This window comes from Leucopleurus acutus (assembly GCF_964270905.1).
Source record: "Leucopleurus acutus genome assembly, chromosome: 5".
NCBI lineage: Eukaryota > Metazoa > Chordata > Mammalia > Artiodactyla > Delphinidae > Leucopleurus > Leucopleurus acutus.
This window is the reverse complement of record NC_139147.1, coordinates 60,345,080-60,633,437: the sequence shown is the minus strand read 5'-3', so window position 1 is coordinate 60,633,437 and position 288,358 is coordinate 60,345,080. Positions and strand designations below refer to the sequence as shown.

Below are 288,358 nucleotides of genomic sequence, written 5' to 3'. Positions count from 1 at the left end.
TTATAGATGGTGAATCTGAAGCTTAGAAAGGTGAAATAGCTCAGCTGGGGTCACATAGTTAATACTCTGTCTGCAAAATCCATGCTCTTATCTATGGCACTAAAGAAAAATAGATTTTTATACCACGTCAAAGTCTTGAGCCTGGGTCCTATGTAAGCACATCCATATTGTGATGTAACTTTTCTTAAATAAATCTACCCCCTTTGATTTTCTTTTTTTTAACTTATTTATTTTTTAAATTTATTCGTTTATATATATATTTTTGGCTGCACTGGGTCTTTGTTGCTGCATGCAGGCTTTCTCTAGTTGCAGTGAGCGGGGGCTGCTCTTCGTTGCGGTGCGTGGGCCTCTCACTCACTTCTCTTGTTGCGGAGCACAGGCTCTAGGCGCACAGGCTTCAGTAGTTGTGGCTCATGGGCTCAGTAGTTGTGGCACGTGGGCTCAGTAGTTGTGGCTCGCAGGTTGTAGAGCACAGGCTCAGTAGCTGTGGTGCACAGGCTTCGCTGCTCCACGGCATGTGGGATCTTCCTGGACCAGGGCTCGAACCCGTGTCCCCTGCATTGGCAGGTGGAGTCTTAACCACTGCACCACCAGGGAAGCCCCCTTTTGATTTTCTTATACCAGGATATAAGATGAAAAGAGACATATGAAAACAGAAAACCAAGCCAAAGGTGAAAATAGAGTCTGAAGTGACTAGAGTAGAGAGAAAGGACAAAACTGCTCTTCTTTCTTATATTTTTGTCTTCCTCCTCTAAATGTCTCTGTCCTGTCCCTTTATCACCATCACCCTCTGATTTATTATCATTTTTTAACTTCACTGTCACCGCAAAGGCTTCCTACCTGATTTCCCAGTATCCACTTTTGCCCCTCCCCATTCTATCAGTCCTTCAAGAGAGAAAGAAAAGAGGGGATTGATAACAACACGATCTGATCATGCCCATCCTCCCACCTAAAACCCTTTTCAGCGGCTTCCCTTTACCCGTAGGAGAAAGCAAAGCTCCACAATGGGGCCAATAAGGCCCTGCCCATCCCTCAGGCTGCTTCCTGTTGCTCCCACTTCAGCAGCAGGGCTTGTGAACTTCCTGTTCTCTCTGCCTATCTGCTCTCCATCACTGCTCCACCCAAGGGAGTCTGACTCATCTTCCAGACTGCTTGCCAGTGTATCACCATGCAGAGTACACATGTGCCCACTGCATGACAGGGGCTCAACAGATGTGGTTAAGTGAGTGAATAAAGGGATAAATCTATGATGGTCCACATCCCAGGTCTGTTGGCATCTAGTCCTCGTTTTGAATCCTCCTGAATGATGAGACTGGAGTTCTTTCACCTCCTGCCTCTGCCACGATTGGCTCAGGATCTGGATCAGACTGAGCCTGCAGGTAGGGGCTTATGACCCAATCCCACCAGGAAAGACAAAGGCAAGGCCTATCTCAGAAGACAAGCTGCTCACCGAGGTAATCAAATTCAGTGATCTGTCTCTCGGAAAATCTTGAGGCTCAAATCAACCAACAGATGACCAGGAAGCTGGGAAGATGCTGGTGGTATGCATATGTCCTCCTGCTTAGTTCAGCAATGGCTCAACATCATGACTTCTAGCAGAATTAATCAGAATAACCAGGTGGCCATTCCTGACTTCCTGTTTTTGAAATCTCAACAGCTTTCTCTTCCACTGAGGCTCTCCTCCCTCTCTGAATTCTGTACCCTTGTCACTCCTCTCACATCTCCCATTGCACTATTAATACTCTGTTGGCTGTGCCTGGCCCTTCCCATCACATCCTCATCAACTCCATGGCTGTCCTTCTCCAGCTCCCACAACCTCCCAATTTCCCCCATGTCCCCAACCCTTCAGAGCCAGAAGGATCCAATATTCCATGTTCTTTGGGCTTCATATCTCCCCATAGCACCTGATTAGACCTAGCAGGGATATGCACCTGTAGCAGATATTGTAATTAGCCTGCCCCAAATTTACTCTAACCTCTTTCTAGTGTGCCTGCCTGTGCTGAAGAGTCCAGAAAGCCAAAAACTACATTTCCCAGATTCTCTTGCAGCTAGGTTTCCAGAAAGACTCAAGTTTCACTGAAGAAACTTGAAAGGAGGGAGACAGAGCATCCGTCCATTTGCTGGCATAGATTAAGGCAGAGGCAGCATGTTCCAGAGCCAGCAGCTTCCTAATTTAGCAGCTTCCTGCAGCAGACATGCAACTGTTCTGATTATAACTGAGGTATATATGACTTCCGGGGCTGGAAGTATTTTTGGAAGCTCATCCTAGAGTCAATTCTTCCAGCCCTCAAGTAATTTTGTAGCCATTGAATATCTGGTAATATTAGTATCTGGTAATATTTCCCCTTAAATTAGTGAATTTAATTAGAATGGTTTTTGTTCTCTGAAGCTGAATCCACCAATACAGAGCATGAACTGTAAGTCTCTGGGGCACTAGGTAGGGGACATGTCCAGTCTACCTGGAGGCCTTGTTCCAGGCCCAGGCCATTTCACATCTGTATTAGTCCGTGGGTGGCACCCTTAAGACAACACATCACACAGCAAACCCATGCCCAGCTTTTAGAGACACCAGACAAAAGGATCATTTTCAGGAATGCTCACCCACAGGCAGTCCTTAAATTGCTGCCTCTAATTGCCTTTTTGCTACCCCTGATAACTAACTTTGCACTTCCTCTCTTGTCTGTCTTATGAGTCAGCTTATGGATTCTCCCAAAGAATTCCTCATTATCCCTACTTCTAGGCCATGAAACAATCTTAGCTACTTTTACTAATCATTTCAAATGTAAATAGATACCCCTCTTAAGGGCCCCATAGCACTTTGTACACACTCCGATATAGAGTTTGTCACACTATCTTATAAATTACCTGTCTACTTTTCTGTAGCTCCCACTAGACTCTATCTGCATGAGTGAGGTCAGGGCCTGTTTTGTGCAGTACTGACTCCCAGTGCTTAGCACTATGCTTGGCATATAGTAGATGCTAAACAAATAGTTCTAGAATTTGTTAATGAATATATAAATGTCCTATGTAAATGTGGTTGTTTACTGCTAAATCCCAGGGTCTTTCCCTAGCTCCTCTGACTAAATCTTCAGCCAATCAACAAAGCACTGCTACGGGGAGAAAGAGAATTGCCAAAAGTCCACTGCTCAGACAAATAGACTATTCTGGAATCGATGAGTCATATAAAAGTTGCATCATTTCATTCTTCCTCTGGGGAATGTCAAAATTCTGTAAAGGTAAGTTATTGTGTAATGTCTGCAAAGTCTTTTCCCCAAGTTATGATTTTCTTGGGCTCGGAATTAAATATATCTCAATAGTCTCTATTCAGGTATAATTGTAATGAGATTTCTGAAATACAAAACAAAATCCTTTGACCATATCAAAGTCCTCCCTGGAGGGCTTCCCTGGTGGCACAGTGGTTGAGAGTCCGCCTGCCGATGCAGGGGACACGGGTTCGTGCCCCGGTCCGGGAAGATCCCACATGCCGCGGAGCGGCTGGGCCCATGAGCTATGGCCACTGAGCCTGCGCATCCGGAGCCTGTGCTCTGCAACGGGACAGGCCACAACAGTGAGAGGCCCGCGTACCGCAAAAAAAAAAAAAAGTCCTCCCTGGAAGCTCCTAGCCTTGAAGATTGGCATTCACAGATCTCCAGTTGCGCCCATGTTGCTGCTCATAGCAGGCAACACACAAATGAATAGCAAATGGTGTCAGAAAAACAATCCTGAACACCTGTGTGTGTTTGTTTGCTTTTGGCATTTCATTCAACTGCTAGCTATAAATTAATTATTCCAGTCAAAATTAATTTCGCCCTCTTCTATTGCCCAATAATACTTTCTTTATGCTGCAATTATAGCACGTAGCACATTTTTCCATGTATTGCAGAATAAGATCCCCTGTATACCTACTTAGGAACTGCTACACCATTTATTCAAAGACTGGAAGAGAACCACAAACCATCATTGAGATGAGGGGTCTTAGATGATTAGTTAGCTTCACGCACTAGTTAATGTCTAGTTCTCACATACCAGGCTCAAAACACTTGGATTCAAATTTATACTACCATTATTATAAATGATATTCATTACATTCATATAAGCTGTAACTTTACTACACTGTTACCCAAAGAGTGTGTCTCTGACCACTTGAATCAGAATCAAGTGGGGTTATAATTAATTAACACATGCAGATTCCCAGGCTCCGTGGTAGAGCTGCCTAATCAGAAGTCCCATCTGGGAGAGAGGACACAACATCCTAAGACACAGGCTGGGGCCCCATCTCTCTGGCAGGCCACTGTTGTCCCAGTCCTAGGCCTGAACATCATAGGTATTCAATAGATTGTTGTTGCCGCTGCTGCTTTTAAATTCTTTTGCCCACTGAGTTTTGAGGACTGCTGATTAGCTATATAACACACCACGATAAGATAAATAAGTTAGGTAATAAAATCATACAATAAAGAAGTAAATAAAATATTAATAAAGGAAAAAAGAAAATAAGAGAGATAAGTATGAACAAAGTGCTAGGAAACACCAAAGTGGAGATAATCAATTCTGCGTAGAAGGCTCTAGAAAGACCTCATAGGACAGATTATAGTTGAATTAGGTCATTCAAGATCCACTGGAAGTAGCCAATCAGAGAAACAACACAAAGACACTGTGGGTGGGAGGGCATGAGCTGGCTTGGAGAGGGAAGCAAACACGACTTGGATGTCAGAGACGTGCGAGTCTCAAATTAGCTTGGGGGACGGGGGGCAGAGTGCAGGGAAGGGAAATCGGTGGGAGGTGAAGCTTGCTGTCCTGACCGGGGCCACGCTGTGAGGCACCTAGGCCATATGTGCCTTCCCCTGTATTCTCAAGCTATAAGGGATCTCAAGAGGCAATCTGGCACAGCAGCCGTCTCACCCAGCAAGAGGCAGGGCTGCCCTCAGACCTGGAGCTTCCACACGCTAGATTGTTTTTCAGTGTGTAGTTGTCCTTAGAGAGCATCCGGGGACCATTTTCAGTGATGTGGAGGCCTGTCTGTTACATTAAGCCCTCAAAGTGTGGACTTGTCTGGCTTATGACTTATCCGAAAAGGAATCCCAAATGGGGCCCTGAATTATTTTCAGTGTCTACCGCTTTAGAGCCCAACAGTAAATTCTGAGAAACCAATTTCCACCATGGGCAGAACCCAGCTCCTGGGGTCTCATCATTTGTTCAAGCTTCGGAATGAAGAAAGTTGAGGAACGACTCAGTGACAGGTCCAGCCTGGTCAGATTTGCTAAAGGGATTGCAGATCTTGGGGGGAAGGGTGGACTTCCTTTGTCCCTTCCTCCCAGTGGAGCAGGATGAGAGCAGGTCCTCTTCGAAAACAATCAGACTTCATTTGCAGAAAATCAGGCAGGATTGAAGCCTACAGGAGGAAGGGAAAACTTTGCTGGACCACAAGAAAGGTGGGAAAGAACCCAAATGAAAGGGCTACTCTGGACCTTTTCCCTGTGGCTCTACCGAGAGGGGAAAATCACCCCGATCAAGTTCCCACCGCTACTTCCAACTTCCTTTGGCAAGTTTCTGCCTCCAGTTGGGTCCTGTCCCTCCAATATCAGATGGTTTGCTCAACATCAAACCATCTACTGGTGCCCTTGAGCTTGATCTTTCCTGTAGAGAGGTCCATACTCAACAGTAATGGCTAACACTTCCCCAAAACTGACGGCGCTCCTTACACAAAGGTCTCACTTAACCCTCCCAACAATCTCATAAGGTGCACACTGTTGTTATCTCCATGTTACAAATGAGGAAACCATGTCCCAGAGAGGTGAAGTCATCCACCATGGTCATCAGCCGTGGCAAAGCCGCAGAGCTGGGGTGTGAACCCAGGCGATGTGACTCCGGACTCACAAGCTTAGCCTCTACGTCACGCACACAGAAATGAAGCTCGATCATAAAAGCAACACAGGGTCATTATAGGAAACTTGGGAAAATATAGAAAGGGCACAAAAAGGAAATAAAAATCACCCACAATCCTATCACCGCTACCTTTTGCAGAAGGGGATAAAGTAAAAACTGAAAATTCCTTCTGATTTCTAACTTCAGCTCTGAAAGGTATCCACAGTCCTTCCAGACTTTTCTCTTTAATGTTTACACGAATATGTGTAGGCATATATATCCACACACAGTGGCTTTCTTAAATAATAAGACTGTTTGCATGTTGCACAATAAGATTATTTTGCATATTGCTTTTTTAATTTAATATAACATCTATTCAAACTATTTTTAATAATTGCATAATTATCCACTGTCTGCTGAACCACAATTTATTCAACCAGTGCTATAATAAATATATCTTTGTCCATACAGCTTTATTTGCCCAGGCTAGTAGTTCCATAAGACACATTCCAACAAGTGCCTCATAGAGCATGTGCATTTTTTTTTTTTTTTTTTTTTTTTTTTTTGTGGTACGCGGGGCTCTCACTGTTGTGGCCTCTCCCGTTGAGGAGCACAGGCTCCGGACGCGCAGGCTCAACGGCCATGGCTCACGGGCCCAGCTGCTCCGTGGCATGTGGGATCTTCCCGGACCGGGGCACAAACCTGTGTCCCCTGCATCGGTAGGTGGACTCTCAACCACTGTGCCACCAGGGAAGACCGAGCATGTGCATTTTTCACTAATTGTCAAATAACCCAGTGGATCTTTATGATGACAAGAAAGGTAGTTGATAATAGATCTACATTATATAATGAAAACTGCACATAGCTTAAGCATAATTGTACACAACACTGAATAAGTCATATAGAAGGGGTTTGTACATTTCAAACTCCTCCCCACTAAGAAACTGAAGAATATACTCTTGCTTGTTGTGGGTAACAAAATGTGTGTCTTTCTGGCTTCTCAGGAATTCTCCTCTCTATTGGGCACTGCTTTTGCCCCACATGAGTCCATGCTGGGGTGTATCTTTCTTGTCTACATGCCTTGTTTACTATTTCCTGAAAATGTACATTCTTGATACCTGTATGCATTCAACATGTACTCCAAATGCCAAGTCTTTACCAACAACTCTCCTCAAACAGCCGTTCCCTCCAATACCTCAGCGAGATGCTCACTGCTGATTTTCCTCTCTGTTTGCTTGGCCTGCCCCTCTGCTCCAGAGCTGGCCAGTCTGATAGCTTTGTGCACTCTGGTCAGCACGGGGAGGGCAACGTCACTGTTTTTTCCACAAGGAGTAACTTCCAGATTGAGTTGGACCTGGTCAAACTGTTCAACTTCCCTCGGGCTGCAGCCCACTGTTCCTCTTAGCCGATTCTCCCCTTCACTTGACCTGCACCTCCTTGTGTTAACTAACTATCCCCCCGCCTGTGAGGCAGTATCACCAAATGCAGTGTATGTGAGGTTTTGGAATCAGAAACTTAGGGGTTCGAATCCTGACTCTTAACCCAGTTGGTATGATGTTCAGCAAGGCATTAACCTCTCTGCACCTCAATCCCCAATCATAAAGTAGGTAGTAATGAAAAAAAATTAACTCACAGGACTTTTGAAAGCACCTGGTATATGGTGTCTAGTGCACACACACAGCCTGGTAATAAATTGTAGCTATTCTTAACATCATTCCACAGCTGAACTTCTCAAATGATAGTAACGTCATATGAAATGTTAGAAGGGTTTCAAATTTGGGGATTTTCGCAAGTTTCTTTCATACATGAGCCATGGCAGAGGCTCTGAATCTTAAAGCTTCTTCAGCCTTAGAGACTGTCCTTCCCTCTGCTGGTGGCATGTGACCAAGTGGGACACTTATGCATGGCTAGAGGTAGTGTGACTAACACAGCTCTTTCAGAGAGGGTCACATCCCCAGGGAGGAGACAGTCAGCATTAGCAATCTTTAAATACTCGTTCAGCCGTGAGAGCTCGAGCTGCCAGCCTCCCCCATTTGAGAACCAGGCACAGGGGCCCCCGCCGAGGCCAGGCAGCAGGTGTGCAGGCATATTTGCAGGGAGGACATTCCAGGCATGTTGTCCCTGGAATGTTGTCCATGTGGGGTTCCCAGCCTGAAGAGGTTAAGACATGTGTAGGGTCTTTTTGGTTATTGCAGCACCTGTGCGGTGAGAGGCTCTCCTGACATTTAGTAGGCAGGGTCCACAGGCGCCATATATCCTGCATTGTTTGGGACAGTGCCACCCAGTGAAGAACTGTCCCTCCCGTAATGCCAATAACACTTCTTTTGAGAACCATCCGTAGGGTTCAAAAAGCCTTTACTATTGTTCCCCATCCTGGTAAAGAGGGCTTTGCTCCTTTGGCCCGGAGGCTGGGTTACAATTGGAGGTGTTGCTCTCCATGCCTCCTTCCCTGGGCTCCACACCACTGCTCACTTGGCTGCCAGTGCAGACGGGGCAGAAGGCAAATGCATCCTGTCTGACCTATAAAGCTCTGGCTTCAAACCCCTCTGCGGTATCCTTGCTGGTGAACTGCCACTTGACATCTTGCCTCCTGGCTGATGCCCCAAGAAAAGCCCACACAAGGAAAAGGCCTCCCGAGGGGAATATAACCCACTAGCTTCGTGGCCTAGTAGTGCCACCGACCCTCCCCCAACTCTTCCCACACATCCCCAGGCCTTTGAGAATGCCCAATATGGAAGCCCCCTAAGTCTCGCCAGAAAAACCCGAGAAAATAACGATTAATGAGTCAGAACTTTCTGAGTGCTTGCTATGTGCTAGGCTCCGTGCTAAGCATTCTACACGCTTTATGTCACTCAATGCCAAGTGACATAAAATAAAGATCACCTTCGAAAAAGGCAATGCCATTTGTGCTAATCGCGCCCCTCGGCCTTTGTGGGTGAGTGTCTCCTGGGCTGAAGCTGCACTCCAGGCCACCTGCACTCCCAGAATCCCTCAGGTCTCAGTGGCTTTGGAGGCCAAGCAGATAAATTCACGTGTCCAGGACACACACAGGGAGGGCTTATCTCTCACATGTCTTCTGCCATTAACAGAGATAAATCCCGGGATTGTCATTACGGTAATGGCCTCTGTGACTAAGAGGGGTTAAATGGAAAGTCAGTGAACATCAACTATCTTGAAAAATCTATTCACCATGAAGTCACCTTCTAATGTGTTCTGAGGAAACAGTAACATCCATTTTCACTCCAGACACTACTGTCCATGGTTAATAATATCACTACGCGACTCTACCCTGTTAAGTCCACAGAAATTGTTTCTCATTATTGTCAGAGCGCATCAGTTACCAATAGCGCCTCTGGGCAGCCCTCGTCATGGCTCTGAGTATAAACATGCTTTACTTCCATTTTTCCCTTCAAGCCTCTCAGCCCTCTGCATATTTAGTTGCCCCATTTGCCAGTGGGCCTGCTTTCTTCACCCTCCTCTCTGAAGCTCTCATGGCGAACTCGGTTTCTGGTCCGGTCTCAGCCTGCACCTCACCCTCCTTGAGAAGTTCCTCAGCACCTGCCCAGGGCTGGTTCTATCCCCTCAAAAACACTGGGCTCTGGTGACCCAGATAACTGATAAAAATGCTTTCAATCAAAAAAACAAAAACCCACTCTGGGCCGTGTACTGTATCGTATGCACATTTCATACATTATCTCATTAAATCCTCAGAATGACCCTGTGAGGGAGGTACAGTTACTTTCCCCATGATCCATTTGGGAAAACTGAGGCACAAGGAGGTTAAATAACTCGCCCACAGTCACTGAACAAACAAACGGAGGACCTGCAGCCACCATGATGGAGTCTGTCTTCACTTCCATTCTTCCAGAGGCCCTGGGCTGGGGGTAGGCTGGGTTTCCTCCTCATGTCCTCTCCTGATCACTGACCTCTGCATCCCTCCCACTCATTCCTTGAAGATTTTAGTCAGTTGGACTCTTTCCAAAGCTCGTTCTTCTATCATAATTCTCGCTGCTTCCAACATCCAACTAGACTTCGGGGAGTTGGGCTCCAGAAGACACCACCCGTATAAACCACAGCAGGAAGTGGGGGAGCCCGAGGGGTAGCTGCCTGGCAGGGAAATGCTCCTGCCCAAGTGCTTCCCCCACCATTATTTCAGCTCCTCTCCTCCAGTGACTTTGCTGCTACCATCTTGGCCAGCCAGCCCATGTTCAGGCCACCACCTGGACATCACTAACTGCAATGCAACCGCACTCTCTGTTCCAACATCTCCCTCTGAGACCACTGTCTCCTCTCATTCCAGCTCACCTTTTCTAGGTTCCCAGTTCCAACAATTCTTGGACCACACCAGGACTGACAAACCATTGTTCCTGGCACCTTGTTATTGCCCCCCACCCTTCCCTACCTCCTGCCCTCTTACCCAACTTAGATTCCATCACTGTGTTACATCCCGTGTAGACCTTCAGCTTCCTCAACCTGCTCTCCCTTCATTGTACTCAGCTGGCAAAACCCTAAGCCTAGTGCAAGCCGACGCTCCCCTTACTCCATACCTGCACCTGAGCAGTTAAGCATGACTGAAGAAAACAACTTTGCTGACTGGTCTCACGTTAGGCGCTTTCACAGGCCTCAACTGGGCCTCCCCAGTGCTGCCTGGAAGCCTGCTGTATTTCCCTAATCCACTTACTTTCCCAGGATCATTTCACCTGTTCCTCTCTCTCTTCAAACCTCCAACACCTCTCTTCCTCCTTGACGATTCTTGCTGATAAATTCACTTCCCAATTTACTGAGAAAACCTGAGCAACCAGAAAAAGAATTGGCACAAGTTTCTACCATCACATCTACATCTTTCTGCACTTATGTCCATGTACTTTACCTTCCCACCTGTTGCTATGCATGAACTGTCCATCTTCTACCTAAAGCCAACCCCTCCACTTTGCACTATATCCCATCCCCTCGTGCCTACTCAATGACATTGCTTTCATAACAATTTCCCTTAACTACTGAATCTGTATACAAACACGGTGCTATTTCTCCAATCAAAAACACAAACAAACAAAGGCCCTTTGATCCCGCATCTAAATCAAACTACTGCTCTATTTTCGTTCCCCTTCACAACAGAACCCCTTAAATGGTTGTCTTGGTTCACTCTCTCCCATTCTTCTCCTCTGTGTTTTTTGGGTTTTTTTTTTTATTTGTTTTTGTTTTATTTTGTTTTGCCATGCTGCGGCTTGCAGGATCTTAGCTCCCTGACCAGGGATTGAACCTGGGCTGTGAAAGTGCCATGGTCTAACCACTGGACCACCAGGGAATCCCTTCTTCTGTCTTTTCTTAAATACATCACAAGTAGACTTTTGTTCCCTCCATTCTACTAAAACAGCTCTCGCCAAGGTCACCAATGACCACTCAATGCTAAATGCAGTGGTAAATTCTAAGTTGACCTTCCAGCAGCATTTGACCCAGATGCTCATACCTTCCTTCTTAAAATGCTTCCCTCCTTTCCCTTCCAGAGCACCACTCTGTCACCATCTGGTCATCTCAGTCTCCTTTGATTGTTCCTCCTCGTCTCCCTCAACATTTAGATGTTGGAATCTCCTAGGGTTTCAGCCTTTAGATCTTTTCCCTTCTCTGGCTACAACCAACCCTCAGGTGACAGCTCCACCTGGCTACACCTCCCTGCTGACATCCAGACTCCTGTAGTCAGCCAGCCTCCTCGCTCTTCCTGTGACACGCTGAGCACACCTGCTCCCTGGCTCAGTGCCTGCTGCCCTCTCCTCTAGGATTCTGTCCCCTAGACGGTCTGTCTCTTTCAGGCTAAAGACTACTAAAGACTCATCTCAGAAGTAAGCCCCTCACTGCCCAGTTGATCTAGCATGGAACCACCGTTACCTTCCCCACCCATTCTCCTTACCTTCCACACCAATGTATTTTTCTCCATAGCACTTATCTTTATCTGGAATATTACAGACTCAGTTGTTTATTTGTTTATATGTATCTCCCTTCCCTGGAACCTAAATTCCGTGAGAACTCGGACTGTTCTTTCCTATAGTGTCAGGTTCATAAGTGGGCACTCCTTTTAAATGTACTTTGACTGAATGAATGAAGTCGGGATTTGAATCCACACAGTCTGACTGTGGTGGCTTTGGTCAGAACAGTAGAAGAGAGACATCCTTGTCATGGAGGACTCCAAAAACTATTTGAGAAATTGAAGGATTGGAGGTCCCACCTAGTAAGGACAGAGTCAGAAAAACAAAAGCTGTTTATCATAACCTTATTTTTGCTGCCTGGGTGGTGGGCTGAGAAGGCCAAGTTACACATCTGTGTTGCTACGAGAGATGCAAAACACCCCTGAATCCTGAGAACGTGTGGTTTGACCTGACAACTGCACCCAGAGATCACTATGCGCTTCTTATGAATCTTTGTTTTTAACTCGCCAATTTCTATTTCAACGGCCATGTGCTCACCCTACCTCCTACTCCTGCCCTGAATTATTTTCCCCATCTGAGCACACCTGTGCCCACCCATGGACAAATCTGGGCCCATGCAGACAGTACCATCTTGCCCTGCTTAGTTGGGAAATGTGTCTGTAACGCTATAATCACAACTGCCATCTGAGCAGAGCTAGATAGAATTAGAGCACTCATTGGTCTATTAAAGTAAGGATGGGTTTTTCAGCCCTGCTGCTTTCTCAAAAAATAAAAAAGCCAACCCTTTTCTTTTTTTTTTTTAATTTGCTTTGCATTCACCTAGATATTCGTGCCAGGACTTGCATGAGAAAAACACTTCTTTCTGACCCCTGTAGTGATCAACTGGTGCCTTGAAGCAGGAAATTTGATTACCCCCATCTCAGGCTGAGACTCTGTTTTATCAATCACAAAATGACTCAACCCCTTTTTAAAAGCCAGCTGTGATCATTGACTCTGTGACCTCCCATGGTGGTGAATTCAGTTTAAAACCTAATAATGATAAAACAAGCAAGGTTACCGAAGCTATTAGGCTTCAATTCTCAACCCTTTGGGGGCTGGAGGAAATAAAGCAAGTTGGCCAAACCTGAGGAGTTGATGATACACATTTCCCTCCTCCAGAAGCATCCTGTAACTCATCCTACCCCAGCAGCGACTTCCCAGGACGGCTTTTCTCTCTGCTGTTCCCCGTCAGCAAGAACGTGCTGACACACAGGCTGATGAGCGGCGCCGAAGCTCAGCCCGTGTGTCCTTCCTGCCTCGAACCCCACAGCCTGTCATCCCCTGTGGTCACACGGCTCCAGCTCATTCACTCACCGCTCACACAAATCTAGATGATGATCAAAGGAAAACTGCACCAGCTCACCCCTGCCTAGACCGGCGCAGGGACGGGTCAAGCGTGCTTGTGAAATATTACCAGATTCTAATCTATTTTTCACCCAGCTCGCTGGCTCGTACACTCACCCTCTCTTCTCTCATCTTCCAAAAAAATAAACAAATAAATGAATTCTGGGTTGGCTGAAGATTTCAGCACTGTGACTGCTGTGCAGATGGATCCTGCAGAAGCTGGTGCTGGCTCTCTAGGGAGTAGCATGAAATGCTGGTTTTCAAAACCTGAGCAGCGTGTAAATGGCAGCTAAAAAGGAAATGCAGATTGGTGCTCGGTGTTAATTGTCTCTTCCTCTCTTCTTCACACACTTCAGAGGCTGTGTGCTGGTAGAAGACAGGAGAGCAGGCCTGCCCCCTCGTGGGGTGGGCTTTTCGTCTTTCAAGCTGGACTGAGAGAATAACACCTAGAATCCAAGTCAAAACATGGAACGGGTTTTTTTTCTTTTTTCCTTTTTCTTTTTTTCTTTTTTTTCCAAGTTCTCATCTGATGAAAGTCAAGGAGGTGGCACCGAGCTCTTCATGAAAGTAAGATTCTGCTGAGAAGCTGATGAGATGTGACACAGAAAGGGGAAGCAGGATGTCTTTGTTTTGAAATGACAGGCGATAAGCTATGGGGGTGCCTGGTGAGATTTTAGTCCATGACTAGGTAGCAGCCTGTCAAATGTAGGCCCCTTAAATGCATCACAAGAATTCTCACTTGAGATGATTTCAATTCCAGCTCTGCGTGTGTGAGTGTATGCACGCACGTATAGCAAATATAATTGAATGCCAGAATCACGGCTGTGTCCTATTAAGGGTACAACTGTATTCACGTTGGGGCCAGAGCTCTGATTCTCTCCATCACCTTCCTTGCTTAGGCAGTGACAAGGTCAGCCTTAGGACCACAACCCAAGCTCAGCGCCATTTATCTTCATCCCTGAAGACTCATGTTAGCCTCTCCCAAGACCTTCATCAAGCAGAACCTTGACTGACTGTCTTTTCTTTTTTTGTGTTTTGTCTAGATGAAGTGGGGTTCTTTGAATCTGTGCAGTTCTGAATAAGACAGGGGCAATAGAGGAGCAACTTGAGAAATGAACTATCAGCAAGGAGAAAAGAAGAATCTAGAAGCTTTTTTTAAAAATCATAAAACCCCGGGGCCCCACCTGAGCCATGGTTCCCCTGTGTCTCCACGCATTCAGGAAAAGGCTGTGTCTCCCTGCTGCTGTTGCTGGAGTGCCAACCCCATTCTAGCTTGCCAGTTGGAGGCAAAGAGAAGAAATCACGAATGAAAACAAGTTACTGTCTGGACCCATTTTGAACTGCGTGACCAAGGATGTGCAGATGAACTGGTCCCCACCCCTGCTCTTCACCGGCACGACCAAGAAGAGCATGGAGTGGGCACTTTCCAAAGAAATGAATTCCTCCTGTTGTTGCCTGCAACTCACCTGGGTGGGGGGCTCCACACTCCAGCCTCTCCTAGCACCTTTCCTAACCGGGGCAGAGAGTGATCTCAGCCGAGGATGGGAAAACCATGAGCCGGATCTTGCTGCAAGTACAAGTGGCCTCACTCAAGCTGCATGCGTGAAGGAAGCAGATAAAGAATGTTCCTTCAAAGAATTGGCAAGGACAGTTGTAGGGGTGCAAGGGGGACCATCCTGGCTGACCCCTCGCCCCCAGAAAGAGCTTCCCAGGCTAGAAATGGGGCTCAGGTATAGGACACAGGACTGGACCACTAGGTCTCTCTCCTTAGAATCACCTCCTCAGTCTGAGTCCAGTCGGTTACCTGCCACCTTTCTGGGTAGAGTCCAATTTCCTAAGCCTATTCCCCCCACTCCCCGCAAAAGGGAGTGGCCTCCACGTGCAGGTCACCTAGACAGAATCACCACAGTCATCACTAATAAATGGGAGTAGTGATGGCTGCCATTGTAGACCATGATGTTGGCCAATGGGCTTTAGGGCATGACTCAGCCTTCCCAGCCCTGTGTGCAGGGGAGAGTCTGTCCCCGGTGGGGAAACCCCAGAGTAGATGTCTATGAGCTTATAATCCACTCTCCCCAGAGGGGAAAATGGGATGGGGCTGATGCTTTATTTTGTCTCAACATTTCCTTGATTCCAGTGGTTTGTTATGTGCCAGCCAACAAGAGCCTCAGGCAAGGTCTGGAAGCTGCTTAAATGTCACTTGCCTAGTGAATGCACAAGGGAGCTGTTGTCACAGAGACACTGCCTCCGTTTAGTGACATAAGCTGGCAGCTCTATCCAAGGGGTTTGCATGTAGCCTGGTACCAGGATGACCGTGGCAACCAAAAGAGATGACAGGGTCCCTGCTGCCAGTCCAGCCCCTCCCATAGGTGACCAAAACAGAGGCACCTTAAAGCAGTTTTCCGAAGCTATGGGATGGAAATCAGAACTGAGGTTATTCAGCAGGAAGACCTGATTGAGGGGCGGGTGTTGACTGAGATGGGACATGAAGTGATGGAAATATTTCTGGAGTGATGGAAATATTCTACTTCTTGATCGTATGTGGTTTACATGAGTGTCTGAATTTGTCAAAGGTGATCAAACTGTACACTCCGTTTCACTGTACGTAAATTATACTTTCATTATAAAAAAGCTATTCTACTTCTACAGGAGGCCACAAGAGGGGCAATTTTGATATTCCTTACTTTCAACCTACCTTTCTGGTACCAGTTGAAAAAGGGCAGCCCGGAAGTTCCATTCCTGGCTCCCTGGGCCCCACTCTGTGCAGTAGGTCATGCCTAGGACCTGGAATCCAAAGCCTGCATCTGAAGCCCCGTCTCCCACTCACCACACCTGTGATTTTTGGCTAGTCTCTTCACCTTCTAAGGCTCTGTCTCTTCATCTTTAAAATGGAAGGTAATGATCCCTGCCTATAATATTACCAGAGGAAACAAAAAAGTGTTTCATAAACTGGGAAACACTGTAGGAATACAGATTGTACACTGCCTCAAAAAGATCATCACTATTTAGACACATACCTAAAATGGACAAGCTCCTCAGTGTAGTGTTAAAAACTCCAATTGGGGGCTTCCCTGGTGGCGCAGTGGTTGAGAGTCTGCCTGCCGATGCAGGGGACACGGGTTCATGCCCCGGTCCTGGAGGATCCCGCATGCCGCGGAGCAGCTGGGCCCATGAGCCGTGGCCGCTGGGCCTGCGTGTCTGGAGCCTGTGCTCCGCAACGGGAGAGGCTGCGGCAGTGAGAGGCCCGCGTACCACAAAAAAAAAAAAAAAAAAAAAAAACTTCAATTGGACAATCTGTTATGAAAACCTCCATAAACAAGATATAGCTAAATAATCATAAGCAGTGGTATGAATTTTAGTCCACAGCCCCCAAGTGTGAAATAATGTTCTATCTCCTTATTCCTTTAATCATACAATCTATTCTACTCAAGCTTCTACTGGCTTGAGAGACAGGAAGTTTACTTTCAATCAGTTTAGGGGTACCTTGATTAACTCCAAGCATAGACTTTGCCATCTGACACCCTCAGATTAACCATGTACTGTGGGACTGGAAAACGTAAGTTCTTTACTCTCTCTGCCATCACGCATAAGATGGGCATTGTAAAGTAAGACTTTACTACAGTGCTGGCTTCTCCCTACGGGCTGGGGAAATTAGATGTTAACACTTGCTAGTAATGGTATATATATATGTGTGTGCATATAAACATGACATATGTAAACATACACACATATATAAACATAATATTGGCAACATCTCCAGCATCTAGAGCCCCCCACCTATAAATCACAATACAAACTGATGAAGGAAGGTAGACTTAATGAATGCAACTCATTTCAAGATGTATGTGAGGAGAAAAACTGTCTCCTTAACCATAGACAATCAGATGCTCTCAGACTGAATGAGATGAGCAGACTCAAAAACATGATATGAACAACTCTTAAAGTAACTTGAGTTGAGAGCTAGCTTCAGTTATTGAAATGGCTGCCAGCATGGGAGAAGAAAGAGAACAACTCTAGGGCCATCCCAAGGAGAGAACAAAGACTAATGGGTTGAAGTCGCAGAAAACACAGAGAACCTAAAAGTTAAAAAGATATTTCCAACAAAATTTGCCCAACAATGAGATAGGCCCTTTCTAAGGGTGATAGAAATTCCTCAACACTGGAGAAGTTCAAAGAGGCTGTGATAAGATAATATAGATGTTTGACTAGAGTTTTTCTACATTCAATGCTAATTATTTATCATTCTTATACTAGAGAAGAGATTCGAATTTGCCAGAGTCTCTTCTTAGAGTTATCAGGCAATAGCCAAGAGTAAATTGCCCTGAAAGAGAGAAGTAAAAGCACAGAGGAGCCTCACAATGGGCCAGCAGGGAGAGATATTTAGACTCTACTGGCTGAACCAGTGGTCCCATTAGGAGGTTGTCTGGCCATCCCAGGCAAGGTATCTTGAGAGCCTACCTTGAGCCCAAAGTGAGCTTCTGTCGGTATCCAAAGAGTCCAGTCTGATGATCTGAAAAACAGCCACAGGAGACTCTAGACAGTATAAAGGTCCATCCCCAGTCTGGGATTCAAAATAAAGATAGAGTTGCAACCAGGGGTAGGCATGCTAATAAGAAACCTAAGCAGTGGTTCTTAACTGTTTCAGGATCCCATACCCCTTTGAGAATCTATGAAAGTTATGGACCCGCTCTGCAGAAAAATGTACATTGGCACAAATATACACCATCACGCTTATAATTTCAAAGGCTTCATTAAACCCCCTACAGTTCATTCAAGAACTACATCTTCAAAATACCAGGCACCATCAGTATATGATGATGGATTAGGTTTCTTGTACGAGTCAGTCTTACCAAAGTCTGAATAACTCTGATAAATAAACATTGTGGTTTCAATCCAGCAAGGTCTAAAGTAGGAATAAATCATAACCTATTTATCTTTCTTCCTGGTACCTTTCCACTCACAGAGGCTAGGGAAATAGGTAAAGATACCTCAGTAGATAGCTCTTCTGTGCCCCTAGAGGAGAGGAGAGTGTAGGCTGTACCTGAACCATCCAAAGGTCAATACGCAAAAATATTTTCAGGGTACTATTCACAACCACAGAGAAGTTGGCCATCCCCATTCCCCAATTTAGCTCTTCCTATAAGCTGGCCCAGGCTGTTATGCCCAAACAGGTCCAGAGAAAGTATTCACTTATCTTCTTTAAAAATGTCTTTTCCTGGCATGTAAACCAATTTGAGGTTCTTACCAAAGAGCAGTTAAGATGGGGTGTTCATTGTCTATTGATGCAAAACAAATTACCTCAAAATTTAACAGATTAAAATAGGATTTATTATCTCACATGCATTGTGGGTCAAGAATCTGGGCACAGCTTAGCCAGATGCCTGTATCTCAAGGTCTCTCACAAGGCTACATTCAAGGTGCTGGCTAGGACTGCAGTCTCATCTAAAGGCTTGACTGAGGGAAGACCCACTTCTAAGCTCCTTACATAGTTGTTGGCAGAATTCAATTCCCCACAGTCTTCTAGACTGGAGGTCTCACCTCCTCACTGGCTGTTGAATAGAGGCCTCCCTGGCTCCCTTGCCATTTGTGTCTCTCCACCACATAGCTCCCAACATGGCAACTAGCTTCCTTCAGAGCAAACAAGCAAGCGAATGAAAGAGAGCAAGCAAGATTGAAGTCATAGTTTTTTTGGAATATAATCTCAGAAGTGGCATCTCATCTCTTTTGCTGTATTCTATTCATTAGAAATGAGTCATTAACATCAGCCCACACTCAAGGTGAGGGGGATTATACAAGGGCATGAATATCAGGAAGGGGCATCATGGAGATCCATCTTAGAGACTGCCTACCACACATGGGTTCAAATTCTGGCCCTGTATTGTAGGATCACAAGTAAGTAACCCAGCCTCTCTCAGCCTTGGTTTTCTCCTCTGTGAAGTTAGGGTAATAATGCCTAATTTGCAGGGTTGTGATGAAGATTAAAGATAATGAATGTAACTCCTACAACTCAAAAACAAAACACAACAACTCAATTAAAAATGGGCAAAGCGCTTGAATGAGTATGTCTCCAAAGATATACAATGGGCAATAAGTACATTTAAAAATGCTCAGCATCATTAGTCTTTAGGGAAACGCAAATCAAAACCAAAATTAGATACCATTTCACACCTACCAAGATGACTATTATTTTTTAAAAATGAAATAACAAGGGTTGGTAAAAATGTGAAGAAATTGGAACCTTCCTACATTGCTCGTGGGAATGTAAATTGCATAGCTGCTGTGGAAAAGAGTTTGTTCCTCAAAAAGTTAAACATAGAATTACCATATGACCCAGCAATTCTACTCCTAGGTATATACCCAAAATAATTGAAATGGGAACTGAAAAAATACTCATATGCCAGTGTTCATAACAGTAATATTCACAATAACCAAACGTAGAAACAACCTAAGTGTCCATCAACACATGAATGGATAAACAAATTGTGGTATACAGTATACATACAATGGAATACTATTCAGCCATAGAAAGGAATGAAGTTCTGAAACATGCTACAATATGGATGAACCTTGAAAATATGATTTTAAGTGAAGTGAGACAGACACAAAAGGACAAATATTGTATGATGCCACTTACATGAAATATCTAGAATAGGTAAATTCATAGAGACAGAAAGTCTAGGGGAAGGGACTAGGGGAAGGGAGGAATGAGGAGTTGTTGCTTAATGGATACAGAGTTTCTGAGATGATGAAAGCGTTTTGGAAATACATAGTAGAGATGGTTGAATAACACTGTGCATGTGATTAATGTCATTGAATCGTACGTTTAAAATGATTAAAATGGCAACTTTTATGTTATGCATATTTTACCATAAATTTTAAAATAATGACTGTCGTATAGTATAGTAGGTACTCAACAAATTGTAATATTAAATACTTAACCATCAGCAGAAACTCATGCAGAAAATAGTTTGAATGCCTTGGACTATAGCCCTCTCAGACCTGGGATGTGAAAAATGTTACAGAGAGGGTGAGGGAGGTCAAATTTGCTTCTACCAACAGCTGCTTCCTTGGTTGCCATTTGTGGGGCACTGCATTTTCTAAAAACTTTTAGTGCTAATAATCTGAGAAAGAATTTGCTATAATCCCTATGACAGTTTGGGGGACAGACATAAGCTCAGGGTCTCAGGTAAAACTTACACAAACGTCAAATTTGCCTTTGTTAGATCATCTTCTTTCATTTCAGTTCCCCTCAGGATTTGAAGTGCTCTAAAATCGCTCAGCTGACTCTTTATAATGTTTACTTTCCCATGGCAATCTAGACCAGTGGTTAAGGGCTCAGAGCTTGAATCCAAGCACCCTGGGATTTGAATCGCAGCTCTGCAGTTCCTTGAGAGAGTGATCATGAACTGGTTACCCAGTCTCTCTAATGCTTCAGTTTCTTCCTCTGTAAAATGAGGAGAACAACGCCTAACTCATAAGCTATTGTAAGGTATAAATCCAACAATGCATATAAAGGATTTAGGAAGGAGTCTGGCAAATATCAAAGAGCACAATAAACGGCAGCTAATATTAATTTAGAGCACTATTACTTTCCTACCAAAGCTTATAAACACCTGTCTGTGGAACTTTAAATGAAGGAAGAATTATTTAACTTTAGTTTCCAGGTATCTGATGAATAAAATAGACCACTTATTTCTCCATTCAAACATTTAATGGACACTTGCTATGTGAATGCTATTCTATTGTATGATTGTATAATCATGCTTCATTCAACTGATGGAGTGGGTAGAGAAAGGAGGTGTGAACCGGATAATAGCCAGGACTGGAGTCACTGTAAGAATGAGATGAAGTTCCTTAAGCAATTAAAATCTTCCTGTTAGCTTCTAGTATCCAGGTCACCTTATGTTACAAACGTTTTTGAAAAGTCAATCTGACTGTGCCAACATCTTTAATTAGAGCACACTGCTTCCTGGATATGATTAATTATGAAGACCAAGTCTGTTCTAACCCTCTTGGTAGGAAATAAGACTTACTTTGGTACAGTTCATGATGATGATTCGACAGCTGGATCAGAAGGCAAAGGAACCCCTGTGTGAGTGTTCAAATTGCGTAACACTCCAACAGACAGCTTTTCCTTTAAGAACATAAAGAAATAGCAAGAGAAAGCAACTACAGATCTTTCTCGACTTGTGATGGGGTTACATCCCAATAAACCCATCATAAGTCGAAAGTATCCCAAGTTGAAAATGCCTTTGAATACACCTAACCTACCAAACATCACAGCTGAACCTAGCCTACCTTAAACACATTCAGAACACTTACATTAGCCTACAATTGGGCAAAATCATCTAACACAAAACCTATTTTATAATAAAGTGTTGAATATCTCATGTAATTTATCGAATACTGTACTGAAAGTAAAAAACAGAATGGTTGTATGGGTACAAGTGGTTGCAAGTGTATTGGTCGTTTACTCTCGTGGTCACGTGGCTGACTGGGAATGATGGCTCGCTGCCACTACCCCAGCATCACGAGAGAGTATCTTACCACACATCACTAGCCTGGGAAAATGTCAAAATGCAAAATTCCAAGTGCGGTTCTTACTGAATAGCTGTCACACCATCATAAAGTCAAAAAATCTCAAGTCAAACCATCATAAGTCAAAGACCATTTGTAAAAAGAAACCTTAGGCATCACTGAACTTCAGAAAATCCACAACAATTTTTGAGGTATAAGAAAAAGAAAGAAAAATCATTAAGAGGGTTAAGTGATTGTGTGAGAGTTTTTTAAAAATATTTTTCAATGGACATAAGTTTAAGTTTCTAGAGCTAATACTTCATCAATTGTCTTTTAAGCACCTAAAGATACCACCAAGCGTAAACAGCAAGAACAAAACTATTTTTTAACTTAAAAAAAGAACCAAGTTTGAAACTTTGGAGGAAACTAATAGGGACAGGCTTCTCTGAAAGGAAAAATAGCCTGTAAAAAAGAAAAATTAGTTTCAAGAGAGGAAAACTAAATGCATCACAGGAACATGATTAAATCTAGTAATTAGGACAAGCCCAAAGGAATTACACATGAATACAAAGCATCAGTGGATCCACTTCATTTTCCTGAACTATCTGATATTTTGCTTCATTATTTCAGAAAATGCTGCTTTTTCATTTCCATCAATTGTTCTAATCATACAGTGTCATTTACTTCATATTTATCACATGATTTTCTCATATGCACTTAGTTTTCTCTGAATTTCTAATTGTATTTCTTTGTAGTTGCTGCTCTTACTATTTTTCATTCATAGAGGTTTTTTTTTTCTTCATCTCATCAATATCATACTTTCCACTTTCAGGTTCTTAACAATCAATTCATAATATATATGACTCTCTTTAGAGACATTTTTCATGGATCTTCTGATAGTATGTTATAATTTAGACTGTTTAATTTTAGGCCTGCTAATCAGTTGTTAAACCAGGAGATTTTCTAATTTCATTCAGGGGTTATTTCCAATAGTCATTAACTCTTCATAATGACAGGGGGAAAAAATCAATCAAAAGTGACCCAGAACTAATACAGATATTAAATTTGGCAGATTAGGGCATTAAAACCATTATTACAACTGCATTCTTTACATTCAAAAACTTAAGCAGAGGTATGCAAAGGAAAAACAGCTAAATTGAATTTCTAGTAATGAAAACTACAATATGGGAGATGAAAATTTCATTGAATGGGATTAATGGCAGGTTAGACATCACAGAAGAAAATATTAGTGAACTTGACATAAAAACAGAAACTATCAAAAATGAAACACAGGAAGAATTTTTAAATATATGTATATTTATAGAAATACAAAGAGCCAGGAGAGAGACAGAAACAAAGAGGAGAGAAATAAATGTCAGCCAGATTGGAAAGAAATAAAACTGTCATTATTTTCAAATAACATGATTACCTATGTATAAAATCCAAAAGAATCTATAAAAAAAAAACTGAAGAAAAATCGCTAGAACAGATAAGTGCAAGCTGGAAGGATACAAGATCAATATGTAAAAAACAATTGTATATTTCTTTTTTTTTTTAGATAATATATTCTTTCTTTCTTTCTTTCTTTCTTTCTTTCTTTCTTTCTTTCTTTCTTTCTTTCTTTCTTTCTCTCCTTCTCTCTCTCTCTCTCTCTCTCTCTCTCTCTCTCTCTCTCTCTCTCTCTCTCTCTCTCTTTCTTTTTGGCTGCGTTGAGTCTTTGTTGCTGCGCATGGGCTTTCTCTAGTTGTGGCGCACAGGGGCTAGTCTTCATTGCAGTGCACGGGCTTCTAATTGCGGTGGCTTCTCTGGTTGCGGAGCACGGGCTCTCAGCACGTGGGCTTCCGTAGTTGCAGCATGAAGGCTCAGTAGTTGTGGCTTGTGGGCTGTAGAGCGCAGGCTCAGTAGTTGTGGCTCAAGGGCTTAGCTGCTCCACGGCATGTGGCAGGCGATTCTTAACCACTGCACCACCAGGGAAACCCCAATAATTGTATATTTCTATACACTACCAACAAACAATTAGAAATTGATATTATAAAATAATATTATTTACAATAGAATTAAGAGCAATAGAATTATTGCATAGGAGCATATCTCTCCTTAGAGATACATCTGACAAAAGGAATGAAAGACCTATACACTAAAAACTATAAAATATTGCTGAGAAAAACTAAGAAAGACCTAAATAAATCAAGAAACATATCTTTGTTCATATGTGGAAAGATTTAACATTGATTTATAAGGAAGACCCTAAATTGATCTATGGAATAAATGCAATTCCAATCAAAATCCCTACATACTTTTGGGGTAAAAAGTAACAAGCTGATTTTAAAGTTTGTATGGAAATGCAGAGTACCTAAAATGGCCAAACAACTTTGAGAAAGAAGAACAGAATCAGAGAGGTCTGACATTACCTGATTTCAAGACTTAGCTACAGTAATTAAGATTGTTTTAACCGATAAACAGATCAATGGAATGAAAGAGAAAGTCCAGAAATATACCTATACATATATGGACACTCATTTTTGACAAAGGCACAAAGGCAATTCAATGGAGAAAGAATAGCCTTTTCAACAAGTAAAGGTAGGGGAAAAATGGACATCCTTGTGTAAAAATATGAACTCCAATCCATGCTTTGTACCATAAACAAAAACTAACTTAAAATATATCCAGGCTTCCCTGGTGGTGCAGTGGTTAAGAATCCGCCTGCCACTGCAGAGGACGTGGGTTCGAGCCCTGGTCCGGGAAGATCCCACATGCGGCGGGGCAACTAAGCCCGTGTGCCACAACTACTGAGCCTGCGCTCTAGTACCCATGAACCACAACCACTGAAGCCTGTGCACCTAGAGCCCATGCTCCACAACAAGAGAAGCCACCGCAATGAGACGCCTGCGCACTGCAACGAAAAGTAGCCCCCGCGCACCGCAACTAGAGAAAGCCTGCACACAGCAACGAAGACCCAACACAGCCTAAAATAAAATAAATAAATTTATTTAAATATATGTATATATAAATATATATACAGTAGACCTAAATGTAAAACCTTATACTATGAAAACTGTAGAAAAAAAAAAAGAAAATCTCTGTAAACTTGGGTTAGGTAAAATTTCTTATATAAGACACCAAAACACAATCCATTAAAAAGAAAGTGTTGATAAATTGGACTTCATCAAAATATTAAACTTTTGCCCTTCAAAAGACACTATTAAAAGAATGAAGAGACAGACATAGACTGGAAAGAATAGATTTGCAAAGTTTACATCAGATAAAGAGGTTGTATCCAGAATGTATACTGAACTCTCAAAACTCAGTAATAAGAAAATAACTATCCAATATAAAATGGGGAAAGGATTTGAATAGACACTTCTCCAACACAAAAATATAGAGGTGGTAAATAAGCACATAAAAATATGCTCAACATCATTATTCATTAGGGAGAACACAAGTTAAAACCAAAATGAGATATCTCCTCATACCTATTAGTATGACTAAAATTAAAAAGGTTGGCCATATAAGTGCCAATAAGGGTGTGGGGGAACTGGAACTTTCATACGCTGTTTGTGGGAATGTGAAGATGGTTCAACCACTTGTGTGGTGCTGTTTTACACCTATCACGTGATCCAACCATTACACTCCTAGGAATGTATCCAAGAGAAAAGAAGCACACATCAATACAAAGACCTGTGACTTGTACAGGTATGTTCATAGCTGCCTTATTTCTAATAACTAAACAGTGGAATGCTACTCAGCATTAAAAAGAAACAAATTATTGATACAAACAACAACACGAATGGATATAAAATAACTATGCCAAGTGAAAGGTAAAAAAGAGTACATACTGTATGATTCTATTTAAATAAAAATTCTTCACAATGCAAACTAATTTATATGGGCAGAAAACAGAGCAATTGTTGCCTAGGGAAGGGGGTTGGATACAGGAAGGATAGTTGGGCAGGATTACATATGGGCACAAGGAAACTTTGGGGGATGATGAATATGTTGACTATCTTGATCATAGTCAAGGGTGTCAAATTTATGTTAAAACTTATCAAATTGCATATTTTAAATATGTGCAGTTCATCAGTTATACTCCAATTTAAACAATAAAAACTCTAGATGTGATTATGAAGCCTAGTTAGCATGAGAGACACTGCATCAGTCCTACGTCATGGATACCAACATGGCCATCCCGCTCAGACTGTGCTCTTGTTCTACAGCAACATTGCAGCAGTTACAGGGACAGTCTGGAATGCAAAGGGAATGTTCGCTCCCTGGTCTTATGAACTTTTGCCTATACTGCCTAAGGTTGCACAGTTTTGTGGATGTTTGCTTTACTTTAATCGGACTGCTAAATCTTTTCAAACTTATAATCCAATCCATCATTGCCCCTAAAGTCTTGGTCCCATAAGTATTATCAAGTCAGATCTCCCTATCCTCTACTTTTAGATCAATTGGTATTTTACATGTGACTAACATGTTTTATAATTTTAAACTGTTTTATAGTGTTATAAATAGAAATGCTTTCTATGTAACCCTTTTGAATCCTAATTGAACTATCCGACATTGCAATATACTAGTTATCCCTCCTCAATTCAAATTAACTTAAAACCTGAAAGTAAAACTATCTACATTTTTCAACCACAAGGCTGATAACTTTTAAAAGTCAATTGATGTCTTAAATCATATCAATGTTTTCTTAGGACAGCCTACCAAGGAAATAGAAACAAAAGCAAAAATAAACAAACGGGACCTAATCAAACTTATAAGCTTTTGCACGGCAAAGGAAATCATAAACAAAATGAAAAGACAATCTACAGACTAGGAGAAAATATTTGCAAACGATGCAACCGACAAGGGCTTAATTTCCAAAATATACAAACAGCTCGTACAACTAAGTAACAAAAAACAAACAATCCAATCAAAAAATGGGCAGATGACCTAAATAGACATTTCTCCAAAGAAGACATACAGATGGCCAATAGGCACATGAAAAGATGCTCAACATCACTAATTATTAGGGAAATGCAAATCAAAACCACAATGAGGTACCACCCCACACCTGTCAGAAGGGCCATCATTTAAAAGTCTACAAATAATATATGTTGGAGAGGATGTGGACAAGAGGGAACCCTCCTACACTGTTGGTGGGAATATAAATTGGTGCAGCCACAATGGAGAACAGCATGGAGGTTCCTTAAAAAACTAAAAATAGAGTTGCCATATGATCAGCAATCCCACTCCTGGACATATATCTGGACAAAACATAATTCAAAAAGATACATGCACCCCTATGTTCATAGAAGCACTATTTACAATAGCCAAGACATGGAAGCAACCTAAATGTCCATCAACAGAGGAACAGATAAAGAAGATGTGGATATATATACAATGGAATATTACTCAGCCATCAAAAAAAATGAAATAATGCCATTTGCAGCTACATGTATGGACCTAAAGATTATAATACTAAGTGAAGTAAATCAGAAAGAGAAAGACAAATACCATATTACTTATATGTGGAATCTAAAATATGACACAAATGAACTTATCTACAAAACAGAAACGGACTCACAGACATAGAGAATAGACTTGTGGTTGTCCAGGGGCATGGGACCTGGGGGTGTAGGAGGTCCGCATGGGAGGGATGGATTGGGAGTTTGGGACTAGCAGATGCAAACTACTATATATAGAGTGGATAAACAACAGGGAACTACTGTATAGCACAGGGAACTATATTCAATATTCTGTAATAAACCATAATGGAAAAGAAAAAATAAATCACTTCGTGTCTTATTGCCTCTATTTGCCAGTCTCTGCTATTACATGAGTAATAAAGATTGCTATGGAACTTAGTTACTTTGCTTAGCTAACTTGTGAGTAATTGAGGTATTTTCATAATGTTACACATTTTATTGACTATGTGATTACAGGCATTTAATGTCACCTCATTTCAACGTTTACACTTTTGCTGGCGTTTGTCATCATCCTTGGATATGTCTGGTGACCCAGCACAATGTCACTTGACATCCTTTAACTAGACTAGGGCTACACATTTTTGGCCTCTGTTTTACAGAGAATTCTGAAAGTATCTCCCAGTTATTGCAAATAAGACAAAAGCAATTGCGTGCAATGACATTCTCCCCTTAGAATTCAGGGAATCTTCCACCAGAAAAGTTTCCTATTTAGTAGCAGATTCATAAGTTCCTCCATCGCTCGCCCTTCTTCCCCCACCCTTCTTCCCTTCCTCCCTGTCCCCCACAAGGACTAAGGCACTTGACAAGCCTCTGGCTCAGCCTCAAGTGGTTTCTTTTGAAAGAAAATCACTGATGAGTAGATTAGAGATGATTGGACATACCTGCCTGGGGGAATTTCCTAAGAACTGAGAGCAGACAAGCCTCCCCCAAGTCTTAGGAAAGTTGTTCCTTCTTCATTGTGGATGACTACATGAAGCAGATTTTGCTCTGAACATTAGTGATAAATGACTTGAAAGCAAGAGGAGACTTTGTTTTACTTGAGGGATTCCAAAAGGAAAAAAAAAAAAATCTTTTCCATATGCTCCAAGCCTGTGTCTCTCTTTCCCATGGAAGGAGGCAAGGTAGAAAGTGACTGTCTGAGACAAGACAGAATGCCTGCCTTCAAAAGAACAGGGAAAAGCAGGTAGTAAGTCCAAGTCCATCACATGGAAAACTGACAATGTGGCTGTGTAAGATCAGAAACGCTGGCGTTCCCCACACATCTTTAGAGATGTCAACGGCAGAAAGGATAATGGATTCAGGATTCAGAGGGGACCCGGCAGGGCATGCTTTCTGAAACACAGCTAGGTGTAAAACCATCAGTTGGATGGAAACAAAAAGAGGAAACTGAGTCTAACACACTGACTTGGAGGTAGACCAAAGTCACATTGGCCACATCATTTTGGGATATCATTTAGGGCCTACTATCTCGGTCACTCAGATGAACAGGGACAGAAGCTGGTTGACACCTTGACCATATTTTATGAATCAAAAATCAGAACACACAATCTGACCGACATGAATTTACTTACAGGATAGAATATTTTAAATTAAAACTGACCAGGAGACTCCAGAATGTATGGTGACCAAAGAATAGGGCAACAAGACAATCTAAGTTGTACCTACTCAGTGAACTCAACAAAAAAGCTAAGTGAAACTGGTTCACACACTCAAACTGTGTGTATGTGTTCATCTATACCCAGAAAAACTGAACAAATGAAATTTAAGATGCTTATTTTAAGATTTCCCTTTCTAGACTTTGATGTTGTATCCCTTTATGTCTTTTTTTAATATTATTTTTTTCACATCTTTATTGGAGTATAAATGCTTTACAATGTTGTGTTAGCTTTTGCTGTACAACAAAGTGAATCAGCTATACGTATACATATATCCCCATCTTGCCTCCGTCTTGCATCTCCCTCCCACCCTCCCTATCCCACCACTCCAGGCAGTCACAAAGCACCGAGCTGATCTCACTGTGCGATGCAGCTGCTTCCCACTAGCTATCTATTTTACATTTGGTAGTGTATATATGTCAGTGCTGCTCTCTCACTTCATCCCAGCTTCCCCTTCCCCTGCCGTACCCTCATGCCTGTTCTCTATGTCTGCGTCTTTATTCCTGCCCTGACACTGGGTGCATCAGTACTACTTTTTAAAATTCCATATATATGCGTTAGCATACGGTATTTGTTTTTCTCTTTCTGACTTACTTCACTCTGTATGACAGATTCTAGGTCCATCCACCTTACTACAAATGACTCAATTTAGTGTACGAAGGACTCCAAGATACACATAAACCACAAGAAGGGGAGGGGAAAGTGTTTGAGAAAAATTCCAATCAGGATACAAGGAAAGTGTGTTTCTCCTCAACCCCTCCCCCAGCCCACAGTGCCCACCAAGTCATAAAGGCTCTCATATGCAGCAGAGATGCTCTGTGTCAGCAGAGCTTGAGAAACAGAAGTCCAGTGTAGGCCAAGCTGACTCGGGAAGCCCTGAGAGGTAGGGAGAGGGGGCTTCCAGGCTGGAGAAGCAGCCCTTCTTCAGTGAGGTCCGCCACTGTCTCTGACGGCCCATGTAAGCATTAACTGTCTGCTATCCTCTTTATTTCCCTTCTCATTCCAGGTATTCTAGCGCTGGCTACCGTAAGAAGTCCAGCACAGTACTTCTCAAACTCTATGTTATGTAAGTTCAGGGTTTTTTTAAAATTTCCAACCCATACATTAGATTGGAGCAATGAAAATGAAAGGCATATAAGCCTAAAATTTAAATACTAACAGATAAAATTATTTTGTCCAATTTTTATAAATGTTTCTGAACACTTACTCTCTATCTCTGTATTTATCTTATCTCAGACCAGCAACAAAGTTCACCTACCGACCCCACTTGGTAAACCACGTTTGGAACCCTGTAGAATGTTCTTTTGACAATTGGAACAGGTGGACATAAATGTCATTAGACAACCCTGTGTCTTAGGATCAGAAGCTCAACTAATATCTCTCATAAAATAGTCACCCAGGAGAGGTGAGAGCTGTATGAGCTACTGAAGGAAAGCCTGATCTCTAGTAGAAAACTGAGGTTGAAACAGAGAAAGAAACAGGGAACAGTGAACAGAAGGAGAGAAATAGATACACAGGAGCTTGGAGAAAGAAATATATAGAAATGTATGATCTGCTTCAAAGAGAAAAATAAGTTTAATCAAGACATTGAAAGACTGAACATACAATCAGACAATGGCCAGACCATATATACAAACAGAACTTTGCCCTACAACCTGCAGCAACCCGCCCAGGAAACCAATGAGTTATTTACAATAAACAACCCCAGAAGCCAGTTTGCTATAACTCAGACTTGTAAGAAGCCCGACTGCTATCTCTAGTGACAATCCAGGAAGCGAAACAATAACGTATGTAACAATCAGCCAGAAAGAACTAGGACTTGATTAATAACTGACAACTTCCCTCGTTTTTGTCCCTCCTTCCCTAATTTTGTCCTAACCAGAAAAAGCCAAATATGCACCCCTAACCAATCTCACAGGATGCCCTGCTTCCAGGTAGCCCACTGAGAGCTTCCCATGCCAACAGCCATCAATCAGGGCATAGCAGAAGCCTTCCCGTTTTGCACTATGAAGCTCTGCCTCTGGGTCTCTGCCTAACTTTGAATCTCTACCAAAACACAAATGACAGTGGCTGACTCCCTTGCCGTGGCACGCTCTGAATAGTCTTTGGTTCTCTCATTTAGTTGGTCTTCATTTATTTCCACAGTATGCTTACTTTTGTTCAGAGACCTCATTGCCGTTCGTGTTGGATGACAGAGTTTCCATAAGCATTTCAGAGAAATTTGCACATTCTTAATAACCAAGTCCCATTCTATCACTATCTTGGCAACTCCATTTCCCTCATGCCCATATCCAATCTATCAGTAAGTCCTGTCAAGTCTGTATCCAAAATGTAACCCAAATGGATTCACTACTTCTCCATCTCCAGTACCACCACTGAATCCAAGGAAACACCCACGTGCTCTGGACTGCCACAACGGCCTCTTCACTGGTCACTGCTTCCTCTCTTGCTCCTGCTGTGATCCGTTCTTATACAGGAGCCAGAGAGATGTGCATATCAAATATATCATTTCTCCTCCACGTGTAAGCCTTCCAATGGCTTCCATCCCACTTAGAATAAAATCCAAACTCTTATACCATCTGGCATACTCCCTCTCCAGCCTCACCTTTTTCCACCCCTCCTGTCATCTGCTACACACCGGTGACACTGGCCTTCTCAAATGTGCCAAACATGTTCCCATCTCAGGGCCTCCACGCCAGCTGTTCCCTCTGCCAGGAATACTCTTCCCCCAGACCTCTGCATGGCTGGCTGTTTTTTGTCTTTCAGATCTGAGCTTAGCCATCACATTTTCAGAGAAGCGAAGAAAACACCTACTCTACCATAGTCACCTAATCACCGTCACATCACCTAATTCTACCTCTCTGTGTAATGTTTACCACTTCCTGAGACTTTCTTTTGTTAGTCGGTTTTATTCTCTGTCTCCCTCTACCAGAGCAGGGATCTGTCTGTCATGATTATTGACTGTATCCCCAGGCATAAAACAAGCCTGGTATAAATCGATGCTCAATAAGTATTTGTTTAACAAATAAATGAATGAATAAAAAATTGAACTGCCTGAGACTTTGGACTCTGGTAGGTGAAACCATTCTCCTTCACCATATCCCAGCTCAAACCTAACTCCCATGCACTGTAGCACTCAAATCAGTTTCCAGCTTCTCTGGAAAGTCTTCCCATTCCACTCAGATGCTGTGTTTCCTCACACACGGCTCTGTCTGAAGGGTTCATTTGAATTTGATCACATCCTACCTTGAGGCCTCTCTCTGGCAGCCTGCTGCCTAGTCCTGTTAAACTCTCCCTTTGCTTCTTAACTTAGCACATGTGCATGTTGTACCCACACACATGCAAACACACATCTTTGTACCTTCCATAAGCAATGCAGTGAACATAGCGAACACTCAGTAACTAGTTGTTGAATAAATTTCTCAGATGCATATCAGGTAAAATTAGGATAACATAAGGTTAAGTTGTGTAGGACAGAGCCAACGACAAATGAGGTCAAAGCAGAGACCTCAGAGCACTTCCTCAGTTCTACATGGATTCCGTATTGGTGTAATGGCCTATGTTTCCCATTGCCCATCCATTGGTTTGTTCTGTGCAAAGTTATTTCATCTCTTTTTTCCTCTCTAGGATGCATCCTGTGCTCCAAAGGCAATGTTATGCATGGAGTAGGATAACATTATTGAGGACAGGCTTATATGCCCAGTGGGCAGCCAGCCAGAAATTGCAGCATGAATGACATTTTTTTTGCTTGGCAAAGAAAGCGTTGCTTCACCACCCCGGAGCTCAAACACCACTTCACCTGGTTGGTGAAGGCTTCTTGCTGTTTTATTGAAATTATACTCCTGAAAACTCATATAGTAGTTGCCCCCTTAGAGTCTGGTTTGTTAACAGTAGCTCTTTCTAAAGTATGTAAAAGAGCTAAAATAATGTTTTTAGGAGTGAATTTTCAAAAAAGATCAGCAATTCCACAGGTTACTCCGGCTTTTTTCCCCATCTGCTGTGACAGCAGGTGTGATTTCACAAGCCCACTCCCATCAATCATCCTCTCCAACCTGTCTCTGGTGCCTGACAAGGTGTTTATGTGCATAACATGGAAACCATCACTAGATCTTGCGAATGAGTAAGGCTGCCTTTCGCAGTCTCCAAAGGAAGACTTCCATGGAAACCTAGGTGCTGGGTTCAGGTGGGTGATTCATTTAATCACCACAGTCTTATCTCCATCCAGGAGTTGCAAACTCAAAGCCTTCAGGGGCAGGTGGGTATTATGAAAGTCGGAAGCATCCTAGTGTAAAACAACAGAGGAGAAAACTGCGGCCAAAATACATAGTGCATACTCCATCTAAAAAGTATTTGCGTTTGTTTTACATAAAAGTGTGCTGGCTAAACCCAAGTTTAATGTGGCTGGGTATAATGTGGCCACCAGTTTTCAATCTCTATGCTTCTATTAATTCAGTATCCTAGCCTGAGGCCCAAGCACTGATGCTTTCCAAAGAATCTTAGAATTCATAAAATTATGGACAATGGAAACTGGAAATGATCTTAGAATTTATTTATTTCAACTTCATCTTTCCAAGTAAGGGAACCAAAACCCAAAGGTTGATAAACCAACCAAAGGGTATACAGCAAGCATGTAGCATGTAGTTTTGTCAAGACAAAACTCTAGTCTCCAACTCTGATGATTTTTCAGCTGCTTGCCATCACTTTTCCTATGTGTTAGTAACAAACTTAATGCTTCATGTTTGCTTAATATAAATATCACTATAAAGATTTATCACAGTGATATTAATAACAGTAAAAGGCTCAAATGATAGAGGCTGGATTAAAATGTTATGTCAATGCAATAAAAGGGAATTTAGTCATTTAAGATAACGATAATGTAAAATGTGTACAAATATTATTCACAATTATTTTACATGATAAACAATGACTACAAAATTAAGGTTTCAACTACGTAAAAGTATGTGGGCATGTGGACAAGGACAAGAATGAAATTTGCAAAATGAAAATTAGAGTTGCATGATTATTGTCATTCTTTTAAAAATCATTTTAATGCTGTTGTAATATTCCTTATAGCATTTTAGAATATTCTCTTTAACATGGGGGTTCATTTTAATCTCAAAGGTAGCCAGTTACCACTTCCTACCTTCTTTCTTGTTAGCAAAAACTCGTATTTTGTTCAGTTATCCAGGCTTTTCCCTTGTGACTAAAGAGAATGTCCTGATAAATCTGTCAATAGCAGTGTTTACATTCCCTTTGTTAGTGATTGGCCCAAGCATGGGCATATGATATAAATCTGGCAAGTGAAATGTAAAAGAATTTGGTGTGGAACTACTTGGAATGGGTTTCCTAATCTTAAAAGCAGGTCTCTTTTTCCACTTCTGGATGTTGTTGTGAGAATATGAACACCTGGAGCTGCTGCAGCCATTTTGTGACCATGAGGCAAGCCAGCCTAAGGACAAGACCTATAAGCTGAGATTGGCAGAGCAGAAAGATAGAAATGATCCCTAATGAATTAATGTGAAGTCACCTACCTCTGTACATCTTCTGTGTGATAATCAACTCCTTATCATTTAATTCAGTTGAGAAGTTTTCCTGTTGTTTGCCAAAGCCCCAGCCAGAATAATAAACTTAATTCTCCCCTTGTATTTTGGGAAGCATAGTGGGATACCTTTGTGGAGAGGGGGGCATACCCCATATTTTCTTCTCTTTTTCTCTTCCTAAGGCATAAGCAGCATGACTAAATTGAAATTCTCTGGTGTCTCATTTCAGGGGTGTGATCGAGATGGATATAAGCACAATTCTTGTGCCTGAACTACCAGTTATGGTTCTACTAAGCACCCTAATATGACCAGGAACTGATGACAATCAGTACTTTAATATGACATCTTTAAACCATACGAGAGTTGAAACCAGTGTGAGAGAGAAATCCTCTCTTAAGGGAAAATAAGATAAGAAAGAGGAGGAAATGAGCATTTCTAGGAATAGGAATGCCAGTCCAATAAATCTGAGTTTTTAAAACTTCCCCCAAGAGTTCTAGTGACACCAAATACCCTTGTTTGGATGCTTGTATTTGTCCTTTTTCAAACCAGCTACTTTGTAATAATCTGTCATTTTTCTTTACTCTGGGAGTGACTGTATTTCAATCAGGGCAGTGCAGCAGGATATCTGGACATCAATGACAAGCTTGCAAAGGGGCTGTGGAGGGGACAAAAGCTACCACTGTATGCAAGATCATTGTCATTAACATACAAAGTTCTACAACTCCTGTCTGCTGGGGAGAACTGAACTTCTGAGGATTCAAAAATGTAACCCACAGAGAATGGACTGCAGATATACCTTATACATGCTGAGAATCTTGAAAAGTCAGGTATGAAGATAAAGGAGCTCCTTTGTGCTCTAGGGCAGGGATCAAACTATTATAAAGGCACTTACCCAAGAGAGGCTTACTCAAGCCTCAATTTATGGCAACAATAATAATAGTCTATTTTTAATCTGAGAGAACATTTCCTCTTGGGAAATCCTAAAGCGTTTAAAACTTTTTCTTTTTTTTTACAAAATAAACATATATTTTTCATCTATATTTAGGGATTTGCCAAAAAAAAAAGGCACAACCTATTCTATAATAGAATGTTGTCAACTATGAAAAAGTTAAAGAACCTCTACTATCCCTCCATCTTATTCCCCCTATTGTCCCTCACCCCTTAATGTAAGAGTTGAAACATGCCTCACCCAGTCTAGAGCTTCTAGCTCTCTTTTGGGCTCCCAGATCCCTACTTTCTTAGCCATCTCTACTTCTGTCATAACATTTCTCGTACTTCTCCCTCATCTCTCACCCCACACACATACAGCCTCCTGATTTCCAGGGGAGCAGTAAAAACAAATGGAAAATAAATAATACATTGTTCATGTCGTGTCTGTAACTCTATCTCTTTTACAGGCTTTTTCTTTACACTAGTGCTTCTCAAACTTTAATGAATAACCTGGGCATCTTGTTAAGATGCAGATTCTAGACTCAGCAAGTCTGGGGTGGTACCCAAGATTCTCCATTTCTAACAACTTCCAAAGCGAAACTGTGGCTGCTGTTCCTGGTCCATGGCCCATACTTTGAGTAACACAGTTTTATAAAATCAGCTACATAAACAGCATCTGAGATTCAAACAAAACACACTAAATAATTAAATGGCAATTGCTTCAGAATGGGATTTGACAGAATTTGAGATGTGCTCTTCTGAACACTAAATGTGACAAGTTCTAGAAAGATTGAATCTACCTGTTGCTATACAATATAATTATTTGCTTAAAACAGTATCAAACATTTATTGTGCTAATGAATCTGAAATCTGGGCAGAGCTTTGCAGAGACAGCTTGTCTCTGTTCCACATGGCATCAACTGGGACAGCTCAATTGGAGATTGGAGGAGCCACTTACAAAATGACTTACTCTTAGGTTTGGCAAGTTGATGCTGGCTTTCAGCTGGAAGCTCACCCAGGGCTGTGGGGCAAACTGTCTTGGTTTCTCTCCATGTGGATCCCTGCAGGGGTTGCTTGGGCTTTCTCAAAGCATGGGGACTGAGTTCCAAGAACAAGTGTCCCAAAAGAACAAAATGGAAGTATGTGGCATTTTTATGGCCTGACCTCGAAAATCACATAGCATCACTTCTGCCATACTCTATTAGTCGAGGGAGTTACAAAGGCCTACCAGGTTCAAGGAGAGAGACATAGACTCTACTCCTGATGGTGGAGTGGCAAGGTTCTAGAAGAGCATGAAGGATGGGAGATGTAACTGTGGTCATCTTTGGAAGATACAATCTGCCACACTCAACAACCCAAAGTCCTTTTTGAATAAATGATAAATTAATTGAGATATAGATTTCTCTAATTCCATCCCATCCCCATTCCCTTTTATATGTAATTTGGGGAAGAAGAAAAGAAATAGAATATTGGGGGAGAAAATGAGAAAAAGGTAAAAGAATAAAAGATTATCTGATGGAGAGTAGGAAAAAACAGGAAGAAAATAGGTAGAAAAGTGAAGATGAAAGTATAAAAAGGAAGTAAGATAGATGCAAGCACACAGAAAAGTTGATATAAATATGAAGACAGATATCACTTATTTACTTCCTTCCCTACTCTTACTCTGCTACCTGTAAAATAGTGGAGTGGGTACTAGTCTGATTGGTTGGGAACCTTCCACTGTAACTTGGTACCATTCTCTGGTAAAAAAGAAGACAGGTTCGAGCCCAGTACTAGACAATAAAAAATGAATTGACCTATTTTTCTCTTTCATACGTTTATTACAGCAGCAGAGTGAATTCAAACATAAAACCTAGGACTTTCTCATCTATGGCAAGACCACCGTGTCTTTGGTGAGGAATGGGGGCTGGGATTAGGAAGATGCCGTCATACTACCTGGACCACTTACTGCATTTGCCAAATTATCTTTGCACTCTACAACTTGAGGTCTGATTCTAGTGAAAAACATACCAAAGGGCTATTCTTTGATGGTATTTATGTAATTTAGTATCGTCATGCGAAGTGAGAGAGTAACACTGGCATATATACACTACCAAATGTAAAATAGATAGCTAGTGGGAAGCAGCCGCATAGCACAGGGAGATCAGCTTGATGCTTTGTGACAACCTAGAGGGGCGGGATAAGGAGGGTGGGAGGGAGGGAGATGCAAGAGGGAAGAGATATGGGGATATATGTATATGTATATGTATAGCTGATTCACTTTGTTGTACAGCAGAAACTAACACAACATTGTAAAGCAATTATACTCCAATAAAGTTGTAAAAAAAAAAAAATTGTTGGGCTTCCCTGGTGGCGCAGTGGTTGAGAGTCCGCCTGCTGATGCAGGGGACACAGGTTCGTGCCCTGGTCCAGGAAGATCCCACATGCCGCGGAGCGGCTGGGCCCGTGAGCCATGGCCGCTGAGCCTGCGCGTCCGGAGCCTGTGCTCCGCAACGGGAGAGGCCACAACAGTGAGAGCCCTGAAAATTGGCTCCCTACCCTGCCTCATTTGGTCTCCACACTGTCCTGCTGAGTGTGAGCTCTGTGGCGGCTTAAAGTGATGTGAGAAAGTCATGTTGCCCTCAGTGGTTGGTGCTGAAGGCAAGCTTCCTGTGATGAAACCGAAGAACTGCTACCCTGGAGCAGCATTTCAAAGACTAGAGGGGAATATTTCTACCACAGACTTCACGCCAATATCCTTTCAAACAAAACCACTGAGCATGCCTGTGTATCGGACACCCACCACCTCTTAACTCTTGCTCTAAACCTCCCAGTTCGGGTTCAGAATATGAAGACTTCCCTGAGGAAGCACTGTTGACTGCAACATAAGATGTTCCAGTCATGCTACTGAGACGGGTTCCTGGAAGGAAAATGAGAATGATCTATATTTTTCTTGGTTTCTGCCCAAGCATATCGGTTTTGTAGGCGTCCTGGAGTCCTTCCCAGAAGGCAGGTCTCCAAATCTTCAACGCCAATCACGAATAAGAGTTCTGTTTACTTAAAAGATTGAAACTTGTTCAGTGTTGTATGAATGGAAAGTGCCAGATTAAAAGGAGCAATTGCTGACTGTCATGTACACTGAAGTCCTGAGAGAAAGGACCCCCTTATTCACCGCCCACTTTCCGTTCCCTAAGGCAGTCAGGGAATCTACTAGGGAGACAGTTCAGTCAGGACTGAGTTGAGTGCCTAGATGGGTGACTTGGGGCATGTCGGTTATTTTCCCTCTTTATCTTCCTTTGAAACTTGCCAAAGAAAGACATTACAAAAATGCTGAGGAAAATTCTGCCAGCAACATTTATAGCTGCTCTGTGAGGATACACCATGTACTCTCAACACAGAAAGTTGAGAAATGTGATCTTTCCTGCTACATTCATGCATTATCAGGGCAGCATTATTATCAGATATGATATCATCAAATGTTAAAGAAGGGCTTCCCTGGTGGCGCAGTGGTTGAGCGTCCGCCTGCCGATGCAGGGGACACGGGTTCGTGCCCCGGTCCGGGAAGATCCCACATGCCGCGGAGCGGCTGGGCCCGTGAGCCATGGCCGCTGAGCCCGCGCGTCCGGAGCCTGTGCTCCGCAACGGGAGAGGCCACAACAGTGAGAGGCCCACGTACCGCAAAAAAAAAAAGTTAAAGAAAATAAACATAGGATACTCAAAATGGAACCATGATGCTGAAAATGAGCAAGACCCTGAGCTCCTTAATATGATTCTGCTGAATTCTACTCGTACATTCTCTGCTGTCACATGTCAGACATGCCACACCTTGACAGTGCATATTCTCTTGGTCCCCAGATCCAAGGGAAGAAGAGCCTAGGGGTTTACATTCAAGCTGGAAATTCCAGTTTTAGGGCATATTCGATATATTTATGCCACATAACAGTACATTTATGCCCCATAAATCATGAGCAACCTTGGATATGGCACCTAACCTTCCTAAACTTCTGTATTAGTTTGCTAGGGTTTATGTAACAAAATACTACAGTTTGGATGGCTTAAACAACATAAATTAATTTTCCCACACTTCTCGGGGCTAGAAGTCCAAGATCAACTTGTTGACAGGTTTGGTTTCTCCTGAGGACTCTCTTCTTGGCTTGCAGAGGGCTGCCTTCTTGCTGTGTTCTCATGTGGCCTTTTCTCTGTGTGTGTCTCCCTGGTGTCTCTCCCTCTTCTTATAAGGACACCAGTCAGATTGTATTAGGGCACACCGTAATGGCCTCATTTTTACTTAATCACCTCTTTAAAGACCTTATTTCCAAACATAGTCACATTCTGAGATTATGGATTTGGGGAGGATACAATTCAATCCATAACAGCCTCTGTAAAAATGGGCATCATGAGGATTTATGTAAGATGCAGTTGGGAGCATGAATTAGAAAATGCCTTATAAACTATAAGTCACCATAGCATTATTGTATCATTGATATCATCATTTTTGTCATCATAATTATTATTCTCTATGACATATTGTCAGTCTCCTGGGAAATCTAAATTTTCCATCTTTGGAAGAATTGTAGCATAGCAGTTAAGAGAACATGCTCCAGAATTAATTGATGTCAAATCCAAACCCTGGCTCTACTACTTGTTAGCCGTGTGACCTTCAGAAATTATTTTAACCTCTCTAAGCCTCAATTTCCCTATTTATAAACTAGGAATGGAAAAGCAGTACCTACCTTTTAGGGTTGTTGAAAAGATTAAAAGAGAGAATGCATTAAAATGACTGGCTACTAGTACATGCTCAATAAATGATGGCTGTTATTAATAGCAATATTTAGACCTTGTTGTTGCTGCCTTTCTCAGCCAGCAGAGGTCTCTGTCATAGTTGAACTGGGACTAGCTTCCCCATGACAGTCTGGACTGCAGCTGCCAAACATATCCACTGTTGGCAGAGAAAGTAGTAAAAGTATTACAACCCTTTCTGAAGAAAGGAAAAGAAATCGAAAACAAGAACATAGGGAATAGTTAGGATTCCATGGTTAAATGTTATATGAACAGGTGACAATGAATTAAGATTGTTTAAGTTCTAGTGCTGCTTCAGAAACTGACTTTCACTGGCTGCCCTTCATGGCATCTCCCTTTAGCCCGTTCTAAAGTTGAGTTTTAAAAAATTACTCGCATATACCTCAGAAGAGCAGTTAGAATGAATTGGCAAATGTTATTGTAAAGTTCTCTGAAAACAAGGAGTGCCACTAAATAAACATTTAACATTTCTCACAGTATTAAACTTATTTCAACTTTATCACCAGTTATTCTTCATGCCTCAGTTTTGCTTCTGCTGTAATATATTTCCTTTAACCTTCTTCTCCAAGACAGGCTTACACCTCCAAGTTCAATTATTCTGTCAATTGTGTTTTAAAGTGTACTGATTTCTATTAACCACTTGTGGTATCAATTTGTTGATCTGCTCATTCTTCTGAACCAATCATCTTTACACCCACCAAAAGCTGGAATGACAATTAAACTAAGGAAGGTGAGAATTATTCAAGAGAAATTAAAGCATAGAAGTAAAGACAGTGGGAAAACTGAGATTCAAAAGAGCACTGAGGGGAAAATACACATATACTAAAAAGCACAGCACAAAGCACATAGAGGCACAAAGGGGAAAGAGAAGAGAGAGGTGGAAAACGGATCCTGCTACACCTCTCTTTCAGCACCAAGGACAGAGCTTCTGAAGGGCTGACCCAAGCAACGTTCAGTTTAGGGTCCCTCCCAAATTCTCTAGAGAAAATGATGCATTCGAAAGCAGCTATGAAACCTGCAGTAAGGTCTAATAGGGAAGCTGGAAGAGCAGCACACAAGTGATTTCACCTGAGAGGCAAAAATGGGTGATTTTCTTTCTGTTCATTTCCACAGTTTCTGTGTCTTGGGAAAGGCAAAGTTTGCTTTGCTTGGGCATGTCTGCTGTTAGTAAATGGCTGCAGGAGCTGAGGTGCTAAACCCCACAGTCTCCAGAAATCAGAAGCAATTTTCAGGGTAAGTAGTTTTTCTTTTCGTTTCTAGTTTAATACACAGTGTTTTCCTGAGAGGTTATTTAAGCAGTTTGGGGTTCTGTGGTTCTCTGAGAACATGCATTAAAACTCTGTACCCTCTCTTATTTAAAAACCTGAACCCCCGAGGAAACTGTTTTCATTTTCTTCTCATTTTTTGGGTAGTAGAAACCTGTTCTCTTTCTCTTTTTTTTTCCCCCAAATTAGATCCTCATGGGCTCTAGAAGCTATATCAAGGCAGAATTAAAAGATGGAAAATAAAAAGCTGTTACTATTCCTGAGATTTTTATGGAAGTTGATTGTTTTCCTCTTAAGGGTTTTACTTAATTGGAAGGGTCTGTTATTTTAAATTCCCCAATTCAGTACCCTGGTAATCCAGGGCTAAGGGTTTGGAGAGGCACTGTTTTCAATGGTCTATTTTAAGTCAGGCTGTTTCCAAGTCAGAATCCAATTATTCCCAACAGAGATATGCAGTACTTGAGATGATAATTGTGTATATTTTCTTTACTGATGGCGTATGATTTTGAGGGTATTGTTGTTGTTTAATTGTAGGACTTTCATTACTTACTGTAGCTTATTGGGTCAACGGAAGTTGTTGCAATTAGTCATTTTTCCAGTTCATGCCTTTAGTTTAATCAAATACTATCAAAATGAATGCACAAACATTCATTTCTAAACACATTCTGCATGCCTGTTTGCACTTTACAGGTGAAGCCCTTTGCTTACTGACACTAAAAGGTCAGTAAAATGTCTGTCCATGGGTAGGAGTGAAGAATCGCTGCTTGACATAGCATTGGATCTCTTGTAGCCAAAGAGAAGCAGATACCATATGAGAAAGATTCTTACTCAGACACATGTTTATTTATAGTTGAACATTTTCAAGGGTCTGCTTGGCTAGCAGTGTGCAGGGATGTTGGGCATAGAAAACACTGACAGTATCCAAATGCATGCCTGATATTAAAGAATCTATACAGAAGCCTGCTTATTATGGAATATGAATTTAAACAAATACAAAGTAGATTTTACCGAATACTAAATTCATTTTCTAATGTATTGAAGTTTGTCATCAATTAACATTTGCTTATTGATTGATTGACTAATCCATTGAGTTCCCCATTTTATCTCTGAATAGAATGGTAGGATGGTCAGACATTAGAATTTGTGATGGAAAGTAGGGATGTTCTGCTTTACTGGGAAAGTTTAATGAAGAAAAACTATATTACCTTAGCTACTGGATCTCAGTAACCAGATATGTTTTTTCTCTGTACGTTTACCAACAATGTAGATGTGCCCAAATATATAAATAGGCTAGGTATTTCAATGCGCTCGTGAATTTTCAGTAGGAAAATAAACTAGACAGCAATTTTCAAGAATAAGGTGCCATAGAAATGCTAAAGACTACCTCTAATAATAATGACAATGTAACTCCCACTGTGTCTATGTGCAGTGTGCACCTGCATTGACTTCCCTGAGCTTGGTCTGGTCATGTGCACAAGATACTCTGAAAAGGCGAGATTTTTAAATTAGCCCCCAGGGCTTCCCTGGTGGTGCAGTGGTTGAGAGTCCGCCTGCCGATGCAGGGGACACGGGTTCGTGCCCCGGTCCGGAAAGATCCCACATGCCGCGGAGCGGCTGGGCCCGTGAGCCATGGCCGCTGAGCCTGCATGTCCGGAGCCTGTGCTCCGCAACGGGAGAGGCCACAACAGTGAGAGGCCCGCATACCGAAAAAAAAAAAAAAAAAATTAGCCCCCATTTCAGGCTTGTCTCCTTCACCTGAATAATGGGGAAGTTAAGAACATGGAGCTCTGGAAACAGACAGATCTTGGGTTGAATCAGCTCCATAATTACTGGTGTATGACCTCAGCAAGATACTTAACCTTTCTGTTACTTACTTTCTTCAACTGCAAAAATGGGGATAATAATAGCACCTATTTCTTTCATCAGGTTGTTGTGAGGTTTAAATAAGATAATGCTTATAAAATGTTAGTTATAATTATTAATTTTTTCAGGCAATATAGCAAGTTTGCATTGAAGCCCCAAGCCAGAAAAGCTCTGGAGACTAGAGATCAGGATGTAACTGAGTGAAAGTTTAGAGGTTGCAAAAGACAGAGATCTATGATATAAGTAGTTGGTCTTGTGACCCTGCTATCAAGGCATTTTGTTCTGGGTTCAGGAAAAACCATTTCTATCTGGAAATGACTGCCCACATCACCTTCCACCCCCAGCATAGACACATTAAATAAGTCACAAGTTTTGGATTTAGGGAGACACAAGATGAAAGCTAGGCTCAACGTAGCCCCCTACACATTGTGTAATCTTAAGAAAGTTCCTGAGTCTCAATTTTTTAACCTATAAAAGGAAGATATCAATATCCACCTTCAGGGTTACTATAAATATTAAAACGAGGTAATATCTGTACAGTACTAGTGCCCGGCACACAGTAGCAGCCAGAAGTGGTAGTGAATATTGTCTTTAGAAGGAGGTTGAGAACTCAAGATGTTTCTGTTTTTCTTGTTTGTTTTTCGCTTAACTTGATAGCCTTGAGAAAAGAGAACAAACAATTAAAACCCTGTAAATCTTAATAAATAACTTCTTAACAAACTCAATGGGAGCCTGGTATGGAACCAGGAGCCCAAACGAGACAACCTACAGACAGATGTTCCAGGCAGACTGTGGTTCCACACTGAGGGACTGAATATCATCAAATCAGGATGTATGTCATAGCTGATGGGGGCCTGACCATGCTCTGTCCCCCTGTTTTTTAAAGTAGATTATTCACTCACTCTAAGAGATGCTAGAATAAACTATAAAGACTGTGTAAGAAATTCAAAGGCTCGTTAAAATTTGTAAGTAGTATTATATATAATGATTCTTAAAAGAGTAAGACCACCAATAATCTTCTTTTTTTTTTTTTTTTTTTTTTTTTTTTTTTTTACCAATAATCTTCTAGTCCTTGCCTTCTCCACTTTCTCACCTCCATCCACTCTTAACTAACACTCTTTGCTGAGGTCACCAGTAATCTCGTAATTTCCAAGTCCATTAGACACTCTGCAATTGTAGTTTATTTGACCCATGCACCTATTCCCACTTGCCCTTAAACAATAAAAGCTACAATATTTTAAGTGCAACGTGCCAGACATTATGTTAGAGCCATGAATCTCAATGGGGAGAGCAATTTTGCTCCACAAGGGACATTTGACAATGTCGGAGACTTTTTTCACTGTCACAGCTGGGGCGAGGGGAAGTGCTGCTGGCATCTAGTGAATAGATGTCAGGGATGTTGCTAAAAATCCTACAATGCAGATGACAGCACCCCCTGCCCCAAGAAAGAATTATCCAGCCCCAGTTGTCAACAGCGCCAAGACTTTATGTATATAATTTTAGTTGACTGCACAATAACCCTATAGATGGGTATGATTATCCTGATTTTGCTGATGAGGAAACCAGGCTATCATTATGAATTACTTAGAGAGTGATTGTCAAGTTAATGAATTCTCCAGGCTCTTTACTTCTCCTACCTGAGACCAGTTTACTATCTGATAGCATATCTATCGAAAGGAGAAAGAAAGGAGAAATTTATAACACAGCCCAGTTCTGTGTTATATAAGCAATGCTGGTTAAAAAAAAATTTTTTTTAATCTAAGGAGGGAGGAAGTTGAAACAATGAAGCTGAAAAGTGGGGAGTAATCTAGCATCTCACTCATTTTCTGCTTTCACACCCACAACTCATCAGGAACTGCCTGGGCAACCAAGGCTTACCCCCACCTGCTGCTCTAAAGAATCTAGGAGCAGAGACAGTGCAATGCAAAAAATAAGTAAATCAGAAACTCATGCAATGGTGATTACAACGTCAGGCTCAGAATTGATTTTCAGAGTTGAGGGCTTCCTTTCCTATAGTTTAGTCATTGACACTTAGCTGTACTACTTTTAAGTAGCTGTCAGACCTCGGCAGAGTAAAATGTCCAGCAAGATGGTAACAAATATCCCAAGGTTTAATGCCTCCCTCCTACCTGACAGGGAAGATGAGGCTAAGACATCATAAGCCAACTACAGACCCTAGGAAAGAGTGATTTCTGGCCATTGATTTCCAACGTGGCCCAGTTGCAGAAGGAAAGGCATTCTGGGCCTGAGCCTGCCTCGAAGGTGAAAATATCCTTGAACAATCAGAAAGCTTTGTGTTTTTCCAGAAGCTCTTGGCAGCAACAGTGCTATCTCCAGGGTAGTGGCTGCCCTTCTCTGAATAATGAGAAAATTATAATTATTATCAAAAATTATTATTATGCTTTAAAATATATTTAGTGCAAACAGTGTGCCAAGATAAAGAACGATTTTTTTTTAAACAATTCTCTGAATTCATTCCAAATCACTCGCCCCTTACAATTATTTGTTCATTTTAACACTTTCACATTCCAGGCTGAAACATTCAAAATAGCATACAAAATGACAGCCAGGATTAAGCCAATCTCCTAATCAAAGGAGAGCAGCAGTTAGCAGAATTGAGAGCAAATCCTGGCCACCAAGCCAGCCTCTACCTCTGCCACAGCCTAGAGCAAGAGTTCCCATGGAGGCCCATATACTCCATGTCTAAATATTTTAGTTATCATTAACAAACACCATTGAATGAAATGTTTACTCCTCCTGCCTTGATAAAGGCACCTTCTTAACAATCTGGAAGGCCAGATCTGAATTTAGGGTTCCTGGGCCTTAAGAGTTCCACACAAAATGTGAGAGGGCAGGAGAAGCTGCCCCACCCAACATCCTGTCCCATGGACTCTGTCCTCTTCTCTCCACACCTTGGGCTACATCCAAGCTATTCATCTGAGCTCCTCCAAACAGCTACCCCTGGAGCCCATGGGTTCCACACATACATGCCACAGTCTTCCTTCAGGGTGACACATCCAAAATGAGGCTGGTGCTCCCCTAGAAATAGGCTCCAAGCAGTTTGGGCAGAGAATCCTGAGATCTTGGTACCAAGAGAATGGTCTAGAATGGGAGTGTGGACTCGACGGATCTTCTCCTTGGTGCCATGGGAGAGCATGACCTCATCCTCTAGGAAGGATACGACCAGATGGGGTCCAATGTGGAGCCCTCGGAAGCACAGCGCCCAGGGCAGGAGTCACTCTTACCCAAGTCTCAGGGTCCTACCATAGGCTATAAGCCTTGTGCTTCCCCCAGCATGTGGCTTTGATGCACTGCTACCATTGGCACAAAGTCATTTCCATATTTTTCTTCAGGACACAATGACTTCTGTCCCCCACAGACATGCACAAACCTGGCTTTAAGAGCCCAGAGTCTCTTCTGGCCCCAACAGGTTGGTGTCATGGGGGCAACCAATGGGCTCTGTTGCTTTTCCCACGCTATGTCCAAAGTCCCCACGGTTGGAGGATTGGCTTTTCCCAGTGGGCTAGTGATGTGACAGTTGCTATGGCTTTCAGATGTCAAAGGAGGGCGTTGGAAGGCCTGCATGCCAGTTCTGCCGCTAAGAAGCTGTGACTTAAGATTTGTTAATCATCTCTCTGGGTCTCAGTTTCCCTGTTTGAATAGTGAGGGCAGAGATTGAAAACTGATGATGCATGGGTCATTGGCCCATGGATGTGGGATTTTGGGGTGAAGGGAGATGGGAGACTTCATAAGGCTTAAATATTTTTTTAATTAGTAATGAGTCTTTAAAAATTAGGAGGTTTCAGGAATTCCCTGGTGGTCCAGTGGTTAGGATTCGGCACTTTCACTGCCATGGCCTGGGTTCAATCCCTGGTCGGGGAACTAAGATCCCACAAGCCACATGGTGCAGCCACAAAAAAAAAAAAATTAGGAGGTTTCAAATAAAATTCGGTACATGGATTTTCCCTAAATATAAAAACCACTGTACTTCCTCTAAACCCCATTATTCTTGAGATTTTCTCCCACAGCCCAGTCTCCCAAACCCACCATGTCCTGCTACATAAGACCCAAGAGAGAGGATGGGAGATTGAAGGAAGTGAAGGGAGGCATGGGAAAGGCAAATGCGGGCAAGAGAGACAGGGAGGGAGGAGACAAGGAGAGGGGCTGGGAAGCTAAGAGAAACAGACCAATCAGAGAAAAAGAGCTAAGACTTGCATAGGTGTCGGGCATGGCTGTCAACGTCTTCCACATGTAATAGCTCATTTCATCTTCACAAAATCCCTGTGGGACGAGTTCCATTGTTTCCCCCATTTTACAGAGGAGGAAACTGAAGCTCAGAGAGGTGAAGTTACATGCCCAAGACCCCAGAGTTTGGAAGTGGTAGAGCTGGGATTCTAATGCTGCAACAGCTCCCCATCTCACTCAGAGTCCAAGCACGGTTCTTTCAATGGCCCAGCACGACCTCTCAACCTCACACCCTTCCACTCTGCCCCTGCCTCACCCGGCTCTTTCCACTGGTCTCCCTGCTGTCCCTTCCACCTGCCAGCCGCCCTGCCACCCTGCCTTTGTACCTGCCATTCCTCCTGCTTGGCTATCAGCACAGTGGGCTTCCTCAGGTCCTCCAGTTCGTGACTCAACTGTCACCACCTCCACGAGGGCTTCCTGCTTACCTAAGTACTCACACACACACCATCCTCACCCTGTCCTCACCCCCTTCCCTACTTTTTTGTTCTCCAAAATACATGTCATCATCGAACATACCACATCTTGGATTTATCTTGTTTATTACTGTCTTCTCTGGAATGGAGGCTTCATGAGGGCAGGGATTTTTTTCTATTTTTTTCATTGCTGTATATCCAGGGCTTAGAATAGCGCCCAGCATATAGAAAGTGCTCACCAAAATATGTATCGAATCAAAACATCAAAAAATGTACCCAAAGCAGCCAAGCTCCAAAGAGTCTGACTTGACCGACATTGTTTTCTATCTCCTCTCAGTAAACGTGTCGGGGTCCCTCCTCTCCCTCCGGGCTATGGCGCCTCTCAGCCAGCTGGAGGGCCACATCAACACCACGTGTGCGGCAGAGAACTCCACCGGGGCCAGCCGGGCCCGCCCACATGCCTACTACGCCCTCTCCTACTGTGTGCTCATCCTGGCCATCATCTTTGGAAATGGTCTGGTGTGTGTGGCCGTGCTGAAGGAACGGACCCTGCAGACCACCACCAACTATCTGGTGGTGAGCCTGGCCGTGGCAGACCTGCTGGTGGCCACCTTGGTGATGCCCTGGGTGGTGTACCTGGAGGTGAGTAGGTCGCAAGTGCAAGCTGCCCATGTGACCGTGCTTGTCTTTGTCTTCCGTGAGCTCCTGGCATCTGGGGTCAGAATGCTCCCTGCCATGATCCAGGGACTAGGGAGGGAAGGACAGCTCCCGCCATTCTCCCTTTCATGAGGGACCTGAAGGTCCTGAGAGCACCATTATTCCAGCATCACTTGCCCACGTCAGAACCAGGGAGCTGGGAATGATTCTCTCCCCAGGCCTCCAGCATCCAGGTGACTGGACTTGAGTGATGGGACTTGTCCTAGAAATGCACCAGGCTTACTCTCTGTGCCAGTCATGTTGCAAAGATACGGGGGGTGGGGTGGGAGCAGTCCAGTGGCCATCCTCATCAGTGTTTCAATGTATATAGGGGTGGCGATGTGCAGGAGGCATGTAGGGGCAGAGGAATTAATTTTTAAAAAAACAATTTTCTTTTTTAACTGAATGAGAGGAAAAGAGAGCAGGAACAGTCTGCAGATAGATCAGACTTCTGATGGTTCAGTTGCCCTCGGACTCAGCATTTTCCTCCTGGGTACCAGCTCTCCGCAGACTCCGCTTCCAAAGGAAAAGACCAAATTTATATTTTTGGTGCCTCCCTCACCAGTTAGATAATGCAGCAGACCCTGGAGAATTCTGCCGGAGAGAAACATTTCTTAAATTTGAAAGTATTTTCATTTGAAAGTGCAAAACAGAGTCAGGAGGTGATCAAGACAAAACATCCATTTGCTAACAAGGAAATCAGGGTGCCTACACCTGTTCAAGAAACAGATATTCCTACCAGGAAAACATGCAATTACTAGAGTTTTTTTTAAACCCTTAATATCCTATTAATATTTCTCCTCTGCACTGTGTATCATTCTAAAAAGGTATCCAATGAAGGCTCAAAATGATGCCATGATTAAGAGAAATTAAAATTCATCAAATTAATATCTCAGTTAATATTAATAGTGAAGATGACAGTTAATTAAGTATGACATATCACAGGAGAACAAAAACCTCGAACATAGACTGCTTAGGCGAGTAACCATATTAAAGAATGACTGGGAACTAAAATTAGACTTATGATCTCAATGGGGAGACATTAAGGAAAGAAATCAAGGAGATAGAAAAGGAAAGGAAAAGAATAAAAACAACTAGGCTGATTGGGATAGATTTAAAGCCTAAGGGAATACTCAGAGAAAAAAATATGCATTAATTTTTCCCAGTTAGGATTATCTTGATGTCAAAGGGTCTTGTAATTATCTTGACCTTTCTGTCAACCCAATTAGGCTGAGACATCCTTGAAGTCAGAAGTCTTTGTTCTTTTTTTCCCTGTAGTCCAAACATACTACCTGGCACATAATATGTACTAAATAAATATTTGATGTATGAATGATTAAATGAATCTGGTCTGCAATGTATGCATTAGATGGGCCATTCCTGCTTATACCATCTGCAGCTACATCAACTGTTACAATGAACTATTTGCTTTTATTTTATTTTTTAATAAGGATACTGAAAAGGAGTTAGAAGTATATGATATTTCTGTTCAAGAGTGAGGCAGACCCAGTGTGGATGTATTAGTCAATGATTCAGAACATCACCACACCCTCCTCAAAAGTGTTTCTGTCCATCCTTATACATTACAAGGATTCTTATGTCTGCCAGAGGATGAATGTCAGAAAGAAAGGCAGGAAAACCTTCACTCTGATAAGCATTTTAATTGCCTCTGAAATAAAACCAGGCTTTTGGTGTCTGTGCACTCAGGGCACTCATTTGCTGTCCATTTGTGATTGCTTCCAGGACTCTGAATGGATTATATTGGAAAACCTCTGTAGATACGGGTATAGGAGATGGACACTGTGACCTTCTCACACTAGATACCCCTGGCATCCCCTTCTAGCCACACCTGCCAGTATGGGTGGTACGCCCACTCTACTGCTAAGCATAGAGGAGCAACTGAGCAACAGAGGGCCAGCATGAAATCTTGCGAAAGGCCTTAGTGGACTCTCTGCAGGTTGTATCTATGGATTTTCCCCTGTGAGAAGAGCTCTGCTGGAGCTCTTGTTTTCCCTCATTAAAACCAAGATGCCCTCTGTCCAACAGGTTATTTATAACAGGTAGGTGTTCAGTAATCAAGAGTACGGTCACATAAGTTTAAAATCATACAAAAAAGATGTGGGGGAGCAGAGACATCTCTCCACTGGGAAATGGGCTTTGTGACCTCTTTTTGGTCCTACCCACTTGCTTCAAGGCTCCAGTAATTGCAGCTTAGTATCTCTACGTCACTTTCCCCAACAGTCAACTAAGGGTCTGTCTCAATAAAAGACAGAATATGACGTTAGGTAGCCATCATTAACAGACAACCAGTTAAGATAATAGAAGGCTCTATTCCAAAGGATCAGGTCTCCCTATCCCACCCCAGTCTGTATATTTCCCTTAGTCTTAAATGCCTGCCTGCTTTCTGTGGACCTCAGAAGTAGACTGGGTGCTTTAACGAGAGAAAAGAGCACTTTGAGCTCTTAAAGTGATCGTGAATACATAAATTCCCATGTCTCAGAGAAGAGCAAAAAGTGTTACTCTCACTAACTTGTCCTAATGATGAGTAGCTGGTCTAGTAATTAGAAGATCATACCAAAGAGCTCCCTTGAAAAGAGGAAAGGATGCAGTGTTGACCACAGAGACTGCTGGAGGTTTGAGGGCCCCCAGGAGGACAGAACAAACGTAAGAACACCATGAGGGGGCCAAATTAGCTGTCAAATTCCCAGCTTCCTGTGCTTTGATTTGAATGTATCCATCTTGTTTGAAGGGAATATTGGCTCACATTGGCCAGACCCCTTCCTTCAGAGGAAAACTGGCTCATCATGACAGACACCAGTATATATGAGTTATGAATGTTTTGACTGTAAATATGGGAAAATTTGACTCACTGTGGCTTAAACAAATAGGAGTTCCTTTTCTCACATAAACAGAATTCTGGAGGAAGGAGTTCTGTTGGTATTGGTTCAGCTGCTTCAGGTGTCATCAAGGACCAGACTCCCATTCTTTCTGTTCATCATCCTTGGCAAACTCACTTCCTCATGCTACTCACAAGATGGCTGCCATAGCCCCAAGCATCACGGCCATACTCAAAAATAGGATGGGTGGGGACGGCAGAAAAAGAAAAAGTAAATAAAAGCCCTTTCCTTGGAGTGGCTTGAAGCATCTCCCTAAGGAACTGCATTTGGCTACACCTGGAACATAAGGCCACTTTTAGATGCAAGGGAGGATAGAAAAGGAAAAGTGAAAATGTGGGTTTTATTAAAAAAGATGTGGGGGTGATGTAGGCAATAAAATGTCATATAACTTTGTGCTTCTTCTGGAATTCACTGGGATGAATGTTATTCTGATGCAAGGTTGTACTGTGAGAAAGACTCAGAATTGGGAGTCAGAAGGCGTGGAGTTAAATGAATAAAATGAAAGTGACAACTACACTTTCCCTACCTCACAAGGTTGATTTAGGCTCAACTGTCATCAACTGAAAAAAATGCTTCGATAACTAAAAAGTGTGATCTATAAATATCTCAGTTTAGACAATTTTATTGTTAAGTAAAAGAAACCTTAACTCCGATTGACTTAAACAATGAACAGAATGCATTGGCTCTCATACCAGCAAGTTTAAAAGTCGTGTGGGGGCTTCCCTGGTGACGCAGTGGTTGAGAGTCCGCCTGCCGATGCAGGGGACGCGGGTTCGTGCCCTGGTCCGGGAAGATCCCACGTGCCGCAGAGCGGCTGGGCCCGTGAGCCATGGCCGCTGAGCCTGCGCACCCAGAGCCTGTGCTCTGCAACGGGAGAGGCCGCAACGGTGAGAGGCCCGCATACCACAAAAAAAAAAAAGTCCTGTGGTAGGGTGGGCTGCAGGCACAATTTGAACAGGGCTCCAGTTCCATTTCTCTGCAGTTCTCTCAGCTCTGTCCTCTTCCATATACTGACCTTATCCACAGGCAAAGGGTAAGCTGTAGACCTCACATGTGTGCACCACACCATTCACAGCAAAAGAGAAAATCCAGGTCCCAGAATTTCTAGTAGAAGTGTCAAGATGTACTTGGATTGGACTGGCTTATGGCACACGATTTTCTCTGAACTAATCACTGAATAGAATAGTCAGTTTAGCATAGGTTATGTGTACCTTCCATAGAACACATCAACTGCTCAGGAATCTCAGGGATTCCCAGTGGAATCCAAGGACTATTGGAAAGAGGAAAGAAGACAGTCAGCAAGTCTGCACCACAGTGGCCTTCGCTGGTACCATTCTCATCATGAAGGTACACAGAAGACCGGGCCTGGACAATATATTAAAAGGGACTAGCGGGGGCCCGTCACTGACCTTCTTCAGTTTCCTCAGTCCTCAGGCCTAGCAGAGAAGTTGAGGACAAGAGCCATGCAGGTGACCTCAGAGTAAATTATATTCCAGAGAGCCCTGGTCTGGCCATCTCTGTAATTCAGTTTGCAGCATTTTCATGAAAACTCTTTTCTGTTCTGTACCAAAAAGTTCTATCTCAGATTCGCTCTCAAGTTTTTAATTTCCTGCTCTAGAAGCTGCAATCTGTTTGGAGCTCCCTCTCTAAGCACCAACATTCCATTTTGTTCCACTTGGTTAAGCACCTTTTGTGATGTTTAATACACTTGTATCAGGGCAGAAAGGCAGCGTAAGCAACCAGGGGGACATTTAGAATACTAAAGTCAGAGTACTTGGGTCCCAGTGTGGACTGGAGAAAAGATTTGAGGGTTAGGGAACATAAACAAGCAAAAAAGTACAAAGTGGGTTCAGGCAGGGAAACTTGCCATAGAGAGCCTGATCGAAGGTCAGAGAATGATGGCAGGAAGAAGCAGTGCTGTTTTGGGAGACAGGTGCCTTTGGACTCGTAATGATATTGATTATTAAAAATAAAGACTGTTTTAAGAAGAATTTTACCATTGTTCAAAAAACCCCAGATGATAGCAATTTAAAAGCTCCCTACTGGAAAACAAAAGCAGGGGGTTCTCACAGTCTCTTCACCAAAGTCTGGATTTTTCTGGAAGCCATAGACTGTGAAAGCTGGAAGGACTTGGAGAGTATTTCTGCCGTCATTTCTAAAGTATGATCCAACCTCAAGAAATTTCTGGCCACATCCCAGTGACCGGGATTCTCTGTGGGCATGGGCCTCAGGGTCTGCACTTTAAAAGAGCTCCTCCATGACTCTCATGAACCTAAACTTTGAGCTAAACCTTTATGATGGGGAGCTCCTTGTTCAAAATACAGACTGATGGGTGTACCCCAGATCTACCAAACCGGAATTTCTAGGGGTGGTCCTGAAAGTCTACAGCAACTGTAATAAGCCCTTAGTCCCAGGCCCCTTCCCACCCCAGCTGATTTGTGCAGCCAGCTGGCCATCTGCTACAAACTGACAGGTAGGAACCACTAATCTGTAAAAACCCCATTTCACAGATGAGGAAATTGGGATTCAGAGAAGTGAAAAATCCTTATTTAGTACCGTATTTTGTCCCACAGCAATCCCCTCCTGCAAAAAAAAAAAAAAAAGAAAAGGAGGAAGGAAGGAAGGAAGGAAGGAAGGAGGGAGGGAGGGAGGGAGAAAGAAAAAAAAGGATTTCAAATGTGGCAAACAAAAATGGAATGAAGAGGCTAATTAGAGAAGTAATTCCATCTTTGCTCCTTGGATATCTCCCACAAACAACTAAAAATCCATCCCTTAGAACAGGAGTTCTTAACCTGAGGAGTCCATCAACTTGGATATAAATAAAATTACTTCTTTATTTTCACTAAACCGAAATTAAGCACTTCCTTCAATTATGAATGTCAGCATCAACCCACAGCAGAAGAAATCCTTAGCGTCCCCGGTGGAAATCACAGATATTTATATTTTCAAATAGCATTACAGTTTTTGCAGACCCCTAATACCATTTATACTCATCAGTGCTTCGAAACTACTAGGTCTTGTCATTTAGTGCATTCTTAAAGAATCACATATTTTTTTAAAAAAACTTTGGTAACTATATTTTGATATAATCACTATCCTTTGTGATCCACTGTATTTTATTTCATGCATTTAAAAACATTCTTCTGAGAAGGAACTATGAGGCCAAAGGCATCCAAGGGATAAAGAATGCTTAAGGGGCTCTAGGGACAACCATTTCTTTCTTTCTTTTTTTTTTTTTTTTTGTGGTACATGGGCCTCTCACTGCTGTGGCCTCTCCCTTTGCGGAGCACAGGCTCCAGACGTGCAGGCTCAGCTGGCTCACGGGCCCAGCCGCTCCGCGGCACGTGGGATCCTCCCAGACCGGGGCACGAACCCATGTCCCCTGCATCGGCAGGCAGACTCTCAACCACTGCGCCACCAGGGAAGTCCTCTTTCTTTTTTAATATATATATATATTTTAAATTTTACTAAAGTACAGTTGATTTACAGTGTTGTGTTCATTTCTGCTGTACAGCAAAGTGACTCAGATATATAGATATAGATATAGATATAGATATCTCTATATATATATATATTCTTTAGGGACAAAGTCATGCCCCCACACCCCCTAGAGCCAGCATTTCCCAACCCTCCCAGGCAGCAAAAATCACTGGAGGGACATTATTCTGAGTAGGGCCTAAGAATCATTTTAACAAGAGCCTCAGGTGATTTGGGAAATGCTGCCTTATCAGAAAATTTGGGAAATGCTGCCTTAGGCTGTGTCTGTTGAAAATCAATAGCCAACTTCAGTACCTGAAGACACTCTTGCTTCTCCCACCTTCTGTATTGCCAAAGGGAGTTAGTTATGTTCATTAGCAAGTGAGAGTAACACCATCTGGCCGCTGTTTAATTCCAAAGTGAGTTTTATTCATTAAAATTTAGGAAGAAGGTAGAATCATGTTTCTAAAAAGCCTTAAATCAATCAGATTTTTTTTTTTTTGCTTTGCTTTGCTTCTCCTTTAATTTCAAAAATCACTTTACCTTTCATGTTCTCCCAACACTCTGTAGTACTCATCTCACTGTCAGCACTTATCATACTGTATCATAGTTATTTTCTTAGTGTCCATCTCCTGGGCCCTCAGTTCATCCCTTCCCATTCACACATGACTCCCCCTAACACACAGATACTATATTCTGAGGCCCTGGGAACAAAAACACGTTTAATTCATTTCAGTACACCCACCCCAACAAGGTATCAGCCCTATAATGGGCCCTCAGTGAACACCGGCTATGTGGGTGGGTAGACGGACCAATGACAACTCTTCTCCCTCCTATGATATGAGAATGGAGTTAAACTGTACACTTCCCAGAAGCAGCGTGTCAGGGTGCTGACCTCTGAGAGGCAAAACAGAGTAATGGTTGATATTAAGGGTTTGAAATTCCAGCTACTTTTTTTTTTTTTTTTTTTTGCGGTACGCGGGCCTCCCACTGTTGTGGCCTCTCCCGTTGCGGAGCACAGGCTCCGGACGCGCAGGCTCAGCGGCCATAGCTCACAGGCCCAGCCGCTCCGCGGCATGTGGGATCTTCCCGGACAGGGGCACGAACCCGTGTCCCCTGCATCGGCAGGTGGACGCTCAACCACTGCGCCAGGGAAGCCCCCAGCTACTTTTACTAGCTATGTGTCCTTAGGCAAATTATTCAACCCCTCTCAGACTCCATTTCTTTATCTATAAATTGGAAAGAACATTTACCTCATTTGGTTGCTGTAATAGTTACTTAGCATGTTCTTGGCCCTCTCAGCTCTTTATTGATCTTTCACTACTTGGCGTGGAGGACTTAAGTGTTTCCATTACACATCCCACCAATTAGGGAAAACCAAGTGATGGCACCTTAGCGGGAATTACTTAAATTAGCTAATCAGGTTGTTTTCTTCTTGACACTTAGCTGAGATCAAGGAGTGAATGGGGATTTTGCTGGCAGAGTTGGAGACAGGATGAGAGGAGAGCCAGAATGGGGTAGCACAGTGGGGGCCTGGAAGCCAGAGGGCAGCTTGAGGGCTTTGGTCCTTAGGGGCTCAAGAAACCAGGGCCCAAAGAAATCTGCCAGGTACATACTTTCACTAGGCCCCAAAGTCAGTAGCCCCCACTGTTTTGCGCTGTTTTTCTACAACCCTGGGATACAAGCAATCCGAAGGAGGCGTCTCATTCCCTAGAAGGGGGTTGATGCGGTCTGTCACACAAAAATCCTTGATGGTACAAGGTTTTCTCCTTCTCCCTTGTGGCCACCCACTTCCATCCCTTTCCAACAGCTGCCCCTTCCTCGCCTGACACCCCCACACCGCAGGTGTGTAACAACCTACATTCCAGTGCCCCACCTGCCTCTATAGCCATGCCTCTCTGGGCAAGGTACTGAACCTCCCCAAGCTTTAGTTTATTTCTCTGCAATGAAGATAACAATAGTCCTCTCTCACAGGACCATAATCAGCAATAGAGGCCATGTATGTAAAGTTCAGACATCGGTAATTATTAGTATTAACACAGATTATGTCAGAGACCATTCCTTCTGTCAGAATATACTTGCAGGCTGGGCATTGCTCTAGGAGCCTGGATGCAGCAGCAAACAAGTGAAAGTCCCTGCTCCTATCAGGTTGACTAAGTTGCAGTCATTTAATCTCCTATCAAATAAGTGTATAATTTGTCTTCAAAAAGCTTTAAGAGCATATACAGTTTTAAAAAAAATTCAGGTATCAAGTTATCAGAATCAATGTTTCAAAGTTAGAGAACTTTCTGGAATGGGTCATATGGGTTGGTGACACACATAGATTGAGTTCTCAATAAATGTTAGCTTGTATTAATGATATTAGGATCTCATGATGATCTCTAGTTACTTTATTTAAGAATGGCTTGCTTCTCCAGTTCTCTTCAAGAACAGGGCCGGGCTTCCCTGGTGGCGCAGTGGTTGAGAATCTGCCTGCCAATGCAGGGGACACGGGTTCGAGCCCTGGTCTGGGAAGATCCCACATGCCGCGGAGCAACTAGCCCCGTGAGCCACAATTACTGAGCCTGCGCATCTGGAGCCTATGCTCCGCAACAAGAGAGGTCGCGATAGTGAGAGGCCTGCGCACCGTGATGAAGAGTGGCCCCCACTTGCCGCAGCTAGAGAAAGCCCTCGCACAGAAATGAAGAGCCAACACAGCCATAAATAAATAAATAAATGAATAAAATTTAAAAAATAAAAATAAAAAAATAAAATAAAATAAAAAGATAGGAAAAAAAAAAAAGAACAGGGCCTGAAGATCTTTTTTAAAAACCTCTTAAAACACGTAACAGGGCTTCCCTGGTGGCGCAATGGTTAAGAATCTGCCTGCCGATGCAGGGGACACAGGTTTGAGCCCTGGGCTGGTAAGATCCCACATGCCGCAGAGCAACTAAGCCCGTGCGCCACAACTACTGAGCCTGCGCTCTAGAGCCCGTAAGCCACGACAACTGAAGCCCGCACGCCTAGAGCCTGTGCTCCACTGCAATGAGAAGTCCACACACTCGCAACGAAGAGTAGCCTCTGCTCACCGCAACTAGAGAAAGCCCACGCGCAGCAATGAAGACCCAACACAGTCAAAAATAAATAAATTAAATAAATTTTTTAAAAAAATTTAAAGCACATAACATACCCTCCTCCAATGAACTAAGTATTAGGAGTTTCACAGTACTTGTTTTATGAATGAATGAATGGACAAATGAGCAAACAAATGAACGAACAAACAGGACATCCAGCAAGCCTGCAGTTTTCTATTGTTCTAATGATCCTCTCTCACCTACACTGTCCCCCAACATACGTACACAAACAGGCACTCACAATTTTGAAAAAAAAAAAAAGTGGTTTTCCCCAATTTAAGACGTAAATTGCATAGTAAACATATGTTAAAAGAGATTTAGTATACAAATTTCACCTTTTGCAAGAAGCTTTTACAGCATACAACTGTCCTATGGATTGAGCAAAACCATCTTCTATTATCCTGGTTCCTCTTATTGTGTTATGACTATACATGTCCCTTTAAAAAAGTTTTCATTCTCAGAATTCCTTTAAAATTCATATTAAGCTTTTATTTACATAGAGCCAAATGGTTGGACTAAAAGAGAGAAAGTAAATCCACAACTAAATGAACATAAATGATGACTTCAACCCTAGTTTGAACTTTTCATTGTTGCTTTTAAACAAAATATTTTCGGTCAGAGTTTCTCATAGTAGAGCTTGGAAATGACCAAATATAGGGAAAAGATCAAACGCTGAAAAGGAAATAAATCTAAGGGGAAAGAAATTAGTAGGGAAGGGGAAAGAGAGCGAGCCTTTCAGGAACTTGCATTAGTGCCATAAAACAATGATGTATAGTCAAGTGGCCTGGTGATATAACCAGCATCTTGGATGAGAAAAATTAGACAGAGGGCCAACAGCATCTTCATGCACTATTTTTTGTAGCTTTTTTCCTTGAGAACCTACTTCAGAGGCTACTGTACCTATGTTTCACTCCCTTTTCTCTTGAATAGCCATTGGGCCTGCCCAGCAGAGATAACATGAACACCCAGCTATAGCCTGGGGTACAAAGCTTCACAGGTTTCCCCTTGAGAACCATGGTGCCCAAGAATGGCAGCCCCAAGGGCAGGAGCTGACAAATGCACAAAAGCCTCGGGGCCCCAAGAGTGGCATTTGTGGATGAAAGTGATAACCTCCCTAGCATGTCTCTCTGGCTCAATTAGGTAATGTAAAAAAATTTTTAAAGAAAATAGAAATGTGCTAGAATATCACTTAAATTACCTAAATTCCTGACTTACTTATAAGTGTTACTCGGAGGAGTTATGGAGCTTGGAACACATGTGTAAATGCGTGAGGTCAGAACCATCCCCAGTGATTCCGTGAATAGTAAAGAGGATCTGGGCCCCTTTCCAATGCCCTGGACACACCTTCCCCCTGACCTCTTGGTGAGCGGGACCATGGTGACGAAGGCAGGCACACCAGCACGAATTTATTTTACATAGGCTCTTATAGATGTTGTTAAAGCTTCAAAACCGGAAGCCAGACAGATTTTCATTTTGGAGGTAAGTTTGATGAAAAATGTGTTCTCAGTTTATTTCCTGGTATATGGTGAGCTCTCCACTGGGGGGAGGGCTTCAGAGAGGCAGTTTTGGCACGGTGCACACATCTGGCAGTCACCCAAGTTCTTTTACTCCCAGCTGTGCATGTATGGGCGTATCACTTAACCACGATGACCTTTAGTTGCCTCCTGAGTTTGAACCAGATCAGCAATTCACAGACCTTGGTGTGATGGGAGACAGGGGGATTTATTTATTTAAAAACGAAGATTCATGGGCCCCAGATCCAGAGACTGTGACTCAGGAGGTCTAAGGAAGGGTTCAGAAATCTACATCTTTAATGAGCACCCCGCTGTGGACCACACTTTGAGAAATGCTGTACTAATTGATTTGGAAGATCCCTTCCAGCACTAACATGGATTTGTCCTTTCTTGGGCGACCAGTCTTGGGCAGCCTGACAGTCCCTCGATGCCTACCTACCCTTGGTAATGATGTTGTACCAACAGGGTGGGCATGTCTGCGTCTGTGCAGGGCAGCCTAGGGAAGGTGGTAGAGTCGAGTGGGTTGCTGTCTCTTCGCTGGGGGGAAACACTGACATCCTTGTCTCTGACACCCAGGTGACAGGCGGAGTCTGGAATTTCAGCCGAGTTTGCTGTGATGTTTTCGTCACTCTGGATGTCATGATGTGTACAGCCAGCATCCTGAACCTCTGTGCCATCAGCATCGACAGGTAAGGCTGGGCTTCCCTTCCAGACTTAGGAGAGAGGTGGCCTAGGTCAGGTGGTGGGGGAAACCACCTAGGGAAGCTGCTCTTGCTATATTCAAGGCACAGGCTTTGCATCTGATGGCACTGGGGTCACTGCCATGTACAACTTAACTCTGGGACATTTTCTTTTCTCTCTTTTTCTTTTAAGCGATGGTTTGTAGGTGAGAGGAAACTCCTGTGACAGGAGAGAAATAACTATCCTATAAGCTTTCCTTTCCCCCAGAGGATTCTGGTTTTGCTTTTCCACCACCCTTGGGGCTTTTGTGATTCCTAATTTTTTGTGGGGAGAAAAGGTGAGGGGGACAAAGAGGTGAGATGAGCTGACACAGTTAGGAGAGACTGTTCCTGTTGTTATTGTGTTTTGGTAAAGGGAGGGAGATAGAGCAGGGGCAAAAGACAGAGAGGGGAGAGAAAAGCTTGGGAGCTTGGGAGTACCTGTGAGGAGGGAGAGAGGAGTGGAGAATGGTAATTTTAGAAGATGTGGCTGTGCCCTATTTATTTATTTCCTTCATAGAGTTTAAGAAAAACAAGTAAAGAACAATGTTTTTTAGAATTGCCTTTTGGTTGCTGGAGTGGAGTTCTGGGATTTTGACTAGAGCCTTTGTGTGTTCCACCAGAGTAACATCATTCTCTATCCCTAAGAGTGTACCGCCTCGGCTCTGGGGACCTCTGTTCCTCTCTTCCCCTCTCTTTCAGTTTCCTCTCCTCTTCCCCTTTCCCCTCCCTGAGTCTTAGATCTGCCATGGCTCCAAGGACATCTGCCATGGCTTTCCAAGGACACTGAGCGCCCTGGGGAAAGGAAGTCGCTTTCGAGCTTATGGCCCCTGTTGCCAGTCAAGAGCCTCCAATCTAGGGCTTCCCTGGTGGTGCAGTTGTTGAGAGTCCGCCTGCCGATGCAGGGGACACGGGTTCGTGCCCCGGTCCAGAAAGATCCCACATGCCGCGGAGCGGCTGGGCCCGTGAGCCATGGCCGCTGAGCCTGCGCGTCCGGAGCCTGTGCTCCGCAACGGGAGGGGCCACGGCAGTGAGAGGCCCGTGTACCGCAAAAAAAAAAAAAAAAAAAAAAAAGAGCCTCCAATCTTCCCTTCTCCAAGTCCCCGTCCACCTCTTCTTTTCCTACAGTCTCTCCCAGGAATATTATCCATCCACTCCATAGCTCCAAAAGCAAAGCCTTAACTCGTTTCCTCTTCACAACAACTCTCAGGTACTATTACTATCTTCATTTCCAGCTTCTTAGACTAATTAAGGAATTTGCACAGTCACACAGCTGAGAAGAAGCAGTGCCAGGATTTGAATTCATGTCTATCTGACGCCAAGCTAACAATCTTAGGCTTTGTGCTAAGGCTCCTCAAATCTCCAGCCTCACCCCTAATTTCTCCCCTGATATCCAGACCACATTACTTCCTGGATATACCACTGGCTCCTACAAGGCAAAATGTTAAAAACCAAACCATCAAACCATCACAGCACCAAACCATCTTGACTTGATGATCTCTTACTGACAACATCATTCTTCTGAAAACTTGGATTTTGTTCGACACCTTTCTCTTCATCTCCCACATCTAAGCAATCAACGCTTACAGACTCTATTTCTGAAATGCTTTCTAAATGTGACCCATCTTTCCCTTCTTACCTCACCTGCTTATTTGGGGCTCCTATGACCTCCCACCTAGACTTCTGCCACAGCCTCCTAATTGGCCCTTCAACCACTCTCAGAATTATTCCCCCAGAAGTAAAGCCCGAATGTTTATTGCCCTACTCAAAACCCTTCAGTGTCTCCCTGGCCTGTGGAATAAAAACTGAAGTTACCTTCACAGCCTAAGATTCAAAGTTTTCCACAATATGGTCTCACGTTAGTTTTTCAATCTCATCTCTTTCTGGGTTGCCCTCTAGCCCTCTCGGGCTCCAAGGCCGATCACACTGGCCCCCCTTTGCCGTGAAGCCCTTCCAAATGTCTACAGCTTAATTCAGTCACCCCTGTACTCTCACAGTGCTTCCTCTGTAACCATCTGTGGCATCTCCAGGCTCCCTTTGCAGGAGTCCTAATACACGTCCTCCTCACGTCCCCAAGTGTGACATTCACGTGACCCACTGTTGTGCCCTCTGCATCAACAGCCCTAAACTTCTTTGCATGTGTGTAACCAAAGAATGGGCATGAAAACCCTATCCTCTAGTGATACTGCAAACCCAACCAGACAACTCGGTGGGCTTTGACTTTTATCATTTGCTTGGCTATCACTTGACTTTTATTACTTGACTGGCTAGCCTGAGAAGGAAAATTAAAGAACATGTCCATAATGCTGAAACCAATACCATTAAAGAATGTGTTAAAAATAAAGGGATACAGTTGCATAACTGTAAATATACCCAAAAAATCCACATTGAGTTGTATACTTAGATGAATTGTGTGGTATGCAAATTATATCTTGATAAAGCTGTTAAAAAATGAAGGGATAGTTAGTGATTTTATAATATTTTTAGCTCTCTGAGAACAGAATTCCTCCAATAACATCTAAGTCTTTTGTGTGATTTCCGAACATTTAGTACATGTTCTAGTACATGCTCTCAGAAATACATCATTTACAGAAGTAATAGACTGCATCTGGTTTGCTATAGCATCACCTCCACCACCCCAAACTATTATATCATCCTAGTTCCTCATTACCTGTGAATCCCCCTGCTGTGCCTATTACAGAGCTTTGAACAAGGAATATTAAACCAGGGAATTTCCCTGGCGGTCCAGTGGTTAGGGCTCCGCGCTTTCACTGCCGAGGGCCCAGGTTCAGTCCCTGGCAAGGGAACTAAGATTCCGCAAGCCACCTGGCGCGGCCAAAAAAAAGGGAATATTAACTGAATCCTGAATCCGGTGGTCCCTGCCTGAGGGTAGCCAATGCTTATATTACAAATATGCACCTTCAGAAAGGACATGAGGGAGTAGGATCAGATCAGCCTTGGAGGAGGGAGGGAAGAACTGTATAAAGAGAGCTTCTAGAAGAGGCTCTGGGACAGCCCCCTCCCAGCCTTCCAGGTCCGACCCTACCCTCCACCATCTTGGAAAGTGTGGCCTATACACTCCACCCACACACATTCTCACACATGCCGCTGGCAGGTGAGGCTGTGCGGGCTGTGCCCTGGAGTGTGGGAACCGAATTCAGCCAAGGGCTTCATTGCCAAGCCTTGAGGAAACCAAGAGAGGCTGCCCTTTACCAGCCAGGAGAGGGTATCTTTTTGTAACTTGCACAAAAGCGCCGTTTTGTTGGCAGCGGTCATGCTTAACACACGCTTCTGCTTGCACCACCTAGTAGATACAACCAACAAGAACAAACCTTGAACTGGCTTCTGTCCCATACGGGGAGAACTCCCAGAATGCATACCATTCACCCACCTGCAACCTGAGGAACAGGTCCTGCCTTAGACCGCAAAGGACAAGGACGCACCCCTCTTGGCCTGTAGGTCTATAGGAACCAATCCTCACCAAACTTCAAATGGAGCCTCCTTTCTCTTCTAGGACTGAAAATAGGCCTTGGAAAAGCCGTCTCCATTATCCTTCACAGCAGTTTGCAGTACACAGCATTAAATTCTGTTCATGGGATGCCAAATAGTTGGTCAATTCATTAAAAATGCAGTCATTCATGCAGACCTTTGGTCTTCACACAATGCTAGTCACCCGTCTGACAAACTTGACCAAATGGATTCAGCATTTTTTGGTCATGAAGCCCTGATCTGTAATAACAGGGTGGTAAGAGATAGGAAAGAAAAGGAAATGATAAAAGGGGTTTTGAAAGCAAGTAATGCCATTGTCATTAGATTCGTAGGCATAGCTCTGGATGTTGGGATTAATGCCGCCTTTTCTTTTGTAAAAAGCAGAGTGGGTGAGCACAACCCCCTAACCCGCCCTTGGCTCCCTGCCTCCCAGTAGGCCAGCCCCCTCCCGCCACATCCTGGGTCAGAACTAGCTCGGGGAGAGGGCTGAGAAAGTGTCAAAGGAGCAGGACAAGATCCGAGCAAGCGGTGAGAATTCGAGTCCTCCGCAAGGAGCCGGGAATAATGCAACCAAATTCATTCACCAGGGAGTTCTTTAAGTGGCTCTCAAACGGCACCCATCACACAGGCAAGCCTCCGCGTCTCTGCAGCGAGCACAATAGGTACCAGATGAGTCACAGGCACCTTGGATTTTTAGTTTGCATCTAAATAAGCACTTTATATTTGCAAAGGGCTTTCCAGTCATTTGCAAAAAGCTTTCTCCTTCAACCATTCCGTGAGGGGAGTCCACGGAACTAAAGATTTATTGAGCCCCCTGTCTGACCAAATAAAAGGTGGTGAAAAGCAGCCCTCACAGAGCTCGGGGGCTCATTAAACCCAGGCGGGGAGTTAGACTCAGGTCCTCCCACCCAGCCCAGCCTCCTTCCTCCCCCGCTGCCGCTTCCCCGAGACGCACCTTCCTCTTTTCACACACACACACACACACACACACACACACATACACACACACCCCTCCCACTTGGGGACAGGGCCCCAGGCAGAGGTCGAATTCTGTGAGGATCCTGAAACCTTCAGCAGAGTGACAAGCCCACGGACCCCCGTCACAGAATTGGGAGTCTTAAGGGGCGTTAGAGTTTAACTCATTTGTGCAGAAATGAGTTAAACTAAATGCCCCCACGGGGACCCGTAGCCTCTTAGGTCTGAAACTAGAACCTGAGTCTCCCAACTCCCACACCACCGGTCTGTCTGGCCCCTTCATTGGTGGAGGCGGGGATGGGACACCGAGGGAGGGGCCTCTGGCCACGCCGGCACCCAGTTTTCTAGGTGCTATTTCCTGGGACTAAACAGTCACGTTTCCTTTGTCTTCAATGCCCTGGCTACCTCTGTGCTAATCCTAACTTGAGTGAATCTAAAGGCAACAGCGGTAGAAATAGCTACCATTTCTTTAGCATGTACTACATGCCGGGCACCAAGAGCTTGTCATTATCGCTAACCCTCACGACATCCCAGCAAGGTAGATGTATTACCCGCACTCTACAGGTAAGGATTCTTAAGACTAGACTGTGTGGGTAACCTTGCCCAGACCACACAGCTGGTAGGTGCAGGAGAGGGGGTTCAGCCAGCCTCTTTCTACTCCAGCTCACTGCCTTTCTCAGAGGCTTAGCCTACACTGGGCCCCTAGCTCTGGGTCACACTGCATGGCTGGAAATCCTGGCTCTTTCACTTAATAGCAAGGTGAACTTGAGCAAGTCAGATAACCTCACTGGGCCTCAGTTCCATGACCTGTTTAGGGGAGATCAGAGCAAAAGCGTTGTTATGAAGAGTAAATGAGTTAATGTTTGTAAAGGACTTCGAACAGTTGCCTGGCACCTAGAAAGTGCTGTATACTTGTTTGTTTGAGAAATAAATAAATTTAATGTTCCCTGATAATCAGGAATAAGGGGCAGACACCCCTAAACTCACTGATACGAACAATCACAGATCCCTTGGGCTAGCACAATAATAATGACAATAATAATAATACTATTTTTTGAATGCTTAAGATGGACCGGGCATTGTGCTAAAAAACTTCCCAGAGATCATCGCATTCAATACGCATAACAGCTCTATCAAGCGGACTCATTATCCCCCTTGTGCGATGAGGAAACTGGGTCTCAAAGAAGTCACATCTGTGGTCCAGGTCACAAGGTTCAGCTGCAGGCCAAGCGGCATTCAGACGCTAATCGGTCTGTTTCCAACGTCCATTGACTTACCCACTGAGCACACTGCCAGCGTTCCGGCCACGCCAGAAAAGACCCAAAAAGCTAGGAGCTCAAAGGGAGGCGGCTGGCCAGGTAGCGATTGGGCAGCACGCGCAGCGCGCGCTCACGCTCTGACCGAAGACCCGGAAGAGCCGGGTGAGCGCATCGGGCCCACGCCCAGCCCTGCCCTGGCCTGCGGTCGATCATCTGCGATCGATTCGGGAGGAGATCAGAGGCTGAGCAGTCTGCTTGAGTTGGAATTCAGGGTCCCTGCAGGCCTGCAGGAACCAGGGGAGCCGAGCTTTCCCTCCACGCCTCCCCACTGGGGGCCTGGAGAGCCCCCAGGTGAGCCGTGAACTTCTCACCCCGCCGCGCTGGCTGGGTTCTTGCTGCATTCTGGTGCCCTCCGATGGCCAATGCCGGAACAGCCTCTGTGTTTCAGCCCCGATGGCAAGCTTCCTGGCGTTTTCCACCCTAGAAACAAATTTGGCGCGGGGGGTGGGGGGTCTCATTTATTCTAAAAGTTTAATCATGTTTTAAAACTAAGAAGAAAAACTATATAAATGTAACAGTGGTAAACGTAGTCTCATCTCTCACTTCTTACCCAAGTTAACAAGAGTTTTGACACAGAAATTTTCCCTAATGCAGACTTTCTCCAACTTGTCTAATCTTGTAAGATGCACTTGCTTGTTAAAAATACAAACTTCTGGAGTGGAACAAGTATCCAAGGGTGTGGCCTTGGAATATGTGTTTTAACAGGACCCCCGGAAATTAATACAATCAAGCTAATTGATGGGGAAACTCAGTTCTGGGTAGCCGTGATGCTCTCAAAGTACAAACCACCTTTCAGTGCCACGTTTCCTGAGGAAGCCCTTGTCCCCCGTAAGGCCTCAGAGACTTGGCAGTGCCCTTGGCAGGGAGCAGGGCACCCAGGAGAGACCTGGCCTCGGAGACTGGTACCACCAGCTGTGGGAACTTGATTTCATCATGTAACCTCTCTATGTCCTTGATTCCTCCTTTATGAAATGGAGCCAATGCTCCCTACACTTACTGACTCATTGAATTAATTGGAGTCTCCAAGAAGTTGCTGGATATTAAAGCGGATCTAGGAAAGTGTGCAACATTCAGTGGTGGCCTTCGAGTCAGCTTGTAATGGCTAGTGGGAACTGATTGGCAAAATTTTAGTTTTTTGAGCCGGTTATTAAACCATTGGTGTAACTTGAAGTGGACAGTGGTGGGAGTATTTGTACCACAGAAATTGACAAATGGTATAAATTAGGGCTTTTTTTCACCTGCAGAGCCAGTTGTTAGGCATTTAGCAGCACACTGCCAAATTATGGAATGGTCGGGCTCTTTTACGTCCAAGGTCATTATGTAAATGAAGGCCGACAGGTCTGGACAGGAAGAAGTGTGCCATACCTTTCCTTCCTGACCCTCATCAGCTTTTTGGCCAGGACAGCTGCGGGCCTTCAGGCTCAGCCTCTCCTCCACGGTGCCTCAGGGATCACTGCTGAGGGCCAGACCCTGGTTGACATATCTGACGTGAAGCCCCAGCTCACTGCCCCAGCAGAGTCGGAAGTCCTGAGAGAGTGAGAGGCCTGGAGGAGTGCCAGGTGCTGCTTGCCCTGCTCCTTTATCGCCAAGTCAGGGATTCAAGGGAGGATCTATAGTGTATGTGCATCAGGAGAAGGGAACTGGGTTGTCATGGGCCTTCCTTGAGGCTGGTGGTGGGATCGTAATTTGACCTTATTAAATAAGGACTCTATTTCTCCCTCTTGACAAAGAAGCCCCCTCTGTCACATGTTAGGGTGCCAAGGCCAAGTTCTGCAGAGTCTGCCTCCATCTCAGCCCTCAGAGCTGACTCTCAGGCTGCTCTTTGGGGATACACATGTTAACACGTGAACTCTAAGGCCAGATGCATATGAGGCAGATGAGTCAGGTGGCTGGCACATATAGGAGGAGCATCAGGGAGCACTACCCCACCCCCTCCAGCCCAGGGTCTGTCCTTCCCTTCCTCAGCCCCAAGCCTTGAGGTGCACAAGAGGAGCTAAGGGGGTTCCTGCTCTGCATCTGGCCTCCAGGTTCCCTGGACACTGACAAGACAGTGAAAAATTGAGCATATGTACTATTTACAATTGCCAAGATATGGAAGCAACCTAAATGTCCATCAACAGATGAATGAATAAAGAAGATGTGGTATATATATACAATGGAATAATACTCAGTCATAAAAAAGAATGAAATAATGTCATTTGCAGCAACATGGATGGACCTAGAGATTATCATACTAAGTGAAGTTAGACAGAGAGAGACAAATATCATATATCACTTATATGTGGAATCTAAAAAAAAGGATACAGATGAACTTACTTACAAAACAGAAACAGACTCACAGACATAGAAAAATACTTATGCTTACCAAAGGGGAAAGGTGGACAGGACAGATAAATTAGGAATTTGGGAGTAACATATACACACTACTATATATAAAATAGATAAAGCAAGGACCTACTGTATAGCACAGGAACTATACTCAATATTTTGTAATAACCTATATGGGAAAAGAATCTGAAAAAGAATGTATATATAACTGATTCACTTTGCTGTATACCTGAAACTAACACATTGTAAATCAACTATACTTCAATAATAAATAAATAAATAAAAATTGAGCATATGTAGACCCAGCCATATATATTAGATCCCTTGAGATGGGCTAGGATTAGAATTGTCCTCTTATGAGGAAGGAGGCCTTCAGAGTCCATGAGGCAGTCAACAGCTTCTTACTACTTGCTTTGTACAAGGACCTATATGGAATACCAAGGCTATAAGATGATTTGAGCCATTAAGTAACTTAAATCCTATGGGGTCTATCTCTCTCCAGCCATGAGGCAAGTCCAATAATGCAGGCAGAAGGGCAACGTGATTGATTGGCATAGGAGTGCTATGCATTCAGGGTTAGAGGTCTCTGTAAGATAGAAGGACTGGGAAGGTTACTGGAGAGCTGATCTGGGATTAAAGGAGAGAAAAAAATGAGCTACCCAGGGAAGGAAAAGGGATAATGGATTGACCAAAGACTGTTGAAGATAACCCGTCACTAGGCCAGTATGGCCGCAGTTATATGTTAAGTGTCAGGGTCCAACGGAAGGTCAGGTTGGCTGGGCAAGTTGGGGTCACGTTGAGGAAGGCTAAGTATTGACGCTGTATTTGTTTTCTGTTGCTGTGTAACAAATTATCACAAATGTAGTGACTTTATATCCATTTTTAATCTCATAGGTCAAAAAGTCTGTGCACCATGTAGGTAGGTTCTCTGCTAAGGGTCTCACAAAGCTGAAAATGAGGTGTAGGCTGACTTGTGTTTTCGTCTTCCAAATGTATTCAGGTAGTCAGTAGAATTCAGTTCCTTGCAATTATAAGATTGAGGTTCCCACTTTCTTGGTGGTTGTCAACCAGGGGCTGTTCTCAGCTCACATAGGCCTTTTGCTGTTCCTTGCCAAATGATCTTTTCCCAAACATGGCAGTTTGCCCCTTGCAGGCCAGGAGGATAATTTCTCATGCTTTGAATCTCTCTGAATTAAGGAAGGGCTCAGTCCCTTTCAAGGGCTCACCCAATTAGGTCAGGCTCACCCAAGATAATCTCCTTTTTGATTTACTCAGTCTGTTGATTTGTAATCTAATCACAGGATTTCTACTAGTTCTACAGTGCATAAATCTTGGGGACCATCTTAGAATTATGCCTATTTCAGACAGTTTTCATCTGAGTCGGGGGGAACATGGGGTGGGGTGGACATGATGAAATCTATTTGGGGACTTAGCAATAGGAGACCAGCCAGGAGGCTGTGGCCATCACTGAGAAAAAGTGGTAGAAAAGAAATGCATGGATAATGGGGAAGATACCATAATGGGTAAATTTACAGGACCTGCTGTCCTTCTGCCTAAAATGTTCTTCTCCTACCTTCCCTCATGACTGGCTCCCTCTCACCCCACTCATTTCCCTACCCACTTATGTCATTTGCCCCTTCTTTACATCCTCCACTATCCTTAAACACATCACCCAGCTTACTTCTTTCGTGATACTCATTTTATATTAGCATTTTTTTCATCTATCTACTCCACTCAACTCCCAGCTCAGTAAGGACAGAGACAATGTCCCATTTGCACATCTCTGTATTTCTAGAATAAGACCTGGTATATAGTGAGAACTCAATAAATACTGAATGAATGAAAGGTTAAATGAATGGGTGAGCAAATGATTGGAAGGGCCAAAGAAGAGTCAAAAAGCCTGAATGTTGGGTGTGGATGTCTGGAAGAAAGGCAGGAAGTGGAAGCAGATTAAGAGATGTAGGGAAATAGGAAGATCTATTTCAGATAATTTGAGTTTGGGACAACCATGGAGCAATCGTGCAGGTAAGTCCAATAAGCAGCTGTAAATGTATGTGTGGATATACCACAGAAAAGACAACAATATCCAACAGGAATAAGAAACTGTGCTTCGACCATGTAAAAGCATGTGCTGTAGAGCGAATGTTTGTGCCCCCCCCCCAAATTCATATGTTAAAATCCTAACTACCAATGTGATGGTATAGGAGGTGGGACCTTTGGGTGATGATTAGGGCTCCACCCTCATGCATGGGATTAGTGCCCTTATAAAAGAGACTCCAGAGAGCTCCCCTCAGCCCTCCCACTGTGTGAGAACACAGCAAGAAGACTGCCGTCTACAAGCCAAGAAGTGGGTTTTCACCAGGCACCAAACCTGCCAGCACATGGACGCTGGACTTCCCAGCCTCCTGAACTGTGAAATATAAATATTTATTGTTTAAGTCACCCAGTGTATGGTATTTTTGATATAGCAGCCCAAGCAGATTAAGACAGCATGAAAACTTGATTTTAAAATAAGCCTTCATTGGATATTACTCATCTCTATTTACAAAATCTCTGCTACTTGGAATAGTTGTCACTACGAGGGTTAGAATTAATGTTAGGATCAGGCAGGGCTAAACATCCTCTTTGGGCACAGTTCCATCATTATCTGAAAAACTGTGGGGGAACATAAAGGCACACAAACCAGCATCTAGGGTCTTCAAGGTTAAGGGTGTGTGAATATAAGGCTGGGATATGCTGGGCCGTCAACCAGCATTGGTAAGAAGCTCTCCGGCAACCCAGTGTTGTTATGCTATGCTTTTTATTCTTTCTCCCTTTCTCTGCTCACCTCCCTCAATGAGTACTTCATCTATCTTGTCTCAGCCTTTCTGCTATGTTCGCTCAAATACCCCTTTCTCTCTAAGTTTCTCGAACCAAATTATTTTTCTCCTGCCACATGTTATCAACCTGAGTATTTCTCTAGTAACCTCTTTCAACTTGTCTTTAGAACCTTTCTCATCATGTCTATCCTCTGTCCCCTCCCTTTCACAGGTACACTGCAGTGGTCATGCCAGTTCACTACCAACATGGCACAGGACAGAGCTCCTGTCGGCGCGTGACCCTCATGATCACGGCTGTCTGGGTGCTGGCCTTTGCTGTGTCTTGCCCTCTCCTCTTTGGCTTCAACACCACAGGTAACAATGACGGCCCCACTTCCAATAGCGGCGTGATTCACAGCACATCTGAATGGTTGTGAGTGGTGCTCTGACCCCTGGTCAATGTAATCAAATGAGGATGCTATAGACTGCAAAGCGTTGGCCTTTATTGATTACAAATAAAATAGAAAACAAAACCTCTTCAATTAATGGCACAGGAATAATTTTCTGCCCCAATTAATGAAAAGTCTGCTTACTCCTATTTTGAAAGAAAAGCCGTTGTATTCATTTGAAGAAATGTGCCAGTTAAAAAACTATGCTATATGAATAATTCAGGTGAAGTTTACTAACGAAAAGACGGTAATTCGTAATGGGTTTACAATGCAAAGTAACATATCATGAAAGCCCTGGAGTAGGGTATACAGTTCTAACTTTTTATTCAATAAAAATCATTTCTGGTGTTTGGGAACTAGGATGAATTCCTAAATTACTGGAGGATGTATTTTATATTTTTTAATATACAAAAATTTTGGCCATGGTGCTTGGCACATGGTACATCTTCTATTGGATGGATGGATGGATGGATGGGTGGACGGACAAATGGATGAACAATGTGTATATCTGAGTTGTCTGGGATTTTAGATATGACACCAATCCAAACTGACACCTCACAGTGCCTTCAGTGTCTGTTCCATGACCATCTTTCAGCCTCAAGAATTTCATGTGTTAATGGAAACTATTAGCACATATAGTATAGTTACAGGTATTGAAAATAAACAGAGTGTTCACTAAGAGAGAACTGATTGACTCATGTTCTAGTGTTCATCTGGATTTCTTATATTCTCCATTCGAATTGATTCATTCAATTCCTACTATGTTCCAGGTTCATGAATTGCTGGTATATATGTACAAGTCACGTAGCTGTGTACTTATGTATATACAGATATATTATATGTAACACATTACATATAAATACAGGAAAATCTTAACTTATATATAGTCTTCAAAGAGTCATTTGCTGGTCAATTATTTAGAAGTCAAAATACATTTAGGAAGACAGAGGCTCTGGAGTCAGAAAAATCTAGATTCAAACTCCAGTTCGGCTGCTTAACAGCTGCGTCTGCTTGAACAAGTTACTTAACTTTTCTAAGTTAAGCTTCCTTGTTGATAAATTTGGGATAACAATATAGCACAGCATAAACTTGAACAAAATCAAGTATGTGGACTAGGTCTATGTATTTAGTTAGGAAGTTTTCAATATTTATTTTTATATATGGCCTCCTACAAGTAAGTCCAGCAACTTCATCTCTAAAATTATATGTTAGGTTGAACTCTTTATAATAGATGACATATTACTGCATGTGTCATATGTCTTTACTTATTACTGTTCAGGGTTGTAATCAAACCATGTGTATCTTTATATGTGATTCAGGGTGAATTTTGACTCTATAATTTTCATTGACTCTAGAATCTAAACCTACATATGTTATAACTCCACTCTACCTCCTTCACAGAGTTCTTTTACAAGTAAGTGAGGATTAAATTGGGATAACATACATAGATGTGCCAAACACATATCACCTGCTCAAGGTTAGGCTTGTTTCTCTGCTGCATTAGAGGTTAAGTAGCCAAGTTATCCAACAAAGATGTGCCTGGTTAACTCAGGGTGTTCCTAAAATATGTTGTTATTGTCTTTGCGTTACTCTTTAATGCTTCCCATTATCGGTCACCAATGTCACGTTATAAACACAAACATGCGTGTGCACGCACATGCACCAAGGCGACATTCTCTAACACGACAGTAGAAGCTGACTCTGGCGCTCAAATACCATTTCAATGAGTCTAAATTTGGGGGTTAGTCTGATAACTAAGCCACCTTCTATATCCATGTTTCTATGAGAAAATGCCTTCTAAGTTGGAATTTGTAGTATGGGCCACTTCCTACCACTGCTAGACCAAGGCAATCCTTAACCCGGCCAGCAGCAAAGCCCCACCAACTTTTGCTGGGCCGAGTGATTCCTCTTCCTCATTCTTAGAGGCTGGCAGGGGCGGTCTTTCTCATGTGCACGCGTGGGCACGCGCACACACACACACACACACACACACACACACACACACACACACACACACACACACACACACCTGGTAACACTTAGTCAAAATCTGACGTTAGACAGAGTTCCCAGTTAAAGTCAACATATAAAGTGAAGAAGAATGAGGACCTAATGCAGTGTTGTTGCCACCAGTGAGATCATTATTGTTTCAGAAACAAAACTCAGAAAAATCTTTCCAAAAGGATTTTCAAATATAGAATTGAGAAGGCAAAAAAGGCTCATGACTTACCACGTATAGGCTCACTTCTTTCTCATCTCTCTCTCTCTCTCCTACTTTTAAATTTATTAATTAGGCTACAGTAGGCTCTCCACGTATTCATGTATTGTGCTTGTGTCAGGTCCATTGTAAAAGGCCAGTAGATACTAGCTAGTGTTATTGTTGTTATTATTATTATGTATTAGAAAATATTCCTGTGCCTCAAAGTTTAACTATGCCCCTGCTCCAAGGGATATCTAAACAGTGGTAGTCCTTGCTCTGCTCTCAGGGAATTCGCAAGCAGGACTCAAGGCAGAGAAGCCCCACTGGCCTTCTCTGCCTCAGTCTGACCTTCACAGCAAAGCTTCATTATCTTGATAGATGTGGGTTTCTCCAGCACCTCTTACAGCTCTAAGGGATTTCCCAAGTTCATTCAAAAGCCCAATATAAATGACTTCTCTCAGCCATTTTTTTCTACTCCTCCTGTGAGAAGGAGAAAAGGGCAGGATACTGCCAGCAACACCTGATATTGGCAGTGGCTGGACTTTCATGAGGTGCAACACAAAACAGAACTTTCTGGCAGGGCTCTTCTTTTAAGGAAATGGGCTGCCACGTGGGACTCTGAATTGTCAGAGAACGTAACGTAGAGGAAAGTTGAACTTCAGGTTCTTCTATCTTGGAATTGCTCTCATTGCCCGAAAAAGAGTGACATGCATGTCTGGATGCACACATAAACCAGCATCTTGGGTCACAGAGAGTTCCAGGACTGTGGGGCCTGGATGACCCGTGTTGCCCCAGGTCCCAGCAGAGACCCAGCAGTCAGGAGCCAAATATCACATCATCAACAGCCCCTGATGGCAGCAGAGGATGGAGTGTTAGTACTAGAGGAAACCTGAAAGATCCCTGACCCTTTTATTTTACAGATAAGAAAAATAACTAGTATTTAAATTTCTGTTAAATCAGATAGCTATTGGGTTATTAAAAATTCCAGAATGGATAAGCAATAGCTGGTGACCAGGGTTTAAGAAACTTTCCAGGGCCGAAGAATTAAAGTTGAGAAAGTCCTACCAACTGACTTAATTTTCCTCTGAAACAAAGAAATGGAGGCGGGCTATTTAGATTTTAGCAATAGAACGCCTCACCTGGCTTTCAGAACCCCGCATCTGGGGGTAGGGGGACTTGGTTGAGAAGAACAAAGAGAATACTAGGCTCATCCTCGATCAAATTCATTAAGATCTCCTGTCTTTGGAAACAAATTGAGGACAAATCCTTCAATGAGCTAGAAGTTCATGAATCTCTCAACTCAACTTGCTTTTGACTTTGCCATTCACATGACTGTGGGACTCAAGTTCCCAGGCTAGCCCACGAAAGGTATTTAGTGTATCACCGGGCACAGCGCCTTGAATACAGCGGGTGCTCTGTAAATTTGTGTTGAATGAGTCCTCATCATCATTCTTTCCTCCTTAGCTGTTGAGATTAGTTGGGGTAAACATCCCAGTCTCAGAGGATGGGGGGTAGCCTCCTGGCCTTCCCTATTATGCTCCAGCTAGTGACCGCTGATGTGCTTATGGAAAACGTTCATCTGTACAGTTTGCTCATTTATTCATCATTCATGTATTCGTTCATTCAATAACTGTTATGTTGACAGCACACTACCCTTTCAGTTAAATAATCAAGACAAAGCACCTCATCTCCTGGGGAAGCCTAGCTCCTGGGGGCCTCACTGCCCTCACCACCTCCTCAGGACTCAGCAGAGAGAAGCTTTCAGAATTGCCGTGTGTGGTGTTTCACTCTGCACTGCCCACAGGACACACACCCAGGCCAGGCCTGGCGGAGGCTGGGGCAGGGCCCCACTCACTGCCCAACCGCCTCCAGCATCACTCTGCCTGCTGACAGGCCTCATGGGGTGCATAACATGGAGAAATTCTGGGAGAGGCTGCAAAACTCTAAGGACAGGCAGCAGTTTCTTAGGTAGGGGAGGAAGGAAGGGATGACAATGCAGATTCAGGGACTGTGTACTGAAGATCTTTGATCAGCCATTTCGAAATAGCTATGTGCTCTCTCTTCACTCTGTTTCTCATACATATGCTTTCGATATTTCAACGTTTCAATATTTCAATGCTTTTAATGGAAAAATAAATACTTGCACATGATAAAACATAAGGTATAATGAGGTATATATACAGACTTACCTGTACGTCTCCCTTCTACCCTAGATTGCCAGTCCCCCTGTCCCCTCCCTAGAAGTGAACACCCATATTCTTAAAAGATAATGCTCGGGACTTCCCTGGAGATCCAGTGGGTAAGACTCCGAGCTTCCACTGCAGGGCGCACGGGTTCAATCCCTGGTCAGGGAACTAAGATCCCGCACGCCACGCTTGAAGCAAGTGCATACACACACCCGTGCATGGACACATGTGAGTGTGTGTGTGTGTCCATGTTTACACAGATGGAAGCATACTATACCCACTCTGGCTCCTGGCTTTTTAAATGTAGTAGTTAATATATAAAATATAGAGGTCAGCCTCCCAAAGCCCAGAGGAGGATAGAGAAAGGTAGATGGTATATCTGCAGAGACGCATGGGGACTATCTAGCACACCAAGGATGGTGACAAGACGAATAGGCAGAAAGTGACCCTGCCACCCCTCTGACCCCCTCTCACTACAAAATGTGCTGAGGTACCTCCTCATTAGAGGAGGCATTTCAATCATAGTCAGACGCTGACAGCAGGGGAGCTGACGGCAGGGGAGGGGTGATCACTGCCAGCATGTCTCCTTACAGATTCAGAAGGACCACCAGCCGCCACCCTATCCTTACCCCCAACCCCACTCCCCTAGAAGATCAGAAGATGCCATTTTGGTGACCACTGTTCAGAGTTTTATGAGCCATTTCCTAAAAGACGATGATATAGGCTTTGGTGAGATGACATTAATTTTACCTGAATTTTATCCCGCTTCCAAGAGAATCAGAGAATTGGGAGTAGCTCATAAAGATTCTGGTGGCAGTGCCGTCATTAAAAGGCCTGACTGAGCACTGAATACATGCTTTCTTGTTCATTTTGTTTTAATTCTTAGCTGTTGCTCCCTTCTCTCCCCCACAAATATTGTTCCCTATAAGTCTCTCTCCAAATTTTCATTCCAAGTGATACCTTCCCTTTCAAGTTCAAAGAGCTCGGAGGAAGTATATAATAAATAATAGTAAAGAATAAATGATAATAATAGTTACCATTTCGTCTCACAACCACTACATGAGACAATATTTTTGTCCTTCTTTTACCATGAAACTGAGGCTTGGCCTAGTTAAGTAACATGCCCAAGGTCACACAGTTAGTAAATGGAGACCTGGGTCTCCCACTTCAGGCTGCCTGGCCTCTACCTACCTCCGTAGACCAAGAAGCAGAATGAGGGGCCCATGTGGCCACGGCCCTCTCCCCACCAGTCCACATCTGAGACTGCATCTTCCGAGGCCAGAGTTTGGGCTGGAGAATGCCCATCCCTTTATTAAGATTGGCTGGATGTGCCAACACCTGTTGCTGACAGGACAAAGTGCAAATTTGTCGTGCCCCAATAGTAGAGGGAGGTGGAGAGTCAAAATCGTAGAAAGAACATTGGTTTTGGGGTCAAAATGACTGGAGGAACACATCCAGGCTGTGTGATGTTAGGCCACTTACTGAATAGCTCTGAGCCTTAGTCTGCTCGTCTGAGAATAGAGACCGTAATGGTACCTGCCTACATCATGTCGCACATTTATTAGGTAAGATAATGTGTCTAAAGCCCTTGGAATCACCTGGAAGATATTAGTTTCCTTCCACTTTCTTTTTCAAGATGGGGCAAGTTGTAGGCCTTACTCTGGCTACTGGAGGGATCTCAACATCTGCTAGTGAAGAAGACAAAGTTGCAGGGCCCCCTGAGGAGGAAGGGCAGGAGCGTTTCAGGACATAAAGCAAGGATGTGCCTCGATTCACATTGCCCACGATGACAGTAGGTTTACTGGCCCTTTTCCCATCTCAACCCTGAGCAGTACTGGGATTCGCCGAGAAATAGACTTGCCTGTATTCAGCCACCACCTGCCCGACAACTCAGATTGAAAACCGGGGACCTGGCATTCTCAGCAAAGAAGCCTTCCTCCTTTCTTTCATTGCATGCAACAATCCTCTGATGCCTCCACACAGGCAGGCCCTTTTCTGGGGGCCGCCCGCCCTCCTGGGAGCCTCTGCTCTGTTGCTCTGTGACACCCCCCGACCCCCACCTCCCAGGCCGCGTTCCTCTGTGACGCTTAGCGCAGCATACGGAAGGGATCGTCTGTCTGTCTAGACTGGGAGCTCCTTCAAGGGAGGACACTGTGTCTTATTCATCTTTGCAGCCCTATTGTAGAGCAGTGTCTGGCATGTGATCATCGGTAAATTTTCTTTTTAGTGAACTGTGCGTGACATCGAGATGAATTAGACCTCCTACTCTCAGCGAGAGGACGACGTAGGTGTCTGACACAGCACCCTCACGAGTTAACAATCAGGCCATGTGTGCTAACTGCACAGTAAAGGGCTGTGGGGCACAAAGGAAGTAAGAGTCGCTCCTGACTGAGAAAATCAAGCAAGGAAGCCTCCACAGAGGAGGCAGCACATAGACCAGGACATGATGAGGGGGTAGGTGGGACAGGCCAGTGCTTCTCGAAGCTCCACTGTGGATTCGATGGTGGAGACACCACACATGCTGTGAGGTCATATTTTGTGCTCCCCACCGAGGTCCCATTCTTGGCCAACTACTTTGCTCTCTCCCCTCTCTCACTCACAGGAGACCCCAGCATCTGCTCCATCTCCAACCCTGACTTTGTCCTCTACTCTTCAGTGGTGTCCTTCTACCTGCCCTTTGGAGTGACTGTCCTCGTCTATGCCAGGATCTACGTGGTGTTGAGACAGAGGAGACGGAAACGGATCCTCACTCGACAGAACAGTCAGTGCATCAGCGTCAGGCCCGGCTTCCCCCAACAGGTAAGCGCCCTGGAGGGGCAGAAGGAAGACAACACCCAGCCCCGTGGCCTCCAGCCTTGTGTCCAGCAGTGCATGCTTTTGCCTGTTCTGCCACATCGAGGACCCACATCTGATACCCACCTTTTAATCTGCAGATATTGGCTAGGCTTTAAAGGTAGGAAATCCAATCTCAAAAGTGCACTGATCGTCTTCCCTAGAGCACACTTGACTTAGCAAGATGATAGGATAGCTTCTGGGCTTCTTCTGCTCCCCTTCAAAGTCTTTCATTGTCCCTAAATGGCCAGCTGTTCAGATGTCACACAGGTATGAAGTTTTAGTGTGGTAGCTTTACCATTCGCTGATGCCGGGTTTCCAGGAATGACTTTTTGGCCAGATCATTACATCAGGAATCACTGGGGGGTCCATTGAAACTTCTTGTCCTTTCTAGATCTGCCTCTGTGTTGAGGCACTAACCAGCTGAGGGAATGGGAGATGCTGATGACACATTTTACTAGGTCGTTCAAGGCTCTGAAAAGGAAAGTCACTGAAATCTTCTGATTGCTTGGGCTGTGAATTCTGCCAGTGTCTGGCACATGCTTCAAGGTGTACTTGAAGCATGAATGGATGAATACCAATCACTTGCAATCTTCTAGGGAAGAGACGGCAGGAATATTATACAGCCTCTGCCTTCATGTAGCTTAGAATCTTAGACAAGCCGATAAAACACACCTCCACCCAAAATTAACGAGCAGCCCAACACTGACTGGGACGTTTGCCAAATGTGAGATGAAGACAGCTAAGCATCTAAATATTAAATGCTGGAGAGGTTAGAAAAAGATAAAGGTCAATATGCTCCGGAAAGGCTTCATAGAGTAAGAATTGAGTTTGATGTTGAAGGAAGGTACACATTGGATGTCTAGATCAACCTATAACGACTTGAATGAGAATCAGAACCTCAAACTCAAAGTCCTAAGACTTGCGTAGAGCAAAAATCTTGGCCCCTGTGAAATAGGAGGTCAGGACCCAAGATGGAGGATATGAACACACTGTATTCAAAGCATTGTCACCTATATGGTCCAACTGTATAGAGCTTAACCCACAACTGTTTCTCCTTCAACCCACCCTAGTCTTCCTGGCTACGGTTGCACCCTATGTGACAGTTTTTCAATAAGGGCCAGATTTCCATCAGATGCCATGGGGAAAAATGGTGAGTAAGCCATGCCTTTGACTGTAGGAAAAGAATAAGAGACCCTTTCTCAAGACATTGGCTTGACTTAATTCCGCTTCCACCCCAAAATCAAATTTAGCGCCAAGCTCACACTTGCATCTGTAATAAATAACAGATCTGAGACTGCCTGATTTGAGCTTCAGAATAGGCATTATCAAATAATATTCCAAAAGCATACGACTGTTGAGGTAGATCCCAATGACCAGAGCCAATGACTCTTGGATGTGTTGTGAAGATACCATCCAGAACAACCTGCCTTAGAGGAAACAGGGCATTGCTGAAACAGACATGGGCAGATCCAAGAAACGCCGAAAAGGGACACTAATGGGAAACCTTCAAGTGCCGTATTTGCCATTAAATATGGGGAAAAACGAGACAATTTCATAGTCACCCTGATTCTTATCCTTCCAAGTCAAACCAGCCCCAAGAAAGCCAAGTGCTGCATGGAGCCTGAAGGTGTTAGATAAAAGACCAGTATTCCTCTCCCTGAGCTCCACAGCCAAGTAAATATTAGGAATGAAGCTTCAAAAACCCATAACGATGAATGTCTAAGCTTTGTCTAATCTCCGTACAGTTAATTAACCACTTTTACACGGGCCGGATGTAGCTGTTACAGACTCTTGCTGTAAATGATTCTTTTTAATAGATAAGAGATTTAAAGTCCAAGAAGGCTCCAAGGCCAAAAGAAGGAAAAGCATTGACTACGGAGGAGAGATGGAAGAGTCAAGAAGCTAGCATTGCCTGGAGTGTGGAGAATTAGGTTCTGTCCTGCCATCTGGGAGTGGAGGGCTCTGCCAGGCAGATCCAACGCAATCCAATGTTTCTTCATGTCAGTCATGGAGCTGTTGATAAAAGTTTGCAGAGAGAGCTGAAAAGTACACTCATCAATATAGAATCTTGGAAGAATCACTTTCCTTCTACATGGCTGAATTTCCAAATCTGTGAAATGGAGACAAGCTGTACTAGATCAGTGTTCTCAAATAGGAGATTTCATAATTTTTTTTTTTTTTTTTTTGGCTGTGCTGGGTCTTCGTTGCTGTGTGGGCTTTCTCTAGCTGCAGCGAGCGGGGCCTACTCTTCGCTGTGGTGCATGGGCTTCTCATTGCAGTGGCTTCTCTTGTTGTGGAGCATGGGCCTTCAACGCACAGACTTCAGTCGTTGCAGCACGCAGGCTCAGTAGTTGCAGCACGCGGGTCCTAGAGCGCAGGCTCAGTAGTTGTGGCGCACGGGCTTAGTTGCTCCGCGGCAAATGGGATCTTCCCGGACCAGGGATCAAACCCATGTCCCCTGCATTGGCAGGTGGATTCTTAAGTTCTGTGCCACCAGGGAAGTCCCAAATCTGAGATTTCATAAGCACTCTCAAAAATTTGTCCCTAGTCCTTTAGTTTCAGAAATAATGCATCTTTTAGAAGATCACTAGATGCCAGCTCAATCATAAAATATAATCTTGGTTACAAATGGTCATTCAGATAAAACATGGTATACTTACATTAATTATTAGAAAATTCCATCAAAATGAAAACCAAATTAAAAAAAAAACTATGTTATGATAGAATTCCTACAAACACCTCTGTGGAGCACAGTTTTTAAAACACTAAATAATCTTGAAGCCCACTCACATTCATTCATTTATTCAACAATGTTTCTAAGTTTGTACAGTGTACCAGCCCTGTGTGTCTAGAAAACTGTGATTCCTTGAACTAAGGAGAGACTAGTGAAAGTTCTTGGTTGTTGACACTGACTAACTTACATAAAAAAGGAATTTACTGGAAGGATATCAAGTAGCTCAGACTCAACGAGAAGGCTGAAGAACAGCTTCAGAAGATGCTGTTCATGCCTAAGGAAGAATCTGGTTCAAATACCTAGGACACTGAACATTGACTGTCACCACTGCTAGACGAATTCTGAAGTCTCCCTGCTTCATGAGCTCTAATTCAAGGTTGTAGGTGTGAATCTCCAATTGGCTGGGCTTGGTTCAGTTACCAGAGCTCTAGCTGCCCAGTGGGGAGGTCGGGGAAAGTGAATATCTGGCTTTTATGGCTTTGGTAAGGGTGCCTGGGAGTCCTGCCTTCTACTCAAGATGGACACAGCATCTGATATTTCAAACATGGAAAGAAGTTCAGACGTTGGCACACACATGTCCTCCCAAAATACCAGAAACTTTCACATATCTTCAGTTTCCTACTCTCAGAGTCTGTTCATCCCAAACCTATTCCTTTTCATTTATTTTCTGTTTTACAAATGAGGCTCAGAGACATTTAATTAACTTGCCCAGGATGCATCGACTAAGTAGGAAGCTGAGATGAAAATCCTGGGTTTTTAAAACTTTTTATTATTGAAAATTTCAAAACTAAAAAAGTAGAAAGACAAATATAACTAAGCCTTCAGTAGTCATCAGCCAGCTCCAGCAATTATCAACTCATGGCCCCGTCTTCTTTCAACTACACTCCCACCTACATTCACACACCCCCACTGGATTGTTATGAAGCAAATTTCAAACATAACAACATTTCAGCCAAACATATTTCTCTAAGACTCTCTAAAGGATATGGGCTCTTTTCTAAAACACGTAACCACAATACCACATCACACTAAAAAATTTAATAATAATTCCCTACTATCATTAAATATCCAGTCAATGTTCAAATTTCCCCAGTTGTCTTACAGATTTTTTATAGTTGGTTTATTTGAATCAAAATTCAAATAAGACCCATACCTGGTAAGTGGTGGTGGTGTTGTCACTGCAATTTATTTGTTGAAGAAACTGAGTCATTTGTCTCATCATTTCCCACTTTCCAGATTTTTCTGCTTACATCTCACTGGAGCCATTTAACATTTTCCTCTGTGTATCCAGGTCATTCTACCTTAAAAAGGCCAGGCTACAATTCTATTCTGCCCTCCTCAAGGGATTATTGTGATTCTCAAATGTTCTTTATGTGGTAGGTGCTTTTGAGTTGTAAAGGCGGAAGCAGATTTTGTTTACCTTAACTTCCCATGAGCCCACCACTCTCAGATGCACCCTCTGTAGGTTTCACACAATGATGGCTCCTTCTTCCTTCACTGCATTCTGTTTCCCTTTCAGGAACATTCAGAAGATAAACAATATCCCCAGAAATGTCAGGACCCTCTCTTGTTGCACCTACAGCCCCTCTCCCCTGGTCAGACACACATGGAGCTGAAGCGCTACTACAGCATCTGCCAAGATACTGTCTTGGGAAGACCAGACTTCCAAGAAGGGGAAGGAGAGTTGAAAAGGGAGGGGAGGACTCGGAACTCCCTCAGCCCCACCATGGCACCTAAGCTCAGCTTAGAGGTTCGAAAACTCAGTAATGGCAGGCTGTCGACATCCCTGAAGCTGGGCCCCCTGCAACCTCGGGGAGTGCCGCTGCGGGAGAAGAAGGCAACCCAGATGCTGGTCATGGTGCTTGGTGAGTCAGGTTAAGTTGGGATGGGTTGGATTACGTTGAATTAGGTTGAGTTCAGTGGAGCTGGTGGAGGATACTATGGTAACCATATTTAACAGAAATTGGAAATCCAACGACTGTAATATTTATAAATGTTTATAATGTAAATGAAGAGTTTGTGAATAAATCTTAACTCTGGTGGAAATTCAAAACACATAGACTGAAATTTATGAAACCGAACAAGTCACATAATTGAGCTGTGTTTCGTGTCTATCACTTGGAATTATAATGGATAAATCAAATAATAAGTAGGATAATGATTCATTAAAAGCATCTAGCACATACTGGATATTTCCTACCTGCTTACCTATTTTAAAATATTAAGTGAAAATGTGAGGATGCCAAAAGACTACTGTCATATGGTATTATAACATCTAGATTATTTTAAATCCAGAGAAAAAAAGACTGAAAATTAATTCACTCAGATGTCAAAAGTGATTGATAGTCTTTGTGTGGTGGGTGATTATTTCACTTCTTTCTACTTTTGCATATTTACCCAGTTTTCCATACTGTATAAAATCAGGGCTGGTTTTTATAGTAGAAAAATATAAATTTATTTAAATAAAGAAATTAAAAATTGATAAGTTGCGGTACCATACAGAGTTAGTGATGGTGAACATATCCTGTTCACTGTCACGGACAAGTCCCAAACTACTCATGTCTTAGGGACTTCTCATGTCCAGGGAACCTCTATGTTAATCCCCTCAACAACCTTAACTATATGAATTGCATCTTTAAGGTCTTTTTTCCTGTCAGTACCTAGGAACATGTCTTGCATGGATAGACATAAAATAAATATTTGAATTGAATTGAGAAGTAGAAAAGACTAGCGAAGGACTATCTAAAGATCAAACCAGAAAACTGATTTAGGAGCAAAGGCTTGGGATGAATCAAAGATGTTAGCATCTAGGTTTCTCACCTAAAAAAAAAAAAAAAGTGACTAATCACACCTGCTTCATAGGGTTGGTGTAAAAATTAAAAGGGTATGTGAAACTTCCAGCGTAGTAGCTGCCGTAAAGTAGACAACTGTGACTCATTTCCACGTTACAACAAAGGGAGTAAACAAACCCCTGACCCAGTTTTTCTCTTCCTTTGCAACCTAGGGACCTTCATTGTCTGCTGGCTGCCCTTCTTCTTGACCCACATTCTCAATACCCACTGCCAAGCATGCCACGTGTCCCCAGAGCTCTACAGTGCCACCACGTGGCTGGGCTACGTGAACAGCGCCCTGAACCCTGTGATCTATACCACCTTCAACATCGAGTTCCGAAAAGCCTTCCTCAAGATCCTGTCTTGCTGAAGGAGGAGGGAAGACTCCCTGTGCCCACCTTTAGCTGCCAGGCCACCGGGCCACTGGCCAGGGCCTGCTCAAAACACAGTGCGATGTCTGCTGGCATGTGGCAGGAAGAAGATTCCCGAAGGCAAGATGTCCCTGAGTAGCAGGTGTAACGAACTGCTTCCTCCAGAACAGACAGTTCTACCTCCCCAGCTAAACTCTGACTTCACTCTGGCAATCTTCAAGTCGTTCAGAGACCCCCAAGTGATAAGCAGTAATTCGGCGAGAAGATGATAGAACACGACTCCACACACAAACACAATTTTCATCAGAGGCATGATTCATTATAGCGAAGGAAAAATGAACAGATCTCATCATTCTCAACTTGCCAAGGGTCCTTGAAATCTCAGCCAGTAAACCGTCTTGCAGACAGCCAGTCTCACTTCCTTCAAACTTCTAACTAACTGTCAGGCCAGCCTTGTACTTTCGTGGGCCCACTCTCTTTGGTCATTCCTTTCATTCATTGCATCCTGAAATACAATAGCAAGGCCAATGCTTCCACCTCTCTGTAGAATCTGATTGGCTACATTTGATTTGGGAAATTCCTCACCCTGAGGGAAACATGGTCCCACACTGGGACCTGGGCTTCCTTTTCAAACCTTGCTCCCCCTGTATTTTAGCTCTAGCTAAGAAGCCCCTTTGATGCCATTTCCTTACTCTCAGAGTCTCAGTTCCAGAGTAATTTAAGATGGGGATGTTAAGTGACAAAGGAACGGCAATGCCCACTACAGTATCACTGTTGAATCTTGTGGTTCAGAGCGTGCTTTAGATGTGTTTTCATAACTCCGTGAGGTTTTCCTACCCAGGCATCTCCATCTCCTGCTTAACAGAGATCCAATACTTTCAGACCCTGAAACCCATTAACTATTAAGTGTTTACAAGGTGCCATTCACCTCCCAGGTTCTGGATATATGACATTGAATAAGACAGCTCCTGCGCTCAAGGAGCCCACCGCCTGCTCCTGTATTTGGCAGGTTACTTCTCTAAGGGTGGTAGGGACCCACCTAAACTGCCAGAGGACACAAGAACTGAGACAGACTAGCTGTCCAAAGCCATCATATGGACAGTCTTTGTAAAGTCCTAATGCAGATGCTAAACATCATCCTCTCACAATTGAGATTAAAGGTATAATAGAAACAATGTGTAAATGTCATTCAAAATTGCACTTATAAGAAACTTGAATATCCTCACATTTACCTTTTCACCTACAGAAGCTATTTCTTCTTGATTACAGCATCAAGATACAATCTGTAGATAATTTATGAAATGTTACCATCCTGAGCTTCAATAAATTTACTGTTAAGACCTGTTAGGGCATAGGCGTGACAGATACCTGCTGCAATGCTGTTAAAACCTCAAAATACACAAGAATTTTACATGGAATCTGAGGTGTCCCTTGCCCCTTCTTGTTCCTCTAACCCTTAAGTATATAAAGAGGAAATATATATCCCCTCCCCAGTGAGTCAGTTATGTTACTCCTGAAAGCTTTTAATGCCAATATTTTTAAATGTTATCGTTGGCAACAATGCTGTCTGCCCACTAGTTCTTGCACCTGGAGCCGTCTAGCTCAACAGGTTTATGGTACAAGCAGAACTAGGGACCGAGACAATTAAATATCAGAAGAAGTCAAAGTACGTGATTCCTAAGTTTTTTTCAAGCAAAATAAACAGCAAATGGGTGGGAGAGTGGGGTGAAAGACCACAGAATTTCATGTCAAAATCAGAGTTTTACAGAGAGAAATATAAACAGCATCAGTATTCATATATTTGTGAGGAAAAGTGATAGCAAATATTTTGTTGCGTTTCTTTACATCAGGTCATCAACCCTTATGATGACTTTCGGAACATAAACATCATTTTGTAGGTGAGGAAACTGAGACAGAGGGAGGTTAAGAAATTTGCCTCAGGTCACACAGTCAGTAAGTGGCAGAGCCGGGATTCAAGGACGTGCCTGCCTGATTCCCAAGCTCATGCAATTAACCACTATGGTGCACTGCCTCCCACCAGAGTGGCAAAGGGGTGGGGAGAAAAAGATGGAGGAAGATCTCTGGGAGAGCCTCACCCTGCCCCACCTACCTCCGCCTTAGACTTTCCTGAGAACCCAGCACAAGGCATTACTCTCACTGTCCTGCCATATTCAACCTCTGAACGAGTCACATGGGATATGCATAAGCTATATTTATAGAATCACGGAACAGACCCGAGGGAGTATTTGGTTCTACCCTCTCCTTCATTTACAGAAAAGGAAAGCGAGGCCAGGAATTGCTGTCCCATGGTTGCATAATGACACACAAGTATTCAAATCCTCTGAATCCTAGTTCAGTGCTCTTTCTACGTTACCCTACTCCCTGAGAAGCCCGTAAAAACTATAAACTCCATACAGATACAAGGATAAAATCATATTGTCATCTCCATCGTTAAACTGAGAGGCACCTTTTTCCCTACATAGTATCTGTTAGGAGACAACATCTCCTTCCCAGGATTTTCTTCTGATCCAGGAAGAGCCTCCTAGGGGAATCCCAAACACATCCCCCAAGCACTCACTTCAGCCTCTTCATCCTGGGATTCTGCATTCTATCTCTTCCAACTCTACATTCCCAACATGAATCAGTACGCTTGACCTCAGAGCTCTCTACTTTCAGAGCCAGTATGACTCTGGAGAGATGTTGGCCTGAATAAAGCAGAGCAGAGTTCTTGGGGCAAACCAGGTCTGGAGCCCAAAGACACCTCACAGCAGTCCATTCTACTTGGGTGAAATGCAAACAGCATCGAAATCCAAACAGATTACAATCAACCTTCAACTCTAGATTTTAGTAAATATTTTCTTCTTCTAAGACACCATCCTGAAAAAATTCCATTCATCACCCATTTATTAAATCAGTCCCTTATTCAATAAATAGATTGATTACCATCTATGTGTTCGGCATGACGCTTGGTGCTGGGAATATGATCAAGGAAGACATAGTCCTTGCTTTCAGAAGCCTGTAGACCACTGGGGAGGTAGAATTCCTGTGTACAGTGATGACTTGCTTGTCATCTATAATAAAGGGAATTCATGGTGTCTGGAAATCCCATATTCTGCCTTGAGAAGGCTTCGCAGACGTGTTGCCAGGGTTGAGACATAATGAAAAAGTAGGAAGAGTGTTCTCAGCAGAGAAAACGTCTGAGAAGTTAAAGAAACAAACAAGTAAGGAACATGCAAGGAATTTCAAATAATTCCAACTGGCTGTAGAGAAAAGATCTTACAGATAGCACAGGAAAGGAAAGGGCCGCATCTTTGGAGACATCCTCTGGCTCTGCTCAGGTGGCAGCTGAGCTGGCGGTGACACCTCTCACAGAAAATCTCAAGATTTTGCCTCCACTTTCCTCCAGGTGGGCAACACGCATCACAGAACATTTATCACTGACTAACTTAACTACCTCTCTCTGAGCTGCAGTCAATTTCAGCAAACGCAGAATTCGATTCGAATTCTCTGCTCTTTTGTCTACAAGAGGAGGGATGGCTGGTTGGGTGTCTGTAGAGTCAAAGATGATTAAAATAAGGCAGTTCAGAGAGTTTAGGTCAGAAATCAAGGCAGGTCAGGCAGAGAGATTTGTTTTTCTGAATGCTTGGGTCAGAACTAAACAGAGAGACCGGTTAAGGGATTCGCTAAAAACTGGCTGTTTCCTGGAGATCCTGACTCCCAGGCCTGTGCTCTGATCGTATGGTATCTGCTGACATCAGAAAACTGAAAAAACTCAATTTGAATCAACACACAGAGAGCAGAGAACGGATGACAGGCAATTAATTTGATTCCTCCTTTCTACCTAATTCTCTCCTCATCAGCTTAGAAAGGGAGTGAGTTTCCATGACTACCTCCTGCCACGGAGACTCAGTTGAGGGTGATGCCAGGCAGCTCAGCTTCGTAGCACACACTGGCAGAGGCCGAACCTGAAGTCTGTGCCGAGCACAAGACCTGGGGCCTCTCGCCCCACCTACCCTCACCTCAATTAATCACCCAGCCTCCATCACTGTGCATCAAGTCCCTGCTTTGTGCAGTCTGCTGGGTACTGGGACGAGCGGAGAGACGGCCATAGGCCACTGAGGATGGATGTGCCCCAGAGAGAGGGCTGGGCTGAACCCAAGGTTTCTCTGACCAGCTTATGGGAAAAACAATGGACAGAAATGAATCAAAAAGACTGGAGGACTAGCAGGGACAAGCGACCTTGGGCAAGTATTTCAGCTCTATTAGTTCCAACCTCCTCATTAGTAAAATGGTGACCTGAAGACCTAGCCTTCTACATAGGCCATTGAAAGATTAAATAGCTAATATTTTATTTATTTATTTATTTATTTATTTATTTTGTGGCACGCGGGCCTCTCACTGTTGTGGCCTCTCCCGTTGTGGAGCACAGGCTCTGGACGTGCAGGCTCAGCGGCCATGGCTCACGGGCCCAGCCGCTCCGCGGCATGTGAGATCTTCCCGAACTGGGGCACGAACCCGTGTCCCCTAAATCGGCAGGCGGACTCTCAACCACTGCGCCACCTGGGAAGCCCTGAATAGCTAACATTAAAAGTGCTTTATTAACTACAAAGCTCTAACAAATGTAAGAGATTATTATTATCATTGATATCATTATTATTATTTCCCCCCAAGCAGCTGTTTCTATGCTAACTATCTGGTTCACAGCCCACCTTTCTTTCTCTTTGCTGATTCTCTAATAGTCTCAAGTTATTAGGCATAATCTGTTCAGCCTCCCACTTGAAACTGATTTTTCTCTTGTCTTTTATTCCCCAAATGTGCCCAAGATACTTGGCTGAATTTGTAGTCAGATTGTTAGGCAATTGGCTAGTCCCTTTCCCTGTTCACACAGCCAAGTACACAAGTGTGGCATGATCTAACACCAGACTGACGGCAGATGCTCGCTTGCTAAAGTGACCTCAGGGCCTCTCTTCCTCTCCTGGCCGGGAAAAAGCAGCAGAACACATCTATTCCTTAGGACTTTCCAGCTTTGTTCCTCATGACATCTGAACCAAACATGCTTTTCTCTTTCTCCATCTCTTCCCTCCTGAGACAAGTGCATTGGATCTGGTGCAGTAGTTTCCTGGGGCTACTGTAACAAATTACTAAAAACTGTGTAGCTTAAAACAACAATAAAGAAGTTTATTCTTTCACAGTTCCAGGAGCTGGAGTCCAAAGCCAAGGTGTTGGCAAGGCCATGCTCTCTTCGAAGGCTATAAGGGAAGATCCTTTGTTGCCTCTTCCTAGTTTCTGGTAGCTGCCAGCAATCTTTGGTGTTCCACAGCTTGTGGCAGCCTGACTCCAATCTCTGCTTCCATCTTCATATGGGGTTCTCTCCTGTGTGCCCATGTCCAAATTTCACTCTTCTTATCAGTCACTGAATTAGGTCCCACCCTAATCTGATATAACCCCATCTTAACTCAATTACATCAGCAAAGACTCTATTTCCAAATAAGGTCACCTTTACAGGTTCTGGGGAATTCGAACTTTGACATATCTTTTTGTGGAAACACAAATAAATCCATAAGCTATGGTGAAAGTGATCTGAAAGGCAAGAGGACTTGGAACTTGGATGACTTGGGGAAGTGTACAAAGCTCTGTCATTCAGAATATAAGAGGTCTGATTTCAGCCTTGGCATATAGTCCTTTTAGTGGCCCTGAGTCAAATCGGCAGACTTCCTGGAACTCAACTTTCTTATCAGTAAAAGTGATAAGTCTGAATTCCTAAGCTATGACGAGACAAGTTAAAATAATTCTAGAAGGATATGAATTATCTTCTGAGCCCTAAAAGCCTATAAATATGCTTACTAATAAAAGTCAAAACTGTTCAGAAACAACTCTTAGTTGCTTCTCTGTGTCTTAAGAAAAAAAACTAATTCAACAGCAATTAGGGGCTGAGGAGGAAAGCTGAGGGAATATCATGTAGGTCTCCTACTCCATGTAGCACCACTTCAGACTGACTAAGGTGGAGGAGGGTGTTTTTTCCTTTAAGAAAAACAAACATAATTGAGTCTTGCATTATGGTTTGAGCAGACTCCATAAAACTCCATAGTAAAGACGTGAAAAGCTTACAGTTCGGGCTTCCCTGGTGGCGCAGTGGTTAAGAATCCGCCTGCCAATGCAGGGGACATGGGTTCGATTCCTGGTCCGGGAAGATCCCACATGCATGGAGCAACTAAGCCCATGCACCACAACTACTGAGTCTGCGCTCTAGAGCCCACAAGCCATAACTACTGAGCCCACGTGCCGCAACTACTGAAGCCTGCATGCCTAGAGCCCTTGCTCTGCAACAAGAGAGGCCACTGCAATGAGAAGCCCACGCACCACAACGAAGAGTAGCCCCAGCTCACTCCAACTAGAGAAAGCCCGCATGCAGCAAGGAAGACCAAACACAGCCAATAAATAAATTTATTTTTTTTAAAAAAGCTTGCAATTCATCACAGTGTATAATTATGGGACTTAAGAGTTGGAGGGGACTTTACTCCAATCCCCTGGTTATTGTAGAAATTCTCTCTAACATCTCTGATTCGTTATCACCCAGCTGTATTAAGGAGCTGGCTCACTTCTTTCCAAGACATGTAACAAATTACCCTTTAGAAAATCCCGCCCTCTTTTAAGCCAAAATTTGCCTTCTTATAAAATCCACCTTTTGGTCCCTATTCTCTCCTCTGTTCCATCTTCTCAATGATAGCCTTTGTGCAATTAAGACAATTCTCCAAAGTTTCAATCCCTATATCTCTACTTCAAGGAACATTTTCTTACACTCTCTATCTTGGTTGCTTTCCTCTGGATGTAACCATGTTGTTAGTGTTTCTCTTAAAATATGAGGCCACAGGGGCTTCCCTGGTGGTGCAGTTGTTGAGAGTCCGCCTGCCGATGCGGGGGACACGGGTTCGTGCCCCGGTCTGGGAAGATCCCACATGCCACGGATCAGCTAGGCCCATGAGCCATGGCCGCTGAGCCTGCACGTCCGGAGCCTGTGCTCTGCAACGGGAGAGGCCACAATGGTGAGAGGCCCACATACCGCAAAAAAAAAAAAAAAAAAAAAAATGAGACCACAAATAGAATCCAATCTTCTAAATATTGTTTAACCAGTTCAGAGTACCATGGACTCATTATTCCACATGATTGGTATATTCCATTTTTAATGACCCAACTCAAACTGCATAGACTCTTAGGGCTCATATTGAAACTCTAAGAAGGAAATTTGCATCCTAAATGGATAAATGTAACGGGGTATGCCTTAAGGAGCAACACCTATACTTGAAGGAAGTAGGATTCAGCAGAGGGAGGAATTGAACAGTGTTGCAGTCACACAAAAATCTTAGATGATCCTACAGGGAGTTCTTGAGGGAGCAGGGTGTTTATGGTCCCAACCAGTAATTGGATGCAGGCTACCTCTGGGAAGGAGGCATGACTTAGGCCAGAAGCTCTCTTCAGTTGAAAGGTTTCAGCTGTCAGTACTCCTAGCAACTGGGGGAACAAATTCCTCATTCCTGAAGAGTGATCTGGGTGGCACACCACAGGATCCACTACAGTTCACCCTTTATACCATTCGGCTTCACTTTTCCTCATATAGTAAATTCTAGAAACAGCTTCCTCAGGAATCTAGTTGTCCTCTTCCTATGGAAAGTTAGTGGAATGGACTATAATCTCTGCCACAGCAAATGGTTTCAAAGACAAGGTAATTCTCATCATTTCCCTTTCTACTGTCTATTCTAGATTCCCCTCACTATTGATTATCACTCTACTGGTCCAGGTGGCTTACCTGGTAGAGTGATCTTGAGGGACATGACAACTTTCTCAGGCTGTGGCTGCTACACTTATCCATTACCATCAAAATACACGAAGGAATACAAAGAGATACCTCAGTGGATCATCCAGGTAGCAGATGTATTCTTCCCTGTCCCCATTGTGTAACAACATCCCTAACTTCTCCTAATGATCAGGATTCAATTATCCAGAATGCTCCATCACTTGCCTGTTGGTCTCCTGGCACAAGGAGCTCTAAATGACCAGGTGGAAACTATAACTTAGAGCTTAATGGGATTCTCATCCCCTAGTGGATATGTTCCCCCTTTATTGTGTTCAAGGACTTTACCTCAAAAAGTTAAATATAGCATTGCTATATGATCCAGCAATTCCACTCCTATGTATGTACCCCCCAAATTGGAAACAAATGTTCAAATCCTTGCATAGAATTGTTCATAGTAACATTATTCATAATAGCTAAAATTACATGCAATATATATATCACATATATAGTATACATGATTCCATTATATAGATAATATATATACCACATATATTGTATATAATTCCATTTTACATATATATATGTAAATACATATATATATATATGTAAATACATATATATATATATATGTAAAATGGAATATTATCCAGCCATAAAAAGGAATGAAGTACTGATACATGTTAGAATGCAGGTGAACCTCAAAAACATTATGCTAAATGGAAGAAGCCAGACATAAAGGTCACATATGGTATGATTTCATTTATATGAAATATCCAGAATAGATAAGTCCACAGAGACAGAATAATGATTGGTGGTTTCCAAGGGTAGATAGGGAGGGAATGGGGAGTAACTGCTTAATTGGGTACATGATTATCTTTGGGGGTGATGAAAATGTTTTGGAACTAGATAGAGGTGGTGCTTGCACAGTTATTAGATGTACTAAAGGCCACTGAATTGTTCACTTCAAAATGGTTAATTTTATGTTATGTGAACTTCACCTCAATATATTTTTTTTAATTTTAAAAAGAAATAAAAATGAACAAGGACCTAGAGATCCCATGGTCTTGGATTGGAAGACTCAGTATTGTTAAGATGGCAGTTCTCTCTCCAAATTTATCTATATATTTCATGTAATCCATCTCAAAAGTCCAGCAGACCTTCTTTTTTTTTTCTTTATCAGAAACTTATAAGCAGATTGTAAAATTTATATGGAAATGCAAAAGATTCAGAATAGCCAAAATTATTTTTGAAAAGAAGAACAAAATTGGAGAATGTTTACTTTCCAATTTCAAAACTCACTATAAAGCGACAGTTATCAAGGTAATATGGGGCTTCCCTGGTGGCGCAGTGGTTGAGAGTCTGCCTGCCGATGCAGCGGACGCGGGTTCGTGCCCCAGTCTGGGAAGATCCCACATGCCGCGGAGCGGCTGGGGCCGTGAGCCATGGCCGCTGGGCCTGCGCGTCTGGAGCCTGTGTTCCGCAACAGGAGAGGCCACAACAGTGGCCTACCGCATACCGCAAAAAAAAAAAAAAAAAAAAAGATAATATGGTATTGGCATAAGAATAGATATATAGATAACTGAACAGAATTAAAAGTCTAGAAAGAAATCGTTACATTTATGGTTAATTGATTTTCAAAAAAAGGCAATCTGTTAGCGAAAAGAGAGCCTTTTAAACAAATGGCGTTAGGACAGTTGGATATTCATATGCATAAACATGAAATTAGACCATCCCCCCATATTAATTCAATATGGATCGTAGAGTTAAATGTAAAAGCTAAACAATAAAACTTTTAAAAGAAAACCTAGGTAGAAATATTTGGATCTTAGGATAGACAAAGATTTCTTAGATATAAAACTATAAGCACCTTAAAAAAGAAAAAAGTGATAAATTGATCTTGTGAAAATTTAAAACTTTGCACTTCAAAAGACAATAATTAGAAACAGCAGACTGGCTTGCAAAATATTTGCAAAACACATATCTGATAAAGGACTTGTATCCAGAATATATAAAGAACACTTACAACTCAATAATAAGAAGACAACTCAATCTAAAAATGGCAAAATATTTTAATGGATATTTTACTGAAAAAGATAGAAAATTTGCTTTTAAATACATGAAAAAGACACTCATCATTTTCATTAGACAATGACTAAAACATTTTTAAAAAGACAGACAATAACAAATGTTGGAGAGGAGGTGGAGAAATGAGAATCCTCATACATTGCTGATAGGAATGTAAAATAATGCAGTCACTTTGGAAAACAGTTTGGCAGCCTCTTAAAAAGTTAAATATAGGGCTTCCCTGGTGGCGCAGTGATTGAGAGTCTGCCTGCCATGCAGGGGACACGGGTTCGTGCCCCGGTCCGGGAAGATCCCACATGCCGCGGAGCGGCTGGGCCCGTGAGCTGTGGCCGCTGGGCCTGCACGTCCGGAGCCTGTGCTCCGCAACGGGAGAGGCCACAACAGTGAGAGGCCCGCGTACCGCAAAAAAAAAAAAAAAAAAAAAGTTAAATATAAATTTACCGTATCATCAGGTGATTCTGCTCCTGGGCATCTATTCAAGAGAAAGTAAATAAAACGAATATCCACACAAAGACTTGCACATTATGCTCTTTTCAGGATTATTCATAATAGCCAAAAGTTAAAAACAACCCAAATGTCCATCAACTGGTGAATGGATAGACAGATTGTGGTGTATCTGTACAACAAAATGTTATTCAACAATGGAAAGTAACAAACTGGTTGTACATGCTGTGACGTGGACAAACGTCAGAAACTTTTACTAAATGAAAGAAGCAAGCCACAAGAGACTATGTATAGTATGATTCTGTTTATATGAAATGTCCAAAAAGGCAAATTTATAGAGAAAGAGAGAAGATTCGTGGTTGCCTGGGGCAGGGAGATGTGATGGGCATGAGGATCTTACTGGAATGATACAAATGTTTTAAAACTGATTTATTGTGATGGTTGTACAACTTGGTAAACTTACTAAAAATCACTGAATTATACACTTGAAGTATGTGAATTACACATTATGTAAAATATACCTCAATAAATATGTTTTTTAAAAAAAGACCTGTAAATCTGCAGAGTCCCGAATAGCATGGACAAGAAGTACAAAATTCCTCAAGCGCATCAGAGAGAATAATGTTAAGCAGTGGTGCTTGCACTTCTACTTCTCATTTCCCAGATCCATGTATTTTACTGATTGGATTGGCATCATATATGGGTCTTTGGTTTAGAGTATATACTCTGTCTGAAGTCTGGTGCCCATCATCAGAAGGCATCATCTCCAAGCTGATGCCTCTATCGTGCATCCAAAAAGCTGTTGCACATCCATTAGACGAGCAGCTTCTGGGAGGTGTAATATGTGATAGAAACAGTGGATCACATGGTCATGTGCATACGGCCATCCCTCCATCCATACAAGCAATTACCTGGGTCTGAGGTAATGTTTGTCAGGATTCTATTCCAGTGGCTCAAGTACCACATAAGCACTGTTGGGCTAAGATTGTATGAGTAGGAAAGGTAAATCCATACTGGAAAATGTGTCAGTTCCTATCAAGAGGAATCACAAGATGGAAGGTCCCATGTAATAAACTTTCCATTAAGGAGCTGATGGGTCTCTTCAAGAGGTGGAGCCGTATTGGGAGCTCACTGCTGGTGTTTTTTGGCAGTAGGCCGGATAGTCAACAGTGGCAATAATTAGATCAGACTTAGATAGCTGGAGCCCATGTTTTGGGGCCATGTGTAGCCTCCATCCTTGCTACCATTTCACAGGCCATGGCTGTTGTACTTGTCCGTTACCAGCATATTTGGGCAACTGAGTATTCTTTTCTGTCTCCATTATGTAAGAGCAGAACTGTCTTCTCCTGGTGATAAAGGTCAGTGAGCCTTGCTAGGATGGTGGCTCTATTTCTTACCTACTAGTGCATTAATGTGCCTTTTGTGCCAGCACTGATAGAAGTTGGCTGACATCAACTAGCTAAGACATTCTGTTTCTTAGGTTGTAAAGCATCAACTGGCCAAATCATTCACTACTGCCCATGAGTGATATATATTCTTACCTCAAAGTATTTCTCTTGACAGGCATACTACCTAAGGCTTTGTCCCTTAAAAAGAATTCCCCTCATCCTTGGATTAAGTCTGTAACCCTCTAAAATCCATCCTGGCAAGGGGAATGGAATACCATGATTGGTTTAGCCTTAAAGCATCATTTGCAATGGAATCGATGTCAGGCTTCCTGATCCATAGTTGGTAGAATCCAATCTGTTCCCCTATGTGAAAAGCCTTCAGCCTTCAGGCACCTCTCCCTTTTGCTGTAACCCCCAATGGATTACTGATAGAGGCACTGGGAATCCCTCTGCACTGCACATTATTTCAATTCCTGGCATTTCATTCCTCCAGCTCTAGAAACTTAAATCCACTAAGAGAGGTTCCATGTTTTCTTAATTTCTCACTTATGTGGGACTTCAATTCTCCTTGCACCTTCCTTTCAAAATTGAATGTGGTATATCCTGGTACCCCCTTCCTCTGGTTCCTACATTTGAAAGTTGGTTTTTATTTTCCCCAGGCCCCCTAGGGAACTGAGCTGAGTTCCATGTCTATTTCCATAAGAAGTCCACTCACACTAAGCAATTGACAAGGCTTAATGGAATTTACCCAAGATCTGAGCCCAGTGGGGAAGAGGGGAGGGGCAGATCACCATCTTCCTGGGTTGGTCTTTCTCCTGTATCTTCTCGCCACCTTTCTCCCAAATTTGGCCTCGGGGCTTCCAAGTCTTCTCCTGTCTTTTTCTTTTTCTTCTTCTTCTCCTGTCTTTGATGCCCAGAACTCTGGGAATCTTCATTCCTTTTCCAAGTGGGATAATATCAATATACTCCTTCCACACTAGCTAAGAGAAATACAATTTTTTTCCATCTTTTTGCATGTTGGTGAAGACAGAGCAATATAAACAATAGAAAAAAGTAAGAACTACTTAACTTATGTTAACATTATACCATCTCACTTACTGAAAGAGCAAGTTGCTCCATGTTTGGGCTTCTCCTCACCATAACAAAGCTTTTAGGGTCCTTACAGCAGTCTTTAGCACTTTTTGTAAGGCTAGGTTTATTCCCAACTTTAGCCTCCTTTATTCTGTTTTTGAAGGTTCATGACAGTCTTTTGTGTTCCAGCTCATCTGTAATCCACTCTCCCTGTCTTTTGTGCATGTCCTTTTAAAAGCTTGAGCTCTGCAGAGAGCTCCCTGTACAACCACCTCCTTCTTTAGGTGTCTCCCCTTTTATCCCTGGATTATTTCCTATTATATTATAATCAGGATTTTATTGTTTAAATCTCCCACCTCCCCCAAGTCATATTCCATTCTAAAGTCTCACATCACAGAATCACACCTGTGGTAAATACTCTTTTGAAGTGAAGAGTTAATTTGTAATGCAAATAATTTATCTCATTTTATTATTTATTTATCTCCTTTTCAAGTAGGAATTGTCATATATCAAAGTTTCATAAAGACAAATTAGGAGCAAATTCTTTCACACCTTTTTTCTTCTCCGTTACTTACTCTCCTTCCCCCTACCCCTTCCCTCCTGTCTTTTTCCCCTCTGTTTTCCTGCTTCCTTTCGAGATCTGTGTAAGACCCCTGGGCTTCTCTTCCAGACACTGCTTTTGTTGGACTGAAATACCTTCTGTTCATGTATTGGAGTGAGCCTGTGTTGTACCAGGCAAACTCAACTACCACCTGCCTCCAGAAAACTCATGAGTGGAGGTAAGTGAAGAAAGCACTTCTACAGGGAATTGGTTGTCTCCGCCTGTAAACCCTGACAGCTGGGGATTTCCATCTCCTAACTGTTCTGCTTCTATCAACTTCAATTAAAGTCCACCTTCTTCAGCTGACAAACTCTAAGGGGTAAATCTCTGCCTCAGCCTCCTCAGTGAGGGCAATGAACTCTGTCCTGTCTACAGAGCTGTTGAAGAAAAATCACGTGTAAGAAAATATAAACTGGAAACCATGATCTATCTATACAAGAATATCTACTACTTGCGCTTAACATAGATATGTTGCCTGAAAATATCAGGGATGGGAGTTATGAGTTGGAACTGGGTAGAAATGAACAATCTTTAGGGAGAATTTTGAGCAAGGAACGCTGAGAACTGAGTTTTTTAAAAAATTATTTTATTGAAGTATAGTTGATTTGCAACATTGTGTTAATTTCTGTCATACAGCAAAATGATTCAGTTATACATATATATATACATTCTTTTTCATATTCTTTTCCATTATGGTTTATCATAGGATATTGAATATAGTTCCCTGTATTATACAGTAGGACCTTCTTGTTTATCCATTCTACATATAATAGTTTACATCTGTTAATTTCAAACTCCCAATCCATTCCTCCCCTACCTCCCCCTCTTGGCAAACACAAGTCTGAGAACTGAGTTTTTTAAATCAAGAATTGTCCTGTCCCCGCCTCTCCCCATGGGGGTGGCCTTGGGTTTGTGAAAACCAGGGGTGGCCTGTCTGTATTGTATTTGTGGTATCTGGTTGCAGTGCCCCTCTACATACCTGACTCCAGGGATATCGCAGAAGAGGGGCAGACCAAGATTATAAGGGTCATGCAGGGTATGTAGGGGTGGAGTGTGTGGTCAGGCCACTCAGGATGGCTGTTCTCCTGCTCTCCGTACATCCCCTGCCTGACCAGTGCCTGCTTCACCTGTATTTTACTCTTACGACTGACTTTCCTACATACTTACCTCAGGCCCCAGCTAGTGATTGTTCTTATCAAAGGGGCGGTGAAGGGTGTGACCCTCTATTGGTTTCTCTGGTAACTAATGAGCCCACCTGACATGTCAGTTCCCCTATAACTTGGTAATCTCCCCCTCCGCCCCCAGCGAAGCCTGCTGCCACCTGTGGCCACACACAGTGGGGTGTCACTCCAGGACCTTTCTTCAGATGTGTAAGTTCCCCTATCGATAAAACTACTGATGTCCCCCCCCCCAAAAAAAATGCCCTGTCCTCACACATATGGGGATTAAAGCCTGAGGACGTAGGAGGGTTTCATGAGATAAAAATGTTACTGCCTCTTAGATGATTTGTCTCACTTTTTTTTTTTTTTTTTTTTTTAGAGCGGGGCAGGCGGTGGGAGAGAAGGACTGGGAGTTTGGGATTAGCAGATGCAAACTATTATATACAAGATGGATAAACAACAAGGTCCTACTATACAGCACATGGAATTATATTCAATATCCTGTGATAAATCATTATGGAAAAGAATATGAAAAAGAATATATATATGTATAACTGAATCACTTTGCTGTACAGCAGAAATTAACACAACATATAGTTGTGTTAATATACACAAGTACAGTAAATCAATGATACTTTAATAAAATTTTTAAAAAAGAAGTGAAAGGATACTGTGATATATCCATACAAAGAATTATAGATACATGCCACAACCTAGATGTATCTCAAAATTATTATGCTGAGTGAAAAAAGCCAGAGGGAAAAATAAGAAGTATATATTATAGGATTTAATTTACAAAAAGTTCTGAAAATTGAAAACTAATCTATAGTGACAGAAAGTGGATCATTGGTTGCCTGGAGGTAGGGGGAGCGGTGTAGGAGGGGAGAATGGAAGAAATTATCAAGAGACAGAAGGGATTTGTCTCACTTTTGAAAATACTATAAAGACAAAACTGTCCAGAAGACTGAGATAGAGGGAGGGGAGTGGAGACAAGGGCAAGTCTTGCTCAGGATTTGCAAAGGGAGGTAAAGTGAGGGAGCAAAGATTCTGTGAGATAAGGGAAGTTGTACTGTGTAGAGTAGAAATTGAAAGGAAGTAGGAAAACAGCTTGATCAAGTGAAAATAAATTCAAGTTTAGAAAAGAGAGAAGCTGTGAGATATGTTAGTAAGAAGTAAAGAATTCAGTGAGAAGCTAGAAAGAAGCTAAGAAAGCTAGGAAGAGTAATTCCTTTCAGTGAAGAAGAAAACAAAGCTTGCCTGGTAACGCCATCCCACTCATATTCTCATTCGGCCCAGCACCATCACCTTCAAACTTTATCAGGTTTCACTCTGAAGAAATGTAGGAGAAACCTCAAAGTTCTCGTTCGTTTAATTATGTCAATCCATGAGCAACATCAGGGGGGTGGAAATAGAACATGAGTTTTAGTTCTTGTCAGGAAAAAGAAAACAAAACCATAGGGAACAAATAAAAAGTTGGTTCTCGTTGGGCTGCCCTGGTGGTTACACAAACATGACCTCATACGAACTTCCTAAAGAGGAGACAGGGAGCTCAGAGAGGGGACCTGGAACATCCAGCTGGTAGAAACACTAAATTCTGCAACCCTGGGAGTGGTCCATGAGATTAAAGATGTTGTCTTCTTAGATGATTTATTTCACTTTTGAAAATATCATAAAATGTATCAAATACTCAGAAAACTTCAGAGAATAATACTACACCTAATAGCTATATCAGATGTTAACATTTTGCTACATTCGTTTCAGATCTTTTAAAAGAAAGAGTACATTATAAAAACACTTATCATCTTTATAGCATTTTTCTCCTTCTATGCCCAGAAGGAATCACTATTTGGCATTACATGTTTATCATTTTCATCATGTTTTATGCTTTGCTACATACACATATCTCCATATTGCATTTTATTTTATGCTTTCAAAGTATATATAAGTACTATTCCCTGAAAATTCTTTTTTTTACATTAGTTGATACATGGAAGTTTAGTTCAATCATTCATTTTAACTCTATATAAACATACCATTCTCCTGTTGATACTCCTGTAATCTGTTCTGAAATCTTTATTGTTTTAAAAAGGTATAACGAATATTTTTATAATACACCCTTGAGCATATGTGCTGAATTTTTTCTAGGATATAAACCTATAAGAGAAATTATTGGTAGAAAGATTTGCACATCTTTTACTTTAGTAGATATTATCAAATTTTTCTCCAAAGTGGTTGTGTTAATTTCCTTCCCCATCTTTAGTTTATGAGTTCCCATTTATCCATATTCTTTCAAACCTTTGAGTTGTTAACTATTTAATTTGTTAATCTAATGGGTATTATTTGTTCCTAGACACTTTATAGCTTTATGGCTATCATTGATGGAATATCATTTTTATAATTGCAATTTGCTTATTACCACAATATAGAAATACAAGTGATCATTTTATATTGATATTGTATCCAGAAACCTTCAATGACTCTCTGATTAAGTCTTGTAGTTTGTAGATTCTCTTAGATTTCCTATGCAATCAAAAATGTTGACTGAAAATAAGATCTATTTTGGAACTTCTTTGTAATTTCTGTACCTCTTACTCTTGAAAATAGCACCAGCTTGCTGTTTAGAGTTTCTGTCAAAGAATAGCAAGGGTCTTGTTTATTGAATCCACTGCAAAGGAGATAATGGAATCAGGGCTAGCTGCTATAATACATGTGTGTTTTTTTTTAAAGGGAACTTTATTATTTTTATTTCTTTATTTTTGGCTGTTTTGGGTCTTTGTTGACTTGCAGGCTTTCTCTAGTTGGAGAGAGCGGGGGCTACTCTTCGTTGCGGTGCATGGACTTATTGCGGTGGCTTCTCCTGTTGCGGAGCACGGGCTCTCAGCGCATGGGCTTCAGTAGTTGTGGCACACGAGCTTTGTTGCTCCGCGGCATGTGGGATCTTCCCGGACCAGGGCTCAAACCCGTGTCCCCTGCATTGGCAGGTGGATTCTTAACCACTGCACCACCAGGGAAACCCAGGATTAGGGGCTGGTTATGTCAATCACAGAAGTCAGTCACTTCTGATTCCAGGAGAGGTTGTAACAGTGGCCAGAATACCTCCCCTGGCTTTGAAGCAGACACCCAATTGTGGGCAGTATCTCCCCACGTTCCCTCTGCTACCCTACATCACCCCCAATGCTGAAATTTAAAAAAGATTGTGGGACTTTTGCCTGGTGGCACAGTGGTTAAGAATCTGCCTGCCAAGGCAGGGGACAGGGGTTTGAGCCCTGGTCCGGGAAGATCCCACATGCCGTGGAGCAACTAAGCCCGTGCGCCACAACTACTGAGCCACAACTACTGAGCCTGCATGCCACAACTACCGAAACCCGCGCATCTAGAGCCTGTGCTCTGCAATAAGAGAAGCCACCACAATGAGAAGCCCAAGCACCACAATGAAGAGTAGCCCCCACTCGCTGCAACTAGAGAAAGCCCACACGCAGCAACGAAGACCCAATGCAGCCAAAAATAAATAAATAAAATTTAAAAATAAATAAAAAATAAAAAAGATTGTGGATCTAAAGATTTAGATCATCTATGTGAAAAAGTGAAGAAATTCCAACTGCTGTCAGGGAAGGAGACAAATGTTTCCAATCCAGCTTGAGCCAGCGTTCCTCCAGGAGAAGCTCACATGATGGAGACAGGGCTAACTTGAATATGAAACCTCCAGAGGGAAGTTAAATCCCAGCGGGAGAACGCTGGGACGGCTGGAATCAGTGAACCACCCCTTTGTGGAATACCACCTTCCTTCCAGCACCAAACTTCGGGGATTCTGGGTTTCATTTTATCAGAGGAAACAACATTCCTTTCTTCTATATCCCTTGCATTGCCTGCCTAGTCAGTCAGCAAATTGTGGTGAGTAAGGGATGGATAACGGAAGGGTAATCAGAGGCAACATGGCACCGTGGAAAGAGCACAGGCAAGTCCGGGAGGAATTCCTGGACCACTTGGTTAGTGGCCTGGAATCTTCTTCCCTTGGTAAAACTCTATACATCGTTTTTTAAATTACCAACTATTTTCCTTGTTGTCCCCATAAGTAGATTCACATTCATCCAACTACATGTTCCTATTTTGGTTAAAAAAAAACATGGTGAGTAAAACTTTCATACCATGGTATTATACTTTGTATATCCCACCAGCAATGTGGTTACTGTGCTGTTTTGCACAGTAAAATGTTTATTTTCCCACTAAGCTGTGATTTCAAAAGCAAAACCCCTGACATTTTCACCTTTCAATCTCCACCATCCAGCAAATGTGGGACATATAAGCAGGCAATACATGTTGAATGAATAGACCACCCATCGACAAATATTATCAGGCATCCAAACAGGTTAATAGTATGAAATGGCAACTTCTTTAATTTTTTGTTTTCTGGATGAACACTCCAAATGTGGCTTTCTAGCTAGGATCTTTTTACTGACTTCAAAAATCACACGAGAAAACCAGTAGTAGTTTGCTTTGCAGCTACTCTGACCCATACACCCACACCCTTTAAAAAAAAAATCATAACCAGAATTACTTAGCTTGACCTTCTCATGAGACATGGATTCAAAAGACCTTCTGTTATTTTCTAAAATGTAAAGCACATATACAATGCTGTCATTACGAACACTCAGCTGGGTGTGCTTTCCAGTCTGAACTCCTTTCCCAAACTCTGTTTCCAAATGTTGCTCCAAGAAGGTTTTGAATAATTGCGGGGTCATTAGGAAAGGCCTCTACTCCCATGATTATCTTCTAGACATCAAGAATAGATCACTTCTTTCAAAATTCTGTTTAAAAAAATTCAGTGACACGTCTCTGTAGAAACACATTTATTAAAAGAAGGCAGGCTATATATCCATTGCAGTGCCCTACCCTGGACCCCAGGTGCCAGTGAGTGAGAAGGGGGTGAGGTTGAGATTATAGTGGAGGCTCTAGAGCTAGATATTCCTGGAACCAAGGGACATAATTGTAAGTAGTTATTTGATAGTTCCAGCCTGTTTTCTCAAATATAAATGGGGACAATTATACTTTTTTGAGGGATTGTACATTTGTTGGGAGACTGAAAATGAAAAACACTCAAACTGGATTAGTGTGAGCCAGCCCAGGCAAACTCAGCTCACTAATTTGGCCCTCAGTTCTATTTCTTCATTAACGAATAGTAGAAAACTCTTTAACATTTGTATTTTCTTTTTCTGTAGGTATTATCATCTGGTGATCTTCTACATTCTCTCATTTCTTAGGGCAGTTTCATAGTCTTCTTTCATGGTTGGGATATGATTTAATAGATTATTGAGCAAAGTGAAATTTTCTAACTCTGTAGAATGTATGTAATTTGGAGTTTGCTCCTGGTCTATAAATTCCAAGAAGGTAGGTGCTCTCTGTGGGGTGTTTGTCATTGAACCCCAAGTGTAGAGAGTGCCTGACACTTAGTTGGAACTGGATAAGTTTTTTCTTGACTGACTGAATGAACGAATGCTAAGTATTGGAAGAATCAGGATGGTGAGGATATATATGACTGAACAATGTCCCCAGTGCCAAATTATGGGGAAGTCCCTCAAGATTTGTTTTTATGTATGGATTTAGCTGGACCAAATTCCATAGATCATCAAGGACACATGAGAAAAAGATATGATCACCTGATGAGGCCCTGGATGATAAACACCATTGCTCACTCCTTCCCCTCTCCTGACACAAAATTCATAAAAAGCAGTGGGGTCCTTTACAATTATGGGAAGGGCATAGGCCAGAGAAGGGATTATAAATGGCATAATGTAATACATTGGGAAAAGCTTGGTCTATATGATCTTTCTGAACTAGGCTTGAGACATCTTTGCCAACACAACATGGTGCCCACAGTCATAATGAGGTCAATGCAGGCTTTTAAAAATGTATCTACAAACAGAATGACCTTTGTGTTCAAGAATCACTATTATCCCAACAGCTGGGGAGGCTACAGCCACTGCCAGAGGGGTAAAATCATGCCTGTCAGAGTTCCCCAGAGAAACAGAACCAAAAGGAGATAGAGAGATGATAGATAGATAGATAGATAGATAGAGAGAAGACAGATAGGAGAGATTTATTCTAGGAATTGGCTCACATGATTATGTAGGTCAAGAAGTCCTACAATCTGATCTGCCATCCACAAGCTGGTGGCCCAGAGAAGCTGGTGGTGTCGTTCCAGTCCAAACCCAAGGTCCTGAGGACCAGGGGAGCAAATGGTGTAAGTTCCAGTCTGAGTCCAAAGGGCCAAGAATCAGGAACATCGATATCCAGAGGAACAGGAGAAGGTGGATGTCCCAGCTCAAGCAAGAGAGCTAATTCAGCCTTCCTCTGCCTTTTTGTTCTATTCAGGCCCTCAAGAAACTGGATGATGCCCACCGCACTCGTGAGAGAGGTCTTCTTTATTCAGTCTGTGGATTCGAATGCTAATCTTTCCTGAAACATCCTCACAGACACACTCAGAAACAATGTTTTACCAGCTCTCTGGGCATCACTTACCCAGTCAAGTTGACACATAAAATTAACCATCACAAGCACCCAGTATATGACGTAGGAGCTGCTTAAGAGTACTGAGCCTGCGTGAGGCAGAACAAGAGATAGGGACAGAGAGAAGAGCTGAGAAAGGAAACCTAAACTCCTAAACTCCTGTTCCAGCCTTGCCTCCCATTTCCTGTTGGACCTTGGGTTAGTCATATTCTATCTGGGCCACGGTTCTACCTCTGTGTATAAAATGAGGGGTTTGATAAATTATTATATTTTCTGTGTCACCAAAGAATCCTTTATTGACAAGGAGAAAAGCTAATTTCCTCCCCCCACTTCTACAATTTAAATGTCCTTTTGTTTTTCATTTATATGTAAATGTATGAGACTTTGACCAAAACAAAATTACCATCTCTGGGTGACTCCTCAGTCCTCTCATCATTAAAGTGCAGCTGCAGATTTCTGGACCCCAAAACGGAAAAGAAAACATTTGCTAAGTCAATCTGACTTACCAGTCCTAGAATAACAGGCAGTAATTACGGGGGTGGCCCAGAGGGCAACCAGGAGAGGTGATCACACAAGGAACTTTGTTTGGCCTAGGCTTCCACCTACCTCTGGCCTTTGTTCCTGAAGGAGAGCAGATGCTCTCAATTTAGGGAGTTCAAGGAGTGAAACTGGGAAACACTGGGCTTCAGACATTGTTTGTTTTTGCGGGGGGAAGAGGGGAGGGAAGTCCATGGCAACTGGATAGCACCAGATTGTGACAGGCCTAGACATTCATGCAGCCAGCTTAGTGCTGATCTATATGGCATTGGACGGCCATGGAAGGTTTTTAGTCAGGAGTGTCCCAGGTGAAGGTAACATTTATGACAGCTTAGCCTAGTAGCAGTGAATGGTAAAACTAAAAGAGAAAGAGAGGAGTGGGATCAGACAAGAAGGGGATAAGGGCAGGACAGGTGGTAATCTTCTTTGAATCATGACTTAACTGCATCCTCTGAACCAGTCATCAAGCCTTGTTGCTCTCTCCCTTAAAATATCTTATCCTCATCCCTTTTATGAATTATACCATTCATCCAAGGAGTAAGTTTCCCAGCTGGATTGACTAGAAGACAGAGGCAAGGAAGTTGAAGTGGAGAACTAGTTTGATTGAAGGAACATAGACAATACATCTAGATTCTGACATGTTGGAAATGTGGTAATAGCTGAATGTTCAAGTCGAAAAGTGAAGTTGAACTGACTGTTTTCACATGACTGGAAGCGACTTTTCTACTCAGACAACATGAAATTGGAGTCTAACCAAAATCAGATACAGGGTAAAAAAAGAAAAAATTGAACATGCTCTGTCATTCTCTTCTCTTTTGATGTGTAATTACTATGTGGGGGACTGAATATATTTACATAGTTTGTATTTTCTTCTGCTGGCATCATGGGGAATGATACAAAGAAGTGTCATGAAAATGTTCTATAAGTTTGTTAAGCGAAAATAACAATAAATGAGTAGGGAATGGAAAATGCTGGAAAAAGTGGGTAAATATTTTAGCTTTGGGGAGGTGTGATTTGAAAAACTCTTATATCCATTATGTAATTGAATTCTATGAAAGGATTTATGACCAACATAAATGATCCTGGGATGGTTCTGAGTAGTACTTTAACCATTTGGAAGGAAATCAGATCCTCTGAGGGGAGATCATCTTCCCATTCCATCCATAAAAATTAGAGGAAAACTTCACCAGACCACTGGGCTTGTAACGTTCAGTCCTGAGGGCTAATCTTACCTAATTTCTTCACGAAAGAAGCATCCCGAAGACGCTTGCCCCGTTTCTCAGTTTTGGAGATTCCCTCACCCCCTCACCTTTTGGCTTCTCTTCCCTTACTTTTATCTCCTCTCTCATATGCCTTATTGATAGCAACGATAAAGAGTAGTTATGAAATGGTTATGAAACTTTTATTTGAAGCAGAGATGATTATGTTGTTCGGGAGGGAAGGGAAAATGGACTAAATAGAAGGAAGTGACTCTGGGCTGTTAAGAAAGAAGACCATTAAAAGCCACATCCTGATTTTGTTCCTAAGTCATCAGAAAGAGGCAGGGAACAAGGGGATAATAAGGGAAAATGTATTTCTCAGACAAAGGAGCAGACAGCAGGGGACAGCAGTTTAGAGAAAGAGGCGAACATTGCAGAGGGAGAGTGTGCAGAGTGGGATGCCCTAATCCCTCTGAATCACACTGGCAGGGGCACAGGCGTTTGAAGTCCTTGGCAACTTCAGCCTGGTCTCAAAGTGGATTGTGAGGAATAAGAACAAAAGAAAAGTTCACTCTGAGTTCCTCTTGTCAGAGCAGGAGAAATTGCTTTGAGGCGAGCACTAGAAGATGCTAATGGTAGAAAGCCGAGTCAAAGAAGAGAATAAAAGTGTGTCAGGTCACTGGGAGCTTGCCTAGCGTAAAGTGAGATAAAGCCACACTAACGAGACATTCAGCCTAGGTCCCACCACGTATTGCTGTGCCAGTCACTTCTAAGCAGCGCTCAGCTGGCGAAAATCTGAAGATAATGCCTCAACTATTCTGAAAATATTCGTTCCCTCGACAAACAGTAATTGAGCTGTGTCGCCAGGACTATTGCTGTTAATGCTGGAAGGTGTGATAGGAGACCTTATGTCCTTGTACCAACCGGTTTTGTGAGTCAGAAAGGATCCTTGGAAAGCGGGTACTGGGAAATCACTGCTGACCCTGGAAGGGCACAGCCCGGCAGGAAATAGGGTAGGATGGGGGAGAGCCAAAATGGTAACTGGAAAGAAATATGCTTCTGTTTTAAACTCCTTAAGAGGAAAGACACCGTCACTGCTACTCTTTCTTCTCCAGGCCTGACATTTCTCAATCATAAAATAGGTTGAACAAGGCGATCCACACCTTCCCTTTGGGCAGGTTTGGAATGGCTCTGGGAGTTATCTGGGGATTGTGCCAGGGAGTTGGGACAACATGGGGATCTCTTTAAAAAAAAAAATACAATTACTTTATTGATTTCTTAGAATCAAATACTGCCAACTAGCATTAGTTCCACTCATACATCACTAAAAACAAAAGGATATTTCCTTGGTATTTCCAAGTGACACATTACACAATAAACAAAAAAAGAAATTAAAATGCATCCTGATGAATTATGTAAACTGGTAATTTTTTTAATAAAAGCATAACTAATAATTTGGTTCCTAACATGGGGATCTCTTAATGGGGAAATCTGTAATCAGCTGCAGGAAGTAGAAACTCTAGGTGCTTTTTCTATATATTTTTATGCATCACTGAGAAACTTTTAAATGTTAAAGATGCCAGTCTTCCCTCCAGATTCTAACCCAAAGGCTGCAAACTAGGCACACCTAGGTTTTGTCTGGCTAGCAGAATATTTTTTAAAAATTGATCCAGCATTTAAAAATTGTGAGTTTTCACGTGAAGATCCAGATTTTTTGGCTTCTCTGAAACACTGGAAGATCTGACAGCACTGGACCCACAGCAGCAGTTAGCAAGAGGTGGGTAGCAGCTGTCCTGTTTAGATGGGCTTCTGCTCTCTAGTTTGACCATCCCCACCACTCACATTAGGGTGACCATATAACTTGTCCAAACAGGGCACTTTTGAGAGTAAAAGGGGGTGCTGTTAGTAATGACACCTGGACCACAGACATAAACCAGGACTGTTGTGAACAACGAGGATGTATGTTTACCCTACTTCACACTGCCTACACTGGGCTTGCTTTTCTGGTTTGGCCAACTGTTATTTGGGTTATATGGTTGTAAGTCAGGGATGCCCATGAGGAAGAAGAGAGAGAAAAGGTGTAAAATGAGGAAGAGACTTGACGGTTGAAAAAAATAAAAGAAATGAAAAAGAATATTAGGACGAATGCCAATTACACCAAACCTTCAGGTAAAGGCAGAGCCTTGCTGGTGGCTGGCTCGGCATGTAAGTTTGACCTTCCTGGCTCCCTGCCCCCCACAGCACTGTCAGTTTTAATAAGCTGTAATCCCATCGCTACCAGCGAGACTAATCAAACTGCAGAGAGCAGCCTGTTCCTAATTAGGAAGGCACAGGATAATCATTTAACTCCGTGGTTTCTCAGTGAGCTCCAAGCTGCCTCAACAGGAAAAAACATCCTGGAGAAGATGGTTGCTTACACAATCTAATCTTGACCTTTTGATGGTCTTTGTTTGAAATTTTTATTAAAATGCTTTAATTACACAAGTATTTAGTTTGAAAAATGTTTTAAAAGAATCTTTTCCCTTTATTCCCAGAGAATAATAAAATATCCTTCCCCCAAGGCATATAGGAAACCTCAGACTCCTATTGACTCCCCACTTTAATTGATCGCGGACAGAAACCCTCTCGAAATCATTCAAGGTGTGATTACAGTCCCCAAACTGGGGTCAGGAAGGATTGGGGGACGTGGAATGGCAACTCACGTTGAGCAACTACAGACCTACAGGTGCCAACACGGTACCATGGGCCACACAGGCCAGGGCCAGCTAGTCTCCAGTGCAGGACTGGAAACCAGGACTGAGCTGCAGCAAAGCTCCAGAAGCACCCCGCACTTCGGGGCCAGAAGACCCACCACTTCAGTCCTCACTTCTCGTAGCCCCTTCAACTCAGGAGTAAGCCACCAGGAAGAAGCTACTGCAACGGTTAACTGTTGAGTTGTAGTCAGATGGCGCCAAGTCTAACCTGGGAGCTGACTAGTGGTAGGTCCTCAGGCAAACTACTCAACCTTCCAGAAATTCCTGGTAGGCCCTCAGGCAGGCTACTCAACCTTCCTGAAACTCAGGCTAGGAATAATAGTATCAACACTTCACAGCCATGCTCTAAGAGTCAATGAGATATGTGTGGAAAGCAGTTACTAAGGTGCCTGGCACAGTAAAAGTACTCCATAGATTGTGCCTATTATTATTATTTTATTATGTGCTAGCATAGCCTTAAGGCCCTTGATTATATAATGTAAAAAGACAGGTGCATCCCTGAATCTCTTTCTTGGGATTCTGCATTTAGTGTGAGTGCACTTAAAACAATGACTACAGATGGAATAGTAGAGAACATTTCTGGTACCATGGAAATTTAACGGAGAACATTTCTGGTACCGTGGAAATTTAACGTTTTGTTTAATAGACTCATTACTATTTACAGGAAACCAGACTAGTATATTTTTTTAATTAAAAATGTTTATTGGCTATTGACCTTAATAGATTTACATTAAAGGAAAGGAACATTTTTTTCAAATGTGCTAATAAGAAAAGGACCTAGAAAAATGGACAAAGTTGGACAGAATTTTCGGTTTTGAACACAAATAAAACTCATAAATTTTATATGGATTCTGGGATATTTACTAATACTCCTCCAACAATGGGTTTGGCATTGAACAGGAGTTATAAACATATGAACAACTCCAATCCAATACATTTCAAAACAAGCAGATTCTTTTTTTAAAAAATAAATTTATTTATTTTATTTATTTATTTTTGGCTGCACTGGGTCTTTGTTGCTGCGCTCAGGCTTTCTCTAGTTGCGTTGAGCGGGGGCTGCTCTTCGTTGAGGTGCACAGGCTTCTCACTGCGATGGCTTCTCTTGTTGCGGAGCACAGGCTCTCGGTGCGCGGGCTTCAGTAGTTGCAACACGCAGGCTCAGTAGTTGTGGCACATGTGCTTAGTTGCTCCGTGGCGTGTGGGATCTTCCCGGACCAGGGCTCGAACCCGTGTCCCCTGCCCTGGCAGGCGGATTTTTAACCACTGCGCCACCAGGGAAGCCCAAAACAAGCAGATTCTTGAGAACAGAAACTCTGTCTTTCATAAGTATCCTTGCCATTAATTGGAGGAGAGGTTGTAAGAATATCCATGAATTCTGGAATTCATGAGCTTTGGAATTCATGGACGTTCTTAAACCACAATAAAAGAAAACAGTACAGATGGCCACCCTACATATAAAAATATAGTAACCACATAATAATTAAAAACAAAGTTCAGTAATGCCCACTAAAATGAACAAATAGAAAAATGTAGCACAAGAATGTAAAACAAATATATTTTATCCCCCTACAAACAAAACAAAGGCATCTTTTTGGTTCTGCTGTTTCTATAAAAACTATGTGTGAAACGTGCATGTATGTGTATTCTTATAGAAAACTTGACAAATATAGAAAAGCACAAAGAAAATAAAAATCACCTGTCACACCATCAACATGAATGTCATTCCTTTGACAAGAGCAGAAAAAAATTCAGAGAATCAGAGGTGATCAGTGAAGGTCTTCCCAGCCTCAGGACCTGCTGATGCCAATTTACCAACCACTTTAAAATCCACAGGCTAAACCTTTTTAGGCTCTCAAATATCTCTACTGTTGCCTGACTCCTGGCACCACTGCATTTTTCATCAGGCCAATAGTGATCAATAAACAAGGATACACATAAAGCTATGGTTCCAATCTAAAACTTCTTGTTCCCCAAATATTAGAGCTAAATGGAACCTTAGAAATTAGTTTAGTACTATTCACTTTGCCTGTCCCCATTTATTCAGGAGGAAACAGGCATGGAGAGGTTAAGTGATTTGCCCAAGTGTCATAGTTGAGTAGAACTGAAACCCAATCCTCTAACTGGCAGGCCAGGGCTCTGTCCAAGTGAACACACGGTGACTGAATCTCCCCAGGTGACGTGGCTCCAGTTATTACGTGGTTCGACTCTTAATGAGCCTACAAGGCAGACCACAGTGGATCTGTACGACCAGATGAAAGCAGCTAGGCAAACTTTCAGCTCCTAATAGGCAACTGCGCTGACTCTAGTGAGACAAGTCACAGAAAGACCATATGGTCAAACGAAGAGTGTGCCCTGGGCCAACTGGTCATTGGAGCAATGTGTGAGCTCCACATTCCGTGGAGATGTGAGCCTGGTTAAATCACAAGGTTGATTGCACTGCCAGGACAGCTTGGAAGGCACAAGTGTCGAAAAGAGACCCCTGAGAATATAAGGATTAAAATGAAGAAAACTCTTGAATCAGACAAATTCCTTCTTGGTCAACAGGCATGTGTCCACAGAGGTCATGCTACTCATGACCAATCAACTCCCTTCAAGCTCCAATCCAACTCAGTGAACCCTCAGATTCTCATCATCCCCACTTCAAGGCTGTCCCTTCACATCTAAAGCTTTTATCTTTGACTAAACGAACCTCCGTTGACTAAAAGAGTTAGCGCAGAAATATTCAAGGTCAGGTTTCAATTCTTTCTGATCCATCTAGGTCATTCTAGGTCATTTCAGTCGTAAGAAGAAGTCCCTTTAGCCTCAGGCGGGCCGAGTACAGTACAGATGTTCCTTATCTGAGTAGACTTCATTCTCAAATATAAGTGATTAAAGTGAAGATCGCTTCCTGCTGTCTTCCTCCCACATCACAACCGTGGTGCAGGCTCAACGTGAAGAGTGAGGTTATGCGTACCAGGTCTCAAGATGCTTGCCTGTGGATGAGCTCTTTCAACTGGGCCAGTTGGTCACTTTTTAGTGCTTCCCGGATGGCCTGGAAAAATCCAAAGTAGTGTTCAAAGTTGTGCATCATGAGCAGGACGCCAGCCAACAGCTCGTTGGTCACCAGCAGATGGTGGATGTACGCACGAGTGTGATTCTTACAGCAGTAACAGGGACACCCTCTCACGAGTGGATCAAAGTCCTCCTGGTACCTGAGAAAGGAAGTTACAACGATATTCCGGAAAGTGAGGAAAACAAGACCTCGACAACCTAGACTAACCTACTCTGCTGGCACGTAACCAATAGTTAGTAACACAACTGGCAAATGTAGTGCCAGGCACCTGCTTAAGAAGGCAATGTGGTCAAAAGTTAACAGAGAGTACAATGGGCCGGGAGACTCAGGAGTCTTCCTCAGATGGATACAACCTCCTAGACTGAGGCTCACCAAGGAGCAGCAGAAGAGTCACGTGCTCGCTCCCCCCTGCTGAGCAGGGTTAGTCACACTGTAAAGGCACACAAAAATATCAGGAGACACTGTTCTGATGAATGACACTTTTCTCCCACTCGCCACCAGGGCTAATATTAGAAGAGATGATATGACCTTTTACTTGCATAGCTTTTTGCAGTTTACAAAAAACTTTTATATATACTGTCTCATTTAATCTCTGCAACCACCCATGGAGATAGGCATTTTTCCTGTCACTTTACCAGTGAAGACTGCCAAGGGGTTTAAGAGGGAGGGCTATGGAGCTACAATGCCTGGGGTTGGTTCCTGGCTCACAACTCACTTGGGAAAGTCACTTAACCTCCCCCTGTGTCTTTGTTTTCTCATCTGAAATGTAATAAGGTAGAAACAGTGCCTACCTAATAAGAGTTGTTACAAGAATTAAATAAGTTAATATAGTAAAGGACACTGCTAGGTACATGCTAAGCACTATATACGTGCTACTTTCTATCAGCTACTAAAAAGAAGTTAAATGACTTGACCAAGGTCACACAGTCACAAGCAAGGCTACTCTCTGAACGCCAAATCTCCAAAACTTCTAGTGCTGATGATAAAAATATCGCAGTTTCCAATTATATCTATAATGTAAAGTGAATTTTAGTAGTAACCGTTTATATTACCCTAGATTTTTAAAAATGGAAATGAATCTCCTTGGCTATTTTTCAAGAAGTCAAATGTGATAAACGTCACCATTACAGACCTATAATCAAGAAATCACTATAGAAATAAGAACTAGGAATTTCATATTCTTTCGTAAATTTTCAAGTCTGTCCTGTTACTAGATAGACATAAATAAGTCTGAGTCCCTAAAATGTCCCTTTACGTAAGACCAAAAACACCCCAGCATTAAAGTGAGTATACCAAGTTCACAGAAAAACCGCTCACTGGTTCACTGATTATTTCCACTTTTGGCCAAATACAAAGTTACTAGATATCTTAGTTCAGTCTTTATAGAGGCAAATATTTTATTTAAGATTTATAATCTGTATATAACCAAGATGGCTTAAATTCCTTAAAATTTAAAAATTTTGTTGTAATATTTTATCTTGAAATCCTTATTTTACACTGTTATTATTTAAAGTAATCATAAGGAGTAAAGAACACCAAACAATGGATCTGGTCTAATTTTTCTGACAGCTCTTCTAAAACAACAGTTATCTAGCCTCAGTTTTCTGACAAGACAAAGTACACAAATTCATCTGCAGAAGAAAAGAGTACTGCTGGCACTGAATTTGAGAAGGCCCAAACAATATCCAACTATAAATATTTTTTGAAGTCATGAACTGAAAAGGGAACAGTTATATAAACTTTCAAAACAGACTGAAATTAAAAAGTCAGAAATCAAAATCCATACTTAAAAAAAAATTCCTTACTTTTTTTCCTTCAGATTAATTTCAAATGATGTCATTTCTCGGTTGCAGGTAGTTGTTTTACTCTTCTTTGTTTGATCCACATATTTTCCCTCTTCCTGTGTCCCATTTTGTTGCAATACTAAAGGACAAACCAACAAAAAGTCTTGAATGAAGATCAGATAAAGAGTGGCCATTGGGAGAATTTTATTTTAGTTACTATTTCATGCCCTTTGACCCTGTAATTCCACTCCTCAGAACTTATCGGAAGGAAACAGCACAAGAAAAACAAAGCAATATGTAACAAGATGATCAATGACCTATTATCTATAGTACCAAAACTTGGAGATTCAACTATGTCTAAGTGAATAGTAGTTACAAGTATATATCTTATAATTAAATGGGGACTTGAGTTGTTCCCTTGAACTCTTTGCTTTAAGAAAGAACATTCCTGGAATTGCAAGAGAAACACCAGGAATACTTATCTACTTGCCTCTCTTCAGAGCAGCTGGCTCTTTGCATAGTAACTAGTGTTACTAGGGGGAATTGCTGCCTACATTATGCAACTTATTCCTTTGGAATTTTCACTTTGTAATTGGCAAAAAGCCTCAATTTACTATACACACACACACGCACACAAATGTGATTCATAATACTTGCATAAAAATGTTCAAACTCATTTTTCCCAATCATAAAGAAATTTGGCTTTCTCTGGCCCAAAAGGAACGTGTTTGTTACAGAGAATTCAGTATCAGGGTCCTTGTAGAGTTTTGCGTATTCACAGTACAGAATGACTATCAGTCACCTATGTCCTGGCAGAGATAATTTCACTTGTAAATGAAGTCATGAACATGTATAAAGTGTTTATGGTGTGCCTATCCAAATACATTACGTTCTAGTCTGTCTAAAAGACAGTAAAATTGACCTCCTCTACATATGAATTTGATCAACTTGATTGATTTTGTTTCTAGAACTAATTCCATTTAGATTAACGCTTCAGTTGCTTTATAGGAGTGTAACATATTCTGAATGAAATTTTCATCACTTGTGGGGAATAAAATGAACCCTTAAAGAAGTCTCTGGCCCTACTCAAATTTAAGGTTGGCGGTGATAGAGCAAGAGTCCAACGGAGAGCAGGAGGAGAGAAAGGAAAGCACACTCTGAAGGCCAGACGGAAGGCCAGGCACACAGCATTCTCCTGAAACACTGTGGAGACACTTCAAGGGACCCCCAACCCAAAGTCTGTATCCTGGTTCCTTTTCTACTGCCAGTTAAATGTTAGAATCTGAAACTGCTTTTCTTGACCTCTGAATAACTGAACACTAAAAGAAAATGGCAGTGCTTCAAAGCACCATTAGCAGAGGAAAACAGCTTTCACATCTCAGTATGTATAAAAAACCAAAAAAGCAAAAGTAACACTAGGATCAGAGGGGATGAGACTCCCTGTGTATTAATAGCATGGGGTTTGCAAAAAGCAGACAAGAACTCTTTTGTGAAAAAACAAATTAACTTTTACCAAGCAGTTCAAAGGTTTTCTTTTCTTAGATTTTCATCACTATTCACTCGGAATGTTCTTTTTTCAGGTTGTTAATAGAAGAGGTTTTGTTTTTCTTGGTTCTGCTCACTACAAAATCACTTCCTAATATTGATGAGCTATGTGTATAGTATTAAGTGCCTGGTTTTGTGTGCCAACATGCCGGGCGTACAGATAAGAAACAAAGACATAGTTTTATAAAAGGCTGGCTTTATAGTATGCACATATTTCTGGCTTGTAACTCAAGGCAAAAATTGATAGGAAATAGAGAGAATTTAAGGGTAACAGAGAGATTAACTTCAAAAGACCTACATGTCTCTTCAGGAATCGGCTGGTAATCAAAGCTGAAAGTGAGGGCACATCCCCGCTCTGTTGCTAGATAAGGGAAAAAACTCTCAAATAAGTCCACTCCTCTTTCAATACACTCGAGCACCTCATCTGGCTGGCTAACACCGCAGATGAGCCTGTGAAAATAATATGAACAGTGACATAAGAACAATGCCAGGAATGAAATCAGAGAGTCTTTCCAGAGGGCATTAACAGTAATAATAACAAAAATCATGGTTAGTGTGGCAGGCAGCAGATAAGGAGGTGTATGGAAAGAACATAGAGCTTTGGAGGCAGAGAGACCTGGACCAGAATCCCTACTTGCTGTGTTACTTTGGGAAGGTTTCTTAACCTTTCTGAGTTTTAGTTTTCTCATTTTAAAAACAACAGCAAGAATACATACCTCATAGACTGGTTGGAAGGATTAATGAGATATTCGCAAAAGCACAAAGTGTAGTTTCTGCCCCAAAGAGAAGCTTAACAAAGGTTAGTTTTCCTTCCCTTCTCATCCCTTCTGAAATAACCTCCGTAGTCTCAGACTGAACTTTGTAGTCTTCCTATCCACTACATAAGATTTTTTTAGTGCAAAGCTGTGTGCTTTATTTCCCCTTCAAATACTCTTCCATGTTTTAACTGTATTTTGCTTATAATTCTTTTTCATAATTGCTTCAAGAAAGACATTTTTATCTACTGTATTCTTCATAGGTTCATTTACGAAGCAATTCTTGCTCTCGGAATTTCAACTCTGCCCACAGGCTCTAAGGATCTAGTCAGTTTTCTTTATGCTTCTATATATCTTCTCCATTAATAAAATGTCTGCATGGTAGAATGAGATGGTATTTCCAGAGGCAATGGGTAATGAATTCTGAGAGTGTTACTAACATTCAACCAGGTTTTGCCACTAAAACGAGATGGGAAATGCACTAGACTAGGGCTGGCTGGCTGGCTGCTATTTTTTATGTTTGTTTTTCTACTCATAGGTCCCTTTTACACACTGGCAGAGAAAAGCTTATAGACTCCCTGATTTCTAAAAGAAGTCCAAAAAAAGGCTTATGTAATATTAAACAACTAGAACCCTTAAATACATGCTGGTTTTTCTGACTACAGTTTCCTTCAAGTAATGTCATGTTTTAGAACTCCTCTCCAACTGAAGCTGGCATTTCTACACACTTATAGAAAGAAAAACAATCCCAGCTTTCAAATCCAGTAACAGACATCTGTGAGCACTTAACTCAAAAGGAGTCCAGAAAATGACTAGAAATACTAGTGCTGAATTATCATCTGCACCAGAATGAAATAAGCACAGGAGGGAAGGCAATGAACACAGAGAGCTAGGATAAAACTGGGGCGGGCGGGGCGGGGGGAGGGGGGAATGCTGGCTGGGGTGATGGCAATATCTTGCTCTGGCTGGTGTTTACGTAAGCATATATACGAATAAAAATTCATCAGGGTATACGTAAGATTCATATACTTAACTGCAAGCTATACCTGGATTTTTTAAAAAGTAGTAAAATTACATACACATATCCAGCAGCCCAAGGGGTATAAAGCAGCACCCCATAATCAAACCTCTTAATATATCTGTAGGAAAAAAGCATGAATATTCATATCAACTGGGATAAAAGACTACAGTTTTTAAAAAAGAAAAAATTTGAATAGTCTAATAAGACATTGGCTATACTCAGAAACTTGGGGATTTTTAGCTCTGAATCTTGCAGATCACTCTTCTCTCCAGCACATAATGAATCCTGTGACTGATGGAAAGAACCAACCCCACTAGGGTTGCCAGTGCCCTTGATTTCAAAAAATAATACCACTCACTACCTGCCTCAAATCTAAGAACTTCTTAAAGATCTTATTGACAGAACCCATCTTCATTCCACTCGGCATCCCAGGTCTGTCCTCAACTTTACTTGCTTAAGGCCAGAGTTCCACATGACTTTCTATCTGTCCCCAGGCACCAGGTTATAGTGAATAAAGAACAATATTTACAATTGGCACAAGGATGACGGGAACCAGTATAACACTTGCCCTCACTTATAATGAGGATCAAATTAATTCACATGGCAGTGTCCTCTGGTCTACATTCTGAAATCAAAGCCAAGACAGCCTTGATGGAAACTTCCTCCACAGTCTGCCTCAGCAGACTCAGCCCAGAAAGAACGTAATCAAAACATCAAAAGACACACCCATGTACAGACTGCATACCACACCTTCGGCAGCACCCCTGCTCTGCAGCCCACCAGGCTCGACCTGCACCCTAACTGAACACTAGCCTCGGTTTGTGCTCCGGTAGCTCCGCAGTGACTGATGACAGCAAGTGCAGTCTAGTCTCCAGGGTTGTTGGAGTCCCTTGAAAGCCATCCAGAAGGAAGCCACCTACAGGCCGCTTGGCTGTCTCTCGTGCTGACCTCAGCCTCTCCTCCATCACATCTCCACCTTCAATCACTCCAATGATCATACTTTTCTGGAGGACCTAAGGTAAGAAAGGATTGAACGCTTTTAACTGTTCCCAGTAGTGGAGACCTTTGTTTAAATGAGCCTTACCGCCTTCCTAAGAACCCTTAGGGCTCCAAAGAACACAATTTGAAAGCCACTCAAAAAGGGAAGAAAAGACCGAAGAGAAGCTGAGGCAATCAACATAGTTAATCAGGCTTTAGCGTAGATTAAATTAAGCACACACCAAGCAGGTATAAGAGGAAAAGAACAAAAGCAACAGTTTTAATTTCTATAAATGGCTATCTTGGTCTACCTTAGGTTACTTCTAAATCTCTTAGTTAGTAGTAACTTTAGGAACTGCAAAACTGTTTGGATGGAACAACTGACTGTCCATTTGGAAAAAGATAAAACAAAAATTACTACTGTACACCATCCTCAAAAATAAATTCCAGGGCTTCCCTGGTGGCGCAGTGGTTGAGAGTTCACCTGCCGATGCAGGGGACACGGGTTCGTGCCCCGGTCCGGGAGGATCCCACATGCCGCGGGGCGGCTGGGCCCGTGAGCCATGGCCGCTGAGCCTGCGCGCCCGGAGCCTGTGCTCCGCAACAGGAGAGGCCACACCAGTGAAAGGCCCGCATACCGCAAAAAAATAAATAAATTCCAGACGGCCCTAAGATCTAAACATAAAAAATACAGTTATACAAGTATTAGAAGAATAGGTTGAATATTTTTATAGTCTTGAGATAAGGAAGGCCTTTCAAAGCAAGCTAAAGCTTACAGGAAAGGGCAGACATATTTGAGTACAAAAACAATAAAAATTCCCTAGTGAAATATACTATCAACAAGGACAAAGGGGAACTTATTCTTTGGAGGAACACATAAATGTCTACACCATAGGTAAAGCTCCGACAAATCCTCTAAGGAAATGACAACCCCATAGAAATCTAGGCAAATATGTGACTATGAACTTCGGAAAAACAAATGTGAATGCCCCGTACATATCTGGAGAGCTTACTAAACCTCACAAGTAAGGAAATGAAAACTGGAAATAATTCGATACCATTTTTGCCCATCACACCGACAAAAAAGTTAAAAGACAGAGAGCAACATAGCAGAGGTAAAAGTGTTAGAGAAATGGCACTTACATACCCTGATAACTAGAGAGAATAAAAATTAGTTCAGCCTCTTGGAAGGGCAAGTAGATAACACTTACCAAAACGTCAATGCTTTTATCTTTATATATCCTAAAATTCCACTTCTAAGAATATCTCCTACAAATATATTCATTCATATGCACCAAGGTTTATTTGTGAAAGATGTTTAGAATAATGAAAAACTGGAAACATGCTAAACATCCATCAGTAGAATAAAGGCTTGGGCTTCCCTGGTGGCGCAGTGGTTGAGAGTCCGCCTGCCGATGCAGGGGACACGGGTTCGTGCCCCGGTCGGGGAAGATCCCACATGCTGTGGAGTGGCTGGGCCCGTGAGCCATGGCCGCTGAGCCTGCGCGTCCAGAGCCTGTGCTCCCCAACGGGAGAGGCCACAACAGTGAGAGGCCCGCGTACCACAAAAAAAAAAAAAAAAAAAAAATAGAGTAAAGGCTTAAGTAAAGTATCAATATAATATGTTCATAGTAGGCTTCCTATACAGCTGTTTTAAAAAGAAAGCAGAATATATATTAACATATACATTGACAGGAAAAGAGTTTGAAGATATTGTTAAACAAAAACAAGCAAATTTTTGAATAGATGATCATATTCATGTAATAAAAACCACATATAGGCATGCATATATGTAATAGTTATGTGTATGGAACTGTAAAAAAATAAGGTTTGCAAGGAAAAACACCAATCAACAGTGGCTCTCTGGTAGAAGAGAGGGATGGGGAGGGAGCCTGGGAGGCTATAAAGAGGGAATTTTGCTTTTTGGTTTAAGTAGGAGGAATACAATCAGTCTACTCCTCCAGAAAGAACACTTCATCTGCTGCGCGGAGAATGAATGAGGGGAGGATAGGATGGGGTAGGAGACGACTTTAATCATCCAGGGAAAGACGAAGAAGATCTGGACCAAGGCAGTGGCGGGGTGGGGGGTGGGGGTGAAGAGGAGAAAGAGGATGTGAAAGCTCATCAGGAGGTACAATCAACTCAACCTGACCGATTAGTTGCCTGGGGAGAGGATGAAGACAAAAATCTAGGAGAACTCCTGGCTCCAATTTCAGAAGTCCAGGGAGATGACGAGAGGAGCAAAGACAGGGAATCCTAAGGAAACAGTGGAGGGTGAGGCAAGATGATTATTCTCTTTCATGCATTCTGGGTTTGAGGTATCAGCCACTGAACATACGGACCGAAAGTCAGGGATATGTATATAAAGAGTGACTGCCCAGCCTAGAGAGAACGGTAGGTGCTTGACACAGTGCTGCCACTCCCCACGCCTGCTGCCATGGCAGACAGAGCCAGCCAGCGGGCCGCCCTCACCCCGTTGCACCTGGGAGCAGCTCCAAGCACCTTGAGATGGAACTCATTTGCCATCCCTGGCCTAGGGAATGCATGGAGAAGGAAAGAAAGCCGACAACAGAACCTTGGGGGGCTTCAATATTTAAGGGCATTCGGAGGAAGAGGAGTCAGTGAATCAGAGGGGAAGAAATCACAGGAAGAGGAAAAGATGTATGCCACCATACAAAGGAGACCGTTATACGGCCTGCCCCTTTCCATGACCGGTACAGCCCCATCTGGGAAATTCATTTTCACGGTGTAAGAACTACAACCATATAATTTATTGTCTAAAACGGGACACATTTAAAAGTAAAAGGGGGCACTATCAATAATCATGTCAAGACAATAGCGTGAGCATAAGGGGTACAGAGAGGGACCCCTGCATTTGACCAACGCACAGAAACAACGTGAACTGGTCAGGCTGACTTAACACAGATGAGGGATTTGAGGCTCATCTAATAATCATGCTCCATCACACGCCCTGTCCTCCCTTTCTCCTCATCCAAACATTACTTATCCTACGAGGATAATTACTGGCTCAAAACAATTGCTAGCAAACAACTGTTGGCAGAGCTAACGATGCAGCCCCACAGCCATGGCCCCACGCTGGACCCTTATTGCCCATACTGAGAGTTCTATCAAGAACGACAAGTAAGCTTCCTCTAATTATTTCATGTATATTAACTTGATTAGCCAAATTATATTTTTTATTGGTAAACTCAAAGTAATGATGTTTTTGAAACCCCGTGCGCTTTTGCTGTAGTGGGGCCCACGTGTTGCTCAGGATTACTCTACATAAATGATCAGACACTGAAAGCTTCTCCTCTGATCATATCTCCTGTTCTCCCACCTCCTCTGCTCTCTCCTAATGAACCCTTCCTTTTCCAGCTTTATTAACTCTGCTATCAAGATCCTTTATTCACTGCTACAGCTTCATCTTCCCCAGCTCATGAGATGATGAGGTTACTGTGCCTTAAGGAGACAAGAAGGGTGGGGAAGGGCACATTCCAGACTTATTTAGGGAACTGGAACCAAGGTGGAGTGAAAAACTGAATATTACTTGGATATTAAAAGGGGTCTTGAAAGACTCAAATCTCTGGGATGAGGAGCTGGAGGCTGCCACAAAGGGAGACAGAGTATTGAGGGAGAGCTGAAGGAAGAGCAGGTGAGAGGAGGGGAGACGCTGAGTTTGGTTATCTGAGTTTGAGGTGCATGTGAGGAATACTCTAGTGACAGAACCTAGCAAAGGCCTGTGGTTATGTAATTCTGAAGCTAAGTAGAGTGATCTCCATTACATACACAAGTTTAGAATTTTCAGCAATTTAAACTAAGGGGAGCTGCCCAGGGAGAACAAATAGTGAGGGGTGAAAAGAGAGCCTAAGACAGAATCCTAAAGAGCAATAAAACAATCAGGAAAAAAAATCAGGTGAGAGTAAGAGACCAAGAAATGAGGAGCAGAGAAGCAGAAGGAGAAGAAAGGGTGGTATCTTGGAACGTAAATGAGCGAGAGTTTCTAAGAGAAAGGAGTGGTGAGTGGCACGGCTTTACCTCTGACTCTTCCTGTAGCTTCAGACAATTATCCAGGAATAGAAGCGATCGGTCAACAGACTTTCTAGCTCTCTTTATGGAAGTGGTTTCATCACAAGTTGCCTCTCCATCTGAAAGGCACTGGAACCAGTCTGGCTGAAGGGCCTGCTGAATTGCCATGAACTTGGAGGCAGTCATTTCCACTCGTCCTCCAACACCCCACACAGACACTGACTGCCACAGGACAAGACGATGAGGGATTCGGAAGAGTAACATGAAAAGAAAAAGAAAATAATAAAATGATCAAAGCAATCCTGAACTCAACTCTTCTTTACAGATGGAGAGATGGTGGCAATTCAATATCCTAGACACGGTGGGTAAAGAGGTTTCCTATACTATATTCCAAATTCTCTAAGGACCTGATAGCTCAGAGGGACTCCAGTAAAGTCTTTCAACGGCCACACAAGCCAACTTCTGAGTTAGCACTCAGAATTCTATAATTACTTTTCCAGAAGCCGAGCCTTCCATTTTCCGCCACCCCCTGCTGTTCCTGCATACACCACAGACTTTAATTCTTCTGTCTTTGATCACATTGTTCCTTTTGACTGAAATGGTCTTCCCCTACTTCTCTGCCTGGTAAAATACTATTCAAGACATAAGAGTTCAAATACCATCTACTCTATTGTGTTCCTCAAACGTTACTAGGCATAATCAATTGCTCGCTCTTATAAGCTCTTTCAGCAATTTGTATTTATTTCTTTCACAGAAAAGATAGCCCTGGGGCTTCCCTTGTGGCGTAGTGGTTAAGAATCCACCTGCCAATGCAGGCGATACGGGTTTGATGCTTGGTCCAGGAAGATCCCACATGCCGTGGAACAACTAAGCCCGTGCACCACAACTACTGAGCCTGCGCTCTACAGTCCGCAAGCCACAACTACTGAGCCCATGCGCCACAACTACTGAAGCCTGCATGCCTAGAGCCCGTGCTCTGCAACAAGAGAAGCCACTGCAATGAGAAGCCCATGCACCACAACGAAGAGTAGCCCGCACTCGCTGCAACTAGAGAAAGCCCATGAGCAGCAACGAAGACCCAACACAGCCATAAATAAACAAACAAAGGAAAAAAGAAAGAAAAAGAAAAGATAGCCCTTATCACACCATCGTATATATGTCTGACTAGAGTATCCAAATTCATGGTTGTGCCCCAAGCGCACAGTCTGGGGCCTCATACATTATTAATGTTTAGTAAGTGTTTACTAGATTGAATTAGATACAGAAATATGTGCAAAGGCATAAATCCCATAGTACACAAGAATCTCTATATGTACCTTTGGTTACTCCTTTCCCTACAGCATCTCTCTTCTTAGAAGAGATGGACATAAATGCGAGGCCACATATAATCTTTTTGTTCTGGCACAAGAACACTGTTTAAATGAATCCTTTCTCTCTTATAAATGGAATAGACAACCGAGGTCAAAATATTTTCTTTTGAATTCAAATTACAAAATAAAAAGAAGTGTAAAACAGAAGACAAATTTAAAATAGTTACCTTAGGTAAGATTAATAGATATTGTTGATATCAATAAAGTGGGTGCAAGAAAAGTAACTGTTTGTAAAGTGGCAATATATACTAAAGCTTTTCTAGAATGCTGTCCTCAGGGACAATGCAATGGGGCCATATCTCAGGTTAAAACTTTTAAGGAAGTCCTTTGAATACTGTTTTTCACCAGCTAAAATCTCCAGCTTTTTCAAATTCTGTTCTAAAAAGCAGTATTATACTAAGATTCTACTATATATAGTTATACATGTGATAATACTCATCAGCAACTTTCCCCACTATTCCTGAGGTTGTTAAAACTTCAAATAAAGCATGGTATCAAAAGACTATTGTTTTCTACCATCATAGCAATTTCTTTTTTTGGCATGTACTTGACCTTTCTCTACTCCCAAATTCTGGGCAACAATGAAAAAGCTGAGGATACAGTCCTTACCTTAACCTTATCCTTGGGCTGCCCCACTCTAACTCCTATGAACCACACCATCCCACTATAGTCGTAGAAATAAAGAGAAGGCATAAAGGGGTCTGGAACGGTTCAGCATCCCAAGCAGTGGGATCCTTGCAGCTGAGAGATCCCATAGGCTGACTTCCTGAGAAAAGCCTTCAGCCTTGGAGGACCTTCTGAGAACATACCTTATTTGTTACATAACCAGCTGGGCAAGGGCTGACTGGATCATGCAGGGAGCAGTACAAGAGTGATTCTGGCATGCCTGTATAAACATAAAAAAAGAACCCTTGAGAGCACTTACATCCACAATTACACTGTGTTGTAACAGAGAGCAGCTTCATAATGTGTACCGCTGGATAAAGCAAGTCTAAAACACGATAAATTGCTCATACTTTATCTTAGAATTGTAGGAGGCCTGTCAACATGAATGAAAAGATTACTTTGAAACCTACTAATCTAAAAGAAGAATTAAATGTAAAGGTTCATGTCTGAAGACATAGCGAGTTGCTACAAAGGAAAGGTATAACCTGAAGTATGATACAATGAAAGTGTTTAATGATATGTTGACCCTGCTTGATTTGCTTTGAAGAATTTAATATCAAGTATGGTCATTCTAGGCACTATCCAAGCGGAACTAGCTACTGGCAAGATGAAATTATACAGTCAATAGGTAATCTTATTAATAATAAATCCAGCCCACACCATGGGTCCCTAGGGGCAGAATTATAGAAAAGCTGTAGGACATTGCAAATGGATCTCATTTTCAATAAGTTTCATTTACTCAAGATGCCAGTTTCTTAGGTTCTTTAATCAAAAAGATAGTTGTTTAAAAAAAAAATCCAAAAAAAGTTTACTAAGCCATATGTACTTAAATTTCATATGCTGCATTTTCATAAGAAAAAAAAATAGAATTTTGCTGAAAAAAGACCAAAAATATAAAGCAAACAAAAATCTCTGCAGTTCTCCACCTTATTGTCTACAATTTCAATTATTACAATTATCTCTACAAAGCTTATATTAGCTATTTTCACTTAATTATACGCTTGTATACTTTAAAGCTGGTTATGAAAATGGGTCTCAGATCAAGGAAAACGATATTATATAAATTCCTCTCCTGAAACACAGGCCCTTGTGACAACCAAGTCGTCATGCAGTTTCCCTCAGAAGCAAAGGACTGAACAACCAATGGAAGCAGGATTTTCATTCATTTAAGTGAGTCCTAGATATTGGGAAAAAGCTTCAAGAGAAAATGGTCTACAGAAGAATTGGTTCTCTGGCTGTCCCTGCTAAGCTTTTCCTATAAATAAATGGACACACAGATCAGCATTCAAAATCCTATTTCTGGAACAGAAGATAATATTAACATATCAGAATATAGCTGAATATAGACTCTTCATCCTCTGCCTTATGTTTTAGGCGCAAACATGACAAGCCTGCTTTGGATCTTAGGTGTGTCCCATGCAGTCCTTCACCTCTAGGTCTTTGCTCTTTGCCTGGAGTGTCTGCTCACACCTGTCTACCACCACCACTGCACCCACCTCCTGACCTGGCTAACTCCTACTCTTCCTTGACCCAGCTAAGGCGCCCCGTCATCTTCTTTGTCAAGAATACTTCCTTTATTCTGACCTCCTTCCACATGGACCCAACAGCAGGTTATGTGTTCCTTCCTCTGGGCTCTCATGATACATGTATCTACACCTGATCCTGCAAATGTAGTCACCACACTCTACTAGAATTACCTGTTTATCTTTATCCCAACTAGGCTCTGAGTTTCATGAGGGCAGCAGTTGTTTCCCACTCATCTTTGAATCCCCAGTTCAAAGGCGTTCCTGGTTCTTAGATACTCATTAAATGCTTATTAAATTAATGAATAAATAAATGTATGAATGAAGGATCAAAGAATAAACAGCATCTCCAACCTCCAAATTAATACACCACAAGGCACACACAAATAACTTGATGAATTTTTACCTATAAACTTTCCAACTCCTTCCTTATATTCTGCCAAGACTTCGTGATGTTCTGCCCTGTAAGCAAAACAGAAAACTATGTAACATAATAATGAATCATTCTAGATACTCTATGCAACAACTGAAGCCCTCTTCCCACCCAAACAAGCTACGTGACAGTAAATGTAGTCTCAAAAAACCAAGTACACCATTATTCAAGAGTCCCCACTCATTAGGTTGGGTTCACTAGCCAGAGCAAAGCTCTTCAATTTGCAAGTGGTTGTGAGAAGAGAAATTGGCAAAGAGCAATGGCCTCAGAATATCTAGATTTTCTTCTTTCCCTTGTCCCTTTAAAATCACTGTTATTAACACAATCTTACAGAGTTATTTGATCTTATAGCAGATTCTTCAATTAGGGATGAGGTCAGTATGTACATTACACAAAATGATCTCACTCTTTAGTTGTTTCCCTAGAGTAGAACATGTGCAGAGACAGAGAAAACTTTGAGGCTGGTGCGTGAAGACAGCCCCTAGGTTCCAAGTTTAGCCCTCATAGAGCATTCCAGGCCCTGTCACCCCTGGGAGCAGTGGCAATGAGGGCGGTATGGAAAAGTGAAGCAGCTCTATCACGTAGGTCTGGCCCATGATTCCAGATTAGGGCCAGATGATGTACAATATTTGATATCTCTCTTCTGATTTCATTCTAAAAAACCTACAGATTTTGCACGTAAGCAAAAAAGTCTTTCTCTTTACCACACCTTATTAAGGTAACCAAGCTGCTGCCAGGTTGACATGTGAATGATCAGGTCTCATACTTACAGTGATGACAGTGTAAGCTGAGCCATGGCAGGAACCCCGTGGATTTTATGCAGTGTGTGATGGGTCAGGTGTGGGGCAGAGCCAGTCTTGGTGTACAGAAGGCAGCCTGGAATGTCCATGGTGCAGTCCCCTGTTTTGCCTAGGTTTTTTATTTTTCCTAGGCGACAGCCATTAACCACCTTGGTAAGACTTAGCTTCATCCTAAGGGGTTCCTCTAGGTCCTGATAAGAAAAGTACATTACATTCAGAAGGAGTTCCATGACATCTAAACACTAAACATTTTTCCAACCAAACTACAAAAAAAAAAATGATAGCATGTTTGTTATTACTTCCAGTCTAGGATTTTTTTAGATATCAGGAATAGGGGAATGGGAAGACACAGAGAGCATAAGACACCTTCCCCAAAGTCCCAGCACAATATGATGACATCAACCACATTTAAATTCAGTCATGGAAATTTTGTCTGAGCTGATAGAAACCAAACAAACAGAAGGACAGAAGTAAAGACTAATCATGGAAAGAGCACTGTGAAGCCAAGGATTGCTCTCAGCCATGAAAATGTGTATAGAGAAAGGTCATACTGCTTAGGAAATACTGATTACTGATTTGATCTATTTTTTTTCTTTCTCTAATTTGAGAGAATACTAGGCAACATAGCAATTTTTCCTAATATGTAATTAAATGAAGAAAACAGATTCCAAAACAGCATTCTGCTGTTTATTAAAATATATGGAAGAACATACATCAAAAGATAAACAGAGGTTATGTCAGAGAGGTGGGATTATTCTCCAACTTTGTTCTTATACGGTGTCCAAACAGAGGTGAGAAACTGTGTGGGCATCCATGCAATTCGTAAGCAACGTTTCATTATTCTTATAATTGGGAAGGAAAAATATTTGATTAACAAAAAAGATATACTTTCTAAATTCCACAGATACACAGGGAAAAAAATCAGAAAACATGGTCAGTTACTTTGTTGGACTGTGTTAATTTATTATTCACTGAAGCAAATCCTAGGCTCCACTTCTTTTTTTTTGCGGCACACAGGCCTCTCACTGCTGTGGCCTCTCCCGCTGCGGCGCACAGGCTCCGGACGCGCAGGCCCAGTGGCCATGGCTCACGGGCCCAGCCGCTCCGCGGCATGTGGGATCCTCCCGGACCGGGGCACGAACCCGCGTCCCCTGCATCGGCAGGCGGATTCCCAACCACTGCGCCACCAGGGAAGCCCACTGGCCCCACTTCTTTAAATGCCCTGTAAAACTCAGTGACCAGGCATGGCAGATCATTTGCAAAATGTCACTGGATATTCAGCATTTTGAAATACCAGCGTCTCTGCAGCAAGTATTGATACCATACCCTCTGGACTTTTTGCCATTTAGGCTAGGCCCAGTTTTATTAATAGATAAATTAATACAGCTCTCTGAGAGGTTCCAACCTTAGGTCCTATCCTCTTAAGCATTATACTAAACCACACGCTGAAAGTCAACCATTGTTTAAGATGTTACCAAATAAATAAGCATTATTTATCATTAGTTAAAAAATATTCAGGGATGTATATATTACTTTTTTGGGAGTTATAAATTTTTATATTGAAATAAAATAGTTAACAGTCTTTTGAATTTTAGAAATAAGAATAACTACTTTCTGTATGGTTCAATAAGTGATTTCATGTTAAACATGAATTATAAAAAATAGTATAAGTATTTGGGGAAAGGCTGGTCAATTTTCTGTGACTCTACCTTCATTATTTCAAGTTATCACAAAGATAAAATGTCTCACTGGAACCCACAGAAATGGAGAGTGTTAAGAGAAAAAAGTTATTATGTTTTAACAAAGGGTAATATAAAAGCTATTTTTGTAAAGCCATGTTATTACACATTAAAACTGTTAAAATAAAAGAAAGTTTATACCAAAAAATAAATATAATTACAGCCTAATGAGAATGTAATATAGAAAATACAAGAGAATACAAAAGAAGAGTCATTAGTTTATACAATCATATTCCTTTTTTAAAAAAAGATTTATTTATTTATTATTTATTTATTTTATTTACTTTTGGCTGCATCGGGTCTTAGTTGTGGCACGCGGAATCTTCGTTGAGGCATGCGGGATCTTTCCTTGCGGCTCGCGGGCTTCTCTCTAGTTGTGGCGTGCGGGTTTTCTCTAGTTGTGGCTCGTGGCGTTCAGAGCGCTTGGGTATCCCCCAGGCTCTCTCATTGAGGCGTGCGAGCTCAGTAGTTGTGGTGTGCAGGCTTGAGGGATCTTAGTTCCCTGACTAGGGATCGAACCTGCGTCCCCTGCGTTGTAAGGTGGATTCTTTACCACTGGACCACCAGGGAAGTCCCTCATACTCCTTATTGATTGATCAAATAATACACATAACCTTCTGGTTTCAAGTGATAAAAATCTTTTAAACTAACAGAGCTTGGAAGCCATTTGTAGCAAAGTTAAAGAATGTATCTTGCAATCTAAGTAAGTTCTAGAGAACTGAAGCGGGGGAAGCACGAAAGTAAGAAATTCACTTCAAAGTTAATGAATCAACCCTATTATTCTGACTATTAGAATCAACAAATATGGAACAATAGGTTTTTGAAACATAAATAAGAACTAATGAAAATTTAATGGACCGAGATTACTAATACTACAACAACTTAGCGCTTACTACCTTCACACACATCTGAGAATGGAAGAAACTGCATTGTCCCGCGTGTTTTCAGAAAGGCCTAAAGAGAAGAATTTGCTGGTTCCTCCCCTTACTCCAAAAGTTCTGTCTCATCTGAGCTGCTTAAGTTTTGTTAAGAGTTTAAATGTACACATGAGTTGTATTTTTTAAATTAAATCCATATAAAAGTAGGAAGAGTCTTCATAGGATAAAATTAGCATGTTTGAAAAATGAAGTTTAGGATTCTAGAATGCTACCAATTTTTATTATTATCTCTCCCCATCAAACCCTCCTTTCATTTTTCCAGTTTATTAATAAGTAACATAAAAGACTGACAATCAAAGCTGCTGACAAGCATGAGATAATGTGCTTTTCCATGTCAAGTTAACTCAATTCCAGGTAAAAACAACAAACCGCAGTGCTTTAGTAAACTTCTGTTTAACATCCCAGGTAATGTATGATTGCCATCAGACTTCAGAAATGCTGAAAATAGTTAAGTCTGACCATTACTACCAGAGACGCCAAACTGAGAGCTCCTCATGGACCATCCCCTCTGCCGTTCCACAATAACAAATCTGAGGCTAAGCAAGATTAATCAGACTTAGTCTAGAACCCAGGTCTCTGCCAAGAGGCCTGAGCTTTTGATTACATCTTTGAAGTGAGAGTAATACAATGTCTGTATATGCATATCTCCTCTTCCCACTCTTTCCTCAATTGAAGAAATAGCTTCCTTCATTCTCAACCCAAGGTCTGTCATTACAGGTCCATAGTAGTTCTAGAGGACCTCAGCCACCATGCTCTTAGATGCAGAGATGGGTCCTCCTGTGATACAATGCACAAAAGTTTAACCTCCATAACTTTAAGGATGAAATTGAAAATCCTTAGCTTAGTGTACCGAACCCACTAGGTCAGCTGGAGAGAAATACCCACTTGGTTCTCTCCACAGTATGGGACTCTGATGCTGTGTACTCACATTCTGCTGTTTGGGGTTTCTTAAGAGTCCTACCCTAATCACAGTAAATGGACACAGCATCAAAGGAAAAAGTATAAGCAAGGAAAAGTAGACAAATGTGTCTTAAGAAAAGTATTGTAATAGATAAATTGTTACTGGTGATTCTGTGTATTGTGAGGATGAATGCAAATATGAAGAAATCTGAGGAAAGCATCAGAGAATGTACTTTAGCTGGAAATCAACATTTAAAATATAACATGCAACTTTGTCCAGCTTTGAACCCAGCTTTCCTTTCCTCATTACTGATCAATTTGCGGTTAGTGTTTTTATAATTGCACATTTTTTCTAGGGGCTTGAACACAAAAAGTTTTTATTATGGAGTAATGTAAATATATACACACATACACATATTCATGTACATATATATATATATATTTTTGCGGTACACGGGCCTCTCACTGTTGTGGCCTCTCCCGCTGTGGAACACAGGCTCTGGACACGCAGGTCCAGCAGCCGTGGCTCACGGGCCCAGCCGCTCCGCGGCATGTGGGATCCTCCCGGACCGGGGCACGAACCCATGTCCCCTTCAGCGGCGGCAGGCGGACTCTCAACCACTGCGCCACCAGGGAAGCCCTCATGTACATATTTTTAAAACATGCTTTTGGAGTGATATAGTCTATTAATCCAAGCAAAGTTCTCAAGAAACAAACTAACGGTCTCCAAAATATTAACTGGTTTTTATTTGGCTTCATATCATTACCCTTTTCCCTTTCACTTGTTGTGAGTCTCTTCTAAGATTTCTGGGGTTGTCTTTTCTCAATATATAAACATCTACATTTTCACTTCCTGGTAAAGTCTTAAAAAACCATTAAAAGAGCCATTTGGAAATAATGGTTAATGGAAAAACTCTTAATCACTTTAAGAACAAGTAGATCTATGCTTTTACAAGGGCTAACCAAGATTCCCTGCTCTTGTGGCAGCATTGTACATATCTTAATACCTCCATTGCCACATATTTCTCCCCTCCTTCCATCCCCTTAGGAAAAAAGGGATTTTTTAATGTTTCTTAATGGATTCTCTACAGACTGTCATGGAAAGATGACCACAATACACTGAGGGAAAAGAGCAAGCTTAGGTGAACATATTTTTTGCAAAAGAAAAATTGCGTATATATATTTATAAATATGCACACACAAACACACACTGTACACTGTCTGTATATGCATGCAAAAAAAGTCTGAAGGACTTCTAAACAATATGGTACACTAAGCTGACTAAGAAAGACACACAGAAATGATGGACTCTAAAATCCTAGAAACTAGTAATGGAAGATGAGGAGGAAACTATTCAGAGGTACTATTCTAAAATTCTTAAACTATTTGGGAGGAGGAGAGAGATCATGAATAATGTTAAACTTTAAGTATGCGTGTTAAAAATTTTTAAGTTAGCATTAAAAGATTACTGAAAATGGATAATTCCCATTCCGCTGGGGAGGGGCAGGGAAGGATCAAGAAAAATTGGTTAATACTTAAGGGAAAAAAAGAGGAAAAGAGACCAAAAAGCACACCAAAAATAGAAAATACAAAATAAGACCGCAGGAGTAAGTCCAAATATGCCAGTAATCACAATAAAAGTTAAATTAGTTTCACCTATTTAAAGAAATAATAACAACAGTAGCAACATTTATTGGGTATTTACTATGTATCAGATCCTGTTATTCACATGTTAACTCCACTATTATGTACTGTCATTTCAATCTAAGGCAGATGCTATTATTACGGGCATTTTACAGATGAGGAAACTGAGGCTAAAAAAGTGACCATTTACAAAGTGGCAGAGCCACTTAAATCATAGAAGTCTGCCTTTAGAGGCTGTACTCTAATAGGCTGGTAGTCTATTAGAAGTCCCATCTTGTCCATAAACACATGCAATGTTTACAAATTAACTGTAATGTTAAGATATAATGTTACAGTCATATTTTCCATTTTGCTATACTGTTATTACTGTTCTTGTCTTCATCTCCCTTCTCTGCCTCTATCCATCCTCCAACCTCTACAACCTTTCTATATATGCACACAAACATTTAAATATACTTGTATGAGAAAGGGTGTTTTTTAATTAAAAAAATGCAAATATACTATACTATAAGCACTTCTCTGAAATTTGCTTTTCGCTCCGGAATACACAATGGATATTTTTCCTGAAGAAGAGACACAGAATTTAACTTACCCTTTAAAATAACTACTTCATGATACTGCATAGCTTGGATGTAACACAATTTAATCTACCATCACCCTTGTGATGAACACTCAAGTTACAGAACAGGTCCTGTGATTGCTGCAGTAGTCTTGAGGGCACAGCTTCCCTGATTTTTTTGACAAATCTCAAGTCTATTTCAGTTTACATTTCCTGGCAGAGTTCTCTACATACATTGATTTTTTAATGGGTACCACACTCTAATGCTTTAGGTACTATAGCTCCCATTTTGCAGATGAGTAAATCGAGGGTCCGAGAGTTATTAAACAAGTTGCGTAAGGTCATACGATTACAAAGTAGCTGGGTCTAAATCTCTACCCTGCCTTACGAACCTACATATCCCAGCATGCACTGTCCCCGGGAACACTTAGGCTCAGTCAGTAACGATGGATTTAGCTTCACTCCATGGGCCATCTCCAGGGGCCCCAGACCTCGCGAAGCGCTTAGATCAGGTATTCGAGATCGGTCCAACCCTCCCAAGCATCCTGGGGAGTCTAGAAAAAACTTGCGCACGGAAACTTGACCTTTAAGCAGAGCCTGGTCGAAAGGAGACACTTTTCTCTCTGAGATGCGGTGAGGCTCACACGATTTGGGAGAATCTGGATTTACAGAAGCCAGGATCCACCAGGAGACCCAGAAAAATGAAAGAGACATAGCGCCAGTACAACCGCAACACAACCAGGAAGCGTCTAGACGCGACGCGACTCTCTCGCAGCAGCCTCCCCTTACGCGTAGCAGCTCCCACACCAACAGGAAAAGGGGGCACTTACCTGCAAACCTCCCAACTTTTTTGAGCTTGAGACCCCTTAATCTCCTCGCCGTTCGCTACCACGTGTCCAGCTTTCAGAATTCTCGGCTCCCTGAACCACCGCCTCCGATGCAGAGCCAATCAGGGAGCATTGCGTCATCACCGGGCGCCAGGAAAAGGCAAAGGTAATTGAAAATGAGCTTCGGTGTTTGCGAGGCCGAGGGACTGCTACCGTCGCCATGGGTAACTGAGCACACACGTTCCGCCTGCGCAAAGCCTCCTGGGAGTGGTGGTTCGACGGCGCCCCACACCTGCAGTCTTTGTGGGCAGAGGAACTACAACTCCCAGGGAGACCCGGAAGCAGTCTAGGCAAAGGAGCGGTTGTTTCAGCTTTGGCCGAAGTCCGGCCCTGAGCCTGGAAAATGCTTCTAGCGCCCCAGGAAAGGACCTCCTCAAGGGAGAGGTCGGGGCTGAATGGATGGAAACAGTTTACAAGGAAGCCGAGTCTCACCAAGGTGATCCATTCCTATCGGGAGCTCTTGGAGAGGAGAGGGGAGGGGAGGCGGGGACCGGCCCTAAGGCCAGCCGCAGCCCCACCTGCGCGTCCTCCCTCTTGCCCCAGGGGCATCATTACCTGGTCCGCTCCTGCCATGACCCACTGAGAGCCAGCACTGCGCTAAGTGAAGGGGGCCTAGGAACTTTGGGGCTTGGTTACCTTACGGCTTTGATGGGCAGCGTCGTGGAAGAACTGTTTCCATCTAACGCTTTTCTCAAAAACCGGAGAGTCTTGATAGTGCCCATCCCGGTGAAGAGAATTCGAGAGCTATCCCGGCTCCCCACCACTCCTGGTTTTAGGGAAGTTCCCACACGGTTTCATTTCTTTTTCTTTTCTTTTCTTTCATTCTTCTTTTTTTTTTTTTTTAATGTTTTGCAAATCATAGGAAACTTCTTTGTTGGAGGGGTAAGATCTTCACCTTAAGTCCTCGGCCTCATATTCCTCGCCTTCTAGTTTTACATAAAGTATCTAAAATGAACTCAGAAATGCAAGTGCATATTGACTATATCAATACTTGATTCACTTGAAAATCTAAATTGTAGAAACAATCAAAAAATAGATCCTCTTTATATTTGCCACCTTCTTTGATGCATTAGCATCCAAAGACATGGAAAACTGATAACCCCACTGTAAACTTGAAACGTGTAAATGACATGTGAAAAGTCACAGTCACACGGAGTGTGCTTTATACAGACTACTTTTTTTTTTAATTAATTTATTTTTGGCTGCGTTGGGTCTTTGTTGCTGCGCGCGGGCTTTTCTCTAGTTGTGGCGACAGGGGTCTACTCTTCGTTGCAGTTCGCGGGCTTCTCATTGCAGTGGCTTCTCTTGTTGTAGAGCACGGGCTCTAGGTGCTTGGGCTTCAGTAGTTGTGGCTCGCGGGATCTAGAGTGCAGGCTCAGTAGTTGTGGCGCATGGGCTTAGCTGCTCTGCGGCATGTGGGATCTTCCCGGAGCACGGCTCGAACCCATGTCCCCTGCACTGGCAGGCGGATTCTCAACCACTGCACCACCAGGGAAGCCCCACAGACTACTTTTTTTAACAGTCACAAAAATGAATGCTTTAAATGTAAATGGGAGTACCAAATGGAGGACTTCTCAGCTTACAGCTGTTTTCACCCTTAAGTTACCCCTCCTTAAAAAATATTCGGTAGACATGTGGCGTTTCTGTGGCCCCTAGGCAATTGTGCTTGCAGGTTATTCTAAATATACCAGCTAAATAATGCACTGGACATACTTTACTTGGTGAATATCTTGCGCCAGATGCTGGAGTGTGCAGACTGGAGCATTAAAGAGACTTGGAAACAGTCTGCTCCTGTTGTACCAGTTCCATAATAGAGTGGATCCAAAGTAGGTTATGGGTATAAACTTGATGATGAAAGGTAAAAACTGGGGACAGTTTTGGGGACCCCAAAAGGAAAGTTTTTGCTGCTAGTGCTCATTGTTACTACCTAGAGGATAGAAAGGTAAAAAACAAGAGATCCTTGAGGTTCAATTGTGTTTGAATAGGATCAGCTGTTTCTTTGTTGCAGCGACAAAATTATTCAGCAGTACAGCTGCATTAATTAGTTATCTGTAAGGTGCTTTGTAGGTGAAGTGTTATATAAGTGAAGGATAGTGTTATACCTTTCCCTCCTGTATGTGTCAGCATGCTCGTTTAGATATTCCCTTATTTATTGAAAAACCCACCTGAATTATTAGCAAAGCAAATACCACTATTTGTTAAGTTGCTATTAGAGGGAATTCTGCAAACTTCTGAGAGTTAACAGAGAGTGAAGAAAGCAGGTGTCCTACTGGTCTGATTTCTAATTTCAGATTAATATCTGACTGACCTGGGTACAAATTTATGTGATTTCTGCCTTATTTTTGCTCTGTAAAACAGTGGAAGATTGGTTATCCCTCACTCTACCCCCCATTTCTTATTGGACCAAACAATTGCTCTAGGTAAATACAAGTTACTCATGAAAAGAGGGGTCTGGGGAGAGGCGCACACCTTTCTCCAAGCAGATTTGTTTCCATGACACTTGAATAACCTGGCTAATTAATCAGTGCTTATTTGGGTTTTTATAAGGAATATTATATGTAGCATTCCTCTATCTTGGCTCTTAACCCTGGGGAGCTTTAAAAAAATACTGACACATGGGCCCTACCCCAGACCAATTAAATCAGAATCTGGAGATGGGCCTAAGTAAAAGATAAAGCAGTCAGAAGTTGTTCCAGAGAAGGCTTCGTGTTTTCTTCATCCTACCAGCATTCTGTATTTTTTTTGTTGCTGAACTTTCTAATGCAATGCTTTGGGGAAAGACTAAAGGACGCTCGTCCACAGGCTTCAACCAGAAAGACAAATTAAAATGGCAAAGTTGATAGATACATTGCTGGGTACTAATATTCTGTATATATTTTCTACAGCCTGTGTTTGACCCTGACAATGTGGAACACTGGATTAAGGTAAGGATATTTCATAATTAAGATAGAAAGAGAATTAAGAGTCACACATAGTCAGATGGAATAGGAATACTAATAGGTCTCCATTTTGCGTATATTTTGCTGTTTTCATTCCCGTGTGACTATATATGTTGCCTTAGTTTTGTACTACAGTACATTTTCATGATTTTGTGGCTTCTATAAAAGCATGAATGACAAGATAACAAGTAGACATCCCTTTCAAATGCCATGAGGATCATCTGAAGAGGATTAAAGGAGGGGAGGAGAAGCCTTAGGAGAGGACATTGTGGCTTTCCCCAGATAATTGGAAAGAACGTACTGTAGTTACATTGACCTGTGGGACCAATACAATAGGTAAAAGCTATGCATGCATCACAAGTAAGAATCTTCTAGTAACTAAAGCAATCCAGAAATGGAGTGGGCATTCTTATAAACAGATGGATTTTCTATCACTAGAGGTATTCAAGTGGGTTCTAAGTGGTCACTTAATGCTAGGACTAATGAGGAATATGTTTGAGCGTTGAGTGGGGGTGGCGAATGGTGGTGGATTGTGTTAGATAACCTCTGAGGTCTCTTCCAGGCCTGAGACGTATATTTTTGAGTCCAAGTACCATTTAAGTTGAAAGTACCATTAAACCACTTCTGGTGCGTGCCTCCGAGTGTCATTTTGGCAACTTGCCATACTCATTTGTGCACCACCTGTTTCAAAATCATACAGTATCTTCCTGGGAAAATATCCTTCTGCCTGGTAGTATTTTGAAGAGCTATTACTTATCAAAATTGACAGGCATTATGAGCACCAGGCCAGGTGGAACCTAGGACAGATATAATCACTGTTAATCATTTTTTCATCCAGCCAGTATTTATTAAGTTCCTGCCAAGTACTAGCCCACTATGTTGGGCACCGGAAGTAAAACAGTACACGGGGCAGGTACAGTTTCTGCCCTCCCAGAGTTTATAGTCCAGTGGGGGGCTAAACAACTTACTTTAAATTGTTGGGAGAATTAAGGATGCAGTGGAAGCTCATGGCGTGGGGCGATCATATAAATGGGGCCAGGGAAGCTTCCTGGCTCCTGCAGAAGGCCTGACTTAGAAGACAGTAAAATGGGTCCACTGTCATGGAGGCTAACCTCTAGGAAGCCCACTTCTCAGTCTCCATCAGGCTCAGCTTGCGTGTCAGTGTTGAAAGTCAGAATGCCAAGCCTTTGCAGGGCTTAATTGTACATTTAGTCACCGTCTCCTCCAGAGGGGAAGATGTGGGTAAAATAAAAGGATAAAATTCTACTGTGACTTGTCTGCACCATTTTCCTCTTTCATGCTGCTGTCAGCCAGCTTGACTTGGTTAGATTTTATCATTCCTCTAAAACTTCTGCAGTAGCTTTCTCCATTATACCCTCAAATCTCCCATCTAGAAAAAAATCAAGAAGTTCTCATTTCACCATTCTGATTGCCATACTATTTCTTTTTCCTTTCCAGTATCTTTGGATGTATAGCCTGGACTCCTTGCCTTTGTGTTTTTATTATCCTCTTGTGTCCAAAATTATTTTCCTTCAGTTTCTACTTCTTACCACTCCACAGAAAGTTGTCATAAATGACTTCCCGAGTAAATCCAGTGGTCCATTCTTTGTCCTCAAACTTTTTCAGGTCTGTTTGATACAGTTATCATTTTTTTATTCTAGTTATCACTTTTTTATTCTAGAAATTCTCTCCTCCATTACCTTTTCGTGACACTGTTTCCTCTTGCTTCTCTCTTTTTTTTTTTTTTTTTTTGGCGGTATGCGGGCCTCTCACCGTTGTGGCCTCTCCCATTGCGGAGCACAGGCTCCGGACGCGCAGGCTCAGCGGCCATGGCTCACGGGCCTAGCCGCTCCGCAGCATGTGGGATCTTCCCGGACCGGGGCACGAACCCGTGTCCCCTGCATCGGCAGGTGGACTCTCAACCACTGCGCCACCAGGGAAGCCCCCCTCTTGCTTCTCTTAATACCTCTCTGTTCACTCCTCTGTCTTCTTGTCTGATTTTATTCCCTAATATATTCCAACTCTGGGTGTACCCTAAACTGTTACAACTTCTAGAACTAAGATTTCCAAATCCACTTGAGTGGACCACTCACTCAAAATGGAAGAGGGGGACATATATGGAAAGATAATGTGGGAAACAGATCTCTCCAGAGTGACCTCATAAAGAGTAAATGATACTTTCTTGACTCTAACCCTGATTAGATCATTTTTCTTCTGATTCATATCTTTTCCCATATGTTCTATTTTCTACATCTTTTTCAAGTTACCCTTGCCTTTTCAACTTTATTCCTGTGCTTCTGTCTAATTCAAACTTAGTATACGAAACCTTTGAGAGTTTAAAAGGCAAAGCCCATGGCAGGTTTTGACAGTTGTACTACCAGTCTTTCCATGAAGGGCATGAGGAAAAATCATTTTCAAAATAGGTCAGACAACAACATAAACTATGGGAAAGTGTGGCTTTTTTGAATAACTCTTTAACGTAGTCATTCTTTAACAAACACTGATGGAGCATCTGTTATATACCAAGCACTGTTCTAGGTGCTAGGGGTTTCACGCATGAAAAAGACAAAAATCCCTGCTTATGTTCGAGTTAGGGGAGACGATAAACAATAAAATACGTTATAAGGTCATAAGTGCTACAGAGAAAGTCAGAACTGCTGAGGGAAACTGGGAGAGCCAGGAGGAGGGTGTGTACAATTCTTTAAGAGGTAGTCAGAGCGGGCCTTGCTACGAAGGTGACATTTGAGTAAAGACTTGAGGAGGGAAGGGAAAGAGTAGTACAGCCTTCTGGAGGAGAGCAGTCAGAGGGGAAGAAAGCACAGAGGCTGAGGTGGGAATGCACTTGGCACGTTTAAGGAGGAATAAACAAGGAAGTCAGAGTGGCTGAGGTAGAGTGAGCAGTGGCAGGAGCGGCCAGCGAGCTTAGAGAGCTCACAAAGGGCCTGATGTTGGAGGACCACAGAGTATGTCATGAGGACTTCGACTTTTGTTCTGAGGGAGCTAGGGAACCATTGAAGGGTTTTGAGTGTAGTTAACAGGAGATGGCTTTCATTTTAAAAGGGCTTCTCTGCCTGCTGTGGTGGGAGACTATTCCAGAAAACATGTCAGGAGACGGTGGTGCCTTGGACCAGGGTGATAGCACTGGAGGTAACAAGAAGGGGTCATCTTCTGGATATATTTTGAAATTAGAGTCAACAGATTTCCTGACAGATTATGTGTGGGATAACAGAGAGTGGATTCAAGAAGGCCTCCAAGATTTTTGTCCTGATGAACTGAAAGAATAGAGTTGTCACTACCTGATTTGGAAGGCTAGGAACACAACAGGCATGGAGAAAAACCAGCTTGTGGGGTGAGGGGTGAAGTCGGAGGTTAATTGTAAAATACACTTTTTATACCATGCAGGTAAACCAAAACACCAGGAGATTGACCACCTTTGCTAACCCCTTCCCCGTTCCTGTGAATTTGGCCATACTTTTACTAGATTCTCACTGTTGAGTTAAAATATTCCTGATTACTGCAGTTCAATGACTCTGTTTATCCCACTTTTTTTGAACTTACAGTTTCCCTAATATATGATGGGAAGTTCCTTTCAGAGGTAGTAATTTGAGGAAGTGTAGCTACCTGCCTGTGGTTCATATTCATATGCAAGTCCTAGTGACATGGAAACTAAATAAAATATTTAGTTAGAAATAAAATATTACATATTTTTTAAAATAAAATATCCAGGTGTCAGGATCCCATTACTAATGCTCTAAACAAAAGTTATCTAAAGCTTAAATTACCTTTTGTTCAAATATAAACATTGTGAACACCTGTTAAAACTTGGTAAAATACTGTAATTAATTGCATATTTAATGAATGAAATTATTTAGGGTGGATGTTTAAACCTCAGAGTTCCTTTAAAAATGGAAAAATGAAAGTATCTTGGTAGTTGGTAGAAAACCAGATTCTTAAATACGAGAGAAATTCTTTAACCCTGAAGAAAGCTGTCATCTTAGTGGATTTTTTCTTTTTTTTAAAGAGAGTGGAGAAAGCTTCAGAATTTGCAGTTTCGAAAGCATTTTCTGCTGGAAATTCAGATTTATCCAGAAGGCTTTGGAACCAAATTGTAGATTTGGAAACACCTGAGCAAATAGAGGATCATGATGAAGTCTATGCAGAAGGTAAGAGAATACATTTTTTGCTGCGATGTTAACAATTCTTTGGAGTACAACTTACTAAAGTGTAACTCATAATGTATTTCAAAGTATGAAATGAAAGCTTTTCTTTCTCTTGTTCTTAATTTTTCTTTGTTTCTACTTCCCTGAAGCTAATTTACTCTAACTCCAATATTACAAGTCAGTGTACATTTAAGGCTTATTTTGTCTCTTGAAGTAGAACCACATCCAGAGGCAGTTTTGACATAACACAGTTATCTAGTAAGTGTAAGATATTAATCCTGTGGCACAGAGGGCAGCTTGTTAACTTGATCTACTATCATATAGATAATCTGACCACTAGTTTATAAATCAACTTTGTTCCTTATGAAGAGAGTCTAAAGCTGACCTCACCTCCCTGCCTCTGCAAAACATTTACTCCTCTGGAATTCAGTATTTTAGTTACTGATGCCGTGAGGAACTCCACTGTTTAGGGATGAAAAGATCAGGAGGGACCAGCAAAGAAGACTGGAAAGGAGAGGCCCCTGAGGTAGGAGGAAAGCCAGGGTACCATGTCCTGGAAGCCAATTTCCATTTGGATCATTTATGTCTCCAGTTTTTCAGATTGTTTCTTCATTTATTCAACATATATATTAAATTGTTACTCTGTGCCAGGTACTGTTTTAGGCACTAGAAGAGCAGGTTATGAACAAGAAATGAAGTCTTTGCTTTCATGGAGTATACATTCTAGAGTGGGAATAAATAAAACGAAAACTAAATGGTCAGTTAGTGATAAGTCATCTGAGTTTGGACCTGAATAACAAGAAAGAGCCAGGTGAGCTGTGATGGAGGAAGAGCATCCCAGGCAGTGGGAAAGGTGGCATCAAGAATTAAAGTACAGAGAGACCTTCAAGATGACGGAGGAGTAAGACGTGGAGATCACCTTCCTCCCCACAAATACATCAGAAATGCATCTACATGTGGAACAACTCCTACAGAACACCTACTGAATGCTGGCAGAAGACCTCAGACCTCCCAAAAGGCAAGAAACTCCCCACGTACCTGGGTAGGGCAAAAGAAAAAAGAATAAACAGAGACAAAAGGATAGGGATGGGACCTGCCCCTCGGGAAGGGATCTATGAAGGAGGAAGAGTTCCCACACACTAGCAAGCCCCTTCACTGGCGGACACAGGGGCTGGCGGGGGGAAGCTTCGGAGCCATGGAGGAGAGTGCAGCAACAGTGGTGCGGAGGGCAAAGCAGAGAGATTCCCACACATAGGATCAGTGCCGACCAGCACTCACCAGCCCAAGAGTCTTGTCTGCTCACCCGCCGGGGTGGGTGGGGGCTGGGAGCTGAGGCTTGGGCTTTGGTCACATCCCAGGGAGAGGACTGGGGTTGGCTGCGTGAACACAGTCTGAAGGGGTTAGTGCACCACAGCTAGCCGGGAGGGAGTCTGGGAAAAAGTCTAGAACTGCCTAAGAGGCAAGAGACCATTGTTTTGGGGTACGCGAGGAGAGGAGATTCAGAGCACTGCCTAAACAAGCTCCAGAGACGGGCGCGAGCCATGGCTACCAGCGCAGACCCCAGAGACGGGCATGCAATGCTAAGGCTGCTGCTGCAGCCCCCAAGAAGCCTGTGTGCAAGCACAGATCACTATCCACACCTCCCCTCCTGGGAGCCCATGCAGCCCACCAATGCTAGGGTCCTGAGATCCAGGGACAACTTCCCCAGGAGAACACACAGCACGCCTCAGGCTGTTGCAACATCATGCTAGCCTCTGCCACTGCAGGCTCACCCTGCATTCTGAACCTCTCCCTCCTCCAAGCCTGAGTGAGCCAGAGCCCCCTAATCAACTGCTACTTTAACCCCGTCCTGTCTGAGCGGGGAACATATGCCCTTGGCGGCCTACACGCAGAGGTGTGGCAAAATCCGAAGCTGAACCCCAGGAGCTGTGCGAACAAAGAAGAGAAAGGGAAATTTCTCCCAGCAGCCTCAGGAGCATCAGATTAAATCTCCACAATCAACTTGATGTACCCTGCATCTCTGGAATACCTGAAAAGAACAAATCATCCCAAAATTGAGGCGGTGGACTTTGGGAGCAACTGTAGACTTGGAGTTTACTTTCTGCATCTAATTTGTTTTTCATTTTATGTTTATCGTAGTTTAGTATTTAGAGTTTATTATCATTGTTAGATTTGTTTTATTGATTTGGTTGCTCTCTTCCTTTTTTCTTTTTTTATATATATATATATTTTTTTTTTTTCCTTTTCTCTTTTTGTGAGTGTGTATGTGTATGCCTCTTTCTGTGATTTTGTCTTCATAGCTTTGCTTTTATCATTTGTCCTAGATTTCTGTCTGTTTGTTTGTTTGTTTTTAGTATAATTTTTAGCACTGGTTCTCATTGGTGGCTTTGTTTTTTGGTTTGGTTGCTCTCTTCTTTCTTTCTTTCTTTTTTTCTTTTTTTAAAAATTTTTTTATTTCTAATAATTTGTAAACTATTTTTTATTTTAATAAGTTTATTTTATTATATTTTTTCTTTCTTTGCTTCTTTTTTTCTACTTTTTCTTCTGAGCCATGTGTCTGACATGGTCTTGGTGCTCCAGCCGGATGTCAGGCCTGTGCCTCTGAGGTGGGAGAGCTAAGTTCAGGACATTGGTCCACCAGAGACCTCCCGGCTCCATGTAATAACAAATAGTGAAAGCTCTCCCAGAAATCTCCAACCCAACACTAACACCCAGCTCCACTCAGTGACCAGCAAGCTACAGTGCTGGACACCCTATGCCAAACAAGTAGCAAGACAGGAACACAACCCCACCCATTAGCAGAGAGGCTGCCTAAAATCATAAAAAGGTCACAGACACCCCAAAACACATCACTGGATGAGGTCCTGCCCATCAGAAAGACAAGATCCAGCCTCATCCACCAGAACACAGACACCAGTCCCCTCTACCAGGAAGCCTACACAACCCACTGAACCAACCTTAGCCACTGGGGGCAGACACCAAAAACAACGGGAACTACAAACCTGCAGCCTGCAAAAAGAAGACCCCAGACACAGGAAGTTAAGCAAAATGAGAAGACAGAGAAACACACAGCAGATGAAGGAGCAAGGCAAAAACCCACCAGACCAAACAGATGAAGAGGAAATAGGCAGTCTACCTGAAAAAGAATTCAGAGTAGTGATAGGAAAGATGATCCAAAATCTTGGAAATAGAATGTGGAAAATAAAAGAAACGTTTAACAAGGACCTACAAGAACTAAAGAGAAAACAAACAACAATGAACAACACAATAAATGAAATTAAAAATTCTCTAAAAGAAATCAATAGCAGAGTAACTGAGAAAGAAGAACAGATAAGTGACCTGGAAGATAAAATAGTGGAAATAACTACCACAGAGCAGAATAAAGAAAAAAAATGTAAAGAACTGAAGACAGTCTCAGACACCTCTGGGACAGCATTAAATGCACCAACATTCTAATTATAGGGGTCCCAGAAAAAGAGGAGAAAAAGAAAGGGACTGAGAAAATATTTGAAGAGATTATAGTTAAAAACTTCCCTAATATGGGAACGGAAATAATCAATCAAGTCCAGGAAGAGCAGAGAGTCCTGTACAGGACAAATCCAAGGAGAAACATGCCAAGACACATATTAATCAAACTATGATAAATTAAATACAAAGAAAAAGTATTAAAAGCAGCAAGGGAAAATCAACAAATAACATACAAGGGAATCCCCATAAGGTTAACAGCTGATCTTTCAGCAGAAACTCTGCAAGCCAGAAATAGAAAATATAAACAGAATATAATATATTTATATTATATATAAATATTTATATATTTATGTTTATATAAATATATATAAATGTTTATATAATATAAACAGAAATAGAAAATATAAACAGACCAATCACAAACACTGTAATTGAGACTGTGATTAAAAATCTTCCAAGAAACAAAAGCCCATGACCAGATGGCTTCACAGGTGACTTCTATCAAACATTTAGAGAAGAGCTAACACCTATCCTTCTCAAACTCTTCCAAAATATAGCAGAGGGAGGAACACTCCCAAACTCATTCTATGAGGCCACCATCACCCTGATATCAAAAGTAGGCAAAGATGTCGCAAAGAAAGAAAACTAAAGGCCAATATCACTGATGAACACAGATGCAAAATACTAGCAAACAGAATCAAACAGCACATTTAAAGGATCATACACCATGATCAAGTGGGGTTTATCCCAGGAATGCAAGGATTCTTCAATGTATGCAAGTCAGTCAATGTGATACACCATAGTAACAAACTGAAGCATAAAAACCATATGATCATCTCAATAGATGCAAAAGAGCTTTTGACAAAATTCAACACCCATTTATGATAAAAACACTCCAGAAAGTAGGCATAGAGGGAGCCTACCTCAACATAATAAAGGCCATATATGACAAACCCACAGCCAACATCGTTCTCAATGGTGAAAAACTGAAACCATTTTCACTAAGATCAGGAACCGAACAAGACAAGGTTGTCCACTCTCACCGCTATTATTCAACATAGTTTTGGAAATTTTAGCCACAGCAATCAGAGAAGTAAAAGAAATAGAAGTAATCCAAATCAGAAAAGAAGAAGTAAAGCTGTCACTGTTTGCAGATGACATGCTACTATACATAGAGAATCCTAAAGCTGCTACCAGAAATCTACTAGAGCTAATCAATGAATTTGATAAAGTAGCAGGATACAAAATTAACACACAGAAATCTCTTGCATTCCTATACACTAATGATGAAAAATCTGAAGGAGAAATTAAGGAAACACTCCCATTTACCACTGCTACTAAAAGAATAATATACCTAGGAGTAAACCTAACGAAGGAGGAAAAAGACCTGTATGTAGAAAACTATAAGACACTGATGAAAGAAATTAAAGATGATGCAAACAGTTGGAGACATATACCATGTTCTTGGATTGGAAGAATCAACATTGTGAAAATGACTATACTACCCAAAGCAATCTACAGATTCAATGCAATCCCTATACTACTACCAATGGCATTTTCATAGATCTAGAACAAAAAATTTCACAATTTGTGTGGAGACACAAAAGACTCCAAATAGCCAAAGCAATCTTGAGAAAGAAAAACATAGCTGGAGGAATCAGGCTCTCAGACTTAAGACTATGCTACAGAGCTACAGTAATCAAGACAGTATGGTACTGGCACGAAAACAGAAATATAGGTCAATGGAACAGGATAGAAAGCCCAGAGATAAACCCACACACATATGGTCACCTTTTTTTGATAAAGGAGGCAAGAATATACGATGGAGAAGACAGCCTCTTTAATAAGTGGTGCTGGGAAAACTGGACAGGTACATGTAAAAGAATGAAATTAGAACACTCCTTAACACCATACACAAAAATAAACTCAAAATGGATTAAAGACCTAAATGTAAGACCAGACACTACAAAACTCTTAGAGGAAAACATAGGTAGAACACTCTGACATAAATCACAGCAAGATCCTTTTTGACCCACCTCCTAGAGAAATGCAAATAAAAACAAAAATAAACAAATGGGACCTAATGAAACTTAAAAGCTTTTGCACAGCAAAGGAAACCATAAACAAGGTGAAAATACAAACCTCAGAATGGGTGAAAATATTTGCAAATGAAGCAACTGACAAAGGATTAATCTCCAAAATTTACAAACAGCTCATGCAGTTCAAAATCAAAAAAAACAAACAACCCAATCCAAAAATAGGCAGAAGACCTAAATAGACGTTTCTCCAAAGAAGATATACAGATTGCCAACAAACACATGAAAGGATGCTCAACATCAGTAATCACTAGAGAAATGCAAATCAAAACTACAATGAGGTATCACCTCATACCAGTCAGAATGGCCATCATCAAAAAATCTACAAGCAATATGTGCTGGAGAGGGTGTGGAGAAAAGGGAACCCTCTTGCACTGTTGGTGGGAATGTAAATTGATACAGCTACTATGGAGAACAGTATGGAGGTTCCTTAAAAAACTAAAAATAGAACTACCATATGACCCAGCAATCCCACTACTGGGCATATACCCTGAGAAAACCATAATTCAAAAAGAGTCATGTACTACAATGTTCATTGCAGCTCTCTTTACAATAGCCAGGACATGGAAGCAACCTAAGTGTCCATCGACAGATGAATGGATAAAGAAGATGTGGCACATATATACAATGGAATATTACTCAGCCATAAAAACAAACAAAATTGAGTTATTTGTAGTGAGGTGGGTGGTCCTAGAGTCTGTCATACAGAGTGAAGTAAGTCAGAAAGAGAAAAACAAATACTGTATGCTAACACATATATATGGAATCTAAATTTTAAGAAAAGTCTGAAGAACCTAGGGGCAGGACAGGAATAAGGACGCAGATGTAGAGAATGGACTTGAGAACATGGGGAGTGGGAAGGGTAACCTGGGATGAAGTGAGATAGTGGCATGTACATATATACACTACCATATGTAAAATAGATAGCTATTGGGAAGCAGCAGCATAGCACAGGGAGATCAGCACCGTGCTTTGTGACCACCTAGAGGGGTGGGATAGGGAGGGTGGCAGGGAGACGCAAGAGGGAGGAGATATGGGAATATAAGTATATGTATAGCTGTTTCACTTTGTTATAAAGCAGAAACTAACACACCATTGTAAGCCAATTATACTCCAATAAAGATGTTAAAAAAACAAAAAAGTTAAAGTACAATCTTGGTGTGCTTGAGTAATTGAAGGAAGACCAGTCTGCTTCAGCTACCCCATGGAAGTGAGCTTGCAGGAGTGAGCAGAAGACGTGTCACATAGGGCCTTATAGGCCTGGTGAAAGAATTTAGATTTTATTCTGAGTATGATTAGACATCATTGAAGGGTTTTAAGCAGAGGTGTAGTAGGATAATTTATTTAATATATGAAGAATGAATTATAGGGGAGAAAAAGAGGGAAAAGGGAGACTAGTGGGAGGCTACTGCAGTGGTCGCTGTGAGCTGTAATGGCACTTGGTCTTGGGTGGTTGGTGGTACTGGAGTTGGAGAAAGGAGATTGATTCAGAAATTGGCAAGACTATGTCTTACCCACCCCTTCTCCCACCCCACCAATAGGAATACACACTAAACTTTAGCCACTCAACGTTCCCAAAAAGTCCTGTAGTTAAATATATATTTACTTACCCCATTTTCCAAGCTTCCTAGAACCTGAACCCTTTTTATCTTGAAATACATATTAATATCCTGAGAAACTAGTGATCCACATTAGAAAGTACTCATGTATGAATTGAACATGTGTTTCAAAGGTTTATATCCTTTTTTCCTCCTCTCATCAGCCGTCTATTGATATTCAGTAAGAACTAGTGTTCTGGGGAACATACTTTGAGAAACTCTGCTTTGAGGTAGGCATCAAGCCTCTGATCCAACATGAGGCATTACTACAGTTGAACCCTCCAAGAGACGTTCTCTTTCCTTGTTCTTTCGAAGCACTTCATAGTATACCTCTATTTACTAATAAATTGCATTTAGTAGATCCAAATTATTTTACACATAATTTATTATAAATATGTGAACTGTTGTACACAGGGTTACTCAGTAAATATCTGCTCCCTTTCTCTACCTTCCTCTGAAAGCCAGTAGTGTCTGTTGCTAGCGTACTTTTTTTTTTTTTGGTGGTACGCGGGCCTCTCACCGCTGTGGCCTCTCCTGTTGCGGAGCACAGGCTCCGGACGCGAGACCCAGTAGCCATGGCTCACGGGCCCAGCCGCTCCGCGGCATATGGGATCCTCCCAGACCGGGGCACAAACCTGCGTCCCCTGCATCGGCAGGCAGACTCTCAACCACTGCGCCACCAGGGAAGCCCGCTAGCATACTTTTTATACTTAGTTTCTATCACCTTGATTCATTTTTTTCTATTTTTACATATCATGCATTCCCATCTATGTTAAATGTCTCTTGGCATCATTTAGTATTTGGAAACACTCCATTCCCTTAGAGCTGTGCAATAATGATAATAACAATGATGAAGATAATACTGAAATAGACATTTTTCTTCTTTGAAACGCCCATGCCCTATCCATAAGAGCTGTATGATAATGACGAAAGTAATGCTAAAGTAGACATTTTCTCTCATAACTGTATAATTAAGAAGATTTTCTGAATGTCACTAAGAAAGAAATCCAAATGGCAGTTGGCTTCCAGGATATCACACTCTGATTTTCCTCCTACCTCAGTGGTCTCTCCTTCCTAGTCTACTTACCTGGTTCTGCCTTATCTCTTCAACTCCTAAATACTAGAGTTCCTCAGGGATTAATCCTTGAACCAGTTCTCTATCTACCTTCCTCCTTTGCCGATCTCATTCATTTCTATGGCTTTAAATACCATCTGTATGCTGACAACACCCACATTTATTTCTTCAGCTTGGACCTCTCCCTTGAAATCCAGATGATATAGCCAATACCTATTTGACATCCCTATTTGGATGTCTCATAAGCATCTCAAACCCAACTCATCTGATACTCCTGATCTTCCGTCCAAACCTGCTGCTCCCTTGGTCTTCCCTATCTCGGTAAATGACATCTCCATTCTATAGTTGCTTAAGCCAAAACCCTTACAGATTTTTCTCTCACATCCCATATCCAGCCCATCAGCAAATCATGTCAACTCCACCTCAAAACATTATGTTCTAGAATCTGAGCATTTCTACTACCTCCACTTCAGGTCTAGGCCATCATCACCCCTTTTCTGGATATTTGTCTCTCAACTGTTGTCTCCTGCTTCTGAGCTTGTCCCCATATAGTCTATTTTAACATAGTAGTCAGAGTGATGCTCTTAAAATATGTTACCTCTTAGCTCAAAAACCTCCCATTACATACAGAGTAAAAGCCAAAGTACTTATCTAAACAAAGTGTTTTCAACCTCAACACTGTTGATATTTTGGGCCAGATAATTTCTGTTGTGGGGCCTGTCCTATGAATTGTAGGATGTTTAGCAGCATCCCTGGCCTCTACCCAGTTCCCCAGTTGTAATAACCACAGATGGCTCCAGACATTGCCAGATGTCCACCGGGGAGTAAGATCACCCCCACTGCTCTAGAACCACTGCTCTAAACCTGATCCCTACATTACCTCTTCTACCTCATCTCTAACTACTCTCCCTTTACTCATTCCTCCAGCCATACCACCTCCATGCTGTTTCTCCAATACACTAGACACTCTACTGCCTTAGGGCCTTTGCACTTGTTTTCCCTCTGCACAGATTAATTTTCCCTTACATAGCCATATGGCTCACTCCCTCACTTCCTTCCCTTTTTTGCTCAAATGTCTTCTCAGTGAGGCCTCCTTTGACCACCCAATTAATTTAAAAGTATCAACACCCATCTTTCATTTCTTGTACACCATTTCTCCTTCTCCTGCTCTGTTTTTCTGACTTGCTTGTTCATTGTCTCTCTTCCCCAATTAGAACATAAGCTTCATGGTGGTAGGTTTTATTTTTCCTGTTTTGTTCACTGGTGTATTCCCAACATCTAGAGCAGTACTTGACACATGATAAGTGCTCAGTTAACGTTTATTGAATGAATGAAAACAGCAAATGAAGAAAGTCTCAGAAGTAAAAAGATGTTTTTGTTTTATTGACAGCTCAGGAATTGGTCAATGACTGGTTAGATACCAAACTTAAGCAAGAACTAGCAAGTGATGGGGACGGTGATACTGAAGACACTGTGTCACGTATCCCTCCTGTGCCAGAAGCCAATGGACATTTGAAATATGACAAGTTCGATGGTAAGAACTTATTTAATTGTGCTAAGCTTTATCATCCAATGAATGTGTCCAAGAAGTCTTTTTAATTGTTTTGAATAATAAATGATATGTTATTTGAGTTTTCTGTGTTTTGCTTATTTTTCAATTGGCTTTAATTTTTCTTGATTCAATTTAAATTACTTATCTGTATCCTCAGTAAATTCGTGGGTTTTTTAAATTAAAATATTCTATTATTTGTAATTCTTCTTATGATTATAATGGCAATTAATGCTGTTTAAGAGTGCCTCTTTCCATATATTGTTGGATGACCATTTACTTTGATGGCTTTTAAATGTTTTACTGTATTTAAACATTGATATCTCATTTTGTGTTTACAAAATGCTTCATATGTCTTTATAAGGGAGGTTATTACTTGTACACAGAGTTAGTGTCAGACAAGTTAAATAGCTAACTTGTGAGGATTCCTCAGTTGTACCCAAAGAGTCTAAGATTTTTTTCCCTAAGCGTAAGGATAGGCATAGTGATGGTGGTGGCATCTTGCCATGCATGGCTCAGACACCCCTGATGAACTCATCTTGCAGCATTTCCCTTGGTTAGGACACTACAAAATCCCCAGCTCGCAAATCACAAAGTCATGAGCCCTTAAAGTTAGGGGACTCCTCAAGATCACCTAATCCGATCTACCCTCTTCACCCCCTTAGACAGAGATTCTTCTGTAGTATCCCTAATATGGGGTAATACAATCTCTGCCTGAACACCTCCCAGGATAAGGAGGCTGCACTCTGGGAGGAGCCCATTCAGCTGTTGTGAGGCTCTAATATTCATAAATTCTCTCTTAGTTAGGAGAATTAGGATTTTGTCCTCAGTACCTTTTACCCGTTTGTGCAACAGAAAATAATATCATGTTCTCTCTCTCAAGAACAGTCTTTTCTTTTCTTGTGGGAGTTGTAATCATATCTGATCTTTCATATACATCAGTCTTCCTAGATTAAATAGCACCAGTACTCTCAACAGTTCTTTATATCACATTGTTTCTAGATATACTGATTGCCACCTTCTGGATGTTTTCTAGTTTAATGATATCATTATTAAAGTGAGGCATTTCAGTACGTAATATTTATTCTAAAGCATGTCTGAAATATAATGAAACTGCTACTTTCTTTCATATGGTGCTAATATATCTAGTTATATCTCTTAGATTTGTTATTACCTTCTAGTATCTTATCAGGCCTCACTCATCTTATGCTTGTAGTATTAATTTTTTGGGGGATCAAAACATTGAACAAAAATATTACCTAGCCATTAAAAAAGGATGTTTATCAAAATTATTAACTAACGGACTTCCCTGGTGGCGCAGTGGTTAAGAATCCCCCTGCCAATGCAGGGGACATGGGTTCAAGCCCTGGTCCAGGAAGATCCCACATGCCATGGAGCAACTAAGCTCGTGCGCCGCAACTGCTGAGCCTGCATGCCACAGCTACTGAGGACCGCACTCCTAGAGCCCATGCTCTGCAACAAGAGAAGCCACCACAACAAAGAGTAGCCCCTACTCACCGCAACTAGAGAAAGCCCACATGTAGCAATGAAGACCCAACACAGCCAAAAATAAATACATTTATTTTAAAAAAATTATTAACTAACATATGATTATCTCAATAGGTGCAGGAAAAATACTTGACAAAATTAATTCCTGATTAAAACTCTCAGCAAACTACTAATAAAAGGTAAATTTTTCATCCTGAAGGGGGCATTTACATGAGACATGTAGAAAACAAATACCAAAATGACAAGCGTAAATCCTGCCTTATCAAGAATTACATTACATGTAAATGGATTAAACATTCCAACCAAAAGATGGAGACTGGCAGAATGAACTTAAAAATACGACCTAACTATATGCTGTCCCAGGAGACACAGTCTAGAGTCAAAGACACAAACAGCTTGAAAATAAAAGGATGGAAAAAGATGTACTATGCAAACAGTAACCAAAAGAGAGTGAGAGCAGCTTACTAGTCTCAGAAAAAATAGGCTCTAAGATAAAAAATTGTTACTCAAGACAAAGAAGGGCATTCTATAATAATAAAAGGGTCAATCCATCAAGAAAACATAACAAGTGTAAACATATATGCACCTAACAAAAGAGCCCCCAAATATGTGAAGCATAAACTGACAAAATTGAAGGAAGAAATAGATAATTCAGCAATAACAGTTGAAGACTTCAGTACCCCATTTTCAATAATGTATGGACCTAAATAGAACATCATCAAGAATGATATTCAGTATTGCTAGTCATTAGGAAAAAGCAAATTAAAACTACCATGAATAACCACTATGCACCTATTATAATGGCTTAAATTAAAAGACTGATCATACCAAGTTTTGGTAAGGATATGGAGGAACTGGAACCCTCCTACACTGCTGGTGAGAATGTGAAATTATATAACCACTTTGGAAAACAGCTTGACAGTTTCTTAAAAATTTAAACACGTAGTTATGTGATCCAACCATTCCAGTCCTAGGCATTTTCCCAAGAGAAAAGAAAGCAAATGTTCATACAAAGACTTGTACACAAATGTTCATAACAACTTTTATTTGTAATAGCCAAAATCTGGAAGCAACCCAAATGTTTATCCCCAGATGAATGAATGAATAAATTGTGGTATGCCCATACAGTGGAATACTACTCAGCAATAAAAAGGGATAAACTATTGATAGAGCAACATGAATGAATCTCAGAATAATTATGCTGAGTAAAAGAAGGACGACCAGAAAGAGTACATAGTATATGATTTAATTGATACCAAATTCTGGAAAATTTAAACTAATCTATTGGCAGAAAGCGGGTCTGGGGTTGCCTGGGATAGGGCAAAGAGCATGGGGAGGAGTGAGAGGAAGAGATTGCAAATCTGCGTGAGGACCCTTTTGCAGCTGACAGACACATTCATTATCTTGATTGTAATGATGTTTAATGGTATCTATATATGTCAAAGCTTATTGCAGACTTTAAATATTTACAAGTTTATTATACGTCAATTATACCACGGTAAAGCCTTTTTTAAAAAGAGCAATGGAGTCCTCAAGGATGTTTAGATCCTTGTAACATAAATGTAAAATTAATAGCTTTTAAATTTGGCAGTGAGGGAGTTAGTGACTCGGGTGAGGGCAATTCCTCATGAGTGGAGGTTTTTTCCTCTTAGTTGAAGGTAATTGCTGAGGGCTGTATTCATCCAGTTGGCATTATCAGTTACTATTTATCGAACACTCACAGCTTTGTATTTTTATTGTACCAGGATTATTTACATAAATATGGAAATTGTACTAAAATTAAATTTTAAAAAAATTAAAAATTTTTTCCTTCTTTGTTGTTGTTATGTTTCCCCCAGATTTATGTGGTTATTTGGAGGAGGAAGACGAAAGTACCACCTTTCAAAAATTCATAGACCATCTGCTCCATAAAGACGTGGTAGATTCTGGGATATTGGAAGATCTTGGAATGAATGAAAACCAAGACAAGAAGTGGCAGAAGGATCCTCATCTTACCATGGAGATGAGACATAAGCAGGTGGGAGGGAAAAGCAAAATTAAAATGGATAACAGGAAGCAATTTTTGTGTAACACATTTAATAAGCTTAAATAAAGACTTAGGCTTTATTGTGAAAAAGGGTGCCGTCTGTGGTTTGGTTAGAAAGAATAAAAATAAAATATAAGAACTTCAGAAGAAAAATAATGCTCATAAGCTGAGGATAGGAAACAATTTATTTAAGAAAACCAAAAAGAGGAATAATTGATTTTGACCATGAGAGTGGTGAGCTAAACTTTATTAGTTTGGATGTGATACTTCCTATTATAAATATGTAGATTGGGTTTTGCTTGAATTTGGTTTTTGTATTGTGAGATCAAGATATTAATATCATGAATATTCTGGTGAATGTTATAATGATAATTCTTTTCTAGACAGTGAGAAAATTCACTTATTTTGTGATTATAATTCGAAAGGGAGAACAGAGCTGAATTAAATCTAGTTCAGCTGTTTTGAATTAGAAAGGCGTATGGGAACTTTCTTTTCTCCAAAGGGAATAGTAGGTTATAGGAAAAAGATTCATCTCAACACTTTGTAGAGGAACTTAAGGAAGTCCGAAAGACCAAGTCTTTTCCACATGTCCAGAACCAAGACCAGGGTAGTATTAATGTCTATATGTGTGTATGCTATCTTTTTATAACACTGAATTTCTGATTACTTTAAACCATAATGTATGCCAAAGCAGCACTAAGGATGTGAGAGAAACTGGAGTAGATGCATGATCCTGGTTTGGATTTATGATAAAAGGGAAGAGAAAAGGTTCGGTAAGAGGTAGCAATTATCTAGAAGTCTTATCATAACTGAAGAGTGAGATAAGGGTAAAGTTAAATGAAGCAGGAAGGAAAGGACCACTCCTTAATTCATAGCTAGCCTAAAGAATTGGGTTTGAAAAAAATGATTGTGCTTATTCAGAAATATCTGTGAAGTTTGTGGTTTTGATTTCCAAATATGATCCAGAATCATTGATAAATTCAAATAAAGATAGAATTGAATAAAAGGTCATGATGCTCCTTTAAGGCAGTAAATCACTGTTCTAGCCTTCACAAAGTAGCCTCTCCAAAATATCCTTATTCTTTCTTAGATTATAATTAACATTCAGACAGAGCTTAAATAAATAACAGTAATGTACACCTTAGAAAATCTTATGGATTGAAAATCATTACTAAGTAAGAATCCAGAATTTGGCATCCAACCCATTGGATTTTCAGCTTTTCTGTAGTGCCGATCATTCCCAAATTGTTTGGAGTCATCTCACCTGACTTCATTTAAAATTTTGTATAGGCCATTACCCAGTAAATAAATGAATTTCCCCTATTTTTCTGATAAACAGTGGCGTTCTGGGCCAAAATATTTCCAAGTAGTTGTATTTTGAACTTCAAAATGTGTTCTAAGGTTTTGCACATCCCTTTCTACTTGAAAGGCTGCATTTCACCCTTGTTGTATTCTCTTTAAGGTAAAAGAAAATCGCTTAAGACGTGAGAAACAACTGGAGCGCCAGAGAATTGAAAAGACCCTGAAAAAATCAGCCTTCTTAGAGGCTCAGTATCTGGTGCAAGAAGAGAAAAAAAGGAAGGCTCTAGAGGCCAAGAAAGAGGAGGAGGAGATTCAAAGGGAGATGGTAAAGCTGCGGAGGGAGATAATTGAGAGGAGATGCACTGTGGAAGAAGCGTGGAAAATGTAAGCCAGCCATGATGAGCAGCGTGAAGTGTTTTTGTTTAAGCAGTCATTTTGGAAGTACTTTAAAGGTCCTTAAAATGCACAGACAATGCAATAATAAAACACAAAAGAGAAATCACCCACTAGTCCACCATCTTAACAAGTTAGCTATTTTCATTTTTCCATGTTTCCTCCTGGTCTTGGTCCCTTTATGAACTTAACTGCAACCATAAAGTACATTTAATTTGTTATTCTGCTTGTTGTAATAACCACATCGCCTGGAGTCCTAAGGTCTGTATATTACTCCACTGAGTTCCTATACCATAATTTATGTAATGACCTCCACTCCCTATACTGGTAAGCATTTCAGCTAATTTCAGATTTTTCACTAATAGTGCAGTGAGCATCCTTAAGCATAGAGCTTTTTCATTCTTTTGAATTATGTTCATAGGAGTATAATTACTGAGGTAAATTGTGTAGGTTTTTTATGACTTTTGAAACATTGCCAAATTCCTTTCCAGACGAGTTGTGCATATTTACACATATTTACACAATTGCTGACAGTGAGCCCCACTCAGCATTGGGGGAGATCATCATTTTCAATATTTTTGCACTTTTAATAGGTATTTTATTGGTTAGTGTGCATCTCTTTGTGTACCTGAACATTTGTAAGGTTGAACACGTTTCCTTATGCACGTTTGCTAATTATGCCTCATTCTATTGTGAATTGCCTCAGTGTCTTATCTTCTGATAATCATACAGAGAGTCACCATTGCCTTACTGCCACTGATAAAGAAAAAGAATATCTGACATAAGAGGGAAATCAAAATAGTCCTCACAGGATGTAGTACTATTGTGTATCCTCATGCAGAAAATGAGCTTCATAAATGAAATAACTAATGTATTTATTCTGAGAAACAGCACTGGTGCATAAACTGCAAAAGCCTTAGGACAATGTGCCTGAAATGCCTGAATACTCAACCTGAGGGGCCAGAAAGACCTATTAGCCTGCCACCCCCTTCCACCCCCATCAGCGTACACAGCTTTTCCCCCTGTGTTCTTGACTGCTCTCATCCTACCCAGTTTAAAACAGCTCGGCAGTGGACGTGCATCTCATTCTTCCAAGTGCCAGGCTGAAGCCTCCTCCAGAGGCCTTTCCTTTCAGAAAGCAATCTCCAGTTTTTTAGTGAGTTCTTGCTAAGGTCAGCCTTGCTCTTCAGATTGTTCTCAAGCCCTGAAGAACCTAGGCTGACCTAAAATAAATTGTGAAAACAAGTAATATTTGATGGTAGCAGGAAGTTCTGCTCACAGTGGGCACTCAACAGACATTCACTAACCAGTCATTTCTTTTAAAAGTTAAAAGCTTATCCACATGGGGATATATGTATATGTATAGCTGATTCACTTTGTTATAAAGCAAAAACTAACACACCATTGTAAAGCAATTATACTCCAATAAAGATGTTTAAAAAAATAATAAAAAATAAATAAAAGTGGGCAAAAAAAAAAAAGCTTATCCACGGATACAGTGAGACAGGTAATATGCAGTACTTCTAGGTGGACAGACTGGTTTAAACGTTCCAGAAAGCAATTTGGCAATAAACAATAAGAGCCATAAAAATGTTATCACTTGACCGGGGAATTCCAGTCCTAGGAAAACTACCCTAAGAAAGTGATCAGAATCGCTTCTCGGCCTTTTGGCTAAGACCAAGTTTAGAAAGTGATCAGAAATCCGAAGATTTGTACACAAATATAATGAAAATAATATTATTTATAATAACAGACACTAATAAATATTGGAGAAATTAATAAATACTAGTTGTACAATGAAACAGCACCGACATGTTATCAGGGTTTTCTTCTGGGTAGAAATATGGATGGCTTTTATACATCTCCAGTTTTGCACAATGAGCAAACATTGCTTTCATAACAGATACGTATTTTGATTTTTTTTTAAAGACTACATCCATGGTATGAGAACTGTATTTCTTTAAATGCCCACTATGATCTGTCTGTAACTATCTAATATAACATTGTTATGGCATTAGTAAGTTTGGAAAGAGTCAATAAAATTTTATTGTTGGTAGGGCTTTTTAAATTTATTTGTAAGGTGTCCTAAATCTGCTTCATTGCATAGTTTCAAAGTATCTTCTCTAAGAGATTTATTGATTACAAAGGGAAAAATAGCAACTTTACACTGGAGAAACTACCTTAACCAAATGATGGTTCATATCACCAGTAATAAGATTGTGTGCCCCCTGTATGATATATGATAATTAATGAATGAATGTCTATAGATTATTCTGTCATCCCTCTCTCAATTTGAGTTTCCTCAACTGTAAAGTGAAATTCAGAAAGACTGGTGACTTGCCTGAGTTTTCACAGCTGATTTGTGGCCAGAACCCATGAATCTAGATTCCTGACTAGATGCTATCTTTACTACGTCATTGATAGAATATATACCTTATACACTTACACACACCTGTGTAGTTTAATACACTCCAATAAGAAGGCAATGGCTGTGAGCTGGCTTGGATTGCTGAGTGTAAGAGGGATGACCTGGATGAGAAAGAAAAGGTAGGTGAGTGAGAAAGAAATAAGCAGAAATATGAGCAACAAAGTTACTAAGAGATTCTTGTTAACTTGCCTGAAGTCCTTTTCCTTATTGTTACTAAGTTCTGTTTTTTCTCTTTCCAGCTATTTTAGAATTAATATAAATTCCATTTTCTCCTTATTCAGTAACACCTGATTCTTTTATTATTTTTCTTCCGAGAAACCTTGTAAAAACCTTGTGGGAAAAATGTCATTCCTTTCTTACCTGAGGGTCCTGTTTTGTCTACCCTTGTAAGAAGAGAGAGAACTTATGTCTGTATTAGAGAATACCTGATAGTTGTTATCCCTCAAATTTTGATCAAGGTATCACTCAATTTTAAACTCAATAAAAATACTAGGGGCTTCCCTGGTGGCGCAGTGGTTGAGAGTCCGCCTGCCGATGCAGGGGACACGGGTTCGTGCCCCGGTCCGGGAGGATCCCACATGCCGCAGAGCGGCTGGGCCCGTGAGCCATGGCCGCTGGGCCTGCGCGTTCAGAGCCTGTGCTCCGCAATGGGAGAGGCCACAATAGTGAGAGGCCCGCGTACCGCAAAAAAAAAACAAAAACCTTACTAAAATATATATAAGGCTTTCTCCTTTTCAGAGTACATTATAATTTTATTTCATTTAACTGTATTTTATAAAGGAATAAACTAAATCTCAAAAAAAATCACCCTACTTTGTAGTTTTAGGGCCAGATCTAAAAATCTCTATCTTCTGATGGAAAATTCAGTGTTCATTCCACTATGGTATGTTCTAATTACTCACTGTTAAGTCTATTATTCATACTTGTGTTTTTTAATTGTTATTAATAGAGAGAAGAAAAAGCAAGAAGAAAATTCTCCAAAAAATCCAGAGAAAGGCATGTTTCAAAGTGTTCATACTCTTCTGGATGAAGAAAAAATGGCAAAAGAAAGAAAGAAGAAACTGAAAGAGTTATTAATCCAAACTTTCAAGGAAAATCACCAGGTAGGAATTGTAATGTCTCTTTCTTCAGCATTCTGTAGCATAAATGACAAAGGGCTCCGTCAGAGATGGACAGTGTAACACTAAGCCCAGCTGAACCTTGTTACAAATACCAAAGTTGCCCACACCATTTGTTCTGTGCTACCCAGCTGGCTTAGTACACAGGGGAGTGCTTCAGTCCTCTATTCAGGGCTATTCTTATATACTCCCCATGTGATCCTGGGAAATTGGGGTATGAATTTGGGATGTCTTCCTAAATTACCCTTTTTAGAATTGCATGCAAGTGCTAATGGCAGTTTGAAAGCGTAGCTTCCACTTTGACAGTCTTATGGACCATTGTGTTCTGGATTATTCAGAAGAATTATTCAGAAAGTTACTTGCCTTTTGGTAGCTCAGATCCTAAACAATGACATGTTTGTGCTTCTACTTTTAATGGTCTGCATTTTATTTTACTCTTCTATCCCTTTCTTTAGTTTCACTTTTTGTAAAATTAACTGGCCAATTTTTTATTGACTAACGAGCATCCTCCCCAGGCTACTTAGGCAGAAGTTTTTTTCAGTGAAGTGGGATTGATAACACTATAAATTTGGGGTTTATAAACATTTCAGGTGAAAGGAATTACTTGGAAGATTTGTAAATGAGGTGGTCAGATGAGAAAAGATAAATATGTATATTTTATATCTCCTACAACATCTACTCCAAGGCCTTGGGCGTTGATGAAATTCAGTGAAAGTTAATGGAATGAATGTATAAATGAATGGATTTAACAAGAGAAAAGAATGTCAGGAAGAGATTGAGGGAGTTTGATAAATGTAGGATAGACTAAAAGGGACCTAGAAATTAAAAACAGGCCTGTGAATATGATATGGATAACTAAGATATGAGGGAAAAAGTAAAGTAGTCAAAGCAATTCTTTAAAACTAGACACATTTGATGGTAGCATTTTGATCTGATAGGCAAAAAGTCATAATTATTCAAATATAAAACAACGAGTTTGGTCAGAGTTTTGGCTTTAGGAATAGGCAGAGGCAAGTGTGATAGGAGGAACTATTAAGAGTTGGGACTAACATTTTGGGAAAGATGGGCAAAGGCTTTTGGATGCTGTGTCCCCTCCATGAGATGGATGGAGTTAATGTGTCCTCCTACAGTAACAGTTCAGATTTAGAAAATAGGAAAGGAAATGAGTACAGAGGGGGCCATCTTGAGAAGACATAAGGAAAAAGGGCCATGATATGTTTGTTCCCCAACCAATGAGAGATGGATAAGATGTGTGTTCCCTATAAGATTAAGTTTTTAATTTTATTGAAGTCCACTGTGCAAGAAGAAGTAATACAGTCGTCCCTTGGTATCCAAGGGGGATTGGTTCCAGGATCCCCTGCAAATACCAAAATCTGTGGATGCTCAAATCCCTTATATAAAATAGCATAGCATTTGCATATAACCTATTCACATACTCCTGTATACTTTAAATCATCTCTAGATTACTTATAACACCTATGTAAAAAATTAATAAATAGAAACCTGAATTAAGTAGAGTCAGAAGACCAGAAGGGGGAGCTCTCATGCCCTGTGACAATAGCAGAGCCCAAAAGGAAAAAGAAAAACTCTTATTTCCTGGCACGAACTCAGCCAATGAAAAGCCATGGACTCTGCCTACTACAGCCTTCCCAACTTACTTTTCCCTCTATAAGATTTCTCCTCCCCTTGCCCTGAAAGAACTTGCACATGGATTACCAAGGATGGAGATCCCAAATTGAAATTCTTTGCTGATTCCAAATAAATCCATCTTTGCTGGAGTAAACCCTAGCAGTCTATTTGTTCCAGGTCAACACCTAATACAGCATAAATGCTATGTAAATAGATGTAAATACAATGTAAATGGTATGTAAATAGTTGCCAGCCCGGCAAATCAAGTTTTGCTTTTTGGAACTTCATGGAAATTTTTTTTTTCCGAATGTTTTCTATCCATGGTTGGTTGAATCCACAGATGTAGAGCTTGCAAATACAGAGGACTGACTATATATGTTTTAGAAAGAAGTGTTAGGTATGAATTTCAGACACACAAAAAGAGTTTTACAAAATTAGTGGCCTACCAAAACAGATTACTCAGCTTTAAAAGGATCAGCTGGTATATTTAAAAATGAGCCAATATGAATAAATTATCTCTACTTTGCCACAGATTCTGCTTGATTTGAACCTATATTTTTGAATCTTTATTTTGAAATAATTTTAGACATACAGAAAAATGGCAAAAAATAGTACATGGAGTTCCTGAATACCCTTCACCCAGCTCTCCTCAATGTTAACATCTTACATAACCATAGTTTAATTATCAAAACTAGGAAATTAACATTGGTAAAATACCATTAAGTACAATTAACAAGACTTATTAGAATGTCACCTATTTTTCCTCTAAGGTCTTTTTTCTGTTTCAGGACTTGATCTGTAATTTCATGCTGCATTTGCTTGTCGTGTCTCCTTAGTCTCCTTCAGTTTGTAATAGTTCCTCAATCTTCGCTTTTCTTTTATGACCTTGACAGTTTTGAAGAGTACTGATCAGGTATTTTGTAGAATGTCTCTCAGTTTGGGGTTTTCCGATGTTCTCTTCGGTTTAGATTGAGATTATGCATTACTAGTAAGAATACTACAAGAAGTGATGCTGTACCCCTGACACTATAATATCAGGTATACTTAATGGTTTCTTTAGTTGTTTTTTCTTTTTTAATTTTTGAATTTTATTTTATTTATTTTTTTATACAGCAGGTTCTTATTAGTTATCCATTTTATACATATGAGTGTATATATGTCAATCCCAATCTCCCAATTCATCACACCACCACCCCCCAACCCCCCGCCGTTTTCCCCCCTTGGTGTCCATACGTTTGTTCTCTACATCTATGTCTCAATTTCTGCCCTGCAAACCGGTTCACCTGTACCATTTCTCTAGGTTCCACATATATGTGTTAATATACGATATTTGTTTTTCTCTTTTTGACTTACTTCACTCTGTACAACAGTCTCTAGATCCATCCACGTCTCTACAAATGACCCAATTTCGTTCATTTTTATGGCTGAGTAATATTCCATTGTATATATGTACCACATCTTCTTTATCCATTCGTCTGTTGATGGGCATTTAGGTTGCTTCCATGATCTGGCTATTGTAAATAGCGCTGCAATGAACATTGGGGTGCATGTGTCTTTTTGAATTATGGTTTTCTCTGGGTATATTCCCAGTAGTGGGATTGCTGGGTCATATGGTAATTCTGTTTTTAGTTTTTTAAGGAACCTCCATACTGTTCTCCATAGTGGCTGCATCAATTTACATTCCCACCAACAGTGCAAGAGGGTTCCCTTTTCTCCACACCCTCTCCAGCATTTGTTGTTTGTAGATTTCCTGATGATGCCCATTCTAACTGGTGTGAGGTGATATCTCATTGTAGTTTTGATTTGAATTTCTCTAATAATTACTGATGTTGAGAAGCTTTTTATGTGCTTCCTGGCATTCTGTATGTCTTCTTTGGAGAAATGCCTATTTAGGTCTTCTGCCCATTTTTGGATTGGGTAGTTTCTTTCTTTAATATTGAGCTGCATGAACTTTATATATTTTGGAGATTAATCCTTTGTCCGTTGATTCATTTGCAAATATTTTCTCCCATTCTGAGGGTTGTCTTTTTTTTTTTTAATTAATTTATTTATTGGCTGTGTTGGTTCTTCCTTGCTGCATGTGGGCTTTTCTCTAGTTGCAGAGAGCAGGGGCTACTCTTTGTTGCAGTGCATGGGCTTCTCACCGCAGTGGCCCCTCTTGTTGCAGAGCACGGACTCTAGGCGCACAGGCTTCAGTAATTGCGGCACGTGGGCTCAGTAGTTGTGGCTCACGGGCTTTGTTGCTCCGTGGCATGTGGGATCTTCTCGGACCAGGGCTCGAACCCGTGTCCCCTGCATTGGCAGGCAGACTCCCAACCACTGCGCCACCAAGGAAGCCCCTGAGGGTTGTCTTTTTGTCTTGTTTATGGTTTCCTTTGCTTTGCAAAAGCTTTTAAGTTTCATTAGGTCCCATTTGTTTATTTTTGTTTTTATTTCCATTACTCTAGGAGGTGGATCAAAAAAAATCTTGCTGTGATTTATGTCAAAGAATGTTCTTCCTATGTTTTCCTCCAAGAGTTTTATAGTGTCTGGCCTTAAACATAGGTCTCTAATCCACTTTGAGTTTATTTTTGCGTATGGTATTAGGGAGTGTTCTAATCTCATTCTTTTACATGTAGCTGTCCAGTTTTCCCAGCACCACTTATTGAAGAGACTGTCTTTTCTCCATTGTATATCCTTGCCTCCTTTGTCATAGATTAGTTGACCATAGATGCGTGGGTTTATCTCTGGGCTTTCTATCCTGTTCCATTGATCTATATTTCTGTTTTTGTGCAAGTACCATATTTTCTTGATTACTGTAGCTTTGTAGTATAGTCTGAAGTCAGGGAGTCTGATTCCTCCAGCTCCGTTTTTTTCCCTCAAGACTGCTTTGGCTATTCGGGGTCTTTTGTGTCTCCATACAAATTTTAAGACTTTTTGTTCTAGTTCTGTATAAAATGCCATTGGTAATTTTATAGGGATTGCATTGAATCTGTAGATTGCTTTGGGTAGTATAGTCATCTTCACAATATTGATTCTTCCAATCCAAGAACATGGTATATCTCTCCATCTGTTGGTATCATCTTTCATTTCTTTCATCAGTGTCTTATAGTTTTCTGCATACAGGTCTTTTGTCTCCCTAGGTAGGTTTATTCCTAGGTATTTTATTCTTTTTGTTGCAGTGCTAAATGGGAGTGTTTCCTTACTTTCTCTTTCAGATTTTTCATCATTAGTGTATAGGAATATAAGAGATTTCTGTGCATTAATTGTGTATCCTGCAACTTTACCAAATTCATTGATTAGCTCTAGTAGTTTTCTGGTAGCATCTTCAGGATTCTCTATGTATAGTATCATGTCATCTGCAAACGGTGACAGTTTTACTTCTTCTTTTCCAATTTGTATTCCTTTTATTTATTTTCCTTCTCTGATTGCCGTGGCTAGGACTTCCAAAACTATGTTGAATAATAGTGGCAAGAGTGGACATCCTTGTCTTGTTCCTGATCTTAGAGGAAATGCTTTCAGATTTTCATATTGAGAATGATATTTGCTGTGGGTTTGTCATATATGGCCTTTATTATGTTGACGTAGGTTCCCTCTGTGCCCACTTTCTGGAGTTTCTATCATAAATGGGTGTTGAATTTTGTCAAAAGCTTTTTCTGCATCTATTGAGATGATCATATGGTTTTTATTCTTCAGTTTGTTACTATGGTGTATCACATTGATTGATTTGTGTATATTGAAGAATCCTTGCATCACTAGGATAAAACCCACTTGATCATGGCTTATGATCCTTTTAATGTGTTGTTGGATTCTGTTTGCTAGTATTTTGTTGAGGATTTTTACATCTATATTCATCAGTGATATTGGTCTGTAATTTTTTTGTAGTATCTTTGTCTGGTTTTGGTATCAGGGTGATGGTGGCCTCGTAGAATGAGTTAAGGAGTGTTCCTTCCTCTGCAATTTTTTGGAAGAGTTTGAGAAGGATGGGTGTTAGCTCTTCTCTAAATGTTTGATAGAAGTCACCTGTGAAACCATCTGGTCCTGGGCTTTTGTTTGTTGGAGATTTTTAATCACAGTTTCAATTTCATTACTTGTGATTGGTCTGTTCATATTTTCTATTTCTTCCTGGTTCAGTCTTGGAGGGTTATACCTTTCTAAGAATTTGTCCATTTCTTCCAGGTTGTCCATTTTATTGCCATAGAGTTGCTTGTAGTAGTCCCTTAGGATGCTTTGTATTTCTGCAGTGTCTGTTGTAACTTCTTTTTCATTTCTAATTTTATTGATTTGATTCCTCTCCCTCTTTTTCTTGATGAGTCTGGCTAATGGTTTCTCAATTCTGTTTATCTTCTCAAAGAAGCAGCTTTTAGTTTTATTGATCTTTGCTATTGTTTTCTTTGTTTCTATTTCATTTATTTCTGCTCTGATCTTTATGATTTCTTTCCTTCTACTAACTTTGGGTTTTGTTTGTTCTTCTCTAGTTCCTTTAGGTGTAAGGTTAGAGTGTTTATTTGAGATGTTTCTTGTTTCTTGAGGTAAACTTGTATTGCTATAAACTTCCTTCTTAGAACTGCTTTTGCTGCATCTCATAGGCTTTGGATTGTCATGTTTTCATTGTAATATGTCTCTAGGTTTTTTTTGATTTCCTCTTTGATTTCTTCAGTGATCTCTTAGTTATTTAGTAACATATTGTTTAGCCTCCATGTGTTTGTGTTTTTTATGGTTTTTTCCCTGTAATTGATTTCTAATCTCATAGCGTTGTTGTCTGAAAAGATGCTTGGTATGATTTCAATTTTCTTGAATTTACTGAGGCTTGATTGGTGACCCAAGATGTGATCTATCCTGGAGAATGTTCCATGCGCACTTGAGAAGAAAGGGTAATCTGCCATTTTTGGATGAAATGTCCTATAAATATCAATTAAATCTCTCTGGTCTATTGTGTCATTTAAAGCTTCTGTTTCCTTATTTATTTTCATTTTGGATGATCTGTCCATTGATGTAGGTGAGGTGTTAAAGTCCCCCACTATTATTGTGTTACTGTCAATTTCCTCTTTTACAGCTGTTAGCAGTTGCCTTATGGATTGAGGTGCTCCTGTGTTGGGTGCATATATATTTATAATTGTTACATCTTCTTCTTGGATTGATCCCTTGATCATTATGTAGTGTCCTTCCTTGTCTCTTGTAACATTCTTTATTTTAAAGTCTATTTTATCTGATATGAGTATTGCTACTCCAGCTTTCTTTTGATTTCCATTTACATGGAATATCTTTTTCCGTCCCCTCACTTTTAGTCTGTATGTGTCCCTAGGTCTGAAGTGGGTCTCCTGTAGACAGGACATATATGGGTCTTGTTTTTGTATCCATTCAGCAAGCCTGTGTCTTTTGGTTGGAGTATTTAATCCATTCACTTTTAAAGTACTGATCAATATGTGTGTTCCTATGAACATTCTCTTAACAGTTTTGGGTTTGTTTTTGTAGGTCCTTTTCTTCTCTTGTGCTTCCCACTTAGAGAAGTTCCTTTAGCATTTGTTGTAGAGCTGGTTTGGTGGTGCTGAATTCTCTTAGCTTTTGGTTGCTGTAAAAAAAAAAATTCTCTATCAAATCTGAATGAGATCGTTGCTGGGTAGAGTAATCTTGGTTGTAGGTTCTTACCTTTCATTACTTTAAGTGTATCATGCCATTCCCTTCTGGCTTGTAGAGCTTCTGCTCAGAAATCAGCTGTTAACCTTATTCGAGTTCCCTTGTATGTTATTTGTCATTTTTCCCTTGTTGGTTTCAATAATTTTTCTTTGTCTTTAATTTTTGTCAGTTTGATTACTATGTGTCTCGGCATGTTCCTCCTTGGGTTTATCCTGCCTGGGACTCTCTGCACTTCCTGGACTTGGGTGGCTTTTTCCTTTCCCATGTTAGGGAAGTTTTTGACTATAATCTCTTCACATATTTTCTCGGGTCCTTTCTCTCTCTCTTCTCCTTCTGGGACCCCTATAATGAGAATGTTATTGCATTTAATGTCCCAGAGATCCCTTAGACTGTCTTCATTTCTTTTCATTCTTTTTTCTTTCTTCTGTTCTGCAGCTGTGAATTCCACCATTCTGTCTTCCAGGTCACTTATCCTTTCTTCTGCCTCAGTTATTCTGCTATTGATTCCTTCTCGTGTATTTTTCATTTCAGTTATTATATTGTTCATCTCTGTTTGTTTGTTCTTTAATTCTTCTAGGTGTTTGTTCTTTAATTCTTCTACGTCTTCGTTAAACATTTCTTGCATCTTCCCAATCTTTGCCTCCATTCTTTTTCCGAGGTCCTGGATCATCTTCACTATCATTATTCTGAATTCTTTTTCTGGAAGGTTGCCTATCTCCACTTCATTTAGTTGTCTTTCTGGCATTTATCTTGTTCCTTCATCTTGTACATAGCCCTTTGCCTTTTCATCTTGTCTATCTTTCTGTGAATGTGGTTTTCTTTCCACAGCCTGCAGGAGTGTAGTTCTTCTTGCTTCTGCTGTCTGCCCTCTGGTGGATGGGCTATCTAAGAGGCTTCTGCAAGCTTTCTGATGGGAGGGTAGAGCTGGGTGTTGCTCTGGTGGGCAGAGCTCAGTAAAACTTTAATCCACTTGTGTGCTGATGGGTGGGGCTGGGGTCCCTCCCCGTTGGTTGTTTGGCCTGAGGCGACCCAACATCAGAGCCTACCCGGCTCTTTGGTGGGGCTAATGGCAGACTCTGGGAGGGTCACGCCATGGAGTACTTCCCAGAACCTCTATTGCCAGTGTCCTGGTCCTCACAGTGAGCCACAGCCACCCCTGACCTCTGCAGGAGACCCTCCAACACCAGCAGGTAGGTCTGGTTCAGTCTCCAGTGGGATCACTGCTCTTTCCCCTGGTTCTGGATGTGCACACTACTTTGTGTGTGCCCTCCAAGAGTGGAGTCTCTGTTTCCCCCAGTCCTGTCGAAGTCCTGCAATGAAATCCTGCTAGCCTTCAAAGTCTGATTCTCTCGGAATTCCTCCTCCCGCTGCCGGACCCCCAGGTTGGGAAGCCTGACGTGGGGCTCAGAACCTTCACTCCAGTGGGTGGATTTCTGTGGTATAAGTGTTCTCCAGTTTGTCAGTCACCCACCCAGCAGTTATGGGATTTGATTTTATTGTGATTGTGACCCTCTTACCATCTCACTGTGGCTTCTTCTTTGTCTTTGGATGTGGGGTATCTTTTTTATTGAGTTCCAGTTCTTCCTGTTGATGATTGTTCAGCAGTTAGTTGTGATTCCAGTGCTCTCGCAAGAGGGAGTGAGAGCACGTCCTTCTATTCCACCATCTTGAGCCAATCTCTGTTTTTTGTTTTTGTTTTTTGGTGGCCATGCCATGGGGCTTGTGGTATCTTAGTTCCCTGACCAGTGGTTGAACCCAGGCTCTTGGCATTGAGAGCGCGGAGTCCTAACCACTGGACTGCCAGGGAATTCCACATGACGTTAATAAGTCTTATTACTGTTGATGTTAACTTGGATCACTTAAGATTGTGTCTGCTGGGTTTCTCCACTGTAAAGTTACTATTTTTCCCTTTGTAATTCATAAATGTCTTAGAGGAAATATTGTGAAACTATGCAAATATTCTGTTTATCTGTAAACTTTCACCTATTAATTTTAGCATTCATTGATGGGTCTTGCCTGTAACAATAACTAATGTGATATTTGTCTAATGATGATTTTGTATTTCCCTTCTTGTCTCCATGTATTCATTTAAATTCTTCTAGAAGGGAAAACTGTCCCTTCTCCCCCATTTATTTATTTCATTTATTCAGTTGTTTATTTGTATCAGTATGGACTTGTGGATATTTACTTTATCCTAAGGATTATATTCTAGTATTATTTTTACTTTGTTTCTCAAATTTTTCTAACCTTGGCCACTGGGAAAATTTTCAGGTTGACTCTTTTGCCCTTTCAAAATCCTTTTTTGAAAAAATCCTTTATTTCTCTGGCACCACAAGATGTTCCAGGCTCATCTTATATTTTCCTGCCCTAGCTCTGGAATCAACCACTTCTATCAATACATGGAACCCTGGTTCCATTTGTTGGAGAATAATATTTGGAAACCAAGATCTGGGTACTAGCTGTGCTCACTGCTACTGGGGTATCATGTTTTCTGGGCCCTCTCAGCAGACAGAGCTGGGAAATAGTTGTACATACACTAACTACACATACACACACATTATATTTGTTTCTGTGTCTATCTATATGTGTACACATTAAAATCCATTAAATCATACTGATACATCCAATTCCAGTGCAACAACACGGGGGTCATGCTCTCCTCCCCTTTCCTTAATTGTCACTTATTTCTCTATCTATCTGTATATATATTAAAATAATTGTGAGTTCATAACAATAACTTCAACCCTAATCTAACACCATAGGTTTTAGTGTAGCCTTTCCCCCTTGCTTGTTTATACCTGGAGCTTATTATCTAAATTATATTTACTTATTTGTTTAGTCCTAGTATACTATAAAAGTAGTTTCAGAATTGGTAACCTATACTGCTGTGGAAACAAATTTACTAGCTACAGTGTAATATTTGTACACTTATTTTTGTTTTCAGCCTTACTCAGCCAAAATTGTTTTCCAGAGTTACTTAGGTTGGTTCTTTTCTTCCCCTTCCCCTTCCATGTGATTATGTTATTCATGTGTATTATTGTTAGTGAACCTCTAATTTAGATTTCCCCAGTGTATGTGGGTATAACTGAGACACAGGGGGAAATCCGCTTTCCACACTCCTCAGGCTTTTACGTAGACTTGGCTGGAGACAGGATGTCCTCTGGTAAACACCACCAGAGTAGCAGGCCCTCTGGGCTCATTATCTTGGTCCCAGTCCACATTCCTAGCCTGGCTCTGAAGGAGCTGAAGCTGCCCTTGGGTGATGAAACTTGGATACTCAGCAGCCTAAATATGACCACAGAATAAAAAGCGGGAAAATGCCTACCTGGCTTGCAGTGAGCAGTTAGATAGCAGGAAACTCCTGTCAGCACCCTCAGAATGGTTCACTGGCACAAACCCAATGGCAAACTATATAATTCGCAGGAAGACTTCAAAGAATCTGTTTCTAAGGGTTGCTCTAGTTCAGGCCCTTTTAGGTCCTGTATTCTTTGTGCTTTGACTCTGGGTTTGTTCTGCCAAACAACTTCTTAACATCACATTTGGGCCACATTATTTTTTTGAGTGTGTGGGTCAGAAATTTATTTATTTATTTATTTATTTTTAAACATCTTTATTGGAGTATAATTGCTTTACAATAGTGTGTTAGTTTCTGCTTTATAACAAAGTGAATCAGTTATACATATGTCCCCATATCTCTTCCCTCCTGTGTCTCCCTCCTTCCCACCCCTCTAGGTGGTCACAAAGCACCAAGCTGATCTCCCTGTGCTATGCGTGGGCCACATTATTTAATAGGAGACTTTCTGAGAGAAACAGAGCAGGCTCTCTTACCAAAACACAAGTTCAGGTGCAGCACTGTTCATGCCTCTTTCCCACTCATTTCATTGCCAGGTCTCTTTATTTTGTCAAAAACACTTATTTTTATATAGAAACTTTCTACTTCCATCCTATCCTACTTTCTCTTTGATCTTGCAGTGAAATCTCTTGGGGAGATTCAGCAATCCACATGTCAGTGCTAATTAGCAGAAACAACAAGGGATTAAGTATGAAATTCTTATACTGTTTGGAAAGTGGCCTTCTTAATTCTCACCCTATTCTGAAATACATTTTATGTTTTCTTCAGATAAAAAAGTCTATGTTCTTTCCTGCTTGTAAAAGTTGAAAGCAAAGAAAGATGCGTTGACACTAACTAAATCTTAATTCTAGGGGGGGAAGGTTTTGAGTTGCTTGTTTACTACCTCTGTTAGAGGATAAGATAATAATGACCCAAAGGAGGCATTGTTGATGTTATGCTTGTGGCATAGTGCCTTCCAGGAGGCTGCCCTGAACTAAACTGAGGGAATGTGGGAATCCATAGAAGAGAAGCCTGCATTTTTTTTTTTTTTCTTTCTTTCAAGGTGTTGAAAACTGTAGTTAAGAACCTCATTTATACAGCCTGATTCCTCCCCAAAAATCTTAGTTTTAGCAGGACTGCCTACATAGCACTGAAACACAACCATTCCTGAGCTGAAACATAGCAGTTGCTGCTATCGTCTCAGCAGTGTTGTCTTACGTTTGGGGAAGAAAATGAAGGAAAAACCTCTTTGCAAATAAAACTGCAGAGTAAGAGAAGTGTTGGGCACACACACGAAGAATATTGGGATTCATGTAACTCTCCCCTCTAAACATATTGCCAAGGACATTGTGTGCTGTGCATTTTAGGAGGGCTTTGATGCATTATTATATATAACTTCATACAGCCACTCTGTGGAAAATTTCCGAATAAAATTTTGTTGATGTTGGTAAAGAGGTTGTTTAGTTTGTTATTGTACTCTTCCTTACCCTCTGAGTAACCCGGGTTTTCCATTCTCACAGAAGGGACATCGAGAGCCAGTTTACCAAAACATTGCAAGAGTGTTTTGCTTTTCAAAACACCGTTTTGATCCCAGAGGTTCTAATTCAAAAGTATCTGATTTTCTTTTTTTTGTCTTCTGGAAAAAGTACTGATTAAATTCTGCCTTTAAAAAGTTAAGAAAAGAGCCTTTGGCATAAGTGAAGCCCATTCTCTAAAATTATGCAGAGTAGAGTATCTTTTCCCCTAAACACTAGAAATTTCAGGTGAATATTTATACGGACCTTAAGAACCATATGGGTGAGGAACAAATGACATCACATCATCACCTTACTGTCAGAGACCCCTAGAGGTGAATCCAGCATTTGTCTAATATATTCTGAGGTCAGCTGTACTTTTGGCATAGTGTATGTTTGTGGGGCATGCTTGGAGTGGGGAGAGTGGGCAGAGAGTGGAGATTGTAGAGGGAGGAAGAAGGTCTAGAAGGGAAAGAAAGATGAAAGAGAAGCTGATGAGCAGTAGTCCTGCCTTCCCTAAAGACATGAGGTCATGAAAATTGGTTCAGGCTTTGTTGGGAAAGGAGCCCTATCCTAGTCAGGTTAGGCTGTATTGTGGTCATTCTTCTTTAAAAGATCCCAGAGCATTTTATTGGTTAAGAATTTAATATGATGAGACTAAGCAGTTGCTTTCTGAAATTCTGCTACTTCTGCAGTGAAACAGAATTAGATAAATACAGCAATATTATTGATTGACACTTCTTAGCAGAATTAAGAAGAATTTACAAAATGTCCTTTTGTTAGTAATATATATCAATGCATTTATGGGTGAAATGATACAATGTCTGATGTCTGGAATTTATTTTTAAATACTCCAGGAAAGAAAAATTAGTGGAAGAGAAATGAAACAAAATCAGCATAATGCTGGTAATTTTTGAAGCTGAGTGAGGGGTTTATTCTTCTGTTCTCCTTTTGGGTATGTTTATGAAATTTCTGTAATAGAGTGAGGGTTTTTTTTAAGTTTAAAAAATGAAGGGGAAAAAATTAAATACAGGAGTAAAATGAGCATCACAGCTTCCAGTATATAACAAAAGTAGCTTTTTGTCTGTAGCCAGTGTTACCATTTCACATTGCAGTGGTTGTCAGAGTTTAGGCTTTTCCATGGAACCCAACAGCAAGTCCAGGTCTTAGCACAGTGTGCTGAAAACTGAATGTATTTTCCCTAATATATTTATCTATAATAGTTATGGGAGTGTATATGGTTGGCAGTAGGGGACACAGTGATTTCCTCTCTTTTCTTTGGGGCAAAATTATGAAAATCAGGGATATGATGGGATATAGGGGACTGCTTTTCAGTGCTGCTTCTTCCCAGGGTCATTCATTTCGTCATGAACAAGATCCTCCTCTCCACCCATCAAATACTTCTTAGCATCTGTGGGGTCTTCTGCCTAGCTGTAGTGGTCCTCAAAAAGGAAAAAAGGAGTGGAGGACGGCTTTCTTGGGTAGTATTAGAGCATCTGTCTGTTCCTTTGGGTCTGGGAGCAGCCAGGAGTCAGCTGGGCCCTTTATCTCCAACCTTTGGTCCTTGTCCGGCGCCCCTTGACCACCAGTTGCACCACATTTAGTTCCATTCGGCAAAAATAAATTGTAAACTTGTTGATATTTTTGTCCTCTTTACAATTCATTGTTTATTTTTCCATGACTGAGAATTTTGATGCAATTATCACTGAGCTTTCTGACAAAAGGGAAATAGCTGAGGAATTTTGATGAGTTACCCACTTCATTAATCAGAACAAGCATCTCTAGTGACAGGGTTAGAATTACAATGAAGATTAGATAGCAAATTGCTGTTCCACCTAACGTCAATCATTCCCAGTGACAGCAGTGTGATTACACTTCAGGGAAGAGCTTTTCTTGCCAACAAAACGAGGGTAACTCCAGTGCAGGTAATAAATTTAGCAGGGTGAGCTGTCATTTCTTCTCTTGAGTGGAATCCTTAATGACCAAATGATGTCTCGTGGAAGATTTTGATTTTGAAAGGAGAAAAGCATTTCACTTAAAAACTTTCTAAATTTCACTTTTTAGTGTTTTATTTTAAAAATTATTGTAGATATGAGCAGTTCTTAGGAGCAGTTCTTCCTACAGTGATTTTCAGTATTTTACTTACCTGTAACAAGCCTTAATTATCACCACAACTATAATAAAGAGATGGTAGAAGTTACTAAAAGAACGCATGACTGTATCTGAGAATCTATCAGAATAAAAACATGGTGCAGAAATAAATACTAGGTAAGAAACGGAGGAAGGTCAGACTAGTTGTCCATCTAGTTCAAACATTAAGTTCTCTGGCTTAAGCAGAAGGTGTTCCTCTTCTGACCAGTTGCGGTTTTAAATAATAGTTCTTGTTTCAAAGAGCAAAGGAATAGAGCACTGCTGTAGTTCGAGTGTAGAACTGAAGAGGAAAAGCGGGCCTGAGCGCTGCAGGGATGCCACTTGGGGGAGGGTAATAGGAAATGTGAATAGATGGTGACTGTGAACTCTGCCACTTCTTGTCCCTTCTAAGTTGGAGTGGAGTGCTAGCATCTTCTCCCAGAGAAGACAGGACCAAGAATGTTTTCCTTTCCCAAGTATTTTCCTCCAAGCACATTTATGGGACTCCTGTTTGCCTAAATAATGTTTGCTGTGAATCAAGAATAACTAAGTGGCTATTCTTGATTCATACTTTTATTTTTTTTAATTTAATTTAAATGGGATTGCTCTTTTGAGTAGGCAGGAAAAAAAAACCAATGGCAAGTTGATTTCAAGAAAGCAGTTACTGTATGAGTATGTCACTTTGCTGCTATTAACTTCTGTGTAGTGAAACTGAATTATAGACCTTCAAAACCGATCATTTTGCTCTCACAGTCTAAACTTAAGTATTTTTAAAGAATTATATTGACTATGGCATTTACAGCCTCAAATTATCCCCCTCTTAAATTCAGATATTTTCCAGCAGTGCTTTTCTACTGTAGTAAGTTGTATATCAAGTTCTTTCTCTTTCAGAAAACAAGCAAGTAATTTGTTCTTCCTCTTTAAAAGAGACTTTTTGCCTAGTAGATTAGGGTCATCAGGATGCCTGAATGTTTTGGATTTAGCCTTAGGTATACCACTAACTCTTTGCTTTGTGAATATAGTCATTATTCGTTCTCTATTTGAAGTTTGGCTTGGTAAGGTAAATCATAATATCTGCAGCCTCTCTATTTTGTAATGATGGTCTATGAGTCAATAAAATAGTACATGTGAAATGCTTTGGACTAGAGAAAAAAATGTGGAAATCCAAGAAGGACACTATTAATAGTGCTATTATTGTCAAGGTGGATTATGTTTGTACTATTTAATCATTAGAAATATTCCAGGAGTTAAAATTAGAGATAACTACCCATACATAGACTATTTCATCAAGTCTTTTAAGAAGAATCTCTTAAATGAATCTGGTAAATAGATAGATTTTCTTTTGACTATGGTGCACAAGTTAACACTGTTTTTTTTTTTCCCCATGCTGTATTTTGTGGGATAGATAAGCAAATAATAATGCAAAAAGCATACCCTCTCAACCAGGAAGCTGTGTGTCTTTTCCTTGTTATGACTGAAGGCATATCTTATATTCAGCAAATTTCCCTTCATTCATTCCTCCCTTCCTCCCTGTTCTCTTGCTCTCTCCCTCCTTCCCTCCTTTCCTTCCACAGAATCAAAGGCAAAGGTCTAGGAAACATGCCCTCGTTTGACATAATGGAAAGGGAACAGGGCTTTTTAAAGACTGCCATGGTTTCTCCTAATGGAAAATTATAATAAAGAAGATTTTGTAGTTTGTCTAAATGGGAATATAATTGGTTTCTTTTGTAGAAAATATTTCAGGCCAAATGGGCTATTTCTAAGAAGTCTAGCCTGTGCTCTCTCATGTTATTGGTCTTTTAATTTATATATTCTCTCTCCCTATAACCTTTCAAAAATAGAGATTATATCTTAAACAACTTTTTTCAGAATTCCCAAATTCAAACACAGCTTACTAAATGTTGAAATAGTGAAAGACAAGTATTTTTAAAGAGAAAGAAGCAATAAATAGGGCTGACCCTGATATGGCTACCAAGTTCTCGAAACTGGTCAGCAGGCATCTCCTATACCTCCCAGAGTCACTTCCTGTGAGGTTACTTTCTGTTTCAGTGTTCCTCACACGTGGTACTCTCAGATCTGCCAGTCCCTCCTTCTGAAGGCTCACAGTCTTGTGGAAACTGGTAAACAGGTGATTATAACACAGTGTGATGACCATTTTGACTAAAGAAAGCATAGGTTGCTCTGGGAACACAGTGGAAGGGCACTGTGGGGAGCGTGATTGGTATTAGGAGGGCTTCCTGAGAGAGGTGACTCTTGAAATAGGCAGAGAGAGGGCAGAAAAGGACAGAGAAATTACTATGACCATAGATAGAAAAGCACAGAACAGTGTGGTTGGTATAAGACCAAGAGCTGAAAATAATTTGATATAGTAGGAGCATAAAGTTTGCTGTGAAGATAGAAGATGTAGGCAAGGCCTAGATCGCAGAGATTTTCTTAGCCTAGGACCATAACTGCTTCTCTGGAGACATGCTTAGGGTCAGTAGACCTTGTCTGATTTGTTGTCAGATACATATAGTGGAGGAACGCAAGCAGTCCGCGTATCTAGCTTCTGTAGGAGTGTTCACCAAAGCCCTGACGTGGTCATTGGTAGCCCAGCTGAAGCTGTTTTTAGCCATCTTGTTCCCAGGGACCAGAGACCCCATTCCATCCTGTGGGATCTCCCATGTTCATTTGTGCAGGACATCAGTGGTGATAATGGTTAATGGTATTTTAAACTCTAAGACAGCCTGGCAGGGGAGATCTGTTGGAAGCAGGCCTTTCAAGTCTCTCAAACAAGCCCCTTAACTTAGATCTTAGTTGTGACAGTTACTCCAGCTCTGCATAGGACTGGTGCCTTACAATGAGAATTAAATGTTTTAGTTTGCCATGAGGCTGATAGTGCCTTCGTTGCATGGCTTGAATCTTTCTTGTCATTTGAGCATAAAGCAATTGTCTGTTCCCCTTCGATCAAGACAACAGTTCCTAGATTTGTTAGAAAAAGTGTGAGGCGGATATCTGAGGACAGGGTTCTCACTAGTAGATATTAGAAACCCTAGTACTGATTTTCCAATGTTTCCATTGCAGTGTCAAAAACGGTATTTCTCTGCCTGGCACAAGCTGATTCTTGATCATAGGATTAAGCTGGGGAAAGCTGGGAACCTGTCTGACTGGAAGTTGCAACTGAAGGTCCTGCGGGCCTGGAGAGACTACACAAGATCCCAGAAGTTGAGGCGGGAGACTCAAGCCATGGAAAATGACCTTAGGGAAGAAAACAGGTACTATTACTTATGCCATGAAAATCCTTCTAGTATGTTTATGTAGGACATCTTTCCTCCTGAAGAATCCAGAAATAAGCTCTAAAAATGCTTTTCACTGGAATCATCTCATCTACTTATAATATATGATAATCACTGTTTTTCTCTGTTACATCCCAAACTAGAAACTTGTAATGGAAAATTTAAGCGAAAAAAAAATTTTGATTAAAATATACCAATGTACATGCTTTCCTATTTTAAAGGAAGCAAGTATTATGCTTTTTCCCTTATCCTTTGATGTAGTATCATTGCACTCTGGACCATCTTACAATTTAGAAGACAGAATTTGGCTTATGTGGTAGTAATTCTCATTGAGAGAAATCACTGTCTGCACATGGAATGTTAATTAGGGAGACAGGGAACATTCATCTGGGAAGGCAGACCTGGCAAGGGTGATTTCTCCCTTCCCCCACACCTTCTTTAGAGGTTTTGGACACCTTTATATCAGCTCCCTCTTAGGCTTGTGAATGACACAGAATTTGCCTTCAAATAAAACTTTCTTTGTTCCTTCATCCTAAAATCAAATACATTTTCTTCTTTTCATTTCCAAGGTCAACTTTGCATTCTTGAACCGAAATCATAGATGTAGAAGGAGCCATTTGTTTATTGGTTGGGGGAGCTGGAGGGAGCAGTTCACGGTCTTACGTTTAATCACTTTTCTACGAGCAACTCTGTTATTCCTTCTGGGTGAAAAATTGGATGAATGGTACATGAAAGTATCGTCATGTAGAAGGGAATGGCGCCCCCTGGAGTTGTGCATTCCTGTGACAGCATCAGGCCCTGGGGAGAATACTTAGGAGTCTGACACATGGCCCCTTGTCCTCAAAGAACTCAGTTTTGTGGGGAAAACGAGATCTAGAAACAGTACAGGTATAGATTAACATTATAAACTTTGTAATGCATCTCCTGCTGCTGAGAACATAGTAGAGGGAAGTAACTGGGGAGGCTCCTACAGAGTGTCCGGAAAGGCTTTATCAGGAAGATGGGTCTTGCTGGGCTCTGAACAGTAAGTAGGATATTCCTAGGTAGAAAGAGGGAGATGAGATAATGGCATTACGTGTGGCTGGAAATCATCAAGCATGTGGTTGTCAAGTTCATCAACTTGTGGAAGGCCTTAAATGCTAGGGCAAGGAGTTTAGGCGTTCTTAGGTAAATAAAGGTGAATTCCTGAAGGTTTTTAAGCAGGAGGGTGACCTAGACAGTTTTCCTTTCCTACACTATGCTGCTGGAAATCTTCAGTGGGGAAAAAAAAAAAAGCTCTTTCACAATTTATGTCTAAATTTTCAGGACCTAGTGATTGATCCAGGGAATTGGGATGATAACTTACTCAAAGCTGGATTTGTTGGATAAAGAAGAGAAACTGGAGGTGTTGGAAAGGGAAAGCATCATGAGTGAGGGCATAGAGGGAGTGGCAACTAAGATGTTAAAGGTAAAAGTGGTCTATGAAATTTACATGCCAGAAGAAACTTGTAGAAGAAAAATCTGAAGAACTTCAGATTCCATTCCAATTAAACTATTTAAATATAAAAGCACTAAATGGGGATTTCATAATAGCATTATGTGCCAATTTTTTTTAAAGATCCTCTTAGAACTTCTTGTCTCATATCTGTGAATTATTTTCAAGTGTCTATTTTTAAATGTTCAGAATGGGTGCTACATTTTTTTAACTGTCAGAGTTAGAAAATATTTAACTTATAATAATTTTTTTTACTATAAAACTTTAGAGCAAAAAGTTCTTAGAGTAGGAAAGCACCTCAAGGAGCATCTAATCCAGCCCCTCATTTTACAGATGATAAAAGTAAGGCACAAAAAGGATAAACAACTGTCTCAAGTCCTAAAGTTACGAGTAGCCAGTCCAGGACTAGAGCCTGGTCCTTTCGATGCTGAGTTAGATGCTTTTTCCTGTAACATGCTGCTCCTAGTTAAATAGCATGTAGGTGATGGCTCCCTAAGACAGTCATGTTTTTCAGTTATATTGCAGTTGACTTCAGATGATTATAGATGTAAAACAAGAGCAATAATGAACAAATAACAGGTTATGCTAGAAACATATAAGAAAGGAGCTATTAGATACAAACTGTCCTTCATGCTGCTTTCCTACAGATCCCAGGCCTCTGCATGTTGTTCTTTGTTCTAGAGATTGTTTTAGGAAATTGTTAGGTGATTTTGTTCAAAGAAGGTTGGAATAATAGAGGTGGAGAAAAAAGCTCAAAGGTAGCTACTATCAATACAAGCAGAAACCAAGAAATGTCAGTGGGATCGGGGGTGTCAGAAGAGCTAGGACCCTCTTTACCGTGCTCATCAGAGTCTCTCCCAGTTCCTCTGTGTACACCAAATACATAATTGTTGAATAATAGGTGAGTTAGTGGATGAATGAAGAGCTCAGTTGCTTCCTCTCCTGCAATTTAACTCCATAACATTTTCAAGCACTTTTTTCTAAATAGTGAGATCGAGGGATAGAGCGCATTTATTGTAGATGGGTTGCTCATTGTAGCAACTAAACTCTTACCAGATTGGCAAGACATAGGTGGTTCTTTGGCCCATCCACCTAGACATGGAAATCATTTGCTGTGTCTGTTTCTCAGATGTCAGCTGTGTCCTTAGCCTCCAGCTCTTGAATCCGCATTTGTTTTTGCCACTTGGGCTTTCCTCTTACTGGCTATGTAGGGCCCAGCCTTTTGGGCTTCTTTCTTTGCCTTCTTTCCTTTTTGTTCTTCCCACTTTCTCTCTGGAGCAACAACAGATCCCTTGCTTCTTCTCATTCATGATTTAGCCACCATATTTTCTTTTTTATAAATTTATTTATTTATTTATTTTTGGCTGCATTGAGTCTTCGTTGCTGCGTGCGGGCTCTCTCTAGTTGCGGTGAGCGGGGGCTACTCATCATTGCGGTGTGCAGGCTTCTCATTGCAGTGGCTTCTCTTGTTGCAGAGCATGAGCTCTAGGCACATGGGCTTCAGTAGTTGTGGCTCGCGGGCTCTAGAGCGCAGGCTCAGTAGTTGTGGCGCACAGGCTTAGTTGCTCCATGGCATGTGGGATCTTCCCAGACCAGGGCTTGAACCCATGTCCCCTGTGTTAGCAGGAGGATTCTTAACCACTGCGCCATCAGGGAAGTCCAGCCACCATATTTTCTTACTGAGCCTGTGCTCAGAGTCTCACTCCACTCCAAGGTCATCCATGTATTTCTTCTAAAAAATGTACCTTGCTTTCCCTAATAGGAATTTTTGTCCATCTCTTTTCTTTTAAAAGTAGTTATGGTAATGGTGTTATAAAATTTCAATACAATATTGTGATACAATTGCAACATTAACAAATATTCCCAAACTCTAACTAAGGATTCAGTCACTCAGGCAATACAACAAAATTCTGGTATACATGCTAAATTAGACCCTTGGACATGGTGGTATGGGAATTTGAATTGTATTTTTAAATTCTTTAGCATATTCACTTCTGAAAGTTGGCTCCAGATCTTTCATTCCTCCTCTCTCCCTTCTTCTCTCAATTTACAGCCAGCCCTAGACAAATTGGGAAGAAGCAGGATTTGTTTCAACATCCTCTACCCACCCTTCCTGAGCCTTGGTACTCAGTACCAAATACTTTGGGCCTTTCCTGGAACAGGCTTTTATCTCTTCCCTGTGTCCCTCTATCCCCTCATGCTCTGTCTCTGTACTCCTCAACTGATGTTATCCCTCCCAGGAGACTTATACATTAATAGGCATTGTCTGGAAACAGTGCCCAAAATGTAAGTGATGGGGATTTGAGGGTACAGTGGCAGGCCAGTAGAAAAACTGGCCCTATGATGTCCCTTAAACCATGGCATTCATTCATTCACTCATTCATTTATTCTGTTTGATAGCATATATTCAGTCAGTCAGCTTTACTGATGCTTACTGTGTACTAGACTTTTTTTGGCCATGCCATGAAGCATGCGGGATCTTAGTTCCCCGACCAGGGATTGAACCCGGGTCCCCTGCATTGGGAGTGTGGGGTCTTAACCACTGGACTGCCAGGGAAGTCCCTAGACTCTTTCTTAAGTACCAGCAGGGGTACTCCTGCCTTCTAGGAGTTTTCAGTCTAAGTGAAGAAGTTAAAAATTTACCCAAATACTAAAAATAATTGCAACAGAAGGCACAATAATATAAAAACTTAGGAGTGACATAGACTTGGCTATCATGCATTACAATCCCCCAAGCAGCTTTTTAAAAATAGAAACTCTTTGGTCCCATCTTCTGAGAGAGACAGATCGTGGCTAAGTGGAAGAGAGCACTTTTCAGTTTAGGAGAAAACTGGTAAACCAGCACATATGCAGCTTGTGTGGGAACAGGCTGGGGTGAACCCGCCAGGCTAGCCTAGGGGTGGGGAGACTGACTTGAAAAGAGACTGTCAGATATTCCCCATTCCCAGCACTCCTGATTTCAGCGTGCGTTAGGGCAGTCATTTATGGAGCACCTCTGTTAGTCATGGTCCATTGCCCTTCCCTCCGTGCTCACCTGGGTATCCAGTTGAGAGGCTAGAAATTGCATGGCATCTGAAGCTGATAAAGCTCCTGGTATCTGCCAGAGAGGCAGGAGGACCAGACTTGCATTGACTGGCTCACTTTAAAGCTCTTTAAAACAGAACTGTGTTATCTTCCACATTTTCCCTGGGGGGCTGCCTGGTGCATTTCTGAATGCATTAGCTTATGCATTCCTATTCCTGCTGAACCTGCCCGTCCCAAATGCAGCTGTTTGCATCGTTGCTATTTTTATGTTCTGTTCAGATTTCAGCACTCAATCAGATCAGTAGTTGTGGTTATTTATTTGTCATTTCTCATTTCCCTTTAAAAAATTCAAGACACTTTTTAGATATCTAGTAGTCTTGTCCTAAGGTAGTGTTATTACCTTACATGTGAATTTGTTCTATATTTTCAGGTTCTTTTTAAAATTTAATTACATCTTTAAAAACAAAATCCTGTAGGATAGGCAGTATAGGGCTTGTTGTTGTTGTTAGAGTGACACCATCTTTGAGGAGGAATTTAGATACTTTCAGCTGCTTGCCCAGTGTCCTATATCTAGTTGGTGTTCTTCTGACTACTGTGTTTTAGAATGTGCATCAATAACTGAGTATCATTTGAGGTGTTGATTCTAAGCATCCTGGTTCATATTTAAATTCCTATTTAAACCTATATATCTTATATTCTTAGTTCTTTAGAGACAGTCTTTCTCTGCATGCAGTTGTATAATTATAATGATCAGTTTATAGACCCTTGCCAGAAATTCCCTGATTTCAGCTTGGAAACATATTGGGATAGGATGTTTTCCATAAAGAAACTCTGTCCTTCATTTTATGATTATCTGGGAACTGTAGAACCATTTCTTTGGGTTAGCATGCCCAAGTAATCACATCTGACTAAGCATTTAAGAAATTTAAGTGATTTTTCACTTTCAGAAATATTTGTGTTTTTAGTGTCATTATTTAAAAAGTATAGAAATGGGGACTTCCCTGGTGGCGCAGTGGTTGGGAGTCCGCCTGCCAGTGCAGGGGACGTGGGTTTGAGCACTGATCCCGGAAGATCCCACATGTCACAGAGCAGCTAAGCCCGTGCGCCACAACTACTGAGACTGCGTGCTGCAACTACTGAAGCCTGCGTGCCTAGAGCCCGTGCTCTGCAACAGGAGAAGCCACCGCAATAAGAAGCCTGCACACCGCAGTGAAGAGCAGCCCCCGTTCATGGCAATTAGAGAAAGCCTGTGTGCAGCAACGAAGACCCAACGCAACCAAAAATTAATAAATAAAATAAATAACTTTATAAGTGCATCCATTCTTTAAAAAAAAGTATAGAAATGGACTTAATCTGCAATATTGTCACTCTGCTGAAGTGAACTGCAAGCGAGCAAGAGTACAACCAGTCTTGTCTCTGGATCCCTAGCTTCTGTGTTCTTACCCTTCCCATGAACATAGATATCTTAAGCACATCTTCAAATCTCCTGCATGATCATGATAGAGAGGGCTCTAAACACAATAATTAACACGCAGTTTTTAACCCACCTTTTTTTTTTTTTACTGTTTAGTCTTTTTGTTATATTTACCAGAAATATTTTTCTCTTTGCCTTTTCATACTGTCCAAATAACCCTCTCCTTGACAGTCAGAACTCCAGTGTGGCTTTTGGCTGTTTATGCTGTAAAAACATGAAATTAACTCATCAGGTAGATTTCACACTCCTCCTTCCTAAGCAGATTGATGTAAATCAAATTTTACATTAATCAGACAGAGCAACATATGTCTTCTAGTCTGTGGAAATACATGATTTCCACTTACTTGAGTAAAATGCCATCAGGTGTTTTGTTTGTTTCACTATTTAGACATTGATATTTTTGGAGCTTTGTTCTTACCCTGTGTTGCTACCTGATTTATTCTTATTTCTTTTAAAATTTTTATTTCAAGGTTATTCAGTCTCAGATACTTTCTTTTTTTCATCAAAGTAAAATATTATATATAGATGTTTATTACCACCTATATTGTATTTTTATTATAAAAACCATCAGTCAATCATATTTATTATCTATCATTGCATTAGAAAGAAGCAATTATATATAATGAAATATGCTCTTGGCAGAATTGCTGTTAGCATTTACCCTGAATTCTATTATTTCAGTCAACACTACTCTCACTAATTGGTTGTTTCACCCAACTTCTCCGACATAATATTAAATTCTGTGACTCTAGAGTAGTATTTCAAGCTAAGGGTTTTAACTCATTAATGGGTCCTAAAATCAGGCTCAAGATGAGGCATATTTTTTAAAAAATAGAAAAGATTAGAAAAGAAACATTGGAGTACACCTCTGGTAGTAAGGGTGAATATCGTTTGGTGGAACCTTTGTTTCAATTATATATACTTTTGTTTCATGCACATGTACACACATCAACTTATTTTGAAGTCATAGTGTGACACTTTTTTCTTTAGGTGGCAGTCAAAAAAGGTTTAAAAGTCACTTAAGCATTTAAGAACTGTAGAAATGTTCTTCTGACTCATTGGCTTAAAATGTTACGATTTTTTTGATATGACCCCAAAAAGTCCATGAGGTGGGTTAAACATTATTTATGTTTAACAGAAATGGATATGCAAATAGTGTTGTAGAGACCTTATTCCAGTCATCTTTACAAGATAAAATCACGTAGGTATCTAAACAATCAGATCTTAAACCTCGAAACTGACCCCGGTTGCGACATAAGTTCCAAGCTCTACAGCTCACTTCTTCAGAGACAATAATCATCCACTTATAGATTGATCTCAGAAAGCTCTACACTTGAATTCTCAACTGGCTACCACAAACATGTCTCCTAAATGGAGTGTCCCTTTGGGAGGGGAATGTAGCTGGCAGTTCCCAACTCCACTCAGGCACGTCCCCTAACATCATGAAGTTTCCAGGAATCAAAAGGAGCTCCTCCTTAGGAAGAGAGTGAATCAGACCCCCTACTAGACTGTGAGTGAGTTCTCTGAGAGCAAGTGCCTTGTGTATGCCCTTCACACGTTTCTAATGTTCAACAAGTGTCTTCACAAAGCAGTTCTTTATTCACTCAGTTTATGGCTTTGGTAAATGAGACCTTCTCTATAGAGAGCCTTTCCCTGACCAAGTCCTTCTTTCACAAGATCCACCCTCATAATTTCATGTTGATTTTTATAAGTCTTATACTTAATTATTGACAATTCACTTGTTAAGTTTCGTTCCTTTCTTTTTCTCCCAAACCTCTTGTCTTCCTTAGATTTGCAAGTATAGCTGAATATCTCCCTCATGTATGCATATTTTTTAAAAGCAGATATTTGAATACCTATTCTTTCTGCTCCTTCCCCTCCAAAAGCTCTCAGAAACTATTTTATCGTAATCAGAAAATTTAATATGCCTTTGTGATGTGATAGAACAGAACAGTCACTCTTCTGAAGCAATGCCTTGAGGTGCCAATGACTTCTATGAGCAGACCCTTTGCCTTGGGGAGCTTTATAAAATGATTCCTTTGAGCTTAAATAAAAGAATAAGCTGGAGCTAAAATGGAGCATTTCTGGGACTCCTTTGGACTTGTATTTCATTTATATTATCAACCAAAAAGCAGTAAATGGCTTCTTTTTTTTAATGGAAGTGCTTTGTTTCTTAGAAAACAACAACTGGCCACTGACTATAACCGGAAACAAGTTCTCCGACACCATTTTACAGAATGGCAGCATTGGCATCGTGCAGAGATCCAAAACAGAGAGCTGGGTGTTACAAAGGAGGAAACTAGGAAGAAAATGAATGAGCTGCTGAAGGCAGCATCACTAGGGAAACTCAGTGCAAACGTGTCATCAAGCATCAGTCTACTTGAGGAGGCAACAGCCATGGAGGATCCCCCTAGAAATGGAGAGGTAAGTTGCTTTTCATTTGCTTAGTCTTCCTGCTTTTGAGCTTTATACTTGTATAGCCTGGGGTGTGTTAGCTGTTGTCAGGTTGCGTGGCCTGGGCTATCTAAAAGATGAGAGCTGCTACAGTGCACAAAGTTTATCTTTCAGTCAGTGTTGATTTTCTTGAACTGAATCCTCTTTTATAATCACATACAGACTGGTGTAGTTGAAACTTGGTAAAGACGTAATATAGACAGGGAATTTAAAACAACTAAGCGAAAGACTCTTTCAGGAGCAGATATATAAAGCATTGTTTACAACTCTTGAACACCTCTTATTTGATTGTCAGGCATTTCCTTTCTAAATGAGCTTGTGACTTATAAGACGGGAATGTTTAAGTTTTTATTTTCCTAATAAGAAGAATCATATGTATTAATTGTAGCAATTTGGCAGGAGAAAATGACAGAGGAAAAAGAAAAGTAGGCAATAATTCTATCATTTAGAGATAACCACCAATAAATAACCACATGTTGAAGTATAGCCATCTTGTCTTTTCTCTATTCAGGCATATGCAGATTTTTCTCTTTAATGTTCTATTTAGCTTTTAAATTTTCTTCAGTCAAGTCATTGAGGATATCTAATCTGTCATAATACAGGAAAAGGAAGGTCATGTTTTTTTGTTTTTTTTTTGCGGTATGCGGGCCTCTCACTGTTGTGGCCTCTCCCGTTGCAGAGCACAGGCTCTGGATGCGCAGGCTCAGTGGCCATGGCTCACGGGCCCAGCCGCTCTGCAGCATGTGGGATCTTCCCGAACCGGGGCACGAACCCGTGTCCCCCGCATCGGCAGGCGGACTCTCAACCACTGCGCCACCAGGGAAGCCCAAGGCCATGTATTTTTTCTTCCTTTTTTTTTTTAGTTGAAATACAGTTGATTTCCAATATTCTGTTAGTTTCAGGTATACGGCACAAGTGATTCAGTTATATATATATATTTTTCAGATTATTTTCCATTATAGGTTATTACAAGATATTGCATATAGTTCCCTGTGCTATACAGTAAATCCTTGTTGCTTATCTGTTTTATATACAGTAATTTGTATCTATTAATCCCATACTCCTAATTTATCTCTCCCCCTTCCCTTTTCCCTTTGGTAACCATAAGTCTGTTTTCTATGTCTGTGGCTCTATTTCAGTTTTGTATATACATTCATCTGTATTATTTTTTAAATTCCACACGTAAGTGATATCACATAATATTTGTCTTTCTCTGTTTGATTTACTTCAGTTAGCATGATATTATCTAGGTCCACCCATGTTGCTGCAAATGGCAATATTTCATTCTTTTTTATGGCTGAGTAATAGTCCACTGTATATATATACACCACATCTTCTTAAACCAGTCGTCTGTTGATAGGCACTTGGGTTGTTTCCATGTCTTGGCTATTGTAAATAGTACTGCTATGAACATTGAGGTGTATGTATCTTTTCAAATTAGAGTTTTCATTTTTTCTGGATGTATGCCCAGGAGTGGGATTGCTGGATCTATATGGTAGCTCTATTTTTATTTTTTTAAGGAATCTCCATACTGTTTTCCATAGTGGATGCACCAATTTACATTCCCACTGACAGTGTATAAGGATTCCCTTTTCTTCACACCCTCTCCAGCATTTATTATTTGTGGACTTTTTGATGATAGCTACTCTGACCAGTGTGAGGTGATACCTCATTGTGGTTTTGATTTGCATTTCTCTAATAATTAGTGATGCTGAGCATCTTTTCATGTGCCTGTTGGCCATCTGTATGTCTTTGGAAAAATGTTTATTTAGGTCTTCTGCCCATTTTCTTTATTGGGTTGTTTGCTTTTTTGATATTGAGGTGTATGCATTGTTGTATATTTTGGATATTAACTCCTTGTCAGTTGCATTGTTTGCAAATATTTTCTCCCATTCAGTGTGTTGTCTCTTCATTTTGTGGATGGTTTCCTTTGCTGTGCAAAAGCTTTTTAGTAGTTTGATTAGGTTTATTTTTGCTTTTATTTCTTTTGCTTTGGGAGCCTGATCTAAGATAATATTGCTATGATTTATGTCTAAGAATGTTTTGCCTATGTTCTCTTCTAGGAGTTTGATGATATCATGTCTTATATTTAGGTCTTTAAACCATTTTGAGTTTATTTTTGTATATGGTGTGAAGGAATATTCTGATTTCACTGATTTACATGAGATTGTCCAGCTTTCCCAGCGCCACTTGCTGAAGAGACTTTTTTCTCCATTGTATATTCTTGCCTCTTTTGTCATAGATTAATTGACCGTAGGTGTGTGGGTTTATTTCTGGGCTGTCTATTCTGTTCCATTGATCTGTATGTATGTTTTTGTGCCAGTACCATGCTGTTTTGATTACTGTAGCTTTGTAGTATTGTCTGAAGTCTGGAAGTGTTATGCCTCCAGCTTTGTTTTTTTCTTCAGGACTGCTTTGGCAATACTGGTCTTTTGAGATTCCATATAAATTTTAGGATTATTAGTTATAGTTCTGTGGAAAATGTCATGAGTATTTTGATAGGGGTTGCATTTAATCTGTAGATAGCTTTGGGTAGTATGGCCTTTTTTTTTTTTTTTTTTTTTGTGGTACGCGGGCCTCTCACTGTTGTGGCCTCTCCCATTGTGGAGCACAGGCTCTGGACACACAGGCTCAGCAGCCATGGCTCACGGGCCTAGCCACTCCGCGGCATGTGGGATCTTCCTGGACCAGGGCACGAACACATGTCCCCTGCATCGGCAGGCGGACTCTCAACCACTGCACCACCAGGGAAGCCCGGTATGGCCATTTTAATAGTATGAATTATTCCAATTCAAGAGCATGGGATATCTTTCCATTTCTTTGAATCACCTTCAGTTTCCTTTATCAGTGTTTTGTAGTTTTCAGTGTATAGGTCTTTCACTTCCTTGGTTAAGTTTATTCCTAGGTTTTTTTGGACACAACTTTATTTTATTTATTGAAGTATAGTTGATTTACAGTATTGTGCCAATATGATGTAATTTTAAATAGGATTTTCTTTTTTGCTTCCTTGTTCTGATATTTCATTGTTAGTATTAACAAATGGAACAGATTTATGTATGTTAATCTTGTATCCTGCTACCTTACTGAATTCCTTTTTTTTTTTTTTTTTTTTTTTTGGCCATGCTACATGGCATGCAGGATCTTAGTTCCCCGATCAGGGATCAAACCCATGCCCCCTGCAGTGGAAGCATGGAGTTTTAACTACTGGACCTCCAGGGAAGTCCCCTTACTGAATCCATTTGTTAGTTCTAATAGTTTTTGTGTAGAGTCTTTATTGTTCCCTGTATAGAGAGTCATGTCATCTGCAAATAGTGACAGTTTTACCTCTTCTCTTCCAACTTGGATACCTTTTATTTCTCTTTCTTGTTGATTGCTGTGACTTGGACTTCCAATACTGTGTTGAATAGAAGTGGTGAGAGTGGGCATCCTTGTCTTGTTCCTGAATTTATTGGGAAGGCTTTCAGCTTTTCACCATTGAATATTATATTGGCTATGGGTATATCATAAATGGCTTTTATTATGGTGAGATATGTTCCCTCTATACCCACTTTGATGAGAATATATTTTTCTACTTAATAATAACGTAATCTGTTTTTTCTAAAGTTATTTTCTGCAATATAATGAGAATTTTCTGTGTCACTAAATCTACTTCTGCAACAGTAGTTCCCAACTGAGAGTATAACACAGAATCAGACCTACTAAATCAGAATTTCTGGGTGTGGGGCACCATACTTTTTTTAAAGTTCCACGGGTGAACCTGATGAATAACCCCTGGTTAAGGACTGTCATTCTGTGCCATCTTTTTTAATGGCTGCATAAAATTCTATCATGAACCACGAGCTAGACTGTATACCTCCTTCTTTGTTGCTGGACATTTAAGTTGTTTCTAGTTTACCACTATTATAAACAGAGCTTCAGTGAACAAGTAGCTAAGTCTTTGCACACATCCATAAGGCTTTACTTAGGATAAATACCTAAAAATAGAATGCATATTTTAAAGACTTTTACCAAATTGCCCTTCCAGGAAGGTTGTGTCAAAGAAGTACCTGTTTTCCTGCCTGATAACATATTTATCATTTTTGCCAAGTTGACAAGTAAAATATTTTTTGTGTTACTATTGCTTCAACATTTGCATTTTTTATTACTAGTGAGGTTAAACATTTTTTATATTTTCCATTTACATATATATATATCTGAAAATGGGTATAGAAAGATGAATACTGATACCTTTTATCCATTTTTATCCTTGAATATATATCTTTTTCTTGTTTATAGGAGCTCTTTATATTTTTAAGACTATTGATGCTTTTATTATTATATATTCTGCAGGTTTTTTTCATTGTTTTTATTTGTCTTTTTGGTTTATTTATGGTGTTTGGTACTATATACAGTTAAGTTTTGTTTTATTTTATTTTTAATTATTTGTCATATATGAATACAAATAACTTTCCTAGTTGTACATTTATTTTATTTATTTTTTTAACATCTTTATTGGAGTATAATTGCTTTACAATGGTGTGTTAGTTTCTGCTTTATAACAAAGTGAATCAGCTATACATATACATATATCCCCATAACTCTTCCCTCTTGCGTCTCCCTCCCACCCTCCCTATCCCACCCCTCTAGGTGGTCACAAAGCACTGAGCTGATCTCCCTGTGCTATGCGGTTGCTTCCCACTAGCTATCTATTTTACATTTGATAGTATATGTAAGTCCATGCCACTCTCTCACTTTGTTCCAGCTTACCCTTCCCCCTCCCCATGTCCTCAAGTCCATTCTCTACGTCTGCATCTTTATTCCTGTGCTGCCCCTAGGTTCTTCAGAACCACTTTTTTTTTTTAGATTCCATATATATGTGTTAGCATACAGTATTTGTTTTTCTTGTTCTGACTTACTTCACTCGTATGACAGTGTGTAGGTCCATCCACCTCACTACAAATAACTCAATTTCGTTTCTTTTTATGGCTGAGTAATATTCCATTGTACATATGTGCCACATCTTCTTTATCCATTCATCTGTCGATGGACACTTAGGTTGCTTCCATGTCCTGGCTATTGTAAATAGAGCTGCAATGAACATTGTGGTACATGACTGTTTTTGAATTATGGATTTCTCAGGGTATATGCCCAGTAGTGGGGTTGCTGGGGCATATGATAGTTCTATTTTTAGTTTTTTAAGGAACCTCCATACTGTTCTCCATAGTAGCTGTATCAATTTACATACCCACCAACAGTGCAAGAGGGTTCCCTTTTCTCCACACCCTCTCCAGCACATATTGCTTGTAGATTTTTTGGTGATGGCCATTCTGTCTGGTGTGAGGTGATACCTCATTGTAGTTTTGATTTGCATTTCTCTAGTGATTACTGATGTTGATCATCCTTTCATGTGGTTGTTGGCCATCTGTATATCTTCTTTGGAGAAATGTCTATTTAGGTCTTCTGCCCATTTTTGGATTGGGTTTTTTGATATTGAACTGCATGAGCTGCTTGTGAATTTTGGAGATTAACCCTTTGTCAGTTGCTTCATTTGCAAATATTTTCACCCATTCTGAGGGTTGTCTTTTCGCCTTGTTTATGGTTTCCTTTGCTGTGCAAAAGCTTTTAAGTTTCATTAGGTCCCATTTTTTTATTTTTGCTTTTATTTCCATTTCTCTATGAGGTGGGTCAAAAAGGATCTTGCTGTGATTTATGTCATAGAGTGTTCTGCCTATGTTTTCCTCTAAGAGTTTGATAGTGTCTGGCCTTACATTTAGTTCTTTAATCCATTTTGAGTTTATTTTTGTGTGTGGTGTTAGGGAGTGTTCTAATTTCATTCTTTTACATTGTACATTTATTTTAAATTCTGTGCTCTAAGTTCAGAATTATTAATCTGTAGGGAAACCTATTTAACTCATTTTCTTTTTTCTTAAGTTTTATTTTATATTGGAGTATCATTGATTAACAATGTTGTGTTAGTTTCAGGTGTACAGCAAAGTGATTCGATTATACTTATACATGTATTGATTCTTTTTCAAATTCTTTTCCCATTTAGGTTATTACAAAATATTGAGCAGAGTTCCCTGTGCTATGCAGTAGGTCCTTGTTGGTTATCTATTTAAATATAGCAGTGTGTTTATGTCGATCTCAAACGCCCAATCTATCCTTCCCCCAACCCTTCCCCTGCCACCTTCTACATAATGCCTTTAAGTATCAATACTTAACTCAAATGTGTGAAGTTAAATTGAACACGTGGATGATTCCCAGCCTTGCTTTTTATTGTGATTATTGTTATTACTGCCAGCAAGTAGGCTGGTTTTAATTTAAGCTTAGTGTCTCAACAAAGGGGGATCATGAGGATGCTTATTTGGTCCCTTCCCCTAGGCAATTTATGTAACTTTATGTCAGTTAGATAATCTTGTTTCCATTGAGACCCAAGAGAAACTTATCGGTTCCACCCAATAGCTCTGTGGAACCTTTTACCTCACAAAGTTCCACTATTATCTTCAAACGGAAAATGTCAGCAGAAAGTCTTTTGTTACCTGCATAAAACAGAAAAATTACTAAATGTATATATAATTTAGACTCAAGAGAAATGTCTCCAGATCTCTGAAGTCAAGACAAAAGATTTTATCAAGAAAAGATAAAATTGTGAAAAATAGAGCAAATTAAAATAAAAGGCTATAATAGACTCTATAGTTTACTGATAAATTCTGATCTTGTCCAGAGTATATAGTGTAACATGAACAAATGACAATATAAAATCTACAGTTAGATGTTCATTAATTGTACAGTCACAGGAACGCATAAACCCATATCTTATACCTTGAAATTTTTTGAAATTATCAGTTAGCTAATAGGTGATTTTCTCTAATTGAGCCAGACTGTTCAGTCCTGTTCTATTAAGTACAGTCTGTACCATTAAGATTTTCTTTCGTTCTCTTATTTTCACCTTAAAAAGTTACCATGATCCAAAAGAAATCTTGTTGCTGTACTCAAGGCTTTTACAGTCTTGCTGGGTTAATAATATATCATTACCACAAAGTTTAAAAGGGCCTAAAACACAAACCCTGCTTGACGCTAAATTGCTTAAGCAGGTGTTCTCATGAATAAATGTCCACTGACATTTCTGAAATAAAAGATATTTTTAAAAATATTTAACATTTCAGAGTTTCCATATATCACATCTTTCACTTTGGCTGAGTCTACGGAAAATATTTCCATCATTCTGAAAAATATCTTTGAGTTCCCAAATATGGTGCCCTGTTAGAGCTAGAAGCTTCTAAGATAATAAGATAGTTCACAGTACTTTTTTTCCTTACACCACTGCAGGTGACAGAATCAAAAACTGATCAGAGCTTAGAGCATGGAATCAAACTATTCTAGAAGAAACATTTTAACTGTGACATTATTTTAGCCAGGATAAATTTTTCTGATTAAGAATTCTGCATCTTTCCCATCTGTATAGAATTTGTAATTGAGTACGACACCTCAGTGTGTTAAATGAGATTTATGTGATAAAGCTTTGAAAACTATTAAGCCATATGCTAATGCAAAATATTATTAGGTAGCATTATTCTTATATAATGCAGATATTTGCCCAGTGATCGTGGGCTTGCAAATATTTCCCATAAATAAATTGTTTGGGGATAGCTGGATTAAAGCTGTATGCTTTAATCTAGGCCTTGATCCTGAAATAGACAGATACCCTGTGATTAATTTACTGGTGGCAAGAGAGACATTGAAAGAGCTCTTATTAAAGAGCTATTGTTAGGGAGGGTGGGAGGGAGGGAGATGCAAGAGGGAAGAGATATGGGAACATATGTATATGTATAACTGATTCACTTTGTTATAAAGCAGAAACTAACACACCATTGTAAAGCAATTACACTCCAATAAAGATGTAAAAAATAAATAAATAAAAATATAAAGAGCTATTGTTATTATTAAAGAGCTATTATTGATTTGTAAAGTTATTCCTTAGTTTTCAAACATTCTTGAGAAACAGTATATACTTTGCCACAATATTTTCAATTTCCTGCAAAATTCAGGGTCAATTCATGCAGATTAAATTCCTGGAATATATATCTGGAGTAATCATGCCTAATTCACAAACAAACTATCCAAATTAGATATTTCTAAGAGCACATTTTTCTGATTCCACATATCCTGGCCATGGCAGTGGTTTGTATGATTGTACCCACTCTCCCACCAGCTTCTGTGGTGAGCAGCAGGGCACGTTCTAAGAGTGACTCACGGGGCTAAGGCTGGTAGCTTCTGAGATGGTCAGGCCAGGAGCACAGGGCAGCTCTGGCTGGGGTGCAGGGCAGTTGTGCCACTAAACAGAACAGTGCTGACCAGGTAGAGTTGGATCTCACCAGTACAGTCCTTTAAATAGCTGAGCTATCACACGTTCCTTCTCTCTCAGGCGGCTGCCGTCCCCTCTTTGTGTGAAAAGCCTCCCTTGGGGACCAATGGTTATGTGCCCAGCCCCCACCTAGGAAGACCATCAAAGGACATCTTGCAGGTTCCCCTCCAGAATGTCCCTCTGGATACATCTGACACTAAACCGCACAAGGCCCTAGACACTGAGCCCTCTCAACAGCCTGGCAACAAAGAGAAGCTCAGAACCAGCAGCCAGAAAGCAGAACCTATGTGCATGGGTCATTTCCATAACCGCCACATCTTCCAGCAACAGCTGATTGAAAAGCAGAAGAAGAAACTTCAGGAACAGCAGAAAACAATTCTGGAGCTGAGGGAAAACCAGCGGCTGGCAGAGGCTCGGCGGGCAGCAGGGCATGCTGACACACAGAGCTGCCTACTGTCAAACCCCGGAGAAGATGAACGAAAAAGAACCTGCCAGGTGTTTCCAAAGTATGTCCATTGTATCAGAACACTCTTTGGACTCTTTATTTGGGGTTTTTTACTTTGTGATCGAAAGGCTCCTGAACTTTACCCAGCGTCCGGACTCTACAATTACTCCTTTTCTTTTACTGTGCACTCGCAAAGCAGAGAAGCCCTGTGCGTGGTGATTGGTATGTGACAGGTACCAAAACGTATGTAAGGCAAGTGGCTGCCTCTAAGGATCCCGTTGTATAGTTAGCATTTGTATGGTGGCTGCCTTTGTCTGAGGAGCTCTGTCTATACTGTAGCAGTACTATACCAGTAAAAGAGAAAAATGCTTACTTGCTCTAACTCAATTTCTGGATTTCTGAGTATGTTTAGGGCTGAGAACAAGGTCAGACAATATCAGGTCCAAATGGAGCAGCCCTTGGTTATGGCCAGTTAACTAGCTTAAGTCTGTAGTTGTTTGAGATAAAAGTAAACATCTTTGAGCCTAGAATTAGAGTCCAAATTTCTCAAAAGCTATTTAAGATGGTTTTAGACATGCTTGTGACATACTCAGTATGTGTGATAAATGGTAGGATAAGAAGTGGGTGATGTATTGATTTGAAGCACTGGGATGGGAATCAGAGCGCCTGACTCACATTGTAGACTCAGGCCAATCACTCGACCTTTCCACACCTCATTACACCAATTTATTGAATGGGTATAATAATACATAGTTATTTCAGAAAGTGAGGATTAATTAAAGTTTGTAAAAGGTGTTGAGTTCCTCAGGTGCAAGGGCTTTGAATGAAGCTAGTGATTGGTCTGAATTCTGTTCCTTTTTTTTTCCCGCAGGTCACCTGTTGCTTCCCCTGGGACTGAAGGTAGTAGAAGTGACTCCCGAAGTTCTCTGTCTGGACCCAGAAGGAATCCAAGGCAGCTGATGGCACCCCATCCCATACTGAAAGGCAGGGCTGTCTTGGTGGGGCCTTGGTTGTGGTTATCTTTCCTCTTGGAGTAGAATGTGCTGGGACTGAATCCTGGCAACTCTTGGGTTTTGAGACTCGGCAGAACCTAGTCAAAGTCTGAGATGGGTAGACACATGAGAAGTGGATACACCAGAGAATGCCACGACTTTTTCCTACCCTTTTTGCCAAACTTTCTAGTCTTCCTAGCCAATACAAAAACAAAAAACAAACAAACAAAACATTGCTGAAAGGTTTAAGCATTTTTCTGTAATTTGGATTGTGATTTTAGAAATGGGACAATTACACAAATAAAAAATTCCATGTAGCTGCTAAGAATAAACCCTGATAAAGATCACCTATCACTGTACTTTGTTAACATTAAAATATTGATCAGTTTACAGCAATCCACATCAAGTTATTACATCATTTTATAATGGGTTGTGCCTTGATGATAGGCTTTTAGAATGAAATCCACAAACCAGACATTTAAAAAAACATTTTTTTTATTGAGGTATAGTTGTTTTACGATGTTGTATTAGTTTCTACTGTACAGTGAAGTAGAGTTCCCTGTGCTATACAGCAGGTTCTTATTAGTTACCTATTTTATACATATTAGTGTATATATGTCAATCCCAATCTCCCAATTCATCACACCCCCTGCCACTTTCCCCCCTTGGTGTCCATACATTTGTTCCCTACATCCATGTCTCTATTTCTGCCTTGCAAACCGGTTCATCTATACCATTTTTCTAGATTCCACATATATGCGTTGGTATATATTTGTTTTTCTCTTTCTGACTTACTTCACTCTGTATGACAGTCTTTAGGTCCATCCACATCTCTACAAATCAAACCAGACATTTTAATAACATTCTTGATGTGCACAGAAATCATTATTTAAACCAAACCATACTATGAGAATAGAAGTATTCCTTAGAACCCCCCTAGTGAATCTGCCAGTTGTTTTTACTCTGTACTTAGTCATGCACTGAACATATGTTTATATGAAGTGGTAGGCATTTTGACAATTACATTGTGGTTTGTAAATCTGATCTTTCATCTATGGTAAGATTGCTGCCCTAACAGGAAGTGATGTCACCTGAAGGACACTGTGCTTGAAGTCCATTCCTGTTAATGAAGAAATCAGCCATCTTTACATTGACTCTCTTCCAGGTCAGCAGTTTATGCCCTCTTTGTCCACCAATGAGGATGCTCAGGAAATGCCCAGTTTGGTGTGATTATTTTTAAAAAATTATTATCCGATCAAAGACTTTGCATGTTTTAGAACACCTGCTTACTTTTCAAGTAGTCTTTAATGACTGGCTCTAGAAAAGATGGAAAAAGGCCATATTACCACAGACTCTGCCTCTCGGGGCTCTCTCACTTTAATCCTCTAGTCTATTTCTGCCCCCTTAAAGAGAGTCTCATTCCTGCCATCTGTGCCAACCCCACTATTTTTTTTCCAGCAAAGCAGACACTTAATATCTGTAAGAAATAGCCTGGTGAGTTTTTTGTTTATTAATTCTTGAACCTTGGACTTAAATTTTCTTCTCTGTAACATAGCACAAGGAACCGAAAGTAACCATTGGCTGACTTAGGTGAGCAGAACTTGATACTCTTCCCACCCATGCCCCCCTGCCTATGAAACCCCAACTGGTGACAGAGTCATATTGTCAAGCCATCTTGCACATTTGCTTGTTTTGGATGGATATTTAATAGACTGTCAAGAACAGGAGTCTGACACTTGAATTCATTCAGATGCCAGTTCTTCAGATGCCTAGTACGATTCCATTTCCTGTCCATCTGGATATCCAGGCCTTAAAGCTAGTTTAAAAATGTAATCATTATGACCCCAAACTTCAGTTTGTTTGTTGTCATTGTTGTTACATATACAGACATATGTATAGTGACTTAGGAAAAAGTAGCAAACTCAGTGGGATCTGAGGAGTGATTCTATTCTCAGAGTATTTGTTAGATGTAATTAAAGTTTTCTACATTCATTAAAAGAATTATCAGATTAAAATTCTGGTTTCTGGGTTTCATGTACTAAAAGTATCATCAAGACAGATTATCTTGTTTAAACCAGTGAACAGTTATTCTAATAGAAATGTGAACAAAAACATAATTAATCTGCAAATTGTTCATCATTGCTGAGGATGGGATTGTAGGTCTTTAACTTGTAGGGCGTGTGTGTGTGTGTGTGTGTGTGTGTATACCTACAGTTTTTGTAATTATATATATATATATTTAATTTTATTTATTTATTTGTTTGTTTATTTATTTTGGCTGCTTTGGTTCTTTGTTGCTGTGCATGGCTTTCTCTAGTTGCTGCGAGCGGGGGCTACTCTTCGTTGTGGTGCGCGGGCTTCTCATTGCGGTGGCTTCTCTTGTTGCAGGGCACGGGCTCCAGGTGCATGGGCTTCAGTAGTTGTGGCACGCAGGCTCAGTAGTTGTTGCTTGTGGGCTCTAGAGTGCAGGCTCAGTAGTTGTGGCACACGGGCCTAGTTGCTCCACGGCATGTGGAGCGGGGCTCGAACCTGTACGTGCCCCCTGCATTGGCAGGCGGACTCTTAACCACTGCACCACCAGGGAAGCCCGTAATTATATTTTTATATAAATGTTATGCACACACATATACTTCTGAGATTGTGAACATTCAACTTAAAAGAAAACTTTTAACAATAACACTAAATTTTACTATAAAATGGAGACATTTCTTTTGCAGCATTCCTTATATTTTTTATATTGGATCTGCATTACTATTTTCTAGCCATGGAAGAGAGAGCAGTTCAGCGAGCTGAACGTAGGCGGATCTTGGCAGAGAGGAAGAAAAAAAAAGAAGAGGAGAAATTGGTAATAAATCAAGAATGCAAAGTGAGGCAAGAAAAAGGATTTGTATAGGTCTTTATTAAAAGATGAAACCTAGCTTGTTTAAGACCGTTAAGGCAATAGTGTAACACCAACTTTGGATATGGCTTTTTGCCTCCCGGCCTGAACTCTGTGATAATTTTAGGAAAATGAAGGGAAAAAACATCAGCATCATTAGTATAGCAGGAAGGAAATATTATGAAAGTTGTTGGGAGCTGGCAACTTAGGAGGTTTACACATAACCAAGACTAATGTGTTACAGGTAAATGTCCAACCTGATAAGTTTACAAAGGTGAGTAATTCTTATCTTCCAAAGTTTTGACCTGGACTGCCAGAAGTAAATTTTGTACCTATGAAGAAAAAATAAGTAGTTCTAACAGCTTTGGGGTTTTTTGGTGAAATGGAAGAAAAAATTTTCTTACGCTATATATAGTTTGGACTTAGTATTTCATAAATGAAAATAAGAACTAAAAAGTAATCATTTTGTAATGAAAAGTTAATGGTCTTATTCATGCTTAGTCTCTCTTCCCAAGTAGAAGAGAATTCTTTTGGAGAAACATTTAGGTTACACTACTGACCACCTGCTGGTCAGGCTTTCTACTTTTAACACAAAGCGCAGGCTTCTTCCAGAGACTGGGCGAGCACTGTGGTAGATACTTGACTTTCCTCAACATAAAAGATCTTATTTCCACACAAATTGAGGGTTCTGATTTTTACAAATTCTAATCTTGATCAGGCCCAGTTAAAGGCCCAAGAGGAGGAGCGTCGGAAGAGGGAGGCAGAAGAAAAGGAGGCTCAGCTTGAGAAAAAACGAGAAGAGAAGAGACTGAAGAAAATGGTTAGTAGTTTCTATTTGGTCAGCCACCTGTCCTTTGAAGCCTGTTGTGTGCCATCCTGTGGTCCTGTGCACCTTCCCTCCGGAGAACTTCGGTCTAGAACACTCTTCTCTCGCCTCCACCCTTTCTCTACCTTATTTAATGAAAACCTATTCATTCCTCAGATCTTAGCTCAACATGGTTAGCCTTTCCTGCCTTGTCCCACCCTCCTCTCTACCCAGAGTTAGCTTAGGTCCCCCTTTATAGACTCTGAGTATATCTTCTTCAAAGTACTACCAGGGCTTATAATTATGTATCTGTTTCTTGATTATCTTATTCATTTCTGTATCCCCAACTAAACCGTAATCTCCCTAAGAATAAAGGGAGCGCTCAGATGTTACTCACTATTGAACTGGCTAGTGGTAGAAACTCAGAAAATCTACTGAATGGATGAAAAATGAATGGACAAACAAATGAACAAATGGAAGAAAATACAGAAGAAGTAAGAGATAAAGCTGTTACTTTCAAGGTTATTAAATTCTAGTTGGAAAGATAAGGCCTAAAAATACACACCTGTCAGAGAGAATATAGTACAAGCATATGCTGTCCTGTGCCTCACAGGCCAAAAGAGATCAAGAGAGTTATATGAACAGGGCCAGATCCATGAAGATTTTGGAGAAATCAGAAGTATTTTCATAGAGGAGGGATTTGAATTGGAAACTGTATTAGCCAGGGTTCTCCAGTGAAACACAACCAATAAGATATATGTATAGGAAGATTTATTATGAGGAACTGGCTCACAGGATTATGGAGGTGAGAAGTCCCAGGAGCTGCTGTCTGCAAGCTGAAGACCTAGGAAAGCTGGTAATTCCAGTAATTCCAGTCCAAGTCCAAAGGCCTGAAACCAGAGGAGCCAGTGGTATAAATCCCAGTTCAAGGGCAGGAGAAGACCAATATCCCAGCTCAACAGGCAGGCAAGAAGCAAAAAAACAGGCAAATTCCTCCCTCCTCTGCCTTTTTGTCCTCTTCAGGCCCTCAAAGGACTTGATAATGCCCACCCACATTTGGGAGGGCAGCCTGCTTTACTGAGTCAACAGATTCAAAGGCTAATCTCGCCTGAAAACAGCTTCACAGACACACCCAGAAGTGTTTAATCTGGGAACCCTGTGGAACAGTCAAGTTGACACATAAAATTAAAATCATAAGTCCATGCCTTATCAACTTGGCACCCATATACATCTCCCTAAACCATACCTAGTCTCCAAATAAACAACAAGATCATAATTCTGCCTAACATGATACAACTATCCTGCATACAACTGAAAATGAACACCTCTTCCCCAGAAGAGGAGATAAAGTCCTTGAATGATGTTTATTCTTCTCCTTGCTAACCATGACACAAAGTCAATACATCTTATGGTTACATGATTAGGGAATAAGAGTGAAAAGACAACAAGATACATATACACACAAACGTATTCATAGCAAAATAAGAAGGGAATACTCATGACCATTACAGTCTTCATTTCTGTAACCGGTCAAGTCAATGTAGCTGGTACTTATAGTTACCTTCTTCCACTACCCACTCTATCCTTTGTCTTCAGCAAGCATCGCTGCTAATCATGGGATGACCTGAACCTTCACTCCTGAAAGGTCTGGCCCGTTAGTAGTCCAGCATGGATTGGGTTGTAGTTTTCCTTTCACCTTAATCACAGGGCATGGTAATACTAAGAGATACCCTAAGGGGTCTCCTATAGTCCAGGCATACTCTTCCTCACCTCCATTGTGGAGTAGTAGTCCTATTGCCCCTAGTAGCTGGGGTCAGTCACCCCAGCCAGCACTTCCTTTTTTACCTGTTGATTCAGAGGCATGAGGCGCCCACAATGATTAGGTGGCATTCTTTCCAGTTCAGTGGAATCATTTTATGTCTCCTTGTGGAAGCATTTCCCCATTTGGAACCAAGACCTCTAGGCCAACAGAACATAAATTTGTGGGAAAAGAAGCAAAAATTTTGCTAGTTACAGTGGTGCCACTCCCACTTCCACCCCTTGCTTCCTGGACCCCATGAATACTGGCTATGGGAGAAACAGTACCATGTACTAGCTGCTGGTTCAGAGCATATACAGACTTCCAGAGAACCTAACCCCAGACCTACAAGGTACTGCCACCTAGCTGGTGTTGCAGCTGAGTCTTCATAAGGCCATTCCACCATTCTGGCAAGCCAGCTGCTTCAGGATGGTGGGATACATGATAAGACCAGTAAATTCCTTGCATATGGGCCCTTTGCTGTACTTTTGCTGTAAAGTGAGTTCCATGATCAGAAGCCATGCTGTGTGGAAATCATGATTGTGAATAAGGCATTCCGTAAATCCAGGGATGGTCTGTAAGTCCATGGATGGTAGTTTTGGTAGAAATATTACGGGGAGGAAAGGCATGTCCATATCCAGAGTAAGTGTCTATTCCAGTAAGAATAGAACATTGCCCTTTACATGATGGAAACAGTCCAATATAATCAGCCACCTGACAGCTGTCTGATCAACCTGGAGAATGGGGCCGTATTGAAGACTCTGTGTTAGTTTCTCCTGCTGCTGGTAAATTGGGCACTCAGCATGGCCATAGCCAGTTGGCCTTGGTGAGGGGAAATCCATGTTTCTGAGCCCATGTATATCCTCCATCCCTGCCATCATGGCCACTTTGTTCATGAGCCCATTGGGCAATGACAGCAGTGGCTGGGGGAAGAGGCTGACTGGTATCCACATAATGGGTCATCTTGTCCATGGAGCAAAAGGCATATATAATTCATCCTTTGCTAAATCAGCCAAAGAAATCTCCAGAAACAGCTCAGTTACTTCCCTTAAAAACTACCTGAGGGGGGCTTCCCTGGTGGCACAGCGGTTGAGAATCTGCCTGCTAATGCAGGGGACACGGGTTCGAGCCCTGGTCTGGGAAGATCCCACATGCTGCGGAGCAACTAGGCCCGTGAGCCACAACTACTGAGCCTGCGCGTCTGGAGCCTGTGCTCCGCAACAAGAGAGGCCGCGATAGTGAAGAGGCCCGCTCACCGCAATGAAGAGTGGCCCCCGCTTGCCGCAACTAGAGAAAGCCCTCGCACAGAAACAAAGACCCAACACAGCCAAAAATAAATATAAAAATAAATAAATAAAGATTACTATTAAAAAAAAAAAAAACTACCAGAGGGGTTCTAAGCGAACATTTCCCCAACATGTGTTCTGTGTAATCCTAGTAGTTCCTGAGATATTAAGTAGTTTTGAGAAAATACAAATTCTGTGGTCAAAAAAATTTGGTAAATGCTGGTTAAAAAAATCAAGTTAAACAAGTTTCATTATTAGCTGCCTTCTCAGAACTTTTAACATCCTACCAGGTATCATGAGTCTCCAGAAGAGGGACAATGTGCCAAGCAGTCACATATGGCTGACCAAAGAACCCTTTTTATAGAGCAGCCAGCAACATCTCATGAAGAACTGGGGGCATGCTACTGTAAAGAAGTGAGACCATTTAAAAAATACACAGTACAGAACATTTCTCCTCTCGTATCTGTTCATTGTAGAACACCGGAGAAATACAGAAAAGATGGGGGAAAATAATCTATGAGGTAACTACTCTTAATATCTTAGAATACTTACTTCTGTTCTTTTATCTCGATGCATCTCTCTTTTTTAATAGTTAAGTTGATAATTTGTGTGTGTAGGTGTATATAGTTTTTAAGCTGCTTTTTTCATTTAGGACTTTATCATGAGTATTTTCACTTGTTATTCAGAATTCTTCAAAACCTTTTTATTTATATGCTGAAGGCCATTTTTTAAAAATAGCCTTTTTATTCTGAAATAATTTGTTTATTCTTCTGTTAATATTGCTTCCAGTTTTTAGCGATTATGAATAAAGCTGCTGCAGACATTCACATGTAGGTTTTTGTTTAGACATAAGTTTTAAATTCACTTAGGTAAATACCTAGAAGTGTGGTTCCTGGGTAGTATGCTAAGTCTATATTTAACTTTTTAGGTAACTACCAAATTCTCTTCCAAAGTCGCTGCATTGTTTTGCATACCCACCAGAAAGTTCCTCTTGTTCCACATCCTTGTCAGCAATTGTTATTGTCCTTTTGTTTGTTGGTTTGTTTGCTTGTTTTTTGCATTTTAAGCATTCTAATAGGTGTGTCATGAGTGGTATCTCATTGTGGTGTTTATTTGCATTTTCCAAACAACAAATAATATTGAGCATCTTATTTGTTTACTTGCCTTCTACATGTCTTATATGGTGAAGTGTCTGTTCAGATCTTTTTGACCCATTTTTCAATTGAGTTATTTTCTTATTGAGTTGTTATTTCTTATTGCTTATTATCTTATTATTTCTTACTGGGTTTTAAGAGTTCTTTATATATTCTGGACCAAGTCCTCTACTAGATATGTGACTGCAAATATTTTCTCCCAGTCTGTGGCTTGTATTTTAATTCACTTAAAAGCGACTTTCACAGAGGAAAAGTTTTAATTTTGATAAAGTCCAATTTATTGATTTTTTTTTTCTTTCACTGGATGTGCTTTTAGTATTGTATGCAAAAACTAATCTCCAAATCCAAGGTCACTCAGATTTTCTCTTATATTTTCTTCAAGAAGTTTTATAGTTTTATGTTTTACATTTAGATCTGTTGTCCATTTGGATATAATTTTTGCATAAGGTGTAAAGTATATAGACATCCATTTGTTTTGCATATAGACATCCATTTGTTCCAGTATCATTTGTTGAGAAGGCTCTCTTTTCTCCATTGAATTACATTTATACTTTTGTCAAAAATCAGTTGACTGCATTTATGTGGGACTATTTCTGGGCTCTATTCTGTTCTGTTCATCTTTATGTGTAGTCCTTTGCCAGTACCACATTATCTTTGATTGCTGTAGCTTTATAGTAAATCTTTCAGTCTCACAATGTGAATTTTTCCACTTTATTCTTCTTTTTCAGAATGTTTTGGCTATTCTAGTTTCTTGTTCTTTCTGTATAAATTGGCAATCTTGTCAATTTGTATAAAAAAGCTTGCTACATTTGGGACCATATTGAGATTGACTGGGATCATATTGAATGTAGATCAAATCAGGAGAGTTGACATTTTAACAACATTGGGTCTTTAATCTGTGAACATGATATAGCTCTCCATTTATTTAGATCTTTGATTTGTTTATGAGTATTTTATAGCTTTCCACATATCTTATGTATTTTTTGTTAGATTTATACCTAAGTACTTATTTTTGTGGTGCTATTGCAAATGACATCTTTTTAAAATTTCAGATTCCATTTATTCATTGCTAGTAGGTAGGAACACAGTTCATTTTTGTATGTTGACCTTGTATCTTGCAACCTTGCTAAACTCACTTATTCATTTTAGGAAGTTTTTTGGTAGACTTTTTGGGGGGGATTTTCTACATAGTCCACCATATTGTCTGCCAATAAAGGCAGTTTATTTCTTCCTTTCCAATCTGTATGCCTTTTCTTTCTTTTTCTTACCTTATTGCACTAGCTAGCACTTCCAGTGCAAGGTTGAATAGTACTGAGAGAAGATATCCTTGCCTTAGTCTGGATCTCAGGGGGAAGATTGAGTCTCTCACCATTAATGTCATATATGTCATATATTTTACTTTTATGTATATTATAAATACCCATCACCTTGTCACTGCTATTGCTTTATAGTTATATTTCAGTGTATTTAAAAATAAGCTGAAAATTATATTTTACATTCATTTCTTCCATTTCTGGTGCTCTTTATTTCTTTGTGTAAGTCTAAGTTTTTAAGCTATGTCATATTCCTTCTGCCTGAAGAATGTCCTTTGACATTTCTTACAGGGTTGGTCTACTGGTAATGAATTCCCTTAGTTTTTACTTGTTTGAGAATTCTTTATTTTTCCTTCCTTTTTGAAGGGTATTTTCACAGGGTATATTGATAGAATTCTGGTTTTACAGTTTTTTTTTTTCAACACTTTAAAAATGTCATTCTGTTGTCTTCTTGCTTATCTGGTTTCTGGCAAGAAGTTTGCTTTAATTCTTATATTTGTTCCTTTGTAGATATCGTAGTCTGCTCAGGCTGCCATAACAAAATACCACAGGGCAGGTGGCTTAAACAACAGAAATTAACATTCTAACAATCCAGGAGGCTGGATGTCCAAGATCAGGGTGACAGCATGGTTAAGGCCACCTTCTCAGTGTGTCATCGCACGTCCTTTCCTTGGTGCATGTACACAGAGAGGGAGAGAGACAGTGTGTGAGCTCTCTGGTGTCTCTGTTTATGAGGACACTAATACCACCCTTAGAACCTCATTTTACCTTAATTACTTCTTTAGCGGCCCCATGTCCAAATACAGCCACACTGGGGCGGTGGGTGGTGTGGGTTTAGGACTTCAACATATGAATCTGGAGGGGAACAAAAACATTAAATCCATAAGAGTAGGTACGATGGGTTTCCTCCAGCTGCCTTCAAGATTTTTTCTGTCTTTGGGTTTTGGCAATTTGAATATGATATGTCTAGGTATAGTAAGTTTGTTTGTTTGTTTGTTTTCCTTGCTTGGTGGCCTCTAAGTTTCTTAGGTATGTGGTTTTGTGTCTGTCTGTAATTTTAGGATATGTTTTACCCATTATTTCTTCAAATATTTTACCTGCCCCATTTTTTCTTCTCCTTCTGAGATTCCAGTTACGCTTGTATTGCATTGTTTGATATTGTCCCACAGCTCTTCAGTGCTCTGTTGTTTTTTTTCACTTTTTTTTCTCTTTGCTTTTCAGTTTATATAATTTCTATTGCCCGAACTTCAAGTAACCTGATACTTTCCTCGGCTGTATCAAGTCTAGTGATGAGCCTATTGAAGGCCCTCTTCATTTCTATTACTGTGTGTTTTTGATTTCTAGCATTTTCATTTGACTCCTTATTATAGTTTCCATATCTCTGCTAAGATTACTTATCTAATCTTGAATGATGACTGCCTTTTCCATTAGAGCTTTTAATATTATCATAAGTTATTTAAAATTTCCTCTCTGATAGTTCCAACATCTTTCATATTTGAGTGTTGTTCTAATGATGGCTTTATCTTTTCAGACTTTGTTTACTTCTTGTCTTTTAATAGGTCTGATTTTTTTGTTGTTGAAAGCCAGACAGGTACAGGGCAATAGAAACTGAGATAAATGGGCCTTTAGTGTGGAGATTTGTGTTAATGTAGCCAGGCCTTGGGCTATGTTTGAAGTGTGTTGTTGCTATGGTTACCATTGTTGAGGTTTGTTGTTGCTATGGGCACCATAGACTTCAGTGTTCACTAGTGACTTATTTTTTGTCCTCTCTTCTGGCTTTAGGTCTTCCCTTTGTGCTGTTCCCTGAGAAAATCTGTCTCTTGCAATCCTCCAGCTGTACTCCTCTGTTATTACTAGAGGTTTGCTAGCGTGCTGGTGTGTGGATGAGGGGAGCATTCTCTAACGTTCTCTTGGGAGTGCACAGTATTGGCCATTCGGAAGAATTTCTGCTCCTACTCTAGGGGCAGAGCTTTTCCCTGCCCCTGTGTTCCCTTCTTTCAGTATCCACTGTCTTGGTCTGTGACCTTAAAGCCCTTCCCTCTGTGAGGTTCCTTCTTCACTTGAATGAGATAGGGAGGCTGGTCTGGGCAGAGTTCCCCTCCCCCAGCTGCAGTGGCATTACACTAGTGCCTTCAGGTGGCGCTGCTTGCAGATGAAGCCGCGGAGAAGAGTAGGGGCAGATTTTGCAGTGGTTGCTGTTCCTCTCCCCCAGCTAGAACCACGGTGGGGACTTTATCCAGATTTTCCCTGATCCTCTCTGTGAGAGCCTGGTGGAGTTCCTAGAGCAAAAAGGTAGGAACCTCCCTATGACTGTGACCCCCCAGGAGCTTCACCCTTCTCATGCTGTCCCACCCTTGGCCTTCAGCAATTAGCCAGATTTCTAGCTTAATGATCTTACTGGCTCATGGTGTAGGGTAGCTTCTGCCTCAGATAAGCAAATGCTTGGGTGTTGTGTCTCACTGAAGGTGCCTGTCTCCAGATTTGGGGATGGCTTCAGTTCTCTGATTGGTTCATAAAAAGTCATTAATTTGTTATCTATCTGTCCAGCTTGTTTCTTGCTGGAAGCAACCTGCTTATACAGAGCAAGAAGGATGAGAAATACATTACTGGCCAATAGGTTGTTCTGTTTCTCTCACTATCCAAGCCCAAATCTTTTCTTTTTTATGAAAGGTAAAATGTAAGTTCAGTCTACAACAACAGACAAAATGATTTTGTCACATAGACTAGTTTCCATTTAGTAAATCAGCTGTTTGTAGCTGTCTCAATTGAGATGGATGCATTTATAGACTGACTTGTTTGAGCTTTCTTTGGGAGCAGCTTTAGATATAAAATGCACTTGGCAATTGTCTCCTTTTGCTTCTGAGCAAAGATGCTCTGCACAATGTGTTTTTCTACCCAGTTTATCATGTGGTTGTATTCCTTTTGATGCATCATTTTCTGCACAGGTGATTCTTGACCTCCTATATACTTTATATAGCCATTACCAGTAAGCAACCTCCCAGGCCATAGCAGTGTTATTCCTCTGAGCATCAAAAAAGTTAATGACACTTCTCAACCAGTGCCTGCTGTGGCTTGTCCAAATCAGCTGCATCCTGGATGTGTTTGATGGAAGCCTGCTTCCTGTCTTCTAGTTGGGCTGTTTTTGCTCATTGAGTTTATCAGCAAATTGTCCGACAGAGGTACCATACTTCTTTCTAATTACATAGATGAGCAACCCTACTGTTGATAAAGGTCTCTAGCAATCACATATATTTCTTTGGGTAGAAAACACAAGATCAGTTCTGTGATACCAGTTTTAGGATACAGAACTGGAAGAATTCCTCAGGGATAAGCCCATGACAAATTTGTCCTCCATATTGTAAAAAAAGAGGTGGGAATTCACTAGAGGTCCAGTGGTTAAGACTCCATGCTTTCATTGCTGAGGGCGTTGGTTCAATCCCTGGTCGAGTAACTAAGATCCCACAAGCCGTGTGGTATGGCCAAAAAATAAAACCCCCAAAAAACAAAACAAAACAAAAAAGAAGTGGTTCAAGGTCTAGACATGGCTGCCCTCTGTGAGAGATTCTTGTTACCTGCAATTTGCCTCTATCTACAAGTACTGCATTCTTCAGAGAGGGGCCACTGAAGCAATGGCAGAAGTACCACCTATGGCAGCATGGTCAGTGATGCTCCAAGTGGTGGCTTAATGTCCCTGTGACCCTGACAGGATAGCATGTCAGGTGCAGCAGTAAGATGGCCAGTCACAGGTCTCACACAATGATCTTTTGAAGATAATCTAAATTCCTTTTAACATCCCATTGCTTTATTTTTATTAAAAGTATTCTAGAAATACGTACCAGGCGGTAACTTTTATGGCTGTGTAAATATGCTTTGTATTAATAGACAGTTGATGAAGTTTATGGTGGAAAGATAAATTTGTCAGAGAAGACCAGGCAAGATTTGAAGTCTTTCATAATTGCTTAGCAAGCATATTTGTTCATTTAACAAATATATGTAGAGCATCTACTATGTGCTAGGCATTGTTCTAGATATTAGAGAAGTGGAGAAGACAGACAATAGCCCTGCCCTCATAAAGCTTATATGCTAGTGGGGAAAACAGGCAATGAATAAGATAATAACTAAGAAGTAGAGGGAGAGGTATAATGGTGAAAGCAAGATGGGGAAAGCCTCTCTGAAGAAGTGATATTTGAGCTGCTAGATGCTGAGGAGGCCTCTATAAGGTCCACAAGGGCAGGTTAAATGTGAGATACCTATTAGACATCCAAATGAACATGTCAAATAGGCAGTTGAATATATAAGCCCAGACATCAAGATTGTAGTAAGGAACCTGGGAGTCAAAAACATGTCAGTGTTTTTAATGCTCTGGAAGTGAATGAAATCAACTTGGGAGACTGTCTGGATAGAGAAGAAATATGAGGATCCAGGACTAAGTCCTAGAATATATGAATAACTACTCAGAGGATGAGGAACTAGTGAGGTAGAAAGCATACCAGGAGAATTGTTTATTGAAAACCTGAGAGAAAAAAGTATTTCTGGAAGGAAGTGATGGTGTTTAACTGGGCCAAATGCTGCTGGGTTCAATTAAAAAGAGGACAGACAAGTGAAACTTTGATTTGGCAACATGGAGATTATTCATGACATAGACAAGAAGAGTGTTTTCAGTGGACTGCTGGGAAGGGAGCCCATATAATAGGGGTCACATGTGGTCGAAGAAGGATTTTTTTTTTTCTGTTGGCAGTTGGTCTTTTGAGTGTTGTTTTTTAAAAGATGGGAGGTATCAGCACATATATGCATATTGATGGGAATGATCTAGTAGCGAGGGAGAAATTCATGATACAAGAGGGCAAAGACTATAAATTACAGGAGTGCGTAACTGGGAATACGTTCCAGAGCACAATGAAAGGGTGGCTTATAATGGATGGAAGGCAGAGTGTGGGAATGGTGTCGACTGCCCAGTATTCTTCTTAATTCTTGCTGTAATTCCTTGTCTTTCTTTCAAAGCAGTAGTGGTGGAGATATATATATATTTCAAATGAGCCTTATTTGTTGCATATCGTTTGTTGAATAATTTAAATCAGAAAGATACCCTGATTTTGTGTCCCTTTTTAGCCTGAGTGAATTATGCTCTGTGAAACCCTAGCTGCATAGATCCCCAGTATAAGTGCCGTCTCAAGGCAGACAGCATCATTTCATGTAATCCTCCCAATAAACCTTAGATGCAGGTGTTATGGACATTTTCTATACAAGGAAATGGAAAATACAGTAATAGTAATGAAATACAGCCAACTCTATTGAGGAAATCTTAATCAAGGGAGGAAATCACATTTAAAGTAAATTGCTGCATATGAATACAAAACTTTGGCTCAAGCAGATATCTGATTTATTAAATGTTTTTCTTTCTATTTTTCCATGGAAAAGTATACTTTTAAAAAATCTACAAACAATAAATGCTGGAGAGGGTGTGGAGAAAAGGGAACCCTCTTGCACTGTTGGTGGGAATGTAAATTGATACAGTCACTATGGAGAAGAGTGTGGAGGGTCCTTAAAAAAAATAAAACTACAGCTACCATATGATCCAGCAATCCCACTCCTGGGCAAATATGCAGAGAAAACCATAATTTGAAAAGATACATGCACCCCAATGTTCATTATAGCACTATTTACAATAGCCAAGACATGGAAGCAACCTAAATGTCCATCAACAGAGGAATGGATAAAGAAGCTGTGGTACATATATACAGTGGAATATTACTCAGCCATGAAAAAGAATGAAATAATGCCATTTGCAGCAACATGGATGGACCTAGACATTGTCACTACAGAGTGAAGTAAGTCAGACAGAGACAGACAAATACCATATGATATCACTTATATGTGAAATCTATAAAAAAGGTACAAATAAACTTATCTACAAAACAAATAGAGTTACAGATGTAGAAAACAAACTTAATGGTTGCCAGCAGGTAAGGTGGGGGAGGGATAAATTGGGAGATTGGGATTGACATATACACACTACTATATATAAAATAGATAACTAAAAAGGACCTACTGTATAGCACAGGGAACTCTACTCAATACTCTGTAATGGCCTATATGGGAAACGAATCTAAAGAAGAGTGGATATATGTATATGTATAACTGATTCACTTTGCTGTACAGCAGAAACCTACAGAACATTGTAAATCAACTATATGCCAATAAAATTTTTTTTAAATAAATAAGTAGGCCATTTTCTCTCACAAGCCACATGAAAATGGTTTTCCTTAAGAAGCTATGACACCAGCCATAGAGTTGTAATTCTAGGAATATAACTTAGGTGTGTGTGTGAACAGGGTTGGCCTAGCCTGAGGGCTTCTCCGGACGCTTACTGTGTTAGATTCCTGTCTACAAGTTGCAACTGCTGCCTCGATGCTACAGGGACATGTCAGTGGATGTGAAAATGGCCAGCTTCCATTTTCCTCCCCATTTAACTCTCAGCTTCCTCTTGTTGGTCATAAGAAAATTCTTGAAAATAATTTTTCTGTCCATTCAATATCTCAACTGTCTAATAAAGATTATGAAGGTAATTTTGGTTGAATCCTTTAGAGAATATGGACATTTCATATTCATTGAGGAATGTGTACAGATAAAGGTAGTGTGGATTGGAAGATCAGAGCAAATCTCCCTTCCACCTTAGAAATGTTCCAGTGCCCTATCTCTCTTTTTTTTTTTTCCTCAGAGAAGACTCAGGCAATTAAGTAGCTTGTCAGAATCAGCCAATTCACCACAACCGTCTTCTTGACGTGAAATTGTGGCAAATAAAGAGAAAGAAGCTTAAATTAAGTGATTTTTACTGCAGAGACTAACAACTACTGTGAAGACAGTCTGAAGTCTTTGCTTTTGCTCCTGTGACTTGCGTAACAGCCATCACTAGACTTTTAATGGAGTATGAAGTATCTTTAAATTTGAATAGAATTATTCATATATAAATTTCTACCCCATGATCTAAATGAAGGGGCTATATTGCTACGTTTCCCGTAATAATAAGGGGAAAATACTGATTGCTCTCCTGTTTTACTTTCTAGTAACTTGGTGAGATGTAATCATTTCTGTGAACAATGCTGAATAAATCCAAGGATATGCATAGCCCTGATTCTTGCAGGATTCATGAGGAACTTTTCCTCATCCTCTTTGCAGAATTGTTTCCTTTTTTTTAATGTTCCAGTGTTCTGTTACCATGATTAACATGCTGTTTAGTGGTTACATATTCAAATTAAAATAATTAGCTATTTGTTGAAATGAAATTCATGAGTTTTTAGGTCATTGCATCTTTTATTTTTTTTAGTTTTATTGAGGTATAATTGACAAAATTGTAAGATACTTAAAATGTACATAAAACATGATGATTTGATATATGTAGGCATTGTAAAAGGATTCCCACTGGGTTAATATATCCGTCACCTCACATACTTATTGTGTGTGTGTGTGTGTGTGTGTGTGTGTGTGTGTAAGAACGCTTGTTTTCTCCTCTCTTAGTAAGTTTCAATTATGAAATGTTAACTATAGTTACCGTGTTATACATTAGGTCCTCAGACCTTATTCATCTTGTAACTGAAAGTTTGTACCATTTTTCCAGGCCCTACCTATTTCTCCCACCTCAAAGGCACTGACAGTCACCATCCTACTCTGTTTCTACAATTTCAACCCATTTTTGTTTTAAGGTTCCACATATAAGTGATACCACTTAGTATTTTTGTTTTTCTCTGTCTGGCCTATTTTACTGAGCATAATGTCCTCAAAATTCATCCATGTTGTCAATAATGACCACATTTCCTTCTTTTTTTTAAGGCTGAATAATATTCCATTGTGTGTATCTATAGCACATTTTTTTATCCATTCATACATTGATGGATACCTACTTTGTTTCCATTCCTTGGCTATTGTGAATAAAGTTGCAATAAACATAGGAGTACAGATATGTCTGAGACAGTGATTTTGTTTCCTATGGATATATACTCAGAAGTAGGATTGCTGGATAATATGGTAGTTCCATTTTTAATTTATTGAGGAACCGCCATACTGTTTTCCACAGTGGCTGTACCCGTTTACATTCCCCAACAGTGTGCAAGGGTTCCCTTTTCTCCACATCCTCATTAGCATTTGTTTTCTCTTGTCTTTTTGATAATTGCCATCCTAACAGGTGTAAGGTGATAGATAGCTCATTGTGGTTTTGATTTGTGTATCCCTGATAATTAGTGATGCTGAGCACCTTTTCACATACCTGTTGGCCATTTGTGTGTGTCTTCTCTGGAAAAATGTCTCTTCAGATCCTTTACCCATTTTTTCAAATGAGTTTTTTGGGTTTTTTTGCTATTGAGTTATATGAGTTCCTTATATATTTTGGATATTAACCCCTTATTGGATATGTGGTTGCAAATATTTTCTCCCATTCTATAGGTTGCCTTTTCATTTTGTTGATGGTTTCCCTTGCTGTTCAGAAGCTTTTTAGTTTGATGTAGTCCTGCTTATTTATTTTGGCTTTTGTTGCCCTTGCTTTTGGTGTCAAATCCAAGATTTTGATTACTGATTGAGTCTATAGTAATTAGTCTATTCAGATTTTCTAATTCTTCACGATTCAGTCTTAGTAAGTTGCATGTTTCTAGGGATATATCCATTTCTTCTAGATTATCTAACTTGTTGGCATTTAATTGTTTATAGTAGTTTTTTTTAGGATTCTTAGTGTTTCTCAGTTTTCTGTAGTAATGTCTTTCATTTCTGGTTTTGTCTTTTTTTTTTTTTTCCTTAGTCTAGCTAATGGTTTGTCTGTTTTGTTTTGTTTTGTTTTGTTTTTAAACAGCTCTTAGTTTCTGTGATCTTTTTAATTGTCTTTCTACTCTCTATTTCATTTATTTCTGCTCTGATCTTTATTTCCTTCCTACTACTAACTTTGGACTTAGTTTGTTCTTCTTCTAGTTCCTTGAGGTGTATAGTTAGGTTGTTTATTTGAGATCTTTCTTTTTTCTTAATGTAAGCATTTAAACTTACCTCGTAGAACTGCTTTTTGCTGCATCCCATAAGTTCTGGTATGTTGTGTTTCCATTTTCATTTTTGTCAGATATTTTTAAATTATTTTATTTTTCTTTTGACTCCTTTTTTGACCCTTGGTTGTTCACAAGCATGTTGTTTAATCTCCACATATTTGTGAATTTTCCAGTTTTCCTCTTGTAACTGATTTCTAATTTCATAACATTATAGCTGGAAAATATGCTTGGTATGATTTCAGTCTTTTTTAATTTATTAAGACTTGTTTTATGGACTAACATATGATCTATCCTGAAGAATGTTCCATGTACACTTGAGAAAAATATGTATTCTGCTGCTGTTGGATGAGATGTTCTGTATATGTCTGTTAATTCCATTGGCTAATGTGTTGTTTAAGTCCAATATATCCTTGTTGATTGTCTAGATGCTCTATCCATTGTTGAAAGTGGGTTATTGAAATCCACTACTGTTATTGTATTTCTGTCTATTTCTCACTTCAAAATGTTAATATTTGCTTTATATTTAGGTGCTCCAATGTTGAATGCATAAATATTTTAAATTGTTACATCTTCTTGATGAATTGACCTCTTTATCATGATATAATGACCTTCTTTGTCCTTGATATCACTTTTGGCTTAATATCTATATTGTCTTATGTAAAATAACTACCCCTGCTCTCTTTTGGTTCCTGTTTGCATGGAATATCTTTTTCCATTCCTTCACTTTCAGTCTCTATGTGTCCTTAAAGCTGAAGTGAGCCTCTCATAGAAAGCACATAGTTGGGTCTTGTTTTTTTTTAATCCATTCAGCTACTCTGTGTCTTTTGAATGAAGAACTTAATCTATGTACATTTAAAGTAATTATTAATAGGTGTGGACTAGCTATTGCTATTTTGTTAATTATTTTCTAGCTGTTTTATAGTTCCTTTGTTCCTTCCTCTCTTGCATTATTCCTTTGTGCTTTGATTATATGTATTTGTGCTGTGATTTATAAATATTTTGTATATTTACTATAAGTTTATGCTTTATGGTTACCATGAAGCTTACATAAAACATCTTGTAGTTATAACAGTCTATTTTAAGCTGATAACTTCAAATGCATACAAAAACTCTACATTTTTACACTTCTCCCACTATAGTTTATGTGTTGGTCACAATTTTATATTGTGTATCTATTACAAGTTATTGTAGTTATAGTTATTTTTAATACTTTTGTCTTTTAACCTATACTAGAGTTTTAAGTGATTCACTCATCACCATTACAATATTAAGAGTATTCTGAATTTAACTATATATTTACCTTTATCAGTGAGTTTATACTTTCATATGTTTTCATATTACTTATTAGTGTTCTTCATTTCAACTTGAAGAAGGCCTTTAACATTTCTGGTAAGGCTGGTCTAGTGGTGATGAACTGTTTCAGCTTTTGTTTGTCTGGAAAACTCTTTATCTCTCCTTCAATTCTGAAGAACATTTTTTCTGGGTAGAGTATACTTAATTGGCTGGGTTTTGTCTTTCAGCATTTGAATATAACATCTCACTTCTCTGGAGTACAAGATTTCTGCCCAAAAAATCCACTGATAGTCTTATACTATCAGTGTATAAGGAGTGCACTTATACCTAACAAGTTGCTTTTCTCTTGCTGTTTTTAAGATTCTTTGTCTTTAATTTTTGACAATTTAATTATAAAGTGTCTTGGTGTGTGTCTCTTTAGATTCATCTTATTTGGTACTTTTTGGGCTTCCTGGACCTGGATATCTGTTTCTTTCTCCAGGTTAGGGAAATTTTCAGCCAGTATTTCTTTTTTTTCTTTTTTTTTATTTCTAGATTCATACCATTGTGATCAGAAAAAAATGCTTGACATGATTTCAATCTTAAATTTATTGAAACTTATTCTGTGGCCTAGCATGTGATCTGTGCTGGGGAATGTTCCCTGTGCACATGTTTCATGATGCAAGATTCTGGAAAGGGAGTGGTCAAAACCTAAAAAACGTGGTTATAATGAGACTAGAGCAAAATAAGAAGTAATTGGCTTTATAGAATAGGGTATACCAATGTTTCTGTATATTGTCATAGGTGTAGAGGTAGAGAAATATGAGACAAAGATGGAGATAAAGTACTTTTCCCTTTGAAAGATCTATAAAATTTTATAAAAGAGCAAGCTGGGAAAACTCTTTTGCTAAGTTGTTTAATAAGTAAGAAAAGTGTTGTTAAGGAAGAGGGACTAGTTACGACAGAATGAAGGCATTGTTTAAAAGGCCAAGTTTATATGGATTTGCCTCTTTAATCAGCAGAATTTTGTGGTTAAAAACAGTCACAGATAAAGTACTACAGGATGGAGCAGATTTAGAACTGGCACTGGGAAAAGACTGTATCATTGAAGCCCGAGGGATTACAGATGCTAAGCATCTTTCCAGCTGCCTGACCATGTGAAGTTGAACTGTCCAGTATTTCTTTGAATAAGTTTTCTGCCCCTTTCTCTTCTCTCTTTCTGGGACTCCTATGTTTATTCTCCCTTTGATGGTGTCCCATTAGTCCCTTAGGCTATCTTCACTTTTTCTCATTATTTTTTCTTTTTGTTCCTCCAGTTGAATTCCACTGCTCTGTCTATAAGTTGACTGATCTTTTTTTCTGCTTGATCTGGTCTGCTGTTGAACCCCTCTGTTGAATTTTTCAGTTCAGTTATTGTATTCTTCAGCTGTATGATTTATGTTTGGTACTTTTGTATATTTTCTATCTCTGTTGAAATTCTCACTTTGTTCATGACGTCAGTGAGCATCTTTATGACCATTATTTTGAAAACTCTATTGGGTAAATCACTTATCTCCATTTCATTAAGACTGGTTTCTGGAGGTTTATCTTGCTCTTTAGGTTGAAACATATTTCTCTGTTTCTTCATTTTTCTTGACTCTCTGGGTTGGTTTCTGTGCATTAGATAAAACAGTCACCTCCACTAGTCTTGACAGAGTGCTCACATGCAGAAGATGAATCTCATCAGCCTGGCCCAGGCTCCTGGTTGTCTCTCAAAGCTTTGTCACTGCCTTTGTCCTTAGTAGCTCCCTGTATTTGAGCATGTGCCAAGACCTATCGCTTGGGGTTGGAGATGCAGAGCCTGAGTAAGGGAATCCCTCTCTGCTGGTTCATCCTGTGTCCTGGGGGCTGACTCTGGGGCAGGTGCTTTCTGTGCGGCTCTTCACTAATCCATGCAGCAGTCTCATCTGAACCTCTTTCCAGCTCCCAGAACCCTCTTAAGCCAGCCTGCAGGGCTGTAAATGAGGCAGGCTTCAGGGTCAGGCTAAGGGAAGACCCTCAGGCTGGAGGCAAGGGGGCTGGACAGGGGAGACACTTGGGGAAAGCAAGCAGAAAAATCCTCTGGGCGCAGAAGCGGCTCTCTCTCCAGGAGCCGGGATTGGGAAGGAGCTGGTTTAGAGGCAGCAGCCTTCCCTATAGGGGTCTGGATCTCAGAAGCGGCCCTGTGCTTCTTCCAGCAAATTCTGGTTCCTGGTCAAAAGACAGTTGTCAAAAGAAAGGATCTCGGTCAGCACCTTGATACACACTGATTATTAGAAGCTGTACCCTCAGGCAGCAGCTGTGAAAATACGTAGTTAAGCCCCTTCCAGGGAGAAACTAGGAGATGTGTGTTTTTCCTGCTCCCTTTCACTGAGCCCAGGTGTATAACCATGGGGCTGGGTGGCCAGGGCGATGGGAGGGGGGGTTTCTCCTGTGCCTGTTTAAAGCCTGCTTGTTTGCCGTAGTCCTATGGGACTTGTGAATGTAAGTTCCACTGGCTGTCAGAGCCAGGCAGTCCAGGGGCCCATCCCACTCAGGTGGCAGTCACAAAAGTTAGCATGCAAAATGTGTGTACAAGCTCCTTTCAGACAGATGCTAGCAATCTGGTTTTATCTTTGGAGTGAGCCAGAGGGAGAAGGCAGAGGAAGTACCCAAAGGCTCCCTCCTGCTCTGGAGAGGATCTCAGCCAGCTCCTAGATGCGTGCTAAATTAGAATCTGGACCCTCAGGCAGCAGTTAGTAAAGTATGAAGTCAAATCTCTTTCAGGGAAAGACTGGGAAATGGGCTTTTTGCCTGCTTTCTCAGGACTGAGTCCTGAGAGCACAGGAATGAGTATAGGAGCATAGCCACAGTGAGTACTCTCATCCAATAAGACCTGTTTCATTGTTTGCTATAGTCTTGTGTGTCTCGTAGACACAAGCCTTGTTGGTGTTTGGGGGCCCATCCCTTGCTTGAATGGTTGTCTTTAAAGTTGGGGTGCTAGATGTGCAGTCCAAATCCTTCACTCCTTAGGAAGAAGCTGGGAGTTCCCTCCCTATTATAGGGCACTGAGCCAGGGGTGGCGTTTATGGCAAGCCTGTGTCTCAGCCTTTCCTGTCAATATTTTTGATGTATCAATGTAGGTATTTTCTCATTCGCTTGATGTGGAAAAGTCACACAGCTAGTTTCTGGATTTCTTTCAGAGGGAAGTGCTCCATGTGTAGCTATACATTCAGTGCATCCAAGGGAGGAGGGAAGTTCAGGAACTTCCTGTCACTATTTTGGTTCCTCCTTGGCATTTTTACCTATTTATTTTTTCCAGAAAGAACTAGAGAAGCAGAAGAGAATTAAGAGGAACCAGCAGCTGGAAGCAATAGCCAAAGAACATTATGAAAGCGTATTGCTAAGAAAAAAAGGTCTGGAGCCTTGGAAGAGACTGAGAATGCAAAGCAAGCAGAACCTCCAGGTACAGTGTCACACTCTTATCCCCCCACATCAGCAAGTGGACTTTGAAATAGGATAAACACCCAATGAGGCTTTGGAGGTCGTTTGGAGATTTAAAAGTCAGAGAGAGAAATGAATTGAGTGTGGATATTTACTTGTTTTAGATAAAAGTTTGAGTTTGGTCTTCCAAGGTAGAGAAAGACCTCTGTAACTGAATAGGTTGGAAAAAACTAGAGTACATTTTTTATTAGAGAACCTCCAAGGTAGGATGAATAGAGGCCTCTCTCAATTTTAGCAGTGTATAGCTATGTAATAAAGGAAAAATAATTACCATAAGGTATACTTATCAGATTTCTGCTGCAATAAAGCTGCCTAACAAACAGCCCTGAAATATCGTGGCTTACAACTCAGGTATTTATTTCCCACTCACATGTTTGTGGGCCAGTTTAGATCAAATTCAGATCTCTCCACAGCCTCTTTCTGGCTCCAGCTGTTATTCAGGGCAAGCTTTCACCTGGCAAATGTCTGAGATACAAAGGCCAAACCCAATTATGTAAACTCATATGAAACCTTGGCTTGTATCATGTCCACAGCAAGTCATAAGGCCAAACTCAAGGTCACTGAGAGGAGAAAGAGGCTCCATTTACTCCAGTGGGAGACAGGATGAAATCACACGCAAGTGTGTGGGTGTCTGATCCTATTATCCGGAATAGTCATCCACTCTACCACACAGGGATAAATGAAATCAAATACCACTGAAATTCAAATTTATCCAGTGCACAGAACACGGCATTTAACTAAATGATCAAAAGCTCAAAATAGATAAAATGTTATCTCTAGAATTCTGTTTCATAATAAGGTCAGTAATGCCTACCAGTTATGACCACTTTTATTTACACGCTCGGCCAAGTTAATACTGAAAAGTAAGGCTAATCTTCTTGGTTATGAAAACAAGGATTAAAGATGAACAATAATGCTGTGGTATCATAAGAATCCCACTACATTCAGTAATGCTGCAGGTTGTACCTTTGTGAACGTGACTTAGGCTACTCTTTTTCCTCCCCTAGCCAATCTATTCACCCTTCATTCTCTTTGTTCTCTTCCTATTTTCACACTTTCTTTTCTTCTTTTTATCTTCCCTAAATGCCCTCCCCACTGTTTTTCTGTCTCTGATTTTTTGTCCTCTGCCTCCTAACCAGTGGTTCTGGAACCACTGAGTATCTCAAACCAGCTAAGGAGGCCAATTTGTGGTGGTCAGGCCTGAGGGCGTGAGGATCCCTCCTCTTGGAGGCCTTGACCCATCTGTGCCCCAAGCATTGCTATTTTCCTGGTAATGATATGGGAGGGCTGAGCCTTAGTTTTCTGAGTGAATGAGTCTGGAAATGAAATCTGAATGGAAATTTGCTTCTTGCAATATACTCCAACAAACATTAGTCATATCAGATAGTTTGTTATCCAGTTGAGCGCTCCTAGTTTTGTTTTATTCTCTCTGGCTTTTGTCTGTTTCTTTGTTTTTAATTATTAATACACGAAGAAAAACCAGACAGGAAGTAGAAAAACTCACTCTTAAATTCTTATCAGCTCTTCTTTTTTGGTCCCTGTTTTTGACCGAGTAAAATCAAGAAAGGTATAAAATTTAGAAACAAAATAATCTATAGGTGAATAATCAAATTAAATTTTTAATAATTTACTCATAAGAATATAAAAAGAGGGCTGCCATGGTGGCGCAGTGGTTGAGAGTCCGCCTGCCGATGCAGGGGACACGGGCTCGTGGCCCAGTCCGGGAAGATCCCACATACCACGGAGCGGCTGGGCCCATGAGCCATGGCCGCTGAGCCTGCGTGTCCGGAGCCTGTGCTCAGCAACGGGAGAGGCCACAACAGTGAGAGTCCCTCATACCGCAAAAAAAAAAAAAAAAGAATATAAAAAGAAACAGGAGTTTGAGTTCAAAATGACAGTTATAGGCCTTAAATATAGAAAAACCTAATTAAAATAAAAACAGGAGAACACAGATCTGAATCCAGCATTTCCAAATTTTCCTATTCATAAAACCATCTGGAGAGCTTATAAAAATGCAAGTTCCTGTTCCCACCTCCAGGTGTTCTCAGTAGGTCTGGGTTGTTGGCCAGGGGGCTGGGGGTGGTGTGTCAGGGAATCTGCATTTTTAAAAAGTAGCCCAGGGACTTCCCTGGTGGTCCAGTGGTTAAGACTGTGCTTTCAATGCAGGGGGCATAGGTTCGACCCCTGGTTGGGGAACTAGGATCCCACATGCCACATGGTGTGGCCAAAAAAAAAAAAATTAAAAAAAAACCAACAGTAGAATAAAAAACTATAATATTAAAGAAAAAAAAAAGTAGCCCAGGAGATTCTGATCCAAGTAGTCTGAGCACCACATTTTGAGAATCACCTCTTTAGTTTGTAACAAGTGTGTTAGTTTCCTATGCTGTTATCACAAATTACCACAAACATAGTGGCTTAAAACACAAATTTATTATCTTAAACTTCTGGAGGTCAGAAGTCCAAAATCAGACTTGCTGGGCTAAAGTCAAAGTGTCAGCAAGACAACTGCCTTCTGGAGTTTCCCAAGAGAGAAACTGTTTCCTTTTCCAGCTTCTAATGGCTGCCTGCATTCCATTGCCCATAGCCCCTTCCTCAATTCACTCTAATCTCTTACATTCATGTCACATCTCATATTGATACTGATCCTCCTGCCTCCCTCTTACAAGAACTCTTGTGATAACATTTAGGGCTCTCCCATATAACCCAGGATCATCTCCCCATCTTAAGATCCTTCACTTAATCACATCTGCAAAATCCCTTTTACCATGTAAGGTAACATTTAGAGGTTCCAGGGATTAGTTTGTGGCCATCCCTGAGGGCCACTATTCATCCTACCACACAAGATAATAGAATTTTAGAATATTAGTAATCTTCTCTTTCAATTTGTAAATAAGGGAACTGAGTCTTAGAGAGGAAAACTGACTTGCTTAAGGTCACACAGCACATTGGTTACAAAACTAGAATGGAGCTCAGCAACCCCTTCCTCCAAAAATCCTGCCCAGTTCAGGCATGTCTTCTGTGCTGTGTAGGAATCAGAGGTATATGTAGATACCAACCACCAGCTGAAAGTTTAAAAAAAAAAAAAAAAAAAATGAAGAAGTAAGAAAGTTAGAAAAAAAACAGAAAGAAGTAAAAGTTCTGGAGGGCAGTAAGAGGAAGCAGTATCTTCTTCATCCAGCAGAGCTGACATCCAGGAAGGGATAGAAAAAATTAAGAAAGAAAAAGCATCCAGTTAAACAGTTCCTGGCTTCTTTATAACGTTTTTGGGTTTTTTTTCAGAAGAGTTATTTAGCATTTTCCCTTAAACTCACATGTGCTATATTTCATTTGTTCCAATAACAGTTTTCAGAATTTTTAAGGGATCTTCTGATTATCTTTCTTTTTCTCCCTGGTTCTCTGTGTTTTCCTAGAAGATGGAGAGCAGAGAGGGTAGGAGGTTGTGTGTTTCTGGCTCCCCTTGCCTTTTGGCTCCCAGGTGTCACAGAGACCTCCTGTGATGGTCATTTTGGCCAGTATGTGACTGCCAAGGGACTCACTTAGATCAGTCACATTCACAGTGCTCAGTGGTGAGACAAGACTCAGAAAAAGGTCTAATGGGGAGGACTAAGAGAGAAGGGCTTTTCCCTCTGCCTCTTAAGAGAATGTAACAGTTACTTTTAAAAAAATCTATAAAGTCTGAGTTCTATGTTTATTTTGGTAGAATGATACTCTGAGCCCTTTAAGTTGGTAAGATACTAAATTATTCATCATGTTATTTTTCTACCAAATGGTTTGTGGTTTATTGATAATGTCTAAATTTCAGTGCTAGTGACAGCTCCTTCTACAAAACTAATTGAAAGTATTGGCATTTCCTCAATTAGACAGTGGTTAAGCACATAATAAAGAGAGGTTTGTTATGCAGTTGCTGCCCAAGCTCCAGGAGAAGGAACCAAGAGTGTTGCCGCCCATGCACCTTTAAAGCTCAGTGCGAGCGACAAAATGGTTTTGGAGGTTGTTTGTTCCATTTCCTGAATAACCAGCCAGTCACTGTGGTCTTCGGGGAGTCAGCATTGAAAGGCTATGCATGATGTGAATCTAAAGTCCCCATGTAATACAGTAATACAGTCAGTAGTCAAAGCTTTTAGGACATAGGTGAATGTCCGTAAGATTGTTCTCTCTAGTAACCGCCTGTATGTGGTTTACAGCGTCCCTTGCCAAGGTGATGTGTATTTCCTTAAATGATTTAACATATAAGGAATAATTCCCTTTTCTCATTTAAAAAACTGTCCAGGTGGCCAAAGGACATCACTCTTTGGCCCTACAGAGGAAATGCCTGCTGACCTGGTTCCAGTGGAGTCGGGAAAGCCTGGCTAGGAAGATGGCCAAAGCTGATCAATTTTATTCCCAAATATTACTTAGGAAAGTCATCCGGAGCTGGCTACTGGTAAGGCCCCAACGAAGGGAGTGTTAAATACATGTCTCTGCCCAACCCCATGTAAGAAACTTAGGTGCACTCCAGATGTCAACAGTCATTATGTTTTTTTCAAGAACAATAGAGAAGAGGCAATTCAATTCACTGCTTTGAAATGAATTTGAAAATGTCAGTGTTTTGTTAGTATAAAATCTTAAGCACGTTTCTTTTCACATACAGAGTATCCCTATAAACTGTAATGTGTCATTACATCAGCTTTTGTTTTTATACTAATTTCTTCTTTCTTGTCCCATAATTGCTCAAGCGGTTTTACTAGAAACCTACGCCCTCAGTCTTATAACTGTTTCTATCCCTCTGATTCCATTTATTATCTTCTAATACCTTACAGAGGATATGGCCTTGGCTGCCACACCATCCTTTCTCCTTATGCCTCCAGTGTCCTTTGTTTTGTGTCTGGTTCGGTTCTTTCTCTTTTGTACTGTTTATTTGCTTGAATTCTTTGTCTATGCTGTTATTTGTCTCACTTTTTTCCCTGTTCTCATCCCCAGTACCTGACTGACCTCGAGGAAGAAGTACAAACACTGTGTGTACATTTTCTTCAGAAGAAGATTTTCAGGACCTGGTATAACGTGGCCAGGGAGGCCAGGATCGATTCCCAGAACAAGCACAAGGTTGCGGTGGAGCACAGTGACAGGTGAGGTTTTCATCTCTACGAAAATTCACTCAACTGATTTCACAATTGCTCTGCAATAGATTCTATGCCTGGAATGTTCTAAAAAGATGAGGTGGAGGCTAGGAGAGCTGGGCACTCGGAGATACCCGGCAGGGGTGGGAGTCCCAGCTCGCCCCCTGACTGCATGAGTGAAGACAAGAGAGTAACCCCCTTGAACTCCAGGGTCCCCATCTTTAAAATGAGGAAGGGGAGGAGGATGCCTGCCCTCCCTTCCTCACAGGACCAGCAAGAGAATACAGTGAACTGTGCATATAGCTGATTCACTTTGCTATACAGTAGAAACTAACACCACGTTGTAAAGTTAACTATACTCCAATAAAAATTTTTTTTTAAAAGTGAATTTTGAAATACATGAAACACACCTAAACAGAGGTACTGTGTTCTTTGTCATAGTTTTTTCTTTAAGTTTAATTTTTTTAAACATTATTTATTGTGAAATATAACACAAATATAGATGAGTGCTTAAATCCTATAAATACAGCTTAATGAACTATAAAGTGGACACCCCTATCACCACTCCTGAGGTTGAGAAGTAGGACACTGCTGGCCCCTAGAAGTCCCCACGGGCTCCTCCCCAGTCACAGGTCCCACCCTTTCCTCCTGAAGGTACACTACTCTCCTGACCTTTATGAGAAACATTTCCTTGCACTTCTTTTTATTTATACCTCCTAAGTATGCACCCTTCAAGACTTGGAACTTTATATAAGTAGAATCATACTGTATGTCATATTAATATTTATAATACAGTGATGACATTTAATTCAGTGTCTTTGGGGAATAAGGTATTCCATATAAGTATGCTTTTTCTCTGTTTTATAACTTTAAGCATTTTGGATAAAAATGTTCTAAATTTCATTATGCCCTTCCCTTGGAGAGTAAATAAACGATCTGTCCTTTTTTGGTGATTTAATGTCATTCCTTAGGAGCACCAGTTAATGTGGTGGGCATAAGCCTCCAGGTTCTGAGGCGTGAAGACTATTGTGAAGGTGTAGAAGTGTCCCTTTTCTCACTATATCAATTCACTTTTGGTTGCTTTGTTTTCATTTGTGTGTATGTGTGTGCGTGTCTGGTTTTTTATAAGCGTTTCTATCTTGTTGCCAGTAGGGTGCCCACCTCCAGCAAAACCTGCTCATCCTTGTTTAATTTACAGGTACTAAAATCTGTGGGCAGAAAAAACATAAGCAAGTTGATTCTAATTTTGTCTAAAATAAATAGGCAATGAATGAGGGTATTCAGAGGACTTGCCTTTGAAGAAGTGCTCGCATTTGAAACCTCCCTATTCCTCTTTTATAAAATGAGAATAACTGCAGAACCTGTCTTACAGAGTTGTTGTGAGGACTAAACAAGGTAACATAGGACCTCAGTTAATGTACTGCTTGGCCCAAAATAATAGCTATTGTTTTGTTTATTGTCATTGTTAATGTATTACTATTAAACACCCTTTTTGTCCACCTTTGTTTTCTGTTTCTCAGCTGCCAAAAACAGACCGAGAGATTCACTGGGACAGCTGCCTTATGTGACACAGGGCAGTAAGAGGGCTTTCACACATGCCATCTCATCTGATGGATGAGTATAGGCCAGAGGGGAGGGGGCAGATGTCAGGATTCTCATTTTCAAGCAAAGAAACTGAAGCTATGCTCAGGTCGATGAACTGCCCAAATAACAAATGGTGGAGCCACTCAGGTCAATGAACTGCCCAAATAACAAGTGGTGGAGCCTGGACTCCAGATCAGGTTTTCTGGCTCCAAATCATCCTCTTCTTGCTAAGTCAGTCTTCTTCCCCATTTTTCTAATTCAATCTCATTTGTAAACTAAAATACAATAGTAAGATATGGTCCTATTTAGGGTTTGAAGTTAGTTAGAAAATCAGTGTGTGAATCCATGCATTCAACAAGAAGTAAATTCTCAGCCAGAGTCCACTCGATGGAAGAGCATGGCTGTGACTTCATCTCTCCCCACTCTGCCCCTGTTCACCATGGTCCAGCCCCACTAGCCTCCCACAGTGTTCCTCAGATGGACAATGCTCACGTCTATGTCACAGCTCTCACGTGACCCAGATCTCACCATTCAGGTTTCCACTGAGATGCACGCCACCTGCCTCCATTCTCGTCTATCCAATAACCTGCCCTATTGTCGTCACAGCACGTAAGACTCTCTGAAATTGTCATTTACTGTTTACATGTTTATCGTCTCTCCCCATCACATCTTGCGTACAACTGTATTCTCAGCATGACAGAGCCTAGTACATGGGTGTATGATAGATATTTGGTACACAAATAGATGCATTTTATAGCAGGAGTGACACTAATGGATCTTTTGAAAGGAACGTTAACACTTAAAAATTGATATTCAGAGTTCTTAATTTTATTTGAATGAAAGAATATTGTATAGAAAAGCTGTGGGTGAGAAACTGCAGTACCACTGAAAAGATGATTCCTAGTAAGACCATGAAGTTTAATTCTGCATATCTATATCACTTCTAGGTGTATATAATTTGTAATTGGATATAGATTTATAATTTTACAAATCTGGTATTTTTTATATACATGGCGGGACTAAGAGATGTCTCCAGACCTAAGTCTCTCATTGTCAGCAGTTACTGTGTAGTTCTGCAATTAGAGCTCAGCTATGCACTTGGCCAGTTCTTCTCAGCCAAACTAGTACTTCTTATATGTCTGGTATTGCCTTGATCCTGTAGTTCTTAACCACTTTGGAATCATAGACCCCTGTGAGGTAGTAATGAAAGTCGCAGACCTGCTCTCCAGAAAATGCACATATGCACATCACATACAACTTCACACAAAATGTCAAGGAGTTGGTGGACTCAGGTGAATAGATATAGGTAGGTAGATAGATGTACATAGGTACATAGGTAGGTAGGTAGGTAGATAGAGACTATAAATAAGCACCAAACCAGTGATTGTGCCCATGTGCTTTAGGAGTTCAGAGGAAGGAAGATAAATGCAGGCACAAAGACGATCTAGGAAGATTCCCCCAGGGGGCAGAGCATTTCAGTCAGGATAGAACAGTAGGAGCTAAAATGTAGAAGTCAGAAAATGGGAGCGTAGCCAGAAGAAAGTTGTGAACAGCACGTGAGAGTGGGAGACAGATAGGGGTAAGGACTGTGAGTGGTTCATATAGCCGAGTACAGGAAGCTATAAATGGTGGACTGGATGGATGAAAGAAGAAAGCAGATCAAGCAGCTCCACTCCTTGAAGGCTTTTTTAACTGAACAGTAATACCTCCACCAAAAAAAAAATCAACATTATCAGAAGCATCAACCAACCATGAGCCATAAAACTAATGGGGACTGAAATGCATTCTAGGGGGGCTTCCTTAGAAGGTCATGAAGCCAGAATAAATCCCATCTATGCCTCTACTTGCGAAAATATAAACTTAGCTATTCTTGCCTCTGCCTTTACTCAAGACATGCCCTCTTCTAGGAATGCCTTTTCTTTGCCTAGGAGGGATCAAGATGGCGGAGCAGGAGGACATGGAGCTCACCTCTCCCCACAAGCACATCAAAAATACGTCTACGGGCTTCCCTGGTGGCGCAGTGGTTGGGGGTCCGCCTGCCGATGCAGGGGACGCAGGTTCGTGCCCCGGTCCGGGAAGATCCCACATGCCGCGGAGCGGCTGGGCCCGTGAGCCATGGCCGCTGAGCCTGTGCGTCCGGAGCCTGTGCTCCGCAACAGGAGAGGCCACAACAGTGAGAGGCCTGTGTACCGCAAAAAAAACCCATAACGTCTACCTGTGGAACAATTGTCACAGAAAACTAACTAGAAACTGGCAGAAGAACTCTGTACAACCAAAGCTGCAAGAAAGATCTCCACTTAACCGGGTGGGGCAGAAAAAAGGCATCAGATTGGGACCTGTGTCCCTGGGAGGGATCTGAAAGGAGAAGGTCCACATGGGCAGACCCTTACCCTGGGGAGTGAGCAGGCCAAGCCACAGTCTGAGTGTTCAGTCCTGGGACCCTGAACGGAGGAGACAAGCCCCTTTGGCTGCTGGGAGAACTGCTGGGACAGACAGAAGAGCTGCAGAAGCCTAACTCGACTCACAAGGAGTGCACACAAGTTGGCTTGCAACAGCCAGGGCAGAGAGAGCCTTGCACTGGTGGCTGCTGCCTCACCAGAATCCCTAACCCAAACGGGGCAAACACCCCTGCTCTGTTCACTCCACACCACAGTCTGGTGTGAGATCAGGGTCAACCGGGCCATAGGAAAAGACTCAGTCTAGCTACACAGAGACAGCCCCGGGGGGGCCTGGGTTTTGATCTAGGTGGGGTGGCAGCAGCCACTGTCAGCGGGCACTCGGGCAGCACCCCAGGAGCAGGCAGTGGTTCATACCCCAGCTGAGCAAACACTCCCCACCCCCATCCACAATGCAGCTTGGTGCAGGATCTGGGGCAGACAGGCCCAGGGAGAAGGCTTGACCTAGCTGCTCAGAGACAGCCCTGGGGGACTGGGCTGTGATCCAGGTGGGGCACCGGCGACCACTGTCAGAGCTCGCTCCAGCAGCACCACAGGAGCACCCGGCCCCGCCCACTCCACAGCACAGCTCGATGCTGGGTCTGGGGGAGACCGGTCCTATAAGAAGGTTGCCACAGAGGCAGCCCAGATCTCAGGTGGCAACACAGCCACCTCAGTCCCTGCAGCTACAGTGCCCTGACCCCCAGCCCCAGCCTAGCAAATGCCCCGGCCCTGCCCACTCCACACCACAGCCTTGCACTCGATCTGGGACAAACACAGCAGGGGAAGAGATGTGACCCTGGGCTGCGTCTGAGCAGAGCTGACGTCACCTACTTAGGCGGCACGTTGGTGCTCTGTAAGTGCACGAGCCCCAGTTCCTTCAGCACTCCCCACCTTTGGGGCGGAGCATGCACTCAAGGGTAATGGAGCCTCATCAAGCCTGACCCTCAGAGCTTCTGCTGCAACAACTGGGAACCTGACAAGGTGGGGACTGCCACTGAGCAGAGAGGAAGTCCTGCCTCACACCCTGCACAGGATTTAGATCCCCCAACACCAACCACACCCCTATCAGAGTGACAACGGCCAGTACACCCTGAGGACAGACATGGCTGGTGTCCATATCAAAACCAGCCCTCACACCAAAAACATTGGACATACACAGTCTACACAGGGATGCTCTCACATAGAAACACTCCTTCAAGACCAAAATAGATAACTGTTTCTCCTAAATTCATGGAGACAGAGAAACTTAACTAAAATGAAAAGCAGAGGAACTACTCCCAATTAAAAGAGCAAGAGAAATCCCCTAAAATAAAAAATAATGAAACAGAGCTCACCAGTCTACCAGAACTCGAGTTCAAAAAGGTAATAATCAAAATGCTAACTGAATTAAGAAAGATTATCAATATAAACACAGATCACTGTAACAAGGAACTAGAAACTAAAAAAATGAACCAAAGATAATTCAATTTCCAAGATAAAAAGCAATCTGGAAGCAATGGATAGCTGACTGAATGATGCAGATGAACAAATAAGTGATCTGGAAGACAGAATAATGGAAATCACCCAATCAGAACAGCAGACCACTATGGAGAACAGTATGGAGGTTCCTTAAAAAACTAAAAATAGAACTACCATATGACCCAGCAACCCCACTACTGGGCATATGCCCTGAGAAAACCATAATTCAAAAAGAATCATGTACCACAATGTCTATTGCAGCTGTATTTACGATAGCCAGGACATGGAAGCAACCTAAGTGTCCATCGACAGACGAATGGATAAAGAAGATGTGCACATATATACAATGGAATATTACTCAGCCATAAAAAGAAACAAAATTGAGTTATCTGTAGTGAGGTGGATGGACCTAGAGACTGTCATACGAGTGAAGTAAGTCAGAAAGAGAAAAAGAAATACTGTATGCTAACACATATATGGAATAAAAAAAAAAAAGTGGTTCTGAAGAACCTAGGGGCAGGACAGGAATAAAGATGCAGACATGGAGAATGGACTTGAGGACATGGGGAGGAGGAAGGGTAAGCTGGGACAAAGTGAGAGAGTGGCATGGACATATATACATTATCTAACGTAAAATAGATATCTAGTGGGAAGCAGCCGCATAGCACAGGGAGATCAGTTCAGTGCTTTGTGTCCACCTAGAGGGGTGGGATAGGGAGGGTGGGAGGGAGACACAAGAGAGAGGAGATATGGGGATATATGTATATCTATAGCTCATTCACTTTGTTATACAGCAGAAACTAACACACCATTGTAAAGCAATTATACTCCAACAAAGATGTTAAAAAATAATAATAATACTTATTGGGCAGGCCAAAAAGTGCCTTCAGGTTTTAAGTAAAAATAAAAGACACATTTTTCATTTTCACCCAGAACTTTATTGAACAACATATTCACCCTTTTGTTCCACTACCTTCTACCATTTTTCAGGCAACTTCATAATTCCATCTTCCCAAAACTTTTTATCTTTTTTGAGCAAAGAACTGTTCCAGGTGCCTTTTACAGTCTTCCAGGGAATTGAAATTTTTTCCATTAAGAGAATTTTGTAAAGACCGAAATAAATGGAAATCCAAAGGTGCAATGTCTGCTGAATACGGCAGATGAATCAGAATTTCCCAGCCAAGCTGTAACAGTTTTTGCCTGGTCATCAAAGAAACATGTGGTCTTGCGTTATCCTGATGGAAGATTATGCGTTTTCTTTTGACTAATTCTGGATGCTCTTTGTTGAGTGCTGCTTTCAGTTGGTCTGATTGGGAGCAGAACTTGTTGGAATTAATCGTTTGGTTTTCCGGAAGGAGCTCATAATAGAGGACTCCCTTCCAATCCCACCATATACACAACATCACCTTCTCTGGATGAAAGCCAGCTTTTGGTGTGGTTGGTGGCAGTTCATTTCACATTGTTGTACAGTATCCACTTTTCATCGCCCGTCACAATTTGTTTTAAAAACAGAATGTTTTCATTACATTTCAGTAGAGAATATCACGTGGAAACGTGGTCAGGAAGGTTTTTTTCACTTAACTTACGTGGAACCCAAACATCAAAGCAATGAACGTAGCCAAGCTGGGGCAAATGATTTTCAACACTTGATTTGGATATTTTGAGTATGTCAGCTCTCTCCCGCGTGGTATAGCGTTGATTGTTCTCAATTATTGTTTCGATTTGATTGCTATCAACTTCATCTGGTCTACCCAACCATGGAGCAACAGCCAGCGAGAAATCTCCAGCAGGAAACCTCACCACTTTTGACACATTCAACCAGTCACAGCACCTTCTCCATACACTGCACAAATCTTTTTGTGCATTTCAGTTGCTTTTTTACCTTTCTTGAAATAATAAAGCATAAAATGCCAAAAATGTTGTTTTTCTTCCATCTTTCATATTAAAATGGCTACATAAAAATTCACCAATTTTTATGTCTTTTTTTAAATGCATGCTGATATGACAGCTGTCACATACAATCTAACAAAATTGTTTCGAATTAAGTTAAAGACAAGTAAGTGCTACTAGAGCCATCTTATGGAAAAAACCAAACGAACCTACTGGCCCACCCACTAAAATGGCAAAAGTTAAAGAGAGGATTCTAAAGGCAGCAAGAGAAAAACAAAGAGTTGTTTACAAGGGAACCCTCATAACGCTATCAGCTGATTTCTCTGCAGAAACTCCGTAGGCCAGAAGGAAGTGGCGTGATATATTCAACGTTCTGAAAGGGAAAAACCTGCAACCTAGGATGCTCTATCCAGCAGGATTATCATTTAGAATAGAAGAAGAGATAAAGAATTTCTCAAACAGGCAAAAACTAAAAGAATTCAGCAATACCAAACCTAACCTAAAAGAAAGGTTGAAGGGTCTTCCTTAAATGGAAAGAAGAATCCATAGGAAAGGGAAAATCCCAATAGGAAGAGCAAATATATAGTTAAGGACTGAAGATCACTCAAATAAGCCAGTACATAGATTAAAAAACAATGAAAAAATTATAAGAGATTATAATTACAGTAAACAATAAAAGGATAAGCATGAAGATGTAAAGTAGGACATCGAAATCACAAAACGTGGGGGAGGAGAGTATAAAAATGTAGATATCTTTTAGAATGTGTTTGAACTTGAATGACCATCAGTTTAAAGCAAGTAGACGTATTTATGGGTCAATATACTTTAATTCCATGTTAACCACAAATAAAAAACATAAAACTGATTCACAAAAAGAAAGGAATCAAGCATATACTACAAAAGAAAATCATCAAACTACAAAAGTAAAAGCAAGAAGAAGAAATGAACAAAGAAGAACTAGAAAAACAATTGGAAAACAAGGATTAAAATGGCAATAAGTACATACGTATCAATAATTAATTTAAATGCTGATAGACTAAATGCTCTGATCAAAAGACATAGAGTGACAGACTGGATAAACAACCAAGAACCTGCAATATGCTGCCTAAAAAGAACCTCACTTCAGGGCAAAAGACACAGACTGAAAGTAAGGGCAGCAAATGGAAACAAGAAAGTGGGGGTAGCAATACTCATATCAGACAAAATAGAGAACTTGGATTCATTCCAGGGTCACAAGGATGGTTCAGCATATGCAAATCAATCAATGTGATACACCACATTACCAAAAGGAACAACAAACCACATCATCTCAATAGATGCAGAAAAAGCATTAACAAAATTCAACATCCATTCGTGATAGAAACTCTCACCAAAGTGGGTACAGAGGGAACATATCTCAACACAATAAAGGCCACTTATGACAAATCCACAGCCAATACAATACTCAACCGTGAAAAGCTGAAAGCCTTCCCACTAAATTCAGGAACAAGACAAGGATGCTCACTCTCACCACTTCTATCCAACACAGTATTGGAAGTCCTAGCCACAGCAATCAGACAAGAAAAATAAATAAAAGGTATCCACACTGGAGGGGAAGAGGTAAAAGTGTCACTATTTGCAGATGACATGATACTCTATATAGAGAACCCTAAGTCTCCACACAAAACTATTAGAACTAATAAATGAATTCAGCAAGGTAGCAGGATACAAAATTAATATACAGAAGTCTGTTGCATTTCTTTACACTAATAATGAAATACCAGAAAGTTTAAAAACTATCCCATTTAAAATCACATCAAGGGACTTCCCTGGTAGTCCAGTGGTAAAGAATCCGCTTTCCAACGAAGGGGACGTGGGTTCGATCCCTGATCAGGGAATTAAGATCCCACATGCTGAGGGGCAGCTAAGCCCATACACAACAACTACTGAGCCTGCGTGCTGCAAACTACAGAGCCCACGCACTCTGGAACCCGCGTGCCACAACTAGAGAGAAGACTGTGTGCCACAACGAAAGACCCCACATGCCGCAACAAAGATCCTGCATGCCGAAACTAAGACTCAGTGCAGCCAGAAAAGACCCAACGCAGCCAAAAAAGACCCAATGCAGCCAAAAAATAATAATAAAAATAAATAAAATAAAATCGCATCAAAAAATAAAATATGTAGGAACAAAATTATCCAAGGAGGTGAAAGACCTACATGCTGAAAAGTACAAAACATTGATAAAGGAAACTGAAGATGACTCAAGGAAATGGAAAGCTATCCTGTGCTCTTGGATTGGAAGAATTAACGTTGTTAAAATGGCCACACTATCCAAAGCAATCTACAGATTTAATGTGATCCCTATTAAAATACCCATGACATTTTTCACAGAAGTAGAATAATACTAAAATTTATATGGAACCACAGAAGACCCAGAATTGCCAGAGCAATTTTGAGAAAAATGAACAAAGCTGGAGGTATAACCCTCGCAGACTTCAGACAATACTACAAAGCTACAGTAATCAAAACAATGTAGTATTGGCACAAAAAACAGACTTACAGATCAATGGAACACAATAGAGAGCTCAGAAACAAACCCATGCACCTATAGTCAATTAATCTACAACAAAGGAGGCAAGAATATACAATGGAGAAAAGACAGTCTCTTCAACAAATGGTGTTGGGAAAGCTGGACAGCTACATGTAAATCAGTGAAATTAGAACATTCCCTCACACTGTATACAAAAGTAAACTCAAAATGATTTAAAGGCCTAAATGTAAGACATGACACCATGAAACCTCCTAGAAGAGAACACAGGCAAAACATTCTTTGACATAAATCGTAGCAAAGTTTTCTTAGATCAGTTTCCCAAGGCAAAAGAAATAAAAGCAAAAATTAACCAATGGGAACTAATCAAACTTAAAAGCTTTTGCACAGCAAGGGAAACCATCAACAAAACAAAAAGACAGAATGGGAGAAAATATTTGAAAATGATGTGACCGACAAGGGCATAATATCCAAAACAACCAGCTCATGCAACTCAATAAGAGAAAAAACAAAACAACCCAATCCAAAAAAGGGCAGAAGACCTAAATAGACGTTTTTCCAAAGAAGACATACAGATGCCCAACAGGCACATGAAGAGACGCTCAGCATCGCTAATTATTAGAGAAATGCAAATCAAAGCTACAAGATGTCACCTCACACTAGTCAGAATGACTATCATGAAAAAGTCTACAAATAATAAATGCTGGTGAGGGTGTGGAAAAAAGAGAACCGTTGTACACTGTTGGTGGGAATGTAAATTGGTGGATCCACTATGGAGAACAGTATGGAGGTTCCTTATGAAACTAAAGATACAGCTACCATACAATCCTGCAATCCCACTCCAGAAAAAGAAGAAAATTCTAATTCAAAAAGATACATACATCCCAATGTTCATAGCAGCAATGTTCGTAATTTACAAAGCCAAGACATGGAAGCGACCCAAATGCCCATCAGCAGACAACTGGCTTAATATTTTTTTCCTCAACTAAAATTCAAGACCGTTGTTGGAGGTGAGGTTACCAGTGGGCTTTTTAAACAATTCACGTCCAAGCACCAGGACCTTGATGCTAGTAACTGTGGCATGTGCCGCACGTGCTGCACGTGCTTTCCCAGCATCTCTACCTCAAGGACTTTGGCTGCTGGAGCCTTTGTTCCACTAGCCCTGCCTCACACACAAGGTGCAGGCTGTGGTCAGACCCCCTGAGGAGTACATCTCATGGCCTGCACTCAGAGGCCACCAGGTGCTCTGCTCAGATGTCACCTTCTCACAGAGGGTGACCTGTGATGGAAGACCACCTGATGCAAGAGAAAAATAACCCATTAGTCACTTCCATCCTCTTTTGTTGCTTTATTTTCTTTGCAGCATTCTTACTGTCTGAATCCCAATTGTGATTTCCATACCTTTCATATAACATTTTATTCACATAAGGATTACTTTTGTAAAGTTTGCAATTCAGTTAGATGGGAAGTCAACTTTTCTGTCGTATTTCACTTTTTTCCTTTTTATTCTTAAAGGAGGATTCTCTGGATCACATTTCAGACATGGAAGAAGTTTGCAAAATTTACAAAAGAGGAAAGAGGAAAAGAAGAAAGGCGAGAGCAGCTCCGTAGGAAGGTAGCTGAAATTCTTCCAGACTTCCAGATGCTCACACCGCTGTGACTCAGGTGTACAGCAATCAGATGCTCGGCCCGTGGGTAAGGAGTCCTTGGTGTGCCAGTGGCCACAGCCCAGTGCAGTGCTTGCAATGGGAATCTCCATCAGTCCGTGTGTGTGTGTGTGTGTGATCTCCACCCACCCACATAGGCACGCATATATCTGGTTTATGTTCTGTCACGTACTTCTTGGATCAACGAAATTATTTTGTGAATTTGTATTCCCTTCTTTGATATCTCCTAGGTTGCTAATCAGTCCACTAACGCATTTATCACAGCAGGATCATCCAAAGGAACAGTCTAGAGCTCTGCTGTTCAAATGTACCCTATGTATTTTTAGGATCATAAACTTTAAAAAGGACAAGTGTTTGCTTGCCTGAGACTGTGAAGAAAAATATGTCCTTAGAGCTTAATGTGAACTGTTGACAAATGTAACTTTAATTAAATAGAAATTAAAAGTAGTGGGCACTTAGAAAAGGAGGGCCAGTCATCTGGTACCTTAGCATCAGCAACAGGCATCCTGCCAGACCCTGTCCTTTTTGCCCACCTGATGGAAAACTGTGGATCAAAAGGCATCCTAGGCAGCTGCTGCGAAGGGTAGCAGTGTATCCTGATTCCAGAGAATCCGGAGCACCAGAGATACTTCTCCTCAGTGCACTTTGCTAAGCATGAAGGAAGTCCAAAAGCTAAAGGCTCTATCAAAGGCAGTCCAGCAATTTGTTCAAGTGTCTGCTTGTGCTCCCAACTGCAACTTCTACATAACACACTCGATCAGTCTTCCAGTCCTCAGCTCAGTTTGCTCTGTGTATCAAGGTCCTTATCTTGAATTCAAAGAATGTTTTAATGTTTAAGATGCTGAAGAATATAAAGACTGACAAGACACTCCTGTGAATTGTCTGAGAGAGTTGCCTGCTAGAAAAAAAGTTTTCATTACAAAACACATGCTCATTACAACAAATTCAGGCAGTAAATGCACACAGTAAAACGAGACAGTCCCTTGCAGCCCTGAGGTAACTACTATTATTTGATAAGCTGAAACTTTGACTTGGTAAAATAAAACTGTGTGTCGTTCAATAAATTCTGTTATTGCCTCTTACTTCCTAGAAGGGATATCTAGCTACACCACCTGCAAAATCACATATCCTTTTTCTATAGAAAATGTATTATGGTTTACTCAGATATGACCAAACATTACCATATTGAACTTTATTTCTTCCACAATGTCCCTGTTCCCACTCATCTTTTCCTTTAATATGATTATAAAGTCATATCTAAAAACTCAAAGACTAATGGCCACTAAAGAAATGCGACTAAAAGTAACTCACAGTTAACCTCTTCTCATCTAAATCACTATCTGTCTTTACTTATCAATAGCACAGTTATAGAATATTGGCCGGTATCAGCCCCCAGAAATAAAATATCAATTTTATTTTAATGCCAAGCCAGTAGATAAGGAAGGGTGACTACCTCAAGTAAACCTGCCAGGGGCCTAAATAAATCCCATAAAGCTTAAGTTTCCTCTCTTAAGCTTTATTTCACCTCAAGCATCAATTAGAGATTGAGTCTTCAGCAGCCCATATTCTCATTGGGCCAGCGAGGACTTTTTAATCTACTTATAGAACCTTCTAAAGAGACACCGGGAAATAACTTAGAAAATGACCTCCTTAGTAAGTGACTTAGTAAATGACCTAACGTTTCTTGCTGCGCTCTCTTAAAGATATGATTTAAAGTGTTACTGCTGACAAAATGCCCAAATAAGCAGTATCCCTGGCCTACAAAACCAGAAAAGTAACCACAAGGAAAAGAATAGTTTACGGCTAGGGACGGTTTAAGTCCACAGGATGGGGACATCTAGGTAGCCAAAGAGGCAGCCCAGGTCTAATGCACGCTTTTCTTAAAGCAAAAGAGTTCAGGAGACACACCAAGAAACAACAACGATTTTCCTTAAAGAAAGCACTTTATTTTCCATTTAAACAACTTGGTCACAGTACGTTATTTTACATAAATGGCAGTAATTTTTAAAATCTCCACTTAAAAGGCCTTGTGTCTGAGTCTGAGGTGATAAGAGGATATGAATACAAGTATAAAAACAGTGCAAAACGTTTAGCCCGCAGCGTCCAGTGTCACAAGTCCCCTTTAACGTTGCTGAATCAGTTACGTTAAATTTAATATTAAATAAATTTTCCTGGGTTTCCTCTAGTCTAACATCAGACCCAGAAACGTAATCAGACGAAAAGGCTCAGAGGCCCCAACAACTCCAACCGGCCAATCACCTAGACCACAGGATCGCGACAAGCTGAGCTCTGTAACCCGGCATCTTGTCAGGGGCGCCATGTGAAGAAATAGAGGATTTTAGTTGCATCGATAACTGGAATAGACTAGCTCTGCTTTTAAAGGTTTGCTTTTAAAGTATGAGTTTTCTAGAAGTTAATGGTGCCATCGGGAAGGCTAGCTAGGAGCGTCACAAGCCCATCTCGGAAACGGTCACAACCTCTAAGGAATGTGTCTCCACTAAACCATCCAGTCTCTGGCCTGCTGCTGATACTACAGTGAAACCCTTAGTGCCAACTGAAGTGGGGATAACTGTCCATTAGAAACAGGATTAAATGTAGCTGATTTTGCAAAACGTTTATATTAATCACAACAAACATCCACAAGAGCATACCGCATTTTATTCAGCGATCAGTTAAGCATGGCTCTCGTTCTCCCCCTGCATCACCTTGGCGATGTGTAATACAGAATGGCATACTTGTCAAGCTGCTGATGAGAAAACCAGATTCCAAACAGGTGCCTCAAGCAAAAGTCTCTATCATCCATTGCTTGTTTGAGGAACTGCTCCTTTTTAAAATGCAGGGTACCAAAATATAGCTAAAAGTGAAGTCATATAAACCTGCTGACCGGGACGCTTAAACCTCACAGAACCTTAATTTTCAAACATCCTGGTTAAAACTGTGCTTCTAGATGTCATATTTTTGCTTAGTTGCGTTTTATAATAAAAAGCTAATGTCCTACCCCAAAGGAAACAGTCTATTAAGCAGATGGTCACTATTACAGAGAACCTTACCAGCATTGTGTTTTCTGGCAGTGGAAGATTCTATTATAGAAAATTTTCTCTTGCTAAAAATTTTAGAAGTACCAAGGACTGTTGCATAAGAGAAAGTTTGTAGCAGTCTTTCTGCTAGGCAGATGGTACGGTGGAAGACAACATTTACTTCATTCACCAAAGGAGACCACCAGTACTTGGAGAGCAAAGATTTACAGGATCCTAAAAACAGACTCGCAGGTGGCTGACGTGAGAGGAGCAGCCCAGCGTCCCCAGAACACGCTTCAGGCCTGATTCGGCAGCATCAGAGGAGCCCACCAAAGGGCCGCTGTCAGTGGTCAGTTCACCTTAGGTGTGCCCAGCTATAGTCACAAAGTACTCTTTGGGTAGCGTAAGAAAACATTTCTAAATATTGAAGGATTGTCTCCCTTCGTGCAATCCTGATTCTCAACTATTTCTCCCTCACATCTTTCAAGTGGACCCATTTCTCTCCCCCGGGAAGAGTGTACAGTGGCATGACAGTAATGTTAAGTGGTCAGACTACAGCAGATCATTTACTCAACTCCACATCCAGTATGTTTAACAGAAACTGAGGATGTGGGGTGAAAGGGGGGGATGCACTTATCTGAAATACGTCGGGGCGGGCCTGCTCCTACGGCCAAGAAACTGCGGTTACAGGTCCGCAGGGCAATCCTCCCAGCCGCCGCCACCACTTGCGCCTGGGACTCATTTGTTCCCAGAGGCCTTGTCCTTTAAAAGGACGAAATCCCTCAAATAGCTCCAGACCCTAAAAAGGGTTGAAAGTCCAGGAGTAGAGACCAAGGCTATCCCAGAGTCCACAGAAACTGCTCACATATATAGCGCCTTGGTGCAAATACTTCAGTAGGCTTTTACCTCCGCAGAACCACGGAGCTTTTCAAAGGGTTGAGCTTTCTTCTGTAAACTGCCAACCATGAAGTTCTCAACTTCAAACAAGCACCTGAATTCCAATCAGCCAGAATAATATACAAGGAGTTCTTATCTGAGTGAGGGAAACAGTGAGTTGCCCCATCCAGGGAACCCTGTTAGGGGTGCACTGTTACAAGGATGATGGTCATTCCTAATTCTCCCAGATGACTCTGGTCTTCAGGGTACTCCTCAGCTTCAGCGCATCATATTTTGATTGTGGTTAAAGATTTGGCAAAAGGCCAAGATTACTGACTATATTAACATTTCTATGAATTGTATTATCAATCGCTAGACAATCAGAGTTGGCTATACATCTGGCATTCAAGAGACTACAAGCAGAGATTTCCGGCCACATGTGCTGTCCTTGACTTCATTACTCTCTCTCTCTCTCACCTCCAACCCACACAAAGAGGAATTCGTTACATCACCTCCAATGTTAATTGCAAATAAATGCTTGATTCTGGACCAGGGACAGGGTACCACTGTACACACCACAGACTCTGCTAACATCCCCAGACTTGCTCTTTGGCTCATCCTAGTGGAATACGGAGCCTATCGTTCAGTAAACAATCCATCTCTAGGGAGAGCAACGACAAGCCTGTATAAAAATGTGATGCCTGTCTTAAGGACAGCCTCGATTAATGGCAGGACTAGGGACGGTCCCAGCTGCAGAGGGTGGCAATGCTGTAGAAGTAGCAATATTTCTTCTCGACCTTTATAAACCTCTTGCCACAGCAGCATGCACAGAAGGACTGACTGAAAACGCTGGCGGTATTTTCCCTATATTAAGCTATTAGCCAAAACAAATTTAAGGGCTCATGAATTCTTTGGGGTTCCAAAAACAAGTACAGGTACAAAACCAAATATTTCAAGAGGGTATTTTTCCCCATGTTAAGTTGCCTCATCTTAATTCTATGCCAGAATCGCTAAATATTTAATCCTTTACACGTTTTCCATTTTGAGGTGGGATTAAAGAAACAATTTAGGAAGAGCCAGGGAAGAACAGTAATCTATTAATTAGTGGAAACCACATATACCCTGTTTCTTCTCTCCTAGTGAGATACTTTTATCTTGGGAAAGGTGAATGAGAAGTAATGTGCAAGTTAAGTGGGAAGACGTCAATCAGCCCCTCAAAGAGAGCTCATACCAGAATAATGGGAACGCCAGAATACTGGCTTTTGCAACTTGGGGCTATTACTGACAGTGCCTGAATTACTTATAGCAACAAAAAATCAAGCTCTTGATATTAACCAGCGACCCTACCCACAAAGAGAGTAAAATCTTCCCGATAGGAGTGTCTGTTCTCGTCCAGCCGTTGTCACGAGTGTGCTAGCACCTGACCAGGCAACACGTGGGAAGAGGAAAAAAACACTGATGCCTACTGGAGTTACTTAGAGTAAATCCAAACAATAAATCCATAAGAAATAAGATCAATGTAAGAACTCATCACCTAAACTCATGACCGCTGTGCATTACACTAGCAATAATTAGGCTCGTAATTATTATCAACTTTCAAGATCAGATGACAGCGTAAATCCATTTGGTCGTCTTCTACCCTGTTTGAGTAGTTAATGTCTAATACTTCAGAAAGAGAAATCCCCATAACCATACAATATGGTATTTGGGGATCGTTTTTTCACTCTGAAATGCTGAAAATGGACTGGCTTCAATATTCTGACCTGAAATATTTTTTCCAGTCTTAGGAGACTCCTAATAATAATTCACACCTCTCTGGTGCTTTAGTTTTTCGTTGTTTTTCAGTGCTTTCCACATACCGCATCCCTCTCGTGACCCTCCCGTGTCCCCCCGCACAACCGCTCTGTGAGGTAGCCAGGGCAGCATCAGTACCCCACTTGACAAATGAACCTGAGACTCAGGGAAGTGACCTGACCGAGGGTCGCATGGCTATTAGGAGTTGAAAGAGGGACTAGAAACTACCCTAATCCAAAGCTCTTTCTCCCATACTAATGGGTGGCAATTGCTTCTATCAATTTCTGCATTAGCAATCCACATCCTTTTCAACTTCTGGTGACTGAGTTAGTTAATAAGGTGACTGGAAAGGAATGGCTCTACTTTTACTGCTTTGATATAAAAATCCCTTAAATGGTGAAGTCAGAAAAATTCATTTCTTCCCAGTCCAGTGCCTAAACCTGAGCATGGCCCTATAACGCCTTTAAGAAACCGGGGATAAACGCAAGCATCCCACGCGTACCGAAGTGTAGGATGCAAGGGAGCAGAGGGAGGAGACGCCCTCCCGCCCCCGGAGCCGTACAGAAGGCACTTCATACTATGTCCTCAGCAGGGTGGTGGAAGGGGTGCGTGCCCAGGGTGGAGAACTGGTGCCAGTTCCGCAGGAAGCCCCGATTGTACTGGCCTGTGTCCACGATGAGCCCGCAGAGCAGCCGGCGCCCCGTCTTCTGTCGAAGGGCCTGCTGCACTTCCCTCTCCGTCACGTTGTAGCTGATGTTTATCAGCTGGATCAGGAAGATGTAGGCCATGCCCCCCATGATGATCACAGAGTACCACACGCAGGTGAAGCACAGAGCTGAGCTGGGAGCAGGAAAAGGCAGGTCAGGGCGGCCAACGCTGCACATTCAGAGAGCTCTCCCCATGGTAACATTTTACACACGTAGTACTTACTCCTAAGGACGCTGGCCCCTTCCCTGATTACCCCACTTGGAAGATACTTTTCTCTCCTCGGAGTGCCAATAAATAACCTGCTTCACTTATGACTCTTAACATGTTCTTATAATTACTGGTGCCTCCTTTTCTAGGATGTGATACTAGAACAGCAGGGACTGTTTTGTGTGTTTCGTGTCCCCCACACAGCCAAGAGTGTCTGACACAACTGCAGTCAAGATCTGTTTGTTGCATGAATAATTCCTAAATTGTTCTTAACGCAGAAGAAAACGGAGGCGCCGTGAGATTGCTGTAAACGTCCTCAAGGGAGCTGTGGGTGGGACCGAGCAGCAGTGCTAAGGTTGCTCATCCCCGTTCTTTTCCGTACAAGGCCGACGAGCACAGGTAAGAGGACAGCTCCCAGCACCAGCAGCCCTGAAGGAGCGCCAGGAGCACCGTCACATTTCAAATCCCGCTTTCCAAAACCAAACAGGGTCACACAGGACAAGAAAGCTGCTTCCAGCTCATTAATAAGGCTGTGAGGAGAGGCTGCCGATTAACGTCTGCCAAGTGATTATTTTCAAACATCTGCACGTGAGTTAGAGGGAAATTCATTCAGAATCTTCATCTGTTAAGCTGAAAGGGACCTCAGGGATGATTAAATCGCCACAAAGATGAGGAAAACTGAGGCCCAGTGAGGAGACATGAATCGTGGGTCCATAGCACTGAGAACACAGCAGCAGGACTGTGTTCCTCATCTCATTTACGGGGCCCACAGAAAGCCTAGAAAACTCATGCTTACCAACATACAGACACAACGACCCCCAAGGGCCTCTGCTTTCTTCTCGCTCTTTGTTTTCAAGACACTCCCTGCTTTGTCCACATAGCACCCCTGTGTGGGCCCTTGTCTGTACCAGTCTGTGGACAGATCTCCCCCTCGCCACTGCAGAGCTAGACATTCGTGGGCATTAGAACAGATGGGCCCTCCTCCGCAGGTTAAGTTCCTGTCTTCTCTGTGTTGAGAGTCTTCATAGGTTGTGAAATCCTTCAGTGACTACTATTCTTAGTGGGTTGTGATAAATGTCCTCAAGCAGAGCTTTCGGGGACAGGGTGGGCAGGGGACTGGGCCAAAACTAAAAAGTTCCCGCTTCTGCTACAGCACGGAGATCATCACACTGTATAAATGGGCCCCAACCTAAAAACACTGAAGGAAATTCTGACCTAGATACCACAGTAATCATGAGTGGTGATTTAAAAAAAAAAAAAAAAAAAAAAAAGTAGAACAGGAAAAAATCAATGGAGGTTAAATAGAAAAGAAAGGTTACAGAGATTGTAAGCATTTCACGAAAGGGTCAGAAGCGGTAAATTAAGACTGGGCTACAAAGCACCAGAAAACAGCAATAAAGTGAGAATTTCCCCAATAACGAGCGACAAAAGAGACCACATCCATACCCAGAGACTGCTACTTTAGTTATCATTTCAGTTTCGCTGTGGCTACCTTGGACATGCTAGTGGTCGTTTGACTCTGGAGTCCCTGAGTAAGCCTAGTCCTACTTGTAGAGCACTGGTTCCTCCCTTTTTAAGGTCAACGTTCCTTGTGACATCACCCAGGAAAATGCACGTATCCACTGCACAACTGTGCGTTGGCAATTTCAGGGATACCCTGCATCCCCAGAACCTGTCCTGTGTTTTGGGTGAGACCCCCTAACCTAGCAGTGAATCACAGCCCCGCACGTTCACTGCAAATCCACTCCCGCTTCCGTGGGGCCCCGTATGGGGTATCCATGTCTCACCTGTAGTTTGCATAAACTCCAGGGCAATAGAAGAGAGCTGTGAAGACACTTCTATCCGTACAAATGGTGTCCAAGGTCAGCGTTACCCCGTACACCGAGGTGAGGAGGAAGACCAGAAGGGCAAGCATAAATGCTTGATGATTTGATTCTCCGACACAGCTATTTATCCTCCAAACAGCACAGAGGGGGAGAAAACAAACATGTTTTTAAACGTTCTCTAATAGCTCAATAAACAAGAAAGCTTTTAAAACAGAGATAGTGTGAATTTCAGTTATTAAAAAATAAGTTCTCTTGTTTTTCAGTTTTAGGGAATTAAAAACTTGTCTGCTGAGAGATGTCGTCTTATATTCTCCGCTCTCTGCAAGGTGAAATCATATCATTAGCTTAAGGACAAGACTCAGTCAAAAAGCAGAACCTGGCTAACAAATCTTTCTAGGTATTAATAAGTGAAGTCTGTTACCCAAGTCTGTTACCCAATGTTAAGAGAGTTAACACTGTAATCACCACCATAAGGATAGGATGGTATCAGAGTTATAAAAACTTAAAAATGCTAAATCAGAAGTATTATACAATGTGGGAAAACATGTATTACATACACATATTAATAAAAGATCCCAAGAGGTTAGAAGCACAGTGTGGGGTAGAGAACTCAATAGTATGCAGACTACTTGTCAGGTACAGAGTTCCATGTCATGGCCGTTTGCAGGGCAGGATGACAGGCACGCTGGGATGCTCCAGCAGGCCGAGATCTCACAGGCGAGGCTGTCAGGACCTCTGCAAACCAGCGCTTGTAAATGGGCCACCACCCTGCACACACACACGCACATATCCAGGTATGCACGATAATAAATGATGAAGACAGAGAAGAGGAAAACCTAAAAATGAAAATACCTGCTTACTCCTAAAGACAAAGCCCCAGAAAAGCGCTGTCCCTGTTCATGAGCCTTGAACTTAAGGTCTGCTCCTGTGTCCTCCAGGGCTGTCTGCACCCTCACCCTGTCCCATGTCCCCTTCTGAGGGGGAGAGTGTGACATGATCAGAAGCCTAGATAAAAGGCATAATTCACTGACCATGACTGCCTGAAGAACAAGTTGCAAACATGCTACTTACAGCATTCATATCTGAATTAATCACGTTCCTTTAGTTTAAGATTTATTCAGTAAAGCTGCAACATTTTCTTTAAAAGTTGCACTGCACATGTTACGGGTGTCCTCAGGTGTCCTCGATTGTCATTGGCCAGCAAAGAGGTACCCAAAAAGCCCATTTCTGCACCACTAACCAAATAGGGAGTTATCTGGCAGGGCCTTAGGTCAATAGTATCAACTAGAAATCACTGGTAGCATCAAAATGATGACGGATACATGGTCAGAGGATAAGAGTCACCTAAAAGTACAGGAACACTTTCTTGAGCTCTGTGAGCACAGGGGGATGTGCCTATACTACGTCTGATACATTCTTTTTTAAAAAGTCATTCAACTGTAGATACTTCTCTCTTAGAAAGGAGAAGATGAGGGGCAGCTCAAAAGAGAAAGCGGGGGAAAAAAAAAAAACACCTTCAGGAAATGACTGAAAAGAACTAAATTTGTGAAGCTCAAAAAACTGATGACTAAGTGGGAACATCATAACAGCCCACAAATATCTCCAAGGTGTAAAGCTGGGAAGGAAATTTGAGGATGGCCCAAAGGAAGAGCAAACCCGGCTAGAGAGTCTCACGTGAATGCACCCTCCACAAGCCTCCAGATTTTTCCAACATACCAGACGCAGTGATGATCCATCCTCCTCACACAGACGCCGCAGATCCGGCAGTGCCAGGCCCGGGCCGGCCGCACCAGCCGGCACGTGGCGCACCAGTCCTCCTTCCCCGTGGCGGGGCTTCCGGCCAACGTCCTGGGGCAGCCCTTAGGCTCATCCTTGGGCCCGCGGTTGTTGAGACCGCCCGCTGGGTCTGCGCCGGGGAACCCTTTGGGCTTCTCCGGCCCTGTTCTGTTCAGGTATTCAGTGTGGCTGCCGCTTAGAGATCTGTCATCGTTTGCTGGGTTTCTGAGGTAGCCTGGATCCTTCTTGGCTCGGCACAAGGCTAAGAGTATGAGAAGTAACCCACAGGTAAGCAGAGCCAGCTGAGTGGGCCCTACACGCCCCCTGGGGACGACCTCCTGCAGGAACACGTAGTACATGTAGCCCAGAGAGAACAGTCCGAGGCTCAGGAAAAACAGAGTCTGTTCTTTCCTTCTGTGAGTGAGGTAGTAGTACCACAGAGCCAGCACAGGGAGGGAGGTCAAAACCACCACCCCCAGGAGGAAATGCCACGAAGCCACTCGCAGGAAGACAGGCAGCAGGAAGAGTGGGGGAAGGAGGCTAATGTTAACTTTCCTGGCTCCCCTAAGCCAAGGAATCCGGAGGCGGTCAGAGATCGTATCCATGATCCTTTCATAGGTCTCGGGCTGCACGGACTTACACGTGATCCATCTGTTCCGAGAGAGCACAGAGAAGACACCTCTGACGTGTTTGTTGAATGAAAAACCACTCAACACTGTAGGCCAGACAGCAGGATCAATGATAAAAGATGCCAAAGACCAAGCATTCCACTTCCTTACTATTAAACACGAGCTCTTCAGATTCATGTATAATTTCTTAATACGAATGACAAAATGCTTAGATATTTAACAGAACTATTTCTCCACGAAACAAATACACAGGAATACACACGTATTCCACACAAGTCCTGTTCAGACTGGGGTGGGCGTAGAGCCATAAAAATCTCAAAAAAATTCACCATCTAGTTGTGAAGACAACATGGGAATTCAAGAAATATTAGGTAAGTGACAAAGTAGCAAAATCACCCAATGAACTATTACAGTCAAACACGGTAAGGTGTGCTCAGAGGAGAGGACACACTTCTGGGTGGAGTCATCACAGGGGTCTTTGTGGGAAAAAAGGGATTTGTGCTCGACCTTGACAGCTGGCTAGTATTCCTGTGGGTGGAGAGGAAGGCAAGAAGGCGTTCCAGTGGAGAGATGCATGTGCAGCACAAAACCTGTCCTGGGCCGGGGGAGTAAACCAGTTCAATAGGGCAGGGGGCTGCATAAGGAAGCGTGGAGGTCAAACTAGTACAAGTCGAATGACTGAGCTTGGTGGACAGGTAGTATTGTTGACTTTTTTTGCATATTAGGCTATTATGGAAAGGAACAGTTTAAGGAAGGATAACATTGGTTTTAGAAATTTAGAATTAAAATAGAATTTAGAATTTTAAAAAATAGGGCTAGACTTGGAAGTGAATGGGAACTAACTATATGGGAGGCATACAGAGCAGCGGGTCTGTAGAAATGCTGGGAGCCCATCTCATCCAGAAGGGTCTGGAGAGAAGAAAACTCAGGGACAGCCCAGGTCTCAAGGGCTGGGAGGGAGGAAGAGTTAGAAGGCCAGTGGAAGAGCTGTGGTCTTGAGTGATGGAGGTTACAGAAAAGGCATCATTTCTCCATTCATTAGTCCAAAGTGTTCTACTTTCTCAGTATGGGTTTTAGACTAAGACTAAAGAACCTACATTTAAAGACACCTGTAAGAGACTATTGACACTGTCAAGGAAGAATTACAAAGGGATTATGGGATACTAGACAACAGTAGTCCCCAAGAACGCTTCTCATGGCGAGATGAACATACCAAGCAGCATACCAAATCAGCAATGTGCCACTGCAATGACTTTTTTTAACCAGAAGGAATTATTGATGGGAAAAGCAAGTTTCCACCATCTGTGTTCTCCCCACATTATGCTTTCCATGTGATAATTTTTAAATATATAAGTATTTAGAAAATAGATAAAAACCAGGTTATTACTGTTTGGCACAAAATTTTTTCAGTGATATTAGAAATCATCTCTTTGGATAGTTAATTTCCATCACTTGGGATAATGGTGAAAATAAAAGCCAAATACAATAGCATCAATCAGGACTGTGTTGCTGCTCATGCTGAAAACAGCCAGTCCAGGGGAGGCACATGCCTTCTGGCTGGATTTCCTCCCCAGAAACAAGGGGTGAAACCGATTCCAAGAGCAGAAAAATGATTTTTCAACCCTCAAGGCCCTGTGTGGCCAAGTGCAATCCAGTCCCAAGATGTCAGTCTCTGAATGCTGAGACCACTGAGAATTGTAGGAACTTTCTGGTACTAATGTGTTCATTTTAAACTTACAGATTCTCCTGGCCTGCATTTTATTTTTTTTAATGCGTTTAACTTGCCTACTATCCCTTTACCTACCTGTTCTCTCTGTCACCTCCTCCCTTTAAATGAGAAATAATAATGTCCTAGTAAACTGAGCTGAACAGACAGTTGTGCACTACTGAGTAATAATTCATCTTTTATAAAGTCCTCACACTTGACATAAAAGACAACTTTCAGTTGGAGATAAGTGGAAACAGAATGAAGAGCAAATTCTAGTGTTCTGGATGGCTAAGCTGAAAGCATACATGGTAGTTCTCAAAAGGGCCGGAGCGCTCAGCATCTAGAAACACACAGCTCTTACCTATCGCACCCTTCATCCAGATCTTGGCAATCACACAAACAAGCAGCCACGTGGTTCTTTTCCCCATTTCGATCTAGGTACTCGCAGCAGCACAGGGGCTCCAGTTCAGGTTCTTCCGCTTTGTTTTTCTTCCCTAGCTTCATACTGCCCTTCTTGGTCATGATTTCCACCTGTCACCATGAGGCATAAGAAGCCCTCAGGAAGTAAAGTGGAAAGAACACAACTCACATCTTGTAAGCACATCCAAGCCTATACCTGATTAACCACCAACGCCTAAGAAATCAAAAAATGAGAAGAGAGGGAGGTGGTCCCCTTTTCATCAGGCTTTACTGGCTCGGCGTGGCCAGACACAAAGCTCTAGGGCTCTAAGGGCTCCAAGCGCCTTCACCGCCAGGTCCCCATCCAGGACAGGCGCCGCCTGGGCGCTAGCCGTTCCCATGACGACAGCCTACTACGCGGCCCGGGACAGCCGGGGCATGGGTGGCTGCACTCACCTGCGGGTGCGGGCTGGGGAGGGCCGGGCTGTCCCCGCCCGAAGCCAGGGTGAGGGTGGAAACACCCTCGGAGCTGCGGGAGGAGACAAAGCATGTATCCGCTGGGGCCGACTACCCGGCTCCGGAGAGGCCACCCGGCGCCCGGGCAGCGCTCAGGGTCGCCGTCCAGACCCACTTCTCCGCCGCGAGGTGGGCGCGCCTCTCCCGCCCCAGCCAATCGCGAGGACGTGGGTGGGCCGAGAACACCGCCCAGCCCGAAGAATGACCTTGGGAGGGAAGTTACCTGCGCTCCCGGGCCGAGGTGCGGCTGCAGTCAAAGAGGCCGAGGCGGAGAGGAGAAGGGTCGGCTCCTCCCGAGGCGCGGACGCGTCTGCCGATCTCTGCTCCACGGGGCTCCCGACGCGATGGCTGGAGTCTCAGGGACCCCGGCTCCGTTCTCCGCCGCGCCCTCTCCGCCGCCGCCCACCTGTGACCACAGCGGGCCGCCGCTGGGGCGGTGCGCCCGCCTCCCGCGGTGCCCCCAGCCAACTCCCGCCGTGTCCCCCGCCACCCCACGGCCGGCCCGGCTGAGCGCGGCAAGTCCGCGAGCTTCCGGGTGCCCCGCCCCCGTCGCCGGGCATCCCCCGCCCGCACGTGCGGAGCCCTCCGGCGAGGCCCCTCCCCCGGCCCGCGGCCCTGGCGCCCGGGGGAGCGGAGGAGCGAAGGCCGGGCTCCTGCAGCGGGTCCAGGTTAGGCGCCGGGCTGATCCGCACCTCCGCCCCGCCCCGCCCCAGAGGCGGCCGCCCGGACCCGCGGGTGCCAGCGGGCGGCGCGTGGGGGCAGCCTCCCGAGCCTGCGGGGGGGCGGGGGGGGCGGCGAAGGCGGAAATACGGGAAACCTGGACCCCTGAGAGTTTCCTAAATACATGAGACCCGTGGGCCGGCAGGTCTTCGTTCAGACGCTAGCAACAGGCGTTGGGGGAGACCTCCACGGCAAAATGTTACCGACGTACCGCCCCCAAATTCGCTAACCTTCTCTTAAAGGCCCAGGTCACTGTCCCTGATCTGTTAATTATCCAACTTGTTCATTTTCATGGTTTCTGGCCAGCAGTCTCTTCATGAGACCAGCAGGCCTCTCTAGTACTCTTGCTCCAGAAAGCTGCATATTTGAAACGAAACTGCCCTAAGATGAGAGTCCTCTTTGGGTTTCACTTTTGCACAAATTTTTTTTTAAAGGGTGTAGGCCCATGTATACGTTTTCACAGAAACAGGCTTTCTAGTTTGGGGAGGGTTTGACCGAAAAAGAAGGAAAACAACTCAGAGATTTGGGGTTTTATTGATATTCAATTTACATAGGCTCAAATACAATTAATTGAATGCATACATAGTTAGTTGTAATTTACAAAGCAACTTAACTTTGGTAACTTTCTTTGAGGTATTTTATGAAGTACAGGTTTTAAAGAAATATCACAAAAATACTCAGCTTGTCAGTGACCATTTTTGTGAAATTAACAGAGAACAAGGTTTCAAGTTTACAATCCAGTCACTTTTGCTCAGTCAGACACATCATAAATCCTTATCAAAAAACCTCCAGGTAGGTACACTGGTATCCCAAGGTAGGTTAGTTGAGATTCGCCCAGAGAAGCCCGTTTTTCCTCTAATCCAGTCAATAATTTCATTCTCTATGGGCATCTCGAAAATGACTTTAGCAATCCCATGTGGCTTGGGTGACTGGGCAAAAAAGAGACATCTAACTAAAGGCAATTGTTATTCAAGCAGTAAGAATATATACAAATTATTCTGCACTGTCCTTCTCTTGTTCCACAGACATCACTTGTATTGAGACACATATGCCTAAAAACTTTTAATGAAGAGCCAAAGCTCATGTCTGATTTACAACTTGTCAGTGCACTTATATTGGGAGAAAATGCCCCCCAAAGTCTTTCTTAAAGAGCTAAAGTTTGTGTCTGGCTTACAAATGACTGACTAAAGCCACACATGTGAATGAGTAAATGAAGCCATACGTGGCTACTGAAAAGTAGTCCACAAATTATAATATTTTCAACCAGATGGCTCATTTCCACCATGAAAGTCTGCTAAGCTGAAGCCAAGCTTAGTTCAAGTATTCATTTGATCTGTCACTAACATGCCCAGATTTTAACATAATCTTCTAGTTTTTAAAACTCAGAGCATGGTTCTTCGTTTTGAGAGATGGTATCCTACATGTTTCCTTTTCCAAAATTGACTCTTCTGCCATATAATGTATGAAGAGCAAGATAATCTCACCTCTGAGAGCCACCTGAAGAAACACCTATTTCTTTCATAAAGATACCACATGGCTGAAGAACCTTTCAGATAATAATCATCAACATGCAGATTCAAAAGGTTTGACTACTGAATTTACACGCTAAATAAATGAAGACATTGTATTGATAATATTTATAGTACAAGAATCTATAAATGTTATAATAGATGCCTGAAAACTGATCCTTCAAAGTTAGTAATGATTTAGAGATTTCTTCTTATATTGTCTTCTTTATCCTCTTGAATGTATCTCAGCTGTGAAAGCAGCCTATTGGACACATACTGATTCTGTACTAACAGATAAAGTGTCAAACTTCAAACTTCACTGTGAAAATGAGGCCATACCACTCAGTTCAGAATGTCTCATTTTCTTTTTGTATCACAGAAATTCAAATCCACAATATATTTCACGCTTCACTGGATAAATTCACAGCTTAGAATTATGTATAAGAAATGAAAGGATGGATTCCTAAGGCCGTCAGAGACTAATTCTCCAATAAATGTTATTCAAAAGAATGTTAATATTAGAAGTACAAATAATGAGAAAATATGGAAATGTTCCTATGACAATTCAAATCCTTCACCCTCTAGTTTTCTTCAAGACGTTTTCTTTTGGTTCCACACATCTCTCTAATTTTGGTCCTTAAGATCACTAGCTTTGGACAGCCATGCCTGTCTTGTTCTTATTTAGTAGATCAAAGGTTCTCTGAAGCATAATGAGTGAGCTCTTCAACTGCAAAGAAAATTTTCAAAATCAGATTGTTTAAATTTTTCTTATTATTTGTATGCCAAAAGTTTGCATTTAATAAAATTCTGTCTATACTGATGCCCAAATAAAAGACTATAAAACACCTGATTCCTTCGGTTATCTGTCAGTGTGACTGCTAGCGTTCTTCTCATTTGCTGTAGTGTTGCACTTCTTCCTACAACGTATTACTGTGTGCTTTACCTCCCAATAAGTCTATTCTACAAATGATCCAAAGTGAAGGGCTTGTTTACTGAAATGGTTTCTGAAGCTACAGTGGTCTCCCCACCATCCCCTAAACAACTCAAGTTCCACTCAAGGCCTTTGCTTGCTATTATGCTCACGTTCATCTTCACCTATCTAAAACTTACCCGTCCCACTGTTTCCATGCAGTTTTCCCTAATCATCCTGCCTCTAAACTCCTAAAGCTTTACTACTTACTTTGATGCTTAATTTTGTACTTTTTCTTTACAGTCTTTAACAATACACATGGACATCTGACATCTCTAATAAAATTGTAGACAACTTGAGAGCAAGAATTATGTCTTACATATGGACACCAAGGGGGGAAAACTGCGGTGGGGTGGGGATGGTGGTGTGCTGAATTGGGCGATTGGGATTGACATGTATACACTGATGTGTATAAAATTGATGACTAATAAGAACCTGCAGTATAAAAAAACAAACAAACAAAACAAAACAAAAAATTATTTCTTTTTTGTATTCATTCATTCATTCAACAAATATTTTTTGCTTACCTGTTAAATGCTGGGCACTGTGCTAAGTACTGGGTATACAATGGTGAACCAAATAGGCACTGTCCCTGCCTTCATGGAGCTTACAGACTAGTGAGAGACTCAGAACTAAAATGAATAATTACACAGATAAATATATACTTACACACTGTATGAAGATTTTCACTTGAACAACTGGAGGATAGTAGTATCATTTTTTGAAATTAGGTCAACTAGAGGAGAACTAGGTTTGGCTCAAGATGAAAACTTAATTCTGTTTTGGACATGATCAGTTCGGGATGCCTGTTAGTCTCGAGGTAAAGACGCCAAGTCAGCAAGTGGCTGTGTGAGTCTGGACTCAGGGAAGAGGTCAGGGTGAGAGACATGCTTTGGGAGCCATTGGCGCATGTGGTATTCCAAGTTAGGGGAGCAGCTAAGATCACCTAGAGGGCAGTGAAGGAGAAGGGAAGAGAATCTAACGGAAAAGCCTGCAGCACTGGGAGGGGACGAGCTCAGGAAGCGGAGATGGTTTTAACCAGCAAAAAGCAGTTTTACATTATGCTAAGTGGAAGCCAGGCATGAAAGACCGTATATTATATGATTCCATTTATATGAAATGTCCAGAACAGGCAAACCCATAGAAATAGAAAGTAGATTAGTGATTTCCAGGAGCTGAGAGAGTGAGGGATGGGAATGACTGCTCATGGGTACAGGGCTTCTTTAGAGGACGATAAAATGCCCTGGAATTAGATAGTGGCGATGGTGGGACAACCCTGTGAATACACTAAAAATTCTTTAAAAGGTGAATTTTATGTTATGTGAATTATATCACAATAAAGCTGTGTTTTTTTCCATGGTTCCAAAGCAGGGAAGATTAGATACATTTCAAGAAAGGAATGGTCAGCTTTGTCAAATGCTGGCACTGTAAGATGAAAAGTTAAAAAAAAAAAAAAGGTTTATTAACTTTAAAAGCCAGAGGTCACTGGGGAGCTTAGCTTGAGCAGTATCAGTGGAAGATATGGGAGAAGAAATCAAGACAGTGTGAGCTGAAGAGTGAGTGAGCGGATTAAATACAGGCATCCAATTTTTCTCCCTCCTGAAACACCACCAAAAGCACGGTAAAGGGATTTTTTTTAAGACGTAAGTCCACAAGGACGGAGGAAAACAGAAAAGGTGACAATAGCAACACAACTTTGGAAACTGGATAGCGGATGGATTACTTAGCAGCCCTGAAAACTCTGAATCCTAAGCTAACAGTAGGGAAAGCTGAGAACCAACCAAATGTACCCTGAAGAATCCTCTAAAGCCTCAGGAACTGACAGGCACCTCTGCAAATGGGGATAAAGAGGAAGGGACTGCAATAAGGATTGGATGAACTTTTGGACATGTGGCCTCTCCTACTACCTGGGCAGAAGTCTAAAGTCCTATTTTCTGGAGAGGATAAAAAAGAGGGTCTCTGGGCTTCCCTGGTGGCGCAGTGGTTGGGAGTCCGCCTGCCGATGCAGGGGACACGGGTTCGTGCCCCGGTCCGGGAGGATCCCACATGCCGCGGAGCGGCTGGGCCTGTGAGCCATGGCCGCTGAGCCTGCGCGTCCGGAGCCTGTGCTCCGCAACGGGAGAGGCCACAACAGTGAGAGGCCCGCGTACCGAAAAAAAAAAAAAAAAAAAAAGAGGGTCTCTGGCAGTCTGGCCAGGAGGACACCAATACATCGTTAAAGACAGCAGTACCATACCAAAAATGGGGATTATACAAAAACGTGTATACTGCACGTTGAGATCATCCCTTTGCCCTGCCCTCCTCAATCTCTCTACTCTCACTCACCTAAAATGCTGGCAGCCATCCCTTAGTCCTTCAGGGAGGAGACTGGAAGAGTCTTCTCTGTGGAAACTGACCAATCCAAGAGAAAAAACCTAAAGATACTGACATCAGGATTTCTTAGCCAACGGCCCAGCCAGATCTACCAAGAAGTTCAGGGTAGACCAGCCCAACCCACACGATAAGAACTTTGGATGCATACAAGCAGAAAGCGAAGGACTACAGACATCTAAAGAAATCCTCTAACCCTAAGGATAGAAATCAAAACGGGGGAAAGGACCTTGCTGGAATGTGGGTATGCAAGAAGGAAAAAAAAAAATGTTGTTAATTATCAGTAATATGGTCAGAGAGAAAGATATTATGGCCACTTAAAACGTTCAAAATGCCATTAAAAAAGAAAATTCAGAGGAATGGCAGCTCTTTGAAATTAAAAACTTGTTAGCAAAAACTGAAAAACTCAGTAAAAGAATTTGAAGATTAAGTTGAGGAAATCTCTGAGGAAGTAGAACAAAAAGGCAAAAGGATGGAAGCTGGAAAGAAAAGGTAAGGTTAGACAACCTGTCCAACAGAAGGCAGACACCTGATTACAGGTGCTACAGAAAGTCAGGGGAGAGAAGGTGGAGGAGAGGAAATCATCAGCCACACAGCTCAGTATATCCCAGGACGAAAGGGCACCAGTTTCCAGACGAAAGGATCAGGAATCTGACAGCCTCAGAATTCTCAGGAGTAACACTGGAAGCCAAAAGGCAATGGAGCAATGCCTTCAATGTTCTGAAGGAACCTTATTTCCAAGCTAGAATTCTATCCCCAGCCAAATAATTAATCAAAGGGGAAGGACAGAGTAAAAAATTTCAGACAGGTGAAGTCTTAAAATATTTACCTCCATACCCTCTTTCTCAGGAAGCTACTAGAGGATATGCTCCATTAAAAGGAGGGAGGAAACCAAGAAAGCAGAAAACATGGGATACGGGAAACAGGAGGTGGGCAACAGGAGCCCCAAGATGATAGCTGTGCACCTGCAGAGAGGGCCACTGGCCCTGCCTGGAGCCCGTCAGAGGCTCCATGGATCGAAAACCTGAGGTGACCGAAGATGATGAGAGGAGACAGAGCATCAGGGCATGAAACACTTATAAACAGTACAATAAAATAATCAACTGTAATAAGAAGACAATTTCAGGGGTAAGAAAAAGTAGCCACGGTTCATTCTATGGCTCAGCTCAGAACAGTAAACTTAGTCAAAACACAGCCAACACTGAATACTGATCCAACCAAAATTACAACTTCCTTTGGAGGACGGGAGATTAGAAATGGGAGCATGAAGAGGTGAAAGAAAACAAAATCCCAGTCTCCATAACGGGAAGTCAAAAGATAACGTCTAAAACTGAAAAATCAAGAAGTATCAACACATGCTTGTGGTTTATAAATATGGAGGTAAACACCAGAAGAATAAACCAGGAGAGTTAGATTGTAGTCTTTGGGAAAGAAATGGAGAAGAGGATACCAGGATTGCTATTTTTCTGAAACAACCCTGTAGAACAAGTTAACTCTTCATGTGAACGAGTGACTTTGGTGAAAATAAAACCTCAAAAAAGTGAAGGAGTTATAAACGATAAAACAGTGACAGCCAGAGTAGGCAACTCCGAGAGTGCCTGACGGTGAAAGGGAGGAGAGCGATAGATGAGCAGATAGAGAAGGATGTGGATGACGCAGGTTTTCTAATGGAGGAGATAAGAGAGCAGGGGAGGTGCTGATGGAAAGATACAGCTGAATGAGGGAGTCTGAAGATGGGGAAGCTAGAGGGGTAGATGGAGTCTCCTGCCAACTCGTGCTGGGACTTGCGTCCCACAGGTAGAGCGATGCTTCTAATGGAGTGCAGAGCAGGACGGGTGCAGCGACGGGGGAAGGTCTGTAGATCTGGTTATAGAAGGAGAGGGAGGGTCTCTTTTCTCCTTGAGGCATGGTCATGAGTTCAGAGTCAGCAGGAAATGAGTGGAGAGGATGAGAAGAAAAGTGAGAGTATGATCTACTCCTTGCTGAGGGGGAGGAGAAAGTTACTAACTGCAGGCACTGTGCCTCTGAAGAGTGCCTAGCGGAAGCACCTTTAGTGCCCCACATGATGTTCTAAGAAATGCTCAATAATTGAATCTTCTAAAAAACAAACCAATGCATAGAAGAAAAGGATGGAAGCAAATAAAACAAAATGTTAAAAGTGATTATGTCTGAATGCTAGTAGGTTCTCTTCTATTCTCTATTTTTCAATTTTGAAAAGTACACATGTATTATATTATAATGGAAGTATTAGTCCTCATTTTTCAAAGGGAATCCTAAGTTTTGGTTCACAGAACCGAGCAGCACACATTGATGACACTATGTTCAAGAGAGAACGCTTATAGCAAAACACCAAAACAACCTAAAGGTTCATTCTTCAGTGGAGAACTGGTAAAATAATTATGCCACATATGTACAGTTGAATTCTAATGCAGCTGTTAAAAGAAGAGGATATGGAAGCGTCTCCATGATACATGGTTAATAGATAAAAACAAAATAATGAGCAGGTTAATAGATTAAAAACAAAATAATGAGCATGGTTAATAGATAAAACAGAATAATGAGCAGTCTACCACTTCTATAAAAAGCTGATATTGAGCGTGAAATTTTATATAGAAGGACCAATAAAAAGAATGAGGTATATGTATACAAGCTGATAGGGAAACATCTTCAAAATATATTACTAATTGAAAGAAGAGAGTATGCAATGGTAAGTACAGTACGTTACCATTTTGTTAAAAACAAAAAGTACCAGTGACTATAAAATGTATAATCCAGAAACTGGCAAGGGTAGATGCCTCTAGGAGGGGGATTTCTTCAAATAATGGAACAGTAAATATTCTCTCACAACCAGAGGAGCAGCTGATTCACTGGGATGACTACTAAGTAACGTGGTACGCAGAGGTGCTGACCTGTTCCAGCATCACGATGGAGTCCCGGAGCACTCCTTTTAAGCGATGGGCCTGATCTTTGCTCTTTTGAATATTTTCTGCTCTTGACACCATATCAGAGGCTAAACTGAAAGAAAAATACCATCTTAAAGATCAAAGGAATAGCTTCTAGGCTTTCATCTCTAGAAATCATAGTGCCCTACAAATTTGCAAATAAAACAAAAAAGTAAACAAAAAAGTGTATGACTAGAGAATAGTTGGCAGATCAAAATCTCTAAAATTGGAATTAAGTTCCCTGCAGCAAAGGAATTATTGACATAATAGGTTGCGAGGGAAGAAGACTTACTTAACAGATTTCTCTTCCTGGAGGTGAAGACGGTAAAAGGACTGAGCAGCGTACTCTATCTTTGACAGCTTCAGAAACAGCGTCACATTCAATAAAACCAGCAACAGCAAACTAGGCAGAGCAAATCAGACCTGGTTAATCCACTATTACTCAGACCTAAAGCGTTGCTGGCACAGAATAGACACACAACACCTTCAAAAATGTATATTATCCAGACTAGTTTCCAATTATTATTATTTAAATCAATTACCCCTATTTTATTGTATGAAATACTTATTTGTAAGTATTCAGTGGATGTTGAGGGAACAGTTAGAAGATAACTAGTGACAATAAAGTCCCCAAACAAGCAGGTTGGGATTGTCCCTGACGTCTCTTCTCTGCTAGCAATCCCAGCCAGTGTGGATGTGCGACCACCGGTTGAGAAATCTACCATGTTAGCTTTCAAGATCTATTTTTGGGGGCTTTTGTCTTAAGCAATTACACATACATAATACTGCACTTCAGAAAGGAAATGAAGATCAATATGGATTTGATCTTAGATAGATCATGATGTACCTCTTACTCTCAGCAGAAGCCAAAACAAATTCACATTCACAAAATCACCATTCAGCAAAAATTTCTTCTAGTTCAACTTAGACAAAATTTCAAATCCCAAACATACATTAATTGGATCATATATAAAATGTTACCTGCTAAATAAACTTACTCTGTTGGTTCTCACAATAGTATTTCAAGTGAATGAACATATCTCATTACACATACATGCAAATACATAGGTGGCATCATATCTCTCTGACTTTTTCTGTTAAAATATTGACTTGCCCTTAAAAATACATCATATTCACTTTTACCCATCCAGAAGATTTTTCTTGAATGAAAACTAAGGTAGTAGCAAGAAAATCAAATCTATGAAATTATTGTGTCACTGAAATGGGGTATAGATCAACATTTCAACATCTGACTGTAAATCTTCTACAAAGTAATACAAAAGATCACAGATAATATTTACTATTCAAAATCATCACAGCAAACCAATGGAAGCAGAATATGAAAACCTTTTATAAAACTCAAAAGGCACAACAAACATTTTGTATGTTCTGAAATCTATAATTAGAAAAAACAGCTGATATAAGAACTTCATTCCAAAACCCAGAGTGTATCATCCAGTCAGAACTAATTCAATTAAATGTGATGGACTACCTCAAGATCCAAGTACAGCCATGGAGAAAACAGTAGTCTAAATAAGACTGGCTGAGTAGATTCCAGTAGAACACTGAGATTCAGACGAATTGCCCCAGTATTTCTCACCCTACAATCCTCAGATCATTTGCGTCAGAATAACCTGCACGTGCGTTTTAGAATACTACTGATTCCTGATCCCTACTCAAGACCCACTGACTCGATCTGCAGGACTGGGGCTGGGAAATCTGTATTTCAGCAAGTGATTCTTATGCACAGTAAAGGGTAAGGACCACTGGTCTAATCAAGTAGAGTAAATAAAATAGCATTGTTGGGATTTCATCAGCCTGCATATAAAAACATCCCCTTGGGCTTCCCTGGTGGCGCAGTGGTTGAGAGTCCGCCTGCCGATGCAGGGGACACGGGTTCGTGCTCCGATCCAGGAAGATCCCACATGCCGCGGAGCGGCTGGGCCTGTGAGCCATGGCCGCTGAGCCTGCGCGTCCGGAGCCTGTGCTCCGCAACGGGAGAGGCCACAACAGTGAGAGGCCCGCGTACCGCAAAAAAAAAAAAAAAAATTCCCTTTAAATTTATGGTACTTCCCTAAAAATCTATGATGGTAGAAACAAATCAGATTACTTTAAAAAACGAAAACATTTACTGAACGTGTATTTGGTATTCCCTCGAATTTAACAGTTCTTCTGAAAATCATTCAAAAACTATCAGACTGAAGCATATAAAATTACTGCTTTTGTAGGCCAAAACTGGTCAAATTGTGATAATTTCTATATAACAATATACAAATACATTCAAATTCTTTTGGAAACCATTAAAAGATAAGTGAGGACACAAGCAAACTAAGCGTTCAACACAAATACTTACAAAATACTCATCACCACAATAAGGATGGTGTTATAGCTTTCAATTTCCTTTTTCTTTCCTGCAAATTACAAAAAAAGGCCGATTTAGAATCAGGATTGTTTAATTTCATTTGAAAAGTACTGGAAAAGAAGTTTTTTTAATTATTTGTAAAGACAAAGTGATTTACAGTGAATTCCCTGCACCCCTCTTCTGACTTTTGATATCCTGAGTATTCGTAAACAAATCTACAAAAAGAAACCCTGTATCAGTTCTGCAAATTTGGCCTATATTACAGATTAATTTGTTCTACAATTAACAAGCAATTCAACATATCATGTATGATCTCTAGCTAAGTTCCATCTCTGCAAATAATATTTGAAATAGTTTTACGTATAATGCTTCCCTCCTTAAAAAAAAACTTTTTAAATCATCCTCACCTGTTCTCTGTTTCCCAAATTTTGTTGCCAAGTCCCAAAATTAAAGAGCTATTAAGGTGAAATGGTAGAAAAACATATTCACACTAAGATGTAAACCTTAGCAAAGGATCTGATAATGTAGAAGGATGAGAAGGTATGACAGCTTTATAGCACTGAGAGGGAGGGAACAACAGTTAGTAGGGGCAAGATGTCTTCAAAATTGAGAGTAGAGATAATCAAAGTCACCTTCTATCTCTGCAATTTTGCTGGGCTGGCCCTGATAGTACATAAGGATTAAAAGCATACAAACATGGTAGTAGATTCAAGGGTAGAAATCAAATGTGTACAAATGCTAGGCAGGAAGTTAATGAGTGAAGCGTCCAGCAATAGGGTAAGAGCCGTGGGGACTGGTGACCTGGGGAGAGTGCACGCTCGGTCAAATGGGGCAGCTACTACTAAGCTCCAACCACCTGCTGCTACGAAGGGATGTGGGTCCAGGGCTGCCAGATCTGAGATTCTACATAAAAATGTCCAAGGTTTAAAATACCATGTGGGCCCAGTAAAATACTTCTACTGGCCACATGCCTGCCATTTTGTAACTGCTCCTTTATACTTATATATTGGTTTTCTTTAAGGAAACCAGAGTTCGACAAACATTATTGGAAAAGGAGAGGAGAAAGGGAGACCTCCTAACTGGCGTGTCTTATAAACAAGAGGCATATTTGGCTTCATATAAAATAAACTTATAAGGAAAAAAACCTTTCATCTCTGTTTACCAGGTAACAGCTACCTGTAATATCCCCTTTGGCATCTAAGCCCAGGTCTCCAGAAGAACGCTGAGAAGAAAGTTTAGGAGCTGTTTCTGCTGTTCTGTTGACTGTTCGCCTTCTCCTTCGTAGGCCACTAAGTTTTCCAGGGTCTTCAATGGGCTGATTTACCATAGATTCTTCCATTAACAAATCTGATTCTAAGAAGAAAAAAATCTTTAGATAGTGGAGAAACCTTCTCAACTATAAGATACTGGGGGGTTGGTCACTGTTTTGTTCTCAGTTTGCTTTTTTTTAGACCTTGGTAACTTTCTTTAACTATTACTCAGATTCTTATGGCCTAGATTCAAACTTTACTCTTAATGAGAAGTTTTGTACGATGATCCCATAATGAGGCTGCATTATTCTAGGAAGAATGAACTGTATTAATTAATGACAGGATCATCAGAGCAAATTTGCCATGTGCTATATTAAATATTAATGTAGAGATTTCAGTTATGGAAACAACCCACTTACACTGGATCATTAGAAAGATTTCCAAGATAGATTATAGCACTTGATTGTCAATCTCAAAGGAAGGGGAAGCATATAATAGTTCTAATTTACAATGAGGGTTTGCAAAAAAGGAAGCACTAGTAAAGAAAATCTGCCAACAACCTATCAATAAAAACCTCATTTTCCACATTTGTTTTAACCTTTCCCTTCACCAGATTTTTCAGTAGAAGTTCATTATCTAGTGGCCAAACTCATTTCTGAGTTTCATTTTTCTAGTGATCTGGAGCTTAATAATCAAATAACCAAAGACAAGGAAACAAGGAAAATAAATAATCAACAAGCTGGATGATGAAGCCTTAAATTACCCTGAGTTGATTGGCCACCCCCTTTCCTTTAACTAAAATTAATTATGCTCACATATGTATATATGTATGTTTTTTCCTCATGTATATTTTAAAGACTATCCAAACAGAACAACTACATCACCTCCCCAGTCTAGTACCCACCTCCACCAAATCCACACATGTACGTGGTACCATTGCTAGCTGGGCCTGCGTAAACCCAGGAGAGCTGCATTGGTAAGGGAGATGTGGGCCTGAGGAGGCTCCAGACCTTCGTGGGTACAAGTGCATACTTGTGACCGGATTACCCAGTCCCTCACTGCAGTCAGCTTCCTTGGCTCCTTACAGAGGGAGGGAGTGTGACAGCTCCTACCTGTGTGATCTTGGACAAGTCACTTAACCTCTCTGTGTGTTTCAATGGGAAAAAAAAATAGTACTTACATCTCACAGGGTTGTAAAAAACAGGTTGATATTTATAAAGCACACAGAACAACGTCTGGCATATCACAGGCATGATATAAGTGTTTGGTAGACCAATGAGAATTAGAAGTTTTGAAATTCCAAGTGGAGTAGTTGGAACCACTTCAGCAGGAGTCATTCCAACATCACCTACCAGTTCCTGCTATGAATCCAAACGAAGAATCCATCCATTCTGTTAATAAATGCCATTTTTACAAAAATAGATAAATCAAAAAATTTACAAACCAAGCTGTTTGAAATAGTCCGCCAAGGAACTCCAGGAATTCTTCTCAATCAAAGATTTGACAATGGCCCACGGTTGTTTTCTGTATTTCAAATCTGTTGAAACTCTAATAGATAAGGAAGAAAGAAGAATATTTAATTTACAAATTTTAATTATATTATTAACATTACAATTAGATGTAGGAATGAATTCAGCGGAAAGCCAAAAGGATTCAAAGTCATTAAGACTATTAAAAAAAAAAATTGTTCACTGATAATGAATTCTTTAAAAAATTACTGGGCGCTGCTAAAATTTCATCAACTTGGCATTTTATTTCTTTCCTTTCTCTAACCCTGAATTTTCTTTACTTAAATAGCAATAAAGGCTCAAAATAAATTTTAAATTTCCTAAATGCCTCGTATAAAAAATCTCTAGTGGTCATACATTAGCTACAAGTCACTACATTAGCTGAGACTAGGCCAGTTGTGTGATGGCCCAGCACCATCTTCAACACGCCAACATTTCTGGTCTCCCATCGCAACAGAGCTGTTTACCGCCCACCATGTGCTCCTCAAGTCTCCCAGTCCCCTTGCCATTAAACGGGGTCCTGCGAGCATTTCTGGCCACTGGACTGCGAGCACAGCTCTACAGCTCTCTCTTCCAGTGGCAAATGAAATGACAGGTATTCTGGATTGTGCAGCCCCGGGAGGTCAAAGCCTTCATCAGCCTGGGTCCTTGAGTAAGGATCCCCGCCCCTCTGCGGACTGCCGGTGGACACTTAAAGCAAGAAATAAAGCTTTGTCGTGTAAGGCTACTACTAAGATTTTGGGATTGATACGTTACCAGCACACAATGTAGCCTGTCCTGACTAAAACACTCATTTACAGCAGCTCACCTCAACCGGCATTTCTGCTTTGAAGATCGGATGATATAGTATCTGTTCAGAGTATAGAAGTAATCATGGTAGGGGACATCGTGTGCCAGCACTTCTGAATCCACCAAGTAAAACTGTGCTTCCCGACTTTCTTTATACAGTCTCTGCCAAAATAAGATTAAGTTTTTTTGCATGTACATGTTTAATACATCAAATTCCTTGCCAATATAGTGCCTATATACTCGAATTCCTTCTCACCAATTACAAAAAAACATGAGAAGCCTATATACAGAGCCAGAAGGGCCACCATGTTGGCTGTGAGATCTATGAATTGAGACGGGACCTGCAGAAATAGTATTCGCTACCTCTCTGTCACTTCACTGTATAATTGTTTTTTTCCTTTCTTTGAGGCATGAGGAGGAGAAAGGAACTACATAATCTCTCGTGTGTGTTAGTAATTTATAAAGAATTGCAAATGTTCCTGGTAGGGAAACAATTCAAAATTCAATTGAACAAAGCCAGGACCCCACTCTAAAATTCATCAAAGTTTAACAAAACCACCCTTCACCAAAAACGTGAAGGAAGGAGACAACCAAACAAAACACTGCTTTCCCTAAACAGCATCAGAAGTGGTTGCTGGCCAAATCTTTCTCATTTTCACCTTACCGATTCTGCCCATCCTCTAAGGTCATCAAAGACCCTCCAATTCAAAATACAAAACTTCTCTTAAGTGTTTGAAAACCTTTGGAAGAAAAATATTTAAGTCCTTTTGAACACTGACCGACAAAAACTATGATAGCACAACTAATTCAGATGTTAATAAATATTTTCTAACTTTGCAGAACAGTTATACTATACGTCAACAACAACTGGCCAAACATAAACCCCACTGTAGGACAGTGACATGCTGGTCACACAGCAGACAGAGCATTAAATATCTTACAATCTCTTCCTCATATGTCACAGCAGCCATCTAGTTGTTTGGCTCTAACCCTTGACATGATCCAGTAAATCAGATTCCAGTAGTGTTCTTTTAAAAACCATTTATTATGGAAAAGTTCAAACATATACAAGAGTAGAAATGAACATTATACAATAAACCCTCATAAGCTCATCAACCAGCTTCAACAATATTAACTCCTGCCCGGTCCTGTTTCATCTGTACCTCTCCCCACATTCCCTCCCTCTACTCCCATCCTCTGCCTGACTAGATTACTTTTAAAAAACACCCTAGATACCAGCATAATTTCATCCGAAAATACATCAGTGTACCTTTTTATAAATTCCTCAGTATATCCCTTTAAAAGATAAATATTCTCTTCTTTAAAATATAGCTACAATACCATTATTGCACATAAAAATGAACAATTCCTTAAATCTCAGAAATACCCTTTTACAGTTGGTTTGTCTGAATTAGGATTGAGTTAATTTGGTTGATATAACTCTTAAATCTCTTTTAACCTGTACACAGTTTCTCCTCTATTTTTTTCCTTGCTGTTTATTTGTTGAAACTGTCCTGTAAATTGGTGACTAGGACCTATGACAGGCATCTTCCCTTTTCCCACATGCACGATTCTTTTGGAATACTGGCAGCATAGACATACCTGCTTTTCAGTGGCCGTGGTGCACTTTCCAGTTAGTGGATTATTAAGGACTATAGTGTAGGTCATGGTTCTCAGTTGGTCACCTCCAGGCTCTACATTCCAAGGGGTAGATACTATATCTAATCACAGCAAATATAAAAAGAGTTAGTTCTAGAAATTTGAGGGGTATGGCTTGGAATGGAATCAAAGAGGGAGTTTTTGAATTATTTCAATTTTTATTTTTGACCAATCCTAACTTCCTTATAACTGTGTTATTAGTTTAACATTAAACAAGAGTAAAATCACATGTTAGGCACTCTTCTTGTATGTGACATACGCCCCATCTCTGATCCATTTACTTCTAAGTTGTAGTCTATTAAAAAACTTTTTTCTTTTCTCTAGAAGATAAAATTAAAAGTCATTTCATCAGTAGGCTTCTTTTTAAAGTCCCCAGTAGGTACAAAGAGAAGTAACGGTGCTGGCCTTATTAAACAGAGATGGAACACTTCAACATTTCCATCACTGAGGACAAGACCTTGAATTATGCAGCAATATGATCTGATCCCAACTTGTGGGGAAATCACGTCGATGAGAAATCATGTAGTGTTAATGGTTTATCTGCTGAGATCTTTAATCAAGGAGGGAGCAATGGAATATAAATAAACCATGTAACCTTTTCTATATGAAGAAAGCTATAGAATAATCTCTCTGCATTTATGGCAAGATCTTGGTCAAAATTCTCTTTTATTTACTTAGCAACAACACAGTGAGTAAAAATACACTCTGAACGGAAACGTTTCTTTAGAACATAGCACCATACATTAACAAAGGTCCTTTAACAAGCGAAACACTAGGCAAATATAGGTAACAGCACCATGAACTCTATTCAAAGATCTGACTAAGCTGGTTAATGTTGGCACAGTGGATTTAGGCAATTAGTATACCTGGCTGCTATTCATCAATGTCCTAAAACATAGGAGCATTTATCTAACCCACTACCCATCATCAAAGGATTGAAGCAAGGCTTTATGATATATCCAATTTTGCTCAACTTCTTTCATTTACTTAGGCCTAGAGATTTAATAAGGGATCCTGAAGCTGCCTTTTGCATATCTAGAAAAATTGTGCAAGCAAATTAAAAGGGCAACATTACAAACCATGGGATCTACAATACAGAATTTGCTGTAAAAATGATTTATTCAGTTGTCCAAGAAAGAGATATAAAATTAATTATAAAATACTTTTCAAAAGATCATTTTAGTCATATGTCAGCCTGTTTCAGAAAAATTATACAAATAGTCCACTGTTAATCAGCAACAGAATTTAAAGATATCATTGAATTCTGCCATTAAAACTGCACACCATTCAACAAAGCAACCATCAACAAAGATGAAAGTGTCTCTTCCACTTGTATCTTCACCAATGTTGCCAACAAGCCTACTGAACATAATGTGCCAGAACATCGTCTACTTCAGAGACAGAAAGTAGACTAGTGGTCATCAGGAGTTGGGGAGAGGGGGAAGTGGAGAGTTATTGTTTACTAGGTACAGAGTTTCAGTTTGGGAAGATGAAAAAGTTCTAGAGATGGCTGCACAACAAAATGTGAATGTACTTAATGCCACGGAATTGTACTTAAAAATGGCTAAAACGGTAAATTTTATGTTATGTACATTTTACCACAAGAAAAAAGATTGGTGAATCTAGGTAGTGGGTATAGGTTTTATTATACTATTCATGCAACTTTTCTGAAGGTTTACATTTTTTTCAAAATTAAAAAGTTGAATAAAAAGACTTAAAACTGAGCTTTGAATTACAAAAGTAGTGTCATACAATAGTAAACAAAGATTTAGAAGAATCCAATTTAGATAATTTTTATTGAAAATTATTAAGAATTACCATCATTTTTAATAATTTAAAATCATTATTAAAAAATAGATCCAGGGCTTCCCTGGTGGCGCAGTGGTTGAGAGTCTGCCTGCCGATGCAGGGGATACGGGTTCGTGCCCAGGTCCGGGAAGATCCCACATGCCGCGGAGCAGCTGGGCCCGTGAGCCATGGCCGCTGGGCCTGCGCGTCCGGAGCCTGTGCTCCGCAACGGGAGAGGCCACAACAGTGAGAGGTCCGCATAGTGCAAAAAAAAAAAAAAAATAGATCCAGCAGTAGCCATTTTAATGCTGAAATTAGGTTAAATCCACAAATAACTGACCATACTAGACTTTCCCATTAAATTCTTGATATTTTTAGAAAGGAGACTTTAAGACCCATTCTCAAGAAACAGAACTTTGATTACTAGGTAACAAGTTCAGAAGATAACATAATAGCGTGCAATCAGAAGCAGATTATCTCTTTTGGGGCAAACCTTCTGACTAATTCTAGGTCTAAAGGCAACATGCCTATCACTATTTACACTTGTGATTAGCCAGAAGGCTTTGCTGCCCAAAGCCATTTATAGCATCAGATAGCAAACACAGTCATCCATATTGAAGCTAGATATGATATCAGACACCAAATGCAGCTATGATTCAAAAAACAAACTTCATTTAGTACCAGCGTGGAATAACATGCTAGTTTCCTGTGGGCCTTTTCAGCCATAAAAATAGTGGTGCAATATCAACAGGCATCATCTTAGAAAATTAAGAGAAATTATGTATCCTACTCTACTGAAATAGCAAGTTCTCCAGGTAGACATGAATGGCAAAAAGATACAAAATAGATTCAAAACAGATGTAATAAGTTAAATATAAGCTACTGAGTGAAAAGATTTATATCCCTCAGGTATTATACATTTTTAAAACTGGAAGAACTGGGGCTTCCCTGGTGGCTCAATGGTTAAGAATCCGCCTGCCAATGCAGGGTACACGGGTTCGAGCCCTGGTCCGGGAAGATCCCACATGCCACGGAGCAACTAAGCCCGTGAACCACAACTACTGAGCCTGTGCTCTAGAGCCAGTGCTCCGCGATAAGAGAAGCCACCGCAATGAGAAGCCCGCGCAACGCAACAAAGAGTAGCCCCCGCTCTCCGCAACTAGAGAAAGCCCACACACAGCAATGAAGACCCAATGCAGCCAAAAATAAATAAAATCAGTAAGTTAAAAAAAAAAACTGGAAGAACTGAAAAAAGTAATGATTTTTAAAAACATGACATTCTTAATATAATCACAAGACTCAATAGCTTATCAATTAGAAACTGCTTTGCTACTCTACTATAAATAATAAGGAAAAATTACTCTTTACAACTGAACCTATATCAATGATATAATCTACGAATATGTAATTATGTTTACATAAAAGTTTCAAAAAAAGGAATAACATCTAATCGTTAATAAAATGGCTAAATTATAGACTATATTTAAATTGATTGTAGAATAACTTCCTCTTTGACTGTGTCGAATGACTCAGCTTATATGGATCTCTGCCACTGCTGATTTCTAATTTTATATAGCAAGCTAAACCACATGCTCCCAAAGTTTCTAAAATATCTTGAAATATTTAGGATAAATTCAATTTCAAATTGACTATAAGCTTATTTGAGATGTTTACCAAAATAGAACCTTTAATACATAATCAATAAAATCTTTTTTATAACTAACTTCCTAACTGGATTTTTTTTTTTTTGGTATTTTCATTAAGGTAGACCATAGACACTGCAATCTCAAATTTCCAAGAATTTGCACAGAGAAAACACACACGTGTACCACTACCCAGATCAAGACAGAGAACTTTACCAGCATCCCAGAAGCCCCCTCCCAGTCTTTACCCACCCAATTACCAACTGCAGTTAACTAGTATGCTGATTTTATGCCCATAAATAAGTTTTACCTGTTTTTGAACTTAATATAAAGAAATCACAGTATGTACTCTTTTGTGTCTGGCTTCTTTTGCTTAATACTACAGAATATCAGTAAGATTTACTCGTATTATTATAAGTAGCAGGGTTTTCTTTTCATTGCTATACAGTATTCTTTTGTGTGAACGTACACAATCTGTTTATCCATTCTATTATTGGTGGATATTTGGGCTGTGTTTTGAGTTTGGGGGCCATTATAAATAATGCTGCTATGAACACTGCAGTACATGTCATTCAGAATACACATGTACCCATTTCTGAAGGTTATATATACCTAATAGTAGAATTGTGGAGTCAGCTTTAGTAGATACTGCCAAACCATTTAGCAAAGTGATTGCACCAATTTATACTCTACGAGAATCCAATTTTTCCACAGTAGAACCCTTTTAAAGGTGGTTCAACCCAACTAAACTGCTACATTAATAAATAAATGGAGTTTTAGTTCTCAAAGGGTCTGAACTTAATTGTAGGTAGGACCTGAATAACTGGACAATTATACTGCTTACATATGATTTTAGCCAAAACACCTAAACACTAGTTTATACATCACCAAATTAAAATGGAAGCCTGTCTAAATTTTCCCCTTGACAACATAAATCAATTTACATAGGCTCAAGCCTCTAAGGATAATAAAATTCTCCCAAATTTATCATTAGATAAGAACACAAGACCAACCTATTATATTTCTAGAACTGGCAAATATCTGCATAAAGCGTGAACTGGTGAACAGCAATTCAAACATTCTCTCAGCACTGATATGAAAAACACGGTTGATATAAAGTCTTCCATGAAGATCGTTCTCAGGAATATTTTCTGGGGAAACAAAAAACATGGAACAAAGAGTGAAGAAATCAAGGAAAGGTAATTTCAAGGTTTTGTTTGGTTTGTTTGGGGCACAAAATGGTTTTTAAATGTGATTACAATGATCAGCACATTACAGGACACTATTAAAACTCTAAATTGGTATTATATACATATGTACTATGTATAACTATACATAATAGTATATAGTAATTAAACTATACATGATCAATAGTTCAGTCAAAACCCAAAAGACATAGAAATATTTAACTTGAATATCAAACTACCATAATATATCACTGAAAAGAATATTTCATGAATTTGTGTGTCATCCCTGTGCAGGGGCCATACTAATCTCTGTATCATTCCAATTTTAGTATATGTGCTGCCAAAGCGAGCACTCAAAAAAATATCTCAAGAGTGACAAGGGCAGTATCGAGACACATAGGGTGGTATCTACCACGGTGAATAGCAGGTCCCATTTCTGAATACGCGAACATTCGGTAATTACTAAGTCATGAATGACTCGAATATCTCTCTGCTGCACTCACTAACTTAGTAGCCTGAACAGTGTTTCAGATTTGACTTAAAGCTCACTCCCCCAAGACAAGTATCACTGTATCCACTACCTACTCTCAATACCACACATTAAAAGAAATCCTTCTGAAAAGTATTCTGCAAAGCTAAATAAAGCCCAACGGATTATTACATTTTTCTAAGAATCTGACAGCGATAATTATGTTGAAAACTCCTGGTAGCAAATGAAGAAGCAACATCTGCTCACCTCTCCTCATGTTCCCTGGAAACACTGCATAAAAGAGCCCAGGAATCTATGGTGCTTAGCATATGGCAGGTATTGTGCTAAGCACGTTACAAATATTCACTCATCTTATCCTCACAGCAATCCTGTGAGATAAGAGGTATTAACATCTTCATCTCCATCGTACAGATGAGAAAACTGAGACACTGAGAGAATTGCTGAAGCTCGCCGAAGCTCTGTGGCTAGTGAGTGACTGAATGGGAATTTGAATTCACTGTAGCTCCAGAGCACACAAACTAAACCTCTATTTTATAGTTCAAGGAGTTTAACTTAGAAGAATTAAAAGGAAATGGAAAAAAAAAAAAGGGACATCTAGGAATAGGAGCCTGGTAGAATAAAGGAAATAGAATAAAGCAATCCAATGTGAAATTTTAATGATTTCAGGGCTGGGATTATTTATTATTTCAAGGATTATGCCTGTCAGTACAGAATGGCAACTGTGACAAAAGCTCCCCACAGTTCACAAATCAAGCTCTAAGAATTATCTGTGTCAAGCATCTGTCCATGTTAAGCCATGTAAAGCAGTCACTTAAAGTAAAAGATAGTGGTTTAAGCATCGGAAAAACTCTTCTAGCTCTGCCTTCACCCCAGCTGTTGGCTTTTCTCCCTCATGAAATGGTTTGTGTCTCCCTATTTTGCTACAGGTGCAAAGAACTTAGGGACATCGGATAGATACTGATATACCTTCTCCCTGCAACAATACTATGTGTAGGCAAAAGCTATTCACTGCAATTTCAAGTAATGGCTACTTGGGCATAGAAATGAATCACTGAAACTAGGCAATTAACTAAGGTTCTGTGAGGCAACTTCCTAATTAGGCTTGAGAAATAGCTTTTTCTGACATAGAAGTAATACATGTTCATTGTAAAAATAATTCATGTATTCACAAAGAAACAAACAAGTACACGTGATTCTATTAATCCTGCTCATCACCTTCACAGAACTGATCCCAACTTGTAATTACATTTTTATTGGCTTAGTGACTTGTGTATCGTCTCTCTCCTGCACTAGACTCTAAGTTCTCTGTGGACAGGGATCATGTTGATTTCAAACACCTAAGTACATTACATGTTTGGCACACAATAAGTGTTAAATAACTTTTTGAATGAATAAGTGACAATTGAAAACGCAAAATATCTTAGGGTCTACCTTTATTTATAGGACTTTAAATTTGCAATCATATTTTTAAACTTTTTATTTTTTAAGAATTTTAGAGGTACAATTAACTAAACTAGGCTTTATTCCTATTTTTTCCAGTAATGTCCCTTTCTGTTCAAGAACCCAACCCAAGGTCCCATGTTGAATTTAGTTGTTATCTTCTTAGTCTCCTCCAATCTATGACAGTCCCTCACTTTTTCCTTGTTTTTCAGTGCCCTTATACATTGGAAAAGTACAGGTCAGGTATTATATAGAATGTCCCTCAATTAGGGTTCATCTGAGGTGGGTTTTTTTCATGATTAGACTGGGGTTTGGATTTGGGGGAAGAATACCACAGAGGTGAAGTACCCTTCTCTTCAAACTCAGGGTGTACACATATCCGCATGACTTATGATGATGTTAACCTTGATCACTTGGTGGTGTCTGGCAGGCTTCTCCACTTCAAAAGTATTATTTTCCTCTTTCCACATTCTATTTGTTCGAAATGAGTCACTAAGTTCAGCCCATACTCAAGGGGAGGAGAATTAAGCTCCACCTCCTGGAAGGGGGAGTATCTACATATATTATTTGGAACTCTGTAAGGAAGACTCGTGCTTGCTCCCCCATTTATATATTTATTCAATCATTGGTATCAGTATGGACTTCTGAATAATTATTTTATACTTTAGGTTATAATGCAGTATTATCATTATTTATTTTGCTGCTCACATTTCTTTTTGTTTGGCCATTAGAAGCTCTTTCAGGTTGACTCCTATGTCCTTCCGACATGCCTCTTTTTTTCTTTTTCAAGCACTTCTTTATATTCTGGCACTACAAGACGTTCCAGGTTCATTTTGTATACTCCCCAACTGGGCCCTAGAAGCAGCCATTTCTCTAAGGAGTCCTGGAACTATAATTTTCCAAAAGGAAGTTTCCTGTTCACATTTAAGAAGGACATAAATTACACTTATATAAATATTTCAACACAATATCTTCATATTTCATTTAAACTCCATTATTCGATAAAATGCTCTGTATCATGACTGATAAAACGTAATCTGTGGTATTGCTGCTGGAAATTAACAATAATACTTTTTGTATGTAAATGTGTTTGAGGAAGTAAGGATATGAAATAAACTATTTCCACCTGGGATTATTTTTTTTAATATTTATTTATTTGGCTGTGCCGGGTCTTAGTTGCGGCATGTGGAATCTTTGTTGCGACGTGCACGATCTTTAGTTGCGGCATGCATGCGGGATCAAGTTCCCTGACCAGGGATCGAACCCGGACCCCTGCATTGTGAGCGTGGAGTCTTAACCGCTGGACCACCAAGGAAGTCCCTGGGATTATTTATTTATTAAATTCATGGTACTTTAAAGCTTCCTACCTAAATAACATCACCAATAATATTGCTGGAAATTTATTAAGCTAGCAGGTGGCATTTTAAATGGGGAAAGGAACACTGCTCAACTTAGTAGCAGGTTACTATTTCCAATAAAGAAGAAATACTATTTCAAGCATATAAGTTTGAAAGTGGCCAGTGGAAATCGTGGGAAAATTGAGACATAAGTATGAAAAGGACCTGGACATGAATAAAACTTAAACCAGATGTTGATAGTATTTTGAGGATATGTGAAAAATGTACTAGGTAGGTATGCAAGAAAATTAGGTAATTTGGAGTTTAACTGAGTAACTAAGGACACACAATTTTTTTTATCTTCCATTTTCTAAAAATGGGTGATTAGGGCTCACATGCAATACAGAAACTACATCACTATTATTCTTTGTTTATTTCTAGATAAAGACACAGCTTATGTGAGTTTTAATGTTATCCTTTAATCATTAATGTTAATTTTATAGGAACTCAATAAAGAACGTAAGGTATTTTTATTTTAAAGGACCATTCTTATAAAAGAGCAGGTGAGAAAGAAGGGGGGAAAAAAATCCCCGTTTTGCTGTCACTTACATGTCTGGCCACTGGGTGCCAGAGTAGACCTTCCTACAGTTAGAGGTTCAAGCAGGCAGGGGATAACTAATTCACAGGGCTGCGTACCCAAGCATGAATGGTAAGGACACCAAGAGAGTCTAGTCATTCCTGGTGCTTGACCCTTTTATAAAAAAAACTTTCTGTCAACTATCTTTTCAAAAGAACACATCAACTGTCTTCTTAATGCATTCTATGATATTTTAGGGACTTGTTTATTTTTATTTACGTTTTTAAGAGCGTGGGTTTAGTTCTCATCAGAGATGCTTCAGTGTTTCCAAACCAAGGTTGAATCTGATTTGGATTTGGTTTTCAAGGATTTGGTCTTGGTTTGGTTTTGGATCTGGATTTGATTTTAGATTTGGACGTGATTTGGATTTGATTTAGATTTGCCTTGGATCTAGTTTTAGTCTTCATGGATTTAGTAAACAGCCTTCAGGGGTTCCCAAACCAGGTCTAAGCCGAACAGTAAGTGGACTAGCAAATACAATCATGCCAGACAGATCCAAACCACTACAACATCCCCATCACCAATATTCTGGCAGGAATATTAATATAACATGCTGGTACAAAAGCAGGTATAGCAAAACTCCACTGGCATTACTCCGTTCTTGAAATTTGAAAGTAGTCACTACCCTAGATCTTTCCCATTGTCTCCTCACTTCACTGACTTCAGTGTCAATAATCTTACAGCTAAAAAGAAAAAAAATTCCTTGAAATGCCCATTTGATAAGCATGACAAGCCCTAGGTTATTGGTTCTAACTTAAGAGAAAGTAAAGAGAATATGATTTGCTAGAAAGTTTCCCTTAAGCAACTGCTTTTTATTTTTATTATATTCTCTACTTTTGTATTATATTCTCTACTTTTGAATCTCTCTCTCTTTCTCTTTCTTTTTTTGTGGTTAAGGAAAGTAGTAAAATTATAGTGTTACACCATGAAGATTTTTATTATGATTTTTTTAAACTCAAATGGTATTAAAGACTCGAATGTAAGACCTGAAACCATAAAACTTCTAGAAGAAAACATAAGCAGTACATTCTTTGACAGCTTTCTTAGCAGTATTTTTTTGTATGTATCACCTCTGGCAAGATAAATAAAAGCAAAAATAGATAAATGGGACTAGATCAAACTAAAAAGCTTTTGCACAGTGAAAGAAACTATAATCTAAATGAAAAGGCTGACTAGAATGGGAGATGACATTTGCAAACGATATATCTGATAAGGGGTTAATATCCAAAATATACAAAGAACTCATACAACTCAACAACTGAAAACCACCTGATTAAAAAATGAAATGAGTAGAGGACCTGAATAGATATTTTTCCAAAGAAGACATACAGATGGCCAACTGGCACATGAAAAGATGCTCAACATCACTAATCATCAGGGAAATGCAAACCAAAACTACAATGAGGTACCACCCCACACCTGTCAGAATGGCTGTCATCAAAAAGACAGCAAATGACAAGTACTGGGGAGGATGTGGAGAAAAGGGAACCCTTGTGCACTGTTGGTGGGAATGTAAACTGGTGCAGTTACTATGGAAAATAGTATGTAGGTTCCTCAAAAAATTAAAAATAGAACTACCATACAATCCAGCAATTGCACTCCTGGGTATTTATCTGAAGAAAACGAAAACACTAATTCAATAAGATATATGCACCCCACTATGTTCACTGTAGCATTATTTACAGTAGCCAAGATATGGAAGCAACCTAAGTGCCCATCAACAGATAAATGGATAAAGAAGGTAAATGGATAAATGGATAAAGAAGGTGTGGTGTACGTGGGTGTGTGTGTGTGTGGGTGTGTGTGTGTGTGTACATATATATATATATATATACACACACACAACCACACACACACCCACACACACACACAATGGAATATTACTCAACCATAAAAAGGAATGAAATCTTGCCGTTTTTGACGTAGATGGACCTAGAGGGTATTATGCTTAGTGAAATAAGTCAGACAAAGACACATATGTACGCTTTCACTTATATGTGGAATCTAAAAAACAAAACAATGAACAAACATAACAGAAACAGAGTCATAGATACAGAGAACAAACAAGTGGTTGCCAGAGGGGAAGGAGGTTGGAGGAGGAGAAAAACAAGTGAGGGAGATAAGAAGCACAACATCCAGTTACAAATGAGTCATGGATAAAAAGAAAAAAATTGCTTTTCCCTTGCTACTGCTTCATCTCCCCCATCTTAAGGCTTGGGACATTAAAAGCTAAAAGTGATGAAGATTTCCAAATTCCAGGCTTCTGAAAAGTGGAGAGAGGTTAGATTTAGCAGCCCCTTTCCTCTATTTCTTACTAACTTCCATCCTTTTTTGGTTCATTATAGAGTGAGACTGTATCTAATGCAAAAACCAAATGCTCAATTTGCACACACCTAACATAAAAGTAAACATTGAAAGACGCAACTGAAATTTTACTAAAATTTATAAGAAATTCTTTACCTTCATCAACAGAATCTGAAGTGCTGCTTTTGTCCAAAGAAAGATATTCATTTTTATTCAAGTCCAGTGATTTTGATGACAGTCTACTTAACCTCTTTTCTGAAGTTAGTGAAGGACTTTTGATCTGTTTCTCACTTTGGGGTTCCTCTTTCCCTAACCCCTAAAAAGCAAACAATGAGATCTTTAATAATAAAGACACTTTGAAATACTGTTTTTTGAAAAATTTGTTATGTTTGTATCACATTTCCAATTCAGTCCAAAAAATATTGGTAGATAACATAGACTATCCTAAAGGCATCTTCTTATACATTAATGAACAATAAATTTATGAAGAACATCACAAAAAAAGAACTCACAGACAATTAACAACACGTGAATCACCTAGGTCGAAGAGAAAGGGGACAAAGGACAAAAATAATAGAACAGTCAGTTCTTTGGGGTGTGAAAAGGAAAGGAGTCAAACCCAGTTAGTTTCCCCAACAATACCTGCCCCATCACCTCAAGGAAGAGAACTCACCCATCTCTTAAGACCAGTAACTAAAGGGGAAAGGGAAAGAAAAAAGAGAGATAAAAGTCACATAAGAGTACAGTGAGGGAGAAAAGATTAAAAGGGAAAATTAATTTCACAGCAAACCCATAAGAACAGAGTTGGCTTTGCTGTTAAGGGACTAAGGAATTGGGCATTAAAATATATTCAATATATACCGCTATCCATACTTTCTGGGAATGGCTTAATAAAGATATGTCATTTCTATAATAAATTTAATATTAGGCATTAAAGTATGAATGCTATTGCTATGTTAGTAGTATTCAAGTAGAACAGTATTATAATTAGGCTTAATAGAACAGTGTGATAAATATCAACTACACAGCAATGTACTTTCTTGCATTGTCTGTGTATAAGCAGATGAAAGACAGCAAAAGTGTATCTATAACTTCCTGCCCCATGAGATCCTTGAGCAGCACTTAACAACAGAAGCAGCTCCAGGGAGGAGACCAGTTTCCATTGGCCGCTCAGAAAGCAGAATAACAACCAGGCCCCAGGACTCAATTTATTAAAGGATTATACCATCCTAGTCGAGGATTGATTTTTCAATCAGAGAGTATTGTTAAAATCAAGACTTGATTTATTTCAGAGTTCCACACTACGAAGCAACAGGTTTATTAGCTGACCCAGGGTCTCTTTAGATGCTAAGTAGAGTAACTTTCCACACATATTACTCCTGTTGTTTCTAATTAAGATATAGTTCCTATTATAAAGAACATGGACAGATATTTATAGGAAAAGTAACAGTCCCTATCTTCGAACGGTTAGCATCTGGACAATTTTTATTTCTTTGTATATTTTTCTATATTTCCTGATTTTTTACAAAGCGTATTAAGTTTATAACTTAAGAAAAACCTATTTTATTCTTGGAAAAAATGTTATTTCTAACTTTTTATTATTTCCAACTTTGTTGGAAGTAAAAATGAAACAAATTAAGTGACATATGATATTCATGATATCTGAGAATCTCACTTTACTGCTCTTGAGTGCAAAAGGAAAAAAAGGACCAAACTTCTAAATTACTTGTATTCCATAACCTGAAAACATCTATACTAAACATCAATGAATATATAATCAATCTTAAAACATTAAATTACTCCTCTACATTCCATTCCCTTTCCTTAGAGAACATATGACTTCCTTTAGGGACAAAACTAGAAGCAAGGACCAATAGGTTAACTGTCCCAAGAGCAGGTACAGAAGACATTGCCTGAGAACCCAGTCCTCAAAGTCAGACTTTTGTAAAAGGAGGAGGGGACTGTAAGAGATCCCCTGTCCTATTACCACCCCAAAATTGAGTGGTTTGGTCTTCTCAGTGAGAACGTACAAGGGGATTAGCATTCAGAATCACCTCCCTTACACCAGCAGTAAGTTCCTAAGGGTCTCTTGATGAATAAGTTTTACGTGAAATCCACAACACAAAATCAGACTGAGATAGGTGCGTGATAATTGCCTGAGACAAGTTTATAACTTGGTGGCCTTTTACATAAATATATTCTGTTTCAACGTTTCCCCAACATTTATTCACAGCAGATGCTGGGAGCTCGAGAGAAGGTAGAAAAAGTCCACTGCTGGCCACACACAGATTCACCTTCAATCATAATAGCTTATGGTTACTGAATACTTAATATGTGCTAGGGACTGTTCAATGCATTTTCACATATATTAATTCATTTAGTCCTTATTAAAAAACCCTGTGGGGTAAGTGTCCTCATCTTATAGTTGAGAAAACAAAAGCATAGAAAGGTTAAGGAATTAAGTTAATTTATTTAAGGTCATACAGTTAGCAAGTGGCAGAGGTAGGATTTGAAGCCAATGCTCTGATCTAAAACAAGAAATTCAGCATTGGCCCCAAACTTGCGTCCCCAATCAGAAGGACAAAAGTTGTACACTCTTAGCACTCAGAATGTGGCCTAAGTACCATTTTTCATTAAAACTATGGCTCATTAGAAAAAATGGCTGATACTAAGTCTGGGACAGAAAGTATACAAACAAAATGTGCCTAGGACACATTATTGTACCAGAAAGAAAGGAAGTCATCAAAGATTATTGATTATTTCAAAAGGACAAAGGAGCCAACCTGAAGGGGCTCCCATTGGCAGAGGGGACAAACTGAGTATAAAAAGTAGTAACAGGGCTTCCCTGGTGGCGCAGTGGTTGAGAGTCCGCCTGCCGATGCAGGGGACGTGGGTTCGTGCCCCAGTCCGGGAAGATCCCACATGCCGCGGAGCGGCTGGGCCCGTGAGCCATGGCCACTGAGCCTGCCTGTCCGGAGCCTGTGCTCCGCAACGGGAGAGGCCACAACACTGAGAGGCCCACGTACCGAAAAAAAAAAAAAAAAAGTAGTAATAATAATGACTTCAAGTGATAGAAACTCACTGAAATTAAAAAAAATTGAAGGGCTTATAATAATACTTGAAAAAATAAAGAAAGAAACTAACTAACTATGAAGCCCAGTAATTAACTGGATGTGCCTGCTTTAGTAATCAGCTTAACAAGCATCTATTGTTATTCAAGCATGGTGCTCAGAGTTCTCCTCTCCCCTTCAGAACAGATTCTTTCCACTACGCACACTACCTACTACGGGAAAAATTCTGCTAACTATGAATTTCTCCACCTTATTATATTTTTAATGATGTCTATCCCCCTTACAGACGGATGCTCAGGGAGCTGCCTGGTAACTCTGCACCATATCCAGCTCTGAACAGAACCACATATTATTCCCATACAACCTCTGCAACTTACAGGCTTAAAACTCTTGTCCTAAAATACAAGAGCAGCCTGACATCTTAAGTTTTTAAACATTTTGTATATTGTATTTTTATTTTCTCTTCCATTGTGATGAACACATGGCAGTATCAGACAGATTTTAAAAGGTCCATTGTGATGAGCACATGGCAGTATCAGACAGATTTTAAAAGGGATATCATATACTAACCCCTTTTTGTGGATTTCCATCAATTGGCTCTGTTTCTGAAACCCGACTAATTGATTCACGGGTAAAACTGATTGGCCTGGATAATTTCTCATCTCTCTCCCCACAGCCATCCAAGCTGCTTCTTCTTGGACTTCTGTAAGAAACACATCATAGAAACATAAACAAGGTCACTTCTGCACAAACAGCTGATTCAGTCTCCTCACTGAGGTCCTTTTCTATTATAAAGCATTTGGACAACAAATTTTTTTTTTGTAATGTAACAAATAAGCTTCTACTTATAACAAAGCTATCTTCTTAAATCACATGCAAATTGACTTCACTGCTGAAAATAAAATATGCTCATATAAGATTTTATAAACTTCAGAAACCATTAAGAAATTAACCAAGTACAAGTGGTCGTAACAGCAACTAATAAAATGAACGTTGCTTATTTAAATTGCAGTTGCGGACAATGAAGAAGCTTCGAAAGGTGCAGGGTAGGTGTTTGAGTTGGATGCCAGGCAACACCGGAAGGCAGTTCTAGATCTCGTCTCCTTCCTTCAGATTCAGTACCAGCTGAGATGGCACATCACTCCAGGAAGGGGAAGCTCCTGATGTCTGAGCACAGAGCCCATCCATCAAACCATGTCTCCCTTCTTGTTCTTCTCGTTCCTGAGAACAGGAATTCCTAAGGTTAAAGGAAAAGCTTTCAAATGGTCATAGGAACAAGATTACAATAAATGTCTTGGGACCTTCTTTTCCTCTTTCAGGGAGTGGGGGGAAAACAGGAAAGTGTATTAAATATAAAAGCAGCACAATGGATCTAATTTCCAGACCTCAACTTGATTGAGCAATTAGCATTCCCATGTAATCATTGCTATGTTTAGACTTAAAGCTCTCCTAAAATAAACTGGCCGCCTGACATGTGAATCCATATTATCCTGACAAAGAGACAGAAAAGCTAAAAAAGCCTATTCCACTTCACCCAAATAATACTTAGGTCTACTACTCAGTTACTCCTGGCCGGGCAGAATAGCAGGACTCTGAGGGAACCAAACAAGGAAAACGGCTCCTGGAGACAAGACCACCAGCTGAGTGTCTGTACTTGAGGATTTTAAGGATGGAGGTGGATTGTGGAGAAATGAAGAAAAAAAGAGGAAGGAGAGTGAAGGAAAGATTGAAAGTGAAAAGAAAGAAGATGGAAGAGCTGAGGAAATACAGGTGTGATGTAGATATGCTTCTCTCAAGAGACTGGAAGAATGAGAAAAAGAGCAGAAGAGGGAATGAGGATCCAGGGAAGTCCCAAGCCTAGTAAACTTTACAAGGAGAGTAGTCCAATGGAAATTTTTAACTTTACAGAAAACTAATAAAATATACACGTGCAACCATGTAAAAAAGACCAAAATATTAATGTTGAGCTGACACAATATAAATAGGATCAGTATAACTAGAAGACTTATCTAGATAGAATAAAATCTTCGTACACACGAGACTTTGAAAGATTTCCACCTTAAGACTTATTTACTACAGAATTTCTAAATAAATAATTTACCTAATTTTTTATTGAGGTATAATTCATGTATCATAAAGTTCACCCCATTTAAAGTGTACAATACAGTGATTTACAGAGTTGTGCAGTCATCACCACTATTTAATTTTAGAACATTTTTATCACCCCAAAAGAAGCCCTGTGCCCATCAGCAGTTGCACTCCCCACACTCCCTTTCTCCCAGTCCCTGGCAACTGCTCATCTACTTTCTATCTCTATGGAGTTACTGATTCTGGACTCTATTTCGTATAAATAGAATCATACGATATGTGGTCTTTTGTGACTGGCTCCTTTGACTTAGCATAATGTTTGCTCTAGAATTTTCATGTATTATCCTTAGTTGTTTTTATTGCTCTGACCTCAATCACCACTGGACAAAAAGCACTTTTATTTGTACAGGTTAATAATAATGTCCACTCTTCCAAGTGAATTCCCATCAGTCAAAAATAATCTCTCTCCACTCTGAATTTTTCCCACATTATCTATTGCTCTTTTTGGCCCTTATCATTTCCAACCCTGTATTATAATTATTTGCATTCCCTGTAGCGCTATAAGCTCCTTTCATTAATGCATTCAATATTTATTGAGTGCCAACTACATGTCAAGTACTACGCTAGGGTATCCTTGAGGAAAAGTCATATTATCTTTCTATCCCTTAAAATATCTTCCAGCTAATTTTCTTTATTGTTATCTATAGGTGCAGAGATTTCACTAGGTACTTCTCCATATCCTTAATAAAAAGGTTTACTAACCCCATGCTTTAAGCAAATCCTAGGTGACACAGTTGCAAAGTGAACATTTCCTCATCTGCCCTGTATTTGCTTACCAATTTAGCAAACTATTCACTGTCCTCACCTTTCACTCATTCCACTACAGAGAAGCAAGAGGCAAATTTCACTGGATGGTGAATAAATAGAAAGCCTGAATTAGTAAAGTCTAAAATAATTCTGCTTTGATTAATGATGAATAAATCTTGACATTTCAAAACACTTTGCAGTACCTTGGCTGCACATTATCCTCAATCGACAGGGACAAGTTCTCCATCTCTTCAGCATTTAAGCCTAGCTCAGTTCCATAGTTCTGCTGGAGAAGCTGCCAGACTTCCTGTCTGGTCAAGCTCTAGAATGACAGAAAGATTACCCTGACTATTGGAAAACAGAACATAGTATACAACATAGTGATTCAAAACATGAATTCTGAAGTCAAAATGACCTGTTATGCAGTTACTAGTGTATGGTTTTGTTAGTTATTTCACCTTTCTAGATATCAGTTTTCTGTATCTATAAAAAGTGGGTTAACAAAATGTATCCGACATAGTTGATACTGGGAATAGGTAGATGATGATTTTAAAGTGTGTAACATAATAACTACTGTCAATGGGTGTAAGACATTTAAAACCCTCTTTTTATAAAATAATTTGTTCATCCTTTCCGGCAATTACTAATCTGTGATTTAAATTCTGCAATCCAACCAGGATGACTGGATCACCATTCAGAATACCACATGTCAGTTCAGAATCCCTCCCCTTAATTCATAATGTATCTGAATATTTTAACTATATTTGAAACCTCACATATCAGTAAATTTTAAATTATATTTTCCTAAAATATAAAATGCAAGAGTCTGGAATTCAGAATATTTCTGTTTTTATTTTTATTTATTTTTAATAAAGTCCAGCTTGTTCTTTCTTTGTAGGTATCATATCAGTGTTAAATAATCTAATATAAAAAATGCATGTGCTACAAAGGAAAACAAAAATGATAGTAGTATGACAACTAACAGTCTGATTTTTAGAAACATTATGGATGGTTAATTACATAATTAAGCAAGGTAGAGGGAGGCAGCATAACATTTGAAGCAACTGTTGGCAAGATTCTTTACATCTCTTTCATTCAACAGATATTTATTTAGAACCTACCACATGTGTATCACTGCACTAGATGCTAAAACGGATAAAAATGATGTCCTACTTGCTCTCAAACAACTGTAATTTAGTTGAAGAAACACTGCAAACTTTTAAGTAAAAGTTAAATATGACAAGCTATATCATTATTATGTACTAAAGAACTGGTAGAATCAACATGATATAGAAATCTAAAAGAAAGAAATATTACTGTGGTTTAAGGTGATCAGATAAGGCTTCACACTGCAGAAGGGTCTTCAGCTAAGCTGAAGGAAGGACATAAATAGAGGAAATGGAGAAATAAAAAAATTTGGGAGAGGGAAGCTACATAAAAATACAGAATAAAATACATGAAAAACATAAGCAATATTTGTTTTGAAGTCAGTTATCAATTTATCAGACTAATCAGAGTAAAAATTTTAAGTGGGTAAATAGTAGCGATAAATATAGGGAAATTTTATGGGGCAAAAACATACAGACACCTTGAATTCCTCGCAGATATTCCCAACGACAAATACCACACTTCCTTTTTTCTTTTTCCCCATTTCTCCTCTCTGTCTAGTAGCCATGGTATCTCTGTTTGTTACATTATACTAGATGACCTTCATTACATTTCATGGAAACTCAAAGATAATAAGAACAGAATTTCTGCACTTTAGACTGCTAGTTCCCAGATGACTAAGATTCCATAAGAGCAGTTGTTGAAACTTCAGATGTTATTATCAGTATTTCAAAAAGTCAAAAATATCCAAACAGTTACCTACAATAAAGTTTTTCAAGCTAGGTAAAATGTAAGGCCTCTTCGTTCGGAGCTGAATTATATTAACCTAGAGTGGTTATCTCAGGCTGATAAGAAACTCTCATTGGAAATAATGTATCCCTAATAAACGATAATGTTCTAACATATTATTATTTAATATACACCACTTATTTGGTTGACAAAAAGTCTTTTGAAGCAGAGTGTCCATAGAAGAAAAAAAGCATCACTAGTGGTAGAGAAAGAAACCACTGTTCTTGATCCTAAAGGTACCCACACACATTTCTGATCCCCACTCCAGAAGAGCCATTTGTGAATGGCTTTTATTTTTTTTCACAATAGCAGTTAGCTCATACTAATAATTAGCTCAATATTCCAAAGATGTTATCTTTGAAACAATTTTAGTGTCATAAATGCATGGTTAACTTTATAAAGAGAAACAATATTTCAATATACTTGTGGAAGATTAACCTTTTATAAAAAGTCTTCAAAGTATTCCAAAAACAAACTAAAGCAAGTAGATAAACAATGAGCTAAACACTCAGACAGCGTTCTAAGAGTGAAAGAAATGAACCTTATAAGTAAAATAGTAACAACAAAAATACAATTTTATTTGACTACATCAATAAATGTTTTAAATATATTATCAAATACTATCAGGAAGTTAATAGCAGAGTAATTTCAATATACTTTTAATCTGTTAATTAAATTTAAACATATAAGGTTAATAGAAAACAAAATAGAACTCATTTAACTTGTCACCTTATAGATTTGCTAATTTGTTAAAAATGACTTTTTCTACAAAGTCACAAAAATGATTATTTACAGCCATGCTGAATATTCAAACATTAAAACATATACCCAGACTGATATTCATAATTCTTTCAATAATCAGCTGCAGAACCAGGGTTAAGTAACCTTAAAAAACAACTTAAATTTTAAACAAAGGCTGACCACCTACCTGCTAACAATGGGGAGGAAGGCTCCCCGTTCAACCTGCTGAGCACTTGAGCAAAATAAAGAGGAATCAAGCAGTAATCAGATAAGGCTCAAAAGTCAGATCAATTTCTGGCCCAGAAAGCTTTGTATTCTAAGTACACTGCAAAGTCTTTATCTGCAGCAGAGTTCCAAACATTTAGTGACAACCATGCTTCAATCTTCTAGTTTTGTTATGAGAAGTTTTCCTTATAAAAGACAAGCTCTACTATAATTTAAGGCAAATGATTTGTCACTTCCTGGTTTGTAGTATCAGCACTCTTATCCAAGGCTGCCCTTCAGAATGCAGAATTGGAAGTTACACCTCACTCTACAGGTTCCTAAGCCACTCCTACTAGAAGAGGGTAGGTAAACAGGGTTTTATTAAAGAGACAGTTCCCAATTTCTTCTGTTCTACACACTGATTAGAAACAAAAAAATGCAAATGAAAATATCTTGCCTATGCTCAATTATGTAAAATGCTTATTGCAATACGATTTTAATCTCATTTTTAAAATTAAATATATTAAGGGTTAAATTTTCTTCTCCATGCTAATACTTCCTATTCAATTCTGGCAATGTCATTGCTTCTTCATACCCCACTTCTTCAGTACTAATGTCACATCCCCATCAGACTCCTGCATTAACCCTTTACAACTATCAAGGATTGCAACTCTTGAGTACTGTAAATGGAACGTCAGGAAATGTCAAGAAGAATGAGCTATTCAGGTGGAGCAATTCCAAGAAGCAGGCGGCATATCTTTCATCACTGAAAAGTTTACATGTTGATTACTCAATACTTCTTTCCTTTAGAAATATTTTTTCCTTTATTCAGAATAATTTCGTGGCAGCGACCTACCTGGACTATAATAAACACTATAGAGAGTCTCATCTACCAGTTCTAATTTATTTCCCAGAAGAAAAATTTTCTTCTAAATGAAAAATCAAATCTTGCCCTAATTTCTACCTAGCTAGAAACAGCTACCTAGCTGTTTCATCTAGTCTGGTAAAGTGTGTAGACATGTCAAACGCTACTTGATAGACTGCAAGGATCAACCTTTTGAGGGGAGGTAGGGTTGCTAAAATCTAATCATTTTATACAACAGCAGAATGAGGGACCAAAGCAACACTGGAGGACACCACTCGCTCAAACTGAAGAGAGCTCACTATGGGGCTAGCTTTTACTCCCTGAAAACCAGTGTTCTTGGCATATGATGGCAGGTCTTACTGACCTAAACCGTAGATACGTATCCTCACTGTACCATGGTAACCAAATAGCTATGAGAAAAATATACATTAATCGTACTGTAAATGATTTTTATATACTTTTGCTAAATATAAAAATCCCTTATAGTAAACCACTGGATATGGAGCAGAGCTGAGCTCAGCAGGTTTAAGAGGGAAAACAGAACCTAAGACTGGGCCCAAAGAAAGTCTGGCATGCAAAGGCTGAGTGGAAGAGGAGGAAAAAAGGACAGAAAAATACAAGAGAGGTAGAGCAAAGTTCAGAAAGAATGATATGGAAATCAAGGGAAGAAGGTGTTTCAAAATAGAGGGAGTGTGCCATGGTGTGAAATACTGCTGAAATATCAAGTAAGATGAACACACGTACACCAAATGCAAGTGTGCAGAGAAGTGCAGCGGCCTGGCAAGCCAGTTCACCATGACTCGGGAGGGCGGGGAGAGGAAGAAGACACAGAGAAGAAGAAGGAAAGAGTCAGTGGGGAAGGAGGAAGCAGCCAGGTCATGAAGAGCCTGTATTCCACGCTAAATAGAAAAAGCCACTTACTAGTTACACATAGAAAAGCAACAAGTTCAGAAGTGCATTTTTAAAAGATCCACTTTTTAAATGACTACTTTTTTGGTAACAACCTAAAGCAGTGGTCCCCAACCTTTTCGGCACCAGGGACCTAATGTGAGCAATGGGGCGCATCAGATGAAGCTTCGCTCGCTCACCTCCTGCTGTGTGGCCCAGTTCCTAACAGGAACCTAACAACCCCCCCAGGGGGTTGAGGACCCCTGACCTAAAGGACAGATTAGAGTGTTAAAAAGAGATCCGTAAGAGACTACTGTAACGGTTCAAGCTAGAAATGATGAGGGCCTTGATGACCAACATGACATGTTGGCAAAGAAGAGGTAAGAAACAAGGATGCACCAGGTTTCTGGCTTGGGTGACTGGGCAGGAGGAGGTATACTTCACTGACCAAGGGAAAATAGGTGGAGGAGTTCTGCCAACCAGAAAGGTCAACAAGAGGGAACAATATACAAATACTAATACTTCTACACTGCCAGGTTATTATAGAATATGTGACTAAAATACTTAGCAATCTGCATTTTTCTCCTGGTAGGTTTGAATACTGTACTTATTAGATTTACAGGACTACTGGAAAACGTCTAGATTTCCAAGTAATTCCAAAAGAAAGAATCATTGGAGAGGGGCATAAGCAGTAATAAGAGGTTTGATAAGGCTGAGGAGTCTGCAGGGAAAAGCTGTATGACACTCTTCTGAAAGGTCTCAAAGGTGACACTAACTTGATAAACTAACCACTGTTTGCAGAATGGCCTCAGCACTGTTGACATCCTAGAGATGCACTCAGATCAGCTGACTCAAACCAGCCACACTCACAAGCTGCATGTACTTGCTCCATATACTAATGCATAGTAGGGGAACGATCTTTTCTAATCATCAGAATTCGTTCATCCTACCTGGAGAACCTGAATATTCAGGTATTCAGGCACCTGAATACCTTGGAAATCAGACTAGTAATCAGAAATTTGCATGATAAGCATGAAGTCAGAGCAAAGGTAGACAGTTTTAAAGGAAAAACTACTGTGACACTGATGGAGCCTGATGATTCATCTCTGTCCCATCTTTGTACATTTCTCTAGTGGTCAAAGTCTGCCTCTGTGACTTTGCTTTTCTGGCCTAAGTCTTAAGTTCTTGGCCTAAGTCTGGCCAAGCTCCCTTCAGACCAACACATTCTTTCTTTATATATACTAATACAATCAGTAAACTGTTTCAAATCCTTTTTTCCCCAACCCACTTGAGGAACAGGATACCCTCCTGTCATCCTTCAACTAGAGATTCCCAAAATAGAAGATGGAGTGACATGTATCAAAATTGGAAGACGGTGGGTCTGTATACATTGACAAAACACCCCTCATAACCTCCTCCCTAATTCTGACACATGCCTCCTACTTCTGGCCTT

At 40.9% G+C, this 288,358-nt stretch overlaps 5 protein-coding genes and 1 pseudogene across 10 annotated transcripts; 2 read left to right on the top strand and 4 right to left on the bottom strand.

The window, feature by feature from the left end:
* Positions 1-41,229: 41,229 nt before the first annotated feature.
* On the top strand, positions 41,230-84,774 carry DRD3 (dopamine receptor D3; the record flags this gene model as incomplete). Its single annotated transcript, XM_082839985.1, is given in 10 exon segments — positions 41,230-41,291; positions 48,182-48,486; positions 60,118-60,230; positions 71,402-71,544; positions 78,607-78,803; positions 79,910-79,936; positions 79,938-79,979; positions 79,981-79,989; positions 83,093-83,438; positions 84,578-84,774. Coding segments are annotated over 9 exon segments (1,344 nt in total). The 5' UTR covers positions 41,230-41,291; positions 48,182-48,216.
* Positions 84,775-111,056: 26,282 nt separating this feature from the next.
* Positions 111,057-134,955, bottom strand: QTRT2 (queuine tRNA-ribosyltransferase accessory subunit 2). Of its 2 annotated transcripts, XM_082839983.1 has the most exons (9): positions 134,876-134,955; positions 128,236-128,456; positions 127,439-127,494; positions 125,653-125,729; positions 123,483-123,695; positions 119,280-119,479; positions 116,989-117,140; positions 115,167-115,284; positions 111,057-113,500 (listed from the first exon to the last, which is right to left on the bottom strand). In XM_082839983.1, the coding sequence occupies exons 2-9, from the start codon at positions 128,433-128,435 to the stop codon at positions 113,269-113,271; spliced, it is 1,248 nt and encodes a 415-aa protein (XP_082696109.1). In that variant the 5' UTR covers positions 128,436-128,456; positions 134,876-134,955; the 3' UTR covers positions 111,057-113,268. The 2 variants fall into 2 exon arrangements, with proteins under 2 accessions (XP_082696109.1, XP_082696108.1); XM_082839982.1 differs by lacking the exon at positions 134,876-134,955 and having other exon boundaries at positions 128,236-128,499.
* Positions 134,956-135,246: 291 nt separating this feature from the next.
* Positions 135,247-236,998, top strand: CCDC191 (coiled-coil domain containing 191). 2 transcript variants are annotated; one of them, XM_082839957.1, is made up of 18 exons: positions 135,247-135,368; positions 137,818-137,856; positions 141,893-142,034; positions 151,659-151,802; positions 155,165-155,343; positions 156,815-157,038; positions 160,425-160,578; positions 177,877-178,067; positions 186,238-186,484; positions 194,919-195,364; positions 196,175-196,287; positions 199,058-199,140; positions 199,892-199,993; positions 203,539-203,583; positions 219,141-219,284; positions 223,593-223,745; positions 224,282-224,427; positions 235,834-236,998. In XM_082839957.1, the coding sequence occupies exons 1-18, from the start codon at positions 135,276-135,278 to the stop codon at positions 235,976-235,978; spliced, it is 2,790 nt and encodes a 929-aa protein (XP_082696083.1). In that variant the 5' UTR covers positions 135,247-135,275; the 3' UTR covers positions 235,979-236,998. The 2 variants fall into 2 exon arrangements, with proteins under 2 accessions (XP_082696083.1, XP_082696084.1); XM_082839958.1 differs by lacking the exon at positions 203,539-203,583.
* Positions 208,184-209,139, bottom strand: LOC309962284 (ATP synthase F(0) complex subunit B1, mitochondrial-like; annotated as a pseudogene). The gene has a single exon. The product of its transcript is annotated as an ATP synthase F(0) complex subunit B1, mitochondrial-like (transcript).
* A 5,246-nt stretch (positions 236,999-242,244) lies between the features above and the next one.
* ZDHHC23 (zDHHC palmitoyltransferase 23) lies at positions 242,245-249,048 on the bottom strand (the record flags this gene model as incomplete). Of its 2 annotated transcripts, none has more annotated exons than XM_082840569.1 (4): positions 242,245-242,512; positions 244,375-244,542; positions 246,130-246,840; positions 248,888-249,048. In XM_082840569.1, the coding sequence occupies 4 exons, from the start codon at positions 249,046-249,048 to the stop codon at positions 242,245-242,247; spliced, it is 1,308 nt and encodes a 435-aa protein (XP_082696695.1). The 2 variants fall into 2 exon arrangements, with proteins under 2 accessions (XP_082696695.1, XP_082696696.1); XM_082840570.1 differs by having other exon boundaries at positions 244,375-244,533.
* Positions 249,049-250,693: 1,645 nt separating this feature from the next.
* On the bottom strand, positions 250,694-285,423 carry GRAMD1C (GRAM domain containing 1C). 2 transcript variants are annotated; one of them, XM_082839033.1, is made up of 13 exons: positions 285,136-285,423; positions 282,515-282,633; positions 279,987-280,119; positions 276,502-276,661; positions 269,964-270,101; positions 265,463-265,581; positions 263,880-264,022; positions 263,008-263,111; positions 261,490-261,666; positions 260,305-260,362; positions 258,244-258,354; positions 257,919-258,024; positions 250,694-252,396 (listed from the first exon to the last, which is right to left on the bottom strand). In XM_082839033.1, exons 2-13 carry the CDS (start codon positions 282,556-282,558, stop codon positions 252,316-252,318), a joined length of 1,374 nt encoding a protein of 457 aa, XP_082695159.1. In that variant the 5' UTR covers positions 282,559-282,633; positions 285,136-285,423; the 3' UTR covers positions 250,694-252,315. The 2 variants fall into 2 exon arrangements, with proteins under 2 accessions (XP_082695159.1, XP_082695158.1); XM_082839032.1 differs by lacking the exon at positions 250,694-252,396 and adding an exon at positions 254,239-255,053.
* Positions 285,424-288,358: the final 2,935 nt, after the last annotated feature.

What these genes read in the sequence shown, in the direction of transcription:
- CCDC191 (XM_082839957.1), top strand. Translation starts at nt 135,276, where the DNA reads ATGCTTCTAGCGCCCCAGGAAAGGACCTCCTCAAGGGAGAGGTCGGGG. An exon ending in ATGTGGAACACTGGATTAAG is followed by an intron (nt 137,857 to 141,892) that starts GTAAGGATATTT and finishes TTTTTTTTAAAG; the next exon opens with AGAGTGGAGAAAGCTTCAGA. An exon ending in TGATGAAGTCTATGCAGAAG is followed by an intron (nt 142,035 to 151,658) that starts GTAAGAGAATAC and finishes TTTTATTGACAG; the next exon opens with CTCAGGAATTGGTCAATGAC.
- GRAMD1C (XM_082839032.1), bottom strand. Translation starts at nt 282,558, where the DNA reads ATGGAGAACTTGTCCCTGTCGATTGAGGATAATGTGCAGCCAAG. An exon ending in AAGCAGAAATGCCGGTTGAG is followed by an intron (nt 263,112 to 263,879) that starts GTGAGCTGCTGT and finishes CTTATCTATTAG; the next exon opens with AGTTTCAACAGATTTGAAAT. An exon ending in CAGGAAGAGAAATCTGTTAA is followed by an intron (nt 258,025 to 258,243) that starts GTAAGTCTTCTT and finishes TTTTTCTTTCAG; the next exon opens with TTTAGCCTCTGATATGGTGT.
- QTRT2 (XM_082839982.1), bottom strand. Translation starts at nt 128,495, where the DNA reads ATGGAACTCCTTCTGAATGTAATGTACTTTTCTTATCAGGACCTAGAG. An exon ending in AGCTACAGGAAGAGTCAGAG is followed by an intron (nt 119,480 to 123,482) that starts GTAAAGCCGTGC and finishes TTCTTACCTTAG; the next exon opens with GTCCTCCAGAAAAGTATGAT. An exon ending in GCCGATTCCTGAAGAGACAT is followed by an intron (nt 115,285 to 116,988) that starts GTAGGTCTTTTG and finishes TTTGTCCTTTAG; the next exon opens with TATTGCAACAAAATGGGACA.